This window comes from Manis pentadactyla, chromosome 3, assembly GCF_030020395.1.
Source record: "Manis pentadactyla isolate mManPen7 chromosome 3, mManPen7.hap1, whole genome shotgun sequence".
Lineage (NCBI taxonomy): Eukaryota > Metazoa > Chordata > Mammalia > Pholidota > Manidae > Manis > Manis pentadactyla.
Genome location: NC_080021.1, coordinates 113,627,090 through 113,915,447, shown reverse-complemented (window position 1 = coordinate 113,915,447; position 288,358 = coordinate 113,627,090). Strand labels below are relative to the sequence as shown.

The following is a 288,358-nucleotide window of genomic DNA, read 5'->3' as shown; positions in this document are numbered from 1 at the left end:
TTTAAATTCTGGAGGGATTAGGTAGAGAGAAAGATAAAGTTTCAATTCTGCTTATAAAGGCAGTCATTTACTAAACTGTTGTCACCTTAAGAGAAAAAGCTTAAAACACTTTATCAACATTTGAAACAAAAAGTTACAAAATCATCTTCCTTAGTTTACTTAATCTTATATAACTAATACCTGTTCTGCTGAAATCTAGTTTCTTACTAGTTTAGGAGTAATAAACAGTGAGTATAGATGACAAAAGATTTAAAAATGACAATGGTTAAAGATCTGATGAGAGCTTACTGTAAGACAGTTGTCATAAGGAAATTTGGATATTTCTGTAATACAAAACATTCAGTAACAAAATTTAGCATCATCCTTTTTGACAGTGCTTTTTAGGTAAATATATATCAGATAAATAAGCCAAATTAGCTAAATATTTTCTCCAATGAGAAAATGTTCCTCTGACACATTCCAGGGGCCCTCTGGAAAATATCAGAGTTAACTAGAGGTAAAAGCACCTTTTTGAATTTGATTTTGGGAAGTTGTCAGAAGAAAGTTTCTTTGGCACTTGCTTAAATAGGATTATAGGTTGCTATGAAGCAATACTTATCTATTTAACTAGAATGACAACAAAGTACTTCAAAGGCAAATAAAGAAGGTTACACAGTTGTTAGCAAAGTTTATCTTTTAGTCTTTTTAATATTAAGATCTCATTTTCTTAAATACTCTGACACCTTACTGAGACTTTAAGCATGAGAAACTGCTTTGATTAAACAATTAGAGAACTTTTTGCAATATTTCAACATTAAGAGCAGACTAACAGTTAAGAAAACTTTGTCTTTTTAACTATAAACAAAATTCTAATTTTGCTGTGTACTTGATATTGATACTTATTTGCTTTAATTTTTTTTCTATTTTATACACATACATTTATTTGTGGAGTGAATTATTATAAATTATAGCAATAAGATCTAGAAGAGAATTGCAAATAGAATTATAGGGAGTGGATTAAAGAAGGATCCATAGTTTTTGAATTCATTCTGTGTGTTGGGTGCTTTCAATGTGTTATTTAATCCCAAAAGTAATCACCTATTAAACACTTTATGGCAAAGCTGAATACACCAAAGAAAATTCCCAACTTCATTTTGAGTGCCATAACTAGCCTGGTATATGTGGGAGGGAGAAGGCAGTCCAGTCATCTGGAAACTTTTGGAATATGAGGTCATTTCAGGGCTAGAATGAACCTTTACTTCCTTGATGTATGGAATGAAAGGTATTAATTATTCTAACACCTCAAGATACCTTTGTAACAATAAATCTCTTATCTAGAGAAGTTTATACAGAGAAGAGGTGGTAAACATTTTTTTTTGAGAGGACATCTCTCATATTTATTGATCAAATGGTTGTTAACAACAATAGAATTCTGTACAGGGGAGTCAATGCTCAATGCACAATCATTAATCCACCCCAAGCCTAATTCTCATCAGTCTCCAATCATCTGAAGCATAACGAACAAGTTCTTACATGGTGAACAAATTCTTACATAGTGAATAAGTTCTTACATGGTGAACAGTACAAGGTCAGTCATGACAGAAACTTTCAGTTTTGATCACACATTATGAACTATAAACAATTAGGTGAAATATGAATATTTGTTTGATTGTTATACTTGATTTATATGTGGATCCCACATTTCTCCCTTTATTATTATTATTATTTTTAATAAAATGCTGAAGTGGTAGGTAGATGTAAGATAAAGGTAGAAAACTTAGTTTAGTGTTGTAAGAGAGCAAATGTAGATGATCAGGTGTGTGCCTGTAGACTATGTGTTAATCCAAGCTGGACAAGGGCAATAAAACATCCACGGATGCAGAAGATTTCTCTCAAAACGGGGGGGGGGGGACGTTCTAAGCCTCACCTCTGTTGATCCCCAATTTCTCACCTGATGGACCCCTGCGACTGTGCCTGTCTTAGGTTGTTCCTCCCTTGAGGAATCTTACCCGTCTCTGGCTAACCAGTCATCTTCCAGGCCATACAGGGAAATGTAAAGTTGGTAAGTGAGAGAGAAGCCATATTGTTTGAAAAGGTTAGCTTTTTACTTCTTTGCAGATTTATGCCCTTTGGCTTTTATGCCCAGCATTTGTCTTGAGGTATCTTTAGCACTTGGAGGAATTATGAGACTCAGTAAATTCGATATGAGGCACAAATTCTATTTAAGGGTTGTAATTACGAAGGAAGAAGAAAAGCTATAGAGGTGGCAGACGGAAGAAAACATGGGAAGATTGATTATTTCTTTGGCATATCTTCTTGTGGAGTAACTTAAGCATGTATAGGTTTTAAACTACTAATTAAATTGCACACACATATTAACATAATAGGAATACAGTTACATAACCAAGCAGATCTATAATTACCAGACATCTCCAGTAAAGCCAAGAAAACCAGTTAGGCACCCTAGGCATTTGTGAAAATTTGTCTATGATATGACGGATATTGTCCAACTGAACTTGAACAGTCTGAGAGAAATCAGACAAATTAAAACAGCACATTCCTGGGAACTGTTCACATCCCATATGTTCTTTTAACAGTAGATAGTCTGTAGTTGTAAGATTTTGGAGTGCTACAACTTGCACTTCTCCTAATTCTTGGTTGAATTTCAACAGTGTAGATCCAGTCAAATTTGTTGTTTTACTGTATGCATGGGCCAGCTTAGATATCTCCTTCTTCATTCCAATGGCAAGTCCAGGAACCGGTGGGATGAATGCAGCTACAACTGCAGCATCGCCTGGATCTTTGTTGAGGTTTTTTGATGATCATTTTCTGGTATGAGTCTTCCAGAGAGTGCTGATGTTGGAAGTTTTTCTTCATATTGTATCTTAGTTCATTTTCTCAGTAGCCAAATTAGGCTTTGATCCTCTGTATAAACACAAACAGACCCTTTGCTCACACTTCAATCTGCCCTTTATACCATTGTGTAGAACTCATTGGACGTCACCACACAGGAAGTGCTTTTTTTTTTTAAGAGAAAGGAATATTATCAGAAAAGTGTACCTCCATAGCCGATCATCTGACACCCTTTAAGTGATCAAAATTAAGGATATTTAAAGCATGCATTAATCGTTGATTTATAGTTAGTTTTATCTTATCATGGAGTAATACCCCTTTTCTTTCTTTATTTTCTTTTTTATTATCTTTAATCTACACTTACATGAAGAATATTATGTTTACTAGGCTCTCCCCTATACCAGGTCCCCGCTATAAACCCCTTTAGAGTCATGTCCATCAGCATAGCTAAATGTTGTAGAATCACTACTTGTCTTCTCTGTGTTGTACAACCCTCCCCTTTCTCCCACCCCCCCATGCATGCTGATCTGAATACCCCTCTTCTTCCTCCCCCCTTATCCCTCCCTACCCACCCATCCTCCCCAGTCCCTTTCCCTTTGGTAACTGTTAGTCCATTCTTGGGTTCTGTGATTCCGCTGCTGTTTTGTTCCTTCAGTTTTTCCTTTGTTCTTATACTCCACAGATGAGTGAAATCATTTGGCATTTCTCTTTCTCCGCTTGGCTTATTTCACTGAGCATAATACCCTCCAGCTCCATCCATGCTGCTGCAAATGGTAGGATTTGCCCTCTTCTTATGGCTGAGTAGTATTCCATTGTGTATATGTACCACATCTTCTTTATCCATTCATCTACCAATGGACATTTAGGTTGTTTCCAATTCTTGGCTATTGTAAATAGTGCTGTGATAAACATAGGGGTGCATCTGTCTTTCTCAAACTTGATTGCTGCTTTCTTAGGGTAAATTCCTAGGAGTGCAATTCCTGGGTCAAATGGTAAGTCTGTTTTGAGCATTTTGATGAACCTCCATACTGCTTTCCACAATGGTTGATCTAGTTTACATTTCCACCAGCAGTGTAGGAGGGTTTCCCTTTCTCCACAGCCTCACCAACATTTCTTGTTGTTTGTCTTTTGGATGGCAGCCATCCTTACTGGTGTGAGGTGATACCTCATTGTAGTTTTAATTTGCATTTCTCTGATAATTAGTGATGTGGAACATCTTTTCATGTGTCTGTTGGCCATCTGTATTTCTTTTTTGGAGAACTGTTCAGTTCCTCTGCCCATTTTTTAATTGCATTATTTGATTTTGTTGAGGCGTGTGAGCTCTTTATATATTTTGGACATCAAGCGTTTATCGGATCTGTCATTTACAAATATATTCTCCCATACTGTAGGGTTCCTTTTTGTTCTATTGATGGTGTCTTGTGCTGTACAGAAGCTTTTCAGCTTAATATAATCTCACTTGTTCATTTTTGCTGTTGTTTTCCTTGCCTGGGGACATATGTTCAAGAAGAGGTCACTCATGTTTATGTCTAAGAGGTTTTTGCCTGTGCTTTTTTCCACGAGTTTAATGTTTTCAGGGCTTACATTCAGGTCTTTGATCCATTTTGAATTTACTTTTGTATATGGGGTTATACAATGGTCCAGTTTCATTCTCCCACATGTAGCTGTCCAGTTTTGCCAGCACCATCTGTTGAAGAGAATGTCATTTCGCCATTGTATGTCCATGGCTCCTTTATCAAATATTAATTGACCATATATGTTTGGGTTAATGTCTGGAGTCTCTAGTCAGTTCCACTGGTCTGTGGCTCTGTTCTTGTGCCAGTACCAAATTGTCTTGATTACTATGGCTTTATAGTAGAGCTTGAAATTGGGGTGTGAGATCCCCCCTACTTTATTCTTCTTTCTCAGGATTGCTTTGGCTATTCGGCGTCTTTGGTGTGTCCATATGAATTTTTGAATTGTTTGTTCCAGTTCATTGAAGAATGTTGCTGGTAATTTGATAGGGATTGCATCAAATCTGTATATTGCTTTGGGCAGGATGGCCATTTTGTCAATATTAATTCTTCGTAGCCATGAGCATGGGATGAGTTTCCATTTGTTAGTGTCCCCTTAATTTCTCTTAAGAGTGACTTGTAGTTTTCAGAGTATAGGTCATTCACTTCTTTGGTTAGGTTTATTCCTAGGTATTTTATTCTTTTTTATGCAATTGTGAATGGAATTGTTTTCCTGATTTCTCTTTCTATTGGTTCATTGTTAGTGTATAGGAAAGCTACAGATTTCTGTGTGTTAATTTTGTACCCTGCAACTTTGCTGGATTCTGATATGAGTTCTAGTAGTTTTGGGGTGGTGTCTTTAGGGTTTTTTATGTACAATATCATGTCATCTGCAAATAGTGACAGTTTAACTTCTTCTTTACCAATCTGGATTCCTTGTATTTCTTTGTTTTGTCTGATTGCGGTGGCTAGAACCTCCAGTACTACGTTAAATAGCAGTGGGGAGAGTGGGCATCCCTGTCTAGTTCCCGATCTCAGAGGAAAAGCTTTCAGCTTCTCGCTGTTCAGTATAATGTTGGCTGTGGGTTTATGATATATGGCCTTTATTATGTTGAGGTACTTGCCCTCTATTCCCATTTTGCTGAGAGTTTTTATCATGAATGGAAGTTCAATTTTGTCAAATTCTTTTTCAGCATCTATGGAGATGATCATGTGGTTTTTGTCTTTCTTTTTGTTAATGTGGTGGATGATGTTGATGGATTTTTGAATGTTGTACCATCCTTGCATCCCTGGGATGAATCCCACTTGGTCATGGTGTACGATCCATTTGATATGCTTTTGTATTCAGTTTGCTAATATTTTATTAAGTATTTTTGCATCTACATTCATCAGGGATATTGGTCTGTAATTTTCTTTTTTGGTGGGGTCTTTGCCTGGTTTTGGTATTAGGGTGATGTTGGCTTCATAGAATGAGTTTGGGAGTATTCCCTCCTGTTCTATTTTTTGGAAAACTTTAAGGAGAATGGGTATTATGTCTTCTCTGTGTGTCTGATAATATTCTGAGGTAAATCCATCTGGCCCGGGGGTTTTGTTCTTGGGTAGTTTTTTGATTACCACTTCAATTTCGTTGCTGGTAATTGGTCTGTTTAGATTTTCTGGGTCAGTCTTGGAAGGTTGTATTTTTCTAGGAAGTTGTCAATTTCTTCTAGGTTTTCCAGCTTGTTGCCATATAGGTTTTCGTAGTAGTCTTTAATAATTCTTTGTATTTCTGTGGAGTCTGTCGTGATTTTTCCGTTCTCATTTGTGATTCTGTTGATTTGTGTTGATTCTCTTTTTCTCTTAATAAGTTTTGCTAGAGGCTTATCCATTTTGCTTATTTTCTCAAAGAACCAGCTCTTGGTTTCATTGATTTTTGCTATTGTTTTATTCTTCTCAATTTTGTTTATTTCTTCTCTGTTCTTTATTATGTCCCTCCTTCTGCTGACTTTAGGCCTCATTTGTTTTCTTTTTCCAATTTCGATAATTGTGTTGTTAGACTATTCATTTGGGATTGTTCTTGCTTCTTCAAGTGTTCCTGGATCGCTATATACTTTCCTCTTAAGACTGCTTTCGCTGCGTCCCACAGAAGTTGGGGCTTTGTGTTATTGTTGTCATTTGTTTCTATATATTCTCTGATCTCTATTTTAATTTGTTCATTGATCCATTGATTATTTAGGAGCTTGTTGTTAAGCCTCCATGTGTTTGTGAGCCTTTTTGTTTTCTTTATAGAATTTATTTCTAGTTTTATACCTTTGTGGTCTGAAAAGTTGGTTGGTAGAATTTCAATATTTTGTATTTTGCTGAGTTTCTTTTTGTGGGCTAGTATGTGGTCTATTCTGGAGAATGTTCCATGTGCACTTGAGAGGAATGTATATCCTGTTGCTTTTGGATGTAGAGTTCTATAGATGTCTATTAGGTCCTTCTGCTCTACTGTGTTGTTCAGTGCTTCCATGTCCTTACTTATTTTCAGCCCGGTCGATCTATCCTTTGGGGTGAGTTGTGTGTTGAAGTCTCTTAGAATGAATGCATTGAAGTCTATTTCCTCCTTTAGTTCTGTTAGTATTTGTTTCACATATGCTGGTGCTCCTGTGTTGGGTGCATATATATTTAGAATGGTTATATTCTCTTGTTGGACTGAGCCCTTTATCATTATGCAGTGTCCTTCTTTATCTCTTGTTACTTTCTTTGTTTTGAAGTCTATTTTGTCTGATATTAGTACTGCAACCCATGCTTTGCTTTAATTTTATATAGCATGAGTATATTAAATTCTTCTACAAACTTTCCACAACCTTTTTCATTTAGATTTCTCTCTCTAAATAAACAGCTGTACTTAGAACAATTACTTTCTTTTATCAAAAGACACATTGTTTAGCATGCAGAAATGTTTTCCTTATTATTTTAACTAGTTCTAATTAGAACTCAAAACCATTAGGCACCTTAATTTTTAGTAAACACTGAGAAGTAGGCTATTATAAACTGCTACACTAGCATTCTTTGGATTGACAAATTTATGAACATTTTATAATTTCTGTTAACCATGAGCTTTACAACACAATCTCTCACTAAGCACAAAGTATATCTTTTTAACTTAGCAAAACTTTAAGGTTTTAGGTTACCACAAAGATTTCTAGGCTGTAGATAGTTATACACACTGTAACACACAATTAAAAAGGTGTTCACTTGCCACACTTCTTTAGTTCATTCATTTGTAACAACTATGCTAGATTATTTACAAGACCTTTACTGAATATTAGACAAAGCCAAGCATTTAAGAATTTTATTATTAAAATATTTAGCAGATAACATCGACTTAAATGACCTTACGTAAACTTAGGCAGCTGATAAGCACAAGGATATGCATGCCTCAGCCGAACCCAAATTAGCATTAATGCTTAACATTTTTTATCAGATTTTCTGGAAGTCTTAGAATGCCCAATTTTCACAAGCACTTGTTTTTAAATCAACTATCCGGAGGTAGGAAAATGTTTTTCATCCATACATCTAGACACACAAACATACAAACTGAGACACAACAACTACAGTCAGCAACAGTCCCCATGCAAAAACATATACACAGAGAGACAAACTGATGTAAAGACTTGAGTCACTGATATACAATTGCCTTCCCTTTCCTCAGCTTCCTGTCCATGGCTTCTGGAACCAGAGGGCGGGAGGAGCGTGTTCCGGTGGGGGAAGAGGGCGGGGAAGGCAGGAGGAGAGGGTGAGGGGGTGGTGCAGCCACCGGAAGAGGAGAGCAGGACAATGGCATGGTTGAGAATGTAGGACTTTAAGATGGCGGCGACATGTGTGAAGACAAAGGACTTAAAGATGGTGGTGGAGAGAGGGGGAGGGGATCGCGAGTTGAGGGAGGCGGGCGACTGAGGTCTTCTGGTGGATATGAAAAGGAAGAAGGACTGGGCAGAGTAAGAGGCTGACAATCTTTAACTGGAGATCGGACCAGAAGAACCTGAGTCATTGAACACTTAACGTAAAGGTCTGGGCGGGAGCGCGAAGTCCAAAAAACTTGCACATATGGGATTTCACTCTACTCTCCACTCCAATGGCAATAATTAGTCAAGTCGGTGAGGAGGCCAAAATTGAAAGTTCCCTCAGGGGGCCAGCAAGATTGATTGTCTAAGGGATACTGAGGCCCGGCCTTAGAGCAAAGGAAGACCAGCTTCTGTTTGCGAACTTCCCGGGACAAATATAGAGCAGCCAAATTAGAAATGAGATACCACAGTGGGGTCTGAGCCTCTGCTTTTGAGGGCTGGTTCCCCATGTCTGTGCCACTCCCCAACTAATCCCACTGAAAGGAGCGCCCAGCATCCGAAGTGCACCAAGTCAGGGGAGATGTTCTGGGAGCCTGGGTGAGGGATATCTCCCAAACCGCAGGGCCATGGGCAGGCCAGATGCCTGCAGAGGGTGGTCCGAATGCCCAGGGGCTGGTTGCCCCACCTGGACGTAGCTACCATTTCTAATGGACTAGGTGAAATTGATTTAGGAAGGGAAACAGACTGGGGGAAACTGAGTGACTCACCAGAAAATAGTCCATGCAGTGGAGAGCAGGCTGAGGTCCCAGGTCAGGGAAGGAGGGGGTGGGGCCACCGGTGGCCAGTCAGGGCCCCACGCTCACACTCCTTCCCTGAGTAAGATAAATTCCAATAAATTCCAACTGAAATAAGCAGGTGAAGAGAAGCAACAAAGGGCCAGGTAGTTTATTTGAGTGCAACTCCTGGGTGATGTCCCACGGTCTGGGTATTACAGGCCAGGGAAGTCACACCCGGTCAGGGAGGTGGGGGCTTATAAGGGGTTAGGAGGGGGAGGAGTGGGCAAGCTATCCTAGGGGGCGTGGAGAGGTATGATTGGCTAAAGGTGACATCATAGACAAGTAGAAACTTTTTTCCTTCCAAGAGGGAGGAGGCTGACATCTGGGTCTTAGTTGGCACATCAGAAGGATGGAATTCAGGAAGAGCTGTCCCCTTTCCATATAAGACACAGACCTTGGGGTCTGGTCCATTCTCCTTTTATGGTATCTCTCTGTTCTGTTTGCATGCCCTTGTTTTTCCTTCCTCGACCCTAATAGTAACAAAGGTGGGCCTTGGAGACAACATTTTCCAGTACTCCTTTAGAGCTGTTGTTCTGAAATTCAGGGCAGATAACAAGAAACCAAAACAGAAGAATCAGGAAGGTGACAGTCCCAACAATTTACCTGGGTGGGCTGTTCCACATGTTTCTGCATCTTTTTGCTGTTTCTCTCAGCATCCAGTGGTGAAGAATACCGAAATGCTGCTTGCAAACCTCAAACGCTCAAACAGGTACCAACATGAGTACAGTGACTCATGACCTGTATAGGGTTACTATGTCCAAACATAACAGGCATTTGAGGCTGGATTCAGGTGCTGCTGTTCATAAGAGTCACACAGCACTCCTCTCCACCCCCAGCAAGCTCCATTTGCCTCTGGCTGAGTAGAGGTCCAGATATGGTATCTCCTTGCCTTCATTGATATGCACAGGAGCTTCTGTTAGCAGTTGAGTTCTTCTTCTCATTGTTTAGTTGTTTTGACCAATCCCTGGAGACTTGGGAGAGATGAATGAGAGATAAAGTAGCTAGTGTGCTCTTTGGCACTAGGGTGGGATTTCAGGCTAAGGATGAGAGGGTTCAAGGTCAAAAGCTGGAGTAGCCAGATAAGCTTTGCAGTTTCTTGCAGCAGTGCTGTCTCAGGGCCAGGGGGACAGTGTAGCCCAGACTGGGAAGAGGGCCACTGGGCTGTTATTCTCCATCTGACCCCAGGCCCATTATAACCCACATGATACCACCTCCTTCAACGTCATTCATTGTATAGCACAGGAAGTCTGGCAGTGGGCTCATGCATGCCCATGGACTTCACTGATGTTGTCAGCATACCCACCACCCAGAGCAGCTGCTCTGAAAGACTGGGGAACAGACTACCCCAGGCTTGGTGAAGGTGCCAGCAGGATGACAACATCCTGGGAAGTTGGGGAGCTGTCCTACAGGATACAATAAAAACTTCAAACCTGCAATGATGCTGCTTTCCTTATAGAATTCATAGTTAAGAGGGAGCATCTGACCTCCCAGGTCTATATTATATGTTCCTCCTATGTGACTCCTACAAGAGCCCCAGTGTTTCCTGCCTCTTCCTCTTCATGTCTAGAGTGGAAAAGGCTTCCCACTAAGTTAATCTCTGAGTTCTTCTGTGGGTAAGTTACAATATTTCCAGAATCTCTCACCTGGCTTTAGTCCATCTCCATATCAATATGTTGGGGGAGCATTATGTGTTTTCCTCAGTCCTTGTTATCACCAGGACAAAAAATTGAAGGAAAGAAACACAGTTGTGAAGCAGAGTAAAGTTTTAATTAAAGTTACTTAAAGAGAGGAAAAAGTACAGCAGGCAACCTCAGTGAGGAAAGGTGCCCTGAAAGGTTGGAGAGAGAGAGTTTAAGATTAAAAGTTTATACACTTAGAAAGTGTGGACAACCTTGGAGAGAGGAGTGCTCTGAAAGGTTGGTGGTTCCCCTTTTAAGGATTCTTTAGGAATGTGACTAAAGCCTGTGGGTACAGACCTGTTAAGTGGTCGTTGAATACTTAGAATTAACTTAACACAAGGAACTTCCTGCTCAGATTTCTCCCTGGGATACCCTGCGTTCTTGGTTTGGGATCATATCAAACAAGGCTGTCTGCCCAGCCCCAAGGTCGGCTGAGTTATTGTCTGTTTGCTAAAGAGTAAGTTAAGAATCTTATTTCTTAACTTCCTGGGTATGAAAATACAATCTTTAAGATGGAATCCTTCCTGCCTTTTACTATGTTGTTTACAGCTGGGCCTGCATGCTAAATTAGTTCCCTAGGTTACAAACTACTTGATTAGGGCGGGAAGGAGAAAAAAACAACAGCATATAGGTAAAGGTAAAAAATAAGCTGGACCTGCATGATTAACACAATGAAGACATGGGCTATGCTGAGGTACCCTCCTTTATCTGGAGAATATTCAAACTCCAGGATAAGTTACTCCTGGCTTTTGAGTTTTAATTGATTAACTCTGGGTCTTTTTAGTGGACTTCCCTGGCCTTTTTCTCTCTCCACCCCGCTCATATCTATTTCCCTGCCTAACAAATAAGTGATTACAAGGGTGAGCGAGGGCATATCTGGATCAGAGAGGTTGGGTAGGGGTCTCTTCTTCTACAGCCAGATCCAGAGAGATGAGGAAGGGCTGCTTTTAAGAAATAAACAGTGTAAGGTTGGAGGTACTGAAGGGAGGAAAGCGAGGACAGTGCAAGCGGAACAAAGACAGCACCAAATAGCTCTGTGCCATATAAGGAAGGAATGGACAGCTCTTCCTGTATTCCAGTAGTCCCATGATAGGCTAACAAACTCTGGATGCAGACCCCCTCCATCTGGAAGGAGGAGACCTCTGGCTGTCCATCACCTGACCCTGAGCCAATAAAAATTCCTCACATACCCCTGGTGTGGCCCTCTTCCCCCTCCCTTCCCTGTGCTTATGAAAACTCCCCACCTGTCTGGTTGGGCACGACTTCTCTGGCCTGTGTCTGTGCAGACCGGTGAACCTCGCCTGGGATTGTGCTCAAATAAACTGCCTGGCCTTTTGTTGCCTCTCGTCGCCTGCTCATTTTGGTTAGAATTTATCTTACAAATGGGATTCTCCCACTTTATTTCTCCCTTTGACTGATTTCTGTTTCAAAGGTATTCTGCCCCAGATTTCTCCCCCAATGTTACATCTTTCTTGTTGGTTGTCCCAACCTGACCATGCTACTGGAAATAGTCCCTTGATTACAGTGTCTTGAAATACCTGAGTTAGATTCTGTTCCTTGCTGGGACCTGGACTGACCCAACCATTCTTCTCACCTCTTCATTGAACTGTTATTATTTCCACTTCACAGTTAAAGAAATGCAGTCACACAGAGTTGAAGTGAATTGCCCTTGGTCATAAAGCCAGAGGATGGGAATTGAATCCAGTAATTGAATTATTTTATGTCATCACCATAAACATGCACACTGTAGCTATGATGTAGGGCAAGGACATGGGACAAGCATCGTGGTCAACTTTTCCCGCCTATGTTGAAAAATACTGAGATATAAACAGTAAAATAAGAAGAGGAAAGATTTCATCTTAAGGCTAAGATTCCATTATAAAAACCAGGAAATTAGAAGGTAATGAGACAGGGACCATGGATGTAGTCAGAGTAGGGTGAAGGCCTTTGGAAAAAGACCCCTACCAAAACTCCGTATTAAACAATTAAGCAAAATCAGAGTCATGTTAATTCTCTAAAGTAAAACAACAAACAATAACAAACTAGGAATACAAGCATTCTTCAGTGAGATTAGTTAAAACTAAAAAGCCAGGAGTAACTTGGCCTGGAATATTTGAATATCCTCAGACAAAAAAAGGAGGTCAGCATTGCCCATGTCTTCATTGTGTCAATTAAATGAGGCTATTGTAAAATTTACTTTAGCCTGCTAAAAGGCCCAGCTTATCTTCTTTAACTTTGCCCAGATGCTGCTTTTCCTCCTCCAGCCCCTAATCAAGTAATATATAACTTTGGGCAATTAATATGGCAAGTAAGCCCAGTCACAAACAACATAGTAAAAGGCAGGAAGGATTGCATCTTAAAGATAAGATTTCATTTCAACACCCAGGAAGTTAAGAAGTAAGATTCTTAACTTACTTTTTAGCAAACAGACAATAACTCAGCCCATCTTGGAGGCTAGGCAGGCGGCCTTGTTTGATATGCTCCCAGATCAAGACTCTGGTATCCCAGGGAGAAATTTGAGCAGCAAATTTCTTGTGTTAATTCTAAATATTCAGGGAACACTTAACAGGTCCACACCCCTAAGCCTTATCCAGTTCCCAAAAATCCTCAACTGTCTATAAACCCCCTAGACAACGCACTGCCCCAGACTCTCTTGTCTCCTCCTGGCACAAATCAGGAGCTCTGTCCTCTCACTATATCTCTCAATGAAAGCCTCTTCCTGACTCTCCTACCTTGGGTGTTTACTAAGTTGATTCTTCCACTCTGCAAACAAGAACCCCTGCATCAGTAAGATTCCTAATACATTCTTTGGCAAACAGGCAATAACTAAACCCACTTTGGGGGCAGGGCAGGCAGTCTTTACATGTTGCCAAAAGAAAGCTGCTATCCTGAAAAGGAACAGACCAATTTCTTACGCTAAGCTAAATTTGCAGAATTACATGGAGATCGGATAATAGAGGGGAAGAGGTATAATGACTGCTTTACAAGTCTATACCCCCTGGCCCTTTGTCACATTCCTGAAAAATCCTTAAAAGATAGAAACCCCAGCCTTTGGGTGTGCCTCTTCTCTGAGGACTCCGCACCTTTTCTTTCTCTAAGTGCGCATCTTTAAATAAAGTTTTCTCACTGCTCATCTGAATTGGGTTTTGTCTCTGCACTTTTTCAGGAGTGTCTTTGTTTATTTGCTATTTCATTCTATTTCCAAGTCTTCAGTTAGTCGCTGCTTTACTCCTGATAAGTAGGGAATGGCTGCTGAGACCTCAGATTTGGGCCTGCAATTTCTTGCTGCATGGGTGACCTGACAGAACTGCAGCTGCATTATCTGCTTTTTAGTAGCTAGCCTGCCCCAAAATCTTCTTTCTTTGGAAAATTCTCAGAATATAATCTCTTTCTATCCTGTGCTCTGCAGCTCCCACATATCCTTGGGTGGTAGCGTATAGTCCCCCCACTGTGCAGATCCAAGCGAATGTGGAATGCTAGGTGACCCTGGTTTTAGGAGTTGGCAAGGGAATCCGCCCTAGGCCAAGAAGGAGTTCAGCGAACTTTCCATCTGCACTCACCTGTTCTCAGCCGCCTGCAGGGCAGCTGCCATTCATCTCTACTTTTGCTCTAATTAATTCCTTCCTTACCTATACTCATCCAACCTGTTAGTGAATTCTTTCTGGATCAGAGTCAAGAGTCCCTCCTGGGCTGAGGTCTCACCAGGTGCTCAGGGGGACTCCCCAGGTTGTGTTGATGCCGGGCTTCTTCTTGTTCACGAAGCCGAAGAATGAGCCTCACAAACACCCAAGGTAGGAGAGCAAAGTACAGACTTTTATTTAGAAATAAAGTGAGAGAATAGAGCTCCTGGCTCATGCCAGGAGGAGACAAGGGAGCCCGGAGTGGTGCATTGTCTAGGGGGTTTTATAGACAGTTGAGGATTTTTCGAGAGCATGAAAAAACTTAGGGGTGTAGACTTGCATCACCTGCCCTGTCCTCAAGGTGGGCTGGGTCACAGTCTGATTGCTAGGGCTGACAGTGGAGTCAAGGGTTATGCTGATACCCTTGCAGAACACTCAAACATTCCAGGCCAAGTTGCTCCTGGCCTTTTGACCTTTAAGTGAAGATGTCTGTATCTTTACCCTAGAGAATTAGTGTGACCTTGACTTTGCATAATGCTTAACAGAGTTTCAATGGGGACCTCTTTGCCCATTGTACATTGCTCTCACTGTAAATATTCCACCCTGCTTTTCCAGGAGGCTCTCACCCTACTCTGACTATACCCATCTTCCCTGTCTTAGTGTTCCCTGGCAACAGCTAGACCTGCAAAAGCTTATTTCCTCAGCCACTAGTACCCAATGGAGGGAAGAGAAGTCCTAACTCATCTGGTTATTTTCTAGTTTTGTCTCTAAGACACCGTGAAGGAAGAGAATTTCCTTTGGCGGAAGCTGATTAAATGGATATGAATACAGTGCTATTCAAATATTTGCATTATGCTCATTTTCACTACTAACTGGAACTTCTTAGATATTTCATGTTGATGATGATACTTCCAGTTCAAAATACCATGTGCCATCTGATATTTGAACATGGAGTGGAATGGATGGACCACAACTCAAAGTAAACAGTAGTTTCTTGAAGATGTGTTAAGTGAATGTGAGAAACACACTCACTGGTCCAAACTCAGTAAGTGAACACTGAGACAAAGAGAACTGCAGGGCGAGGCTTTAATGATGGTATTGCAAGGTCGGGTGTCTGGTAAGCAGGCACACCTGGGGCAGTTGGCACAAGTAATTTATTCCCTAGTGCACGGGTCCCTCCCCTGGTTCCTCATTGGCTGAGTACTTCAGGGTTCACATTCTTTCCCGAACTTTGCCTAAGCCAGTTATATTCACATTGGGCCTTCCCTTATATTTGTCTTAATTTTATTGTTTGGCTTAAAACTTCTTTCTCTTCTCAAACAGGTATAGCCAGGTCCTTATCAATTCCCCACCACCACCCCTACTCTCAGCCTGAGCAGCTTCCTGGCATATTTTCTACCATGTGGCCCTTTGTTAATACCTTACTGTTAAAATGTTTAAACCTCCTGGTGGGAATAAATCACACTTAGGTTTTATGCTTTTTCTAAGAGTGAATAGCTGTAATTTTAAGTGATAAGAAGCCCACGGTGTCAATAGCCAACTTGGATTACCAAAGCCAGCAAGAGATAAGCTAATAAAGGACCTAAATAGGAAATACAGTGTTAGAGGTTAAGTATGTTTTTTTGTATTATGAAGTTAGTTGTCAATTATTAATCAATGTGGTATGAAAATCTAAAACAGGTAAACTTGGTATGGATATACCTGGAAGTCAAAAGCATAGAGTGGTGAGGCTATTGTCCTATAAAGATACTTGAGGTCTAATCCTGACTTTATTACATATTGACTACGTAACTGTTGATAAATCTTAGTCTTTCTGATATGATTCCTCATGTACAATAAAAGATTTGGGAATGTAACAAAAGAAATATATGTTTGCTCTCTGTGTCCAGTTCACAACACAGAACTAAAACCCTTTTAATTTCCTGAGTAATAAGAGTGATAGGAACATCTCACACAGAGCTCCTAAATCCTCTGGAATTCCCTGGCAGATGGTACCTTATCTTGTTCCAGGGAGGCAACTCTTGCTGGGCTACTAGATAGATTCAGGGTGGGACTGCTCAACCGAATTAGTATTCATAGTTTCTGATTAAGAGAATCTCAAGATCAAGCCAAGGAGTTAATCAATGTAAGGACAGTCCACATAAATGCCATACCAGAAGGGAAGAGTCAAAGCAAAGCCAAAGAGAGAGAAAGAAGATGAAGGACCAAAGGTGTACACAAATAACACATGCCATGAAGGGAGTAGGACGCTGAAATGGTGAAGTAATGCACAGGTCAGAGAGCTGGCAGAGATGAGAAAAGGATAAGTACTGAAAAGGAATCGATTCAGGATGAGTCTCACCAACACTAAGGGATGGTTGTTATAATTCTTTATTTCCAGAGTCTTAAAATGGTTTATTACCACATGTTCATGTTTTTCAGTCCTCAAGCCTGACCTTAAAAGAACAAATAGCTTGCAGCAAATTGTCTCATGGTCCTTTCCAACTCAGCATTTTCTTGATCTCAGTAATTGAGTTGCAGAGCAAAACATAACAAGCACCTACCCCTGGAATAATTCATTGATCATGTTAGGAATGTATTAAGAGTAGGATCTAAGCTTTTGTAATAAAGAGACCTCAAAATACTGTGGTTTAACTAAAGAAATCTATCTCTTTTCCACTTAGTTCCATTAAGTTTGACATAATTACTGATATATTTGAATTTAGGTCTACAGTTTTATTATTTGGTTCCTTCTGATTCCCTGTTTGTCATTCCTCCATTCCCTCTCTCTTCACTTGTTTTGGGTTACTGAACATTTCTTAATATTCCATTTTAATTCACCTATTTTTTTAAATAAAATCTTTTACAGTTTTTTGAATATTCTAGGGATTATAATATACACACTTAACTTTTCACAGCCTACTTACAGTCAGTACCTCTTCAGTGAGAATGTAAAAATCTTACAAATATGTAGATCCCTGTCACCTTCCCCTCTTAGATTATAGTTTTATATATTATATATGCATACATTGCATCAGACATTATTAAAATTTATGCTTTCAAATATCAAACACATTTTAAGGAACTAAAGAGTTAAATAATAATCTGTGGTGTTCATCTACTTATCATTTCTGTTGCTTTTCCTTAACTCATGGTATTCCAAAATCCTTATGGCATTATTTCCCTTCTGTCTAAAAAGCTTCTTTAGCAATTCCTGAATATGAAGCCTTCTAGCAATAAATACTGTTTGTTTTCCATCTAAGAGTGTATACCTTTTACATTCCTTGCTGAAGAATATTTTTACCACATATACAGTTTTGGGGACAGTTCTTTTCTTTCAGCACTTAAAATTTGTCTTGTTTCTTTCTGGCCTCCATGGTTTCTGATGAGAAATCTGAAGTCATTTGAATCATTCATTGTTCCTTTGTATTCAATGAGTCATTTTTCTCTGGCTGCTTTCAATATTTTTTTTTATCTTTAGCTTATATGTTTTAAATATGTATTAGTCATAATGTGTCTGGAAATGGATTTCCTTTGTTTCCTTTTCAGGGCTTACTGACTTTCTTAAATCTGTGAGTTTATGTCTTTTGCTGAGTTTCTGAATTTTTAGCCAATTTTTCCTTAAATAGTTTTTCAGTACCTCTTCTCCCTTCTCCTCTTGGGACTTTAGTTAATGTTAGCCCTTTTGCTATTCAATAGGTTCCTGAGTCTGCGCTTTTTTTTCCCTCTTTTTTCTCTCTATCATTCAGATTGGATAATTTCTGTTGATCTTCACAAATACTGGGTTGTTCCTCTGACATCTCTATTCTGCTATTAAGCCCATCCAGTGAATTTTTTTTTAAATTTCAGTTATTGTGGTTTTTCAGTTCTAAAATTTATATTTCCTTCTTTTTTATGTATTTTTTCCTGCAATGGTCTATTTTTCCACTTGTTTCAATAGTATTTGTGATTGCTTGCTGAAGCATTTTGAAATAGCTACTTTAAAGTCTTTGTCAAATCATTTCAAAATCTGTGTCCTTTCAGCATTGGAATCTGCTCATTTTCTGAGTTGCAATTCTTCTGATTCTTTGTAAACTGAGCAATTGTGGATTGCAAATCTGGGGATTATATTCAGGACATCTTTAATATTATGTTATGAAATTTTCAGTCTTGTTTAAAATCTACAAAGCATGTTGTCATTTTGTTTTAGCAAGGTGCCTACCTGGTTAGGCTCAGGAAAAAATTCCTAACCCACCTTCTGTTGACTGTGGTTCCAGTATCAGTTGTTATCAGAACCTTTGCAGGGCTATTGGGGCTTATCCAGCATGTGCACCAGCCAGTAGCTAATCTGGTAAATGACCCATGATACATCTGTTCATTTCTCAGTCTTTGGCACACCTAATAGGATCAAACCCAATCACATGAGCTTGGGAGTTAGTTAACCCATGAGTTCATAAACAACTGTTTCCGGTCATCTTTACAAGCTCCTCCCTCTTAGCAATCTGCCTGAAGCTTTCTGATTCTCTGTAGATCCTCTTAGTTCTCCAGCCAGAAAGTTAGGGCTTTAGTTACCCCGGAAAGCCCATGCCATGGTCAAAGGATGGGAGGACAGAGAGAGAAAAAAAAGCAATGGGGATTGGCCCTGATATCTTGAGACCACAGCTCCACTAAGCAGGGGAAGGTTTTCTCCCTCAGAGTTTTGCTTGTTGCTTTTGCTGCCACACAATTGCTCAGAGGCTAGGGCCCAAAAGGCCAAAAAGGGGGATAAAAGGGGTTGCCTAGATTCCACACTCTCTCTGAGCATAGAAGTTACATTTTCTACTCCTTTCTACTGTAAGTCACCATCAGAGGGCCTCTGGAACTCTCTCTTTCTGTGCTCCATTGCTCACATCCAGGGCATTGAGTTAAGGCCAGGAGCTATCAGAGGGGGCAACAGTGGTAAACACCAGTATATCCAATATGGGTCTTCTTTCTGAAGCCATATGCTGCTACTAACTATTCAGTAAATATATAGCTGCCCCAACACATCCTTTCCAGGTTTAATAGCCTCATTCAGTGGGAGAGAAAGGGTGGAGTATACTTATTTCCTCTTACCTGAAAATGGACCCTTTGACCAGTGGCTTTGACTTTTGGAATTTCTAGGCCCTCTAGTCTATGCATAGGACTCAATCTACTGAGTAACAAAGGATAATCTACCATGTCCAATGCTCCAAATTCAACAGAATGTTTTCCATTACTTTATTTAAAAAAAATAATTTATTGTATGATATGCCATTCACAATCCTTGATACACATGGAGGGCACTGTCAGGGGTTGTCCCATATTATTCTAAGTCTAATTATACTGTCAAAGGAATATCCATTTAAGAATAGGCTGCCTGATCTCTTGCAGCAGTGGTAACCCAGTGATGAGCCAGCCCAGTACCACATCAAACTCTCTTGCCTGCTGCCCTCACCTAACTGTGCTTTTGTTAAATATGTCTATAGTTCCAGTATACACAAATACACAGCATGGCAAGTCTGGGCCACTACCTGACTCCCTGCTACCTAAAGGACTTGAGGACTCAGACCTTCCCTATTCTGGGTGCTGGGGTGTCAGTACTCTATGGGTATCAAGCCAGCTGGCCAGAACCTGCTTCTAGCCTCATTCCTGCCAGCCCCATTTCCTGGGGGCTGGGTCTTGTTCTTTTTTCTCTAGTTCTGAGATAATTCTTAGAACAACCTGGCTCTGTATCTAACACTGCTACTATTCCTGTTCCTAAGCAAGCCTGTGTCCCATCTTTCAGATCAGGGTCTCCTTGCTGATAAACAGGACTGAATCTCTCCAATTTTGTTAGCTTGGCCCTTGGTACAGCAATTCTCCCACCTCCTATTTATGATACTTTTATATCTGCTTTATTCCTTATTATATTGATGATTGACTGGTAAATTATTCATTTCATACTGATCAATTATATTTCCTGGCATTTTATTTATGAGCTTACATATATAAAAATAGTCCTAAGTGAGACTGAGATCTATTTTCCTATGAGTCACGTTCACTTAGAGATGGGGCAGCACAGCAGAAATTGGTCTAAGATAGATACAACACACATGCAGTTCTTTGTAGAGGGGCTTATTGTTTCTTATTGCCACAAATCCCTTTCCCTTTCTTCTTGTTAGCACTCTCCTAATTTCTCTTGGAAATTCCTCCCTTAATGGCATTTGGTAAAAGTTGATCTTCTGTCTCACCAGTGCTAGGGGAGGCACATACCAAGGCCTAGCTAATCAGTTCACTCTCCTTGTGAACTGATGGATGGGCTCATGATTCATTGGGATGAAATACTAAGTCTTAGAAACGGTCAGGAGAGAGAAGTCTGTTTTATAAGAGATGCTGAAAGGTTAGGACATAGACCTGAAGCTATTGAGAGCCCTCTAGCCATCATGCATAAGGAACCTGAACCAGAGTAGAATCCAGGGAGGAGAAAGTAGAGCCAAGATATGGAGACAGAGCTCCTCACAGCACCACTTGATCCTTGGGATTGAACCAGATTCAAAGTCAGATACAGATCTTTCTCTTACATGAGCCAGTAGATTCCCTTTTTAAAGACAATTATGAAATACTTTAAACATGCAGATTAGAGAATAATATGAACACCTGGTAATGTCCAACATGTTAAGCATCGTGATTTAGATGTTCTTAATATAAATCATTGAACATTAAAGACAAATTTGAGACAATCTGTGTGCTCCTGCCTGATGCCTGCTGTCACCTCAGAGGTAACTACTGTCATAAATTCAGTGTTTAACATGTCCATACATGACACTTTATATTTATTACCTAGTTATGTATTGTGAAACCTGTTTTACATAATTTTAAACTTTATAATTCTATGAGATCACACAAATAGTTCTGCCACTTGACATTTTCATTCTATGTTGTTTTGGAGATTACTCATAATTCCCCCTCTGATGTTTCCAATGTTTTGCTAACATGCCTTCTTTTCCCTTAAGCCAGGCTGGATTTTGGTTTTCTTTACTTGCCCACCAAAGAGTCCTGGTTCCTGGTTGACCCATTCAGGAAACCTCTCAAAGTGCCCCAGATAGCTCTCTCTTCAAGGTGCCTAGAATCCCTTCCATCAGTGTCAACTTTGGTTAAGGCCTTTGGGAGGTTCTCATCATCATCATCATAAAGGTTATTATCCAGGAAGAACCAAAGATGAACTCATCACATTATGAACAGAGCATGGGACTGTTACTACTTTGGCAACCATCACCTAAAAGAAGACAGGGCCTTACTCAGGTGGAGAAAAATAAGCAACTCCCTTCATGTGAGACTTTGAAAGAGAACAGGCCTGAGCTGGGGTGTAACTGAGGGAGACTGGGAATTCAGGGTTGGAGTAAGTGAGCCAGGCACCTGAGAAAGGTTAGCAGCTTTGCCTTGCAGGGGGAGGCATTGAAGATCAATATTATTTATGAAAGGCAGCAGGGTCTGATTAGACAGACCTAGTTTCAATCCCTCACTCAGTCCATTGACCAGAGGCAAGCCATTCAAGTTTTTTCTGTAGCCTGATTTCTCCATCTGCAAAAGAAGATGAGTTATGCCTACCTTTATGGGTTGATTATATGATATGATGAATGTGTAGTGTATGCTGAAGAGTAGATCCTCAATAATAATGGATATTATTAGCATTATTAATTCAGTCAGTCCCTGATGGGGTCAGGACTGCCATCAATGTTTGTGGCACCCCAGGAATTTCACTGCAGAATGATGACCTGAGAACTGTTTGCCTTGGACCCAGTTTCAAAGCTGGGGCTCAAAGTTTATCAGTTGATACTCTTTTTCTCCCAGCAGACATCCCTTGGAAGTCTGGCATTGGGAATAAATTGTCCAGTGCACCATCCATTTTCTTAGCCTTCAACATGGGAAAGTACTAGGTTAGAAGGAACACGGAGAGCAACTAAAACGGGGTGGTGGGTGGGAAGCAGTACATAGAGAAGGGGGCAGAAAGAAAAGGTAGATTTTCCAATTACTTTCTTTAAAACTTGTGGAGAAGGGTGGAATAGGGGTCATAGATATTTGGGGCTAATTGGATATCTGTGTGTGATGTGACCCCCTGGCCAGGTGACATGTCACCTGGGGGACGCCTTCTCAAGTCACTGCCCAACTTTGAATTCCTGCACCACTCAGGGGGAGGCAGCTAGATGCAGTTTCCAGAGAGATCTGGATACACATTTCCTCATGATAGAGAAAGAGCCAGAAAAAGCGGGCACATGGTGTCATGACTTTTTCTATGCGTTTCTCTGGCCCCTTGCTGAATGGCACTTCTGGGCTGCTCCCTGAACCCCCAGCTGCCGTGAGCAGCCTTCTCAACTCCCTCTGCCCCTGACAGCACCGCCACAGCTCACAAGCTGCCCGACGGAGCTGGTGAGTGACCAATGACTGTTGACAGGAAAACTGCCTTCAGAGACTAGAGAGCTGCTTGCTCAGGTGGCTCTGTTTAGGTTGACCTCAGGTCCTGGATTGACCGCGACTGAACCAGGTATGCTTTAGTATCTCCTTGGCCGTTGGTCCTAGTGATCTGATCTGGCAGGGATCCTAGGTGGTCTGATGGTTCCTGTCCAGAGCTCAATGGAAGGAAATGTGGAGACAATGTAGATAATGGAGGCATTTTTCCCGTTTCTCACAACTTAAGGATAGTCCCTTGCTTGGAAAGAAAAAAAAAAGTTACTCTACCCTATGTTTGAAAAGTAGTTAGGGAATCAAGTTTGGGCTAAATTTTCAGTCACCTTGAGAATGTGATCAGAGTTATTGCTACGCCTAAAACTGAAATGGAAGGGAGGCACCACAGAGGATTGAGAAGTTGCAGTGCTCTTTAGCCCTTCAGAAATACCTGGGACTTTAAAATTACCCATGCTGGACCCTGCCCCTTGAGATTCTGCTGTAATGGTTTAGAGCAGGCTTGAGGTTTGGGGGGGTTTTTTTGTTTTGTTTTTGTAATTCTTCAAATAATCCTAATGTACTGCCAGGGATGAGATCTGTTGGGGAAGAGAATCCTGTGACTTAAGGCTCTCATGTGTTGAGATAGTTACACTGTGGAATGGTGATGCTGGTGATTCTGGGAACCACAGTTTCACATACAGCTTGTGTGGGGCCCATTGGAGAGCTATAATCACTTATCAGAATAGATAATACTCATAGAACTCAAAGAAAATTGGGGCTTCATGGGTGATCACCTAGGAAAGACTGATGGCTCTGATCAATCCCAAGGACAGGACCTGCGAGGTTCCTCTCCTGCAATATTAACACCATCACTACATGTTCAATGACTTGTATACAAAACAGTATAAGCAATCCTGCTTTATGCACTGAACCTGACTAAATGTAACAGAGTAATAAAGCTAAGTTTCTCACGGCAGCGCTCTTGGTTAGAGAGCACACGCTGACACATACAGGCACTCTGTCATTAGAAAATACTTCTGATTGGTAGAGGGAACAAAGAGGCTTCTGGCATGCTTGTAATGTTTTGTATCTTGTTCTGAATGCTAGTTATACAGGTGTGTTCAGTTTATAAAAGTTAATAGAGCTGTACACTTATGAATTATGCACTTTTCAGTATGTATTTTATACTTCAATACAAAGTATTGAAAAAAATCAGAAACTGATTAACTGCTACTTCCTTTCAAGATGTGTACAGAGGTGACTAGATAATTCTTATGGGAGTGGGAAAATAAACATCTATATTGATCTCTTCTACTTACACAGCTTGGAGCAGGATATTGTGGGTAGGTGGGGACTAAGGAAACCCAGAAATTTTATTCTTGGCCAGTTCTTCAGTGGGTAGCTCCTGAGGAGAGGGCTTTTTATTTAACAAAGTGAAGAATGCATCTTCAAACATGTAGAGATGGACCCCAAGGTTAATTGCTATGCCCTGTAAATGGAGGGAATCTAATTTAGGGGTGAGTTAAAGGGATCTAGAGAATCAGTAAGTAAGAGAGCATTCCTGATGGGGTGGAGCCAAGATGGCGGTGTAAGTAGGACAGTGGGAATCTCCTCCCAAAAATACTTGTATTTTTTAAAATACAACAAATATAACTATCCCTAAAAGAGAGACCAGAAGATACAGGACAACAGCCAGACTACATCCACACCTGTGAGAACCCAGCGCCTGGCGAAGGGGGTAAGATACAAGCTGCGGCCCGGCGGGACCTGAGAGCCCCTCACCCCAGCTCCTGGCAGGAGGAGAGGAGTTGGAGCAGAGAGGGAGAGGGAGCCCAGGACTGCTAAATAGCCAGCCCCAGCCATCCACACCAGAGCGCAGACACACAGTGCATGGTGTGCTGGATACTAGGGAAACAGGACACTAAGACCTGTGAGCAGGTCCCCGCAGCTGGCACCCCTGGGACAAAGAAAAGTGAGTGCTTTTTGAAAATCTTTAAGGGACAGGGACCCCACTGCTGGATGGAAGCGTCCTGGGACACATAGCCCAGCATCTGGGAATCCCGGGGAACTCTGGGCACCCTAATCCCCTGGGCAGCAGCTCTGAGACCCTTCACAGTGATAAACAGCCCCCGGTCCATTCCCACTCTGGCGCCCCACCATAGCAGAGCAGCAGTCTGAGGCTGGCCACGCCCACAGAAAGGGAGCTCCCTCCATAGCCGCCAGGCAAGAAACAGAGACCCAGTCTATGTGCAACTGCCCAACACAAGCCGCTAGGGGTCGCTGTTGTCCCAGTAAAGAAAGGCCAGGAGCAAGTGGAAAGGGTCTTGGCTCTCCCAGATGACAGACGAGTCAATAGCATACCACTGCATCTATCAACATGAAAAGGCAGAAAAATTTGATCCAGACCAGACTAACTCAGACATCTTCCACATCATCCCCTGAGAAGGAATCTGGGGAGATAGATTTAACCAATCTTCCTGAAAAAGAATCCAAAACAAAATTCATAACCATGCTGATGTACTTGCAGAGAAATAAGCAAGAACTAAGGAGGGAGAATACAGAAATAAAACAATCTCTGGAAGGACTTCAAAGCAGAATGGACGAGATGCAAGAGACCATTAATGGACTAGAAATCAGAGAACAGGAATGCAAAGAAGCTGATACAGAGAGAGATAAAAGGATCTCCAGGAATGAAAGAATATTAAGAGAACTGTGTGAACAATAGAAACAGAACAATATTTGCATCATAGGAGTACCAGAAGAAGAAGAAGAGAGATAAAGGGATAGAAAGTGTCTTTGAAGAAATAATTGCTGAAAACTTCCCCAAACTAGGGGAGGACATGGCCTCTCAGACCACAGAAGCACACAGAACTCCCATGAAAAGGGACCCAAGGAGGGCAACACCAAGACATATAATAATTAAAACGGCAAAGATCAAAGACAACGACACAGTATTAAAGGCAGCCGGAGAGAGTAAAAAGGTCACCTACAAAGGAAAACCCATCAGGATATCATCAGACTTCTCAACAGAAACCTTACAGGCCAGAAGAGAATGGCATGATATATTTAATGCAATGAAACAGAAGGGCCTTGAACCAAGAATACTGTATCCAGGATTATCATTCAAATATGAAGGAGAGATTAAACAATTCCCAGACGAGCAAAAGTTGAGGGAATTTGCCTCTCACAAACCACCTCTACAGGATATCTTAGTGGGACTTCTCTAGATGGGAGCACTCCTAAAAAGAGCACAGAACAAAACACCCAACATATGAAGAAGGGAGGAGGAGGAATAAGAAGGGAGAGAAATAAAGAATCATCAGACAGTGTTTACAAAAGCTCAATAAGTGAGTTAAGTTAGACAGTAAAGGAGTAAAGAAGCTAACCTTGAACCTTTGGTAACCACAAACTTAAATCCTGCAACAGCAACAAGTACATATTCACCCCAAATGTAAATGGACTGAATGCACCAATCAAAAGACACAGAGTAATAGAATGGATAAAAAAGCAAGACCCATCTATATGCTGCTTACAAGAGACTCACCCCAAACCCAAAGACATGCACAGATTAAAAGTCAAGGGATGGAAAAAGATATTTCATGCAAACAACACAGAGAAAAAAGCAGGTGTTGCAATGCTAGTATCAGACAAAATAGACTTCAAAACAAAGAAAGTAACAAGAGATAAAGAAGTACATTACATAATGATAAAGGGCTCAGTCCAACAATAGGATATAACCATTATAAACATACATGCACCCAATACAGGAGCACCAACATATGTGAAACAAACACTAACAGAATTAAAGGAGGAAATAGAATGCAATGCATTCATTTTGGGAGACTTCAACACACCACTCACTCCAAAGGACAGATCCACCAGACAGACAATAAGTAAGGACACAGAGGCACTGAACAACACACTAGAACAGATGGACCTAATAGACATCTATAGAACTCTACATCCAAAAGCAACAGGATACACATTTTTCTCAAGTGCACATGGAACATTCTCCAGAATAGACCATATATTAGGCCACAAAAAGAGCCTCAGTAAATTCAAAAAGATTGAAATCCTACCAACCAACTTTACAGACCACAAAAGTATAAAGCTAGAAATAAATTGTACAAAGAAAGCAAAAAGGCTCACAAACACATGGAGGCTTAAGAACATGCTCCTAAATAATTAATGGATCAATGACCAAATTAAAATGGAGATCCAGCAATATATGGAAACAAATGACAACAACAACTCAAAGCCCCAACTACTGTGGGACGCAGTGAAAGCAGTCTTAAGAGGAAAGTACATAGCAATCCAGGCATATTTAAAGAAGGAAGAACAATCCCAAATGAATAGTCTAATGTCATAATTATCAAAATTGGAAAAAGAAGAACAAATGAGGCCTAAAGTCAGCAGGAGGGACATAATAAAGATCAGAGTAGAAATAAATAAAATTGAGAAGAATAAAACAATAGAAAAAATCAATGAAACCAAGAGCTGGTTCTTTGAGAGAATAAACAAAATAGATAAGCCTCTAGCCAGACTTATTGAGCAAAAAGAGAATCAACACATATCAACAGAATCACAAACGAGAAAGAAAAAATCACGACTGACCCCATAGAAATACAAAGAATTATTAAAGAGTACTATGAAAACCTATATGCTAGCAAGCTGGGAAACCTAGGAGAAATGGACAACTTCCTAGAAAAATACAACCTTCCAAGACCCAGAAAGAAACAGAAAATCTAAACAGACCAATTACCAGCAATGAAATTGAAGAGGTAATCAAAAACAACCCAAGAACAAAACCCCCGGGCCAGATGGATTTACCTTGGAATTTTATCAGACATACAGAGAAGACATAATACCCATTCTCCTTAAAGTTTTCAAAAAATAGAAGAGGACGGAATACTCCCAAACTCATTCTATGAAGCCAACATCACCCTAATACCCAAACCAAGCAAAGACCCCACCAAAAAAGGAAACTACAGACCAATATCCTTGACGAATGTAGATGCAAAAATACTCAACAAAATATTAGCAAACCGAATTCAAAAATACATCAAAAGGATCATACACCATGACCAAGTGGGATTCATCCCAGGGATGCAAGGATGGCACAACATTCGAAAATCCATCAACATCATCCACCACATCAACAAAAAGAAAGACAAAAACCACACGATCATCTCCATAGATGCTGAAAAAGCATTCAACAAAATTCAACATCCATTCATGATAAAAACTCTCAACAAAATGGGTATAGAGGGCAAGTACCTCAACATAATAAAGGCCATATATGATAAACCCACAGCCAACATCGTACTGAACAGCGAGAAGCTGAAAGCTTTTCCTCTGCAATCGAGAAAAAGACAGTGATGCCCACTCTCCCCACTGTTATTCAACGTAGTACTGGAGGTCCTAGCCACGGCAATTAGACAAAACAAAGAAATACAAGGAATCCAGATTGGTAAAGAAGAAGTTAAACTGTCACTATTTGCAGATGACATGATATTGTACATAAAAGACCCTAAAGACTCCACTCCAAAACTACTAGAACTAACATCAGAATTTAGCAAAGTTGCAGGATAAAAAATTAACACACAGAAATCTGTGGCTTTCCTATACACTAACAATGAACCAATAGAAAGAGAAATCAGGAAAACAATTCCATTCACAATTGCATCAAAAAGAATAAAATACCTAGGAATAAACCTAACCAAGGAAGTGAAAGACCTATACCCTGAAAACTATAAGACACTCTTAAGATAAATTAAAGAGGACACTAAAAAATGGTAACTCATCCCATGCTCCTGACTAGGAAGAATTAATATTGTCAAAATGGCCATCCTGCCCAAAAGAATATACAGATTTGATGCAATCCCTATCAAATTACCAACAGCATTCTTCAATGAATTGGAACAAATAGTTCAAAAATTCATATGGAAACACCAAAGACCCTGAATAGCTAAAGCAATCCTGAGAAGGAAGAATAAAGTGGGGGGGATCTCACTCCCCAACTTCCAGCACTACTACAAAGCCACAGTAATCAAGACAATTTGGTACTGGCAGAAGAACAGAGCTACAGACCAATGGAACAAAATGGAGACTCCAAACATTAACCCAAACATATATGGTCAACTAATATTCGATAAAGGAGCCATGGATATACAATGGGGAAATGACAGTCTCTTCAACAGATGGTGCTGGCAAAACTGGACAGCTACATGTAGGAGAATGAAACTGGATCACTGTCTAACCCCATACACAAAAGTAAATTAGAAATGGATCAAAGACTTGAATGTAAGTCATGAAACCGTAAAACTCTTAGAAAAAAACATAGGCAAAAATCTCTTAGACATAAACCTCTTCGTAAACATATCTCCCCGGGCAAGGGAAACAAATGCAAAAATGAACAAGTGGGACTATATCAAGCTGAAAAGCTTCTGTACAGCAAAGGACACCATCAATAGAACAAAAAGGTATCCTACAGTATGGGAGAATATATTCATAAATGACAGATCCGATAAAGGGTTGACATCCAAAATATATAAAGAGCTCACACACCTCAACAAACAAAAAGCAAATAATCCAATTAAAAAATGGACAGAGGAGCTGAATAGACAGTTCTCTAAAGGAGAAATTCAGATGGCCAACAGACACATGAAAAGATGCTCCACATCGCTAATTATCAGAGAAATGCAAATTAAAACCACAATGAGATATCACCTCATACCAGTAAGGATGGCTGCCATCCAAAAGACAAACAACAACAAATGTTGGCGAGGTTGCGGAGAAAGGGGAACCCTCCTACACTGCTGGTGGGAATGTAAATTAGTTCAACCATTGTGGAAAGCAGTATGGAGGTTCCTCAAAATGCTCAAAATAGAAATACCATTTGACCCAGGAATTCCACTTCTAGGAATTTACCCTAAGAGTGCAGCACTCCAGTTTGAAAAGACAGATGCACCCCTATGTTTATCGCTGCACTATTTACAATAGCCGAGATATGGAAGTAACCTAAATATCCATCAGTAGATGAATGGATAAAGAAGATGTGGTACATATACACAATGGAATATTACTCAGCTATAAGAAAAAAACAGATCCTACCATTTGCAACAACATGGATGGAGCTAGAGGGTATTATGCTCAGTGAAATAAGCCAGGCAGAGAAAGACAAGTACCAAATGATTTCACTCATATGTGGAGTATAAGAACAAAGGAAAACCGAAGGAACAAGACAGCAGCAGAAGCACAGAACCCAAGAATGGACTAACATTACCAAAGGGAAAGGGACTGGAGAGGATGGGTGGGAAGGGAGGGACAAGGGCGAGGAAAAAGAAAGGAGGCAGTACGATTAGCATGTGTAGTGTAGGGGAGGGGCACGAGGTGGGCTTTGCAACACAGAGAAGACAAGTAGTGATTTTACAGCATCTTACCATGCTGATGTACAGTGACTGTGAAGGGGTATGTGGGGGGGGGACTTGGTGAAGGGGCGAGCCTAGTAAACATAATATCCTTCATGTAATTGTAGATTAATGATACCAAAGTAAAAATAATAAAAAAAGAAAGTAAAAAATAATAATAATAATTATAAATGCTTGTTGTTCCGATAAAAAAGAGAGAGAGAGCATTTCTAGGGCCAAAAACTAATGAAGTTGGGCAATGGCATATGGCAGCCTGCAATAAAGAAAGCCACAAGGAATGGGATACACTCTGGAGATGCAGTGACCAGAGGGCCTTTAAGAAATGGGGTATCTAATATTTAATTTCAAATTGTTTACTGGCCACAATGACACCCCGCTCCATTGCTCCAAGTCCCCAGTAACATCTGCTAGCCTAGCTACCCACCTGCCCTCTAAAATTACAAACCAGCCAGATGGAAAGGTAATGTGGCCTCCTGACCCAGCGTGTAGGTTGATGTAGTTATTTTAACTGGCCTCCTGTAGAATTTTCAACTGAATTTTCTTTAAATGATGATACATGTCTGCAACTGGATGATCTGGAGCCAGTCTTTTATCCTGTAAAATTGAAAAGGGTGACACTCCTATAAAGAATGATCTCTGGCCCCTTATGAGATAGCTGTTTCTGACACATAGATTATTATTGCTATTTTCTCCTTCAAGTTCAAGAGATCAGCATCTCAATGGCACTTGGATATGGGGCAAAGATCAGCTACACTCTTGGGAAAGCTACTTAACATACTCACGCTTGTTTTCTGATTTATAAAATGCAGGAAAATAACTCTCATGTAGAGATACTCCAAGATCTAAATGAAGAAATGTATTTGAAGTCCTTTAGCAGATGGCATAAATACTAAATCCTTTTCTTCTTTCACTTCCACAGTATACAGAATTATTCTATATATAGAATTCTTTTGTAAATTGTAAAACCATAGAAATTGTTGGTAAAATTAGTGAGAAGTGAAATTTGTGGATTAGTTGAAAAGCATATTATCTCATAAAAGCAAATTTCCAGAATCAGAAACAGTATCTTTGTGCAGTATATTAAATTAGGGCTTTAGGGCAGTGATTTTCAGTCAGACAGACTTTGCCCCAGGGGTCATTTGGGGATGTCTGGGGATATTTTTGGTTGTCACAAGTGGGGAAGTGCTATTGACACCTAGTGAGGAGAGGCCAGGGATGCTGCAAGATGCACAGGACGACCTCCCACAGCAAAGACTCATCCAGCTCACAGTCAGTAGCACTATTGTTGAGAAATCCTGTTTTGGTGGTAAGGCAAGTGAATCTGGTTAGTCTGGTTTTCAACTTTGTTGGTGCCTGTGCACCTATTAACATTGCTTAACCTGAAAGTATTTCTTAGCCTGTGAACCTTCATAAATTATGAGAAAATTCCCTTCCAAAGTGAGCCCTGTGACTATATGTTCAGGCATCAATGATATCACACACCTATGAGATCAATGCAAAGCTTGTGTTCTGGCCCAGAAAAGTCTAGAAAACATTGTCACTACACATTCTTCTCCACACCTCATTAAAGGACATATTACAGTTTGTAAAGTGTTACCATGTTACTATTTTGAAACCTATAGAGTCCTGCCTGTCTCCAGCAATACCTAGTAAACCAAATTCCACCATACTCAACTCATTTCATGATTCCACAATATGGATGGAGTGTTTTCTGGCACAGTGATTCCCTCAGAAAAAGCCCTCCTGCATACCAAACCTAAATCTTAATTTTAGAGATCAAAATGAGAGAACTCAGAGCTAGAAGAAAAAAATGTTTAGCACCTTTCTGTTACTGAATAATAATTCTCAGAACTGTTCTTCCTGGCTGTGAGTCTAACGAAGGGTGCAACTGGTATCCTGGAGTAATGGAGCTGCTGGTCCTGCTGTGGACAGTTCTCCCACTGTCCATGCTCCTGCTGCTGTCACAAGGGCAAAGGATGCTGGGAAAGTGGGGTGGAACAAGCAGCACAGAGTTGTTCTAGAGTGCAGTAATGATTCTATAGTTAGCTTTGCATGTTCACAACAAGTTATTTCTTTGATCCTTTTAACAACCCAGTGATGTAAGCAAGATGAGTAATTTTCTCCCTAGCTTACAGATTTAAAAAAAAGCCCAGACCTATGAAGTTTGAGTGTCTTGCTCCAAATCATGCAGCTATTAAGCGTCTAGGATCCAGATCGTCCAGCTCTTAATCTAGAGCTCTGCACACTACAGTACACAAAAAACATAAAGCTTAACTTATGGCCTTTTCCTTCCAGTTCTCTTGACTTGATTCACTTGTCTCAGTTGCAGGAATACACAGGAGCACTGGAGATCCCATGCTGGTGTAGCCTGCTGACTGTAAAAAAAAGGGGCAGAAATCCTTCAGCAGAACAAAGGGATCTTAACTCACTGGTACTCTCCAAACCAAAAAGGACTAGCCCTAGAAAAAAATGTTTGGGAAAATTATTTGTTTCATAAAAGTCATTTTCATATAATAATCAATCATCCTGGAAGGATTTTTCCAAACTAGCTTTTAAATAAAATAATAAATAATTTTGGTGTTGCTGAATTTTATTCCAGTACTCGAATTTCAACCATATTTCTGGGATTTAATGTGCTTTTCTTCAGGATGACTATTTTAAATACTTGAAGACACCTTGTCCCAAATTAATAATGTCATGACCTGAATACATATACTTACTCTCTTCATTAAACTGAGCTATTCATTCTCTCTTGAAATGATGTTTCAGCTCCCTGAACTTCCTGTTCCTTGAATACTCAATGTAATTGTTTTCATACAGAACATACAGATCTTTTTTTCTTTCTGAGAATGTGGGGCCACACTTCTTCCAGTTATAGGAAATCATTTTGAGAAGAATTTTGTGTGTGTGTGTGTATGGAGGTGATTTTAGTCTTATTTTTATTTGTTTTCAGAGGAGCTACAAGTCTCAGAACTAACTCTTAGTACTATTTAAAGTTAGGGATTTTTTAAATATATAGCTACATGATTATAGCTTGTCTTTTTAACTCTGAAGGACAAAATCAAGAATGTATTATTCCTGCAGCAGTTTCTAGGTCCTGAATTAAGAACACATACCTTCCAACCTCTATAAACACAACTCAAAGTTACATCTACAGTTGTTCCTTTTTTGCTAGTGTAGTCTGAAAAGTTGTGCTTCAAAGATATGACAAAACTGGGAGTGAGCAGATGTGATTGATTCACTTCCTTCATTACAAGAAAAAGCAGCTGGAAAAAACCACAACTATTCTATTCTGCTCGTATGCTTCAACCCTCCCAAAATAAATAACCTGACTAAAAAATGGTCAGAGGACCTGAACGTTTTTCCAAAGAAGAAATATAGATGGCCAACAGGCACATGAAAAGATGCTCCATATCGCTAATCATTGGGGAAATGCAAATCAAAACCACAATGAGATATCACCTCACACCAGTTAGAATGGCCACTATCCAAAAGACAAGAAATAACAAGTGTTAGCAAGGATGTGGAGAAATATGAACCCTTCTTCACTTTTTATGGGACTGCAAATTGGTGCAACCACTGTGGGAAGCAGTATGGAGTTTCCTCAAAAAACTAAAAATAGAAACACCATTTGACCCAGTAATCCCACTTTTAGGAATTTACCCAAAGAAAACAAAATCCCTGATTCAAAAAGATATATGCACCTCTATGTTTATCACCATATTATTTACAACAGCCAAGATATGGAAGCAACCTAAGTGTCCATCAATAGATGAAATGGATAAAGAATATGTGGGACAGATACACAATGGATTATTATTCAGCCATGAAAAAAATCCTGCCATTTGCGACAACATGAATGAACCTAGAGGGTATTATGCTCAGTGAAATAAGATAGGCAGAGAAAGACAAATACCATATGATTTCACTTATTTTTGGAATATGAACACAAAGCAAAACAGAATAAACAAAATAGCAGTAGACTCATAGACACTGAGAAGTGACTGGTGGTTACCAAGAGGGAGGGGTTGGGGTGGTAGATGGGGAGGGCAAGGGGGATAAAGAAGCACAAAAATTCTCAATCATAAGTTGGTCACAGGGATGGTAGTACAACATGGAGAATGTAGTCAATGATTCTGTAGTGTCTTTCTATGTTGACAGATAGTAGTTGTACTAGTGGAGGTGAGGATTTAATAATATGGGTAATTGTTAAACCACTGTGTTGTTTATTTGAAACCAATATAAGATTGTATATCAATGATACTTCAATAAAAAAACTATTCTTTCTGGCATTACTTACATCTAGGAGAAAACAGAGAGACAGTTATTTTAGAAATCACTGTGAACTTACACAAATTCAGCACAGAGCAAGGGGAGCAAGAATGTCACTGGATGAAACCCATCTGCTTTAGCTCACCAGCCCTTTAGCATTTCAATCTGTATCTATAGTTGAACCATACAGTGACTTCTCTTCTTGTAACTGAATACTTATTTTCTCATCTTCAATCCATTTTTTTAAGACAGCAAACATTTTATTGTTGCTGGCAAACGTCTGCTGCAGTGAACAATAAGTTTATTGGGAACACATAAATCAAACCAAGAATTTCTAACTCTCTCTCTCTCTGCTCCCCACTGCCACTATTTTTACTGTGAAATATTACCCACATATAACATGTACATGTATAGATTAACAAATAGTTTAAAAACTATATGCTATTACAACCATCATGTAGGCCACAAAACAGAAATTTTCTAGCCCAGCAGTAATCCGTCTGTGAAGTTGTTCCTATTCCTAAGACTCTGCTTCCCCATTTAGAGATCATCACTTATCCCAACTTTTATGCTAATCACTTCCTGCTTTCAGTTATATTATTGCTATGTATGCATACACCCATAAATAATACATTAAGTTTTGCTGTTTTTAAATTTCTTAAGTGGAGTAATGTTTTGTCCTGCTTATTTTCTTAATGTATCTATAACACACATCTACATTGTGTGTAGCTGTAATTCATCCAATTTCATTGCTGTGTAAGACAGTATATTGTAAAAATACCACAATCTATTTATCCTTTCTGCTGATGACAACCATTTGGGTTGTTTCCAGTTTTTGAAATTTATCAGCGACGCTGCTGTGAACATTTTTGTATAGGTATCGAGGATATAGCTAGGAGTGAAATTTCTGAGTCATAGAATAGGAATATCTTGAACATTCCCTTACAGCACTAAACCATCTCCCAATGTGGTTGTACTAATTTAAACACTCATTTCACATGTGCATTCTTGTGGCTCCACATCCTTGCCAATTCTTGCTATCGTGAGACCATAAAACGTTTTTCAGTCATGTAGCAGCTTACATGCTGTGACCAAATGGTTCAAGGAAAGACAATTTTTTTGTGTGCCATTCTTGCATCTTTTCTATAAATTCAAAATTATTAATCAAAAAATCCTTTTGCTGAATCCCAGCTAATATTTTAACAAGAAGAGTTCCACATACCACATGCCTAGGTATTTAAAAGCTATGTCAAGCTAATAAACAGTAAGACCTGAAAGCCACCCACCTGACACTGTAGGCGCACTTTGTGATTTTAATTCACATTTCCTGGTCACTGATGAGAGTACCTTTTCATGTCCATTGCCCACATGGATTTCTCCTCTTGTGAAGTGCCTATTGGAGTCTTTGATCCATTTTTTTTTTCTCATTATAGAAGTTCTCTAAATGCTCTGAATACTAGTCCTCTGTTACTGACAGAGTTGGAATAGGTCTTCTCCCACCACTGTGGCTTGTGTTTTCACTCCTTTTACTGTGCTCCTAAATGAAATTCTTAATTTCAGTGTAATTGAACTTACAAATATTTTCCTTTATGTCCTTTTTTCGGTCATGTTTAAGAAATCCTTCCTTCACCCCAAGACAGTGAAGATAGTCTCCTTTACTGTCTTCTAAAACGTCATCCTTTTTGCTCTTCCCATTTTAGCCTTAATCCAACTGGGTTCAGTTTCCATATATGATTTGAGGTTAGAGATTCATTATCATTTCATTCCATATGGATATCCAATTACTTCAGCACTGTTACTGAAAGAACTTTCCTTTCCTGCTACTCTGCATACCACTTCTTTCACATATTTCTCTATGACCATTTATGAGCTCTCTATTGCTTGTCTTATTGCTGTACTAACATCAACCTATCTTAACTCCTAGAGCTTTAGAAATCATCTTGATATCCAGTAGAGGAAATCCTGCCATCTGGTACTTCTTCAAGAATACCTTGGCTACTTTTGGTCTTTTAAAGTTTCATATAAACTTTAAATTTAGGATTTTTAAATTTTTTGTAAAATTTTGGAATCAATTTGTTAATTTACACACACACACACACACACACACACACACACACACACACACACGCCTGTTGGAACTTCTCTTGAGATTTCACTGAAAAACAAATTACTGAGTTTTTTAAACCTATAAATCAATTAGTGAAAAATATAATTTTTGCAGTCTTTTAATCTATGAATGTGCTATTTCTCTTCATTGATTTAAATCAATAAATGTCTCTTAATTAAGTTTTGCAATTTGTATATCCTTAGTCAGATTTATTCCTAGATAATTGACTGTTTGATGCTCCTGTTAATTGTATGTTTTTAAGAATTTGTTGGTTTATGGAAATACAATTGAAGTTTGTGCACAGGTTTTATATAGAGCTACCTTATTAAACCCTCATATGAACTCTAATATTTTATCTGTATTTTGTTTGATCTACCAACAGAACCATGTCATACGTGAATTATGCCAGTTTACTGCTTTCATTCCAGTCCTCAAAATCCTGTCTTTCACTTGCTGTATTGCTCTGCCTAGGAGCATTACTAAAATGATGAAGATGTGATAATGAGCCACTGTCTTTTCTTGAACTTCAAGGGAAACTTTCAATGACTCACCACTACATACGAAGCTTATGGAAAGTTTTGGTTGTCTACAAATTATTTTCCTTTATTCCACTACTGCTGAGAGTTTTTAGCCACACATGCTAATGAATCTTATCAAGTAGTTTTTCTGAATCTGTGGGGATTACTACAGGATTTATTTCCTCAATTAATTACATTTGATATTCCTTTTAAAAAAATTGAGGTTAAACTGACATACTATGTTAGTGTCAGGTGTACAACATGACTCGATATTTGTATACATTGCAAACTGTTCACAATAACACTACCTAACATCCATCACCATCCATAGTACAAAACTACTGATTTTCTAATCTTAAATTTGCATCTTTCATATAAACCCTACTTGGATTATCCTTTTTACATATTACAACCCAGATAAAAGCCTGGCTTTGATAACCAAGTCACGGTCAGTAATACTTTGCCCTAAGGGAAGTGGTGTGGGTAGCCAGAACTTTTCTCCCAGTTGCGATGAGGAGTTGGCCACCATTTCTGGCTCTCCTGGGATGTTTGTGAAATCCTGACCCTTACAGACACTGTTCTTGGGTCTCGGCTACAGTTTCTTTCTTTCCTTTTGACTATAGTTCTTTTGTAGAAATAATTTTATACTGAGACATATTACTACCTGCCAGCAGTGTGGTAGGAGTGTTAGAGTCTGGATATATGTATAAAGAAAAGAATGGAGAGGTGGGTAAGTGGAGAGGGGCTGGAGAGCTGAGCTGCTCACAGCAGCTCATAGAAGCCTCTCTGTTATGTTAGCCCAGGATTGCTGCCAGTTCTGGGCGGCAGCTGAGATTAATCAAAGCCTTTTTCTTGCTTTATTGCTGTAATCCCTGCTGCTTTAGTTTAGAATTCACAGCACATATGGACCCAGAATGTGTCCCTCAGCCCATCCCCAGTGATATATAACAGTGGAATTGCCTTTCAGTTTTGCAGAGTCTTTCTTGCCCCTAACTTTCCAGTGTCGCTTCTGGTTTTTGTCCTTTTGTGTGTCTTCTTGGTTATTTAAATGGGAAAGTTAGACAGTTCATAGCAGGTAAGTGTAGTCTGGTTTTCTTTTTTACAACTTTTTATTATTTAAATTTTCATATATACAGGAAAGCTGAAAGAATTCTATAGGGAATGCTCATATATCCACCACCTAGACTATACCTAGAGTATTGCTTTTGCTTATTAATGATAAATTTTAATTTTTAGACATACATTATAGCAGATTTTTAGCTTAATTCAAGCAGATCAGATATGCTTTAAAATATTAATAAAAATAATCAGAGAAATGAAACTGGAATATTTAATAATTGGGCTAGTAATGATATGACTGTATTACATTAATAAATGGAGAATTAAAGCAATCATTTTAATAACTCATGTTTTAAAATATTTTTGTGAGAGTTACCGGAATAATTTTTTACATAGATAAAGATTGGTCAAATGAGAGGAAAGGAGAAATAAATGATCTGGATGCCAATTTGTGCCTATGCTGTCCCAAGTTAAAGTTTACCTAAAATATAAATTGATTGTAGAATTCAAGAGATTTCCTTAGTGTAGATGATTTTTAGAGGGTATAATATAAGCCATATAGTCTCATGCCAGACAACAAGAACAAGAATAGGAAGGCTCTTCTTGGCTTTGAGACTCATTACCTTCCAATACTTTTATGATTTGGTAGACACCAGCAGCGACAAGTGGGCTGATGTCTTAAGAAGCCAAAGGATGGCCTCAATGTCCCTTAAGAGGAGTACTTCATCTCCTTTAAAATGGTACATCTTGTGGGGAAGTTGGGGTTCCTATGGCCAGGATCCTCACTGAACTTAAACCACCCGATGATGTAACTGGCCTGTTGCTGGGCTGCCGCTTCTACACCTGTAGGCAATAAGCTATTACGGCACTATATAGAGAGCTCGGCCCAGTGCTCTGGGTGGAGGCAGAGACGCTAGTGCTCGACCTACCACAGGAGAAAAAGACGGGTAATAAACCCTTTCACCCCAAAGAATGTTTTGCTGTCAGTTTCCTTGGTCACACTGAATCCTTAGAGAACTTGCCCGGGGCTGAAACCCATTGGCAAGACAATTGGCAAAAGTTGGCAGTGTTCATTGTTGACCAAGGGAAAAGACAGGCTGCCCTTATGGGAGGGGTGCTTCAGTGGGCTGCCTCTGTGAATGGGGAGACAGTGGATCATCCCCCAGTGAGTATGTGGTCTGAGGTGGCTTGCCTCTTAGAGGGCTGGGCCCCACCCCAGGACTGGAGGCAAGTGGAGGTGACACCTGAGGCAGTGGGGGTGGCTCTCGAAATAGTAAGCAGATCCTTTGAGAAGCAGAGTGCCCGTGAGGCAGCAGGGACTGTGGGTTGGCTGCTTCTCACAGTCTTAAAAAGGTTTACAGAGGAGACCCAAGAAATGGCAGCACAAGAACGCGAGCTGCAAACTTCAGTAGATTCCCTGAGGAGGGAAGTGGCACTGTTGCAAGAGGTGGCACGAGAACGCGAGCTGCAGACTTCTGTGGATGCCCTGAGGAGGGAAACAGTATTGATGCAGGAGGAGGCGGCACAAGAACGCGAGCTGCAAACCTCTGTGGATTCCCTGAGGAAGGAGATGGCCTTGATGCGGGAGGAGGCAGCACGAGAGTGCTGGCAGCAAGGTGCCATTGGAGATGAGACGGCAGCACTGTCAGGTGTTCTGAAGGAGGAAGAGGCCATCAAGGAAAAGGACAAACTCCTGAGGGAAGCACAGGTGGAGGTGGCACGAGAACGTCAACTGTGAAGCATTGAGGTGAAGGTAAGAGACCTTCTGAAGACAGAGGCAGCATTGCTGCGAGGCACAGTAGAAAAGGTAAAGATTATAGCAGAGGAGGCACTCGGGGGAGGGGAGAAAAAGGTGCCATCAGCCCCAGAAATGGAGGAACTGGGGAAGGATGAAGGGGTGGTGCCGGAGGCACTGGCGCCTCCTGTACTGAAAGCATGCCCAGTGGTTATAAAGAAAATAAAAACCCAGCAGCTGAAAGTTCCCCAAGAAGAGGAGCAGCCCCCTCCCCAGGTAGTGGAGCACTCTATGCTCTGCCCCTATACTCAGGCTGAGCTGGTGGATTTGGGCTCCCGGTTTAGGCAGAAACCCTCCATGTCAATATCAGCTTGGCTCCTGTGTCTGTGGGACTTAGGGGTGGATGGAATTGTTCTGTCGAGGTCAGAGATGGGAAAGCTGTCTTCCCTGACAGTGCAGCCTGCCTTGAGGCAGTGATTACAAAATGCACATCAGACCCCAGGGAGTCACTCCCTCCTGGATTTGCTGGGAGCCATGCTACTCAAGCTGTGTAGCAAAGCTCAGGCTGGAGGAAGACCCCCACAAATCAAGGGCCTTTGCAGCTGGCTCCCCCTATTACCCACCTTAATTTTGTTATTCTCCATTATACTATTGGCTTTGTTCTTGCTTGCATTGTTGCCAAGGGCTAAGCTATACTTTGATAAGCAGCAGGGAAAGGAGGAGAACATAAACTTCCCGGAAGCTTTTCAGGACAGTGCTCCTGAAGAATAGAACACACAGGGGCCAGATGGTGATCTTGGCATAGACTACCAAAACCTGCAGTTAGTTAGTCAAACATTGACTACCCCCATCTCCACCTAAGTGGGAATGCCCCCCTTTTCCTTATAATGCTAGTGAAATTAGTGATGAAGAGTTTTATAGGAAAATTAGAGAAATAGAATTATGAGAGATTACTGAATAGAATAACCCTGTCTGACACTTAATCAATCTTCTCATGTTTTCTTCTATTTGCTACTTCTACAACTTTTTTCTTCCTTCCTAATTACAGCCCTTTACTAGAATTTGTGGCTCATATTCAGAAATACCAAGTACCATAATTCTTCTGAGTGGTAAAGATACCTCAAGACAAGTGCTGGGCATAGAAGCCATGGGGCATACATCTGCAAAGAAGTGAAAAGCTAACCTTTTCAAAGAACATTACTTTTCTCTCACTTACCAGCTTTACATTTCCCTGTATGGTCCCAGAAGATGGCTGGTTATCCAGAGACGGGTAAGATTCCTCAAGGGAGGAACAACCTAAGACAGGCACAGTCGCAGGGGGGCCATCAGGTGAGAAATTGGGGATCAACAGAGGTGAGGCTTAGAACCTCAAACCCCCCCCCCCGCCCCCAGTTTTGAGATTTTGTGTACACCCGTGGATGTTTTGTTGCCCTTGTCTGGCTTGGATTAGTACCTAGTCTATAGGCAAAAACCTGATCATCTACACTTGCCTTCTTACAGTTCTAAATCATGCTTTCTATCTTTATCTTGCATCTACCTATGATAGAATGAATATTATAAGGGGATAAAATGTACCCATTGCATTAGAAATATAGATGATGATACCTGCCTAGCTAACTATAGCAGTGAGTGACCCTGAGCTGATAGACTCCATAGTCACTATTACATGCTGCATGTTTCTGTGGTCACATGTATTACTTAGAAACCACTTTGCATAGAAACAAGAAACACAATAGAGTACATGTTGATAGGAAAAGTTTTGGTCAAAGAACAGAAAACGATCACCTGTCTAACACTTGGCTAACCATGTATAGATTAGAAGGAAACAGAAAGAAAAAAGCTTGCCTATGCTTGTTAATCAAAAGAACAAATAAAAAATAATCATATCCTTGTGGAAATTGGTATAAATAAAGCTGTCATTGGCACTTTGTCGAGAGACCACCTCCATCTCACTCTGTGTCCTGTCTCTCCATGCACCGACTCCGTCTCATACATTTGGGCTTCACACCCCATCGCCCCCCGCTGGAGATGGACTCTGGCATCAATTGGCATATGGCTGTGACCCAATCCGGGTGATCAGCCATCATCTCCTGTTAGATGGCAGACGTATCTAACTGCCAACAGGTGCTACGAGAGCTAGGCATAAGAAATGCCATCTATAGTCCAGAGAATTATGGCCCAGATGAAGAGATTTTCACTACTGGGATGAGAAATACTGTACTTCAAATGGCTCCTACATCCCTCTTTGGGTCTCTAGTGGCTGTTCTTTCCCCTCACTTAGGGCAGCCCATAAGCAAGGTGACACATACAGTAGCAGACTTAGGAGAGGCTGAAGCAACGAGAATCCAGAAAGAAATAAGACCTGTTACTCACAAGAAGAACTTACAGGGCCCTATGAAGGTTATAAGGACCCAGATGTGGGTTGATTTAATATGGGCAGGATCAGATGGAAGGAAAATAGATGGGGAGTCAAATAGGATCTTACTAGAGCTATGGCAACAGCTGAAACCAGAGCAGCAGTTCCAGCCATTAAGACCAAAGAGGCAGAGGTCAGAGACAGAGCCATGAGTCTGGCCTGTGTGTTTGCAAGACTTCCTGCTGGAGAACAAGCCAACTTCACTTGAGCCTACACAGGAATGTGATTGGGGAACACGGTTTGACTGAGGGGGAGGTCAAGGTATCTGCCCTGAGGGACCAGAGGCCACATGTTGAAATAGCTATTCATTGGTCCCCAGTGAACATATATGTCCTGGCTCTGGTGGACACAGGGGCTGAATGTTCACTGATTCATGGTAACCCTGAGTGGTTCCCTGGGACCCCCACTACCATAGATGGATATGGGGGGAAGGCTATCAGGGTGAAAAAAGCCCAAATCCCTTTGGGAATAGGGCATCTACCCCCAAAGGAGTATACTGTGTATATATCTCCTATACCTGAGTATCGCGTTCGCTCCTTGTGGTGGTGACGACAGCGATATGTACACAGACCTGGTTCACTTCAGTTCTTTATTGTTGCTCGGAAGGTCGGGAGAAGGTGAGTGAGAAGAAGCAACAGCCGGAGAGAGCGAGTGAGAGGAAGAATGAGAGGAGAGAGACTCCTTCTCTTTCCTGCTTATGCCTTATATAAAGGAAGCTGGCCTATGGTGATCAAGATCATGCGTGACCTTTAAGCTGATTGGTAGCATGCCTTCTGCATGAGTTGAGCACGAGCGTGGAAGCATGGGGCAAGCCTATAGGAGCAACTTCCTTATGCTAATGCCACCAAACCAGGAAGGGTGGCGCCCAGGAAGCGGGCACCATCTTAGGGCGTTGGTCAGCTACAGTGGAAGGGCGGTGTTCAGCCAATAGTGGGACTCAGCCTTGGCCGTAGGCCGGCCCCTACATCTCCCCCTTTTTTGTTTTTTAACACAATGAGGCTCAGGGACCATGCCTGTCTTAGGTTGTCAGGGAGGCGCAGCATCCTTACCCGTCATAGGGCAACAGACAGCTAAGGTCTGCGCCCTGTCTTAGGTTGGTATGCATACCTCCTGATCTTACCCATCTTTGACTACTGGTCCAACATATTGAGCCACACCCTAGGGGAGATGTCTTCCTCTATAGCTGCCATGGCCTGCACCAGAGCCATCCGCACTTCCCGATGTTGCCATTGCATGGAACAGACTTTTCTCCCAAGTAGGAGAAGACCTACAAGGAGTAATATACCCATAACACCCATGCCTGACCAGGCTTTGGTGGCATTTAGCACAGCTTCAGCAAACTGAGCTACAGACAGCGCCTCTACCTTTTGGGAACTAACATTCAATATTTCTAGCCATAGCTGAGTGGTGAGCATGTCAAACTCACTGGACCAATTGGTGGATAACATCTTGTCTAATTCCCTGGACAGATTGGCAGCTTTAGAGAGGCTATGAAAAGGAATGCCAGTAACACATAGAGCTGTCAAAGGGCAGATATGGGAGAGAAAAAGGCGGGAAAGGTATGTGCAGTTTCAGTCACCGGGAGTGGTAGAGGCCAAGCCTTCACCAGACCCCATAGTTCTCTGGGTTCTGCTATCGCCTGCTGAAGGATCAGTAGCAGGATCAGCATCAGTGGGGTCGGCATCTCGCACTTCCGGTTCTGGTCTTGCCACTCTCCGTGTCAGGCGTTCAGGCACCCAGATGGGATTGTTTCGGTCCTGTGGGAAAACACAAACAGAGCCTCGGTTCCAGATTAACACTGGATCCGGGCCTTTCCATGATCCTTCCAATACATCCTTCCACATAACTGCGGGCATGTCTTTAGGCCTGGAATGGCGATTATGCCGCTCTGCTGCACTGTGGCCATCTTTGTCCAATGTTAAAAAATTTAAAATGAATAATATGATGTTAAGTTTGTCTCTGGGGTATCTGAAGTCTGCCCCTATTCCCCCTTTTTGTTTATAGAGAGCATTTTTAAGGGTCAGGTTGGTACGCTCTACCGCGCCTTGCCCTTGAGGGTTGTAGGGAATACCTGTGGTATGGGTGATATCCATTACCCTTAAAAATCTAAGAAAGGATTGGGATGTATATGCTGGTCCATTATCAGTTTTTACATGCTTGGGCTTTCCCCAGGCCGAAAACGCCTGAAGGCAGTGAGTTATGACATCTCTAGTTTTTTCCCCTGTATGGCAAGAGGCGAAAATGATGCCTGAGCAGGTGTCAACAGACACATGAATATATTTCATCTTGCCAAACTCTGGAATATGAGTGACATCCATTTGCCAAATGTGATTGGGTAGTAGTCCCTTTGGATTGACTCCCTCTGAAACGGTGGGTAAGAGTGTAACACACCATTTACAACTTACTACTATGGCTCTAGCTTGGTCTCTAGTAATATTATATTTTAAACAAAGGGTGTTTGAATTCACATGAAATTGTTTGTGAAATTGTGTGGCTTGTTCTACATGGTCAAATATCACTGAGATGTTAGACTCACGGGTCAGGGCATCGGCACGTCTGTTTCCCTCAGCAATGGGTCCTGGGAGGGAAGTGTGGGCTCTTACATGTCCAATAAAGAAAGGTGTTGATCGATCCCAGATCAGTTGTGGTAGCTTTCTAAAAGTACTGGCAACGGGGGAAGACTGGCTAATATAACTTACATTCTCTAAGATGGACACAGCATTCACTACATACTGACTATCTGCTAAAAGGTTAAAAGGTTCCTGTGAGAAAAGTGTAAAGGCTTGTGCTACAGCCAACAGCTCTGTTTGTTGGGCTGAAGTGGTTGGAAAACTGAATGTCCAAGATTGGTCACCAGTGGCCACAGTCCTGATGCCATTCTTTGACCCATCAGTGAACACTACCTTAGCCTTGGGTATGGGATTACATGTTGTGTTTTTAGGAAAGATGACGGGATTAGAGAGGCAGAACTGTAGCCAAGGATGTTTTGGGTAGTGGTTGTCAAAGGAAGCATTGGTGATGGTGTAAGCAACAGCCCATTCATCACAGCATGCAGTAAGACATTCAATCTGCTCAGCAGTATAAGGTGTTATTATTATGTTTGGGGGAATCCCAAATGTTTTTATAGCTGTCCTGATTCCCTTGATGATCAAATCAGCTATACTCTGAGGATACCATCTTAATGTTTTTCCTGGAGAGTGGGCCAGATATGCCCAGAGAATTGGCCCTTCCTGCCAAAGTACCCCTGTTGGGCTATTATTACTGGGTATCACTATAAGGAATAGCAATTTGCCATAGTCTATTCTATCTACCTGGGCAAGCTGCAAGCGGGATTGGACTAGGCTCAAGGCTTCCTTGGCTTGCTTACTGAGAGAGCGCGGAGATGATAAATCAGAATCGCCCTTCAGTGTCTCATATAATGGACTGAGCTCTTCATCTGTAAGCTTTAGGAATGGCCTTACCCAATTTATATCTCCAAGGAGTTTTTGAAAATCATTGAGGGTGCTTAGATGATCTGTTCTTATGATCACTTTTAATGATCTAACAATAGTATCTTCCAATTTTATTCCTAAATACTGTTTGGTACAAGTTACCTGTACCTTTTATGGTGCTAGTTCTAAGCCCCATTGTTTAAAATGTTCTTGCAAGAAGCAGAGGCCTTCTTCTACTACACTGTTCCTTTCATGACATAAGAGAATATCATCCATATAATGATAGATAATCACTTCAGGGAACCTTTTTCTAACTTCTGCTAGGGCCTTATGTACAAACAACTGGCACATAGTAGGGCTATTCGCCATGCCTTGTGGCAACACCTTCCATTCATACCGCTCATCTGGGTGACCATGATTGACAGCTGGTACCGTGAAGGCGAACTTTTTACAATCTTCAGGATGAAGAGGGATGGAAAAGAAACAATCTTTGATATCTATTACAATGGTCTTCCAATCTTTTGGCAGGGCCATAGGCAATGGTAAACCTAATTGTACTGATCTCATGAGAATCATCTGTTTATTTACAGCTCTTAGATCATGCAGCAATCTCTATTTTCCTGATTTCTTTTTTATGACAAATATGGGTGTATTCTATGGGGAAGTAGAACTTTGAAGATGCCCTGTGGCAATTTGCTCTTGCACTAATGTGTGGGCTGCTTCCCTTTTCTCTTTAATAAGGGGCGACTGAGGAACCCACACAGGCTCCTCTGATCGCCATTGTATTTTTAGTTCTTGTCTGTCCTCAATGGCCCTGAGGAAAAACCCAGTCCTGGGCCTCCAATCCTACTGGGTACCACTCCTGAGAGCGGGATGGGTGTCTCTCTGCCAGTCAAGTTTTTTCCTATGCCTCCGGTCCTTGTATGGCCCCGCTTCCTCATAATGGACTTTGCCTGATTACTATAGAAGGTTTCTGTTGTTAGTTTAAGATTCATCTGGGTCAGTATGTCTCTTCCCCAGAGAGACACCGGTATTCTCAGCACATAAGGTTGAACTACTCCCTCATGCCCTTCCGGATCTTTCCAGGGGAGTGTGGCAGCACTACATAATGGGGCTTGAGCTATGCCCAGCCCTCTTAGAGTCTGAGCAGCTCGGTTTAGAGGCCAATCTTTAGGCCACTCAGCTTCCCTTATAATGCTGCGATCTGCCCCTGTGTCTAATAGTCCTAAGAAGTTCCTATCTCTAATCTTCAGGACAAGCATAGGCCTGTCTCCCAGCTCCATTGTGAAACAGCCCAGATGATCCAAATCCTGATTGACCTCTTTTCATGTTTTTATGTCCATATTGTCTATGCTTACTAGGAAGCATAAGAATTTGAGCAATGCGGTCTCCAGAATTGATGGCTGTAACGACTCTTGGGGAGGAGACCATAATCTTTACTACTCCCTCATAATCTGGGTCAATAACTCCTGGGTGTACTATCAATCCTGCTTTGGTTGTGGAACTCCGGCCCAATAGGAGTCCCACTGTATCCTTAGGTAATGGACCTTCAAAATCTGACTCTACTAACTGGACCCCCATCTCGGGTGTCAATATGAGTCTGGTGGTGGCACGGATGTCCACTCCTGCACTCCCTGCGATGGCTCTCCTTGGTTCTTCAACTCCAAGCTGGATCCTTGATCTGTCAGATGAAAATGTGTCCTGGAAATTTGTTGGATCACCCCATACATTTGAGGGCCCTGAGGTGGGGGGCCCGGCCTCCCGTTTTTTGCCTGCTGCGGGGGTAGTGGGCGTCCCTCCACATCTACTACTGATCTGCACTCTCTTGCCCAATGGTTTCCTTTTCTACATCTGGGACATAATCTCGGTTGTGGTTTGATGTTGGTCACACTGGCTCCTCCTCCGCCTAATTTCGGGCAATCTCGCTTTAAATGACCCATCTGCTTGCAATAGAAGCATGCCCCGGGAGGGGTACCCCTGCTACACGCCTGTTGCAGTCCCTGAGTTATGGCTGTGGCTATCACTTGTCCTTGCACTACCCTATCATTGATGTCTCGGCAAACTTTGAGGTACACATTTAAATCTTTATTTTTCCAAGGCCTGATAGCTTCTTTACACCATTTATTTGCTTGCTCATAGGCCAACTGTTTTACTAGGGGCATGGCTGTGTCAGCATCTCCAAATATACGGCCTGCGGTTTGCATCAGTCTCGCCAAGAAATCTGCATAAGGCTCATTTGATCCTTGGAGTACTCTGGATAGTTGACCCTGTAAATCACCAGAGCCCTGGAGTGTTTTTCAGGCCTTGACAGCTGCTGTAGCTATTTGCATATACACTGCAGGTGGGTAATTTATCTGATTATGCTGTCCTAAGTAAGGTCCTGTGCCCATCAGCATCTCTAGGTTCCACTGATTGTTCCCTGCGGCAGCGTTGCGCCGGGCAGTGTCTTGTGAAAGCTCTGCCCACGCAGTTTTGAATAGCAGGTACTGACCTCCAGTAAGGCATGCTCTGGCTACATTAGCCCAATCATCTGGTGTTAGATTCTGAGTGGCTAATGACTCCACTATGGCCACAGTGAACGCTGCTTGCACTCCATAGGTGGTGGCAGCTTCCTTTAGGCTTTTTACAAGCTTAAAATCTAGGGCTTGATGGTATCTTTGCTGGGTGTTTGGATCTTCTATTACTGGGAAGGCTGCATTCCCCTCCATGGTAAGCCATTCCCTCCATCTATTCTTGCCCAATTGTTCTTGGCACCCCTGGCCACCACAACATGAGTAACTCTGGTAAAGGGGTGGCTCTGCTCTATAGGTTGGAGAGCAAAATGGATGATTTGGGGTGGTTGGCACAATCTCTTCTACCTTACTGCTCTTATTGGGGAGAGGGGCCGAACTAGTCTCTCCTTCCTCTCTGCTTATTCTCAGTTGGCTCAGTGAGGGGTACAATGTGGGCCGATGTCCTCTCTGAGCAGCCCTAGCCTCTAACTCTTCTCCTGATAATTCTTGGTCCTCTTCCTCATCAGAAGACCCCCCCTGTGTAGATCCTCTTTCAGATGCTCTTGCAGAGGCTCTTTCTTCTTTCACTTCCTCAAGAACCTCCTCTCCTTCCCTTATGGCCTCTCTACAACTAAGTTTATTCTCCTTTAGGCAGTTCCTAACCAGCCCCCATATGGGGAGCGTCCCAGCCGGGAGCGGCTCCCTGCGATCTGCATTGCGCAGATCCTCGCCTAACTTTTCCCACACAAGGGTAGTGATTCTTCCTTCATCTAGGAACCATGGAGCATGCTTCTCTACCGTGTGGAGGAAAGCCCTTGCAGTTTTTGTTTTTAATGGTGTTCCGTTGGCCCTCAGGAGTGCTCTCAAAGGCTCTTCTGCTCTCAGTCTAGACCCTTCTGACCCCATGTTAATAGTGAAGAGATTAAGATATACTCCTGATGTCTATAGGTAGGGGGTACTCTTATCACTAATTTACATTCGTCGCTATACCGCGAACTTTCCTTGCTTCGTTGCTATCCCGTGAACTTTCACTGGCACCCTTACTTCATCTAACATACTTAGCAACAACAAACACAATAATAAGCACAAGGATGAACAAGACGAACAGACAGAATAGAAATCCCCACCTCGGCTGCTTACTTTCATTTTGCTTGTTGATCCACTCACCCTCCTCTTTCGAGGTGCCCTCCCGAACGATCCTTCTGAATGGAGTCCACTGGTACTGCTTCAGGGTAAGAAGCTCTATGGCATCCGCGTCCGCCAGTTTCTCCTCTGGGTGGTTGGAGAAAAATTCCCGGGTTTCGGCACCAGATATCGCGTTCGCTCCTTGTGGCGGTGACGACAGCGATATGTACAAAGACCTGGTTCACTTCAGTTCTTTATTGTTGCTCGGAAGGTCGGGAGAAGGTGAGTGAGAAGAAGCAACAGCCGGAGAGAGCGAGTGAGAGGAAGAATGAGAGGAGAGAGACTCCTTCTCTTTCCTGCTTATGCCTTATATAAAGGAAGCTGGCCTATGGTGATCAAGATCATGCGTGACCTTTAAGCTGATTGGTAGCATGCCTTCTGCATGAGTTGAGCACGAGCGTGGAAGCATGGGGCAAGCCTATAGGAGCAACTTCCTTATGCTAATGCCACCAAACCAGGAAGGGTGGCGCCCAGGAAGCGGGCGCCATCTTAGGGCGTTGGTCAGCTACAGTGGAAGGGCAGTGTTCAGCCATAGTGGGACTCAGCCTCGGCCATAGGCCAGCCCCTACACCTGAGTATATTTTGGGGATTGATATCCTGCAGGGTCTATGTTTGCAGACCACTGCAGGTGAGTTCAGACTGAGAGTGCGTGTGGTGAAGGCAGTTCTGAGGGGACATGCTGGGCACCCGCCCACAGCTTTGCCTGTGCCTCAGCAGGTGACTAATACCAAACAATACAACTGCCCAGAGGGCATAAAGAGATTGGAGAAACTCTCCAGGAGCTGGAAAAGGTGGGTATTATAAAGCCCACCCATAGTCCTTTCAATTCCCCAGTGTGGCCTATAAAAAAGCCAGATGGCTCCTGGCGTACGAGTGTGGATTATAAAGAACTGAATAAAGTCATACCCACTATGCGTGCTGCTGTCCCCTCTATTGCAGACTTCATGGATACCCTCAGCCATGAACTAGGAACATACCATTATGTGGTAGATCTTGCTAATGCCTTCTTTTCCATTGACATTGAGCAGGAAAGTCAGGAACAGTTTGCCTTCATGTAGGAAGGACAGCAATGGACTTTCACCATCCTCCCACAGGGATACCTCTACAGCCCCACCATCTGTCATGGACTTGTAGCCCAGGACTTGGCTACATGGGAGGAACTGCCAATGGTGCGGCTGTACCATTGTATTGATGATGTCATGCTCATGTCTGATTCTCTTTCAGATCTAGAAGGTGCAGCACCTAGACTGCTGCAACATTTACGGGAGAAAGGATGGGCTGTGAACAGCACCAAGTTTCAGGGACTTGGTTTGTCTGTTAAATTCTTGGGGATCGTCTGGTCGGGTAAGACCAAAGTTATACCAGAAGCAGTTATAGACAAAGTTCAGGCCTTTCCTACCCCTACAACTGTAACATTGCTACAGGAATTTCTGGGTCTTCTAGACTACTGGAGGGTGTTTATACTGCACTTGGAGCAAATTCTGAAGCCCTTATACTGGTTGGTGTGAAAGGGCCTCAGGTGGAACTGGGATGAAACGTGTGCATCTGCCTTTACTACAGCAAAACGGGCAGTCAAGGCCATGCAGGCCTTGAGTGTGATAGACCCATCAAGGCCCTGTGAGCTGGATGTTCATGTCACTGAAGATGGTTATGGCTGGGGTCTCTGGCAGTGGCTTGAATGAACTCGCCAACCCAGTGGTTTCTGGTCACAACTCTGGAAGGGGGCAGAGGTACGATACACTTTGATAGAAAAACAACTGGCTGCCATGTATCATGCCTTGCTGGCTACAGAACCCATCACTGGAATGGCCCCAATAAAGGTAATAACTACCTATCCCATCTTGGGGTGGGTATGAGACTGCACCCAAAGCCAAGGAGTGGTGTGGCACAAATGCCCACACTGGCCAAGTGGGATGCTTACCTACAGCAGTGTAGTGCCCTCTCTAGTAGCCCCTTGAGTGAAGAACTCCAATACTTATTGGGGCTGGTGACATATACTAGTGAAAAGCAGGAAAAACTTGCTTTGAACCATTAGTAGCAGAGAGTCCCTATCAGGAGGGAAGAGCCCCTATACCTGAAGATGCATGGTACACAGATGGCTCCAGCCGCAGGCAGCCCCCAAAATGGAGGGCCATAGCTTCCCATCCTAAGACTGAGACAATATGGATGGAAGATAGTGAGGGGAAGAGCAGCCAATGGGTAGAGTTGTGGGCTGTGTGGCTTGTGATCAGCCAGGAGCCCTCCCCTATAGTTGTCTGCACTGACAGCTGGGCTATCGGGGCTTGACCCTGTGGCTACCAACCTGGTACCATGCCAACTGGCTGGTTGGTCACTGACCCCTTTGGGGGCAAGAATTATGGCAAGACTTATGTGCCTGTGGTCAGACCAAAATAATTACAGTATACCATGTGACAGGTCATTTGCCACTGGCATCCCCAGGAAATGATGAGGCAAATAAATTGGCCCAGATACATTGGTTAGAAGGAAAGCCTGCCTCTGATGTAGCCCAATGGCTACATCAGCATTTGTTGCATGCAGGGCAAAAGACAATGTGGGCCGTAGCCCGTCAGTGGGGCTTGCCTTTGACTTTTGAAGAAGTTAGTAGAGCCCGACAGGAATGTGTCATGTGCTCCAAAAGAGACTTACAGCGAGTCCCACAGCAACGTGGAACAATAGCTAAGGGGCCTATACCCCTTGTCAGGTGGCAGATAGACTATATTGGGCCTCTACCTGTGTCAGAAGGATATCAGTACGTGATGACTTGTGTGGACACAGCTACTGGACTTCTGGTTGCTTTTCCTACCTGTTGTGCAGGCCAGCAGGTGACCAAAAGAGGCCTGGAACATTTCTTTGCTACCTGTGGCCAACCACAGGTGATTGAGAGTGATCAGGGCACCCATTTTACTGGACATACACTGCAAGAATGGGTACGACAGCTGTGAATTAAGTGGAAGTTTCATGTGCCATAGAATCCTACCACAGCAGGCATGATAGAGAGGCACAATGGCTTGTTAATATCCAGACTAAAGTCAGATACCAATAGTCTATGGGGATGGTCAGTCCGCTTATGGACTGTACTAGGGCATTTGAATGAGAGACCCCAAAAGGGAGCTTTGAGCCCTGTAGACATGTTAACACATATGGCTGCCTCCCCCATTCAACTGCAAGTACAAACCAAGGAAGAATCACTGAAGCCGAGGTTTGGCCACCAGAATAACATCTTGCTGCCAGCACCAACTGCATTGAACTCCGGAGACTCCATTGAGTGGACGTGGCCTTGGACCTTTTGACACATGGACCAATGAAGGCTGGCTCTCCTGGCACCTTGGGGACAAGGCCTGGAAGCTGGCCTCCTGTGTATTCCTGGAATAACAGCAGAGTAGCCCAAAGGTCACAGTAGTATATCCTGAATGGCCAGAAGGTAGGAGCATCTTACCGGGGAGTTTTGTTTTATCATTATGGCCAGTGCATGCACCTCCAGTAGCACTATATATAGACCCTTCAGTAACCCCCATGGGGAAAGGAGTAAAAGTATGGTATATTAGACCTGGAAGGGACCCCCTTCCTGCTACAGTCCTATCACAGGACTACTCTCTTGCATACATCCTACCTGATGGACAAGATTTGCCTATGTTGGTGGCATTAAAACATGTGTTTTATTGCCCCTAAAATCTTTGTGGATTGGGAACTTCCTCTGGCTTGAAAATTATTATAACTTTTGTTATTAGGAACCTCCTCTGGCTTGAGGATTAGAATAATTTTTGTATCAAAATCTTGCTGTATCTTAATTTTTATTATCTCTAAGTTGTTGTTATCCTCTGTTGCTATTGTGGAATCTGGTTACAGTGCTCCAGCTTTCTCACATAGGGACCATTGTGGAAGATTGAAAGCGTGTAGATTGTAAGGCAAGAATCCTGGAGGGGTGGAGTGTGGGGAAGTTGGGGTTCCTATGGCCAGGATCCTCACTGAACTTAAACCACCTGATGATGTAACTGGCCTGTTGCTGGGCTGCCGCTTCCATACCTGTAGGCAATAAGCTATTACGGCACTATATAGAGAGCTCGGCCCAGTGCTCTGGGTGGTGGCAGAGACGCTAGTGCTTGACCTACCACCAGGAGAAAAGCCAGGTAATAAACCCTTTCACCCCAGAGAACGTTTTGCTGTCAGTTTCTTTGGTCACACTGAATCCATAGAGAACTTGCCCGGGGCTGAAACCCATTGGCAAGACTTACATCTTATACCAAACCTTGACCATAATATTCCTCCACTTTGTATGCCTTTCCTCATGTAATACAGCATTTTTAATATTCCAGCCAAAGACCATAAAGCAACCTTTCTCTTAAATACAGTTTCCTGCACATTATTATTATTATTCATTTTTAGATTGCATTTCCCTGGCACACATTGCAAAGACATTTTCCTACAGATCAAAACCAAAAGCTTGGACTAAGCCAGTGTTCCTTTCAACTTGAATCACCACCCACCTGGGCCTGACTCAAGCTGGCATTCCAAAGGGGAAATAGTTCCCAAGCGCACTGCAACCTCAGGATCCCCTGCTCAGGTGTGCAGAACTGGATTCATCAAGAGAGGTGACAAAGCAGATCTGACTGAAGGTGAATTCTGGGGAACAGCAGGGTTTAGGGTAGCCCGGCCATGTGGCACAGAGTAAGTAGAAATGATTTTTCACTGGGACAGTTTGAGAAAGAAAGAGAGTTGTTCATGATTCCAAACTGTTGCCAGAGCTTGCTGAAGCTTTTAGCTAGAAATGCTTTGAAGATAAGACTTCTTCTGGAGAAGCCTAAGACCTGAAAACCAATCATGTTTTGTTATTATGAAACTTCACAGTATGAAAATTTTTTAAACAAAGACTTCTGTTCGAGTATTCACTTAAAAAGAAACCAGAATTGATTTGGTCTTTGTTTTTGGATCCCTTACAAGTCTAGGTTGTTATCTACAAAAAGTAGAATCCTTTTAGAAATTAACTTTCAGGAAAGGGAAGGATAATTTTATTAGATAATCATTGTTCTTTCTTTTTTCTCATTGACCAGATTTTGCCAGGTGAGTAAACAGTGTCAGTTGGCCGAGTCTTTCTAGCTTTAAATTTCTTTAGCTCTCTTATGCCAGCAGGATACTGCTTATGAAAGACAGGCATTAATTACTCTGCCCAAGATCCTAGCAGTGTGGTGGGTCTCCTGAAAAGTTGGCGAAGATTAGATGTCATATGCCTTATCTGGGCTAAGTCAAGAGCCCAGAAGGCTGGTAGACCATGTTGGCTGCTTGTGGAGATTTTATCGATGTGACTGGAGAATCGTGACAGTGCTTCCAGCCATTCTATTTCATCACTGGATAGATTGGGACAAGTTACTTCATCTCTAAGGTGGATTTCCTCATCTGTAAATGGGGCTAATAGTGGTGTCTACATCATAGTGCTTTTAGGATTAAATGATAGAGACCCCAATGCAAATGTTAAACATAAGTTAGCTATTATTATCAGATACCTGTGTGTGACTCAAGTAACTCCACTCATGCCAATATTTATTTGTGGCAGGAGGTCTTTTGTTGTCAGCTTTTGTTAGATATATCATGTTTTTAAACATTTTTCCATGATGGTGAAAAGACAATAAGAAAGCAGCAGTGAACTGATAGATGTGGCAGAGGGAGAACAAGAATTCCCTGGAATGGTTGCTCCCAGTGGCCTTTCCATTTCTCATTATCATTGAAAACTATATTTTGGAACCAAGAGAAAGCACTCTTGGGAGCCTCTATGTAACAGGCTGTGTGTGTGCGTGTTTTAAAATTGCTCAAGCTCTGCTTGGGGGATACTTGTCATCAAAAGAGAAATCAGTAGGAAAGAACATTATGAACCTAAAAAACATCATAGGGACTTCACTAATAGGCTATTCATGCTGCTTACATTTATGAACCGACCCTCGAAATTACCAGAAGAGGTGACCCAAACAGGTGTGATGTGAACATGCTTTTAATTTCACTAGTGTCCATATGGCTGCAGTTTCATTTCAAATAAATTGGGAATAAATGAAAACACAAAATGCAATTTCTGTCCCCCAAGGGATTGCTTTTGCACGAATTTTGCTAAGTACATTTTCCAAACAGAGGCTTGGATATCTAGTGATAAAATCATCAGATAGAACATACAGAGCTGGAGAGGATTAAAGATGGCAGCATGAGAGGTGACACAGAGGCTTCCTCCTAAAACCACATATAATGTGAAAATATAATTAATACAACTAATTCTGAAAGAGGAACAAGAAAGAGGGCTGTGCCAAAGTGCGTACACCTGGAGAAAAGAATAAGCCTCACAGAACAGGGTAACATACCATGGCCTGGTGGGACCCAAGCCCTTCCCCCACCCCAGCTCACTAGCGGAAGGAAGAGAAATGGAGTGAGAAGAGAGTGGAGGCCTGGGACTACTGAATACCTAACTCTGGAGATGTGCTCTGGGAGCACAAACCTACATTTCATGGTGCTTTCATGATACTCTTATGATTAGGGTGTTGGAAAGCTAAGACAGGTAGAATACCTGGAGAGACTGAGATTACAGCTGCTTGTGGATGCAGGGATCCATATCCAGGTGCTCTGGGACAAAAGAAAGGTGGGCAGTCTGAGACACTTCCAAACAGTGAGAGGGGCTGCTAAAGTGGCAAGGATTGCACAGAGCTTACTGCTCAGGAGAAAGGACAGGTAGAAAAAATTGTGTGGGTCCACTCTGCCCAGCAGGTTGGGAACTTTCATGATCTTCAGGTGCTCCAGCTCCCTGGCTGGCTACACAGCTCCAAGGACCACCTCCATGATACACAGCCTGCTGCAACTTTCTCCCGACCAGCCCCACCTGGTTTGCAAACAGGCAAACCCTACCCTGGCTTTAGGTGAGCCAGATGGAAGCCCCATCTATAGCAGCTACAAACACAAATCATAGAGGCTTATACCTGTGTGCTCGGCCCACTGGTTCAGGCAGTGGAGACAGGCATAGCAGCCGGGAAGCAGGAAACAGCTCTGTCCTCCCCACAGGCATCCATACCACTCCCCTGAGACTCCCAAAATTGCTTCACAGGCTGAGTGGCTCGAGAGAGTAGAGCTTCTGGGCACTAGTGGGCACTATACACAAATATGAAATGCCAAAGGAACCTGGTTCAGAGTAAAATGATGAATACAATACCATAGAAACATTCAAATGATATTGACCTTATGAATCTTCCTGAAAGGGATTTCAAAATTAAAATCATTAACATGCTCATGGAGGTACAGAAAAATATTTAAGAACTCAGAAATGAATTCTGGTTGGAGATCCAATCATTACAGAACACAGTATCAGAAATGAAACATAAATTGGAAAGTTTTAGAAGTAGATTACATATGGTGGAGGAGACGATAAATGAAATAGAAATTAGAGAAGATGAATACAAAGAAGCTGAGGCACAGAAAGAAAAAAGGATCTCTAAAAATGGAAGAATATTGAGAGATCTGTGTGACCAATCCAAACGGAACAATATTCACATTATAGGGGTACCAGAAGAAGATGAAGAGAGAAAAAGGGATAGAAAGTGTCTGTGAAGAGGTAATTGCTGAAAACTTCCCCAATCTGGGGAAGGACATAGCTCTCAGGCCATGGAGGTGCACAGATCTCCCAACACAAAGGACCCAAGGAAGACAACACCAAGACATATAGTAATTAAAATGGCAAAGATCAAGGATGAGGACAGACTATTAAAAGCAGCTAGAGAGAGAAATAAGATCACATACAAAGGAAAGCCCATCACGCTATCATCAGACTTCTCACCAGAAAACTTACAGGCCAGAAGGGAGTGCATGATGTATTTAATGCAATGAAGCAGAAGGACCTGAAGCAAGAATACTTTATCTGGCAAGATTATCATTTACATTTGAAGAAGGGATTAAACAATTTCTAGATAAGCAAAAGCTGAGAGAATTCACCTCCCCAAAACCATCTTTACAGTGTATTTTGGAGGGACTGCTACAGATGGAAGTGTTCCTAAGGCTAAATAGCTGTCACCAGGGGTAATAAAACCACAGTAAAGAAAGTAGAACAGTTAATTACTAAGCAAATGCAAAATTAAATCAACTATCCCCAAAGTCAATCAAGGGATAGACACAGAGTACAGAATATGATACCTAATATATAAAGAATGGAGGAGAAATAAAAAGGAGGAGAAAAAAAGACCTTTAGATTGTACTTGTAATAGCATATTAAGTGTGTTAAGTTAGACTCTTACATAGTAAGGAAGTTATCCTGAACCTTTGGTAACCATGAATCTAAAGCCTGCAATGGCAATAAGTACATACCTATCGATAATCACCCTAAATGTAAATGGACTGAATGCACCAATCAAAAGACATAGAGTCACTGAATAGATAAAACAACAAGCCCCCCCCACCAGAAAGGCCCATCTATATGCTGCCTACAAGAGACTCACTTCAAACTCAAAGACATACACAGACTAAAAGTGAAGGGATGGAAAAAGATATTTCATGCAACTAATAGGGAGAAAAAAGCAGGAGTTGCAGTACTTGTATCAGACAAAATAGACTTCAAAACAAGGAAAGTCACAAGAGACAAAGAAGGACATTACATGATGACAAAGGGTCAATCCAAAAAGAAGATATAACCATTATAAATATCTATGCACCCAACACAGGAGCACCTACATATGTGAAACAAATACTAACTGAATTAAAAGGGGAAATAGAATGCAATGCATTCATTCTAGGAGACTTCAACACTCCACTCACTCCAAAGGACAGATCAACCAGACAGAAAATAAGCAAGGAGACAGAAGCACGGAGCAACACACTAGAACAGATTGACCTAACAGACATCTACAGAACTCTACACCCAAAAGAAGCAGGATACACATTCTTCTCAAGTGCACATGGAACATTTTCAAGAATAGATCATATACTAGGCTACAAAAAAAGCCTCAGTAAATTCAAAAAGATTGAAATTGTACCAACCAGTTTCTCAGACCATAATGGTATGAAACTAGAAATAACACACAGAAAATGAAAAATCCCACAAACACATGGAGGCTCCACAACATGCTCTTAAATAACCAATGGATCAATGACCAAGTGAAAACAGAGATTATGCAATATATGGAGACAAATGACAACAATAATTCAGCACTGAAAAATCTGTGGGACACAGCAAAGGCCTTGCTGAGAGGAAAGTATATTGCAATACAGGCCTACCTCAAGAAAGAAGAACAATCCCATATGAACACTCTAAACTCACAATTAATGAAACTAGAAAAAGAAGAACAAATGAGGCCCAAAGTAGAAGAAGGGACATAAAAAAGATTAGAGCAGAAATAAATAAAATCGAGAAGAATAAAACAATAGAAAGAATCAATGAAAGCAAGAGCTGGTTCTTTGAGAAAATATACAAAATTGATAAACCCCTAGCCAGACTCATAAAGAAAAAAAGAGAGTCTACATACATAAACAGAATCAGAAATGAGAAAGGAAAAATCACTACGGACACCACAGAAATACAAATAATTATTAGAGAGTATTATGAAAAACTATATGCTAACAAACTGGATAACGTAGAAGAAATGGACAACTTTCTAGAAAAATACAACCTACCATGGCTGACCCAGAAAGAAACAGAAAATCTGAGCAGACCAATCACCAGCAACAAAATTGAACTGGTAATCAAAAAACTACATAAGAACAAAACCTGAACCAGATGGCTTCACAGCCGAATTTTATCTAAATATTTATACCTAATACCCATCCTCCTTAAAGTTTTCCAAAGAGTAGAAGAAGAGGGAATACTTCCAAGCTCATTCTATGAGGCCAGCATCACTCTAATACCAAAACCAGGCAAAGACACCACAAAAAAAGAAAATTACAGACCAATATCCCTGATGAACATAGATGCAAAAATACTCAACAAATATTAGCAAAACGAATTAAAAAATACGTCAAAAAGATTATCCATCATGATCAAGTAGGATTTATTTCAGGGATGCAAGGATGGTAGAACATTAAAAAATCCATCAACATCATCTGCCACATCAACAAAAAGAAGGACAAAAATGACAAGATCATCTCCATAGATGCTGAAAAAGCATTTGACAAAATTCCACATCCATTCATGATAAAAGCTCCCAACAAAATGGGTATAGAGGACAAGTACCTCAACATAATAAAGCCTATATATGACGAACCCACAGCCAACATCATACTTAACAGCAAGAAGCTGAAAGCTTTTCCTTTTAGATTGGGAACATGACAAGGTTGCCCACTCTCCCCACTTCTATTCAACATAGTACCGGAGGTCCTAGTAATCAGGCAACACAAAGAAATAAAAGGCATTCAGATTGGCAAGGAAGAAGTTAAGCTGTCCCTGTTTTCAGATCACATGATATTATAAATGAAAAGCCCTAAAGAATCCACTCCAGAACTACTAGATCTAATATCTGAATTCAGCAAAGTTGTGGGATGCAAAATTAATACACAGAAATATGTTGCTTTCCTATACACTACTGATGAACTAGCAGAAAAAGAAATCAGGAAAACAATTCCATTCACAATTGCATCAAAAAGAATAAAATAACTAGGAATAAACTGAACCAAGTAAGTGAAAGACCTGTACTCTTGAAAACTACAAGACATTCATGAACAAAATTAAAGAAGATACCAATAAATGGAAACACATCCCATGCTCATGGATAGGAAGAATTAATATTGTCAAAATGGCCATCCTGCCTAAAGCAATCTACAGATTCAATGCAATTCCTATCAAAATACCAACAGCATTATTCAATGAACTAGAGTAAATCATTCCAAAATTCATATGGAACCACAAAAGACCCCAAAGAGCTAAAGAATTCCTGAGAAGGAAGAATAAAGCAGGGAGGATTATGCTTCCCAACTTCAACCTCTCCTACAAAACCCCAGTAATCAAAACAATTTGGTACTGGCACAAGAACAGAACCATAGACCAATGGAACAGACTAGAGAGCTGTGAAATAAACCCAACAATATATGGTCAATTAATATACGATAAAGGTACCATGGACTTACAATGGGGAAATGACCACCTCTTCAACAGCTGGTCTTGGCAAAACTGGACAGCTACATGCAAGAGAATGAAACTGGATTATTGTTTAACCCCATACACAAAAGTAAACTCAAAATGAGTCAAAGACCTTAATGTAAGTCATGAAATCATAAAACTCTGAAGAAAACATAGGCAAAAATCTCCTGAATATCAACACAAGCAACTTCTTCCTGAATGCATCTCCTTGAACAAGGGAAACAAAAGCAAAATTGAACACATGGGACTACATCAAACTAAAAATTTCTGTATGGCAAAGGACACCATCAACAGAACAAAAAGGCATCCTACAATATGGGAGAATGTATTTGCAAGTGACATATCCGACAAGAGGTTAACATCCAAAATATATAAAGAACTCACACGCCTCAACACCCAAAAAGCAAATAACCCAATTAAAAAATGGGCCGAGGATATGAAGAGACAATTCTCCACAGAAGAAATTCAGAAGGCCAACAGACATATGAAAAGATGTTCCACATCATTAATCATCAAGAAAATGCAAATTAAAACCACAATGAGATATCACCTCACACCAGTAAGGATGGCCAACATCGAAAAGACTAAGAAAAACAAATGCTGGCAAGGATGCGGAGAAAGGGGAACCCTCCTACACTGCTGGTGGGAATGTAAGCTAGTTTTAACCATTCTGGAAAGCAATACAGAGGTTCTTCAAAAAACTAAAAATAGAAATACCATTTGACCCGGGAATCCCACTCCTTGGAACTTACCCAAAGAATACAACTTCTCAGTTTCAAAAAGACACATGCACCCCTGTTTATCACAGCACTGTTTACGATAGCAAAGATATGGAAGTAACCTAAGTGTCCATAGTAGATGAATGGATAAAGAAGAGGTGGTACATATACACAGTGGAATACTATTCAGCCATAAGTAAGAAACAAGTCCTACCAATTGCAACAGCATGGATAGAGCTGGAGGATATTATGCCCAGTGAAATAAGCCAGGCAGAGAAAGACAAGTGCCAAATGATTTCCCTCATTTGTGGTGTATAACAATGAAGCAAAACTGAAGGAGCAAAGTAGCAGCAGACTCACAGACTCCAAGAAGGAACTAGTGGTTACCAAAGGGGAGGGGTGGGGGAGGGTGGGTTGGGCAGGAGGGAGATGGGGATTGAGGGGTATTATGTTTAGTACACATGGTGTAGGGGGTCACAGGGAAAACAGTGTAGCACAGAGAAGGCAAACAGTGAATTTGTGGCATCTTACCTCACTGATGGACAGTGACTGCATTGGGGTATGGGTGGGGACTTGTTAATATGGGTAAATGTAGTAACCACATTGTTTTTATCATGTGAAATCTTCATAAGAGTGAATATCAATAATACCTTAATAACAAAGATTTTTTTTAATCTTCAGATATTAGGAAATGAGCTTCATTGAAAGATTTCAGATAACTGGAATTTCTGTTTTTTTCTTCATATTTTCCTTTTCCTAGAAGAAAATGTAATTAGTTTTTTTCTTCTATTGCCAAAGAAACATGGAAGGACTCTTCATTTCCTTCTCATTTGAAAGATGCTGTAATATTACACTCTGGATTCTGACTCTTGTTCAGATACTCCGAGCAAAAGGGTAATTCTGCTCATTAACACACAAATTTAAAAGGAGGCTGCTGACATCACAGAGAATTATTTAATTACTTCTTTAGCCAAATATTAGGGGGAAAAGTGAGACATCTGATATGACTCTACTAAATATTAATGACATCTCTCCAAATTCATGATACCTTATATTCTGGTATCAACCATGTTGCTAAAAGAAAAAATTTTAATGGAACACTCCTACACTGTTGTCAATGGGAATGTAAATTGATGCAGCCAGTATTGAAAGCAGTATGGAGATTCTAGAAATACCATACAACCCAGGAATCCCACTTCTAGGAATTCACCCAAAGAAAACAAAATCTCTGATTCAAAAAGATATATGCACCCCTATGTTTATCACTGCATTATTTACAATAGTGAAGATATGGAAGTAACTTAAGTGTCCATAGTAGATGAATGGATAAATATGTGGTACATATACACAATGGAATATTATTCATCCATAAAAAAGAAAGAAATCTTGCCATTTGCAACAACATGGATAGACCTAAAGGGTATTATGCTCAGTTAAATAAGCCAGGTGGAGAAAGACAAATTATATATGGTTTCACTTACTTGTGGGATATAAAATCAAAGCAAAACAAAATGAACAAAAAGCACTAGATTCAGACACTGAGAAAGACTGATGGTTATCATGGGGGAGGGGCTGGGGCGAAGGGGTAAAGGGACACAAAAATTCTCAGTCATAAGATATGTTGGTCACTGGGATTGTAGTACAGCATGGCTAATATAGTCAATGATTCTGTAACATTTTTCTATGTTGACAGATAGTAACCACACTAGTGACAGTAAGGATTTAATAATATGGGTAACTGCTGAGTCACTGTGTTGTATACTTGAAACCAATATAAGATTGTAAATCAATGACACTTCAATAAAAATTAATTAAAATATTTTTAACCAATTCTTGATTTTCATCTGAGAAGTTACAATGGATACAGATGTCTCATAATACCGCAGATGTCTTAATTTTACACAGACACAGTACCATAAAATTGAAGGATTTAGTCTAGCCACTGTTGTGAATTTATTTCTATATACTCCCCCAACCAAATATTAGACTAATATTTTAATTCTGTCATAATGTAGATACTTCAGGGAAATGATAAAACCAAGAACATATTACTTCGATAAACTAACTGGTGAAAATCATTTTTTAAAACTGGAACTTCTCACATTTCTTTTAGACATATTTTACCAGGAGATACTTACAAACACTAACATATTTCCTCCTCATTCTCTGCAACAGGAAATCACTGTCTTAAAATATTTATGGAAGAGTAAAACTTTTTAAAGGACTGGTGTTACTGTTAGGCAGAAAGACAGAAATGAGCGGGATGGAAAGGAGAAAGGGCCCCCAAAGATGACTCAGGGAGTTGATCAAATAGAACCAGAAAGCCAGAAATGACTCAGAGAGTTAATCAGACGAAGCCACAGGGTCCAAAAGTGACTCAGGAAATGTCCAGGGTCCCCCCATATAAGAAACATGAGAGGCACAGGCACAGCACAGCCCCTGTCCCCGTTTCACCAATCAGAGCAAGCCTAGAGAGCTGAGCGCTGTCAGTCAAGGACCTCTCTCTCTGCCCTGCGAAAACCACATAAAAGAAGCCTCAGAATGAGCATCCACGCCTGCCTGTCTTATCTTAGGCAGGCCCGCTCTGCTACTCTATGCAGAGTGTATTAAATCTGACTTTGCTTTCTTGACTTTGGTCTCCTGTCTCACTGTATCTGACTTCCCTGCAACACTGAGCCGAGTCCTTTCCTTCCCAACATTACCATTTGTCAATTGAGGATATTAACATCGACAGCAATGCCCCACCATTTATTATCAGGATATCATTTCATCTCAAATGTCACATGTCCAAAAACAAAACTCTTGATCCCTTCCTGCCAACACAAATCTGTTTCTCTGGTGTCATCCAGCTTAGTAAATGGCACCACCATTTACCCAAAAATGTTTGCTCAAGCCAAAGTCTTGGGGCTTATTCCTCTTTTATTTCTCTCACATCCAACATCCAATTGAGCAGCCAACTCATTTGGTTCTACCTTCGCTAATTATCCCAAATCCAACCACTTCTTACCTCCTTATCTGCTAACATCCTGGTCTAAACCACTATTATTTCTAACCTGATTTACAGCAGCAGGTTTCTAACTGGCTCCCTACCTCTATTCTTGCACCTGATATTTAACCTATTCTCCACACAGCTGCCAAGGTACTCATTTTGAAGTAGAGACTAGACTAGTTCACTCCCCTGCTATGGCTTCCTACCACATTAGAATGAACACCCGTTCCTTCCATGGTTTGCAGAGCTTTAAAGGATCTGGTTCTTGCCTACCTCTCCCACTTAATGGTCTTTCACTCTTCCCCTGACTCACTCTGCTCCACCCACACTTAACCTCCTTCCTTGCCTTAGAGCACACACGCCCACTCCTCCAGGCCTTGGCCTGCAGGGTCCCTCTGCCCGGATCGCATCTCACAGAAGCTGCTGTCTCACTGTCTCTCTTCAGTCGGGTCTCTCCTCATGTGGCCTAGGCAAAGAGACCATTTTCTGTCTTCCGCAAGGAGCTAAAAGATGTAGGAGCCCAAGCTGCACTTCAGAAAAACTAAAATAGTCTCTTCGGGTTGGAACAAGCCTTCAGCATTTTTTTAAGGCTTCTGGGTATTTCTAGTGTTTCCCCACTGCTTAAACTGATCCTGCTCCCTTTTTTTCCATAGCCCTTACTGTAAGGTTGGAGGCACCAGAGGGAGGGGTGAGCACGACGGACACTGATGATGTGCCAAAGTCCCTGGCTGCTGCCCCCTCCCAAACTGAAAAATGCGCCTTAGGCTAGCCAATCCTCGCACCGCTGTAAATCTAAGCTCTCCCTCTCCCTACCTTCTTTAAAAACTTGCTGCCTGCCCTGCTGGGCGCAACTTCCCCAGCCTGTGACTAGCCAGACCAGGGAACCTCACACAGGATTGCACTCAAATAAACTGCCTGGCCTTTTGCTGCCTCTTGTCGCCTGCTTATTTTGGTTAGAATTTATCTTACATTTGGTGCCGAAAACCCCAGGAAGGAGCATGAGCGTGGGGCCCTGACTAGCCATCGGTGGCCCTGCCCCCTCCTTCCCTGACCCAGGACCTCAGCGTGCTCTCCGCTGCATAGACTATTTTCTGGTGAGTCCCTCAGTTTCCCCCGGTCTGTTTCCCTTTCTAACTCCATTTCACCTGGTCCATTAGAAATCATAACTACATCCAGGTTCAGGCATCTAGCCCCTGGGCATCCAGCCCATCCACTGTGGGCATCTGGGATACCTGCCCCTGGACCTGCGGTGTGGGAGACATCCCTCACCCAGGCTCCCAGGACGTCTCCCCTGACTTGGTGTGCTTGGGACACTGGGCACTCCTCTCAGCGGATTACTGGGGAGTGGTGCAGATATGGGGAACCAGCCCTCGAAAGCAGAGGCTCAGACCCCACTGTGGTGTCTCATTTCTAATTTGGCTGCTCTATATTTGTCCCGGGAAGTTCGCAAATGGAAGCTGGCCTTCCTTTGCTCTCAGGCCTGGCCTCAATATCCCTTAGACAACCAATCTCACTGGCCCCCTAAGGGAACTTTCAATTTTAGCCTCCTCACCAACTTGATTAATTATTGCCACTGGAGTGGAAAGTAGAGTGAAATCCCATATGCACAGGCTTTTTGGACTTTGTGCTCCCGCCCAGACCTTTATGTTGTGTTCAATGACCCAGGTTCTCCTGGCCCGATCTCCAGTTAAAGATTGTCAGCCTCTTACTCTGCCCAGTCCTTCTTCCTTTCAGATCCACCAGAGGACCTTGGTCTCCCACCTCTCTCAGCTCGCTACCCCCACCCCTCTCCACCACCATCTTTAAGTACTTTGTCCTCCCCCGTGTTGCTGCCATCTTAAAGTCCTATGTTCTCAGCCATGCCGTCGTCCTGCTCCTCTCCTCTTCCAGTGGCTGCACCACCCCCTCCCCTCTCCTTCTGCCTTCACCACCCTCTTCCCCCACCGGAACACGCTCCTCCTGCTCTCCGGTTCCAGAAGCCATGGACAAGACTCCTCCCAGCACAGACCTGCCTCCTTTCTCTCCTGACCCTACACCCTTCACCACACCCACCGTTTTGTGAGTGGTCTGGCGTGGTTGTTGGGAGTGGGTGAGCTGGGCATAGCAAGTGAACATCTTAATGATTGTGTATTGCAGTGTGTGTACCTGCCTGCAGCTTGAAAGTTTTTTGTGGTGACCTAGAATCTTAAAGTTTTGCTAAGTTAGGTAGACATATTTTGTGCTTAGAGATTATGCTGTAAAGCACATGGTGTCAGGAATTATAAAGCGTGTTCATGAATTTGTTAATCTAAAGAATGCTAGTGCAATGGTTTACAATAGCCCACTTCTCAGTGTTCACTGAAAATTAAAGTTCCTAATGGTTTTGAGGCCTAATAAAGCTATTTAAAGAAGAAAACATCTCTACTTACTAAAAAGATGTGTGTTTTAATAAGAGAAAGTATAAAGAATAGGAATTCATTTTGTTGAGGGTAAAAGAAGGTAATTGTTCTAAAGTACAGCTATTTACTTAAAGAGGGAGAACACTGAATGTAAAAAAGAAAGTTGTAGAAAGCCTGTAGAAGAATTTAATATGGTCATGCTACATAAAATTAAAGCAAATGAATCTCAGTATCAAGTACACAGCAAAATTAAATTTTTGTTTTCAGTTAAAAAGACAAAGTTTTCTTAACTGTTAGTATGCTCTGAATGTTGAAAGATTGCAGAGTTCTCTAATTGTTTTATCAAAACAGTTTCTCATGCTTAAAGTCTCAATGAGTTGTTTGAATATTTAAGATAATAAGATCTTAATATGAAAAAACTAAAAGCTAAGCTTTGCTAATAACTGTGTAACCTTCTGTATTTACCTTTAAAATATTTTATTGTCATTCTAGTTAAATAGACAAGTATTTTTTCATAGTAACTTGTGATTCTATTTAGACAAATGCCTTAAAAAAAACTTTAACAGCTTCCCAAAATCAAATTTAAAAAGGTGCTTTTATCTCTAGTTAACTCTGATATTTTCCAGAGGGCCCCTGGAACATGTCAGAGGAATTTTTTCTCATTAGAGAAAATATTTGGGCAATCTGGCTTTTTTTTTCATTGGAGAAAGTATTTGGCCAATTTACCTTATTTATCTGATATAAAATTACCTGCTAAATTACCTAGAAAGCACTGTCAAAGAGAATAATGCTAAACTTTGTTACTGAATGTTTTGTGTTAGAGAAATATCTGAATTTCCTTATGTCAACTATCTTACAGGAAGCTCTCATCAGATCTTTAATCACTGTCATTTGTAAGTCTTTTGTCATTTATAGTCACTGTTTTATTACTCCTAAACTAGTAAAGAACTAGATTTCACCAGAACAAGTATTAGTAACATAAGAAGTAAGTTAAAAGGGCAGAAGAGGGACCCCAAACTCCACTCTGTGACCTGGCAATCATGGTCTTTAAAGTCTTTAATACACGTGATGAAGAACATGAGAGGAAGACAGTGTCCCAAACCCAAGCCTTCACGGCGGCCCTGCAGCTGGCAGGACAGGGGTCTCATCACACCAAAGACCAGTCCAGAGTTCGTGAGCCTCTGGGACCCTGCTTCCGGTGTGGCCAAGAAGGCCACTGGGCAAAGAGATGCCCCAACCCAACCAACAAGCTGACTAAACCCTGCCCAGTTTGCGCTAAGAGATGTCATTAGAAAGTAGAGTGCCCAGTTGGGGAAGGTCATCCCCCCATGACAGAGTCTCGTGAGAGGCAGGCCCCCCTGAGGGACTCCCCTCCGCACCTGCTGGGCCTACTCGAAGACTAAAGATGCTTAGACTCGAACACCCCTATCACCCTTGCCGAGCCCAGGGCCACACTGTGAGTAGTGGGTAAGTCCATCTCCTTTTTGGTAGACACAGAAGCTGCCTACTCTATTTTACCTTCCTTTCACGGGCGTTTACATCCTTCCCTAGTCTCAGTCTTGAGTGTCACGAGAACCCCCTCTAAGCCTCTAGAGACAGGTCTGGTAGCCTACACGTTTGAGAGCCATCTTCTTACCCACTCATTTCTAGTCATCCCGTACTGTCCTTTCCCTTTGTTAGGGAGGGAATCTCCTCTCCAAGCTTAGTGCCTCTATCTCCCTGCCTCTTAGTCATCCCCAACTGAGCTCACTCATCATCTTAGCCAATATAAGTTGTAGCCCTGAGCCCTCCACAGACCCTCCTGTACCGTCGACAGGCATTAACCCAATAGTCTGAGACACCTCTACTCCTGTAGTGTCGAGCCATCATACTCCAGTCCTCATCCACCTCAAAGACCCATCCTCCTCTCCTTCTAAACCCCAATTTCCTATTTCCCAAGCCCATCTCAAGGGCATCTAACCTATCATTAACCATCTTCTTTCCCAAAGGCTTCTGGTACCAACTAATTCTCCCTGTAACACTCCAATCCTTCCAGTCAAGAAGGCATCAGGGGCTTACCAGCTTGTTCAAGACCTGCAGATAATCAACAAAGCTGTAGTCCCTCTTCACCTGGTCATCCCTAACCCTTATACTCTCTTATCTCAAGTTTCCCCAAACACCTCTCCTACCTACCCTACTTCTCACTCCTAAGAAAGATACCCTCTTGTCCTGCCCAATGCTCGTCTTTCCATTCTTTCTTCCAGGCTGCCTGCTACAAATGAGCCTCAGTCTGTCTCTCATCGTCCAGACAACAGTACTAGATGGGGGCAAAGCCTGAGTGATCATGCTAGATATATCTGTCCTGAGAGATGAAGACAACATATGTGCTAGAACTTCCGGCCACTGATAGAGAGGTCGGACAGTAGAAGTGCACAAGACCATGTGGGTACATCAGTACTCGCCCCTTCCCTCCAAGCCTCCTCTGGCCTCCCACCAGCCTCAACCCTACCCACACGCCCCTCCTCAGCCGGAAGTAGCCAGATTGAGTTGGCACCCATTATAATCAAAAGGCTGGAATGTTAGGTTGGAGGCACCGGAGGGAGGGGTGAGCACTTCAGACACTGATGACGTGCCAAAGTCCCCGGCTGCTGCCTCCTCCCAACCTGAAAAATGTGCCTTAGGCTAGCCAATCCTCGCGCTGATGTAAATCTAAGCTCTGCCTCCCCCTACCTTCTTTAAAAACTTGCTGTCTGCCCTGCTGAGCATGACTTCCCTGGCCTGTGACTAGCCAGACCAGGGAACCTCACCCAGGATTGCGCTCAAATAAACTGCCTGGCCCTTTGTTGCCTCTCTTCGCCTGCTTATTTCAGTAGAATTTATCTTACACTTACTACTATGGATACAACATTATATATTTGTTTGTTTCCTATATGTGTTTGAGACTTCCTGTATTTTGTTCACCGCTAACTCCAGAGGGCCTAGAATAGTTCTTCCAAATTATAGGGATTCTTAATTAATTGCCTAAGAGAAAGGTATTCCCTTTCACCAAAAGAGGAAGAAGATAATTTCAAGAAAAAAGTCCATGGTCTTGACCACCTTATACTGATTTATTTTTAAACTTTGAATGCAATATATATATACATATAGTATGATATTACATTGTGTGTCATGGATTATTTTCCCTTACATATGATTCTAACTTTGGAGTCTATATCTAACATTGCAAGATAAACGTAACCCATTTCAGGTTCCAGCTTTAGTTACTTCATTTTTACTGCTGTACCAAAAATGGAAGCAACACTAACTGTTATTTTACTAAACTTGAGACAATCCTCCAGGATACCAAGAGGAGCTCAGAAAACCAGATCCCACCTTTCACCCTATCCAAGAAAGCAAATCCAAAATCCTTATCATTGTACTCCTGTATGGCTTTTAATTTAAAATTGCTGCTGAACTCAAGATCCAATTCAGACTTAATTTCATTCTAAAGTCTAGCTTATTTTTCATTTCACACCAGTGGTTCACTTTATTGTGCCTATCTTCTTTAGTGAGACTTAGCACCATACATGCACATAATTAGAGTAATGATTATAAAACATTTTTGACAGGTATGGAAAATAGCAGTTAATATTTTCCATCTGCTGCATAGAATGCCACCCAAAGAGCCACTAATCCTATAGAACAAGGAAACACCTATGCAAGAACATGACAGAAATACAAATGTCTAATGAATTCATTTTGACCATTTATTTATACATTTTTGTAAATGCTACCATATGTTTTTTAAATTATCCATTATCAAAATTAGTGTCTGAATGTTGTCACTTGCAGAGCTTCACACGGGAAAGGTTTTTTTTTTTAGTTTGTAATTATTTTGTTTGGGTAAAACATTGTATCATCTATTTCTAAATATCTAATTTCTAAAACTAAGGTTCTGAGGTCTCTTGCTTAGAGACTTTAGTCTTTCCAACAACTTAAGTGGTGCTGTTGCAAAGTCTTCTGTTAGTTTTGCATGGCAACTAAGTTCTGCAGAGTCAAAACCAAGAACTACAGCTAATGACCTCAAATTCAGACCACAAAGTGCAGAAAGGGAGTGTGTGATTCTACAGTTTCCATCTGCAGGCTTGGAAAACATTGCCAGCTGTCCGTGTTCTAGGAACTTGCCATGGCATGGCTCCATGTGGGGACCCCTCTGTGCCCACTCCATGCCATCTTCCTTGGGGATTGTGCTGGAGGAAGAGAACTTAGGAGAATGATACAAAAAAGTCTAAGAAACTCTTTCTAGGTGAATCTATTTCACTGACCTGGCACAAAAACACAGATCAGAAGGCTTACCATAAACACCATCATTTTCTAAATATTACAAATATTGGCAGAGTTATTTCATTGTGTATGGAGCATGTATTGAGTTCTTAAAAAGTGCCAGAACTATCCTAAAATCCTTAGAGGCAGGTCCTCTAATTATCCCCATTTAACTTGCCCAAGATGACACCTCACAGCTAGGCTGTGACAGGCACCAGACTACAGAGCCCATGCACCTACCTGGTGCACATGCTACCTCCAAATACCTGATTGTAAAGGGCTAGACTGATCAGCACAAATGACACAAACATAACTTCCTATCTTGTCCTAGGCTACATTATCAGGGATGTAACTAAGCAGCCTTTCTGCCCTGGGATTATGTTAATGTTTACAGACCCTGACTTATCACAATTAGTACTGCGTGTGCAAATTCCACACAGTGAAAATTTAAAGAAAAAACAGGATTTAAGTTGCATAGCTGTCCCATTTGTAATACTGACCGAATAGGAATCAAAGAATCTCCTCTGCTCTCCCACCACCAAACCAGTAAGTCAAGGATGAACTCCAGGAGGCCCATGAACTCCTGAAAACAGGAAAAGCCTGGACCATAGGCACATATAGACATTTTTCCTGAAAAGAGCTTATATGGCTTTTATCAGACATTTGCATCCTAAAACATGAAGAACTACTGAATTAAATTCTTTTAAAATTTGTGACTTCCCACCTAACTTTATTGTATAGGAAGAATGTTAATCCATAAGAGAAAACTTGACCTGCTTGTTGTATTTCTCATGGTTAAGTAGTACATAGGTATTGTCTTTTATTCAAAAGCTAAGTTAGCAAAAAATTAAAAAGGTTTGCACTAAGATTTACAATGCACATATAAAACAACTACATAAGAAAAACGCAGCAGCATTAAATTAATACAAAGTTAATTGTTCTACCTATAACATACCTGCTAGAGTCTCTGAAAAATTTTTCCTCATCCACCAAGAGAAAGTCATCCATGAAGGGAAAAGACAAATAAATGGCTGCTTTCTGTTTGAAATCCCTCCTTACAAGAGTCACAGTACTCAGTTAACATCTTGGAGATTACCCTTCTATAGAGTCCATATTTGAGTTTGAATGCATTGCTGCCAGAGGATTTTAAAACTTTGATTGTATATTGATAATATGCAGTCTCTGGAAATCTTTGAAAGCACTTAATGTGTATGTTATTGCTGAAAAGTTGCAAATTTTAGAGACTTCAGCTACAAATGAATTGATTTCTCAATACTATGCTGCTGCTGAATGGAGCAGGGAGTGTGAGTAAGAAGGGCAAGTTGATGTAGAATGTGATCAGTTCAAGAAAACTGAAGGTTATCCACATAACTACCTTTCCCCATAGTATAAAAACACATTACAACAAAGAAATTCAAAAATTTTACCCAGTTTAGGTTCTCTTCTCTTTTATGTAGCAAATGAGAACATATCACCATTAGTGTAAGGAAATTACTTTTGAACCAGGCAAGTTGTCCTTTTATTGATTTCTGTGTTATAGAAAGTTGGGACATTAAGAGTTAACAAATGTAAGGATTTCACCTTTCAGGATGCAGGAGACCAAATTGAGAATTTATATTCTTGTTATATTATCAATGTACAATTGAAGTGTTTGAATCTATACACTTCAATAAATTGAAGAACATTTATGTGGTATCCATAATTGTTGCTTTTTCAAGTGTGCTTTAATCTTAATAGTGGATGGAAAACAAAAAGAAAGGAACTCTATGGCAGTCTATACAAGGAAAGTTCTTTCCAAACGGGACTATAATATTTGGTCTCAAATACACATTTGATGTTTGTAGAGCATCAGCATAGAAACACAGCAAATTACATCACTTCAGCTGTATCCCTTAAGGCATCATTGATGACATTGTTTTCGATACTTATTCCAGACATTCACAAACACTCTTAGGGGATTAAAATGACACTGATGAACAATCTAAGATTTTTACTTCTCTTTACTACACTGTTATCCATACAATGCCAAGCTCACAGATTTTATGTGTCATGTAGAGCAAAACCAAGTTCCTAGCAAATCAAGTAAGTCACTATCATAGTGATTATGTACAGCAGCACTATCAGTCTTAACCCAAAACCAAAAGCAAAGACAATGAGAGAGAGAGAGAGAAGTGGAATCCACAAACTAAAGTGGTTAATAGGAAAAGCATCCAAACTATCAACAGGAATCCAGAGCCGATTGAGTCTTGGGCCAAGAATTGACTAAGGAAAAGCATTGTAAAGCAGTCAGAGCATTACTTTTAACCTTATTGTAGAAACAGACATTTGAATTAGGGCTCTCCTCACCTAAGGAAACACAATCGCTCACCTCCTTTTAAGAATTTAAGCCCAGTAGATGTACACAGTCTTTGAAATCAGGTTTTATTATCAATGGTAATCACAGCAGAAACATACTCAACGTCCTCATAATCCCCAAACTAAATTTCATTATTGATAAATACTTTAGAATTTTACACTCCATTTTCTCAGATGGTGATTTTGCATTCTTAATCACCTCTCCAGAAACTGCATTTCTTCTAATTAGGTATCCTAATAAAAGTATGTAAACACACACATGTATAAATACACACTTCATTCTTCCTTAGCTTTTCTGTCAGCCTGTGATCCTCCAAATTTTAAATCAGTTATTTAAAGTTTCCTTTTACTACATTGTTTATAATAAAAAGACATCAAATATTCTTTCCTTTATAACATCCACCAAATGTAATAGTAATATGTGTGAATATGGTTGACAAAAAAAGGGAATAGGGTACTATAAAATTTCTAGATTATTAATCAAGGCATTTATTTTAATTCTCAAAGTATTATTATTACTACTATAATTGCTATTTGAAACAAAGGTATGTTTTTTCCAAAGTTATTGGCAAATTAACTTAAACCCTCCCAAATATTTAATGGTACTACAGTGCAGAGTGTGGGGAATTTGGGGTTCCTTTGGTCAGGATCCTCACTGAACTTAAACCACTTGTTAGAACAACAGACTTCAAAGATGGCAGCATGAGAGGTGAGACAAAGGCCTCCTCCTAAAACTTCATATAATATGAAAATATAATTAATACAACTAATCCTGAAAGAAGGCTGCACCAGAGTGCATACACTTGGAGAAAAGAACAGACCTCATGGAACAGGGTAAGTTGCCAAAGCAGTGACCCGGCGGGGCCCAGGCCCTTTAGCCACCCCAGCTCACTGGCAGGAGGAGGATAAATGGAGCAGGGAGGGTGTGGAGGCCTAGGACTGCTGAATATCCCTTGGAGATCTGCTCAGGGAGCACAAACCTACATTGCATGGTGCTCTGGTGAATAGTGGGGTTGGAAAGCTAAGACAGGCAGAATACCTGGAGAGACTGAGATTCCAACCCCTTGTGGAAAACAGGGATACATATCCAGATGCTCTGGGACAAAAGAAAGGCAGGCAGTCTGAAAGACTTCCTAACGGTGAGAAGGCTGCTAAAGTGGCAAGGATTGCACAGAGCTTGCTGCTCAGGAGAAAGGACAGGTAGACAAAATTGTCCAGGCACACTGTCCAGAAGGTTGGGAACTTTCTTGATCTTCTGGCACTCCATCCCTCTGCCTGGAAATGCAGCTCCAGGGCCCCCCACCACAATACACAGTCTGCTGCACATTCCTCCAGGCCAGCCCGCACCTGGCACTCAAACTGGCAAATTCTGCCCTTGTGTCAGGCCAGCCAGAGGGAAGTGCCACCACCTATAACAGCTACAAAAGCAAAGCATAGTTGCTTACACCTGTGTGTTCAGCCCACTGATACTGGCAGTGGAGACAGACATAGCAGCCGGGAAACAGGAAACAGCTCTTTCCTCCCCCAAGGCACAAACACTGCTCCCCTGAAACCCCCAACATTGCTCCAGGGGCTGAGCAGCACCAGAGAGTAGAGCTTCTAGACATGAGAGGGTGCTGCATACACATAAGAAACGTCAAAGGAACCTGGTTCAAAACAAAATCCTACATACACTAGAAAAAGAGTCAGATGAAACCAATCTCATCAATCTTCCTGAAAGAGATTTCAAAATAAAAATCATAAACATGCTCTTGGAGGAATAGAAAATTATTCAAGAACTCATGAATGTATTCCAGTCAGAGATCCAATCATTAAGGAATACAATGGAGGGTTTTAAAAGCAGATTAGATACAGTGGAGAAGACGATAAATGAAATAGAAATTAGAGAACAGGAATACAAAGAAGCTGAAGCATAGAGAGAAAAAAGGATCTCTAGGAATGAAAGAATATTGAGAAAACTGTGTGACCAATCCAAATGGAACGATATTCACATTATAGGGGTACCAGAAGAAGAAGAGAGTGAAAAAGGGATAGAAACTGTCTTTGAGGAAGTAATTGCTGAAAACTTCCCCAATTTGGAGAAGAAGGCAGTCTCTCAGGCCATGGAGGTACACACATCTCCCAACACAAGGGACCCAAGAAAGACAACACCAAGACATATAGTAATTAAAGTGGCAAAGATCAAGGATAAGGACAGACTCTTAAAAGCAGCCAAAGAGAGAAATAAGATCACATAAGAAGGAAAACCCATAGGGCTGTCATCAGACTTCTCAGCAGAAAACTTACAGGCCAGAAGGGAGTGCATGATATATTTAATGCAATGAAGCAGATGGGCCTGAACCAAGAACACTCTATCTGGCAAGATTATCATTTAAGTTTGAAGGAGGGATTAAACAATTTCCAGATAAGCAAAAGCTGAGAGAATTTACCTTCAACAAACCATCTCTACAGTGTATGTTGGAGGTACTGCTATAGAAGGGAGTATTCCTAAGGCTAAATAGCTGTCACCAGGGGTAATAAAACCACAGTGAAGAAAGTAAAACAATTAATTACTAAGCAAATGTAAATTAAGTCAACTACCCCCAAAGTCAGCCAAGGGATAGACAAAGAGTACAGAATGTGATACCAAATATATAAAGAATGGAAGAGGAGAGGAAAAAAAAGGAAAAGAACCTTTAGATTGTGTTTGTAATAGTACAGTAAGTGAGTTAAGTTAGACTCTTACATAGTAAGGAAGTTAACCTTGAACCTTGGCAACCACAAATCTAAAGCCTGCAATGGCAATAAGTACACACCTATCAATAATCACCCTAAATGTAAACAGGCTGAATGCACCAATCAAAAGACATAGAGTCACTGAATGGATGAAAAAACAATACACATCTATATGCTGCCTACAAGAGACTCACTTCAAACTTGAAGACATACACAGACTAAAAGTGAAGGGATGGAAAAGATATTTAATGGAATTAATAGGGAGAAAAAGCAGGTGTTGCAGTACTTGCATCAGACAAAATAAACTTCAAAACAAAGAAAGTCACAAGAGACAAAGAAGGACATTACATGATGACAAAGGGTCAATCCAAAAAGAAGATATAACCATTATAAATATCTATGCACCCAACACTGGATCACCTACATATGTGAAACAAATACTAACAGAATTAAAAGGGGAAATAGAATGCAATGCATTCATTCTAGGAGACTTCAACACTCCACTCACTCCAAAAGACACATCAACCAGTTGGAAAATAAGTAAGAAGACAGAGGCACTGAACAACACATTTAAAGAAGATAGACCTAACAGACCTCTACATAACTCTACACCCAAAAGAAGCAGGATACACATTCTTTGCAAGTGCATATGGAACATTTTCAAGAATAGATCATATACTAGTTCACAAAAAGAGCCTCAGTAAGTTCAAAAAGATTGAATTGTACCAACCAGTTTACCAGACCATACAGGTATGAAACTAGAAATTATGCAAAGAAAATGGAAAAGCCTATGAACACATGGAGGCTTCACAACATGCTCCTAAATAACCAATGGATCAATGACCAAATAAAAACAGAGATCAAGCAATATATGGAGACAAATGACAACAATAATCAACACCACAAAATCTGTGGGATACAGTGAAGACCATGCTAAGAGGGAAGTATATTGCAATACAGGCCTACTGCAGGAAAGAAGAACAATTGCATATGAACACTCTAAACTTACAATTAATGAAACTAGAAACAGAAGAACAAATGAGGCCCAAAGTCCATAGAAGGAGGGACATAATAAAGATTACAGTAGAAATACATAAAATTGAGAAGAATAAAACAGTGGAAAGAATCAATGAAAGCAAGAGCTGGTTCTTTGAGAAAATAAACAAAACAGATAAACCCCTAGCCAAACTCATAAAGAAAAAAAGAAAGTCTATACACATAAACAGAATCAGAAATGAGAAAGGAAAAATCACTATGGACACCACAGAAATACAAAGAATTATTAGAGAATACTACAAAAAATTATATGCTAACAAACTGGATAATGTAGAAGAAATGGACAACTTTCTAGAAAAATCCAACCTTCCAAGGCTGACCCAGAAAGAAACAGAAAATCTGAACAGACCAATCAATCACCAGCAACAGAATTGAATTGGTAATCAAAAAACTGGACCAGATGGCTTCATTGCTGAATTTTATCTAAACATTTATACATAATAGACATCCTCCTTAAAGTTTTCCAAAGCGTAGAAGAAGAGGAAACACTTCCAAACTCATTCTATGAGGCCAGCATCACTCTCTAATACCAAAACCAGGAAAAGACACCACAAAAAAAGAAAACTACAGACCAATATCCCTGATGAACATAAATGCAAAAATACTCAACAAAATATTAGCAAACCAAATTCAAATATATATCAAAATGATCATCCACCATGATCAAGTAGGATTTATTCCAGGGACGCAAGGATGGTACAATATTAGAAAATCCATCAACATCATCCACCACATCAACAAAAAGAAGGACAAAAACCACATGATCATCTCCATAGAAGATGAAAAAGCATTCGATAAATTCAACATCCATTCATGATAAAAACTGTCAACAAAATGTGTATAGAGGGCAAGTACTTCAACATAATAAAGGCCATATACGACAAGCCCACAGCCAACATTATACTTAACAACAAGAAGCTGAAAGCCTTTCCTTTAAGATTGGGAACAAGACACGGATGCCCACTCTCTCTGCTTTTATTGAACATAGTTCTGGAGGTTCTCACCTTGGCAATCAGACAACACAAAGAAATAAAAGGCATCCAGATAGGTAAAGAAGCAGCTGTCACGTTTGCAGATGACATGATATTGTACATTAAAAGCCCTAAAGAATGCACTCCAAAACTACTAGATCTAATATCTGAATTCAGCAAAGTTGCAGGATACAAAATTAATACATAGAAATCTGTTGCATTCCTACACACTAAAGATGAAGTAGCAGAAATAGAAATCAGAAAAACAATTCCATTCACAATTGCATCAAATAGAATAAAATACCTAGGAAAAAACTTAACCAAGTAAGTGAAAGACCTGTACTCTGAAAACTACAAGACATTCATGAGAGAAATTAAGGAAGATACCAATAAACGGAAACACATCTCGTGCTCATGGATAGAAAGAATTAATATTGTCAAAATGGCCATCCTGCCTAATGCAATCTACAGATTCAATGCAATTCCTATCAAAATATCAACAGCATTCTTCAATGAACTGTAGCAAATCATTCTAAAATTCACATGGAACCACTAAAGACCCTGATTAGCCAAAGCAATCATGAGGAGGAAGAATAAAGTTGGGGGGATTATGCTCCCCAACTTCAAGCTCTACTACAAAGCCACAGTAATCAAGACAATTTGATACTGGCACAGGAACAGACCCATAGACCAAGGAACAGACAGACTAGAAAGCCCAGATATGAACCCAACCATATATGGTCAATTAATATACAATAAAGGAGCTATGGACATGCAATGTACAGAAAACTAAAAATAGAAATATCATTTGACCTGGGAATTGACAGAACAAAAGGCCACCCTACAGTATGGGAGAAATATTTGTAAACGACATCCGAAAAGGTGTTAACATAAAAAATATATAAAGATCTCACACACCTCAACACCCAAAAAGAAAACAACCCAATTAAGAAATGGGTGGAGGATATGAACAGACAATTCTCCAAAGAAGAAATTCAAATGGCCTACAGGCATATGAAAAGATGCTTGACATCACTAATTATCAGGGAAATGCAAATATAAACCACAATGAGATATCACCTCACACTAGTTAGGATGGCCAAAATAAAAAAAGACTAAGAACAACAAATGCTGCCAAGGATGCAGAGAAAGGGGAACCCTCCTACACTGCTGGTGGGAATGTAAACTAGTTCAACCATTGTGGAAAGCAATGTGGAGGTTCCTCAAAAAACTAAAAATAGAAATACCATTTGACCCAGGATTTCCACTCCTAGGAATTTACCCAAAGAATACAAATTCTCAGATTAAAAAAGACATATACACCCCTATGTTTATTGCAGCACTGTTTACAATAGCCAAGATATGGAAGCAACCTAGGTGTCCATTAACAGGTAAAGAAGAGGTGGTACATATGCCCATGGAATACTACTCAGCCATAATGAAGAAACAAATCCTACCATTTGCAACAACATGGATGGAGCTGGAGGACATTATGCTCAGTGAAATAAGCCAGGTGGAGAAAGACAAGGGCCAAATGATTTCCCTGATTTGTGGAGAATAACAATGAAGCAAAACTGAAGTAGACTTACAGACTCCAAGAAGGGACTAGTGGTTACCAAAGCAGAGGGGTGTGAGAAGGTGGGTGGGGAGAGAGGGAGAAGGGGATTGAGGGGTGTTATGTTTAGTACACATGGTGTGGGGGGTCAGGGAGAAGACAGTGTCGAACAGAGAAGGCAAATAGTGACTCTGTTGCCTCTTATTACACTGATGGACAGTGACTGCAATGGGGTATATGGGGGTACTTGATAATATGGGTGAATGTAGTAACCAAATTGTTTTTTCATGTGAAACCTTCATAAGAGTATATATCAATAGTACCTTAACAAAAAAAAAGAAACACTTGATAATGTAACTGGCCTGCTGCTAGGCTACTGTTTCCACACCTTTAGGCAATAGACTATTATTGCACTATATAGAGAGCTTGGCCCAGTGCTCTGGGTGGAGGCAGGGATGCTAGTGTTCAACCTACCACTGGGAGAACAAGCCAAGTAATAAACCCTTTCACCCCAAAGAAACGTTCTACTGTTATTTCTTTGTCACACTGAATCCATAGCGACCTTGCTGGGGGCTGAAACCCATTGGCAAGACACAGAGTTATAATCAAGGTTACAAACACTTGTCCACCTTCCCTCTTACCCCAAACCGCTGGAAATGACAGGGAAAACAAAAACTAAACCCTTCAACAGTGCTGGAAAGTCAGAGAGGTTACTATTGGTGAATAAAACCTTTTAGAGGAACCTTATGAGACAGAAAGCAGATAGAATTGGCTGAGGAAAAAGCCACAGCAAGAGCTCATAGGAAAGCACTGCCTGAAACTGGATGCTCTGTAGGCTTCTGAACTCAGAGGAGATGGATTCAGGGTGGACACTAGATGGACTGATCCCCTTCCTCCTGCTCCAAAGACCTTCTCCCCTGTTTTGGTCAAGTAGCGAGCAGCTGAGGCATTTGCTCCAGGTTGGAGAAGTGAGGGTGGGCAGTTAACCTGTAAAGGCAGGGCAGTGCTTCCGTGAATGGTGTTGCTCACGCAGAACCAAGAGCTCCCCTCTATGAGTGTGAACACTCAGCATTTTCTCATCCAGCAACACCTCTCATTCCTCCTTCCCATCACTGGAGACAGACCTCAGACAAACACAAGCCCCAAGCCAAGAACTGCCAACATGTGAGGAAAACCAGTATCATAAAAGAGATATGCCAAACTTCACTAATAGAACTAATGATGCCCAAGGAAAAGAAATGCTCAATAGGCAAACAAAATGAAGCTTTAAAAGCGAAATTAAAACCTTTAGAAGGACATCACAACTATGGGGAAAAGCCAGATATTGTAAAAACGCAATTTTTTTTAGTAAAAAATATTACCATTACTACAAAAGTCAATACATTGGCTGAATGATAGAATAGACACAATTGAAGAGCATGTTGATAAGCTCTAAGTGGAAGGTCAAACTGATTACCTTACACTAAATGGAGTACAATAGGATGAGAGGGTGGTAAGTATGAAATCAAAGTTAAGGCCCAAGAGGAAGTCCCAGAAAGTGTTGCATCTGTCAAATGGAGTTCCAAGGAGAGAGGAGAAAGGAGGATTAAAAAATAATAATAAAAGTAATGATAAGAAAACATTTCAAGAAACAGAAAAAGACATGAATCTTCAGATTTAAATGAATTATTGAAAATTGAGTAGGATGAAAAGCAACCATAGATATGTTCTCATGAAATACCAAAGGAGAGAACAATGTCTAAAAAGCCCTTGGAGAAGAAAAATAATTATCTGCAATGAAAGGAGCAAGAATCTGGTAGTTGATTTTATTATAGCAGTGCTGGATGCAAGAAGTCAATAGAGCAAATTTTCAAAGTAGCAAATGAAAATACACTTGACTCTAATTTATATTTGAATCTTAACAACTTAAGTATCCACCAATAATATGATGAACAGGTGAAATATAGTATATCCATATTATGTGACATTATTCAGTAAACATGATGCCATCTCTAAGACATTTTGTTAGTGAAAAAGCAAGTCACAGATATATATATATATTTCAGTCATGGCTCAACCAGAGAAACATAATCAGTAGGAAATATGTATTAAGAATTTTATTGCCAAAACTTGTCTTACCGAATGGTCAGGGCTGTCTGGGCAAGTGTGAAAATCACAGTCAAGGAAGACTCAATCTCTGCTCTCAGGACCTTTCAATAATTGAATCAGGTCCACCCAGATTATCTAGGATAATCTCCCTTCCTTACCATCAATGGTTAGACTTAATCACATCTACAAAACACCTTCACAGCAACACCTACAGAAGTGTTTGATTGAATAACTGGAGACCATAACCTAAATAAGCTGACACATAAAACAGAACTGACCATCCCAATTACATGTATATGAATGTACGATGCATCTGTATTATGATCCAGATGCATTGTTGCACTGTATGTGTGTGTAGACAGAGTTCAGGAAGGATGCCCATCCTACTGATAACAATGGGATAGGGTGAAAATTCGCAAGTTGAAAATGGGAGTGGTGTAGGACAAAAAGATTAATTTTCTACTCTTAATAGTTGTGGTGGGAATGTTGATAGTGAGGAAGATCATGTATCTGAGGGCAAGGATTATGTGGGAAACCACTGTACATTCAGTTCAATTTTTCTAAACTGAACCTAAAAGTAGTCTGAAAAAAAAGTGTTTGCTTTTTTTTTAATGATAGGCTACCTACAAACTATCAAGTTGGTGGCACAGCTCTTATCAGCAAAAATAAATGCCAAAAGGTAATGGGAAAATATCTCTTATGCACCTAAAGTAAAGAACTCTGAACCTAGAATTCTATACAGAATAAATTATCATGAAAGGGGGAAAATAATTCAATATGTATTCAAACATGAAAGAACAACACTGACCTTTTTGCAGAAGCTACAGGAAAATATACATCAGCTCTAAAACTGATTCTAGGAGGAAGAAGGGAAATGCAATGGTAAGCAAAATGCATTCAGAAAATATGTTGCTAAACAATTTCAAGTGTTGAGTGTGAAAAAAATAAAATAACCACAGTAATTTTCATGGATGTGTTTAAAAAGTGGAATTAAATTTCTAGATACCAATACTATGGAAATTGATGGCAGGGTGTTTCAGCATGAAATAGAAAAATTAAAAATATTTTTTTGCTTCTAGAAGGCAATAGAGTTAATAATTAACATTAGAACTTGTAAGAGAAATGTGAAGCTAACATGTATGTTGAAAGTGTAAGAGAAACTTGAAGCAAACCATGGGAATTCAGAGAATCATACAAATTCAACAAAAGGAGCAAAAAATAATAGAAAAAGAAAGTGGGGATAAAAGCATGCTAAACAGATGACACAAAATAGGATAATTTCCAAGGGAATTATTAAATCTTTGAAAACTTATCTTTAGAACACTATCCATCAAAACCTATAGAATCCAGTATTTAAGCAAAAATTTGTAGTTCTAAATGCATTTTTGATAAAGCAAGAAGCTGTCAACCTAAGAGGTCAGAAAAGGAACAAAGTTGGAGTAAGGAAAAAAAGCAAAGGTAAAAATAAAAATTAAAGAAACAAGATGATCAAAGAATTTTAAAATAGAGTTAAACTGCAAGTTCAAAACTTGTTTGTCTTAAGAGAGTAGTAGGTAGAAAGAGCATTAAATGCCTGCTTAAGGGGAAAAGAGAGTAGACACAAATTAGTATTAGGAATGGAAAAAGGCTCATAAGTACAGATAAAAACTAGACTTTTTTAATCTAAAAAAGGCAAGAAAATCAACTTGACAATTAATTTAAAAACAAATGACATAACACATTTCTAGAAAAATACAAATTACCAAGTTGGCTAAAGAAGAGATTTAAAACCTGATTCACTCATATGGGTAAAATTGCAATATTTCCAGTATCACTCGCCTGGCCTTAGCGTATGTCTGTATCAATAGGTGTTTCCAAGGGGTAAAGAGAAGTAGCTCATCTCCATATAAATAGGTGATTACAAGGGGGATGGGGGGTGAGGGCACATGGGGGCCTAAGAGGATTGGTGGGGTCCTTTTGCAGTTGGGTAGGGAGAGACACGGGAGAGCAGAAGTACGACTGCTTGTAGGCAATAAACAGGTTTCTCCCACTTTATTTCTCCCTTTGACTGATTTCAGCTTCAAAGGTTATTTGCCTCAGGGTGGGAACATACCCCTGGAGTTACAACTCTATGCTATCAATTAAACTGAACTGGTTGTTAAAAATTTCCATCTCATAAAGGTACCAGATATATCACAGAAGAGATTTAACGATCTTGTAAGAAACAGGTTATTCCTACCTTATATAAACTCTTGCAGAAAAGAGAAAAAGAGAGAAAGCTACCCACCTTTATGAGGCTAGTATGATATTATTACCCAAATTGGACAGTAAGAGAAAATCACAGGCCAGTCCTAACTATAAACATGAATGTAGAAATTCTATATAAACTATTAATAAATATAAATACATAAATATTAATAAATACACATTATATTCTGACATTTAGGGTTTCTATCATTTTTCAGGATTATAAAAATAATAACACCATTTGCCACAAACATAGATTCAATATGATCTTCCCAGTGGATTAATACACATGATTTGGTAAAAATTTTACTCATTCATAAGAAGAAAAAAAACTCTTTGGAGCAAACTTTCCTTACTTTGCTAAAGATATAAAACTAAAAAAAAAATCCAAAAAGCAAATAAGCAAGAACCAACCAACCAACAAAGAGTTAAAATATCTCAAAAAATAATATCCTTTACTGAATTTCATATGTTTTAAGTAATTTAACATGTATTAAATAATTTAATCTTCATAAGAACCCCTTGAGCTAGGTATTACCTTCTGGATTTGAAAGATGGTAAGAACGTGGCAGAGGAAGTCTAAGTAACTTGCCCAAAAAATCACACAGGTGGTGGGAGGTAGAGCTGGGATTCAAAACCAGGCTCATTAGCCTCAAAGGTCATACTTTAACCTAGGATGTCATAATGGCTTGAAAAATATCCCAAAGCACTTAATTTCCATTGCCCGTGTAGACTACGTATTCCTGGATTGAGTGTAGGTTTGAGCAGAATTTACATAGAACTTGTAATTCTTGAATTCCCCAATACCCTAACCCCCTTTTAAAACAGAATTTACTCTAGAACTTGTGTCTTAAGGGCATTTCCCATCTGGCCCCACACCCATTTCAGCTGTAAGAACAGCCTCAGCAGACTCCTGAATAGAATCATGACTCACGCTTCGGACTCCTGTACCCTTTGAGGCCTGGTGAGGACCAACACCTCTGCCATGTTCCTTCCCCTGAAACCAACCTTTTGATGTTCCAGCCCCTCAATAACTTACTCCAGTGGAATACAGAAGATCTTCCCTTTGTCCATCTGCTTTCAGTGGTAGAGATCCATGACAAAGACTGCCTACTCTTTCTGAAAAGTTTTCTCGGTTTTACAAATCTTACCCTGACCCTCACTTGATCCCTTTCCTCCTGAAAAACCTGTTAGCCAGTCCTGTTCCCTGGAACTGAGAGCTCTCCATTTCTTTCTTTCCCTGGATTTGGTTGGGGAGAGGCGTTGTGTATTTTCCTTGGTTTTTGTCCCAACCACAACAAAGAATTGAAGGGCAGAGACACAGTAGTGAAGCGGAGCAAAAGTTTTATTTGAATACACTCTAAGGGAGGAATGGGCCAGAGTCAAGTAGACAGAGGCAGGTTTACTTGAACAAAGCAGAGAGGAAGGGGAAGTTCACTAATGGTAACTTCCAAGCTCAATATTAGAGCTCTCAGTAGCCCCTCCTTACTTATCTGAAGCAGGACAGAGTGAAGACTTGTGCTTAAAGTCTGGGAAATAGAATGAAATAGCAAAGTGACAAAAACATCACTGGAAGAACACAGAGACAAAATGTAATAAGTTGAGCAGTAAGAAGTGTTTTAAAAATACACAGAAAGGGGGGTGCAGGCAGCCTTAGGAAGCATACTTAAGGGCTTAGGATTCTGTGTTTTAAGCCTTTTGAGAATGGGATAAAGGTAAAGGGTTAAGGGAACACAGGTTTGTGATGCAGGTCTCGGTCTCATGATGTCTGTCTCCAGTGACACTATGTCATTATTTATCAACAGTCCTCTAGACAATTCTGTAGGAGAAACTTCCTGTTCGTCTCCAAGATAGTGGCTGCTCCCAAGCACCAGGAACATATCAATTAAGACTGCTTGCCTTGCCTTAAGGTAGGTTTTTGGCTGAGTACCAAAGAATTTCTCAGGAATCTAACTTTCCAATTCTCTTTCAAAACTTAGCCTTAAGATAAGTATCTCCTATTCTTATTATGCTATTCATATCTTGGCTTTTTTTTTTTTAGAAAATTAATCATGATGCTTGTCCCATATCTGCATTATCTTACCTGCATTAGCTAGAGCAAGTCTCAAGGTCAGCCCAGATTCAGGGCATGTGGAACGAACTCACATTGCAAAGGGCATTAACTGTGTGAGTCCTTTCTGGCTCTCTGGCTTTATCTGATTAGCTCCCTGAGTTCTTGGTGGGCCCCACCCTCTTTTCATCACCCTCTTTTCTGTCTTTCTGCCTAACAAAAGGGCTTCACAACTCAAAAATAACTGATGAACTTAGAGGCTATTTGGCCTGATTTTTTTTGTTTCTTGGGCATTTTAAGAATGGCAAATTCCTCTCGTAGAATGAAACAGAAAGCTGACAGAGAAGAATTATTGTCAGTCTTTTTTGACTGACATTCTAGATCCATACTAACAATTAGTAATCTAGATAACTAGATTAATAAAAATCTAGAATTGACTGTCTTGAATGAGAAGACTGGATAAAATCAGACCCTGAAGCACATAGATGTATTTGTATAGAATTTAGTACTTTCAAGTGAGCAATTGTAGATGTTTAGTAGTGTTCTGAGGGGGGGAAATATGCTGATGTTTTATTATAGAAACACCATAAAGATGAGAAGAAAGAGGCCCTGTGTTTGGACATGTTCCATGACAGAATACTTGTGAACATCCTCATCCTGACATTCATCTTAAATGCTTAGGAGACCAGCTGAGCTATTGTGGGTAAAATTATAATATTTCTAGAATATCTCACCTGGTTTTAATATATTTGCATATCAACAGGAGCTCAAGCGTGGAGAGAAGTATGGCATTAGTGCATTTGCATCATTCCTTACGGGTGGAGAGAAGTTCATCTACATATCAGTGGGTAATTACCTGGGCAAGGAGGGCTTATCTGTACCCGAGAGGAGAGAGGGGGGCAGGTTTTGCTGCTGCTAGAGCAGGAGAGAGAGATGAGCCAGACTGCAGTTTGTAAGCAATAAACAGATTTTAAACTCTATATCTCCCTTTGACTGATTTCAGTTTTTAGAGGTATTTTGGCCCAGGATTTCCTCTCCCTGGACTTACATCTGGCAGTAGTTCGACAGGATTCCTCTGAACCTGAACTCTGTCATAATGGGTGCGACCTTTGGGAGGACTGCCCCTAGAAATGATGGGAAAAGTGGCGCTTGTGCCGAGGGACATGTGACTACACTCATGTGGTCATGGAGGCACCACCACCACTGCTGGCCGCACTGACCCCAGCCTGTGGCCTGAGCCTAAGGCTAATGCTTCTGCCACTGTTGCTCCTCCTGCTTCCGGCTGGAGCCTGGTCACAATTATGGAAAGGAGCAGAGGTCTGGGCCACCTTGATAGAGAAGCAACTGGCTGCTGTGTACCACACCTTGCTGGCTATGAACCTCATTGCCAGAACAGCTCCGACCAAGGTAATAACCACTTACCCCATCGCAGGGTGGGTGTGAGACTGGACCCAAAAGCCAGGGAGTGATGTGGCACAAACACCTATCATATATCATGTGATTGGCCATTTGCCTTTGGCATCCCCAGGGAATAATGAAGCAGATGCGCTGGCTAGAAGGAAAGCCTGCCTCTGATGTGACCCAATGGCTGTACCAGTGTTTGTTGCATGTGGGGCTTGCTATTGACCTCTGAAGAAGTCAGCCAAGCCTGGAAGGAGTGCCCTGCACATGGTGCAGATCAGCAAACCACCAAGAGGGGCCTAGACCAACTCTCTGCAGCCTATGGCCAGTTGCTGGTGATTGAGAGCAATCAAGGCACCTGTAAGATAAATTCCAATAAATTCCAACTGAAATAAGCAGGTGAAGAGAGGAAACAAAGGGCCAGGTAGTTTATTTGAGTGCAACTCCCAGGTGATGTTCCATGGTCTGGCTATCACAGGCTGGGGAAGTCACACCCGGACAGGGTGGTGGGAGCTTATAAGGGGTTAGGAGGGGGAGGAGTGGGCAAGCTATCCTAGGGGGCGTGGAGAGGTATGATTGGCTAAAGGTGACATAATAGACAACTAGAAACTTTTTTTCTTCCAAGAGGGAGGAGGCTGGCATCCGGGTCTTAGTTCGCACATCAGAAGGATGGAATTCAGGAAGAGCTGTCCCCTTTCCATATAAGGCACGGACCTTGGGGTCTGGTCTGTTCTCCTTTTATGGTATTTCTCTGTTCTGTTTGCATGTCCTTGTTTTTCCTTCCTCCAGCCTAACAGCACCCACTTTATTGGACATGCATTGTAAGGATCAGTGCAGCAATTAGGAATAAAATGGAAGTGGCCCTGGACATTTCGACAGATGGACCAGTGATGGCTGGCTCTTCTGGCATCTTGGGGAAAAGGCCTGGAAGCTGGCCTCCTGTGTATTCCTGGAGTAACACTGAAGTGGTCCCCCCAAATCATGGTTATTTGCTTCTACAGTCCTTGTGTCCTGGATGCACCCCCTGGCTTCAGCTGCCACGTGATCACTGGAATGGACAAGCTTTGGACTTAATCTGCATGGGATTTTGAACCTAGCTGAATCCTCTGGCTTGAGAGTTATCATGATTGTGTTGCTGTTGTCAAGAAAAAAATGCTCAAAGAGAGGCTTGAGTTTATCTAATGTTTGGAAAAAGTTTTGTGAGCAATCTAGCATGGTTGTTAGGAATGAGTAAACAAGTGTAGAAACATATTTTGTGCTTAGTGAGAGACTGTGCTGTAAAGTACATTTACTTAATCTGCATAGGCTGAATCTTCTGGCTTGAGGATTATCAAGATTTTATTGCTGTTGCTATTGTATGTTATTAGATTGGTCAGACGAGGGGCAAAGAGTAAATTGTAAGGTGAGATTTCTGGAGGGGTGGCCTGTGGGTAAAATTGTAATATTTCCAGAATATCTCACCTGGTTTTAGTATATTTGCATATTAACAGGAGGTCAAGGGTGGAGAGAAGTACAGCTTTAGTGCATTTGCATCTTTCCTCAAGGGTGGAGAGAAGTTCATCTCCATATCAATGGGTGATTACCTGGGCAACAGAAGGCTTATCTGTACCTGAGAGGTGAGGGGAGGGCCGGTGTTGCTGCTGCTGGAGCAGGAGAGATGGCCTGGACTGCAGTTTGTAAGCAATAAACAGATTTTAAACTTTATTTCTCCCTTTGACTGATTTTGGTTTTTAGAGGTATTTTGCCCCAGCATTTCCTCTTCCTGGACTTACAGCTATTATGTGGATTTAGTTGAACAGATGGAATTCCCAAATCAGTTATTTCATCCTCAGACTGTAAATGTGATACAGATGCCACTAGGCTTAGAGCACATGAATGACAAACTCAAGAGATAGCTACAGCTAGGACTTGGAACATGCAGATGAAGAGGAAAAGGAATCCTCAGGCCAAGGGATCTTAACTTTAAAATAGAAAACTTGTGCCATCTTGTGGTTGTTTTAATAAGGTCACGCTTAAACAACAACTTCTGAAAAGCCAATATACAAAAGCTCCTCTTTTTCTCCTTTAAAATATTGTTAATATTTTCTCTAAATGCTTGGACTCAGCACTCTTACAATCTGGAGATTCTGTGAAAATGCTTTATCTACCCACACAACACGATTACTATTAACACTAAGCGATTGCCAACCATGGAAAAGGAGCCAAGCAATTGTCATAATTCTAGGAACTGCACACAACCTGCCTTTCAAGAGCTCAATTAAATGCATGTTAAAAGTTAGGTGAGGATTTTCATAAAAACTGTGACGGGGACAGTCCCCAGGAACCCATGGAATAAACCAAAGAAATATAACAGAAAAGGAGACAGGCTTATAAGACACAAGACAGGATATCATTTCTGCCCCACACATTTTGGAGAATTTCTTCCACATAGAGTGCAGAGGAAACCAGATGGAAAAATGACTCCATGGACCATTCATAATTAATTGCTAGGGAAAATGGTACAGGTAAGACTCTAAATATGACTAGATATGTTTATTTGCTTTAGTTACTGATTCCCAATATCATTAAAAGACTATATAATTATGTAAAAAATATTTTTACTCATCTCTCAGTAATAAAAATCAATATTAGTATGATAATGTACACATATAAATACAAAATACATTAAGATGAAAGAAAAAATACTGTTAACTAATATTCCTCTAAAGTGAGAATGAAAACAGTGAAACAGATTCACGTAATACTTGTAGATGTATGCACAGCTTACATTCAGGACTTACGGATGAGGTGGATAGAGAATGATTTGGGTACCAAATTTTTAAAATATGACTCAACTAAATCAAACAACTCAGAGCCACTCTCTTGGAACACAGAAAGTAAAAAGCCTCCAGTGATCTCAAAGTATCACTTAAACTACCCTGAGTCTCCCAGATTATGACAAGTTTTTCTTTTTGTGTATTTATGAAAAATTAGGACATGCTTTAGAGATAGTAATACATGGTATATACCAGTGACCTGTTGCTTATTATAACCTATCCCTTAATCCAGTCACTTACCCTTCTTTCCTCAGATCAACAGTATCCTCTGCTAAAGTAGTTGAAGCACCTTCAGTTCTTGTGCCAGGATCACCTTTAAATCTGAGGACAGCACATGCAGTAAATCTTTATGGATAATTAAAAGTACTCCACTCCAGTGAGTTGATAAGCTAATCGTGAACTATTATTACTTTCTCCTCATATTTCTATCCATCCAACACTCTCAATACTATATTTTGGTAGTTTTAGAAATGCCCATGATTAGAACATCAAATAGGAAAGGCCTATACCAAATCCTGACTTGTCATATTGTTTATTCTAGGGTCTTAGGTCTTATCTTAAAATTAAAAAAGGAAAAACTAGACTGGTTATACAGTAACCTACCCTAGGCGCATATGTGGAATCTAGTCTCTTACCTGAAACAAAAACAGGTTGAAGGAACTAAAATTTTGACCCTCTCTAGGGCATGTCAAATTGCTGCAAGTTAAACGGTAAATATCTACACTGATGGAAAATATATATTTGGAATAATTAAGGACGTTGTCATGCTATGAAAACAAAGAATTTTCTTATCCTTCAAGGTGGCCCTATGCAAGTGGTCACTAAATACATGAATGATTGAATGTTTCCATGCTATCCAAAGAACTTGTTATCAGAAAGGCAGAGGCTGATTAGAGTCGGGGGAACATACTTAGACACATCCTGGAGAAAATGGAATCCAAGGAACTTCCAGAAAGAGGGAGACAGAGAGACAGAGAGAGAGAGAGAAAGAAGGAAGACAAACAAGGAAAGAGATCACCCAAAAAGGAATTAGAATGGGATTCACATCAGACTTCTCATCAGCAATACAGGAAGAAAACAATGCAAGAAGACAATGAATGGAATAACATGTTTAAAGTTCTCAGGGACAAAATATTTTTAGCCCAAAATGTGATACCAGCCAAAGAATCATTCAAGTGAAGGACAAGATGATATGGTGAGCTAAGAGACCATAAATATTTTATTGCTAAAGTTAAAAAAGGTATTGTTCTTTTTTTTTAACAGCAAACTCAAGAACACACATCCCAGATTTCATCAATGTGAGTGGTGGTTGTAGGACAGGAGTACAACAGCGCAAAGCAGAGGAGGAAAGGTATTTTGTAAATGTATTAAATTTCTTGTCCTATAAGGAGAGCATATTGATTACTTCCTGATATTGTTTCAAAATACAACCTGCAGGATGTTTGTAAAATTACAGGTTATAAAGAGAATAAAAGAAATGGTATGTATAATTTACAAACCATTAAAAGAAAACAGAACAAAGACTGGCCATCTAACCTCCTTGTCTTTACTTGGGCCTAGAACCTCTGAGCCCAGAGCATTTCTTGCTCAGCTCTCTCCAGAGGTTGAGATTGTTTTCCACTGAGATGTGGGAGGAGCAGTCATCTGACTACATAGGCCATGGGTGAGTAACTACTGATCTAATCCTTACACAGCCTTTCATGCCATTCTACATCTAGCTCTACCTGGAGTTCTGTCTTTCAGAGGTAACTGGTGCTTTCAATTCCAGTTGAATTCATACCAGTTTGGGGCTGAATGAATTTCTCATTAGCCTTGCCTAGAATTTACCACCACCTTCTTTCACTATCCATTCATATTCCGGGTGCCTTCAGCAAGCAAGGCTGGGTTTTGGAGGGGGTTGATTGGTTGGTTTTCACTTTTTATTCTGTGTCTTTTAACATTTTACAAGGAGAATGTATATGTTTGTGGTCAATAAGAATTGTAACTAAATTAGGTGTTCCAGGTTCACAAAACCTTATTTAAGGCGTGTGCCATTGGATGGTCCCCAGAAAGGTAAACACTGCCACTCAAAACGCATGTGATGTCTGTGCCCTTCCTGTGCACACTTGTGAATGAGCCGGTTTCTGTGAGCCATGTAGGGCAGGCATGCTTTTACTGGCCTTCAACAAGTGTTTCCTGTATTACCTGAGCTCCGGAGAGGACAGGTACAGCCCAGTCCAGTTTGGGGCCAGTCAGGCAGTGGGTCACACCACCTGACCCCCAAGAGGCATCCAGGATCCCAGCACAAGCCGTTGGGGTACAGACCCCCTCAGAACGCCTCCAGGAAAAAGTTGGATGGGGCAGAGCAGGTGCTATGCCAGCAGCTCCTTTCTAATTGGTTGTCCTGTTGAAAACTTGGCCGCTCCTTCCCAGAAATGAGCCTTAGTCCCTCTAAGAGGCGCCAGAGGCCGAGCCTGAGACAGAGGCGAAGCCACAGCCTGAGTTGGCAGGGAGCAGCAGGAGCCGGAGGGGAGTCGGGGGGCTGAATCCGAGCTGGGGTCGGAGCCTGCTGCAGGACCCGGGTCACAGCCGCCCCAGGCCCCAGGGCCGGATTCGGAGCGGCTTTTGGGGTCAAGTCAGGGACAGGAACCGAAGCCCAGTTGGGCTTCCAGGCAGCGTGCAGATCCCCCTGGGCCATCAGTGCAGGAGTCACTTCCCGCCCTGGTGGTCAGTCAGGTGGGATTCACCGCTGCCCGTGTCACCAACGGAAAAACCAGTTGTGGGCGTAGCCCCGCTGTCACACTGACTGCCTGGAGGCGCCTGGAGCGTGCACCCCTGGATCTTCCTGCTGGCATCCATGGTGCTAACGGCCGCCCTCGGCACTGGCTTTGGTTTACCTGCCCAAGGATGAAGACGACGACCTCAAGGAGCACTACACCCCGAAAGGGAGCCCGGCCAGGCTGAGGGGCGCTTTGTGTAGGCACATTTCACCATCAACGACTCTTCTCTCTTCTCCATCTCCAGGAAGAGCACTGAGGTCAATCTCACTGCGATTCTAGTGGTCTCCCACACTGAGTCGCTGCTGGAACCAGAAATCTTGGCAGAAGTTAGCAAGCTGGACTCGGGTGCAGGGTCTGCATGTGACACAGGAAAACCCACCCCAGATCCTCTACAATCAGGTGTGCGCCAAGAACCAGGGCCTCTGCGTGCCCTCCAACCCACTCCTGTCTGCTTGGCAAGAGAACAATAACCTCAGCCTGAGAAACATTACCTTCCCCATGTATAACCTCACCCATCAGTCCATCACCCTAGCCGGCGTCATTGTATTAGGCCAGAGTATGGGAAGGAGCCAGCTACTCCTGGAGGCCAAAGCCCTGCGCCTGCAGTACTGTCTGAATACCAAGGACGAAGGGAACGACGAGCACAACAAGATGTGGCTGATCCATTTCCTGAACCAATCTCGCAACACGGAGAAGAGTCTGGCCTTGAAGAAGATCCAGGTACCTGGCTGCTGGGCTTTCCAGGGAAGCCAGAAGGTGGGAGGGATATAACTTGTTCCCAAGACCGCAGCAGTAGCGCTCCCTGGCTACTTGCTGGAGTCCTCTACTTGATGCTGGGTGTGCTCTACTGTATCTAGTACTTAATGAAGCTTTTTAAAACTAACACATGAAAGGAAGCTACATATCTGAAATCCGTGGTAACATTGTGGTGAAAAACACAAATCCTGTGTCTTCAGGGTGGGTCTGTTCAGTTCAGACGCTGATCTTCAGCTTTAGTTTCAGGGTTTAGTTTCCTAGTCAAATTACTATGAAGTTCCTATTTTTAGTTAAAGTCATTGCTGGTTCTGGGAGACCCCTAAAACTTGTTTGGAGTTTATTTGAATCAAAAACCAAACCCTTTATAAACAAAAGTTCTATGATGGTGTTGAAAAAGAAACCAGCTCAGCATTTTTCTAGTCATAGTTGTAAGTTACAGCGTAATGCCAGGCACATGTTAGCTGTTCAGTAATTGTTGGGCCAATAAACCTACTAGTACTTCTGAATAAGCCTGGGGAAAGTAAGACATCTAATGAACAAAGCCTTTGAATACCAAGGCCTTTCTGATATAATATTTATGCCATTAAAATAGTAAAAGACAACAACCTAATAAAAATTTAGGAAAAAAATCACAATTTCTACAGTTATTAATGATTTCACAGGTTTATATAAAATTCAGATTTTGCACAGTCAAGAGTTTTAAACTTTGGTTTTTCAAAACTTTGGAAAACATACCAGAAATTTTTGGGAAGAAGCAAATCCATCTTATTGTCTTAATTCTAAAATTATAATCCACATATTTTGATCTTTTACTGAATTTTAACATGTTTCAATCAATAAGCTATCGTGTTTCAGTAGTGTTTGTAACTCACACACAAATATTGGAATTAAAAGTTATTTACCTGAATATATTTTCATGTCAAGTGGTCTACTTCCCAGACAACTGGAATTTGAGGCAACTTCTATGACAGTGATCCCTTTGTTTCACTTGGCATACCTTCTAATCATATTATTTGCAATCATATTGTGCTACAGGTAAAACACTTTTATTTTTAAAATATATTTAATCTTCTATTTCTTAAAGACTTTGTCAATGAATTGATATGTTAATGATACTTTAGTTACTTACCTACATTCCGGTGTCTTGAGTATTTTATAACTAAACACTCACTGGATTTTTGTTGTGCTCTGTGAAATTGTTTTAGTATCTACATTTTGTTACTTTTCCACTCCCCATGCAAAAAGTCACTTTTCTTTTGGATGTCTTTCCTTTAATTTGTTGTCATATATTAATTGTATAGTAAATCCACAATTGACTTTAGATTGATATAATAGGGAATGATGAGAAAAATAATTTACTTTTATGGGGAGAAGCAAGTAAGTAAAAATTTTTTTCTAAGCTAATAGTTTGACAAGTTTAAATAAAAAATACTGAGAATAAAGGAGAATGCCATCATCAGAAAGAATAGCTTTTTTTTTTTCAAAATAAATACCATTATTAATTGGGGCTCCTTGACGTGATTCCCTTAGACCATTATAAAACCTGAATGATCACTTTGGTGTAATATTGTCCTCATGTTAAAAAAAAAAGAAGGCTGACTGATCTCTTTTTAGTAAGACTTTAGTCTATTTATTTAGAAATTTCTTCAGGGAATACAAACTTTATCATAGCAACAGTTTCAGATTTCGAACATGTTTCCTTTGGCAAAATAATGAAATCTGTTAGCCACAAAGGTAAATTATTTTTATATTAATTTTTTTCTTGCCTGCCATGGTAAGATTGATGCATGGCATATTCCTGCTAGAAGGAGTCCTAACATTGGAACTGACAGATACCACAATGTTTATTTAGGACAACCTCAGCCTTGTTCCAGTTAGTTCAAAATGTCTGTCTCATACATGGTACACCACTGCATTTCCTTGAGAGCCTCATGTTATGCCAACATTACTATCTGAGCTGCCTCAACTACAAATCGGATGAACAGCCCATGGCACTTTTTCAATATTATTACGTTAAACCAAGTGGATTTTGATTGATAACCTAATATTCAACTAATGCAAAACATCATAGCAAGTATACTAATTATTTAATATTGCAGTCTAATTCAGAAATCGATGTACTGCATGAGGGGAAGGGAAACTCATGGTTGCCAGAAGATTTAAGATAGGGAATGATTTTAAAAAGACCTGCTGTACTCCTGTGTGTTAGTTTGATACAAATCTTTATTCATTTGCCAATAATTTCTTCCCACTTTCCACTTCAAGACCTATCAGTTTTGAGACCTATAACTGAATTAAGCCTGCTTTCAGCACAGGGCAAAAGGAGTTGCACAGATATTGATGAAGTCATGAGAGGGACAGCCCTCCAAAGAGGACAGGCTTCATACCATTTGTTGCAAGATCCCTCTCTCAATGTCTTGGATCTTGCCTCTCTATTCTTAAAAATTCCTTAAGACTTTTGGAACCACTTTAAGATTTTTGTATGTAAATATCTATCATAACAGATTTCTGTAGCACATTACAATTTATTGTGTATCTTCATATACATTATCTTGCTTATTTTTTCTCAGCAACTTTGTGTATTACCTAAGGAGGTGTTACAGTATCTTCACATCATGGGTGAACAGTCTGGGCTTCAGATTAGTTGGGTTATTACCCAAGCTCATGCAGCCATTTTTGTAGTAGAGCTCAAATTTGACTTTAGGTATTCTGATTCTAGAACCAGGATTATATCATGTATCTTGTATAGTATTTATGCACTCACGATGCTTTAGCTGTGTTGTTTTGGTATGAGGACCCTTCCTTTTCTTTCTACCCAAAGTAAAACTAAAGAAAACTGATTTTCATGGAGAACTTGTCCTAATCTATGAAACATTGATGTCCTAATCTATGATGCATATTAAACTTTATGAATATGTGAACCTTCTGAATATAAGCAAAATCTTCTTGACCTGTTATATTTTTTACTAGAATAGAATGCCCTTCTTTTTCTCCTGTGTCTTGTGTGCATGTGTGTGTGCGCATGCATGCACATATGTGAGAAGTACATATTTTGGGGGGGATGAGTAGCTTAAATGTATTTTGTTATTAAACTTACCACCCTGCTTTCTTTTGGTTCATGTTTGTCTGGTTATCTCTTTTACTATCTCTTTTTGAAATCTCTCTGAATCTTTTTGTTTTATGTGTCTCTTGTAGATGACACATTGCTGGATTTTGTTTCTTACCCAATCTGCAAATATTCTCTGGCATTTTAATTCCAGATCGTTATGGGTGAACTTTCTTTAGTTTTCTTTTTAGTCATTGATTACTTAGATTACAATGATTAACCACTTTCTGAGCCAATCTTTACTTGCTTTATCATGTTCCTTCTTGAATTTATTTCTCCTCTTACTGCATTACATTCCTCCAAACTTCTTTCAAATAATGTCTCTCTGTGTGGTGAATTTCTTGAAATTCCAGCTGAAAATTTCTTTTTTTTTTGTTTAGTTTAAATACTACTTAACTAGTTGTATGTAAGTTCTAGGTTCATAGTCCTTTTCCTCTAACACTTTATCTTGAAAGTTAATACTCCCATTGTCCAGTATTAATGTTGAGAACTCTGATGGCTGTGTTACTCTTTCTTTATGGAGGGGCATGCTTTTTTTTCCCCCTGGAAACTTTTACTTTTCCTTGATCTATAACAGTCTTAATTATCCTCCTATTATGCTTTGCAGTGGATTTTTCCTTAACTGTCCTGTTCACTGCTCTATGTAACCTTTCTATCTAAGATTTGAATATTTCTGTATCTGGGAGATTTTTGTCATTACTTCTTCAAATATTTCTTTTCTTCTATTTTGTCTTTGCTTTCCTTCTAGGTTTCTGGTTGTATAGATGTGCACATATTCTACTCCTATTCTTAATTTTATCTCATCTGTTCTATCTTTTCATGTTTCCTAGGAATGCCTTCTGGGAGAATTATACCCAGTGTTCCAGCTTACTAATTTAAATAAAAATTTGCATTTATATTAAGTACAATAAATATATAAATTGAAATGTGCATAAATGTATTCTTGGTCTATAGCTATTGTACTTTCAATCCATCCTCTGAGTACTTTATTTCAAACTATTGTATTTTTCCTACTATCTCACACTGATTTTTTTCATAACTGCTTTTTTGCATTTAACTTCTGAAACTCTTCCCTGTCTTTGAAGACATTACACTTATGTTATATTCCTGCTTTGGTCATTTCTGTTTTCTCTGGATGAGGCCACTCTGTTGTTTTTCTCCTACTTGTTGACATATCTCAAAGGTCTTAAAATTTTCCTCGTGGGCTTCTCTTTTATTTCCTAACATTCAGCTGCTTTGGCTAGTCATTTTAATCTAAGGAGAGGGATTAAAATGTAGGATCTGGCTTGCGCTTTTCTAGATTAGTTTAAAAACTAGAGTACAAAGCTACTAGGCTTGTATTCCTGTCTCAACCACTTTTTTCATTGTCTTTCTACTTCTTCAAGAACAATACAAGGCAAAAAAAAGGAAAACACTCTACCACCACACACATACATACAACTCCTTATTACTTCTGTCCCAAACAAGCATTCGCTGTTACAGTTGCTTTGCTCTTTGTGTGGTATGGAGATGGTATGGGGTTGGGTAGGACCATTCAGATACCTGAGCTGGTTGCTACTGACTCTCCACCCAAGCTTATCTTCATGACAGTTAGATGTCAGTCACTTACTGGTTGATAACAAAGGGAATGAGTAGGATATTGTGGATTTAAATAAGGGAATTGACATGATCAAGCTTACATTTTAGACAGATCTTGCTGTATTATGGAGGATGAATCTACTTTGGCCAAAGCAGGAGCCATTGATACCCAGTAAGAAGAGGCTTTGCAGTAATCTGGCATAGAAAAGATGATAGCATAAAATAAGGTAGTAACTCTGAAGACAGAAGTGGTGAAGTCTAAATGATAATGAAGGATGTTGGAGAGCCAAGACCCTGTGGTGAATCACACTTGTTTACATTTGGTAGTGGAGGAAAGGGCATGTGTCAGGGATGATGCCTGGTTTTCTTTTCAGAGTACCTTCAAAATGCATATTTCATAACATCATTTAATTTAAAGAATCACTTAGAAAGCATAACAAAGCAATAGCCTAACCAACCTTTTTTATTTTTAAAGAACAGTTTCTTATCCTTGATTCCAAAAAGAAAATAGCTCAGAAAATTGGGAGATTTTCCCTAAGTTTGTGACAAACTCTGTTGACAGCAAAACTAACCCTGAAATGAAGCTGCTTGTAGTCTTGTTTATCCCACTTTGTGTGGACATTCATGCTTCTTTCAGACCTTTTGTGTATGATGATGAGATGCTGCTTCAGAAACCCTTAGATTTTCAAGTATTGAAATATAATATTATTAAGATTACCAGAAATAGAGTAGAGAAGAGAACAGTTAAAGATGATGCTAATCAGGAGAAGTTAGAGTTTATTCTTAGTAAGCTAGCCTGGGCAGTAAGAGCAAAGATTGGAGGCCAAGAGTATAGTTCTCAAGCAGCAGATTTGAAGGGAAAAGAGATAGGGACATTTGGAAAATTGTACGGCAAAGCAAAGGAACAGAGATAAGTGTATTTTTGGCAAAGAAAATTAGAGATAGAACTAGAGAGAGAAGAAAGTTGGGGCAGCTTCAGAGAAAGAAAGGTGTGGGGCAAAGATGAAACATGAATGTAGTACTGTTGTTGGATGTTTTGTAATTACTTTCTGCAATGTGGTAGAAGTGTAGTTTCATGTTTAAAAAGGTTAGGTTTGGTATTTATGATGGAATTAAAGTACTACTTGGTCAGAGTGAGAAAAACCAAAGCTCATTGCCACTAATGTATTAGTATAGAGTGAAATCAAGGAAAAGAATCCAACTATTTGCCATACTTCACCACATGTATACCTAAATTATCTTTGCTACTTAAGCATTTTATTTGTATTTTTAGTTATATCAGCAGTTTTTTACACAATGAAAAGCAAGAAATTAAATACTTAAAATATATCATGATAACTCAGTGTTTGTGTTTTCTTTGTTGATATTTTATTTTTTAATATTACAACAGTCTTAGATCCTGATTTGTGGTGTGCACTAAGTTAATATAATTGCCAGGGAAAAAATTTGTTAAGAATTAGTTACAGCCCAGAGTTATTTTCTGCAGCTACCCAACCGAGCCGCAGCGGGAAGAGCCGAGACCCCCGGGGAGAGGGCTGGGAAAGGAGGCGGGGTCCCGGCAGCCGCGCCTTCTCCGCGCGGGGATCCGGGTCTTGTCACGGCGCTTCCTGGGGTTGGAGGTTGGGGTGGGAGGGCGGTGAGGGGGGAAAGCCTTCTTCCCATCCACGGCGGCTCGGAGTCCGGCCCCTTCCTTCGCGCGAGCTCCCGCCCGCCGCTCAGCCCTGTGATGCGGGTGTCCGTGCCGGGTCCCGCGGCCGGCCGCGAGCCCTCGACGCCCGGCGGCGGACGCGGAGGCGCCGTCGCTGCTGCCTCAGGCGCCGCGGTGCCGGGCTCGGTGCAGCTGGCGCTGAGCATCCCGCCCGCCCTGCTCTTCGCCTTTGCCTGCCTGCAGCCGCGGCGGCTGCTCCTGCACCGCGAGCGCCGGCTGAGTTACCAGAGCCTCTGCCTCTTCCCCTGCCTCCTGTGGGCCGCGCTCAGGACCGCCCTCTGCGCCCCCGCCTTCTCGCTCGGCGGCTCTCTGCCCCTGCTCCTGCCGCCCGCTCACCTACACTACTTCCCCCACTGGCTGCTCTGCTGCTTCCCCTCCGGTCTCCAGTTCTCCACGCTGTCTCCTCCACCTCTACCTGGCGGAGATAAGGCGGGAGGACCGGCTTTCGCGGACGGGCGGGCCCTCCGGCGGAGGAGCGGGGTGGGGGGTGCGAGCAGTGCGGGGCGGACCGGAGAGCAGCCAGGGGAAACGGAGGCCCTCCTGGAGTGCGCTCAGGTGTTCGCAACCCAAACTTAAGGCGCCGACTGACTCGGTTACTGATGGGCTTGGGGGGTGAGATGTGTGTTCTGACAACTTCAAACAGCAGGACGACCCTTTGCTCGGTTTCTGGCCACCCACGGGAAGGGTTGGCACTGACAGAGTGGTGTCTCAGGAAGGAGCGGCCCTGGTAGCTCTGCTGAAGCTGGGCTGTGTTGAGAGGTTTGAAGCCTGAATTTCACACCACTTCTGTGACTTTAGAGGGAAAAAAAAGAAGAAAGAAACTAATTCTGAAAATGTAGCTTGGTAGTAATCTCAAACACCTAGGAGCAAATGCAGGTCATCTGTCGAGGGGTATACTTTAAACCCAGCATCCTCACAGATAAAATTCCAATAAACATGAGCTTAAAATGAGAAATCACAAAAAAGATTGAAGATGTCAGAATCGTCATAGTTATACAATATTCATTTACATGAATTAAGAAATTAAAGACTGGTGGAGCCAAGAAGGCGGTGTGAGTAGGACAGTGGGAATCTCCTCCCAAAAACATATATTTTTGAAAATACAACAAATACAACTAATCCTAGAAGAGAGACCAGAAGACACAGGACAATAGCCAGACTACATCCACACCTGCGAGAACCCAGCGCCTAGTGAAGCGGGTAAGATACAAGCCCTGGCCCAGCAGGACCCGAGCGCCCCTCACCCCAGCTCCTGGCGGGAGGAGAGGAGTCGGAGCGGGGAGGGAGAGGGAGCCCAGGACTGCTGATCACCCAGCCCTAGACAGCCACACCAGAGCACAGACACAGTGCATGCGTCGGGTGCTGGAAACTAGGGAAACAGGGCAGCAAGATCTTTGAGCGGGTCCCGAAGCCGGCGCCCCTGTGACAAAGAAAAGCGAGTGCTTTTTGAAAGCCTTAAAGGGACAGGGATGCCAAAGCTGGACGGAAGCATTCTGGATCACAGTCCAGCAGCTGGAAATTCCAGGGAACTCCAGGCGCACTAACCCCCTGGGCAACAGCTCTGAGACCCCTCACGGAGGTAAACAGCCAAACAGCCCCCCCCACCACCCCGTCCATTACCCCTCCGGGGCCCCGCCATAGCAGAGTAGCAGCCTGAGGCTGGACACGCCCACAGCAAGGGAGCTTCCTCCATACCCCCCAGGCAAGATACAGAGACCCAATCTACACGCAATTGCCCAACACAAGCCACTAGGGGTCGCAGTTGTCCCAGTAAAGAGGCCAGGAGCAAGTGGAAAGCCTTAGCTCTCCCAGCTGACATATAGCAAAATAGCTCACCACTGCACCTATCAGCATGAAAAGGCAAAAAAATTTGATCCAGACAAGACTAACTCAGACAGCTTCGACATCTGCTACATCTTCCCCTGAAAAGTTACCTGGGGAGATAGATTTAACCAGTCTTCCTGAAAAAGAATTCAAAACAAAAGTATTAACCATGCTGACGGACTTGCAGAGAAATATGCAAGAACTAAGGAGGGAGAATACAGAAATAAAACAAGCTCTGGAAGGACTTCAAAACAGAATGGAGGAGATGCAAGAGACCATTAATGGACAAGAAAACCGAGAACAGGAATGCAGAGAAGCTGATGCAGAGAGAGATAAAAGGATCTCCAGGAATGAAATAATTTTAAGAGAGCTGAGTGACCAATCGAAATGGAACAATGTCCACATTATATATAGAAGAGAGAAAAAGGGATAAAAAGTGTCATTGAAGAAATAATTGATGAAAACTTCCCCAAACTAGGGGAGGACATGGCCTCTCAGACCACAGAGGTACACAGAACTCCCATGACAAGGGATCCAAGGAGGGCAACACCAAGACACATAATAATTAAAATGGCAAAGATGAAAGACAAGGACAAAGTATTAAAGGCAGCCAGAGAGAAAAAAAAGGTCACCTACAAAGGAAAACCCATCAGGCTATCATCAGTCTTCTCAACAGAAACCCTACAGGCCAGAAGAGAATGGCATGATATACTTAATGCAATGAAATAGAAGGGCCTTGAACCAAGATTACTATATCCAGCAGGATTATCATTTAAATATGAAGGAGGGATTAAACAATTCCCAGACAAGCAAAAGTTGAGGGAATTTGCCTCCCACAAACCACCTCTACAGGGCATCTTACAGGGACTGCTCTAGATGGGAGCACTCCTAAAAAGAGCACAGAACAAAACACCCAACATATGAAGAAGGGAGGAGGAGGAATAAGAAGGGAGAGAAATAAAGAATCACCAGATCGTGTTTATAATAGCTCAACAAGCGAGTCAAGTTAGACAGTAAGGGAGTAAAGAAACTAACCTTGAACCTTTGGTAACCACAAACTTAAAGCCTGCAACAGCAATAAGTACATATCTTTCAATAATCACCCTAAATGTAAATGGACTAAATGCACCAATCAAAAGACACAGAGTAATAGAATGGATAAAAAAGCAAGACCCATCTATATGCTGCTTACAAGAGACTCACCCCAAACCCAAAGACATGCACAGATTAAAAGTCAAGGGATGGAAAAAGATATTTCATGCAAACAACACAGAGAAAAAAGCAGGTGTTGCAATGCTAGTATCAAACAAAATAGACTTCAAAATAAAGAAAGTAACAAAAGATAAAGAAGGACATTACATAATGATAAAGGGCTCAGTCCAACAAGAGGGTATAACCATTATAAAAATATATGCACCCAATACAGGAGCACCAACATATGTGAAACAAATACTAACAGAATTAAAGGAGGATATAGAATACAATGCATTCATTCTGGGAGACTTCAACACACCACTCACTCCAAAGGACAATCCACCAGACAGAAAATAAGTAAGGACACAGAGGCACTGAACAACACACCAGAACAGATGGACCTAATAGACATCTACAGAACTCCACATCCAAAAGCAACAGGATACACATTTTTCTCAAGTGCACATGGAACATTCTCCAGAATAGATGACATATTAGGCCACAAAAAGAGCCTCAGTAAATTCCAAAAGATTGAAACCCTACCAACCAACTTTTCAGACCACAAAGGTATAAAACTAAAACTAAATTGTACAAAGAAAGCAAAAAGGCTCACAAACATATGGAGGCTTAACAACATGCTCCTAAATAACCAATGGATCAATGACCAAATTAAAATAGAGATCAAGCAATATATGGAAACAAATGACAACAACAGAAAGCCCCAACATCTGTGGGACGCAGTGAAAGCAGTCTTAAGAGGAAAGTATATAGCAATCCACGCATACTTAAACAAGGAAGAACAATCCCAAATGAATAGTCTAATGTCACAATTACAAAATTGGAGAAAGAAGAACAAATGAGGCCTAAAGTCAGCAGAAGGAGGGACATAATAAAGATCTGAGAAGAAATAAATAAAATTGAGAAGAATAAAGCAATAGAAAAAAATCAATGAAACCAAGAGCTGGTTCTTTGAGAAAATAAACAAAATAGATAATCTTCTTGCCAAACTTGTTTAGAGAAAAAGAGAACCATCACACATCAACAGAATCAGAAACGAGAAAGGAAACATCACGACGGACCCCACAGAAATACAAAGAATTATTAGAGAATACTATGAAAACCTATACGCTAACAAGCAAGAAAACCGAGAAGAAATGGACAACTTCCTAGAAAAATACAACCCTCCTAGGCTGACCAAGGAAGAAACACAAAAATTGAACAAATGAATTATGAGCAAAGAAATCGAAGCGGTAATCGAAAAACTACCCAAGAACAAAACTCCTGGACCAGATGGATTTACCTTGGAATTTTATCAGACATACAAAGAATACATAATACCCATTCTCCTTAAAGTTTTCCAAAAAATAGAAGAAGAGGGAATACTCCCAAACTCATTCTATGAAGCCAACATCACCCTAATACCAAAACCAGGCAAAGACCCCACCAAAAATGAAAACTACAGACCAGTATCCATGATGAACATAGGTGCAAAAATACTCAACAAAATATTAGCTAACCGAATTCAAAAATACATCAAAAGGATCATACACCATGACCAAGTGGGATTCATCCTAGGGATGCAAGGATGGTACAACATTCCAAAATCCATCAACATCATCCACCACATCAACAAAAAGAAAGACAAAAACCACATGATCATCTCCATAGATGCTGAAAAAGCATTTGATAAAATTCAACATCCATTCATGATAAAAACTCTCAACAAAATGGGTATAGAGGGAAAGTACCTCAACATAATAAAGGCCATATATGATAAACCCACAGCCAACATCATACTGAACAGTGAGAAGCTAAAAGCTTTTTCTCTGTGATTGGGAACAAGACAGGGATGCCCACTATCCCCACTGTTATTCAACACAGCACTGGAGGTCCTAGCCATGGCAATTAGACAAAACGAAGAAATACAAAGAATCCAGATTGGTAAAGAAGAAGTTAAACTGTCACTATTTGCAGATGACATGATATTGTACAAAAAAAAACCCCTAAAGACTCCACTCCGAAACTACTAGAGCTAATATCGGAATTCAGCAAAGTTGCAGGATACAAAATCAACACACAGAAATCTGTGGCTTTCGTATACACTAACAATAAACTAACAGAAAGAGAAATCAGGAAGACAATTCCATTCACAATAGCATCAAAAAGAATAAAATATCTAGGAATAAACCTAACCAAGGAAGTGAAAGACCTATACCCTGAAAACTATAAGACACTCTTAAGAGAAATTAAAGAGGTCACTAACAAATGGAAACTCATCCCATGCTCTTGGATAGGAAGAATTAATATCGTCAAAATGGCCATCCTGCCCAAAGCAATATACAGATTTGATGCAATCCCTATCAAATTACCAACAGCTTTCTCAATGAACTGGAACAAATAGTTCAAAAATTCATATGGAAACACCAAAGACCCCGAATAGCTAAAGCAATCCTGAGAAGGAAGAATAAAGTGGGGAGGATCTCACTCCCCAACTTCAAGCTCTACTACAAAGCCACAGTAATCAAGACAATTTGGTACTAGCATAAGAACAGAGCCACAGACCAATGGAACAGAATAGAGACTCCAAACATTAACCCAAACATATATGGTCAACTAATATTCAATAAAGGGGCAATGGACATACAATGGGGAAATGACAGTCTCTTCAACAGATGGTGCTGGCAAAACTGGACAGCTACATGTAAGAGAATGAAACTGGATCACTGTCTAACCCCATACACAAAAGTAAATTAGAAATGGATCAAAGACTTGAATGTAAGTCATGAAACCATAAAACTCTTAGAAAAAAACATAGGCAAAAATCTCTTAGACATAAACATGAGTAACCTCTTCTTGAACATATCTCCCCGGGCAAGGGAAACAAACACAAAAATGAAAAATGGGACTACATCAGGCTGAAAAGCTTCTATACAGCAAAGGACATTATCAATAGAACAAAAAGGTATCCTACAGTATGGGAGAATATATTTGAAAATGACAGAGCCAATAAAGGGTTGACATCCAAAATATATAAAGAGCTCACACACCTCAACAAACAAAAAGCAAATAATCCAATTAAAAAATGGGCAGAGGAGCTGAATAGACAGTTCTCTAAGGAAGAAATTCAGATGGCCAACAGACACATGAAAAGATGCTCCACATCGCTTGTCATCAGAGAAATGCAAATTAAAACCACAATGAGATATCATCTCACACCAGTTAGGATGGCTGCCATCCAAAAGACAAACAACAACAAATGTGGGCGAGGTTGTGGAGAAAGGGGAACCCATCTACACTGCTGGTGGGAATGTAAATTAGTTCAACCATTATGGAAAGCAGTATGGAGGTTTCTCAAAATGCTCAAAATAGAAATACCATTTGACCCAGGAATTCCACTGCTAGGAATTTACCCTAAGAATGCAGCAGCCCAGTTTGAAAAAGACAGATGCACCCCTATGTTTATCACTGAAGTATTTACAATAGCCAAGATATGGAAGCAACCTAAATGTCCACCAGTAGATGAATGGATAAAGAAGATGTGGTACATATACACAATGGAATATTACACAGCCATAAGAAAAAACCAAATCCTACCAATTGCAACAACATGGATGGAGCTAGAGGTTATTATGCTCAGTGAAATAAACCAGGTGGAGAAAGACAAGTACCAAATGATTTCACTCATATGTGGAGTATAAGAACAAAAGAAAACTGAAGGAACAAAACAGCAGCATCAGCACAGAACCCAAGAATGGACTAATAGTTACCAAAGAAAGGGACTGGGGAGGACGGGTGGGGAGGGAGGGATAAGGGTGGGAAGAAAAGAAAGGGGGCATTACGATTAGCATGTATAGTGTTGGGGGGCACGGGGAGGGCTGTGCAACACAGAGAAGACAAGTAGTGTTTTTACAGCATCTTACTATGTTGAAGAACAGTGACTGTGAACTTGGTGACAAGTAGTCATTTTACAGCATCTTACCATGTTGATGGACAGTGACTGTGAACGGGGATGTGGCAGGGACTTGGTGAATGGGGGAGCCTAGTAAACATAATGTCCTTCATGTAATTGTAGATTAATGATACCAAAATAAAAAAAAATAATAATAAGTTTGTTCTATGTTTCCTAAATTTCTGGAAACTATGTAGTTCAGTTCTTCTAATAACCCTGTTAATGAAGGTGTAAAAAAAAAAAAGAAATTAAAGACTACTGATATGTGAGAATCAAAATTAGGCACATTTGGAAATTTTTTAAATGAAAAATAAAATTAAAAACTGAAATGAATGTTTAAATAATGGATTAAACAGTTAAAAAGAAATCAGTAACTCAAGATCTGAGGAGAAAAATCACCCAAATATAGCTCAGAGAAAAATGATGGAATATATAAACAAGGGATTATGAGAGAATGAAGATATAATGAGGAAGTCTGATATATATCTAATTGGATTTTCAAAGAAATTATTCACAAAAAATAATGACTTGGAGTTTGTCCAAATTTATGAGACACCAAGTTTCAGATTCAGCAAGCCCAAAAAACACAAGACATGCTAAATGAAAATGGACACACAAAAAAATCTTAAAGTACTAAAGACAAAATACTTCAACAGCTATAAAGAGAAGCTATTAGAATGGAATGAAAACTAGTTTGAGTGTTGGCATTTCATTAACAACTAAGGGATCCAGAAGACAAACATCTTCAAAATGCTGAGAGAAAATAACCAACCTAAAATTCTACCTACAATGAAATTATCAGCAAGGGTGAAATAAAAGCTAAGTTGAGGGTGATAACAGCAAGATGGTGGAGTAAGAAGCCATTGGACCCCCTACAAACACACCAATTCAGCAGAAATTCTCAGACAAATTCTTTTTTGCAAAATCTAGAAACTATTAGAAAGTCTCTTGCACCCCAGGTGAACACAAAACCAGCATCACTGAAACCAGTAGGGAGATTCGGGACCTCTTGCTGGAGTCCCTGACCTCAGCATAGTACCATACAATTGGGAAGAGACCTTCTAGCTCTCAACTTCTCCCATAGGAGGGAAGGGGTTGGTTCACTTGTCCAGCACCCCAAGTTTTCCTAAGGGGCTCCCCAGAGTTCCAAGATAGTTTAGACACCTGAGGGAGAACAAAGATAGCAACATAGCTCCCTTCCTCCCCAGTTCAACACAGAACGAGCAACTGGAACTACAACTTCTCACTCTTCTCTCTAAGGAGAGAAAGAACTGGTAATGATTTACCTCACAGAAAATTCAAAACAACTATCACAAAGATGCTAACTGAGGTCAAGAGGACAAAGCATGAACAATTTCAACAGAGAAAGAAAATATTAAAATGTACAAAACAAATCATGCAGCTGAAGAACACAAAAAGTGATGTGAAAAATTCAGTTGAGGGGTGTCAACAGATTAGTTCAAACAAGATAAATGAGCTCAATGACAATTGGAAATAATTCAGTCAGAAGATCAAAAAGAAAAAAGAATGAACAAAGCTAATGTGACATGGTACACCATCAAGCAGATGAAATAGGCATTGAGTACCAGATGGAGAAGAGAAGGAGAGGCCCAGAGAGCTTACTCAAAAAAATAATGGCTGACTACATCCCAGATTTGGGGTAGGAAATGGGCAACCAGATCCAAGAAGCCAAAGGTATACAAAAAAGAGGGATCCAAAAAAATTCATGCTGAGACATATTATAATCAAATTGTCAAACACAAAGAGAATTTTGAAAGCAGAAGAGAAAAATCACGTCACATACAAGGGAACCTCTTTAAGACTATGAGCAGATTATTCAGCAGATATCTTGAGGACCAGAGGAGAGGATAATCTGATTAAAGTGTTGAAAGAAAAACTGCCAACTAAGAATAATATATAAAAAAGAAAAAGAAAAAGAAAAAGAATTACTTAGCTATGTAAAAAAAGCAAAGCAAAATGTCAGTTGTAGAATCTGGTGAATAGAACCTATATGTTGAACATTTTCATAATAAGTATTGGAAAAACAAACTACAATGGAAAACCTAATGTGCAACAAAGACACTGTGTGAATAGCAAAATAATAATAATACACTTTGACTTATTTTTGTTCTCCACTGACTTAAAAATTTGAAACATTCTTTCTGTTGGTTCAATACCAATTTTAGTGGACATACTATTAGATCTAAATAAATTGTCTGTTCCCTTTTGATGGAAATTGTTTTGTCCTTAAAAACAGTGTTGTTGTGAACACTACTAAAGATATATGAAAAATCTATAAGGGTTTATAAACATTTTTGAGGTAAATGTAAATCATAGCAGACAAGGGTTTCGCAAGTATTTAAAACTTTCATTCTTCTATTTTAGGGAATCTGGAAACATCAAAGCTGGATTAGAACATCTGGTAAATTCTAATATTCTCTTGGACATTTGCATGATCTTTGATACCTGCATTCTAAATGAACACTTTTGAATGAGCTTTGAATACCATGTGTTGAGAAAGTCAACCATTTCCCAAAGGGTCAGCTTACTGTTATTATGTGAAGGCACTTACATTTTCATTTATCTTATCATTTCAAGGGAGTTTAAAACATTTTTTAATTACTTTTTTTAAATGTTGAGATGAAATAAAATGAATGACAGTCCTTGAATTGATGATTGCTTTAATTATAAACAAAAATGTTTAGTGTAGAGTTTTTCGCATATCTTGACCTGACAAAAATAAGCTTGTGTTTTAAGAAAAACACAATCAAATATTGCATGCACAAATATGGTATGTTTTAGCAATTTAACAGCTTTGAAAGAAGAGCACAGCTTTGTTTTTCCAGATGTCTTTGCTTTCTGAATAATGCATCGGTTTAAACTATGTTCAGTTTTAGAATATAAAATAATTGGGATGTAAAATCTTTGGCTTAAGTAAACATTCTTAAAGCACAAGTGAAATTCATACTGACTCAGCATTAAAATCCATCCACTGATCAAAAAATGGGAAAAACTGTGTTTGTATTATACGAGGTCCAAAATTTGTTGAGCTCACCCCATTAAATGTTTATTACAACATTAAGTAGTTAATTTAAACAGAGTATTATAAAGTCATGTTCTTGTTTCTGGTCAAATACAAATGTTGAATAATTAATGATAGAGATTCTTTTGTAAATACAATCTAATTACTTTTTTAAATGCAAGACATCTTTTGTATATCATACTATAAATATGTTAATATTAATGTCCTTGTGTTGTGCTCTCACCAAAGCAAACAGTAGCAAGAGGCAACATATTTTTGACTTACAGTAGTTTTAGAGTTGGAAGGGATTATTGGATAGCCTCCTTTCAATAGCTAAAGGAAATTGAGGAAACCTAGACTTTAAAAAAATATGATCCTAAAAAATTATATTAACTATTAAAAAGCAGTATGTAATAACCTAGTTAGCAAATTTGAACTATATTATATTTGCCTGAGTTGGAAGTAAATAAACAGCATTGCTATTCTCATTATTAAAACATTATTTCCTGAATCCCTGCTTATAACTTCACAGTGCCATATGTATTTAGGACATATGGACATCAGAATAAAAATGTTAATCTAAGACATCAAATATCAGTAACAACCGGGAGCTTAATAACAAAGAACAGCTTACAATAGTGCCAAAATGAGCTGTATTTTATACTTCTCTTGTAAATTGTTATTTATTAAAAATAATTTATATTAGGGGTGGAGCCAAGATGGCGGCGTGAGTAGAGCAGCAGAAATCTCCTCCCAAAACTATATGTATTTTTGAAAATACAACAAATACAACTATTCCTAAAAGAGAGACCAGAAGACACAGGCCAACAGCCAGACTACATCCACACCTGTGAGAACCCAGTGCCTCGTGAAGGGGGTAAGATACAAGCCATGGCCCAGCGGGACCCGAGCTCTCCTAACCCCAGCTCCTGGCAGGAGGAGAGGAGTCGGACCGGGGAGGGAGAGGGAGCCCAGGACAGCTAAACAACCAGCCCTAGTCATCCGCACCAGAGCACAGACACACAGTGCATGTGTGGGGTGCTGAAAACTAGGGAAATGGGACAGTAAGACCTGCGAGCAGGTCCCTGCAGCTGGCGCCCCTGGGACAAAAGACAAGTGAGTGACCTTTGAAAATCTTAAAGGGACAGGGGCCTCACAGCTGGATGGAAGTGTCCTGGCTCAATCAGCCCAGTAACTGGGAATCCCAGGGAACTCCGGGCACCCCAACCCCCAGGGTGGCAGTGCAGCTCAGAGGCCCCTCACAGTGATAAACAGCATCCCGCCCGTTCCGCCTCCAGCACAACTCCACCATAGCGGCATTGGCCACACCCACAGCAACCGGGCAGAGCTTCTTCCACAGTGGCCAGGCAAGAAACAGACACCCCATCTGCGTGCACCTGCCCAGCACAAGCCGCTAGGGGTCGTTGTTCTCCTAGGAGAGGAAGGCCACAACTAGCAAGAAGGGATGTTCTTCCAGCCGACACACGATTCAGCTCCCCACAACTACCTCTACCGCCATGTAAAGGCAGAAGAATTTGATCCAGACCAAAATAACAGAGACAACTCCTGATAAGGACATAGACCTAACTAATCTTTCTGCAAAATAATTAAAAATAAAGGTCATAACCATGCTTGGATCTTCAGAGAAATATGCAAGAGCTAAGGGAAGAAGTCTGGAAGGAGATTACAGAAATGAAACAATCTCTGGAAGGACTTAAGAGCAGACTGGAAGAGGTGCAAGAGGCCGTTAATGGAATAGAAATCAGACAACAGGAACACAGAGAAGCTGACACAGACAGAGATAAAAGGACCTCCAGGAATGAAACAATATTAAGAGAATTGTGTGACCAATCCAAAAGGAACAATATCCACATTATAGGGGTACCAGAAGAAGACAGAGAAAAAGAGATAGAAAGTGTACTTGAAGAAATAATTGCTGAAAACTTCCCCAAACTGGGGGAGGAAATAATTGCTCAGACCACAGAAGTACAAAGACCTCCCAACAGAAGGGACCCAAGGAGGACAACACTAAGATACGAAATAATTAAAATGGCAATGATCAAGGACAAGGACAGAGTTTTAAAGGCAACTAGAGAGAGGAAAAAGGTCACCTACAAAGGAAAACCCATCAGGCTATCATCAGACTTCTCAACAGAAACCTTACAGGCCAGAAGAGAATGGCATGATATATTTAATGTAATGAAACAGAAGGGCCTTGAACCAAGAATACTGTATCCAGGACAATTATCATTTAACTATGAAGGAGGGATTAAATAATTCCCAGACAAGCAAAAGTTGAGGGAATTTGCCTCCCACAAATCAACTCACCAGATAGTGTTTATAATAGCTCAATAAGTGAGTTGTTAGACAGTAAGATAGTAAAGAAGCTAACCTTGAACCTTTGGTAACCACAAATCTAAAGCCTGCAATGGCAATAAGTACATATCTTTCAATAGTCACCCTAAATGTAAATGGACTGAATTCACCAATCAAAAGACACAGAGTAACAGAATGGATAAAAAATCAAGACCCATCTATATGCTTACAAGAGACTCACTTCAAACCCAAAGACATGCACAGACTAAAAGTCAAGGGATGGAAAAAGATATTTCATGCAAACAACAGGGAAAAAAATGCAGGTTCTGCAGTACTTATATCAGACAAAATAGACTTCAAAACAAAGAAAGTAACAAGAGATAAAGAAGGACATTACATAATGATAAAGTGCTCAGCCCAACAAGAGGATATAACCATTCTCAATATATATTCACCCAACACAGGAGCACCAGCATATGTGAAACAAATACTAACAGAACTAAAGGAGGAAATAGAATGCAATGCATTCATTTTAGGAGACTTCAACATACCACTCACTCCAAAGGACAGATCCACTGGACAGAAAATAAGTAAGGACACAGAGGCACTGAACAACTAGAACAAATGAACCTAATAGACATCTATGCAAAAATACTCAACAAAATATTAGCAAACCGAATTCAAAAATATATCAAAAGGATCATACACCATGACCAACTGGGATTTCATCCCAGGGATGCAAGGATGGTACAAATTCGAAAATCCATCAATATCTTCCACCACATCAACAAAAAGGACAAAAGCCACATGATCATCTCCATACATGCTGAAAAAGCATTCAACAAAATTCAACATCCACTCATAGTAAAAACTCTCAACAAAATGGGTATAGAGGGCATATACCTCAACATAATAAAGGCCATCTATGATAAACCCACAGCCAACACAATACTGAACAGCGAGAAGCTGAAAGCTTTTCCTCTGAGATCGGGAGCAAGACAGGGATGCCCACTCTCCCCACTGTTACTTAACATAGTACTGGAGGACCTAGCCACAGCAATTAGACAAAACAAAGAAATACAAGAAATCCAGATTGGTAAAGAAGTTAAACTGCCACTATTTGCAGATGACATGATATTGTACATAAAAAACCCTGAAGACTCCATTCCAAAACTACTAGAACTGATATCAGAATACAGCAAAGTTGCAGGATACAAAATTAACACACAGAAATCTGTGGCTTTCCTATACACTAACAATGAACCAACAGAAAGATAAATCAGGAAAACAATTTTATTCACAATTGCATCAAAAAGAATAAAATACCTAGGAATAAATCTAACCAAGGAAGTGAAAGACCTATACTGTGAGAACTATAAGACACTCTTAAGAGAAATTAAAGACACTAACAAATGGAAACCTATCCCATGCTCTTGGCTAGGAAGAATTAATATTGTCAAAATGGCCATCCTGCCCAAAGCAATATACAGATTTGTTGCAATCCCTGTCAAATTACCAACAGCATTCTTCAACGAAGTGTAACAAATAGTTCAAAAATTCATATGGAAACACCAAAGACTCTAAATAGCCAAAGCAATCCTGAGAAGGAAGAACAAAGTGGGGGGGATTTCACTCCCCACCTTCAAGCTCTACTACAAAGCTACAGCAATCAAGACAATTTGGTACTGGCACAAGAACAGAGATACAGACCAGTGGAACAGAATAGAGACCCCAGAAATTAATCCAAACAATTATGGTCAATTAATATATGATAAAGGAGCCATAGACATACAATGGGGAAATGACAGTCTCTTCAACAGATGGTGCTGGCAAAACTGGACAGCTACATGTAGGAGAATGAAACTGGATCACTGTCTAACCCCATACACAAAAGTAAATTCAAAATGGATCAAAGACCTGAAGGTAAGTCATGAAACCATAAAACTCTTAGAAAAAAACATAGGCAAAAATCTCTTGGACATAAACATTAGCGACTTCTTTATGAACATATCTCCCCAGGCAAGGGAAACAAAAGTATAAATGAACAAGTGGGACTACATCAAGCTGAAAAGCTTCTGTACAGCAAATGACACCATCAGTAGAACAAAAAGATACCCTACAGTATGGGAGAATATATTCATAAAAGACAGATCCGATAAAGGCTTGACATCCAAAATATATAAAGAGCTCACGCACCTCAACAAACAAAAAGCAAATAATCCAATTAAAAAATGGGCAGAGGAGCTGAACAGACAGTTCTCCAAAGAAGAAATTCAGATGGCCATCAGTCACATGAAAAGATGCTCCACATCGCTATTTATCAGAGAAATGCAAATTAAAACCACAATGAAATATCACCTCACACCAGTAAGGATGGCTACCATCCAAAAGACAAACAACAACAAATGTTGGTGAGGCTGCGGAGAAAGGGGAACCCTCCTACACTGCTGGTGGGAATACAAATTAGTTCAACCATTGTGGAAAGCAGTATGGAGGTTCCTCAGAAAGCTCAACATAGAAATACCATTTGACCAGGAATTCCACTTTTAGGAATTTACCCTAAGAATGCAGCAGCCCAGTTTGAAAAAGACATATGCACCCCTATATTTATCGCAGCACTATGTACAATAGCCGAGACATGGAAGCAACCTAAGTGTCCATCAGTAGATGAATGGATAAAGAAGATGTCGTACATATACACAATGGAATATTATTCAGCCATAAGAAGAAAACAAATCCTACCATTTGCAACAACATGGATGGAGCTAGAGGGTATTATGCTCACCGAAATAAGCCAGGCGGAGAAATACAAATACCAAATGATTTCACTCATATGTGGAGTATAAGAACAAAGAAAAACTGAAGGTACAAAACAGAAGCAGAATCACAGAACCCAAGAATGGACTAACAGTTACCAAAGGGAAAGGGACTGGGGAGGATGAGAGGGAAGAGAGGGATAAGGGCAGGGGAAAAGAAAGGGGGTATTATGATTAGCATGTATAATGTGGGGGGAGCATGGGGAGGGCTGTGCAACACAGAGAAGACAAGTAGTGATTCTACAACATCTTACTACACTGATCGACAGTGACTGTAATGGGGTTTGTGGGGGGGACTTGAAGGGGGGGTAAACATAATGTTCTTCATGTAATTGTAAATTAATGATAACAAAATTTTAAAAAATGTAAGGAGGTTATGTGGGACCATATGACAGAAGAACTAGTAGCTAATTTTACAGTTTGTTCACTGTACTTCCTCATCCACTTTGTTTCAGAAGAAAAACTGTGCAGTGACTTGGGTTAAAGACTGTGATGTTCCTACAAACATAAATTGTTGGAGAGTTCCTTCTGACTTCATATTTCAACTACTTCGGGGTTATTTCTAGGACCTAGATAGGTATTCTTCAGAATCCTGGTTAAGGAGATGTAATAGCAAATGAGTTTGAGAGTTGTTGATATATGGAAACCATAGACCCAAATTAAAGAATGATGTGAGTTTAGTACTTAAAATTTGAATGCAGCAAATCTTTTTTGAGATGTTTTATCAGTTGCCCCTACCAATTTCTCTTAAACTAGATTGGTTTGAGAGTAATGATAATTCTTGTGGCAAGAAGTAAGCACATAAATGGATCTTATGTATATCCATTTTCTCTTCTTTTTTCATGTGGCTAAGGCATTATGGTGTTCTTAGCTAGTATATCTTGATAAGTCAGGAATAGACCACTTGTTGAAGAAAATAATAAAATTGTAACTAAAATAGAAAAAAAATCCCATTAGAAAAAAATAAACATTCTTTTCATTGTCTTTTTTTTTTTGGTGTCCTTAATGTACACTTACATGAACAACATTGTGGTTGCTATACTGCCTTCCCCATGCTCCCCCTACATTATGTGTGCTAATCATAATGCCCCTTTTCCCCTTATCCCTCCCTTCCCACCCATCCTCCCCACTCCCTTCCCTTTGGTAACCACTAGTCCCTTCTTGAAGTCTGTGAGTCTGCTGCTGTTTTATTATTTTTTTATTAAGATATCATTGATATATAATCTTCTGAAGATTTCACATGAGCAACACTGTAGTTAGTACATTCACCCTATTATCAAGTACCCCCAACACACCCCATTGCAGTCACTGTTCATCAGCAGAGTAAGATGCAATAGTCACTAGTCTTCTCTGTGCTATACTGCCTTCCCCATGCCTCCCCTCCATTATGTGTGCTGACCATAATATCACTTAATCCCCTTCTCCCTCCCTCCCCAACCTCCCTATCCCAGGTGATATCTGATTGTGGTTTTAATTTGCATTTCTCTGATGATTAGTGATGTGAAGCATCTTTTCATGTGCCTGTTGGCCATCTGAATTTCTTCTTTGGAGAAGTGTCTGTTCAGATCCTCTGCCCATTTTTTAATTGGGTTATTTGGTTTTCGGGTGTTGAGGCTTGTGAGTTCTTCATACATTTTTGATGTCAACCCCTTGTCAGATAAGTCATTTACGAATATATTCTCTGATAATGTAGGATGCCTTTTTATTCTACTGATGGGTGTCCTTTGCTGTACAAAAGTTTTTTAGTTTAATGTAGTCCCATTTGTTCATTTTTGCTTTTGTTTCCCTTGCCCAAGGAGATGCATTCAGGAAAAAAGTTGCTCATGTTTACATTCAAGAGATTTTGGCCTGTGTTTTCTTCTAATAGTTTTATGGTTTCATGACTCACATTCAGGTCTTTGATCCACTACAAGTTGACTTTTGTGTACAGAGTTTGACAATAATCCAGTTTCATTCTCTTAAATGTAGCTGTCCAGTTTTGCCAACACCAGTTGTTAAAGAGGCTGTCATTTCCCCATTGCATATCCATGGCTCCTTTATCATATATTAATTGACCATATATCCTTGGGTTTATAACTAGGCTCTCTATTCTCTTCCATTGATGTATGGTTCTGCTCTTCTGCCAGTACCAAATTGTTTTGATTACTGTGGCTTTGTAGTAGAGCTTAATATACAAAGTTGGGGAGCATAATCCTGCCAGCTTTATTTTATCTTCTCATGATTGCTTTGCCCATTTGGGGTCTTTCGTGGCTCCATGTGAGTTTTAGAAGTTTGTTGAAGAATGCTGTTGGTATTTTGACAGGGATTGCATTGAATCTGTAATTGCTTTAGACAGGATGACAATTTTGACAATATTCTTCCTATTCATGAGCACAGGATGTATTTCCACTTATTGGTGTCTTCCTTCATTTCTCTGAAGTGTCTTGTAGTTTTCAGGGTATAGCTCTTTCACCTCCTTGGTTAGGTTTATTCCTAGGTATTTTATTCTTTTTGATGTAATTGTAAGTGGAATTGTTTTCCTGATTTCTCTTTCTGCTAGTTCATCTTCAGTATGTAGGAGTGCCACAGATTTCTTTGCATTAATTTTGTGCCTGCAACTTTGCTGAATTCAATTATTAGTTCTAGTGTTGTAGTGGGTGGATTCTTTAGGGTTTTTTTTATGTACAATATCATGTCATCTGTGAACAGTGACAGTTTAACTTCTTCCTTAGCAATCTGGATGCCTTTTATTTGTTTGTGTTGTCTGATTGCCATATGGGGCAAGGACCTCCAGTACTATGTTGAGTAAAAGTGGGGAGGGTGGGCATCCTTGTCTTGTTTCCTATCTTGGAGGAAAAGCTTTCAGCTTTTTGCTGTTAGGTATGATGTTGGCTGTGGGTTTATCATATATGGCCTTTATTATATTGAGGTTCTTGCCTTCTATACCCATTTTTATTAGTTTTTATCATGAATTGATGTTGAATTTTGTCAAATGCTTTTTCAGCATCTATTGAGATGACCACATGATTTTTGTCCTACTTTTGTTGATGTGGTGTATGATGTTGATGGATTTTTGATATTGTACCATCCTTGCATCCCTGGAATAAATCCCACTTGATCATGATGGATGATCTTTTTCATGTATTTTTTAATTTAGTTTGCTAATATTTTGTTCAGGATTTTTGCATCTATGTTCATCAGGGAGATTGGTCTGTAATTTTTTTTTTTGAGTTGTCTTTGCCTGGTTTGGTGTTGTAGTGATGCTGGCTTCATAGAGTGAGTTTGGATGTATTCCCTCCTCTTCCTCCTTTTGGAAATCTTTAAGGAGGGTCAGTATTAGGTTTCTCTAAATGTTTGATAAAATTCAGCAGAGAAAGCCATCTGCTCCAAGTGTTTTGTTTTTAGGTAGTTTTTTTTATTACTAATTCAATTTCATTGCTGGTAATTATCTGTTCCAATTTTCTGTTTCTTCCTGGGTCAGTCTTGGAAGCTTATAATTTTCTAGAAAGTTGTCCATTTCTTCTAGATTATCCAATTTGTTAGCATATAATTTTTCTTAGTATTCTCTAATAATTCTTTGTATTTCTGTGGTATCTGTAGTGGTTTTTCCATTCTCATTGCTGATTCTGTTTATGTGTGTACACTCTCTTTTTCCTTGAAAAGTCTGGACAGGTGTTAACTATTTAATTTTCTCAAAGAATCAGCTCCTGCTTTCATTGATTCTTATACTTTTTTTCTTCTTGATTTCATTTATTTATTCTCTAATCTTAATTCAGTCCTTTCCACTGACTCTGGGCCTCATTTGTTGTTCTTTTTCTAGTTTCATTAATTGTGAGTTAGACTGTTCATCTGGAGTTGCTCTTCTTTCTTGAGGGAAGCCATTACTGCAGTATACTTTTAGAACTGCCTTCACTGCATCCCATAGATTTTGGGGTATTGAGTTGTTGTTTTCATTTGACTCCATATATTGCTTGATCTGTTTCAATTTGGTTATTGATCCATTATTTATGAGCATGTTGTTAAGCCTCCATGTGTTTGTGGGGTTTTTTGTTGTTTTCTTTGAATAATTTACTTCTAGTTTCATACCTTTGTGGTCTGAGAAGCTGACTGGCATGTTCTCAATCTTCCAAATTTACTGAGGCTCTTTTTGTAGTCTAGTATGTGATCTGTTCTGGAAAATGTCCATGGGCACTTGAGAAGCATGTGTATCCTGCTGCTTTTGGGTAGAGTGTCCTTAGATGTCTGTTAGGTTCATCTGTCCTAATTAATCTGTTGTTCAATGCCTCTGTCTCTTACTAATTTTGTGTCAGGTTGATCTGTCCTTTGGAATGAATGGTGTGCTTAAGTCTCCTAAAATGAATGCATTCTGTCCTATTTCCCCCTTTAGTTCTGTTACTATTTGTTTCACGTATTTGGGTGTTCCTATGTTGGGTGCATAGATATCTATAGTCTTTATATCTTATTGTTGGACCAAACCCTGTATCATTACATAATGTCCTTCTTTGTCTCTTGTTACCTTCTTGGTTTTGAAGTCTATTTTTCTGATACAAGTACTGTATCTCCTGCTTTTTTCTCCCTATTATTTTCATGAATATCTTTTTCCATCCCTTCACTTTTAGTCTGTGTCTTTGGGTTTGAAGTGAGTCTTTTGTAGGCAGCATATAGATCAGGCTTGCTCTTTTATCCATTCTGTAATTTAGGGTGATTATTGATTGATATGTACTTATTGCTATTGCAGGCTTTATATTCATGGTTACCAAAGGTTCAAGGGCAGTTTCTTTACTATCTAAGTTAACTCACTCATTACAGTAGTTCAAACATAATCTAAAGGCTCTTTTTTCTTTCTCCCTTCTTTTTCTTCTCCCTCCACTCTGTTTATGTTAGGTGTCATATCCTGTATTCTTTGTGTATCCCTTGACTGACTTTTAGGGTAGCTGATTTAATTTTGCATTTTCTTAGTAATTAATTAGTCTACTTCCTTTCCTGTGGTTTTATTTTCTCTGGTGACAGCTATTTAGCCTTAGAAGTACTTCCATCTATAGCAGTCCCTTAAAAATACTCTGCAGAGATTGTTTGTGGGAGGTAAATTTCCTCAACTTTTCCTTATCTGGATATTGTTTAATCTCTGCTTCAAATTTAAGTGATAATCTTTACGAGTAGAGTATTCTCAGTTGGAGGCCCTTCTCTTTCATTAAGTATGTCATGCCACTCCCTTCTGGCCTGTAAGCTTGCTGCTGAAAAGTCTCCTGATAGGCTTTCCTTTGTATGTGATCTTTTTTCTCTCTCTGGCTCCTTTTAATATTCTGTCCTTATCCCTGATCTTTGCCATTTTAATTATTATATGTCTTAGTGTTGTCTACCTAGGGTCCTTTGAGTTGGGTGATTTGTGCACTTTCATGGCTTGAGCGACTATTTCCTTCCCCAGATTGGACAAGTTTTCAGCAATTACTTCCTCAAATATGCTTGCTATTCCTTTTCTCTCTTTTTCTTCTTCTGGTACCCCTATAATGTGAATATTGTTCCATTGGGATTGGTCACAGGGTTGTCTTATTATTCTTTCATTCATAGAACCTTTTTTCTCTCTGCCTCAGTTTCTCTGTATTCTCATTCTCTAATTCCTATTCTATTGACTATCTCCTGTACATCTTCTAATCTGCTTTTAAATCCCTCTGGTGTGTGTTGCATTTCAGATACTGTATTTTTCAGATTTCTCTCTCAAAAGTCATTCCTGAGATCTTGAATATTTTTCTGTAGCTCCATGAGCATGTTTATGCTTTTTATTTTGAAATCTTTATCAAGAATATCGGTGATTTCACTTTCACTAAGGCCTCTTTCTGGTGTTTGAGGGATCCTGCTTTGTACAAAATTCTTCTGCTGTTTCATAATTCTAATGATCACTATGAATAATAACTTTGTGTAGGTGGCACCTTCTAGTGCCCAGAAGCTCTACTCTCTGGAGCTACCCAGTATCTGGAGTGATGGTAGGGTCACAGGTGTGCAGCAGTCGCTCCTGTCAGGGGCAAAAAGCTCTTTCTTGCTTCCTGGCTGCAGTGCCTGCATCCACATTCCATCTAAAAACAGCAGAATATACTTCTGAAATGCAAATGGAATGTTCTGCAGGGTGTATCACTTGCTAGGCAATAAAACAAGTCTCAATAAATTTAAGAAGACTGAAATCTTAGCAAGCATCTTTTACAATGGCATTAAATTAAAAATCAAGTACATGGAAAAACACTGTAAAAAACAAACATGTTTAGCTAAACATGTTACTAAACAATCAATAGGTCAACAAAGAAAGAGGAAATTAAAAAATACCTTGAAACAAATGAAAATGGAAACAACATTCCAAAATCTTTTGGACACAGAAAAAACAGTTCTAAGAAAAAAAGTTATTAGCAATACAGGCCTACATCAAGAAAGAATAAAAGCCTTAAGTAAACAATCTTACCTTACTCCCGAACTGAAGAACTAGAAAATAACAGAGCAAACAAAGCCGAAAATTAGTAGAAGGAAGGAAATCATAGCGATTACAGTGGAATTAACTGAAACACAGACTTGAAGAAAACAGTAGAAAAGATCAATGAAATTAATATCTGATTCTTCAAAAAGATAAAATTAGTAAACTTTTAGCCATATTTATCAAAAAAATAAATAAATAAAATCAGAAATAAAAGAGAAATTACAACTGACATCACAAAAATATGAAGGACTATAAGAGATTAGTACAAAAGATTACATGCCAATAAATGGGACAACCTTGAAGAAACGGATAAATCCTTAGAAAGACAATCTTCCAAGACTGAATTAGGAGCAAATAGAATATTTGATTAGACTGCTTACCAGTAATGAAATTGAATAGTAATAATTATAAAAAAAACCTCCCAGCAAAAAAAAGTCCAAGAATAGAAGTCTTCACAGGTGCATTCTACCAAACATTCAAATAAGAGTGTGGATAAAGTGAAGGTTCCTATGGCCAGGATTCCCACCTGTTACTGGTCTACTGTCTCACTACACATGTGTGTACAATACATCATCATTGAATCTATATAAAGAGCTTGGCCCAGTGCTCTGGGCGATAAAGTAGCATGGCTGCAAGGCTGCAGGAGAGCAGAGAGCAGAGGCTGGAGTGGTGGCAGTGCCGAGGACAGAGGCTGCACCCCCTCAGGCAGACAAAAGTGTTATTTTTAACCACTTTGTGAATTATACTGTTCTGCATCCCTGTCAGTCTTTCTTTATTTCACATGCATACCTTTATGTAGAGCAGAAAAAGTATAAAGGATAATTTCTTCCAAGGAGTCCTCTAGTGGTAACACCAAAGATTACAATCAGGAAAAGAAAACTTCCAAGCACCGGGTGAGCTAATGTGAGGAAAATGGAAGTTCCTATTGCCGGGATACTCACCAGAACTTAACTGCTCTGATTTAATTGGCCTGCTGCTAGGCTACTGCTTCCACACCCTAGGCAACAAGCTATTACTGACTGAGTTGTTACATAAAGAAACCTTCCCAGAGGCAGAGATGAGGATTACGGACCTGCATACTGTTGGATGCATGTGATTCTAGTGTCCAACTCTTGCTGGGAGAATAAAGCCAGGTAGAAACCCTTTAACCCCAGGAACATTCCATTGTCATTTCTTGGTCTCACTGAACACATAGTGAACTTTCCTGGGGCTGAAACCCTCAGGCAAGACAGCTGAGTAGTAGTACTCGGCCCTTTGAGTTTAAGATGTAATCTTCCAAAAAGGGGTAAACTCATTAATATTTCTATTTAGTGGAATTCTTTAGGAAGCAATTTTATAATAATATCACTATCTAAGTTACAAAGCTTCAAAAACACTGAGCTTCAAGACTGGTAGATCAGGTTAACTACAAAAATATTAAAAGGGAAAAATAAAGTCATTTAAAACCAAGGGAGAAGAGATACAAACTGTGTTGGACAAACATTTTAAAGGTAAGTTCATTTACAGACATCATTTTCCAGAATATGCTATCCATTTAGCTTTCACTTCCTACTAATCTTATAAACTTGGCTCAACAGAAATAATGCTTTAGATGCAAATTAATGAGCTTAATTTATTTTCTCTGATTCTGTTTTGACGTACTTGTTTAGTTGATTCGCCAATGACACGATAATCTTTCATTCTTCTAGGTAGAATTGTTTATATTTCTCCAATTCAGTTTTAATAGAGTCCTCTTGAGAATTTTTTTTGGAGAGTTGAGATTCCAGATCTTTAATTCTGAGTTCCATTTGCCTTCCACATGAAGCATCATCATGCTCTCTCAAATGCTCTAACTTCTCTTGTGGTGCTGGTTCTACCTAAAGCAAGTTAAAATAATATTTTTAAATAACCATAATGTGAATAATTATAGCATATTTTTTCTTTAGTTTTGAGCCAATGATTCAAGAGCAATTTTAAATGTGAAAATACCTGAAGTTTAATATATTTATTAGAACCTCAATTGAATTAAATCTGCATTATAAAAATAAATTTGAATCATTTTTATTTTAGTACTCATATAATATGACAATTCAAAGAATAACAATCTGTTTAAGATATTCTAAAGTAAACAATATTATCTAAGAGTATGGTACAGTTTTTAAATGACAAGTTTTCTTTTCCTCTTATTAGTTTTATATGAACCAGTCTTAAAAATAAAATGATTATCTAGTGAGAATCATTTTGAAAGATCAATTTTGTAATAATAATGATAGAAACTGAAATATTTAAAGGGAGAAACACATGCTACCATCCTTCCAGAAATCTATAAAACCAACTGCTTTAAGTAGAGGAAACAGAGACAATGTATATGTCCAAAATGTATCCAGAGGGAGATGAATTGTTCTGCACAGAGTAGATGATAAATGCCGATGAGGGTAAAGGCCAATGAGAACAGTTAGAGCTTCAGGAGAATGGAGGTGTGGGCAGGTTTGAGTAATTCAGGATTAGGCAAGAGGGTCAGAAACTGAGAAACAGAAAGGACACATGAGAAAAGGTTAAGAGACAGTGAGATCAGCCGAGTTAACTCAGGATAAAATCGAGTGGCAGGGAAAGAAAACCTATGTCCACCCAGTAACTTGCAAATGAATGCTCATAGCATCATTATTAACAGTCAATAAGCGGACACAACTCAAAGGTCCATCAACTTATGAGTAAGTGGTTACACCAAACCATGGAGTATTGTTGACAAAAGAAATGAAGTACTGATATGTGCTGTAACATGATGAACCCTGAACACTTTAAGTGAAAGAGCTAGTCACAAAGGACCACAAATTGTGGTTCCACTTGTATGACATATCCAGAGTAGGCAAACCTTGGAGATAGAATGTAGACTGGTGGCTGCCTGGAACTGGGGAAGATGGGAGGTGGGGGTGGTGGCTAAGGGATGAGGGTTTCCCTTTGGGGTGAAGAAAATGTTCTACTTGATTTCAGGGACCGTTACATAAATCTGTGAATTTACTCAGAGATACTGAGTTGGACATTTTAAATGGGTGAATTTTATGGTGTATGAATTATATCTCAATAAGACTTAAAAAAGCCCAGTGGCTGGATGTAGATAATTTTCTTAATTCTCTATTTTGGGATACATACTGTACATAATCTGAATCTACATTTTTATAGGGTATCTAAAGGGGAAAGGAAATGATGGAAATATTTAATTTCAACTGGTTTATATAATGACCTTTTGTACAGATTATCCTGAAATCTGTGAAATAAATGTACACAGATTCTATATCCATTCACAATGGTGAAGATGAGAAAAATGACAATTTTCTGAAACATTCCATTAAACATTATTCTCAGATTTTATCTGGCTCCCCTCATCATGGCAAAAGAGAGATCTATAAAAAAACAATGGTTACTAAAAAGACAAAGTCTCAAGTGATGTGAGGAATGATGCATAATCCTCAGTTATTCTGAGGGCAAATATAAGAAAAAATGTGTAATATAAATAGCAGGACTAAAGTCAGAGTTTAAGAAGTAAGTACATTGTAAAGAGAGTAAAATTATAATAAATTTATTATAATGAAAATATAAAAGAAATCTATCCACAGAAATTAGTATTCTAAAACATTGCATATTATTTAATCAGCTCTAGATTAAATGTTAATTTGTTAAATTTCATACATACTTGACTTATGAATTTATTTAATTTCTTCCTTAAGTACCAAGTCTTATCTTGTACATTAGTACAGCAATATGAGGTAACCTCTAGCAAAGCCTCTAAATTAGGTTGTTGTATTACGGTGTCATCCCGTTGTTGCTGGAGTTGTCTCACAATTACCTAATAAGATATTGAAGATATTTCTTTTACTGCTTTTGCAAGTCACATTATTAAGCTATGTTAATAATACATCACTCTAACATACATGTTTTGAAAAGTATAACCGCATTCATCAATTCACCTTTTCCTCATGCATACACATTCCTGTTTATTGAATTTGGTGTGATCCTCCTGTCATTCTGAAGAAATACATCAGAAAGCAGTACTCAGAAGAGAGATTATCCCAACTACAATGTGAAAATGAGTTGCTAATCAATATTCTGTACTTAAGACAATGAATTCGGCCCCACTACCCACTCCCCACTAAGAATTTGCAGAGCTTTCCCACCTAGTGAAGTCTCAAAACAAAACAAAACAAAAAAATAGGCATGTGAATGGGACTTGGGGTGGTAAATTCTACATTGTGAAAAGGTTTCTTTTTTTCCTAGTAACTTAAATTGACTTCAGAGTTCCTCACATATTGAATCCTCTGCTCAAGTCCTTCCAACAGATCCCCATCTGAGAATAAATGTGAAGTCACGCCAATGGGACTCAGGCCCCAAGTAACTGGGCCTCTACCTGCCTCCCTGACCTTGGCTCCTATAATGCACTCCATTCCTGCTATACACAAATCCTGCCACTGTCGATTAGTCTGAAAAAGAGCTCCAATCACAGACAGAGTTCTCTTTGTACTGGACACACTTACATCTAGTAAGTTTGTTATGTACAGACCTAGGTCTTATAATCTCTCCTTAACTACATTTCTCCTTGAAATGATATTGTGAGTAAACTATTCGTAAAAATGTTTGAAGAAAACTATAAATAGCACTGGGAAGATTAAATCAAGTGTTGTTTTGCTATACCTCAGCACATTTGTCCCAAATTATGATGTATTGGAAAGTAGATGGCTTTAAACAGTTAGAGATCATAAGAATACATGATTTGACACTAAAATGTTTCCAAATTTAATTCAAATTGACATGAATCAAAATAAAATTATACCAATTAAAAATATATAAAAGCTGCTGAAGGAAAAGGACTGTGACATATACAGCATTTGCCCTTCATCTCATCTGGGAAATCTGGAATAACTTTCAAGGTGATCCACTTAATTGAATCTAGAGGTTCATTTTAGATATGAGCATTTCCACTTATCTGCTTCATCATGGTATTAAAATGTGATGACACAAAAATTAAAAGTATTATTTTAGCAGTGTAAGACTAAATTATTACTATCAGTAAAAATTTATAACTTAACCTCTTAAAATTTCATAGTCAACACAAATGTCTTTCTTCAAAATAAGCACCTGCCAGGTCTAAGTTTTTCTTTGCTGGATACAAAGTATGCTTTTAAGATGATTTATAGTCTATATTCTTTTTATATCCACTAGACTCAACATTTTTCCATAATCAAATATTACTTTGAATTTTCTTTCAGGAAGTTTGAAAAATATTTATTTTCCTAGATACTTATTCTTGTTCTCTTTCCTTATTTTCACCTTGATTCATTCTTTATTTGAGATGACTACAATCATTGAGTAATTCTTTATTTTTTCTTATTAGCAAAAAAACACTTTTTGTATTCAGTTTGAAGTTCTACAGATTTCTCAAACAGGTTTAGGATGTTACACAGTGTCTTTTTATTATCTTCAGCATTGTTCTAAGAATCATCCAGTTGCTGTCGAAGCAACTCATTTTCACATTGTAGTTGGGATAATCACTCTTCTGAGTACTCCTGCTTTCCGATGTATTTCTTCAGTTTATCTTGTTTGTTTAGATACTTGTGTTCAATTTTCTTCTTTTGACAGTGTATGAAAAAAAAATTTGGATCCAAACATCAAACTTTATACAGGCATAAATTACCAACAGTTCAAAAATTTAACTGCAGACAGTAAGTCCAAGAAAGTAAAAAAAAACTGAGAATTTTCAAGAATCTCAGAATTAGAAAGGCCTTTCTCCAAATTACAACTCAGAAGGCATAAATTAAAAGAATAATAAAGCAAACTACACTTAAAAATTGACTTTACGGTCTGAAATCTAACCTATTCAGTTACCCTGGAGTAAGCCTTTGATCAGCATATATTTGGGCATATTAAAATGCCTACAGTTCTTTTTCCTAAGAATTACTAAACTTCTGCTTTAGCTCATTTGTGATGAGTTTTAAATTATTTTTGGACTCTAATTTGCCTACTTTGATCCACATTTCCTCACAGTTTAGCGTATGAGGAAGATCTGAATATAGAGATATATTCTATTACATTCCTCACTCATTTCTGCAAGTAGTAAAATTTTACAGACTTCTTACTGAGTGATGATCTATTGACTCTGAAAGGCAAGTTCAAAAGGTAATTTCATTTGAACTATGTTACAATATTAAAGCATAGCAAAAAAAACCAAGAAATTAAATTAAAAAATTTTACATACCTGCAGGTGGTTATATTCACTTCCATCAGGACTTTCTTCTTCCACTGATGTAATTTCTAAGTCCTGTTCTGCTGACAAACAGATATATTTAGTAAAAATGAACTATATAGAATGGGTCAATAAAAGCCATAATCTTAAATAAAAACAGAAAATAATATTTTATCAATTCAGAGTTTAAATTAAGCTTAATCTTTTTTTTTTTTTTGAGAGGGCATCTCTCATATTTATTGATCAAATGGTTGTTAACAACAATAAAATTCTGTATAGGGGACTCAATGCACAATCATTAATCAACCCCAAGCCTAATTCTCAACAGTCTCCAATCTTCTGAAACATAACGAACAAGTTAAATTAAGCTTAATCTTTAGCTGAATATTTAGTTATTTGGGAAATACTTCTAAACTGTCTACAACTTCACCAAATATTTGGGAAATACTAGAAATTGTCAGGTTAAAAGCATATAAACTCAAAGACTCATTAAAAAATCCATTCATACAACATCAATAAACAAAATGAGAAACAAAACAAACTTTAAAAATACAGTAGAAACATATAAAGCCAGAACATACTCTATTTTCTACCTCAGAATTGTACCATTTTAACACCATGCTAAGCTTCAGCTACATTAGTAAGGAACCAAAATGATTATGTTTTATGCCCTTATTAGAGCATACCCTCCCTTTTATGCAAAATGTTTGACTCTACTATTTGAAAAACTCCTTTTCATCTCTTAGGATTCAGACTACTATGTAGATGACATGATATTCTTCATAAAAAACCCTAAAGAATTCACTCCAAAACTACTAGAACTAGTAACTGAATTCAGCAAAGTTGCAGTATACAAAATTAATACACAGAAATCTGTTGCATTCCTAAATACTAATGATGAACTATCAGAAAGAGAAATCAAGAAAACGATTCCATTCACAACTGCATCAAAAAGAATAAAATTCTTAGGAATAAAGCTAACCAAGGAAGTGAAAGACCTATACCCTGAAAACTACAAGATACTCATGAGAGAAATTAAATTTCAATAAATGGAAATACACCCCTTGTTTATGGAGAGGAAGAACTAATATTGTCAAAATGGCCATCATGACTAAAAAAATCTACAATTAATCTAAATAAATCTACAATCTACAATCAATGCAATCCCTATCAAAATGCCAATGGCATTCTTCAATGAACTAGAGCAAATAGTTCTAATATGGAGCCACAAAAGAACCCCAATAGCTAAAATCCTGAGAAGGAAGAATAAAGCTGGGGGGATTACACTCCCCGACTTCAAGCTCTACTACAAAGCCACAGTAATCAAGACAATTTGGTACTGGCAACAAAACAGACCAACAGGTCAATGAAACAGAATTGAGAGCCCAGACATAAACTCAAGTATATATGGTCAATTAATATACAATAAAGGAGCCATGGATATAAAATGGGGAAATGACAGCCTCTTCAACAACTGATGTTGGAAAAAATGGACATCTACATAAGAGAATGGAACTGGATTATTGTCTAACCCCATATACAAAAGTAAATTTGAAATGGACCAAAGACCTGAATGTAAGTCATGAAACCATAAAACTCTTTGAAAAAATAGGCAAAACTCTCTGGAATATAAACATGAGCAACTTTTTCCTGAACACATCTCCTTGGGCAAGGGAAACAAAAGCAAAAATGAACAAATGGGACTACATCAAACTAAAAACCTTCTGTACAACAAAGGACACCATCAGTAGAACAAAAAGGCATCCTAAGGTATGGGAGAATCTATTTGAAAATGATATATCCAACAAGGAGTTAACATCCAAACATATAAAGAACCCACACACCTCAACAAGCAAAAAGCAAATAACCCTGTTAACAAATGTACAGAGGATCAGAACAGACACTTCTCCAAAGAAGAAATTCAGATGGCCAACAGGCACATGAAAAGATGCAAATTAAAACCACAATGAGATATCACCTCACACCAGTTAGGATGGCCAACATTGAAAAGACTAGGAACAACAAATGCTGGCAAGGATGGGGAGAAAGGGGAACCCTCCTACACTGCTGGTGGGAATGTAAATTAGTTCAACCATTGTGGAAAGCAATATGGAGGTTCCTCAAAAAACTAAAAATCAAAATACCATTTGACCCAGGAATCCCACTCCTAGAAATTTACCCAAAGAAAAGTTTTCAGATTCAAAAAGACATATGCACCCCTATATTTATTGCAGCACTATTTACAATAGTCAAGATATAGAAGCAACCTAAGTGTCCATCAGTAGATGAATAAAGAAGATGTTGTACATATACACAATGGAATACTATTCAGCCATAAGAAGACAAATCCAACCATCTGCAACAACATGGATAGAGCTAGAGGGAATGATGCTCAGTGAAATAAGCCAGGTGGAGAAAGACAAGTACCAAATGATTTCCCTCATTTGTGGAGTATAACAACGAAGTAAAACTGAAGAAACAAAACAGCAGCAGACTCAGTCTCCAAGAAAGGACTAGTGGTTACCAAACAGGAGGGGTGGGAGAGGGTGGATGGGGAGAGAGGGAGAAGGGGATTGAGGGCTATTATGATTAGTAGGCATGATGTGTGGAGGGTCACGGGGAAGATAGTGTAGCACAGAGAAGACTAGTGACTCTATGGCATCTCACTACACTGGTGGACAGTGACTTCAATGGGCTATGAGGGGAACTTGATAATATAGGTGAATGTAGTAACCACAATATTTTTCATGTGAAACCTTCAGAAGAGTGTATATCACTAATACTTAATAAAAAACAGTGGGGGGAGGACTCAGACGGCTATGTAAAGTCCTCCCTTACTATGGCTATCGTTCACAACATAAATATGTATCTCTTTCTTTGGAACTGCCTTAGTGCTTTATAGATTTTTCTTGTATATCTTTACCATACGAGCTGTAAATTACTTACCTACATGTCTATCCCCTTTGCTCCGAAACTATAGGGGACAATCTCGTAATCATCTTTGTATAGTCTTTATTTACTTAATAGTTATTTATTGAGTTCCACTAAGTACTTTAAAGAAGGTTTAAAGAAGACCATGGATAAAAGGAATCAGGAACAGGGTTTTAGAGACAATGCCTGTGCTGACTTACAAGTGTACAGTGTAATGTTCCAGAGATATGGTATGTGATAACATCAGAGCTCTAATGACTAATGCGATGCATGATCATGTACATTTGTATTTGAAAATTTTCAGCTTTAACTTCTAATGTGACTACCAATAGATACAACCCATTTAACCAAAATTTCTTTGGAATTCTCAGTAATTTTTAATGATACAGAGGAATTCTAAGACCAAAACATTTCAAAATCACTGTTTTAAAAGTCTACGAAATATTCATTAGGGTATAATTAGTCACTTTGCCCATTTTTAGTAATCAAAGACTTCACACACACAGTCTGCTAATCGGAACATCTGGTTGGCTTAAGATCATCAGTGTTAAGATGAGATAAAGTTAAAACACAATTGACATGTAAGCAAGTGAAGTTTTACTCTAGGTACATGAAGGTTAGAATTCAAATAAGCATTTTAAAACACTGGAAAAATCTCAGAACCTAAGAATTAAACTCTGGGAATTCCCTAAGAAATACAGGGTTTCAAACTGGGAACATCAGGGTATCAAAACATAAAATTAGAAACTTCTGAGTTAAAGCTTTTATTTTTAAAATGTCCTTTTTAAATGTTTATAAGCCTTTTTTTAAAACATGGACACCAACAATAACATCTGCTTTATTTATGTAAAGCCCTTCAATTAAACTTAAAAAAAAACAAGAAGGAATAAGAATACTGTATTTCAAATATTTTTAGTGTACTGCTTTTCAGAGTTAGACGTGTATTGCAAAATGTACCTGCTCTGGATGTTTGTACTGCTTTTTCCTGTATTGTTCTATGACCAAGAGACTCTCCTTCCGTGGCAGGCTGAATGGGTTTTGAAACAAGGTGAATAATAAATAACTTAGATTTCATACAATCTGTGGTTAATAAACCAAGATAAAAATATGTAAGTTTTACCTCCAGGTGATATTTTCCAAGAGAATCCAAAAAGCAAAAGGGATATGTAATCAGTGATACGTTAACAATAAAGCCAACTATATACCCATGCAGATATAGTGCTAAGCTGAATTAACATGCTTGGCTTTGAAAATTATTACATTAAGTTTTGCTGCTTTGTTATCTTGAGTGGTTAGGACAGCAACAAGACAGAAATATGAATACACTATAAATGCTGAAGAACATAGGGCTATATAGGTTTAACAAAACATGCAGTTTAAGATTTCAATAATTTGTGTTTCAGATGACTACAACAAACACAGAAAAATACACATATGTAAATGTGAACATGGGAAGAAAAATGATCGTCAGAGGAACAAATCATGACCCTGAGGGCATACATGTGAAAGTTGAATGGTAGAATGAACTGACGTGTCTTTAATGCGATACAGCAGAATCATTCATACCCTTACACTACAAGCATTTGTCAAATTCTTCTATTTGTCCTGTAATTCAGGAAGTACACAGTTCTGATGGCAGTTCAGGGGAATGCCTTTCTCATCAGAAACAGTGTTATGAATTGATCAGGTGGGATATACAGGTCGTAGAATAATAGTTTAAAAAATACTCTTTTTCTTCATACCCGTGTGGTCTACTGATATGCCTACATTTCTTGCATTCTCTAGTTTAGCCATCTTTCAATTTCTTGATCCACTCATGCAAGAAGGTATATAAAAACACTTCCAAGAGGTAATGTAAAATGTATAATGAGCTTTAAATACTGAAATATGGCTACTGAATAGGAAATTTAATTGCCACTGCATTCATTATTAGATATCAAAAATCTCTTATATTTCAAAATCAGTGTGACATTTGCTGAAAACCACAATTTTAGCATTTAGGGAATGAACTCTCATTTCTCATGTCAAAAATTAGTTTCGCTTGGTGTCCCATGCTAGCTCTTAAAGAATTTTTGTGAAGCAACTATCTTACCAAAAAAAATTGTCTTAAAAAAATAACAGCCAGTGCTTCCCTATTCAAATTAACTGCATTTAAATAATGAAACCAATGCAATATCCATCTTTGATGCCTGGTAGTTATGAAAAGGAGAAATGAGTGGCTGTAGTTTACCCTGATTCGAGCGCTCCCTCCTGCTCCCAGTAATCTCTGGAGCAGCAATCATCTAATCTTTGGTTCCAGCACAAACATATTGAGGCCATCTGAAGTGGTTTCTGTCAAGTTCCCTCAACTCCAAAATTTCCTAGCCAACACCTTTCTTTCCTGACTCTTCCTTTCACCATCCCCCTTCCTCTTCAGAAGCCACCTCTAGATCTACGGTCTTGATTCTTCCTCTTTGACATTCTTTTGCTCCTTCTTTCCTCTTCATTTAGCCATAGTGTGTGAATCTACGACTCGTATGTCTTTCTCTCTTTGATGCCCCTGGCTATAAACATGCTCAGAAATCAAAGCAAAATAATGCTTTTCCTTGATCCTGTTATATCTTGAACTAATCAATGGCTCCCAGATCTCTCTACAGGGAATTCTACACCCTAGTTGGTACTGGGCACATGGATCTGAGGACCAGCAACACTGGCATCACCTGACAGCTTGTTAGAAAAGAAGAATCCCAGACCTGCTGCTCAGAAAGTGCATTTTTAACAAGGTCCCAGGTGACTCATAAAATTTGAGAAACTGATCTCTTTTGAGTCTGCTTCCCCATTCCTTCCTTTACCTTAACTTATTAACCTTCTGGAATCTAGCGAGCATCAAGTCCCTCACTGTCACATCTCCAAAACTGAAAATGCATTAAAAGTCATAAGCTTTCTAGTGGACTTTTCATCATAAAAGCATATTTATAGGTTCCTTGCTCTCATCTTTCTTCCAATTCTCTCACTTTGACTAACATGATGCTCTCCTTTGAGGCTGCAACATTTTATATGACATTCAAGTACATACACTTATACCTGACCACAAAGGTCTTTTATCATCAAAACTCCCTTATTCTTACTTTATCTATGGTAGGACCACCAAGAGTAACTATCTCAGCTCTTACCTGGAGAAGAGTTTTGATAATTTTGAGAAGAATTAATTCCATTGTCCACGTTGTATGTATCAATTAGCTGTCAAATGCTATGTGTAAAAATGGTTATAAATAATATTACTACTTTAATACTGATATGAAAATCATTTACCAAATTATTAATTTCTTAAGAATATTTGGGGTAACAGAGCTAATATCAGATCCTTAATTAGCCCATATACTCCAAATGTGTAAGTTTTACAAACTTTTTATTAAGAAAATAATTAAAGATAAACAATGAGATAGTAAGGTGGACCAGTCATGAACTGAGGGCATTGTAGCTCAATAAATGAATCAGAGTAAGCTTCCCATAAGGGATGTGTCTTGACCTCAGAAGGCCTAGCTCTATAACCAGTAGCTATTTGTTATTGTATAAGCTGCTTCTCTTCAAGTAAAAGTCTTGCTCTAGAAAGTAGGGATCTTGCCACCTCCCTTTACAAGGTTGGTGGGAAGGTTTAATGAGCTACTATATACCCAAAATGCTCAGAGAAACACTCGAGCAATGGAATGATTTGTTCTTCAACTTGACACTATTTTGGAATACCAAATAAAACCCAGGTGTGTTTTCACACCTTCTAACAAATTAGCTGCTGTGTTCAGAAAATACTATTTTTGGTTATTAGCTGTTCTTTCTTTGTGGGAATTTAGGGTATCTCAGTTATTATGAAGTTACTTATAAAGATATTACCTCATTAAATTGGATGACAGCATTCTTCCCTATCATTGTAGCTAATCACACCAAGGGTAGAAAACTACTAGTAGTCAAAACCTGGCTTCGACTGCTACTCTTCCTTCTCCATCTACTCAAACTCTGAACCAGCAGACCTTTATTTGAATGATGCTTCATCTCCATGTCATCTCCAGTTGTCTTGGAAGACTGACCCCTACTCTTCTATATGTAGATTCTGATGAGACATGGATGGGGCTTAGCTCTCCTAATGCCACGTAACCTACTTGAGATTCAGTAATTCCTGTTGAATGGCTGGCTTTCTTGTGAGGCTGAATCTGAAAGTATTTTGAAACCTGAAATCCACTCAAGTTACTTGGGAGATTTTCATTATCATGGAAAACAGACCACTTACGGGGCCAACCTTAATTATGGAATCTCAAGCAAACTGATGCCCACTATTCAGGGCAGGGTGATAAGGGGTGTTCCATGACCTAAGAAAGCTGCTCCACAGGATCTTAGGCACCCTGTGGGTACAGAACATCCTAGAAGAAAGGCAAGTCTAATCTCTTCCTGCAGCATTATTTGAACCTCCCTGCTCATATCTGCAGCTAATGGTCCCAACCAGTATCTGCAAACAAGGCAGACAGACAATATCCTTCACAGACTCATTGTGAAGGTCTCAGCTAGGATGCAGGCCTTCCATAAGGCTTTTGAGGGAGGGTGTGCAGAAAAACGTGTGGCTGAAGCTAGCAGGCCCAGCTGCCAGAACAGGGCGCTCGTGCTCTGGAAGAGTGGCTGAGCATACAGGCATACATATGTGAACTGAGAAAAGGGATAGCTTTTCTACTCTAAGTGTGGATCACCGTGAAGACAGTAATCTAGAATGGCAAGGGCATCCTGGGAGCAAAGGTCAATCCGGACTGTCTGGAGGGCCACTTCAGCACCAATGCTGCAACAGTACAAGCAGTGGAAACAATAGAATGTAGAATGTCCCTTTTTTCCCCCTCCAAGTGACTTATGAAAGAGCACTGTCTCTTTGGTCTTAGAGAAACCCTTAGGTTCTTGAAAATTCAAGGGGGAGAGTATAGGTGATAGTCCCCAGGGAAAAAGCCCAGGACTTTCTGCTATCCTGAACATGTCCAGGTAACATTAGAAAAATCAGAAATGTGACATTATTCATGCCCATGCCTAATGGTTACACCTGGAATTAAATAGATAATGTTATGTCTTAAAAGATCTGTGATATCATTAAGCATCAGAGAAATGCAAATTAAAACCACAATGAGATATCACCTCACACAAGTTAGGATGGCCAACATCCAAAAGACAAACAACAACAAATGCTGGCAAGGATGTGGAGAAAGAGGAACCCTCCTACACTGCTGGTGGGAATGCAAATTAGTCCAAACATTGTGGAAAGCAGTATGGAGGTTCCTCAAAAAACTAAAAATAGAAATACCATTTGACCCAGGAATTCCACTTCTAGGAATTTACCCTAAGAATGTAGCAGCCCAAATTCAAAAAGACATATGCACCCCCCCTATGTTTATCACAGCATTATTGACAATAGCCAAGATATGGAAGCAACCTAAGTGTTCATCAGTACATGAATGGATAAAGAAGATGTGGTACATATACACAATGGAATATTATTCAGCCATAAGAAGAAAACATCCTACCATTTGCAACAACATGGATGGAGCTAGAGAGTATTATGCTCAGTGAAATAAGCCAGGTAGGGAAAGACAAGTAGCAAATGATTTCACTTGTCTGTGGAGTATAAGAACAAAGGAAAAACTGAAGGAACAAAACAACAGCAGACTCACAGAACCCAAGAGGACTAACAGTTACCAAAGGGAAAGGTACTGGGGGGGGGGGAAGGGAGGGATAAAGGGCAGGGGCATTATGATTAGTGCACATAATGTGGTGGGGAGGGGCACAGGGAAGGCAGTATAGCACAGAGAAGACAAATAGTAATTCTATAGCATCTTACTATGCTGATGTACAGTGACTGTAATGGGGGTATGTGGTGGGTACTTGATATTGGGGGGAATCTAGTAACCACAATATTGCCTATGTCTATTAATTATACCATAATAAAAATCATTGTATATTAATGATACCATGAAAAGAAAAAGTCCTGTGATAAAGAACTGGGCACCACTCCTACTGCTAGTCTAGCTTTTTGCTGGGTTTCTGGCTAATGACATGGACTAACTCACTGCCATTCCAAAACTGCCTGAACCAAACTATGAAATCTCACCTGTTACATAGTGAGTAACAGTTAAATTATTTTAAACCTCAGCTGAGTGGTAGCTAGCATTTTAATACAAATACTTACATATCACAATCTCTAAGATGAGCATGTGTTTCTACAGTCCATCCAAAGATATCTTGAGCAAAGACATCAATATCTTGCTGAAGAAGCAGTCTGGCTACTCTACAAGAAGATATGTCAAAGAAATAATCTTCCCATGTTTTCTTCCGCCTGCTACTTCTACAGCTTTTCTTCTTCCTTCCTAATTACAACCCTTAAATAGAATTCGTGCCTCATATCAAATTTAGCGAGTATCATAATTCTTCCAAGTGGTAAAGATACCTCAAGACAAATGCTGGGCATAGAAGCCACAGGGCATAAATATGCAAAAAAGTAAAAAGCTAACCTTTTCAAACAATAAGGCTTCTCTCTCACTTACCAACTTTACATTTCCCTGTATGGCCCCGGAAGATGACTGGTTAGCCAGAGACAGGTAAGATTCCTCAAGGGAGGAACAACCTAAGACAGGCACAGTCGCAGGGGGGCCATCAGGTGAGAAACTGGGGATCAACAGAGGTGAGGTTTAGAACCTCACCCTCCCTGTTCTGAGAGAAATCTTCTGCATACGTGGATGTTTTTTATTGCCCTTGTCTAGCTTGGATTAACACATAGTCTACAGGTACACACATGATCATCTACATTTGCTCTCTTACAACACTAAACTATGTTTTCTACCTTTATCTTGTATCTACCTACCACTTCAGCATTTTATTAAAAATAATAATAATAAAGAGAGAAATGTGGTATCCACATATAAAGCAAGTATAAAAATCAAATGAGTATTCATATTTTAACTGACTGTTTATAGTTCATAATGCATGAGCAAAACCGAAAGTTTCTGTGATGACTGCCCTTGTACTGTTCACCATGTAGCTTATTCAGTATGTAAGAATTTGTTCTCCATGTAAGAACTTGTTCATTATGCTTCAGAAGATAGGAGACTGACAAAAATTAGGCTTGGGGTGGATTAATGATTGTGCATTGAGCATTGACTCGCTTATACAGAATTTTATTGTTGTTAACAACCATTTGATCAATAAATATGAGAGATGCCCTCACAACAACAACAACAACAACAAAATACACACTTTCAATTGTAAAATAAATAAGTAACCGGGATGTAATGTATAGCATAAGGAATATAGTCAAAATATTGTAACAACTTGGTATGGTGATAGCTGGTACCTAGAATTATCATGTATATAAATGTTGAATCACTGTGTTGTACACCTGAAATTAATGTAATGTAATACTGTGTGTCAACTACGCTTCAATAAAAAATAATTATCTACAAAAAAAAAAAAAAAAAAAAGCAGCAGCCTGGCTATATCTGATGCTCCCCTTTCTGCAGCAAGCATGAGTGCTGTTCTAAAATAGCAGAGAAATAACTTCACCCTTAGGAACCTTAATTAAGTTACTTAAATAGCTAACTTGATACACTTTTCTAGTTAAATCTTGCCTGTGCGGAACTGACCATTCACATGTTCAAGGGTTCATCTTTGTAAATTAACTCCAAGACTAAAAGGAAGGAACAAAAAGGAAGTCTTTTGTCCCACTTGGCTGTTAGGTAGTAGAAGTTGCTACTTTAAAGTACTCTGGTGGACAAGAAACTTTGGTGAATCACTTATCTGAGGTAGGTGAATATTTAAATTAAGATTTCCTCATTTCTTCCTTAGTCTGATATATTATACTTCAAAAAGACAGAGACGGGATAAGTTAAAGCTATTTGTAGGCTTGTAACAATAATATTAGTAATGGTAATATTCATAATTGCAGTTAAGATGCTAAGTATGTGCTAGGCACTAAATTAAATGCTATATCTATAATCTTACTTATACACAACCACCCTTGAAGAATATATTGTCATCCTCTTTTTCATATCAAGAAACACACTGGTGCTGATAAGTAATGTTCCCAAGGTCACACACCTAGCAAGCAGGAAAGCTAGGCATTACACCCAGTCTTGTGAGAATCTAAACCCCACCTCTTTTCTTCAGTAACTTGTGACTTCTCTTCAGTAAATGGAAAGTTTGTTGAATTAAAGCTATCTTTCTTCCTTCTACCAAATCAATGAAAAATAAAAACATCAAAACATACTAGAAATTAAAAAGGATAAAAACTGATGAGCCCACAGTGTCTGGTTCTGGTCATTAACAGCCACAGGTATAACCTAATAACATCAGTATCCTTTAAAGAAAGAAACTTAAAGCAAAGACACATCCAAAAGACAAAAATCACTTCTTCTTTATGCTTGACAAGCATCTTTTAGGGAAAAATATATGTAAAGTAGAGGTCAAAAAATACTATAAAGGGGTTAAGAAGTTCAAAATTGTGTCTTTAAAGAGTCTGTACTTTATAAAACCAATATGAAACCCACCCTTTAGCTAATCTAAAAATCATATGAGCAAAAAAATCAGATTGCAAATGTCATCAGCCAATATTCTAAAAGAACCCTGCTGTATAGACTGCTGCCTAATCAGAATCATGGCTTTTCTATGAACTAATGGTGTGTTGATATTTTTCACTACGTAATTATCAATTAATCCTCCTCTTAATTTAATCTTCTGATGTGTTTCTCACGATGCTAGAACAATATAAGGTTTAGAAAAACAATACCGTACCTTTTACAACAATCAACAGCATGTACGTTTGCTCCTTCCATTAGAAAATACTTCACCATCTGATAATTTGTTTCACTTACAGCAAGCAAAAGTGGTGTGAGACCTTGCTGTAAAAGAGCAAAAACGATTTATAATTTATAAAATTACATATTTCTAAACTGAATTAAAAACTTATGAAAGATCCTCTGCCATTAAACACATAATATAGAAGGAAAATAAAAAGTGGCCCCTTCCTTTTCAGCCCTTAGAGTTTTCACGTGCTGCTCTTTTTCTGGAAATTCCCATCCTCTACACCTCTTCAACATAATTACCTGCAAATTTATTCTCCAAAACTCACTTCAAACACTGAAGTCTTCCAAGAAGTCTTTGCTTCCATTACAGTACTGACCAATGGTGCGCTGTACTTACCTTACTGCTTCCCATCTAAACCAAGAGTTTCTTGAGAGCAGGGGCTATTTCTTAATCTCTCTATACCTCCAAGCTTTAAAATGTAGTAGGAAGTGCTTTAACTATTTATACTGAGTTAATAACCTAAGTGATTCTCTCTAGGGTAGTGTTTCTTACAGTAATTATTCCAAAGAATATGTACTTTACCAAAAGTTAATGACTCTGCCCTAGTGAAAATATTCCATGATCTATATTTGAGAAATATTTTAAAACTGTGCTTTATATGTCTAGTACTAAAGAAACCTGTTTAACTTTGTTTACTCCCTATCTGCCCAATACTTCTTTGTTGCAAACATTAACATTTGAGGAATTAGTGTTTAAAGGATACAGTTTTGACAGCTTTCCAGTAAAAACAAAAGTTTTCCCCATGTGTACAAAATTGCTTGATTCTCTTCTATCAATGGTGTCAGGTTCCCAGATGTCAACGTCAGGCACTACTGCTTCAAATGGGTCACTAGGAAATCAGCTCTGAATTAAAAGAGACAGGCTTCAAATGACACTTGATTGCTTATTACTAAATGGTCCGTGGGTTCTGTCCTATTGTAAGAAGATAGTTTTGTTTTATCTTCGCTGTTGGTAAGCTCAATATGAAATTTTAACCTCAATTGTAATGATAACCCAGGGACCCTAAAAAAAAAAAACAGTTTTTATTCTGGTTTCCATTTTAATTGCTACTTAAAATTATATTCCAGGCAAAATATGAATCAGAAATAAAAATGGCTTATCAATAAAACTTCTAATACTGATCGATATGGATTATTGGTAGCATAAGAGCAGTTACAAAATCACTGGTGTTTTTAAGGAACAATGCTGAGGAGAAAGATATAATATTGTCTGCACTATACATAACCTGACTGTTAGCACGATCAACCTCATCAGGCTTATAGACATTCCAGTTGGAATAGGATTACCTATAGGTACATGTAAAAAGTTACTTTAAAAACCACTTATACGGGAATAATCCCGAACTCATTCTATGAAGCCAACATCACCCTAATACTAAAACCAGGCAAAAACCCCATCAAAAAAGTAAATTACAGACCAATATCCCTGATGAATGTAGATGCAAAAATACAACAAAATATTAGCAAACCAAATTCAAAAACACATCAAAAGGATCATACACCATGACCAAGTGGGATTCATCCCAGGGATGCAAGGATGGTACAACATCCGAAAATCCATCAACATCATCCACCAGATAAACAAAAAGAAGGACAAAAACCAACCACATGACCATTTCCATAGATGCTGAAAAAGCATTCGACAAAATTCAACATCCATTCATGATAAAAAGTCTCAACCAAATGGGTACAGAGGGCAAGTACCTCAACATAATAAAGGCCATATATTATAAACATACAGCCAACATCATACTGAACAGTGAAAAGCTGAAGGCCTTTCCTCTGAGATCGGGAACAAGACAGGGATGCCCACTCTCCCCACTGTTATTCAACATAGTACTGGAGGTCCTAGCCATGGCAATTAGACAAAACAAAGAAATACACAGAATCCAAATTGGTAAAGAAGAAGTTAAACTGTCACTATTTGCAGATGACATGATATTGTACATAAAAAACCCTAAAGACTTAACTCCAAAACTACTAGAACTGATATTGGAATACAGCAAAGTTGCAGGATACAAAATTAACACACAGAAATCTGTGGCTTTCCTATACACTAACAATGAATTAATAGAAAGAGAAATCAGAAAAACAATTCCATTCACAATTGCATCAAAAAGAATAAAATACTTAGGAATAAACCTTACAAAGGAAGTGAAAGACCTATACCCTGAAAACTGTAAGACATTCTTAAGAGAAATTAAAGAGGACACTAACAAATGGAAACTCATCCCATGCTCCTGGCTAGGAAGAATTAATATCATCAAAATGGCCATCCTGCCCAAAGCAATATACAGATTTGATGCAATCCCTATCAAATTACCAACAGCATTCTTCAACGAAGTGGAACAAATAGTTCAAAAATTCACATGGAAATACCAAAGACCCCGAATAGCCAAAGCAATCCTTAGAAGGAAGAATAAAGTGGGGGGACTATCGCTCCCCAACTTCAAGCTCTACTACAAAGCCACAGTAATCAAGACAGTTTGGTACTGGCACAACAACAGAGCCACAGACCAGTGGAACAGAATAGAGACCCCAGATATTAACCCAAACATATATGGTCAATTAATATATGATAAAGGAGCCATGGATATACAATGGGGAAATGATATTCTCTTCAACAGATGGTGCTGGCAAAACTGGACAGCTACATGTAAGAGAATGAAACTGGATCACTGTCTAACCCCATACACAAAAGTAAATTAGAAATGGATCAAAGACCTGAATGTAAGTCATGAAACCATAAAACTCTTAGAAAAAAACATAGGCAAAAATCTCTTGGACATAAACATGAGTGACTTCTTCATGAACATATCTCCCCAGGCAAGGGAAACAAAAGTAAAAATGAACAATTGGGACTATATCAAGCTGAAAAGCTTCTGTACAGCAAAGGACACCATCAACAGAAAAAAAAGGCATCCTACAGTATGGGAGAATATATTCATAAATGGCAGATCTAATAAAGGGTTGACATCCAAAATATATAAAGAGCTCATGCACCTCAGCAAACAAAAAGTGAACAATCCAATTAAAAAATGGGCAGAGGAGCTGAACAGACAGTTCTCCAAAGAAGAAATTCAGATGGCCATCAGACACATGAAAAGATGCTCCACATCACTAGTTATCAGATAAATGCAAATTAAAACCACAATGAGTTATCACCTCACACCAGTAAGGATGGCTACCATCCAAAAGACAAACAACAACAAATGTTGGTGAGGTTGCAGAGAAAGGGGAACCCTCCTACACTGCCGGTGGGAATACAAATTAGTTCAACCATTATGGAAAGCAGTATGGAGGTTCCTCAAAAAGCTCAAAATAGAAATACCATTTGACCCAGGAATTCCACTTCTAGGAATTTACCCTAAGAATGCAGCAGCCCAGTTTGAAAAAGACATATGCACCCCTATATTTATCGCAGCACTATGTACAATAGCCGAGACATGGAAGCAACCTAAGTGTCCATCAGTAGATGAATGGATAAAGAAGATGTCGTACATATACACAATGGAATATTATTCAGCCATAAGAAGAAAACAAATCCTACCATTTGCAACAACATGGATGGAGGTAGAGGGTATTATGCTCAGTGAAATAAGCCAGGCAGAGAAAGACAAGTACCAAATGATTTCACTCATATGTGGAGTATAAGAACAATGAAAAACTGAAGGAACAAAACAGCAGCAGAATCCCAGAATCCAAGAATGGACTAACGGTTACCAAATGGAAAGGGCCTGGACAGGAGGGGTGGGAAGGGAGGGATAAGGGCAGGGAAAAAGAAAGTGGGCCTTACGATTAGGATGTATAATGCAGGGGGTGGGGGCATAGGGAGGGATGTGCAACACAGAGAAGACAAGTAGTGAGTCTACAGCATCTTAGTACACTGATGGACAGTGACTGTAATGGGGTTTGTGGGGAGGGACTTGGTGAAGGGGGGAGTCTAGTAACCATAATGTTCTTCATGTAATTGTAGATTAATGATAATAAAATGAATAAAAAATAAATAAAATAAAATAAAATAACCACTTATAAATTCTAACTTAAAAATTCAATCCTGTTCCTGAGATTAATATAAAATGTGAACTCGATGTTGTAAATACAGACCATCTTGAAAATCTTGAAATTTTTATCAAAATATACTGTAAAATAGTGTAACCTCAAATTGTAACCTCCAGTGCTTACAAAGGCAAAGTAGGTGACTCAAGGAAGTAAAGAGCCCAGGTGGGGACAGGAGAACAGGAAAAGGGGGAGCTGTGTGCACAGCACACCTCACAGTAGGAAGGGATCCACATTCCAGATATGACTCTTTAGGGGAAGCCTGAAGCCCAGATTTGTGCATGAGTCTCCTACATTTTAAATATTGACTCAATTTATGCAGGCAAACTAAATGTACTCAGGGGCCACAGTTAGTCTATACCCAATTGTGTTTTTATATTTGTTACATTTGCCAGTGGTTATATATAAGCAAATATGTGCATGCAAAAATCTTCCCTTTCTTTAGTATCATATGGTTTACCAAAAAATTAGGCCCCAACATGTAGTAAAAGTTTCTATTAAGATTCATAATACCCAGAAATAGGAACCCTCTTATACTGTTGGCGGGGCTCCAAATTGGTACAACCACTGTGGAAAGCAGTGTGGACGTTCCGCAAAAAACTAAAAATTGAAATACCATTTGACCCAGTAATTCCACTCCTAGGAATTTACCTGAAGAAAACAAAATCCCTGATTCAAAAACATATATGCAGCCCTATGTTTATTGCCACACCATTTGCAATAGCCAAGATATGGAAGCAACCTAAGCATCCATCAGCAGATGACTGGATAAAGATGTGGTACATATATACACAATGGAATATTATTTTGCCCTAAAAAGAAAATCCTGCCATTTGCAATAACATGGATGCATCTTGACGGTATTATGCTCAGTGAAATAAGCCAGGTGGAAAAAGACAAATACCATATGATTTCACTTATTTGTGGAATACAAAAACAAAGCAAAACAAAAAGAACAAAACAGCAGCAGACTCACAGAACTCAAATATGGACTAACAGTTACTAAAGGGGAAGGGACTGGGGAGGGTGGGTGGGAAGGGAGGGATAAGGGGAATAAGGGGCATTATGATTAGCACACATAATGTAGGGGGCACATGGAAGGCAGTATAGCACAGAGAAGTAGTGACTCTGCAGCATCTTACTATGCTGACGGACAGTGACTGTAATGGGGTATGTGGTGGGGACTTGATAATGGGGGGAATCTAGTAACCACAGTGTTGATCATGTAATTTATATTAATGAGACCAAAATTTTAAAAAATTAAACAAAAAAACAGCATTAGACTCAGACTCTGAGAAGTGACTAGCCGTTACCTAGGGGGAGGGGACTGGGAACGGGCAGTGGAGGGAGGAGGAGGGGGACTGTTGAACCACTGTAATGTACATTTTATAAAATACAAAAAAGATTCACAATACCACATCAAAGAATTTTTCCAATGCTTATGAAAGCTACAATCTATTCACATTTAATTCTCCTAGATTGTTAATCAAATGGATAACTAGTTCACAGGACTGCTGAAACTAAACTATTAAAACAATTCCAATCTCTATTGTCACTAACTACATGGATTTCAATGTTTAAAATTGCAATTCTAATTATGCCAAAGCGCTATGAATTTAACAGACATACTGAGACAGTCTATCTCAAGGCTTCAGCTAAACAGAAGGTCCATGATTTACTACTACTGCAATCAGAAAACCCTGCTTGTGATGACCAATTTGTTGGCCTAATGACTTGAATGATACTAAAAGATGCAAAATCCTTCAAGGGTCAGTCTCTACTTATTAAAACACTATCCAGAAGCAAATTACTAAAGACTCTCTGAGTGCCAGGGTATGACTGATGGCTGGAAGGAAAGACGTTTTTCTTTAAGCCAACAGATATTGCCAGTAATATTCTTTGTTTTAAGTTCTCAGTCACAGAGGTAGGGCCAGATGGAAGTCAAGCTAACATTGTCGGAAAGGACAGAGCTGAAGGAAGTAGCAACCTGTCAAACTCCAACTCTTCTAGAGATTTCTTAAGTTTGTGAGATCTGCAAACTTATATATTACACTTATCCATTCAGTAGCTCTTAAGCAAGAGTCGTATCAGTACCTCAAGGAAATATTTCTAAATATACATATCCAGGCCTTACTGGACTTGGTCAAAATCTTCAGGGGACAGCCTAGGTTTTTAAGATTTTTAGTTTTCCAGGCAATTTGATTCACCAGCACAATGCCAGCTGAGCGCTGGCACACTGGACAATCACGTCGGTCTCATGTCTCACATATGTGACCAATTCCTGCTATCACTCGAGGATTTTGCCAAAGAAAGGAAAGCCCAAGAGATGAGTCACTTAGCAAAAGTGCATTTAATTTTCCTGGGTGGGATCAGAACAGGGACTTGTAAGGAAACCCAAAATGTAACTTGATTTCATTATTCATAAACTCCTCCCTTCCCATCAAGATGTTCTAGATTGGAAAGCAGAGTTCAGACTCTCATCTACGTGGCTGTTTCTGTGAGAACAGAATATATCAGTTCATTACATCTTCTTCCCTTGTTTCCCACTTCACCACCACCTGTTCCCTGCCAATCTGGCTCCTCAGTGTCCTCGTAATGTCGATCTCTAAGCAAGTTTACAACTCATTCATCCTCTTTCCCAAACTAACAATTATTTTCCCCCAAGGCTGAAGACATCTTGCCTAAACAGAGAAAAACAAGGAAGGAAAACAACAAACACAAAATACCTCTTCTTGTTATTTCCCCTCATGTGCCAAAATTCCAAATTGGCCTGCATATTTCTGATTGCTCTCTCCTTTTCCCTTTCCTTTTTCCCTCTTAAGCTTTTAGCCAATGAAAGACGAATCACTTTTATATGTCACTTTCTTAATAAAATAGGAGCTTGTCAACAGCAGCCACAATTTCATATTATAAAATATATTTGTTTTGTTTCTGTTTCAGATAAAGCCTGTTTCCAAGGCAAACTTGGTTTCCAGTGTTGCTTTACACTAATTAGAAAAAAGCTTGGGTGGGGAAAAAATATTTGAAAGAAAAGGTTTACTTTAACAAATTCAGTGTTTTCACACACATTTGCCATAAATGCATGCAAGAAAGCTGTTCTCTAATGCTTCCTTAGAAGAGCCATTGTTTTTTTTTTGTTGTTTGTTTTTAGGTGAATTTTTTTTTTGAGAGGGCATCTCTCATATTTATTGATCAAATGATTGTTAACAACAATAAAATAAAATTCTGTATAGGGGACTCAATGCACAATCATTAATCAACCCCAAGCCTAATTCTCAACAGTCTCCAATCTTCTGAAGCATAACGAACAAGTTCTTACATAGTAAATAAGTTCTTACATGGTGAACAGTGCAAGGGCAGTCATATCACAGAAACTTTCAGTTTTGATCACGCATCATGAACTATAAACAATCAAGTCAGATATGATTATTCATTTGATTTTTATGTGAATCCCACATTTCTCCCTTATTATTATTATTATTTTTAATAAAATGCTGAAGTGGTAGGTAGATGCAAGATAAAGGTAGAAAACATAATTTAGTGCTGTAAGAGGGCAAATGTAGATGATCAGGTCTGTGCCTATAGACTAAGTATTAATCCAAGCTAGACAAGGGCAACAAAACATCCATGGATGCAGAAGATTTCTCTCAAAACAGAGGGGTGAGGTTCTAAGCCTCCCCTCTGTTGATCCCCAATTTCTCACCTGATGGCCCCCCCCTGCGACTATGCCTGTCTTAGGTTGTTCCTCCCTTGAGGAATCTTACCCGTCTCTGGCTAACCAGTCATCTTCCGGGGCCATACAGGGAAATGTAAAGTTGGTAAGTGAGAGAGAAGCAATATTGTTTGAAAAGGTTAGCTTTTTACTTCTTTGCAGATTTATGCCCTGTGGCTTCTATGCCCAGCATTTGTCTTGAGGTATCTTTACCACTTAGAAGAATTATGATACTCGGTAATTTTCGATATGAGGCATGAATTCTACTAAAGGGTTGTAATTAGGAAGGAAGAAGAAAAACTGTTAGTCCATTCTTAGGTTCTGTGATTCTGCTGCTGTTTTGTTCCTTCAGTTTTTCCTTTGTTCTTATACTCCACAGATGAGTGAAATCATTTGGTATTTGTCTTTCTCTGCTTGGCTTATTTCACTGAGCATAATACCCTCTAGCTCCATTCATGTTGTTGCAAATGGTAGGATTTGTTTTCTTCTTATGGCTGAATAATATTCCATTGTGTATATGTACCACATCTTCTTTATCCATTCATCTACTGATGGACACTTAGGTTAGAAGAGCCATTGTTTTAAGTGGAATCTTAGATAGTTATTTCAAAGTATTTTCGGTCAGGAAATGCTTGATTTTCTAAATACATGAAATTGACCCTAATTACATTAACCTGTCAGAAGCTTCAGCATGGAAGGTAATGTACGTCCAGAAGAAAAAGCAGGCAGACCACCTTCACCCTCACCTGCTCCCCACGTACAGCTATAAGCTGGTGGGAGCTGCACAAGGCTGAGCAGGAGCTACTCTCTGATGTGAGTAACCGTAAGGTGGTACATGGCTGGCAGAGCAGCTGCCAGCACAAGGGAATGGCCCTGCTGATGTCAAGACATGACCCAAAGCCCTCACCCAGATCTTCAGAGCCCTGGGGTCCTAGAGTGCCCAGGGCCTGTGGTCTGCCACTTCCACATCCCACATGCACTCACCCAGCTCCTCTGGCCCAATACCAGTTCTCCACCTCTCCTCCCACCTATCCTCAGCAGCACCCATTTCCTAAGCCCTGCAGAGCAGCCGGCCTCCACCATCACCTCACGCCGCCTCAGCCTTCAGTCCCTTGTGGGCTCTGAGCCAACCAACCCCTCCCAGGCACTCAAGGGAAGGTCCTCCTCCTGAGGGAAGGGAGCCAGGAGACTGTTCTGCCCTCTGTGTGGGCAACCTCTCTCTAGCCCTCCCTGACTTGGCTTTGGAGGTGTTTCCACAGTGACAGGGCCCGATGTAGAGTATTCAGTATGTCTACGCATACACACATGTATAGATGTGTATATAAAAGAATTTTATACATCTATGGCTACTAAAGAAATTAAAAACATGTTATTCAAATATTTGTAGGTAAAGTTGGTGGATGCAGACCTTGTTTCTCGCCTTGATGCCTCCGTTGTATGACAGGAGCTGTGCCACTGTTGTTACACACTCACCACAAGCTGCATAGTGTAAAGCCATGTTGTCATAGATGTCACTCACTTTGGGATCGGCACCATGGTCTAAAAGAATACGTGTGCAGTCCTCCTGCTGGCATTGCACGGCCTGTAGGTATCACACCAAGAAACACATTATAATTTCTAGGATTTCAAAATAGACAGTCTATAGGTTTCACCAGTGTCATATTTAAATGAGATAAATTGATTTCTGTTCTCAGCTATTACATCAAACCCATCTCAGGCTGGCATCCACAGCTCCTACATACCTTAATCAGGGGTGTCCTCTTTAGGTTGTCACAGAGGTTAAGCTCACATTTCCTCTCGACCAGGACACTTACCACTTCTGCATGGCCGTTGGCGCAGGCCAAATGCAGAGCAGTCCTAGGAAAGTGAGAGGACTCGTTAGGAAATTACAATGCACTCTTCTCAAAACATACAATTATTCATGTAAACATTAAAGAGCACATTATTCATATGTCTTCAAAACAAAAATTTACTTTTTCTGGAGAAGGTAAAATATTTATCAGCCTTATTACTCACCACATTAATGAAAGTGCAGTCTATTTGCTAGAAAGAGCATGACCTTGGGATTCAGCTCAACTTAGGTTTGAATTCTACACTTTAGTGATCACTTGGCCTTTTGGTGCCTCAATTTCCTGATCAACATAATGGGGATAAAATAAGTTATCTCATGGGATACTACTGTTATGCTTAAATAAGAATCTATGCTAAGTGTTTTAGAACAGTTCCTAGCACAAACAGCAGGTCACCAATTGTTACACTATTGTTATAATTATTACTGTTACTACTCCTTTACAAAGAGAATTCAATTTAGTAAAATGATGTAATTATGCCTATTTTGCAAATATGTTTTAAGAATTAGAGAGAACACTGTATTTTAACAATTTTAAGATTCTCATTTTCTCACATTTTAACATCTCACACTGGACTGCAACTGTAAATCATAATGTCCGACAATTATAATTGGCAGATTTTAAAAATTTCTTATTGGTGCATAAAATAGTACAGCATGAATTCACTGTGAATTGTCCTATGAAATTATAGTATACACAATAGATCTACTGCAGTTCACATGCTTGTATTTAAATAAATTTTAGTCCTTAAAAGCATTATGGGATAATGGTTCTGCTCTGAAATATCAAAACAGAAGTAGAAATTAAAAAAAAATAATTATTTTGATTTTCATGAAACTTTAAGCCAAAGGAAACTCAGGATTCAAGTGATAAGTATAGCTGGTTTTATTCAATATTTAGATTTACAGGTTGTATGAATTAGGTATTTCCAATTATCAATTTAGGACTGAATACTATTATAAACATTCTAGAAGGCCGCTAAAGGTTATCTTTTACAATTTTGCACGATCAGAAGTGCTTTTGTTTGAAAGAGAGGAGGAAAAGCTTCCGTTGAGATTAGATCCTAACACTTCAATTAAAAATTTTTCATCTTGGTGATACTGGGCAACATGAAGTTTTTAAGAATGAAAGAATCTAGAGTAGAATTTGTCTGCTATTGGAGAGGTCAGTATTTTTAGTTTTATTATTTTTATTTTATTTTATTTTTTGATGCAACAAGCAAGAGGTTTATTGTTATTCCAGCTAGCTGGGGTCCAAGTGTCTGCCCGACACAGCGGGTTTCAACACGGACCCCCAGCACTCAGAGCCAAGGGTTTATATAGCATTTTCAAAGCACTTAACTCATAGTAATTTTCCACAGCTATACATTATTCTTGCAAGACATACATCCTGGGGTTAGGCAAGAGCAAGATAAGACTATTCTTCAATTGTCAGGGAGGTTCTGCACGATAAGCTTGGTATGTAGGATTAACTGACCAAGGTTAGCTGACCAAGGGTCACCACTGCCTTATTCCGGTGTTCATGATTGATTATCTTGTTTTTCTCAGCCTTACCCAGTTCCAGTTCACACACACTCAGGAAATGGCTTTTATGCCCTTAAGATGGCTACTCTTATGCTAACTTATTTCTATTCTTACATTTAACCTATTTCTATTCCTACATTCCCCTCTTCTTCTTGTATCTATTTCAATCATGAAACTAGGGGTCATCTGTCTGGTCAACACTCTGATAGTTCTGTCTCAACACCATGATTTGCATGGTGCTAATGCGTTCTTTGATAAAGGTAACTAGGCGGTTTAGGATGCAGGGGCCAAAGGTTAGAATTAATATTAAGATTAGAGGCCTTACTAGAGTAGAGATGAGGGTAGTGAACCATGGCGAGGAGTTGAACCAGGACTCAAACCACCCTTGGTTTTGTTCTCTTTTTCTTTTTCTTTTAGCTAACTTTTCTCTAACTTTGGCCATGGAGTCTTTTACTACTCCTGAATGATCTACATAGAAGCAACGTTCTTCTTTAAGGGCAGCGCACAGTCTGTCTTGTTGGAGGAATAACATGTCTAAACTTCTTCTATTTTGCAGGACTACTTAACTTCCGGGAATGAACACATGGAGTGACTCTGGTTTGGCAGGCCCACCACCCGTTAGATGGGGGAATATAATAAGTTGGGGTGTGTTTATTACTTCTGTCCTGTTGCAGAGGGAGATGTAAGTTTTAGCAACTTTCCCAATGCAGGTTCCTTGCCCACTTACAGAGGATAAATTGAGTCTTGGTCTTTTCTGCTGCCACTTACACTGGGAGGGGTCAGAAGACTGGTTGAGAGCATTAACAAATGCTATACCTTCGTAGTAAGGGGGAGCAACATCATAGCATAACCAGCAGGAGCAAGTTAGCTCGGGACGGATGGCAAGGGGTCCTTGATTAAAGATAATCTCCTGCCTTGATTTCTCTCTGGGACACTGGCGCTTTGGTCCAGGTGCACATTAAAAGACTGCGTGCCCAGCCTCTAAGGTGGGCTGAGATATTATATATTTGCTAAAGAATCCTGCCTTTTACTATGCCATCTACAGCTGGGTCTGCATGCTAAGTCAGTTTCTCAGCTTGCAAAATTATTTAGATCAGGAGGAAAGACAGCACATAGGCCTGGGCTTTTAGTATGCTAAAGTAAATCTTATACACGATTACAAATGATTAGCATAATAAAGCATGTGCTACTCTTCTTTATCTAGGGAACATTAACTGATCTCACTGAAGAATGATTCTAGAGCTTAATGTTCAACATAGTTTTAGTAGGAGGGGGGTTTCTAGCATGTAGTTACATTGCTCTGATTGCAAATATCCTGCCTTGCTTTCTTCAGAGGCTCTCACTTTATTCTGTCTAAGCCTATGGTCTCTGTTTCATTCTCCCCTCTACAGATAGAGACCCTAGCTGCTGCTAGGGAAAAGGGGCGATGACCGCTCTGGCTGCTTCGTGCTGAGAAGGGGGCGCAGTAAAGGGTGCAGCTAGGTCTCCCATCACTGGTCAGTTGAGAGGGCCTCAGAAGGCTGGCGCTTCTATTCTGGGTTTCGTTTCTATTACTATTTGCAGTTTTGTGGCTTCTAGGCAAGATAAAACAAATTGTGTTAGGTTATGTAGCAACATCTGGAGTTGGATTTTCCATTCTGGAAGGAGGCTGCGTTATTGAAACAATACTTTTCTCTAAAATCACCCTCATTTTTATTAGAAGTAACCAGGTTAAGAAAATAATTAACAGCTGGCTTGATTATTTGCACAAGTGCAGCAAGAAGAGCAATTGATTACACAGGCTCTTTTAAATATGCTTTGCTGGAACTTTTTGTAAGGAATTTCAGATTGAACTTTTAAAGGCCTCTTGAGGCCAGACAGCCAAGCCAGACTTGCCATCAGGCTTTGCCTGCAGTACCTGTAGATTTGGATGAATTTCTCTCTTCTCGAGGTCTCTGCACCTGCCAGGAAGTGACCTTCCTTACTCACCTGGTAAGGCTGCTGGGAACTCTGTAAGCAAGGTACCAGGCCAGATCTTCCAAGGGGCTTTGTTGGCTTTATAAAGTCAGTCTTAGTTCCTTAAAGTTGTTCACATCTGAGTCCATGCACATGTCTCTCAGGTATGACATTCCAGTCAAAGCCCTGGCAGTATAACCAGTGTTCTTTAATTAGTCTTCTCACAAGGAAAGCAGATTCTTATTGAACTCGTGCAAATAAACATACTGCCATGGAATACAAAAATAGTCACTGAAAGTTTTTAAACTCTGTAGGGATCAGGTAGAGAGAAGGATGTTTCAATTCTGCTTATAAAGATAGTCATTTACTAAACTGTTGTCAGCTTAAGAGGAAAAGCTTAAAACACTTTATCAGCAACATTTGAAACAAAAAGTCACAAAACTATCTTCTTTAGTTCACTTAATCTTATGTAACCAATACCTGTTCTGCTAAAATCTAGTTCTTTACTAGTTTAGGAATAATAAAACAGTAACTATAAATGGCAAAAGACTTACAAATGACAATGGTTAAAGATCTGATGAGAGCTTACTGTAAGACAGTTGACATAAGGAAATTCTGATATTTCTGTAATACAAAACATTAACAAAATTTAGCATCATTCTCTTTGACAGTGCTTTCCAGGTAATTAAGCAGGTAAGTATATATAAGCCAAATTAGTCAAATACTTTCTCTAATGAGAAAAAATTCTTCTGACATGTTTCAGGGGCCCTCTGGAAAATATCAGAGTTAACTAGAGGTAAAAGCACCTTTTTGCATTTAATTCTTTTAGAACTATCATTACACATTTATTGTCTATATCCCAGCACAGTAAACGAGATAACTTAAAAAGGTGGGGCAGCAGGGGAGACTGCTGCTGTCAGTTTTTAAAGACAATATATAGAAAGTCAAAATAATTCTAGGTTACCAAGCATTCTTGAGAGAATGGTAGCCAATGGTAGATTCCTCTGCTTTCATCTTCAGGAAGGGAAAGAAAGCTACAATAAGAATTCACATTTAGCTGAAAGAACTGTCCAAACTCAAGGCAGAGTATAATATCACCAGGCATACAAAAGACCTGGCCAGGGCAAGCCTCCGATCCTTGGCTTGTCGTTCCTCCGCGGGGGGGTCACGCGATCCCGGACGAGCCCCCAAATGTAAGACCCAATGGCCTTATTCTGGTCTGCGCTTCCCCCCAAGTGAGGAGACGAAGGCCACAGCAGATCGATGCAACAAGCAAGAGGTTTATTGTTATTCCAGCTAGCTGGGGTCCAAGTGTCTGCCCGACACAGCGGGTTTCAACAAGGACCCCGAGCACTCAGAGCCAAGGGTTTATATAGCATTTTCAAAGCACTTAACTCATAGTAATTTTCCACAGCTATACATTATTCTTGCAAGACATACATCCTGGGGTTAGGCAAGAGCAAGATCGAGGTCAGTATTTTTAAAGAAAACTTTTATAAAGGCAATACTTCTGCAATAGTAATATTTGCTATTTTTGATTTTTGTTTTCATAAGGACAGAACTAAAATTTTCTAGACTTTTGCAATAGCAACAGTCATCCTTTGTATTTACTATCTTTTATTTTCACAAGGATGCAACTAAAATAATTGGTCTATAGTTGTTTACATAAATGTAATAAAGCTACATATAATAAAAAACATGTATATAATTAAACATATACATCCTAAAATCTACAGGCACAGATAGAAAGATTCTTTATTTCTGAACAGGCTTAAAGTCATCAGAAGATACCAATCCTCAAAAACATTTTTTAAAAGTAGTTTTTATCTGTGTGAGAGTCATACTTCTGTACTCTCCCAGAATTACTTCATTAATAATAAACTTCCACTAAAATTTTTATATATGTCCATTGTAGAACTCAGATTTTTTAAAAAGAAAAAAAAATACACTGGTACTACAGATTCCATCTGGAACTTCTTTTTGTGGGATAAAAATCTAGCTAGTATTCTCCACATAATTAGCAGGTATTTCTCCACCATTTATAAATGATTCACCTCTTCCTACTGATATGAAATGTTATCAGAATCGAGTTCTGACTCATATATATATGTGGGGATTTGGTCACTTTCCATTCTGTTCCATTCATTTATCTGTCTTTTCAGCTGTTAGTAACAATACTCTGTGAAAATGTATAGCACATTTTTATATCTAGAAGGGCAAATCTTTGTTTAATATGCAAGACTTTTCTAAATTTCATCACAGCAATAAAAGAGGGGCAGCATATGGAACCCCCAATTTTTAAAACCATGATTATTTTTTATTTGGCTTATATGAAATTAAAATATAAGAAGAGCACACATTTTGAGAAAATGAATCTTCCTATTTAATAGATTTTTTCCATTTCAAAATTCCTTTCTCAGGTCCATCATTAAATAACACATCTATACATAGGTGTACACCAATATAAAGTGGATATTGGATTTTACCCAAAGAATTTTTACAAGTTGATCAATTAAAAATTTTTTCATTTTTCTCATTATGTATTATGCACTTTTATACAGTATTTTTTGTTAGGCACTTTTATACCATTATGCACTTTTCTGTAATATCTAATATTATGGTATGAAAATGTTTACATTAAAAATAAAATGCTGTCTATACTCCGTTTTTCTATTAGTGCTTTTCAGTTTAATCACTGCAAAACTGTCAGTCATTATGAGTGGGTCTGAAACCGTTACACTTTTTGGCTCTGCTGCTCATAACGTGGGCACGGGCGCCGGACCCCTCGTCAGTCTTCCGGGACCCAGGTCCTGAGGGGGCCTTGGCGCTAGGGGGCTCGGCTCCCCAGGTGAGCCCGGAAAGTGAGCGCTTTCCCGGGTCTGCCCACCTCCTCCCAGGCGCGCCTGGCCTCCCGGCCCCTCTTACCTATTCTTCTTGTCCGTTTCATTCAAGCCATTTTCCCCCATAAACAGAATGTGCTGCACTCTGGCTACTTTGCCCTTACTGGCAGCCCTGTGGCTCTTTCTGACATCTTTGCTTTGGATGTGGTACTGGGACTGGAAGTTGACTCTCCAGCAGTCATCCTCCACATCAGTGGGATGGACCCCACACTGGTTTCTGAAGGGGCTCAAAGGGGACCAACACTTCAGACCCCGGGGTCTAAAAATCCTGCTCATCATAAGCAAGACTTGGGCTTCAGGAAACCTGAGCTCCCCTGCTGCCGTCCGCTCGCCACACAGCACTAGGGCTGAATAAGCCTACCCAGAGGCCACAGCAGCATAAAACCCCGTCAGCAGTTAGCGCTCAGTAACTGCAGGCAACAGCTGCCCTGCCCGGATGATACCGTGCCGGGCACTCAGAGGCCAAGGGTGTGGACAGCGCAGGTGCAGGGCCCAGACAACGCAAATTTCAGCCAGTGCTTGAGCAGCCTTGGGTTCCCTTCACCTTCAGTTGGGGGTGGCTGAGTTGGGAACTTGGCAGAAGGTAGACTAGTCCACATGGAAAAGCTGTGTCTGAGGGCTGAAGCGGTGTGAAACTTCAGGATGCTGAAGGTCTCCTCCCCACAAAACACCCCTAAAAAACTAAATAAATCTCCTTATCCCTCAGTTTATTCCTCTTCTACATTCTGCTGGGCCTCAGGTGGTCTCCAAGGCTGCAGTAACAGAAGGCAGTTTTCTTGGTCTCACAGACTGCGGCTGTGTGTGTCATCAAGTGGAGACTGAGAAAAGAATGCACACTCTAGTAAAATCTTCAATAAGCCCTCCCCTTTGGGCCAGCCTTAGACTTAGATTTCTTTAGTTTTATTTTCTCCTAATTAAATCTTTATTCAACCCAAGATTTATTACTAAAGAACTTAAAAAAAAGTTATTCACTTGTCCTAAATTGTTTTCTCACCTAGTTTAAAATCACTTTATCGTACATTAAATTCTCTCGTATGATTTCCAGTAACATGGATGGAGCCAGAGGGTATTATGCTATGAATAAGCCAGGTAGAGAAAGACAAGTACCAAATAATTTCACTCATTTGTGGAATATGAACAAAGCGAAACTGAAGGAACAGAACAGCAGCAGGCTCAGATTTCAAGAACGGAGTAGCACTTACCCAAGGGGAGGACAGATAGGGAGGGAGAAGGGGATTGAGGGGTATGATTGGTAAACAAGGTGAGTGTGGGTGGGGGTCACGGTGAAGACAGTGCAGCACAGAGAAGACAAGTAGTGACTAGCATCTCACTAAGCTGATGGGACAGTGACTGCAATGGGGTGTGTCGGGGGGACTAGATAACATGGGTGAATATAGCAACCACAATGTTGCTAATGTGAAACCTTTGTAAGACTGTGTATCAGTGATACCTTAAGAAAAAAAAAAGGACATAAAAAAAAAGTCTCTGATATGTATTTTGTTTCTGGGTTTTCTATGGGGTTTGCTTCTTGTATCAGTACTCAAACTTCTTTACAAAATGCATTTCAATAATCATTATAGCTCCAAAGTTCCCCTCCTTATTCTTCCTTTGCAGTATTCTCTTGGCAATGTTTACCTCTACATTTTTTGTTTTATTACTTTAAGTAGTTATATTTAGAACTTAAAACCATTAGGAACCTTAGTTTTCAGTGAACACTGAGAAGGCTATTGTAAACCATTACACTAGCACCCTTTAGACTGACAAATTTATGAATACGTTTTATAATTTCTGTAACTATGAGCTTTACAGCACAATCTCTCACTAAGCACAAAGTAAGTCTACTTAACTTAGGAAAATTTTAAAGTTTTAGGTTACCACAAAGATTCTCAGGCCGTTTGTAGGTATACACACTGTAACACACTATTATTAAGATGTTCACTTGCTACACTTAGTTTACTCATTCCCAACAACCATGCTAGATTACTCACAGAACTTTCACCAAACATTAGACAAAGTCAAGACTCTTTGTCAAGCATTTTTTCTTGAAATATTTAACAGATAACATCAACTTAAATGACTAGGTAAACTTAGGCAGCTGATAACCATAAGGACATGTCCATTTCAGTTCAACTTAAATTAGCATTAATGCTTAATATCTTCTATTAGAATTTTGGAAGTTTTGAAATGCCCAATTTTCACAAGTGCTTGTTTCTAAATCTATTTTTATTAATACCATCCAGAGGTAGAAAAAATATTTTTCATTTACGCAGACACACAAACATACAGATTGAGAAGTAATGACTACAGTTGGCAAGTTTTCTTAAGAGAACATATACCCACAGATAAACTGATACAAAGATTTGAGTTACTGATGTCCAATAGTCTTCTTTCCTTTTAGCTTACTTGATTAAAAGTATCTCAATTTTCAAGTATACACTCTAAAGGCAAGCAGTTTACGTAACTGGGTTAAGGTTTAGATGACCCTAGACTAACAGGGCAGATGAAGGCTCTGTACTGATATGGACTACGTGTGTCCAGGTGGCTGGAAATGAAATACAAGTATAGTTGCAGCACTAGTCATTTAAAGTCAGGCAGTATTTGTAAAAGACAAATTTCTTCCACTTCAGGGAGTCTAGTTTAAAAACCTCCAAATTTTTGAAGATAATGAACCCAGTCAGTAGAATAGATTTTCGCCAAAAAAAAAAAAAATAGAAAACCAGTTCCATATTGTAGTTCACGAGACTTTTGACTATTTTCCTTCCTTGTTGCAAAATATATTTAGGTGCATAACCTTATTATATTTATTGCATTCTTCTCTCTGGGGCCAAGCCTCTCTAATCAGAGAGTTTGTATAGAGGCCAGGCTTGTGTGCAGAAGACAAGACACTTCTTTTTCAGGGTCTGGGGACCAAATTTCTCCCAGTTCTTCAGATGCATGCCAGAGGCGAGTCTGGCCTGAACCTTGAAGAGGAAGCTCCCATCCGGAAGAGAAAGGCAGGTGTGCGACACCTGATTGGCCTTTCCTCTGTGAGGGCGTCCCTTCGCCTTGGAGCCTGATCTGTGAGACAAGAGGTCGGGGGTCATCTGTGACTCTCACATAGGCAACAGCCTAGCTGGAGGTTCACTCAGCACCATCGGATCAATCGGCCGGAGCTGAGATCCAGGACCACTGTCTGTCTACTAGTCCGGTCTCGGAAGTTATCCTGGACGAGCCCCCAAAGATGATGCTGGGGTTCTTGTTCACGAAGCCGAAGAATGAGCTTCACAAACACTTAAGGTAGGAGAGCAAGGTACAGGCTTTTATTTAGAAATAAAGTGAGACGAAAGAGCTCCTGGCTCACGCCAGGAGGGGACAAACAGAGTCCCTATCTCTACATTTTTTAAGGTTTATTTGTAATCACTATGCCAAGTTAAAAAAGAATTCTTGCCTCCCACGTTCAAGGGTGGTAGGCTGGAAATCAAGTTGTCAAATGGCCCATGATTTCATCCATTAGGCTTGTGTAATGAAATCCCATTAACAAAAACTCTGAAATGAGGCTCAGAGAGCTTCCAAGTTGGTGAACACATCTATGAACTGAGAGGGTGACATGCTTAGGGAAAGCATGTAGACCTTGCCCAGACCTTGCTGCAAAGGTATATCTTCATCTGGTTGTCCCTTTATATCCTTTAGAAGTACATCAGCAATCCTAAATACAGCATTTTCCGGCGTCATTCTAGTGAATTCTCAAACCTGAAGGACCGTGATGGGAATCCCCAAATTTATAGCCAAGTCAGACAGAAGAGCAAGTAGCCTGGGGACTTGGGATTTTGAAGTGGGGGTGGTGCTGTGGATCTGAGACCCTTAACCTGCGGGGTCTAACTTGCAATAGTTAAGGGTATCAAACTGAACTGCATGACAGTGGGTGCATTTCCACTTTACTCAGCATTGAACATGGCCATCTTCTGAGTTCTAATATAGAACCTAACAGAAAATTTCCTCCATCCCCTGGGGTTCTTGCTTGAGTGATAAATCCTGTCTCCCTCTAAAAAGCGTCCACATCAATGAATTCTTGCTTATCCAGTCTTACACTTCATCCCACTTATCAAGCCCCTTAAAATCCAATCCCAGGACCATGCACCCTGGCTTGTGCCTGCTAAGTAGTACACACTAACTAAAGAAAATTGCTGTAAATGAAATTTCTCTACTAGATAAAAACTATAAAATATATAACTCATAAATGTAAAAGTGATTATTAAATCAATGTTTTGGGAAATAGCAATTTGTGATCTTGACTATGCATGTCAGAACACATACACCAAAATGAAGTCCAGATCAGTAGTGTTTAGTCTTTTCATAAAAGCATTCAACCATTTCATATTTTTGAGAAACAAGCTAACTGGTATTATTTAATGAGGAAATATTTTTTAAAAAAAACAGAAGTTATAAAAGATAATTATCAACACATCTGGCCACATAAAGTTTGTGACCAAATAAACTTAGTATAAATGTAAATGGTTGACATGTATGCACACACATTCCATACATAATTGTGATAGAAATTACACAAGTATTTCACATTTTGAAAAATCATACAGATGCAATTTCATCACCAAAAGTGTGTTTCAGCAAAAATCTGTTAATACACATAACTGCTATTTTTCACTCATGGGATGTAATCTGTACGCAACATCATCTCCTATTACACTTTTAAATATCCAGCTCTTTTCTTCCACCCACAGAGAAAAAGAAAAACCTTTCTATCAAGTAATAAAAAGTCCATAGAGCTGTTTCAACTCACAAAGCACTGAAACAGAATGTCCAGCCCCATGTAAGTACAAAAATGCCAAAGTCAGAGTTCATCAGCTAGGCCAGGCTCAGGAATGGTAGTTTCTCTTTCCAAATTCCATCCCTCCTCCCTCTGCAAGGGTGGTCACCTGAAACTCCACAAGATTACAAAGCAAATAAATAAGAAAGTGTGAACCAAACATCCCAGGCAAACAACAGAGGCTGTCAGAATGGATGTAAAAAGGGCCACCTGATGACAGACTTACACTAAGAATATCTGATCTCCTACCACACATGACAGACTGCCCAAAAGGGTGTATGTCCCTGTAAAATATTTGAACAGACATTTCTCCAAACACATACAAATGGCCAACAGCATAGAAGAGGATAGTCATATCACTAAGTGCTAGAGAAATGTAATAACTCCACAATGAGCTAATACTGCATACCCACTAGCATGGCCATGACCTCATCAAAGACTCTAAGTATAGTGGAAGACGTGGAAAAACTGGCACCCTCAATCATTGGTGGATGGAACAAAATACTGTGTTAAGTTACTTCGAAAAGAGTTCATCAGATTCGTAAAAAGGTTAACAGCAACTTACCACATGACCCAGCGATTTCAACCCCAGAAGGCTACCCAAGAGACACGAACGCACACATCCACAGACATGTATATGCACGAGCACGTGCATACACACACACAAACGCACACGAGGGAAGCAATAAAAAAATGGGGCAAATGAAAATACCTGGTGAATGTGGATCAATAATAATGGGAGTTTTTTGTAGTATTCTGATAACACTTTCCTAAGCTTGAAATTACATCAAAATTTAAGATTACAAAAAATGGGGGTGGGGGAAGGGGGCAAGAATATCACATGGCAAGCTCCCTCGTAAAGACAATATACAGCTTAAAAGACATTACAGAACTGGAGGTGATTTTAATAGAGTAACTTCAATAATATAACTGGGCTGTAAACACAACGTGCTCTAAAATAATTTTTCTATTGAATTAAATAAATTTTATCTATAAATCCTGTGACAACATGTTCATATTCACAACATCTGAACAAAAAGCACACCTGACTGTCCACTTTAAATACAAGGTAGTTTCAAAAGTTCACTTTGAAGGGGACTGAGTTTTTGGTTTAATTTTGCTTCCAATACCAAACATAATGATGCAGCTATTCAGAAGTTGAAGGGTGTTACTTGTCTACTTAACAAAGTACTGCTGTGGTGTTCTGAAATGAAGTTCTTTAGTCAAGTGACAGTAAGGTTTAAAAAAAATAAATAAAAATGCATGTTGCATTTTCAGAAGGTCAGAATCATTCAAATTCCAATTGTACCTGTACGTTTACAATTCTCCACACTTAGATTTCAAGCCATTTTATATCTGGACAATCCGGAGCACAATCAAGTGCATCTTAATGAAGTTTCCACTGATGTACTTAGAAATATGATTTACCAACAGCTAAACAGCATCAATTCTTTATCAAAGATAAATGGTACACTCTGGAAATAAAGACAATCCTTCAACAACTTTACTCCACTTAGTCAAAATATTTCCTAACAGCTAAAGGAAATTTTATTCACATCTAGTAAAGTAACTAAACATAAAATCATTACTTATTTTCAACTTTAGTAACTGATCGGCATTTCTCAAACTGTTTTCAATCCTCATTGTTGTTTAAAATATTTGTATAGGTTACTAATTTGTAATAGGTGTCATCATGAGAATAACCAGAATTGGTTAACTGTGACAGAAGACTGACAAAGTGTTTCACACCCCTGAGTGATGCCAAGAATGGGAGGAAAGCGTTGCAAAAGGAGAGGACCGCAGAGCTACTTAAATTCTCATTAAAACCAGCAACACATCCATTACAGGAGAGTTATCATCTCACTTCCAATTTCTTCCCCTCAAGAACAATTTGGATCTCTTTGGCATCCAAAGTCTCATAGGTCAGTAAAGCTTCCGCTAGGTTCTTATGCTCTTTTGCATGAGTCTTCAAGATATGTTTTGCTCGTTCATATGAGTCCTAAAATCGAAAAGCAGATATGAAAGAGGTGAAAACTGACACGCAAAAACTGTGAGAAACAACTTTATATACCCTTAAAAATGTAAAACCTATTCATTTCTATTTATAAAAGATAAATATTTAGTAACTGATCAGCATTTCTCAAACTGTTTTCAAGCCTCATAGTTGTTTAAAATATTTGTATAGGTTACTAATTTGTAATAGGTGTCATCATGAGAATAACCAGAATAACCAGAAAGATAACTCTTTTGTACTTTCAAATGTTCCATTTTTAACCTCAGAATCCATCACAAAGATCACTGAGGACTACCCAGACAAAAGCTCCTTAAAGAAATAAAAGTATACATTTTATTTATCTGCTTTAAAAGGTCCGTGAATATAGAAATGTACTTTTCTATTCAATACATATGTAAAAAAAGTAAAAAAGGGAGATTACGTCTTTTGCATCTTAAGATTTCATCAATTTACACCATCCAAAAGGGGCCATAAAATGTGACAATGGCACTGTGATTCCATTGTATCAGCATGCCTTCAGCCCACCCACGTCTATTTCTACTCTCAGCACCCTAATCCCAGCAGTATTTATAGCATGTCTAGATTTACATGGTACCTAAAAAGTGCTCTCACTGCATCTACCCCCTTGCAACTTTCTTTATCCTAATCTGCATTGGACTGGACGCTGCAGTCCAAAGACCTTTGTTTTGCTTGTTCTCACACGCACACTGCTAGGCACAAAAGACATATTTGTTGAATAAATGTTATGTGTGGGTGGGAAAACAATAAAGACTCAATAATCAATATCCCCCACTCTAACACCTCTTACAGTTTTGCACCTGAAGTAGAACTGAGTATTTATAATCAGACATAAGCCGTTAGCCTCCTGCCAGAATACAATAAACATCCAGTCTATGACCAGAAGCTTCAACCATGTATTTAAATCATGGTTGCTCTGGTGTGCCTATTACCTTTACCACATACAGTGACCTTTCTAAAAGACAGTGGGTAACCATTATCATTTGGTAAGTGTCCAACAGTTTAGGCACATTATGACTAAACAGATAAATGAACATAGAAAAATATAATCTTACCCTTAGGAGGATTCTGATTTCTTGTTCAATAGCAGATTGAGTTTCTGGACTCAGTTTCCCTGTATCACTGTAGGTCATAACTCCAAGCTAAAACAGGTGGGAACAAAGAAGCTGAACTGAAAAATCCAAAATCACTAATAAACGTAACAAAGGAAGCACTATCTTATAAATAAGGAAACAAATATCATGGGGCGCAAGGAGGAAATTCAATATAAGAATGCGTTGGAGGGCAAAGAAATTTCATCATTCTTCTGAAAGGAAAAGACCAAAACAAAAGTGTGACCAAGATAGAAAACGTGAAATCGTAAGTATGGTTCTGAGTACCGTCTGAGAGAGCTCTGGCAGCTACTCCAAGTCCAGAAATGCACCATTCAGGGCTACAGCTGCTTCAAGGAGCCACAGGAATAATGTGGGGAAGAGAAGCAGGTGGAAAGGGCAAAGTGGGCAAGCTCAGCAAGCAGGTCTTTCACATTGTCTGACTAGAAAAGGCTAAAGAACTGGTCTTTTCATTCGGTTACCTCACGAGGTAATAACCTGTTACTGTCTGAGCAGCTAGAACAGAAATAGAATGCTACCATTTTAGTGCTCAGAAAATAATGTTTAGTTTAGAATAAGCTGAGTCAAGTCCATTTGGAACAAGAGGGGGAAAGTAAATGTTAGCAATTTCTAATGGGAACCTTTCTCACAGAGAGACACTTGGCACCACATCATTTGGTACGTGAAGGAGGATTAAAATCAGCTTTTACCTTTTCACTCATTCCAAATTTGGTAACCATCCACTTTGCTATTTTAGTTGCATTATCAAAATCACTGGAAGCTCCTAAAATTTAAAAGTAAATGTAGAACTCAACGTTTAAAAATACCTTTAAGCCAGCAAACACAGTTTGAACTAAAGCCACTCTTCATAGCCAACCTGTTGTAATATGGTCAGTTCCAAATATAAGCTCCTCTGCCACTCGTCCTCCCATACTGACATCCATTTGTGCAAGGAGCTGAGCCCTAGTTTCATTCCATCTGTCATTCTCAGGCAACAGGGACACCTAGCAGTTGAAAGAAAAAATTCAGACAGTTTGAAACACTTGTATTAATAACAAGAATGACGATTTGGCTCTCATTACGCTACATCATTAACAGCATGACGCTAAAAGCTCATTTAGTAGAGTTGGTCATCAGGTGACTGATGACAGAACCAGCAATATGTAAAATACACAAACTTCCTTATAAAGCAGAAGTGAATTTATAAATAACAGACAGGTAATGCTGCAATAGGACTGTTTAATCACTAGTTGTACAGAAATGTTTAAAGTGTCTATAGTTAGAAACATGAGAATGAAACCTGTATTCAAGGAAAAAAACTTTTGAAAAACTATTGAGTCAGTACTATGATATGTAACTTCTTGTAGGGAGGAAAAGAGCAATTACATATTTAAGAATTACACTTTACTATCATTCTGGAATTAAATTTCACAATGTAGTTGCATAGTACCTGAAATATTAACAAAACATTTTATTAGATTAAATTTCACGAGTATTTCTGACTTCATGCTGGTTCAGAAAGTTAAAGAAGAAACTATCAACAAACTTAGGAAGTAGGTGAATTTTCTTTTTTTAAATGTTTTCATTAGCAATTTTCTACATAAGCTTCTGGGGAGCGCTCTTTGAAAGAAAAGAAAAAATTACAAGACATTACATGTCCCAGTGTTGGCCCCCGCGGAGTGATTGTAGCTTTGTTGATAGGCATGGCATCTTTAGTGTAATATGCAATGATAGCATGACCAGATTCATGATACGCTGTGATGGTTTTATTTTTGTTATCGATTTCCACGCTTCTACGTTCAGGCCCTAAGGATAAAATTTAATTAAGTAAAATTTCTCCGTTAGGAGCGTATATTTAAATGAATAAAAGCCATTTGCTGTGGAGTCATTTTAGAGTAACATGACTTAATATCACTAATAAATATTTTAAACCACAACAATCTGTCAACTGAAAGCCAAAATTTTAAGATCATCTTAATCCTTTTTATTAAGAGGGAGAGTGGAATTCTATTTTCAGAAGATAGATTTACTATTAACAGGAATGTCATAACCTATTAAAGTCAATTTAAGATTTAGAATTAAAATTAAATAGTGAGAATTAATAAAATTACTCTTTTATCAGCAGTATCCAACAAGGAGAAACACATAGGCAACTGTCCCCAAAGAGTATAATCATGTAAGCTACACTTTTTCTGTAAGAGGCCAAGTGGTACTACTATTTTCAGATATATTTTTGCTTGTCCCTGTACCTTTTTCATAATCGTTTCATTAAAAAAAAGAATTTGTTCTTCAACACCATGAACTGTGTTAAGACAGAAAGAAGAGAGAAAACCTACCCATTAGGATTTTATCTTTGGAAAACTCTAGCTCCTTCATGGTGACCATTTCTTTTCCATCAACAGCTGCCTTTAATGCAGCTTGGTTCACAAGATTCTCCAACTCTGCTCCGGAAAAGCCAACAGTACCTCGAGCTATGATTTCTGGATCAACAGCTATGAAGACAGAATATAATATTAAAATTCTCAAGCAGCTAACAGAAAGCTTTTCACAATGAATTCACATACCAAAAGAAAAAGAAAATACCTATCAGACCCATAACTTAAAATACTTACCTTAGTGAAACTAGAGTAACTCACTTTATTAAGGGAAAAAAGCCAAAATTGCTATTAAAATTGCCATTGGGACAAACCAAAAAAGTTCTTACATTTAAATAACAGTGAAAAACAAAGAAATGTACAGTTGCCAACATGATTTATAAACCTTCAATTTGACCTATATTGTTACTAGCCTAACAATAATGGAAAAAGTTATACCCATATACAGAATTTTTCTGAGTTTCATCTTGAAATACTTTGTACATAAAAGCTGCTCTTATCAGAGGAAACATTTACTTTTATGAACTGACTCAACTATCTTTGAAAATATTACAGCTTGAAAACTGTTTTTATTCAAGTGGATCCACAATATTTCCATGTGTTTATTTTAAACTTTGCTTTCCCCTTTTCTGGCTCTAAAGTGACTATAATTTTACCACGAGGTACCTTGCTCATAAACATGTAGGTACTTTTTCTATTACTTTACATTTTATATTCATCTTAAAAACCACTTACACACTCATCTTCAAGTATTATCTATCTGAATGCTCGGAGTAAAACTTTGTTGACTCAGGATTTGAAATTACACAATCTCCTGGATATACAATAATTAAGAAATGGACTTTTTTAAAGGGACATATAAATGGAGAGAAAAAAGACATATAAAACTGGTCTTTTAAGACAGTTATCAAACAGGGACCACAAACACGGTGGATTGATAGGTTACCATTTTACAGAGACAATGTTTGTGTTATGAAATCAGACTTACACTTATCAAACTTTATTTTATTGAGATACCATTTCAAAATTTCTGTTCGACCTTTTACATCTGGTCTTGGAACTGTAACTTGCATGTCAAAACGGCCAGGACGTATTAAGGCGCTAAAAAGAGAATAAAAAGAGGAAACATAAATGAATGGGCTGACTGTGCTGAAGGTCAAGTTAAACAGGACTGACTCTCAAGAGATGATGGATGGAAGACAATGGCAACCAGAGATTAGGCAGACTATTGAACATAATGTTCAGCTTGCTCCTTATAAAACTTGGCTGAAATTAACAGTTTCAATAACCGTAAGGCAGAACAGAGGTTCATGGAGATATATGTGTGCATCTAGATTGCACACAACCCTCAGAAACAAAGACACCAAGTCAGTCAGTCAGGAACAAAAAATCCTATAGCAGCCTTATGAGAACTATACACCCATCTTAACTGCTTTAAGCTTAGAAGGGTAAACTAGAGTTTTAGGCAATAACAAACTATCAGATCAAATTAAAAGTATGAATAAATAAACCAACAAAAATGTAAAAGTGCAGTAAATTTAAAAAATTGTTCCCCACCTAAAAAACTTTTGTTTCAGAAAATTCTTTTACCAGCTTTACTGGAATATTATTAAAATATCACAGAGTTTAAGGTGGACAATCCAGTGGTTTTTAATATATTCAGAGCTGTGTAATCATCACCACAATCTAAGTATTTTTTCTCAAACATACACACACAAACCCACCCACCCAAAATCCAACCTCATCTACTAGCAGCTCCTCTCCCTTCTCCACAGCTTTCAGCAACCACTAATCTACCTTCTGTTACTATGGATTTGCTTACTCTGGATGTTTCATATAAATAGAATCATGTAAAACGTGCTATTTTGTGATGGGCTTCTGTCTCTGAGCACAATGTTTTCACAGTTAATCCATGTTCTAGCATGTATCAGTACTTGCCCACAAAAATCATCTGATACTTACTTATCTAATGCCTCTGGGAAGTTTGTGGCTCCTATGATGATAACTCCTTCATTGGGTTTAAAACTATTAAAAAGAAAAAAAGGACACTTACACTGCAAATTAAAAAAGCACATATAGAAATGCTCTACACATTTATCATTAACCTTATTATTAAACCTTAACAGCGAACAGGGACTGATCTTTTTTTATGCCCCAAAAAGAATTTCTCTTGCTTTTTTAAAAGGAACAAATGGTAGGCCAGTGCACTTTAAGAAAACTGCTAATAATAAATCACCACATCATCTGTGATAATGCACCTTCACAATTTGTTCTCCTTAGGAAGAGCAGACCTGTCACAAAAAGCTTGGGCACTAAGTTTTGAAATATTATGTTCAAGTTTGCCCATTTGAATTATTTGCTCCTAGACTTACCTATTTGGTTCTAGAATGTTTTACCTGACTTCAAGAGTTTTTTTGCTTCTTTCACAGTAACCCCTCTCTTGGATTTTTTATTATGAAAATCAGCACAAGCTTTTAATCTACTGTAACCTTCAAAGCTGGTCACAAATTGTGCAAGAGCCAGTGTACTCTCCCTTACAATCCCCCAGGCTACTATTCCCAGCTGGAATTATTGCTTTCCTGTCATAATACAATAAACAAAAAAAAGGTGTACATATCACCACTTAAGAGTAGTTGGCTGATACAACAGCTGCTCTCTTAGTAATGTAAACAGTACTATACTGGAAATAGCTTATCTTGACTTAACTGCACAAGGGACTACTCTGTTGCTTATAAACATAACATTTTTCCTATCTCTTGAATGTTACCATATATGTCCCCATATTCCAAGCACAGAGGAAGATTCAATTACCCATCCATCTCAGCAAGAAGTTGATTTATAGTCTGCCTTGAATATGGATGCATTGGAGATTCAATTCGCTTCCCACCAACAGAATCTAATTCATCAATAAATATAACACAAGGAGCATTTGCTTTTGCTTCCCCTAGGAAAACAGAAACGACTCAAATAACCTTAAAGAAATCAACACTTTTTGAACAAAATCGTATGAATATTAAATATTAAAAATCTGTAAGATTGTCAAAAAGTCAACGAAAGATATAAAAGGAGATCTTTTTTAACTGACTGAAGGACAATAGCCTCAGAAGGAAAAACCCTAGAGAATACAGAATGATACCTAAGAAAGACAACTGAGCATTTGTCTTCCTAGCTGTAAAAGCCATATGCAGTCAATTAGATTGGAGGCTGATTACTCTTTCATTACGTATTATAGAATTGATGAAAAAAATGAAACAAAACCCCAGCTTTTCAGCAGCCCCTGACTTCATCCACCATTTCCACTAACTCTTCTATTTGGGAATACAAGTACACTTCTGTATTAGCTCACAAGTAAATTACCTGGAACCTGAGCCGTGTAATGGCTATTTCAGCTCAGCTGACTACCGATGACAATCAAGTAGCAAAGACAAGGGAAGAGCCCTCTTTCCCTCCACTTAAGAAACTCAGTATCACTATGAAAGATACATTCAAACGTACTAAAAAGATTTCTTATACGGCTGGCTCCCACACCCACGAACATCTCATCAAATTCTGATCCAGAAGCATAATAAAAGGGGACATCAGCTTCTCCTGCCACGGCTCGGGCAAGAAGTGTCTTTCCTGTCCCTGGTGGTCCAACTAAAAGAATTCCTAAAAGAAAAAACAAAACAAGAATGACTCAAATTATTAAAAAAAAAACAAAACACAAACCTTGATATGAACCTATGAACAAGGAATTCTCAATTAATTTACAGTTTTGGGGTTGAAGGCACATCAGCAACCAGTATTTTGAGACACAGCAAAACACCTATATATCTACTAATGAACTCATTTCAGGATCTTCTCCATAAATAGTTTCTCTGTATTATTTAAATACTGTTTATGTATCAGCCACAGGCAAGACAGATTCTTGACGGAAAGGAATATAAACTTGTTTATCACTAAACAAATAGGACAAAAGTCATATAAAAATAGATTAAAAGATGCATGCTTTACATATCCTTAATTTTGATCTTTTAAAGGGTGTTGGATGATCAGCTATGAAAGTACATTTTTCTGATCATATTCCTTTCTCTTAAAAAAAAAAAAATTAAAAGACTAAACAACCAAATGAAATGCATGAATCTTGACTTGATAATCTTCCATTAAAAATGTATTTCAAAAAATTCTAGGGACATTTGATATCAATTTTAAAAAACACTGGAAAGCACATGATATTAAATGTCCAGCTTTATTGGCAGGATAAATTACTCTATTTAGGACAACGCCCGTAGTCTTAGGTAATTCATAACTAAGTATTTCAATGTCATACAGTTAAGGTCTACAGCTTTCTAACTTTTCCATGTTTAAAAATTTTCACACCAAATAAGTTGGGATAACAGAATTCTTTGGTTTACAAAGTCTTTTTCATTTTGCAGACTACATTTAAAAAAACAACAAAACTGTATTAGTGCTATATTTTAACATAAACTCTTTTTCAGGAAAGCTCCAAAATACCCTTAAGACTATTGCCATGTGGTCCCTACATGGTTTAAATAATCTTTATATCAATTTCTCTGGTTTTTACCTGAGGATTTTCCCACAAATTTATAAAATATTCCTTGTGTTGGAAAGAATGCAACCATTCTAGAGTTCTAATCGTACTTTCTATAATGTTATTGTATCGATTTAATAAGTGAGCCCTAAATTAGAAAAGATTCATGCCAGTATTTTTATACACTGCTGATATCCTCAGTAGAGATACTGAGCAAAATAAAAGTAAGACTTACATAAGAGTGCTCCCTTTAACTCACCAATTCCAAGTGTAGAACTGGAATCTAGAATAATGTATGTGTAATAAATGAATAACCTAGAATTTATTCTAAGCGAATAAGCATGTGGGCAATGTCTTGAGATACTAACATGACCATCACAGTGCTAATTTTAATAACAAAAGCTTGGAAACATTTAAAGCTCAATATAAATGGTTAGATAAAAAGCGTAATAACCACACAGCAGGACACCACAGAGCCATTATAATCCTGCACCCAATTCCAATATGTGGAGTTTTCCCTCATACCAACAAGCAATTCTTTGATACCAGCTGGGTGTCTACAATTCAATTCTGACACTACCTACCCTGGAGATAGCATCAGATCCCACAAATTACAGGCTCAGATTTACCGGAACGACAGGCTGTAGGTTGGAGGTCCCAGTGACCTTTTTGGGTTTGATTAATTTGCTAGAGCAGCTCACAGAACTCAGAGAAAAGTTTTGCTTAGTAGATAACTGGTTTAAAATGATTATAAAATGATGTAACTCAGGAACAACAAGATGGAAGCCATGCAAAGGGCAAAGTACAGGGTAAGGGCGAGGGAGTTCCATGCCCTCTTCTGAGTGCACCACTCTCACTGAATTCCACATATTCACCAACTTGGGAGCTCTCCAAACCCCATCTTTTTGGGGTTTTAATGGAGGCCTCATTTCATAGGTGTGTGTGATTAAATCACTGGACACTGGTGACTGATTCAACTTCCAGCCCCTCTTCCCTCCAGAGGTCGGGGTGGGGTGGGTGGGTGAAAGTAAAAGTTCTGACCCCCTAATCACATGGCTGCTTCTTTGGGCAACCAGCCTTCATCTTTCCATATGTTCATAAAGTCAGCTCATTAACAAAACAAAACAAAACAAAACTACTGCTTTCATAACTATGAAATTCCAAGAAATGGGAACTACCATATATTTATTATAAATCACAGTATCACACTCATTAAAACCCATATTGAGTAACATCAGAGAAAGCCAAACTGAGGAATGTTCTACAAATTAGCATGTACTCTACACAATTTTTCAAATAAAAGATCAGCTCCCCCACTACCTTGGAAAAAAAAAAAGGCTGAGGAATTTTTTCAGATTAAAGAAAGTCTAAATGTTATGTGTGAACCTTGATTCCTCTGAACCTGGGGGTGGGGGTGGGGCAATTCGCTACAAAAGATATTATTGAAAAAATGCTGAAATTTGAATGACAATGAATTTTACAATAGTTTTGGATTCATGTTAAATTTCCTGATTTTAATATGTTATGTTAAAGAGAACATGTATGTAAATTAGGTAGAGATTTTTCCTTATTCTTGGGAAATACACAATGAGATATTTAGGGATAAAGAAGCATGGCATCTGAAATTTACTCAAAAGTAGTTTTTAAAAAAAAGTGTATATGTACAGGCAATGAGCAAATGGGACAAAATGGAGTATGGAGAGTGACTATTCTCTACTATCCTTACAACTATAAAGTCTGAAATTGTAACAAGTTAAATCACCCCCCGCCCCCCGCAAAGGTGGTTATAGAACAGTATGTTCAGAATGAGCACTTTATTTGTAAGACAGCAATTAAGAACTAAACTTTAGTCAGTCAAATCTGATAAAAATTAAGTTACTAATATATTACAGTATTTTTTGTTAACTCACGGTCAAGGGAAGATATCTTACCTTTTGGAAGTTTACCTCCAAGCACGGTAAATTTTTGAGGATTTTTCAAGAATTCAACAACTTCCTGTAATTCTTGTTTAGCTTCCTCCACCTAAAGTTACACAATTTATTTTTCAAATATTTTCAAATAATGATTCGATTATCAAGATAGCCTCTTTGAAAATCATCAATTTAACTGGATATTAATTTGGCTCTTCATTCAGTGAAAGGATACAAAAAGGGTCCTTTATAAATAAATACACACACACACACACACACACAGGTTTCTCCTGACACTTTGCCAATTATACAAAGTCTCCTTACATATCCAAAGAAAAAATTTTTTTTAAATTTCTTACATTATCAATACTTCCTCCAGTTAACTAGGACTGGAATGTTGAAAATTCTAGTTAAATGTGTCAGTGGTATTTAACATAAGCAAAAAGAGTCACCTAAAAAGTTTCAAATCCAGGACTTGTTTTGACGGGTAATAAGCTTCAAGGGCAAATTATGTGGACTTACCATATATTTAAATATTTAAGGATAAGGAGGTCTGTGTTTAAGTTGTAACATGAATTTGTGATTATATTATATTCATTATAAGAATTATTACAAAATTATACATGATTTAGTTCCTAACAAATGACAAAGGGCAGTGACTAAAATCAAGTCATACTTTACGGAGTATCATTTTGTAAATAGCTGTGTCAAAGAAGTTTAGAAGATTTAATCCCAACACTATAAAATCTTGCAAAATTGAGGCATTCTTACTTTCTCCCTGCAATGTACATAATTACTGATCATACTTTATTATAGGATGAGCTCATCTCTGAGTAAAAGCTGAAGGCATGCTGATAATAAACAGTAGAAGACAGAACAAGGTGGATCATCACCAAATATTCTGTGCTAATATGACTAAGTGTTGTAATTGCTATAAAACCTAAATTTACATAGACCAAAGTAATTCGGTAGCATTTACCATGGTAGGTATGCCACAAGGTAGTGTCTGTGATCAACGGACCAAGTCTTAAAAGAGTCTGTATACCAATTTCTTCCTTGCCCAGAATTTCTAGTTATTTATATATAGCTTCCATAAAAATATTAATAAGCGTTTTTACAACTTCATTCACTGCCTTGATCCCTTAGCCCTATTTTCCTCCATAGATTTTATATAAACTCCTCTACTGGGAATTCTCTTGCCACAGGTTTGGGAGAGAAAATAATTTGAGTAGATGATGTGCAATCTGTTTTCCTTTTCTCCTGCAATTTAAGGTTATCCACTACTTTGACCAAATATTTTGGTATGTTTTTAGTATATGGATACTTCTGAATATTTAAACAAATTATTGCAATAATCCAGTCAAATCTTTTTTTAAACAAATTTTACTGAAGCTTAATACTCACACAAAAATGCACAAATCATAAATGTATATACCTCAATATACTTTCACATAGTGAACTCCAAATATGTTATCAGCCTCCAGCTCTAGAAACAGAATGTTACCAGAACATTCTTGACACCTGTTTCTTTCTCATGCCCTACATTCTCTTCTGTCAGGAAACCTTGTTGGGTTTACCTTCAAAAGACGTATTAACAATCTAACCACTTCTCATGAACTCTACTGTTATCCTGTCAGCCTAAGCCACCACTATCTCTTGCCTGGACTACAGTAACGGCCTATTTTCTACCTTTGTCCCTTTGGATTATCAACACAGCAGCCACAGTTCCCATTAAATTTTATGTCAAACCGCATCTTTCCTCTGCTCAGAATCCTTCAATGGCTACCACTTGACCAGAGTAAAAGCCAAAGTCTAAAAACGGCTTATAAGACACTATGAACCAGGTCCTCTATACCTCCCTGACCTCATCTCCCATGACTTCTGCTCACTTGCTTTGTTCACTCCATCCATTCAGAAGTGGCCTTTTCACTGCTCAGTGAGCAGGCTGAGCACATTAGTTTTGCAGGGCCTTTGCTGTCTCTCCTCCTCTGGTTAGGCATGCTCTTTTCACAGACACATGCACGGTTCACCCCATCTTCTTCAATTCTTCACTCAAATATCACCTTCTCAATCATACACTGAACACCCCATTTCAAGTTGTGACCTTTCTCCCAGAACTCCCAATCCTCTTCACCCTGCTCTATATTTTTCCCATAACATTTTACCATTTTTGAACATTCTCTGTATTCCCGTATGTACCATGTTGTCCAGTTTACACTACAATTAAAACATGAGGGCAGAGATTTATTTTATTTTATCCAGTATGTAAAAAAGAGCCTGGCACTTAGTAGACACTATTAATATTTATTAAACAAATGGTTTAGCTAACTGGGTATAAACTGGTATTCATCCACTCTGTTCTTTCAATACAGGTGGGTTAGGTACCAGAGTACAAACATCAATTAAGAGAATGGGTGAAGAAAAGTACCATTTACTATGCATCAACTATGTGCCAAGCATATACATTATCTGTAAGAATCTAAAGTAACTTGTTCAAGCCAATGACTCAAAATTAAATTTGAAATCTTAAGTCTTTGACTATGAAGTCCACATTCATTCCATGACCCTTACTGTTTCACAAACTGACATGAAGCCCTGTCATGAAATAAGACTTATCATCTACTACTGTCATTTACTCAGAATATTAAAGTTTCAAATATTTTTGGATGCCATTTTACCTACTGCATAATATTCCTTAATGTAAAGGAAATACACACTCTCATTTTCCTTGACTCACTCTCAACTACTCTACACTACTTCCTGTCACCAAATGTGTTGTACTTTTTCCCCTAACCAAGCACTTCACACTCCAGCAGGATGTCCTGCAATTCAATTCAGTTCTGACATGATCACCCTGGAGAGAGTATCAGATCCTATCAGCAAAGGATTAAGGGCTCAGTCCTACAAGACTTATCCCCCCACCACCTGCCACACATCCACTTCAGATGCCAATCATGACTCTATGTTTTTCTCTGTTTTTGACCAACTGGCTATGAGCTGGAGGTTCCCAAGATACGTCCTTATGCTCCATTAATTTTCTAGAGTGGCTCACAGAACTCAGAAAACAGGTTAGGTACTGGACTACTGGTTTATTATGAAATGGTATTACTGAGGAATAGCCAGGTGGAAGAGATTTGCAAGGCCAGGTATGTGGGAAGAGGAAGGACTTCCAATACAACTCTGGGCATGCTACTCTCTTCGCACGACCATGTGTTCGGGAACCTGCAACACCCCAAATTACTGGGATTTTTATGGGAGATTCTTTGTGCAGGAATGATTAATTATTAACCCCATTTCCGGCCCCTCCCTGCTCTCCAGAGAACAGGAGGTAGGCTGAAAGTCCCAAACTTCTAACCATGGTTTGGTCTTTCTGGTAGTGACTAGCCCTCACCCAGGAGCCCACCAAGAATCACACCCATTAGAACAAGAGACACTGCCATTACCCAAGAAATTCTAAAGGACTCAGAAAACCTGTGTCAGGAGTCGGGGTCAAAGACCAAATACTAAAACAGAAGATGCTCCCAGTGCTCTTATCACTTGGGAAATTTCAAGGGTTTTAGGAGCTCTGTGCCAGGAACCAGGGGCAGAGACCAATACATATTTGGTTTTCTATTATTTCACACCTTTGGAATCAAATATTGACTGTACACAATTATAATGTTTGACGAGAACAGGGGGAACTTTTTAACTTACTCCTTTAACGTGTTCAAAGGTGACATTTTTCATCTGGACAGGATCTACTGCAGAATCAAGCCCCGTCGTTGTCCGGAAACGGACTAATTGGAAGAAAAGAAATGCTTACAAATTTGACAGATTCATAAAATTTCAACCAACTTATTTTTCAGATGCAAGAAAGCCCCCCAAAAAGGAAATACCTAAGTTCACATACATTAAATCAGAGTGAGGAATAGAAACTAGGGCTTCTGCACTTCTAGACCATGTTCAAGGAATAAATGATTCACACTGAAAAGACATCTTTGTACTTTCCAATTAAAACTAAGAATTATTTGCTGCTTCTCCTTATAATATCTAGTAATAGAAATTCAAGCCAATGGTTCTCAAATTTCATTGTGCATAAAAATCACTCTAGCCATATGTCTATGCAGGTTCCCAGGCCATGGTCCTGGAAATCACCCTGAATTATCCTGACACAATTGGTTAGAGATCTACACTATGAAATATGTTATCTTAAACCTAGCATAAAAACTGGCATTTAAAAAAAAAGGGGGGGGGGGAACCTTAACAGATTGTTTCACTTATCATGTAGCCTTCTTCCTCTAACAACTGTTTTTAGTTGCCCTCAGATGACATCAGTAATAACATCATTAAGAATAAGAAAGATAGTAAGAATTTGGTAGGGTAGTACAATATTTGAGATAAAGCATGGGGAACTGTTACAAAGCTTTCTTACACCTCTCCCCAACATGTAAATTTCCATACTAGACAGATGTAAATGAGTAAACTGAGCAATGGCTAATTACCTCAGAAACAACCAAGAACAGTATCTTAGGATGGATTGAAATTTTAGAAGCAAGAAAATTAGCAGGCAAAAATACAGGGTTAGGGGAGGGGCAGAAGATGGCGGCGTGAGTAGAGCAGTGGAAATCTCCTCCCAAAACAACATATATCTATGAAAATATAACAAAGACAACCCTTCCTAGAATAAAGACCAGAGGACACAGGACAATATCCAGACCACATCCGCACCTGAGAGAACCCAGCGCCTCGCGAAGGGGGTAAGATACAAACCCCGGCCCCGCGGGAGCCGAGCGCCCCTCCCCCCAGCTCCCGGCGGGAGAAGAGCAGGCAGAGCGGGAGGGAGACGGAGCCCAGAACTGCCGAACACCCAGCCCCAGCCATCAGGGCCAGAGTGCAGGGCCCTGGATACTAGGAAAACAGGGCAGCAAGAACAGTGAGCGGGCACTGGAGGCCGGGCGCCAGAGGACATAAGAAAAGCGCGCGACCATTTTTTTTTTTTTTTGCTTTTTTGCTGTTTTGTTTTGGCGAGCGCTTTTTGGAAGTCTTAAAGGGATAGAGACCGCAATACTAGGGAAACAGGGCAGAAAGACCGGTGAGCAGAGGCCTGAGGCTGGCACCGCAGAATAAAGAAAAACGAACGACCACCTTTTTTTTTTTTTAATTAAAAACTTTTTTTTTTTTTTTTAATTAAAAAATTTTTTTTTCTTTTTTTTTTGGTGGGCGTTGTTTTGTTTTGACGGGTGCTTTTTGGAAGTCATAAAGGGGCAGGGCGGGTCACTTAATCCAGAGGTAGGGAATCCGGGAATCTCTGGGCACCCTAACCCCTGGGCTGCAGGGAGCAGGGAGGCCCCTTACGGAGATAAATAGCCTCCCAGCCGCTCCTGCTCCAACGCGACTCCACCATTTTGGAGTAGCTGCCCGAGCCAGGCCACGCCCACAGCAACAGCGGAGATTAACTCCATAGCAGCCGGGCAGGAAGCAGAAGCCCTGTCTGGGCGCAGCTGCACAGCAAAAGCCACTAGAGGTCGCTGTTCTCCCAGGAGAGGAGGGCCACAAACCAACAAGAAAGGAAGTCCTTCCAGCCGTCACTCGTCCCAGTTCTGCAGACTATTCCTATCACCATGAAAAGGCAAAGCTACAGGCAGACAAAGATCACAGAGACAACACCAGAGAAGGAGACAGACCTAACCAGTCTCCCTGAAAAAGAATTCAAAATAAGAATCATAAACATGCTGACAGAGATGCAGAGAAATACGCAAGAGAAATGGGATGAAGTCCGAAAGGAGATCACAGATGCCAGAAAGGAGATCGCAGAAATGACACAAACTCTGGAAGGGTTTATAAGCAGAATGGATAGAATGCAAGAGGCCATTGATGGAATTGAAAATCAGAGAACAGGAACGCATAGAAGCTGACATAGAGAGAGACAAAAGGATCTCCAGGAATGAAACAATATTAAGAGAACTGTGTGACCAATCCAAAAGGAACAATATCCGTATTATAGGGGTCCCAGAAGAAGAAGAGAGAGGAAAAGAGATGGAAAGTATCTTACAAGAAATAATTGCTGAAAACTTCCCCACACTGGGGGAGGAAGTAATCGAACAGACCACGGAAATACACAGAACCCCCAACAGAAAGGATCCAAGAAGGGCAACACCAAGACACATAATAATTAAAATGGCAAAGATCAAGGACAAGGAAAGAGTGTTAAAGGCAGCTAGAGAGAAAAAGGTCACCTATAAAGGGAAACCCATCAGGCTAACGTCAGATATCTCAACAGAAACACTACAGGCCAGAAGAGAATGGCAAGATATATTTAATACAATGAAACAGAAGGGCCTTGAACCAAGGATACTGTATCCAGCACGACTATCATTCAAATATGACGGTGGGATTAAACAATTCCCAGACAAACAAAAGCTGAGGGAATTTGCTTTCCACAAACCACCTCTACAGAACATCTTACAGGGACTGCTCTAGATGGGAGCAATCCTAGAAAGAGCACAGCACAAAACACCCAACATATGAAGAAACGAGGAGGAGGAACAAGAAGGGAGAGAAGAAAAGAATCTCCAGACAGTGTATATAACAGCTCAATAAGCAAGCTAAGTTAGGCAGTAAGATACTAAAGAGGCTAACCTTGAACCTTTGGTAACCACGAATTTAAAGCCTGCAATGGCAATAAGTACATATCTTTCAATAGTCACCCTAAATGTTAATGGGTTGAATGCACTAATCAAAAGACACAGAGTAACAGAATGGATAAAAAAGCAAGACCCATCTATATGCTGCTTACAAGAAACTCACCTCAAACCCAAAGACATGTACAGACTAAAAGTCAAGGGATGGAAAAACATATTTCAAGCAAACAACAGTGAGAAGAAAGCAGGGGTTGCAGTACTAATATCAGACAAAATAGACTTCAAAACAAAGAAAGTAACAAGAGATAAAGAAGGACACTACATAATGATAAAGGGCTCAGTCAAACAAGAGGATATAACCATTGTAAATATATATGCACCCAACACAGGAGCACCAGCATATGTGAAACAAATACTAACAGAACTAAAGGGGGATATAGACTGCAATGCATTCATTCTAGGAGACTTCAACACACCACTCACCCCAAAGGATAGATCCACTGGGCAGAAAATAAGTAAGGACACGGAAGCACTGAACAACACAGTAGAGCAGATGGACCTAATAGACATCTATAGAACTCTACATCCAAAAGCAGCGGGATATACATTCTTCTCAAGTGCACATGGAACATTCTCCAGAATAGACCACATACTAGGCCACAAAAAGAGCCTCAGAAAATTCCAAAAGATTGAAATCCTACCAACCAACTTTTCAGACCACAAAGGCATAAAACTAGAAATAAACTGTACAAAGAAAGCAAAGAGGCTCACAAACACATGGAGGCTTAACAACACGCTCCTAAATAATCAATGGATCAATGACCAAATCAAAATGGAGATCCAGCAATATATGGAAACAAATGACAACAACAACACTAAGCCCCAACTTCTGTGGGACACAGCAAAAGCAGTCTTAAGAGGAAAGTATATAGCAATCCAAGCATATTTAAAAAAGGAAGAGCAATCCCAAATGAATGGTCTAATGTCACAATTATTGAAATTGGAAAAAGAAGAACAGATGAGGCCTAAGGTCAGCAGAAGGAGGGACATAATAAAGATCAGAGAAGAAATAAATAAAATTGAGAAGAATAAAACAATAGCAAAAATCAATGAAACCAAGAGCTGGTTCTTCGAGAAAATAAACAAAATAGATAAGCCTCTAGCCAGACTTATTAAGAAGAAAAGAGAGTCAACACAAATCAACAGTATCAGAAACGAGAAAGGAAAAATCACGACGGACCCCACGGAAATGCAAAGAATTATTGGAGAATACTATGAAAACCTATATGCTAACAAGCTGGGAAACCTAGGAGAAATGGACAACTTCCTAGAAAAATATAATCTTCCAAGATTGACCCAGGAAGAAAACAGAAAATCTAAACAGACCAATTAACAGGAACGAAATTGAAGCGGTAATCAAAAAACTACCAAAGAACAAAACCCCCGGGCCAGATGGATTTACCTCGGAATTTTATCAGACATACAGGGAAGACATAATACCCATTCTCCTTAAAGTTTTCCAAAAAATAGAGGAGGAGGGGATACTCCCAAACTCATTCTATGAAGCTAACATCACCCTAATACCAAAACCAGGCAAAGACCCCACCAAAAAAGAAAACTACAGACCAATATCCCTGATGAACGTAGATGCAAAAATACTCAACAAAATATTAGCAAACCGAATTCAAAAATACATCAAAAGGATCATACACCATGATCAAGTGGGATTCATCCCAGGGATGCAAGGATGGTACAACATTCGAAAGTCCATCAACATCATCCACCACATCAACAAAAAGAAAGACAAAAACCACATGATCACCTCCATAGATGCTGAAAAAGCATTTGACAAAGTTCAACATCCATTCATGTTAAAAACTCTCAGCAAAATGGGAATAGAGGGCAAGTACCTCAACATAATAAAGGCCATCTATGATAAACCCACAGCCAACATTATATTGAACAGCGAGAAGCTGAAAGCATTTCCTCTGAGATCGGGAACTAGACAGGGATGCCCACTCTCTCCACTGTTATTTAACATAGTACTGGAGGTCCTAGCCACGGCAATCAGACAAAATAAAGAAATACAAGGAATCCAGATTGGTAAAGAAGAAGTTAAACTGTCACTATTTGCAGATGACATGATACTGTACATAAAAAACCCTAAAGACTCCACCCCAAAACTACTAGAACTGATATCGGAATACAGCAAAGTTGCAGGATACAAAATCAACACACAGAAATCTGTGGTTTTCCTATATACTAACATTGAACCAACAGAAAGAGAAATCAGGAAAACAACTCCATTCACAATTGCATCAAAAAAAATAAAATACCTAGGAATAAACCTAACCAAAGAAGTGAAAGACTTATACTCTGAAAACTACAAGTCACTCTTAAGAGAAATTAAAGGGGACACTAACAGATGGAAACTCATCCCATGCTCGTGGCTAGGAAGAATTAATATCGTCAAAATGGCCATCCTGCCCAAAGCAATATACAGATTTGATGCAATCCCTATGAAACTACCAGCAACATTCTTCAATGAACTGGAACAAATAATTCAAAAATTCATATGGAAACACAAAAGACCCCGAATAGCCAAAGCAATCCTGAGAAAGAAGAATAAAGTAGGGGGGATCTCACTCCCCAACTTCAAGCTCTACTATAAAGCCATAGTAATCAAGACAATTTGGTACTGGCACAAGAGCAGACCCACAGACCAATGGAACAGACTAGAGAATCCAGACATTAACCCAGACATATATGGTCAATTAATATTTGATAAAGGAGCCATGGACATACAATGGCGAAATGACAGTCTCTTCAACAGGTGGTGCTGGCAAAACTGGACAGCTACATGTAGGAGAATGAAACTGGACCATTGTCTAACCCCATATACAAAAGTAAACTCAAAATGGATCAAAGACCTGAATGTAAGCCATGAAACCATTAAACTCTTGGAAGAAAACATTGGCGAAAACCTCTTAGACATAAACATGAGTGACCTCTTCTTGAACATATCTCCCCGGGCAAGGAAAACAACAGCAAAAATGAGTAAGTGGGACTATATTAAGCTGAAAAGCTTCTGTACAGCAAAAGACACCATCAATAGAACAAGAAGGATCCCTACAGTATGGGAGAATATATTTGAAAATGACACATCCGATAAAGGCTTGACGTCCAGAATATATAAGGAGCTCACACGCCTCAACAAACAAAAAACAAATAACCCAATTAAAAAATGGGCAGAGGAACTGAACAGACAGTTCTCCAAAAAAGAAATACAGATGGCCAACAGACACATGAAAAGATGCTCCACATCACTAATTATCAGAGAAATGCAAATTAAAACTACAATGAGGTATTACCTCACACCAGTAAGGATGGCTGCCATCCAAAAGACAAACAACAACAAATGTTGGCGAGGCTGTGGAGAAAGGGGAACCCTCCTACACTGCTGGTGGGAATGTAAACTAGTTCAACCATTGTGGAAAGCAGTATGGAGGTATATCAAAATGCTCAAAACAGACTTACCATTTGACCCAGGAATTGCACTCCTAGGAATTTACCCTAAGAACGCAGCAATCAAGTTTGAGAAAGACAGATGCACCCCTATGTTTATTGCAGCATTATTTACAATAGCCAAGAATTGGAAGCAACCTAAATGTCCATCGATAGATGAATGGATAAAGAAGATGTGGTACATATACACAATGGAATACTACTCAGCCATAGGAAAAGGGCAAATCCAATCATTTGCAGCAACATGGATGGAGCTGGAGGGTATTATGCTCAGTGAAACAAGCCAAGCGGAGAAAGAGAAATACCAAATGATTTCACTTATCTGTGGAATATAAGAACAAAGGAAAAACTGAAGGAACAAAACAGCAGCAGAATCACAGAACTCAAGAATGGACTAACAGGTACCAAAGGGAAAGGGTCTGGGGAGGATGGGTGGGTAGGGAGGGATAAGGGGGGGAGAAGTAGGGGGGTATTAAGATTAACATACATGGGGGGGTAGGAGAAAAGGGAGGGCTGTACAACACAGAGAAGGCAAGTAGTGATTCTACAACATTTTGCTATGCTGATGGACAGTGACTGTAAAGGGGTTTATAGGGGAGACCTGGTATAGGGGAGAGCCTAGTAAACATAATATTCGTCATGTAAGTGTAGATTAGTGATACCAAAAACAAAGCAAAAAAAAAAAAAAAAGGGCAGTTCCTGTGTGGTAACCTCCAACGAGTTCTACACAAGGGTATAAAGGGCATATAAAAGTGTAGGCAAAGGGTCTGTTTGTGTTTATACAGAGGATCAAAGCCTAATTGGGCTACCCCGAAAATGAACTAAGATACGATATGAAAAAGAACTTCCAACATCTGCACTCTCTGGAAGACTCATGCCAGAAGATGATCATCAAAAAACCCCAACAAAGATCCACGCACTGCTACAGCTGTAGATGCACTCATCCCACCAGTTCCTGGACTTGCCATGGGAATGAAGAAGGAGATATCTAAGCTGGCATGTGCATAGAGTAAAACAACAAATTTGACTGGATCTATACTGTTGGAACTCAACCAAGAATTTGGAGAAGTGCAAATTGTAGCGCTCCAAACTCTTACAACTACAGACTATTTACTGTTAAAAGAACATATGGCATGTGAACAGTCCCCAGGAATGGGTTGTTTTAATTTGTCTGATTTCTCTTAGACTGTTCAAGTTCAGTTGGACAATATCCACCATATCATAGATAAGTTTTCACAAATGCCTAAGGTGCCTTAATGGTTTTCTTGGTTTCACTGGAGATGGCTGGTAATTACAGATATGCTTTGGTTATGTAACTATACTCCTATTATGTTAATGTGTGTGCGCAATTTAAGTAGTAGCTTAAAACCTATATATGCTGAAGTTACTCTACAAGAAGATATGTCAAAGAAATAATCAATCTTCCCATGTTTTCTTCCGTCTGCTACTTCTATAGCTTTTCTTCTTCCTTCCTAATTACAACCCTTAAATAGAATTCGTGCCTCATATCAAATTTACCGAGTATCATAACTCCTCCAAGTGGTAAAGATACCTCAAGACAAATGCTGGGCATAGAAGCCACAGGGCATAAATATGCAAAGAAGTAAAAAGCTAACCTTTTCAAACAATAAGGCTTCCCTCTCACTTACCAACTTCACATTTCCCTGTATGGCCCCGGAAGATGACTGGTTAGCCAGAGACGGGTAAGATTCCTCAAGGGAGGAACAACCTAAGACAGGCACAGTCGCAGGGGGGCCATCAGGTGAGAAATTGGGGATCAACAGAGGTGAGGCTTAGAACCTCACCCCCCCTGTTCTGAGAGAAATCTTCTGCATACGTGGATGTTTTATTGCCCTTGTCTAGCTTGGATTAACACATAGTCTACAGGCACACACCTGATCATCTACATTTGCTCTCTTACAACACTAAACTATGTTTTCTACCTTTATCTTGTATCTACCTACCACTTCAGCATTTTATTAAAAATAATAATAATAAAGAGAGAAATGTGGTATCCACATATAAATCAAGTATAAAAACCAAATGAGTATTCATATTTGAACTGACTGTTTAGAGTTCATAATGCATGAGCAAAACCGAAAGTTTCTGTGATGACTGCCCTTGTACTGTTCACTATGTAACTTATTCATTATGTAAGAATTTGTTCTACATGTAAGAACTTGTTTGTTATGCCTCAGAAGATTGGAGACTGATGAAAATTAGGCTTGGGGTGGATTAATGATTGTGCATTGAGCATTGACTCCCCTATACAGAATTTTATTGTCGTTAACAACCATTTGATCAATAAATATGAGAGATGCCCTCACAAAAAAAAAAAAAAAAAAAAAAAAAGGACAGACATCCAATGGTAAAATAAATAAGTAACCGGGATGTAATGTATAGCATAAGGAATATAGTCAAGATATTGTAACAGCTTGGTAGGGTGATAGCTGGAACCTAGAATTATGTATATAAATGTTCTACCACTGTGTTGTACACTTGAAACTAATGTAATGTAATACTGTGCGTCAACTACCCTTCAATAAAAAATAATTATTTAAAAAAACAAAAAACAAACAAACAAAAAAAAAAACACCAGGGGAACATTGCAACAATTATGCGTAGTTTTTCAAATTTGGAACAGATCATTACTCCAAGGCAAAACCATTAATGAATCATCTTGATTATTCTTATAATAGTTTGTCATACTTTTAAAATAAAAGCTGTAAATACTGAAAAAAAAAAAAAAATACAGGGTTAGTAAGAAACCTTCAACATATCAAGAACATACGAGTCAGGACAGAAAATTTCATTCAGCAATTCTAGAACAGACATTAATAGTTTTAGCCCACTAAATTACTTTTAAAGTACCTACATAGATGGGCTTAATAAATAATCCAAGTTAGTTTACAGGAGACTCACCCAGACCTTATAAAAAATTAAGAATAATTACACAGAGGCAATGCATTTCCTATTTTGATTGTTTTACTTAATGCAAGACAGCAATTAAAAGAACAAAGAATCATCAGACCTCATCCCACGCCTCCAGCACCCTGCCAATACCAGCTATCTTCCCTGTGCTTGTTCTTTTTTGGGTACACAAAAAGAGGGAGATAAGAAAAAGTCAATCTAAATATAAGAAGGTTATTTGTAGATGTTAAAAACTCATCTCCAGTTTGATGCCACATTAAAATATATGGGACAACAGGCATATTCTCAGACGAAATCCTGAGCCAAGTCAACCGTTGCTCTTAACTGTACATCAGCTTTTTCTCTCAAGGTAATCAGTCATAAAGAGAGTAGAGAACAAGGTGTCACAACTGAGTAGAAAATGTAATCAGAACCACTTAAACTTGACAACATTACTTCTTAGACTGGAAAACTGAGATAACATGAGATTCATTTAGTAAGTTAATTTTTAGTAACTTCAATTTATTAGTGTCTTTGAAATGGATAACTATTTCCCTTGGTATTGCTGTTTGAAACTTTTCTACATGTTTTTAATTTAATAATTAGGTATCACTTCCTAAAACTGGGAAACTAACCACTACTAGAAATTAATCTAACATTTTCACTCTAACATTATCCTTGCAATTTTTTTTTTGGTATCATTAATCTACAATTACATGGGGAACATTATGTTTACCAGACTCCCCCCATCACCAAGCCCCACCCACAAACCCCATTACAGTCTCTGTCCATCAGCGTAGTAAGATGCTGTAGAATCACTACTTGTCTTCTATCCTTGCAATTTTAAGGAATACTATTTTTGAGACAAAGTAGTAAAACTTGAAGTTGTACAGTATTTGAAGGAACTTTTCTTGTAAGCCATAAAGCAATGTACAATGTATAATAAGCCTTTTGAAAATGCAGATCGTACACAATCATAACAGATTAAAACGTTTCTTCTTCAATGCAAAAAACAATTGCAACGTGACCCAATCGGAGAATTCTTTATTCAGAAATGAAAAGCCTAGACCCTGGAGCCAGAAACATCAGTGCTTCCTTTCTCTAAGTCTTAGGTAGAGTACCTATAAAAAAGAAACAGGTTTTTAAAAGATTTAAAAAATTAGGTAAATAAAAACACTTACCAGATAAAAATGGGTTTTTAAAGAATCCATAAATGCCAAAGAGCAGCAGGACAAAGAGGATCAGACGAGTTCTTCTGAGAGAATCTGGAAAAGAAAAAGCCTAAGTCGAAAGATGTCCATGAGAAACGACAGCTCAGTGAAATGCAAATATTAGCGTCCTCATAAGAGGTACTCATATATTTCATCACATCCTATGCTGTAACCTGGAGTTCTTCTGCCTTACAGCCACGATTTCCTTTCAGCACCGTTACCAAAAGTCTCATGAAGCCACACGTGCTTCTGTCCTTAGCTGTGATTTCTCAGTTGAGAAAGCCAAAAGTGGTAAGCAGGTATTTCCACTTCCACACCACTGAAGTTACAAATGGGATACATGATTGATAACTTTTGGATAAGGAATGAAATGAAAAGCTGGATAACTCTTCTCCAAGTCAGTTAAAGGTGGACTCTGACTTCCTTTCAGATGTTCATTCCAAATATGGGGGGTGTCAAATCAACTTACCATTGGTTTTTTGCGTTAGTGCCTGAGCTTTCAGGAAACCCTCTGCAAAACCAGTTTTAAATGCATCTTGGTGAGCTTCAGGTATGTTCTTGGTTTTCATGAGTTTGTCCAAACTCTCAACATCTGTTCCTCTGTCCCGCAAAAGAAACCCCTAAGAACACAAACAACATCAGTATTGGCAGCTTATATAGCTAATGCTCCACCAAAGTATAATGACCACTCACAAAAAAGTTCAAATTCTATAATTTTTAATTTTTATGGTCAGTGTGAAGAATTAGACTAAGACTCACAATAAATTACTTAATCAATAACTAGGAATTTAACACCTTGTATCTAACATACTTGCACAAATCAATTGATATAAATTCTCTGTAAGAACTCTATCTATACTAAATACTACATTAAAACTGTTAATAGGCCACACATTGACTTTGGATTCTAATGACATGATATTTGCACTCCTTTATTTTTACTGCAAGGAACAACTCATTAATTTGTAACTGTTTACTGACAAGACACCCTTCATGTACTTTGCCTGTATTAAGTTCTGAAGCTGTAAAGGTAACAAAAGATCTGAATGATTTACGTTTAATGGGGAGAGATACATAAATACCTAAGTTTTAAAAATCATTCTGATACTGTAAGCAGTAGGTAAGGTAGTAAAAGAAGTGAAATACTACCTACATCAGTCAGGAAAGGCCTTACAGAGGATAGGGTATCTATTATCTATATCCCAGGGAATTACAAAGCAGGAACAACTTGACAGAGCCATGAAACAACAGCCTTTGGTGCCCAAGAACCACAAGCCATCTTGTACGACAGGCCTTTAAAATGCCAAGAGAGGAGGAAGGCAGGGGTACAGAGTGGGTGGCACATTGAAAGATAAGAACAGAAAAATGGCAGGCAGAGGCCAATGAAATGCCCTGTACCACAGCAGGCGTCTGACAGGAAAGCAGAGAAATACAAACATTACGTGACTATGTTTTGGACAGACTGGTGGGTGGCTATCTGGAAGGTGAGTGAAGGTAGCAAAGCTAATGGCAAGGAGACTAAATGAGCCTTTTCTTTAGAGCACTCAAGGCAAGAAATGGTATAGTCTGTCTATGCAATGGAGCTGGGGATGAAGAGGGAGAATCGACAAATTTAAGAGGCTGGATCAATAGGACTTTAGTGATTCATGGATGTGGGATGTGAGAGAAAATGGACAAACCAAAATTGATCATCAGATTTCTAGCCTGGGTGGATGCTATTTATTAACACAGAGAACACAAAGCAGATGTACATTAGGGAAAAAGCCAGAGGGAGATGTCTAGTCGAGCAGTAGAGGGACAAGTTTGGCACCTAAGGAGAGGTGTAGGTATAATAATTACACAGGTTATTAATCCTTAATCGTAAGTGCAAAGATGGGAGAAAATTAACTGGTTGACAAATCAGGTACTGAAGGTTCTCATTTTAATACCTGAGAATTATTACTTTTTGAACCAAAAAAGGTCTAATTACCTTCACAAATGATGGTGCTATATGCTGTGTTTCTGCTAATCTTTCAGAAGTGGACTGCAGACGTCTTGTCCTTGATTTCAATGTTTTAAAACCCCGAGACTGTATGAAAACTAAATAAAATGGCACCACATTTACTTCTCATTGTAAATTTTTCTAAGAAAAGAAAAATGCCTATGATTTGAAACTCTGACACCATACTTGGACATTTCGGCTCATAATCTGATTTGTTAACACAAGTCTTTGCCAGACACTTCAACACACTTGTAATTACAGTCATTCAAATAATAGACTGAATCTGTAAGTTAACTTTACATTTTCTTGGCAATTTTAAAATAGTAAAAAAAAGAGAAAGCACTATTCATAAGTATCAAGTACAAGTCACAGTCTCATTCCCCAAGCCCCAGTTTAACATCATTTTATGTTGACAGATAGTAACTGCACTAGCGGGGGTGAGGATTTAACAATATGGGTAACTGTTGAACCACTGTGTTGTACATCTGAAACCAATATGATTGTGTATCAGTGATACTTCACTAAAAAATAAAATAAAATAAAATAAATACACTTGTTGCTTCATACCTGACCAGTACTGAAGATCTGAACAAATACTTTTCAGAGTCCTTGAAGGTTGTCTGTACAAGCAAGAGGAACGTAAGGTACTAAATTTATCTAAGTAACCTGGAGGGAAATTGAAAAGAATAAAATTTCTAATGTCCAAGCCACAAAAACCCCAAGGAATTAATTTCACCAAATATAAAAAAAACAAAAATACGAGTTGTTTGCCTTTTGTCCATAAATGACTATGCATTTACTAAATACCCTAAAGCACTGCTAATCTAACTATAGTCCTTTATCATTTTGCTGTCTCTCACTTGTTCATTGCATTTTTTATCTAATATACAAATACAGCTACCAGTGAGTTTAAATTCAAATCAAGAGGTAAAAGATATCTGTTTAGCTGAAGTTACTTTTAGTACACAGCATAAAGAGATAAAGAATAGCTATTTCCTAGAGACAATTTCACAGCCTCTAGTGAACAATGTGATGAAACACAGCAACCTGAGGTACTACTATATCTCTTGAAGCTTCCATAGGCATGAATACTTGGGTGATCCTGCCTAACTCCTATTCTTACGTCAACGGGCCCCATCCTACTCTATATCCATGATCCTAGAGACAAAATTGGGCAGTGACAATAGAACCTGGCTCTCATCTATCCCCATATCCTAGTGAGAATTCAGGGATTTTTCCAAGAACTTTACAGACCAGTCCATAAATGCTTCCACTTTGCCCGCCTAAGCCAAGAAGACGGTTGGCAGTAAAAGGAATGACTTTAAGAGGAAATGTAGAACAAAACAGAATTAGACTCACAGACACTGAAAAGTGACTAGTGGTTACCAAGGGGGATGGGAGTAGGCAGGGGAAGAGGAGGAGGTCCACTGAACCACTGTGATATACATTTGATGAAATAAAAAAAAATTTTTTAATGGAAATATAAACATGAAGTCTAGCAAAGTCACAGTAATACTACTATAAAATAATAATACTAACAAAAACTTTACTCTCCCCAACACTATGGGCCACACACAGTACTTACATTATTTCATTTGATCTTCCAAAATGAAATAAGGAGCTATTTCTCATACTTCATGAGAAAAACAGCAACTTAGAGAAGTAAATATCAAAGTCAGTGGTAAGACTGAGTTCGGGTCTGTCTCCTTACACTTAACAACTAAGCTTCAGGGCTTCTCTCAGGAATGAGGTAGTACAGTATAAAAAGTAACAAAACAGAAGCAGATTTTTAATCCAAGCCCCTAACCTCAAAAACTTCATTTTTCCTCACTCCTGAATCCCTCATCTTTCAGACCTTACATGAAATAAAGGCAAAAGAATGAAAAATTAGTAAATGAATTAATTGAGAAACAACTGTTCAAACCTGCTCTTTTGTTCCTGGGCTTCTGTAACTTGAATGGATTTTTTAAATGTCTTCTTCCATCAATATACAACAAGTATTTTGATAAGCCTCTAACATTCACTGTTCAAGTATCATCCAAAAAGAAATTCATGAAGTTGACACGCCTTTCAACAAAGTGCCCACTTACTATATACTACTAGATTGTTCCAAGACTCAATTAAGATACGGATAGTCCATTAAAAAAGGACCATGATTAGTATGTATTCAATGTATTCTCAGAGAACTGGAATCTAATACATGTTTGTCACCTAAACTTAGAACAACATTCCATTATTCTAAATGTCAGACCCAGTATATTTCATAGATCCTCAAGTAGAAAAAGGACCCCAATAGAAACAGTGACTAGTGTTTGTGAAATTAAATTTCATTTGGTAAAATCTAAATAAAGCCTACAGTTTAGTTAAAAGTATTGTATCAATGTTAACTTCTTAGTTTTCACAAATGTCAAAACATGATTATGTAGGTGCTCAAAGTTAGAGGAAGTCACACATTAGTGTATATGGGAGCTCTGTGCTATCCTTGCAAATCTAAAATGATTCCAGTGAGAAAAATTGACCCCTAAAAAAAAAGAAAACAACTTATCAAGGAGCCTGGCACAAAACAATTGTAAATGATAAATGGTATCTCTTAAGTCATGAATAGTACTAAAATGGCTTATTTTAATTGGAACATAAAATATATTAACTTACCATATTTATTTTCAAAGAAGGATTGTGCGGAGACATGAGATGTATGCCAATGGGAAGAAATGCTTTTGCCTTTACAAAATCCAGGAAGTAGACCACCTACCAGTTGATCAATATGTCCAATTTTTAATTCAGATAATCCAAGGTCCCTTAAATTAAGTACAGGCTGTAAAAGATTTAAGTCAACCAAGTAAACATTATCATCAAGACAGTTAATTGAAAGGTTCCTATCCACTGAAACAATTGAAACAATATGTATTTCTAAAGCCTAACAAATGTTATTGATTCCGCTTTTCTTCCTAATATTTAAAAAATAAGTTGGTGCAAATAATTTCAGTTTTAGTTTCACTGAGATTTGAGGTTAAAAAAAATCATATTCCCAATGGCAGAAGCAGTCCATGGAGCTTTAAAGTGTCCTGCAGGCTCTGATGCCCATAAACACACACCCATCTGACAAAGAAAGGGTATTCTCTGTTACAATGGGACATTTCACTCCTCTGGCCTCACTACTGAAACTTCTTTGGACCAAGAGGCTCTACAGTTACCCATAATTTAACTTCTAATTAGGATGAAATTGAACAAGGCAAAAAATGTGAGAAACCAGGCAATAAAATACACTCACCTCAAAACAAGTTCTAAAGTCACTACAAATAAGGGTGAGTTATTTTCTTCTCTTACAAGAGCTGACAAAGAGACATTAAAGACAAGTATTAACTAAAAGCCCCCAAAAGCTAAAACTTCAAGTAAGGAGAACAAAATTAAACAGAACAAATAAAGTACCAACTTCTTATGATTGATGTGAAGTCAGAAACATGGATTATATAGCTCTGGATTGATGTCCAGGGATTTGTCACTTACAAGCTATGTGACAAGTCATTCACACTCTTAGAATCCATTTCCTCATTAGTCAAATGACTATGAAATATGCCCTGCCTATTTCACAATGAGATCATGTGGCTCAACAGAAGAGATCATGCCTAACTCACATACATACCCTTAAGTACAGTGAGCTACTTAAAGGCATAAGGAAATAAAATATTTAAGAGTGCTTTTTAAACTACCAACAACTGTACAAATAAAGCTCATTATTAAAGAAATGAAAATAGAAGGACTATAATATTGAAGTGCTACCTCTCAAGTAACCTTTTACAAAAGGAAACCAAAAAGCCTATTTACAATTCAGACCTCAAAAAGGAAACAGATTCTGAAGTAAGACCAAAAATTAGTCCCCTTCTTACTTATTGGGTGTCAGGTCCTAGCATAAAGAGAAATAAGGTACATATAAACATGGTAATTATACAGAATGGTCAAGTGCCATTACAGAGATATTTTTTTAAGTGGTGAGAGAACACAGAACACACAGCAACTAATTTCCTAAGTCAACTAAGGCCTCCCTGAGGCAACACCTAGTTTGCAGAATTATGAAGAAGGAAGCCTTGGGGAAGGGGGCAAATAGAAAGTCATCAAAGGGCCCGGAATGGTTGAGATGTAGTAAAAAGTTTAGTGACTGAAGAAGGGACTAGAAAGATGGGCTATGGCCAGAGTGTGAAAAGCCATGTTTGAATTTAATTCTAGAGTGAACATAATTTGTTTTTGTTTCTTTTAAAGAAGAAAAGAGTAGATGGTGAACTGGATGAGAGAAGGATGACAGGACAAGGGGAAAAGGTGTGAGCCTGAACTAAGCCCTAAGGATGAAGGAACTAATCTTAGACAACAGATGTTTGAAGAAACCAGCAGAGCATAGGGATTGAGAGGGAGAAGGATTCTGGGTGGATGTGCCAGTTATCCATTTGTTGATAGCAATTTTTCCTCTTCATCCTTTTTGTTGGATTCATCACATGGACCTGGGCCCTTTAAATCTCTTTCCTCTGCTCACTGGTCAGTGTGAAACTCTGAGTAGGGGGCACTGGAGAGATACTGGAGAAGCAAAGGGTTGTGGCTCCTGGTCCTGGGGAGCTCACCCAGCAGGCCCTATCTCAACACACACGGTCTCTCCAGGACCTGGTTCCTGCCTGCTTCTCCACAGCATGGCTCCTACAGTGCCCAGTGGCCAGTGCAGGCACCCAGCAGCTTTTCCATTAAGACGCCATCTCCATGAACAGCTTTCCCTGGGACCCTAGAGGGTAGATTTCCATCAAGTTCAGCTGGTCCAGAGACTTCTCTGCCACTCAGTGAACCAAGGTCATGCTTTCCCTACAAGGTCAGGACCTCAGCCTGGGGGTGGAGAACTCTTCCTGCAAAGCTCTCTCTCCGTCCTAGGAGGATGAGCTGCTTCTTAAACCTCTAGTCCTATATATTTTGGAGTTTTCTTTCCTTATTACTAGCCAATCCCTACTTATTCCAATCCCATATAAGAAAAAGAATTTTTAAAATACTAGACTGAAAATTATACTAACTTTTTGTAGGAAACTTCCACTATTCACATGAGTATGTGGTACCTCTCTCCTGGATGGACTCAGTCTGATGAAGAGGTGCTGAAACCACTGTAGGATCTCAAACACTGGAACATGGGGGAGTAGCTCAGTTTTGGACATCCTAATTTTGAGGTCTTTGGTATCTCTCCAGAGGGGTATTTTTATAAGTCACTAAATAAGTTATGTTAAAATTTTAGAGACTTTAGGGTTGGAGATGTAGATGAAATTTCATCAACATGTACTACAGATGTTAAGTGAAGACATGAAAATGGGTAACATGCCCTGGGAGAAGGTGCACAATGACAATTAGATAAACATACAGTGCACCCAATACTTAAGGGGTCGGCGATGAAAAAAAATCCAGCAAAACAGAAAGAAAATTTTAAGAAGCATCAGTGTAACATCACTCACTTCAGGGAAGTAGATATTTTGAAAATAATAGCTGTTCAGTAAGGTCAAATGCTGAGGAAAAGTTGAAAAGCAACTATCGTATAAGTGAGCCTTATAAACAAAAGGTTCCTAGGTTGGGAATTCCCTATGTCCTAGGCAACACTGATTTTATAATCCCCTCAAGAGTGATAGTATACTTGCATAGCTCATACATTTCATTTTCAGGTACTTATATTCTAATTGTTCAATTATACTAATGAATCAGCTCCTTTAAAGCAACAGAAGATAACTTCTTACTATTTTTCTATCTCCCCTGAAACTTGCAATAAAAGTATGATCAGTTAACTGCTACTGTTGGAGCAACACAAAAGAATATGTAAATGACATCACACATGTTGTGACCTAGAAAGTAAATACCAAATAAATGTGCCATATGAAATTTTTTTACAAATTAAATATTAAAGAATAAAACAAAGTAACTTCAATTATGTAAAAAAAGCCAAAATGAGACATCTTTCATCATAAAAGACATCAAACACTTTGTTACAAATAACCTAACCAAAGAAACTGCAAACATATTTGCCATGTGCTAACAAATCAAAAAGGCTTGCTCCCACACCCCTGATAAATACCATTACCTCACTGCTGGGAGCCTCATGGTCAGGAGCTACATCTCCATGCTGCTTTTGAGAAACTGATGCACCCACAGAAACAGAGGTGTTTTTTGGTGAATGGAAGGCACTGATGAGATGACTCAAGGGAACTGTAACCTAAAAGATAAAAGTTGAAATTAGGTGTTGTTTTTTTTTTTAAATAAAATGAAAAAATATATATATTTCTATTTGTCAGGATTTGGGATTTAATTTAAAGATACACTGTATATCAAAACCAAGTATTAAAGTTTGTAAATAGGTATTCTGATTCATTGACAGTAGGAAGAAAACTGTTAATCTTTCAGGTTTGTGTTCTGGCCATGTGCATCAAAAGTATTAGAAATACATGCATTTTACTGTCCCAGGAGTCTATAATTTCTAGGAATTTAAAAAAATGATCTCATAAATGCTTGAGTATACATAGATCACAATCTTCATCAAAATACTTAAAATTAGTGGAAAGCTAGAAATTAGAGGAGTGGCTAAATAAATAACAAAATGAAGTATTTCAGACTTGTTTTTTAAAGTATGACAATAAAGAGAATTTTATGCTCACCGACTTTCCTACCGCACCATGCTGGTCACCATTATTTATACGTGGATTTTTGCAATAGCCTCGTAACTACTCTCCCTGAATCTGCTGTATTAAAACCAAAGCCAGATGTCATCCTCCTTTGCTCAAAACCCTCCAATGGCTTTTCTTCTCATTTACAATAAAAGCCAAAGATCTGTGACATAGAAAGCCTTCATAGCTCTTTTATTACCTGTTCAAATTTACCCACTACCACGTTTCCCTCATTCTCTCTGCTCTAGCCACACTGGCTTCCTTGCTGTTCCTGGAACACGCCCGGCAGACCTTCACCTCAAGGACTCTGCTTGGCTATTTATTCCCTCTTGTCCAGTTAATGACACAGCTTGCTCTCACACTGCCTCAATTCTTAACTCAGAAGTCATCTTTTTGCAAGCCTTTTCACTAGTCAACCTACTGCAAGTTTCAACAGCCCTCCCCTGCAAATATTCCTTATCCTCTCTGCTCTATTTTTTCTTCTTGACACTTTTACTATCTAACACATTTATATATTTACTTATTTATCCATACAATATTTATTATCTGTCTCAACCTATTCTCTGACACCAACCAACAATTGCTGGACTCCTGAATTCAATGCAATTCTGACACTAATCACCCAGTGTTAGTGCAGACCCCACAGGTAAGGGCTCCGTCCCACATGACTGCTCCCATTTCAGATGCCAGTCACAAGTCCCAGGCCACCCATACTTCTACCAGCTATAAATCAGGGATTCCCACAGCCCCTTCTGCAGGTTCCATAATTTGCTAGAACAGCTCACAGAACTAAGGAAAATACCTACATTTATCTGTATATTATGAAAGACAGAAATTAAGAGCCAGGTGAGGAGGTACACTGGGTGAGGTCAGGAAGGGTCATGTGTACCGCCCCTCTTGCACAGAGAATCTTTGCCTCGAATCAACTTGTTCAAGAGTTTTTACAGAGCTCAGCCTCCAGGCCAGCCCTCCTCTCCCAGACGCTAGGAGTTTGGGGCTCAGAGTTTCCAACTTCTAAACACACTAGACCTTTTGGTGACCACCTGAAGCCCTGAGGCTATGCTTTCTAAGCACCCCACCCTGTATCACCTCATCTGGCATAAATCCAGGTGTGACCCAAAGAGTCTCTTTAACGATAACAAGACAGTCCCATCACACAGGAAATTCCAAGGGTTTTAAGAGCTCAGACAAGAACTGGGAACAAAGACTAAATATTTATTTTTTATTATACCGCACTCTTCCTCTAGGATGTAAGTTCCATGTGTCAAGTGAGTTTGTTTCTCCATTTCACTTTATATAATTATTTAATATAAAATGTTTTATATCATATTCACATAATTTACATACATTCTGTTTTTCTCTACTTTATTCAACGCTATATCCCAGTGCAACAATGCACACCGTAGAGGCTACATACATTGGAATAGATGAATATATTAAATGGGTTCTTACTAGAAGCCACAGTTTTAATTACGTGTTTTGACTTACACTATTGCCATAAACATTAGCTACTATGATACTTCCTAATTAACTGATGAAGACAGCAAGAATTTAGATAGGTTCAGTGGCATGTTTAAAGTCACTCAGCAGGTAAATAAACACAGGAGCAATAATTCCAGCCAGATAATCTGACTTCAGGCTCCAGTTAAAAACTTTCATCCTATTGTTACTGATAAATAAGTAAATTCACAGTATGGTGTTAATGAAAAAAAGTAGACTGTAAAACCATAATATCTTTTTGCAAAGTATGCACACACATATTTCTGCACAGATAAAAAGCATTTAAGAATTTTAACATGGGATCTCTGAGTAATGAGATTATGAGTTACCTTTATTTTCTTAATTATATTTTTCTTTTCATCATTTTTGGTAATGAGCACGTATTATTTTTAGAGTCAGAAATAATTAGCTCTTATACAGTAATCAAGTTATTTTAAGACATTTTCTATTTCTTTGAAAAGTTTTATTTTAAAATTTTATTTTAATTAGACATATGTAAGAGATGGTTTGATCACTTCTCAGTGAACAACTTCACCTTCTGTGCCTTTCCTAATTTTACAATTTAAAGTCAAGTGTACTCTACCAATTAAACAACCAAGCAAGACTTCTAAATGTGTTTACCATCTTACACACCTTAAAATGCATAAGGGTCGTGGAGTATAACCACAAAGCAAAACTAAAGGGAACAAAACACCAGCAGACTCACAAACTCAAAGAAGGGACTAGCAGTTACCAAAGGGGAGGGAGAAGGGGATTGAGAGGTATTATGATTAGTACACATGGTGTTGGGGGGGGTCATGGGGAAGACACCTGTAGCACAGAGAAGACAAGTAGTGATTCTGTGGCATCTTACTACACTAATGAACAGTGAATGCAATGGGGTATAGGGGAGGGACTTGATAATATGGGTGAATGTAGTAGTAACCACATTGTTTTTCGTGTGATACCTTCATAAGCGTGTATATCAGTAATTCCTTAAAAAAAAAATTTTATCACTCCATGATTAAAAGCATTCAATGGTTCCTAACACACTTAAAGTGTAATTGAAAGTCCCTTATTACAACTCTCTGTGTGATCTGCGTCAAGGCCTTTCTCCAACCTTATTTCTGTCATTGAGCCATTTAATCACCCCCGCTGTAGCTGCACTGGCCTTATTTCTTTGTTCCCTCAATCTGTTAAGCTCTTCCCTATCTCAAATATCCTTCCATCTACCTGGGATACCTGTTCACTTCCATTCACAGTTCATCTGGCTACTACACATCTTTTACTTTATATCATCACTAAGAGTCTATTCACATTTGTTCTGTCCACCCGGCACATTGCTCATGTCCAATAAATAACTAATCACTTCATTTTTTTAATTATCCAGCCAGTATAAACAAAAAACAAAAAACAGAACAAAAACCAAGGGAGTGAGAGTTACACAAAGGAACATTACATGAAAACCAAGAGACAAAAATGTCATAAAATTTATTTTAAACCCTGAATGTTTAAAAAAAAAAAAATTCATTGGTGAAACCGAGCTCTCAAAAAAAAAAAAAGCTATCAAAATGTTACCATCAAGTAAGATTTTTAAGTGAACCAAGAACAAAACACTGTCACAAGTGATTACTCCTGAAAAACGCTAATTACAAATTTTTGGATTCATTTTTCTCTGCTCTGTCTTTTGCTTTACAAAAAGATGGAAAGCAGGCCGATTCAAACTCTGAACTGCAAGCAGTCAATAAATTGCAAATATGTGTCATTTCTAGTATGTTTTAAAGCTCTCGTGAAAGATTGCTCAAGTAATTATAGCATGCTTGGGTTAAATCCCACTTAAAGGAAAAGAAAGGTTGTGAATACCAAAGTCTCTGCAGAGGCCTTCAAGACAGAAAGGGAACATTACTTGCTTCCTTTACATATAGGGCAAAGAGGTTTCCTCCACCCCAGGTCTGGTACTGAACAGTGCCTGATGGATTCCCCAGCAGAAACTCCACAACCAACTCGATAGGCCAAGGTCTCCATCACACGCAGATCATGCCTCTGCTTCACCATCAGCCCTTTACTCTCTCGTTGTCCCTGATCCCCTCTCAACCCCAAGACTCGCTTTGGGTTAACCACTTCCCTCCAACCATCCCTTAACGAGAAACTGCGTCCAAGACACAAACGGCAGGCAGCTGCGGGCTGCGGAGGAGAAAAAAAAGGATCAGATGACGGACTCACCTGGGGCTGCACCGTGCTCGAAAAGGAAAACATCTCCTCAGGGGTCTCAGCGTCCTCACCGCGGGCCAGCGGGGAGGCGCTGAGCCGTTTTTTCTCTCCTTTTTCTCCCTCCCCTACCCTCACTCTTCCTGGGAAGGGAAAATGGCCTCCCTTCCTAGGGCTGCTACGATTTACAATCCGCCCAGGAAGGCAAGGCTGTAACGCAACAGTACTTCCGGGGCAGGGGAGCGCCCCCGCCGCCGTTTCCGCTGCCCCCGTGCCGCACTCCGCCCCGCCGCCGCTCGGGGCTTGCCCCAAGGTTCCACCTCAGGGAGCTGGCCTTTCGCCCTGGGCTGCTTGCGTTCGCTGCACCCCACCCCCGAAGTAGTGGACCTGCACGTTGAATAATACAAGTGCTGGGTCCCCAAACCTCTCTGGCTGCAGTTTTCTTTTTCTTAAGAACTGTATCGGACCTGTGCAATCTTTCTACAATTTCCTTCGCAAATCTTCCAGGGTATTCTGTTCCGACTGGGTCTTGAACCTGTGATACCCCTTTTGCTACAATTTAGTGCACTTTACCTTCCCCACAATAAATCCAAAGCTCTTCCCGTTTGTCCTGTTTTTAGTTAGGCAATTTACATCCTGTTAAAATGCCAGATTACAAGGCCAGCCACCCGCTTCCTGTTCATCCAGTTTCTCCACATTCTCTGATTTCTACTCGTCATCGCTGTACTCTGACCCAACTCCTTTACATTTCGGGAGGGGGCGGGTAGGAGGCCGCGAAGGAGTTTTAAAAAAGGTTGAGGGGCAACGAGGGCAGGGTCCACCCAGCCTCGTTGGGAGCTCTGGTGAAATCCTTTAAGTCCCACGATTCAGATTCAGGTCCCTATTGGACCCTTTTGTTGTGCCTCTCTCGTCTTTATCACTGTAGCCAGCGGGCCTTGGTGACTGACCTGGAAGAGGCTGCGGCCTTTCCGGGAGTCTCCCCGGCCTTGGGCACACTGGGTACTCCGGCGTCTACGAAGGGGAGGTGACGGGCGGGGCTGCGCTGCGCGTGACGCGACGAGCGCGGGAACGTACCGGCGGCGGGCGGTGTGGGCGGGGCCTCCCTTTGAACCCTGTTGGCTGGAATTTCGGTTCGGCTAGGGGTCCTGGGCGGTGGCTGTGGGGTCCGCCTTGGGCTTCACTGCGATGGAGCCCACCGCGTGGAGAGAGACGGAGAGCGGGGGAGGCGCGGCGACAGGGGATTGCGTGCAGAGGGTTCCGGTGCCGAGACCTCCCTCCATTGAGGAATTCAACATAGTGAAGCCCATTAGCCGGGGCGCCTTCGGGAAGGTGTATCTCGGGCAAAAAGGGGGCAAGTTGTATGCGGTGAAGGTAAGAAGTCAAGGTGTGAAGAAGAAAGGGAGTGTCCGGCCCAGCGGCCCTCCTTCCCGCCCCCTGAATTGGGCGGGCCCCAGGTCCGCTGGAGCGGTGAGACTGAGGCCCCTTGGCTTGCCAAAGCCTCCAGAGCCCTGGAGCTGACCTCTCGCTTGGGGTAACCTCAGGACGGGCAATACGGGTGTCTGCCCTCTGCGCCGCCCTTCTCTTCTCGCCGAAGCGCATAGGAGACACCAGCACTTAGGAACCCCCTTTACTGATTTGACCTTTTCCCGGATTAAATTTGGAACAGTTATTTCCAAATTGCATTTTAATTCTATCTGTTCGACATAGGTTAATTTCTTTTGTTATTGAGATATAATTAACGTAGAACATACTGAGTTTCAGGGGTACACTATAATGATTCAGTATTTGTACATATGGCGAAATGATCACAGTCTGTCTAGTTAACGTCCTTCGACACAAATTGTTTTTTCTTGCTGAGAACTTCTAAGACCTTAACAACTTTCAAATAATACCATATTATTAACTATGCTATGACATAGATTACTTTCCATATTAATAGAACCCCATTTTTTTCTCTTCAAACCTTTCATTATAAGTCTAGACTGAACTTTTAAAGACCTAAGCTGAAAGATGTCCTAAATCACTCCTTTATCCTTGCAGCAGTGTATATATCATTCGAATGCATTCAAAAGCTTTCAATGTTTTGAAGCTGTTCTGGCCACCTTGGTGCCCATGCACTCCCATAGTTTCAGATTACTCACGTTTCAGCACTGATTTGATTGGATGATGGGAAGAAAGCAGCAGTCTGAGTGCAGATGCAGTTTCAGCCTCCTGTGGACACTGCTCTGGGACTAGCTACCAGGCACCTGGAAATTGTACTGGAACAGTTTCCAAACTGAACAATCCTCTCCACCAAACCACTCTGACTCCTGTATTCCCTCTTTCCATTTAATACCACCACCATCATCTCTGCCATTCAGCCTACAAAATTGAGTCATTTTAACTTTACTTTATCTGTATAGCCTGTCTCTCAATAATCCTGTCCATTATGCCTTTTATTCATATTACCCCTTCCATCCCAAGTCTGCCCAGGTCCCCATCTCCTAGGGCGAGGCAAGCTTCGAGTAAGTCGCTGTTTGCAGAAATCTCAAACCGTAAGCAAAATTGCTTTTGATGATGAGCAAGCCTACCTGCAGGGCTGCAGGGCTGCTCAGAAGCCTGTTCCTTTTCCTTCATTTTCTTTTAGCCCAGAGGTTAAAAGCAGGAGGCAAATACAGTATGAAGGCAGAGAACCCAAGCTGCTTCTATCTGTTACACCTAACACCTTGGTCTTTTGCATCTGGCTTTTCTTAGCATGCTGTTTTTGGGGCTCATCAGGCCCTTAGTTCCATACCTAGTCTATAATAGGCCCCTAACTGGAATCACTTTTATTTTTTCATATATTCCTTAGGCTGTTACGTACAAGCTAAAGTTCAAATGCCTTAGAAAAGCAGTTACGCTCCAAGTTCTGGCTTTGAATTTCCACTGTATCTTTCCCATATCCAGGCCAATTGGCTAGTCTCTGCATGATGTGTATTATTTTGTTTCTGAGCTTATGTTTCTGCTGGTAATACTCTAATGAATCTTTAGAACGAATATGCCCTTTTTTTGGTAATTGTCCTGAGAATTGATCTCATTGGTACTGATGAATCACTTTAGTGCTCCAATTTTAATGTAGATTGTACTTTTCCTTCTGTATCAATTACCTTGAAACCTAAAAAGCGTAATTAGTTATTTTCTGTAGGACAGCATTTGAGACTTAAATTTCAGGAGTTCGAGTCATTCTCAAGATTTTTTTTCCCTAGGCAAGAGAAACTTTCTACACTCTTCCTCTTTCTGAGTCTATTCCCATCCATCAAGGAATCAGAAGGGGAAAAAAAAATCTTACTAGCTACTGTTTCTCTGTGCCTAGATTCCTGATTATCTGGGGACTTATTAGGAATATTACTATCTTTTGGCTTTGTTAGAAGAACAGCAGGACAGGATCTTCTCCTAATATGTAGGGCAGTCGGGAATTTGTTTACTTCTTTTTCCTTCTCAAAAGGGAAGCGATACTTTTGCTACTTGATACCAAGATAAGCACTTCTATGTTGAGGAAAGTTTTTTTTTTCGGGCAGAGTTTCCTGATGACAATGTGAGATCCAAATGATATCTGCTTTCTCTCTCTGGTTGTTTTCGTGAAGGCATCTTTGAAACCTGGGAACACCTTATAATAAAAAATAAAGTGAATGTGTCTGTTGTCGTGTTATCTACTATAGGTTGTCAAAAAAGCAGACATGATCAACAAAAATATGACTCATCAGGTACAAGCTGAGAGGGATGCACTGGCACTAAGCAAAAGTCCTTTCATTGTCCATTTGTACTACTCACTGCAGTCAGCAAACAACGTCTACTTGGTGAGTAAGTAATTTTACATTTCTTTCTTCATCCTTTAATCACTGAACTCATTGATTTAAGATAGTGTCTGGGTTCAGAGTACCTAGGTTTGGATCCCAACTCCTAACTTACTAGCTTTAGGACCTTGGCCAAGTTACCAGGTTACTGCACCTGTTCTATTTGCCAGGGTTTTCCAGGGTAAAAGAACTAATAGGGTGTCTTTGTATGTGTGGAGAGGGGGATTTATTTTAAGGAATTGCCCTGTGTGCTTGTGGGGGCTATCGAGTCGAAAAACTAAAGAGTAGGCAGACTGGCTATAGACCTAGGGAAGAGCTGATGTTGCAGCTCAAGTCCAAAAGCAGTATAGAGACAGAAAATTCCCTCTTGCGTGTGTGTTGGGGTGGGGGGCAGCAGGGGAAGGGAGGGAAAGACTAGGACACCACCTTGATCTTGTAAGGCCTTCAACTGAATGGATGAGGACCACCCACATTATGGAAAGAAAAATCAGCTTTTACTCAGTCTACTGATTTAAATACCTTCGTAACAACATTTAGATTGGTGTTTCACCAAATGTCTAGGTACCGTGGATTAGCCGAACTGATGCATAAAATTAACTGCCATACCTCAGTTTCCACGCCTGCAAAATGGAGATAATGACAGTCCCTACCTTACCTTGAAGGTTATTTTGAAGCATGTGGAACAGTGTCTGAACATAGTGCCAGAACATTTTGTAGGCACAGGACATATACTCGACATACACTGTATAAACGTTTGGTATATAATAAGGAAATCTACTAGGAAGTGGTAAGTTTTGGGTGTGTGGACTTTGAGAGTTCTTGCTTTTCATTGAAAGCAACAGCTCAGTATTCTAGTGAGGAATTTGAGGGGGACAGCAAGAGGCAAAGTCATTTTGACTACAGATTCTCAAGGTTCTGACTTCAGAGAAGGTCTATGGATTAAATGTTTGGTAACTCCAGTAGCTTCTGTCTAGTATGTACAAATGGTTTTCTATGAATGAATAGGCCTTTAAAATGTAGAATTCAGACATGGGATATATGTGTTTATTAGCAGAAGGCTTATTCCTTTCATAATTTGATTGCCTTTAAGAGTGGAAATCCTTATCCTTGATATGCTGAAGCTGTCTGTGACCCTGGAACATAATCGTGCCACACTGCAACTTTATGCTATACTGACTTGAGACTGAGCAGAGCTCTGATGTGGAAGAACATGATATCCAGCTTTAAGCTAAAGACCTGAAAATTCAGGATAGGCCATAAAGAGTCTGATCTAAAACTCCCTTGGTACTTGATGATTAAATCCATTCCTAATCTTTCAGTAAATCTGTGAATATATTTAGACCGATGTTAAATGTGGTTGCAAAGATTTAATGGGAAAGACAGAAAACTTTGGAGAGTAAAAAGTTTGTTTAGGACAGTGGTGAGCCCCTTTTTTGCATTAGGACTAATTCAAGATAAAATTAAGTTTTTTACAAACCCCAGTTGTTTAAATGAATGCATGTGAAATGTGATCATATTGTAAATGCTATTCTTCCACTTATTTTTTCCTTTTAGTGATGACCTCATATTTTTTAATGACTACATGGAATTCCATGGATTTATTTATGAATTCCATAATTTTTTTAGTGAATGCCCTACTGTTGAGTTGGGTTTTTTGTTTGTTTGCTATTTGAAGTAACTCCAGTGAATACATTACCATGAATTGCAGTCTGTGGTTGTAATGACCTTCTCTGTGGGGAATAAGACCTGGTGATGCTGGGGGGAAGGATTTGGAATAAAGATACAAATTTGTAATAGAAATCACCCTCAGAGCAAGGCTAAATACAGCCCTTCAGGAAACCCCAAGGTTCTGAGAAAGTATGAGATGGGGGTTTACTTTTTAACATGATAAACTGTCTTGAACAAGTCCAAAAAGCATATATATATAGTAGCAGTAAGAAGACGAAAACCAAATACTGTAAGAATAATTGACTTTCTGTCTTTTAAGCCACTGGTTGGCAAACTGGCCCAGTTTCTGTACAGTGCTTCTTCAGTGGAGACATCTGATATCACCACCTTAAGTCAGTGGTCAAAATTAACATCACCAATAATTGAACATGCTAACTTTAGGTGTCTCATCTGGTGTGAATCAGTAAGGACTCAACATTGCATATGCTGAAGATGTGTAGCATGACTAATGAGGAAATTATCAGAGGTCATGAAAGACTTCCCTCCACCACGCCCTAAAAAAACGCAAAAACCTGTTCTGGATTAAAGGAGACTAAAGAGACAGGAAAACTAAATATGATGTATGATCCTGGTTTGAGCATAGGAAATGAGGAAAGATGCTATCAGAGGCAAAATCAAGATAATCAGAGAAATTTGAATATGGACTTTACATTAAACAACATATTTGCATTAACTTCCTTGAATTTTATTACACTGTAGTTATACAAGAATATCATTATTAGGAGATATGTGATGAAGAATTTAGTGGTTGACAGGGCATGACTTCTTCAACAATATTCTTGAATAACTCAGCAAGAATTTTTTTTTATTAAAGTATCATTGATAATACAATCACATGAGCAACATCGTGGTTACTACATTCACCCATATTATCAAGTTGCAACCACAAACCCCATTCCAGTCACTGACCATCAGCATAGTAATATGCTATAGAGTCACTACTTGTTCTCTCTGTGCTACACTGTCTCTCCGTGCCCCCTTACATTATGTGTGCTAATCATAGTTCCCCTTAATCCCCTTATCCATCCCTCCCCACCCACCGACCCCAGTCCCTTTCCCTTTGGTAACTGTTAGTCCATTCTTGGGTTTGTGAGTCTGCTGCTGTTTTGTTCCTTAGTTTTTGCTTTGTTCTACTCCACAGAAGAGTGAAATCATCTGGTACTTGACTTTCTCCATCTGACTTGTTTCACTGAGCACAATATCCTCTAGATCCATCCATGTGGTTGCAAAGGGTAGGATTTCTTTACCTCTTATGGCCAAATAATACGCTATTGTGTATATATCTTCTTTATCCATTCATCTACTGTGAACATTTTGGTTGCTTCCATATCTTGGCTATTGTAAATAGTGCTGCAATAAACATAGGGGTGCATATGTCTTTTTGAATCTGTGATCCTGTTTTCTTAGGGTAAATTCCTGGGAGTGGAATTCCTCGGTCAAATGGTATTTCTATTTTGAGTTTTTTGAGGAGCCTCCATACTGCTTTCCACAATGGTTGAACTAATATACATTCCCACCAGCAGTGTAGGAGGGTTTCCCTTCCTCGACATCCTCCCCAGCATTTGTTGTTTTTCTTTTGGATGTTGGCCATCCTAACTAGTGTGAGGTGATATCTCATTGTGGTTTTAATTTGCATTTCTCTGATGAATAGCATCTTTTCATGTGCCTTTTGGCCATCTGAACTTATTCTTTGGAGAACTGTCTCTTCAGAACCTCTGCCCATTTTTTAATTGTGTTATTTGCTTTTTGGGTGTTGAGGTGCATGAGCTCTTTATATATTTTGGATGTTAACCCCTTGTCAGATATGTGATTTGCAAATATATTCTCCCATACTGTAGGATGCCCTTTTGTTCTACGGATGGTGCCCTTTGCGGTACAGCAGCTTTCTGGTTTGATATATTCCCACTTGTTCATTTTTGCTTTTGTTTCCCTTTTCCAGGAAGATATGTTCATGAAAATGTTGCCCATGTTTACATTCAAGAGAGGTTTCCCTATGTTTTCTTCTAAGAGTTTTATGGTTTCATGAATTACATTCAGGTCTTTAATCTATTTCAAGTTTACTTTTGTGTATGGATTTAGACAGTAATCCAGTTTCATTCTATTACATGTAACTGTCCAGTTTTGCCAGCACCAGTTGTTGAAGAGGCTGTCATTTCCAAAGTGTATATTCATGACTCCTCTATAGTGTATTAATTGACCATATATGTCTGGATTTGTATCTGGGTTCTCTGTCCTGTCCCACTGGTCTATGGGTCTGTTCTTGTGCCAGTACCAAATTGTCTTGATTACTGTGGCTTTATAATAGAGCTTAATGTAAGGGAGCATAATTCCCCCTGCTTTATTCTTCCTTCTCAGGATTCTTTGGTATTTGGGGTCTTTTGTCATTCCATATGAATGTTAGAACTATTTGCTCTAGTTCATTGAAGAATGCTGTCAGTATTTTGATAGGGATTTATTGAATCTGTAGATTGCTTTAGGCAGGATGGCCATTTTGACAATATTAATTCTTCCTACCCAAGAGCATGGGATGAACTTCCATTGATTGCAATCCTCTTTAATTTCTCTTCAGAGTGTCTTGCAGTTTTCAGGGTATATATAGGCCTTTCACTTCCTTGGTTAGGTTTATTCATAAGTATTTCATTCTTTTGATGCAATTGTGGATGGAATTGTTTTCCTGATTTCTCTTTCTGCCAGTTCATCATTAGTGTATAGTAATGCAACAGATGTCTGTGTATTAATTTTGTAACCCACAACTTTGCTGAATTCAGATGTTAGTTGTAGGAGTTTTCAAGTGAGTGCTTTTGGGTTTTTTTTCTTAACTTCACTCAAACTCTATTTTCTTTTTTATTTTAGTATCATTAATCTACAATTACATGAGGAAGATTATGTTTACTAGACTCCCCCTTCACCAAGTCCCCGCCACAAACCCCATTACAGTCACTGTCCATCCATCAGCGTTGTAAGATGATGTAGAGTCACTACCTGTCTTCTCTGTGTTGTACAGCCCTCCCTGTGCCTCCCCCCACATTATACATGCTAATCGTAAGGCCCACTTTCTTTTCCACCCCCCTTATCCATACCTTCCCACCCATTCTCCCCAGTCCCTTTCCCTTTGGAAACTGTTTGTCCGTTCTTGGGTTCTGTGTTTCTGCTGCTGTTTTGTTCCTTCAGTTTTTTCTTTGTTCTTATACTCCACATATGAGTGAAATCATTTGGTACTTATCTTTCTCCGCCTGGCTTATTTCACTGAGCATAATACCCTCTAGCTCCATCTGTGTTCTTGCAAATGGTAGGATGTGTTTTCTTCTTATGGCTGAATAATATTCCATTGTGGATATTATCTTCTTTATCCATTTATCTACTCATGGACACTTAGGTTGCTTCCATTTCTTAGCTATTGTAAATAGTGCTGCGATAAACGTAGGGGTGCATCTGTCGTTTTCAAACTGGGCTGCTGCATTCCTAGGGTAAATTCCTTGAAGTGAAATTCCTGGGTCAAATGGTATTTCTATTTTGAGCTTTTTGAGGAACTTCCATACTGCGTTCCACAATGGTTGAACCAATTTACATTCCCACCAGCAGTGTAGGAGGGTTCCCCTTTCTCCACAACCTCACCAACATTTGTTGTTGTTTCTCTTTTAGATGGTGGCAGTCCTTACTGGTGTGAGCTGATATCTCATTGTGGTTTTAATTTGCATTTCTCTGATGACTAGCGATGTGGAGCATCTTTTCATGTGCCTGTTGGCCATCTGAATTTCATCTTTGGAGAACTGTCTGTTCAGCTTCTTTGCCCATTTTTTAATTGGATTATTTACTTTTTGTTTGTTGACGTGCATGAGCTCTTTATATATTTTGGATGTCAACCCTTTAACGGATCTGTCATTTATTAATGTATTCTCCCATACTGTAGGAAGCCTTTTTGTTCTGTTGATGGTGTCCTTTGCTGTACAGAAGCTTTTCAGCTTGATATTGTCCCACTTCTTCATTTTTCTTTTGTTTCCCTTGCCTGGTGGAGATATGTTCATGAAGAAGTCCCTCATGTTTATGTCCAAGAGATTTTTGCCTATGTTATTTCCTAAGAGTTTTATGGTTTCATGACTTACATTCAGGTCTTTGATCCATTTCGAATTTACTTTTCTGTATGTGGTTAGACAATGATCCAGTTTCATTCTCTTACATGTAGCTGTCCAGTTTTGCCAACACCAGCTGTTGAAGAGGCTGTCATTTCCCCATTGTATGTCCATGGCTCCTTTATCGTATATTAATTGACCATATATGTTTGGGTTAATATCTGGACTTTCTATCCTGTTGCACTAGTCTTTGGGTCTGTTCTTGTGCCCGTACCAAATTGTCTTGATTACTGTAGCTTTGTAGTAGAGTTTGAAGTTAGGAAGCAAGATTACCCCCACTTTATTCTTCCTTCTCAGGATTTCTTTGGCTATTCAGGGTCTTTGCTAGTTCCATATGAATTTTAAAACTGTTTGTTTCAGTTCTTTGAAGAAAGCTGTTGGTATTTTGATTGGGATTGCATTGAAACTGTAGATTGCTTTGGGCAGGATGGCCATTTTGACAATATTAATGTTTTCTAGCCAAGAGCATGGGGTGAATTTCCATTTTTTAGTGTCTTCTTTAATTTCTGTTAAGAGTTTCTTGTAGTTTTCGGGGTATGGGTCTTTCACTTCCTTGGTTAGGTTTATTCCTAGGTATTTTATTCCTTTGATGCAATTGTAAATGGAATTGTTTTCTTGATTTCTCTTTCTGCTAGTTCATCATTACTGTATAGTAATGCAACAGATGTCTGCGTATTAATTCTGTAACCCACTACTTTCCTGAATTCCAGTGTTAGTTCTAGGAGTTTTGGAGTGGATTCTTTTTTGTTTTTTTATGTACAATATCAAATCATCTGCAAACAGGGACAGTTTAACTTCTTCCTTACCAATCTGGATGCCTTTTATTTCTTTGTGTTGTCTGATTGCTGGGCTAGGATGTCCACTACTATGTTGAATAAAAGTGGGGAGAGCGGGCATCCTTGTCTTGTTCCCAGTCTTAGAGGAAAAGCTGATAGCGTTTCACTGTTAAGTATGATGTTTGCTGTGGGTTTGTCATATATGGCCTTTCTTATGTTGAGGTACTTGCCCTCTATACCCATGTTGTTGGGAGTTTTTATCACGAATGTGTGTTGAATTTTGTCAAATGCTTTTTGATGTCTATGGAGATGATCATGTGATTTTTGTCTGTCTTTTTATTGATATATTGGATGATGTTGATAGATTCTTGAATACTGTACCATCCTTGCATCCGTGGGATGAATCCCACTGATCATGATGTCTGATCCTTTTGATGTATTTTTTAATTCGGCTTGCCAATATTTTGTTTTGTATTTTTGCATCTATGTTCATTAGGGATATTGGTCTGTAGTCTTTTGTGTGTGCGGTGCCTTCTGCCTCGTTTTGGTATTAGAGTGTTGCTGGCTTCATAAAATGAGTTTGGAAGTATTCCCTCCTCTAGTATTTTTTGGAAAACTGTAAGGAGAGTGTGTGTTATGTCTTGCCTAAATGTCTGATAAAATTCAGTGGAGAAGCCATCTGGTCCAGTAGTTTTTGATTACTGTTTCAATTTCATTGCTGTTAATTGGTCTGTTCAGATTTTCTGTTTCTTCCTGGGTCAGTCTTGGAAGGTTGTATTTTTCTAGAAAGTTGCCTATTTCTTCTAGGTTATCCAGTTTGTTAGCATATAGTTTTTCATAGTATTCTCTAATAATTCTTTGTATTTCTGTGATGTCTGTCATGATTTTTCCTTTGTCATTTCTGATTCTGTTTATGTGTGTAGATTCTCTTTTTTTCTTGATAAGTCTGGCTATGGGCTTATCTAGTTTGTTTATTTTTCAAAGGACCAGCTCTTGATTTCATAAATTTTTTCTGTTGTTTTATTCTTCTCAATTTTATTTGCTTCTTCTCTGATCATTATTATCTCCCTCTTTCTAATGAATTTGGGCCTCATTTTTCTTCTTTTTCCAGTTTCAATAATTGTGAATTGAGACTGTTCATTTGGGATTGTTCTTCCTATTTTAAATAGGCCTGGATTGCTGTATACTTTCCTCTTAGAACTGCCTTCGCTGCATCCCACAGGAGTTGTGGCATTGCGCTGCTGTTGTCATTTGTTTCCATATGTTGCTTGATCTCTGTTTTAATTTGGTCATTGATGAATTGATTATTTAGGATCATGTTGTTAAGCCTCCATGTGTTTGTGAGCCTTTTTGTTTTCTTTGTACAGTTCACTTCTAGTTTCATACCTTTTTGATCTGAGAAGTTGGTTGGTACAGTTTTGGTCTTTTTTAATTTGCTGAGGCTCTTTTTATGGCCTGGTGTATGATCTATGTGCACTTGAGAAGAATGTGTATCCTGCTGCTTTTTGGATGGAGTGTTCTAGGTCCATGTGTTCTAATGTGTTGTTCAGTGCCTCTGTTTCCTCACTTATTTTCTGTCTGGGTTATCTGTACTTTTGAGGGAGTGATGTGTTGAAGTCTCCTAAAATGAATGCATTTCATTCTATTTCCCCCTTTAATTCTGTTAGTATTTGTTTCACATATGTAGGCACTCCTGTGTTGGGTCCATAGATATTTATAATGGTTATATCCTCTTGTTGGACTGACCCCTTTATCATTATGTAATGTCCTTCATTGTCTCTTGTTACTTGCTTTCTTTTGAAGTCTATTTTGTCTGATACAAGTACTGCAACTCCTGCTTTTTTCTCCCTATTGTTTACTTGACATAACTTTTTCCATCCCTTCACTTTTAGTCTGTGTATGTCTTTGGGGTTAAAGTGAGTCTCTTGTAGGCCACAGTTAGATGGGTCTTGCTTTTTCATCCATTCTGTAACTCTGTGTCTTTTGATTGGTGCATTCAGTCCATTTACATTTAAGATTATTATTGATAGATATGTACTTACTGCCTTTGCAGGCTTTGAATTTGTGTTACCAAAGGTTCAAGGGCAGCTTCTCTACTATCTAGAGGTCTACCTTAACTCATTTATTACACTATTATAAACACAGTCTGATTATTCTTTTTTCTCTCCCTTCTTTTTCTTCCCCCTCCACTCTGTATATGTTAGGTGTCATATTTTGTACTCTTTGTGTATCCCTTGACTGACTTTGTGAGTAGCTGATTTAATTTTACATTTGGTTAGTATTTAGTTGGTCTACTTCCTTTTCTGTGGTTTTATTTTCTCTGGTAACAGCTATTTAGTTTTAGGCACACTTCATCCAGAGCAGTCTCTTTACAAAACACTGTAGAGTTGGTTTGTGGGAGGTAGATTTCCTCGTTTTTCTTACCTGGGAATTGTTTAACCCCTCTTTCAAATTTAAATTTAAATTTTGCTGGTAGAGTATTATTGCTTCAAGGCCTTTCTGTTTCATTGCATTGAATATATCATGCCACTGCCTTCTGGCCTGTACAGTTTCTGCTGAGAAATCTACTGATAATCTGATGGGTTTTCCTTTGTATGTGATCTTTTTTCTCTCTCTGACTGCTTTTAATACTCTGTCCTTGATCTTTACCATTTTAATTATTGTTATGTCTTGGTGTTGTCCTCCTTGGGTCCCTTGTGTTGGGAGATCTGTGGATTTCCATGGCCTGATAGACTATTTACTTGCCCATATTGTGGAAGTTTTCAGCAATCATTTCTTCAAAGACACTTTTTATCCCTTTTTCTCTCTTCTTTTTCTTCTGGTACCCCTGTAATGAATTTTTGTCCACCTGTTCTGTTTGGATTGGTCACACCGTTCTCTTAATATTCTTTCATTCCTGGAGGCCCTTTTTTATCTCTCTGCCTCAGCTTCTCTGTATTCCTGTTCTCTGATTTCTGCTTCATTTACTGTCTCCTCAACCTCACCTAATCTGCTTTTAAATCCCTCCATTTTTTGTTTCATTTCCGTTATCTCCCTCCGGAATTTGTCTGTAAGCTCTTGAATATTTTTCTGTAGCTCCATTAGCATGCTTGTAACTTTTATTTTGAATTCTTTTTCAGGAAGATTTGTGATTTCAGTCTCACCAAACCCTCTTTCTGGTGTTTGAGGGATTTTGGATTGAACAAGGTTCTTCCTTTTCATAGTCCTGGAGCAATGGGAGTGGTGGCAGGTGAATGGCGCAGGTGTCAGCTGGGAGGAAAAAGTCCCTCCCTGCTTGCTGGTCACCATGCCTCTCTCCGCTGTTTGTGCCAGTTAACCACGCACACGGAGCAGCCTGTGGGTTAATCCCCTAAACTGCTGTGGGTGGGGTTGCCCTTGGGATGGCCTAGGGTGATGGCGGGGGTCACAGTCAAGAGGCACAGCACCCGCGAGAACAAAGCTGTTTCGTGCTTACTGGTCTCAGCGCCTGTCTCTGCAGTCTTTGCTGGTCAACCATGTGCAGGGAGCAGCCTCTGGGTCTGGGCCCATTAGCCGTGCACACAGAGAAGCCTCTGCGTTAAAGTGAGTAGTTGCTGTAGACCAGGCTGCCCTCCGGCTGGTCTACCGCAATGGCCGGGACAGCCGGTTTGCTCACAGGTGCCAGCACGGTGGAAGGAACAGCAGGCTGCTTGTCGTGGTGAGGGGCCTTGGGGCTGCGTTGCCAACCAGGGGGATAGGGCACCTGAAGATCCTGAAAGTTCCCGGCCTTCTGGGCTGAGTGTTCCAGGACGATTTTGTCCACCTTTCCTTCTCCTAAATCCTTGCCCCTTTAAAAGAGAAGTCTTTAAAAGAGCCTGTTTTTCTTTTGTCCTAGGGCAGCCGGTTGTGGGAACCTATTCACAATCTTACTCTCAGACTTTGCTTTTCTTCCCCTCTTATCTCCAGAACACTAAGCGGTGTGGGTCTGTGCTCCTGGGGTAGATTTCTAGGACTGGGTATTGAGCAGTCCTGTGCTTCCTCTCCCTCCCTGCTCTGATTCTTTTCCTCCTGCCGGTCTGCTGCAGTGGTGGGAGTGCTCGGTTCCTGCTGGGTCGCAGCTTTGTACTTTACCATTTTCTGTGAGATGTTGGGTTCTCGCAGATGTAGACTGGCTGGTGTACTGTTACTTCTGGTCACTCTCTTAGGAATGGTTGTATTTGCTGTATTTTCAAAATATATGTGGTTTTGGGAGGAGATTTCCACCACACTACTCACGTGGTCATCTTTTCTCCACCTCTTCAGCAAGAATTTATAAGTTATATATTAATACCAGTTTCTAATGTTGCCATATTTTTTAAACTGCTTATTCTGAACAAAAATACATGCATGTAAGAAATTTAGATTAATATTATTGTGTTGTTATGTTTATTTTCTAACACAATTAGTGATTAGTGTAAATATTTACTTCATCTTCATATATGTGGAGAGGAAGAGTGAGCAGATGTGGCAAAATGCTATGAACTAGTGAATCTAGATGGAAGAGTTTATGGGATATCGTTCTACTATTATTACACCTTTTCTGTAAGTCTGAATTTTTAAACAGCTTAATTTAAATGAAAAACCTGTGACAACATGAGCAAACCTGGAATTAATGTGTACTGAGTAATACCAAGAAAATATATCTATTGTAGAACTATGCTAAAAATATGCTCACATTACATTTAATAGTAGTGGTTTTGTTTGCCACATTTATATTCCCTTTTGATAGGTAATGGAATATCTTATTGGTGGGGATGTCAAGTCCCTCCTTCATATATATGGTTATTTTGATGAAGAAATGGCTGTGAAATACATTTCTGAGGTAGCATTGACTCTAGACTATCTTCACAGACATGGAATCATCCACAGGTAAAGACTGACTTTTCTCCAAACTATTACTAAAAAGCATAGGTTATCAAATTATGTATCGGATATTTGAGTCTTAAATATTTGCATTACCACTTGCCTATTTACCTGGGTTATCTAAAGTTTAGTAGTAACTTCTGTGAATTTAGAAGTATAGTCAACTGTTTTTTTCATCTGTGTGTTTTTTTCAATTCGTTGTTTTGACTGTGGGTGTGCCATTTTATTTTGAAGAATATTGCATCTTTTCTCCACTCCTTTACCATCATACCAAGTGCTACATTTTATAATCCCAGCTGATTTACAGTGTTTTGCTTAGTGCAAAGAAAATCAGGTTATGTGGCTTTTCTCTTAAGGCTTAATCTTACCCTCCTTGAAAGAGGTAAATGTGATTTTGACCAGGATTATGGTTTATTTTATCTGATGAAGCTTATTTATTTTAATGGAGTATGTAATGAGTAATGCCAAAGATAATCTAGCATTAAATTCATTAACTTGCTTGTAGATTCAAATATACAAAAGATGGTTTGCTTTTGAGAGTTGTTTTCTGCACTTTTTTTTTTTTATTGAAGGGTAGTTGACACACAGTATTACATTACATTAGTTTCAGGTGTACAACACAGTGATTCAACATTTATATACATGATAATTCTAGGTACCAGCTATCACCATACCAAGTTGTTACAATATTTTGACTATATTCCTTATGCTATACATTACATCCCGGTTACTTATTAATTTTACAATTGGAAGTGTGTTTATATACATATATATATATATATATATATATTTTTTTTTTGTGAGGGCATCTCTCATATTTATTGATCAAATAGTTGTTAACAACAATAAATTTCTGTATAGGGGGGTCAATACTCAATGCACAATCATTAATCCACCCCAAGCCTAATTTTCGTCAGTCTCCAATCTTCTGATGCATAACGAACAAATTCTTACATGGAGTACAAATTCTTACATAGTGAATAAGTTACATGGTGAACAGTGCAAGGGCAGTCATCACAGAAGCTTTCGGTTTTGTTCATGCATTATGAACTATAAACAGTCAGTTCAAATATGAATATTCATTTGATTTTTAAACTTGATTTATATGTGGATACCACATTTCTCTCTTTATTATTATTATTTTTAATAAAATGCTGAAGTGGTAGGTAGATAGGAGATAAAGGTAGAAAACAGAGTTTAGTGTTGTAAGAGAGCAAATGTAGATGATCAGGTGTGTGCCTGTAGACTATGTGTTAATCCGAGCTAGACGAGGGCAATAAACATCCATGTATGCAGAAGATTTCTCTCAGAACAGGGGGGGTGAGGTTCTAAGCCTCACCTCTGTTGATCCCCAATTTCTCACCTGATGGCCCCCCTGCGACTGTGCCTGTCTTAGGTTGTTCCTCCCTTGAGGAATCTTACCCGTCTCTGGCTAACCAGTCATCTTCCGGGGCTTGTTTTCTGCACTTTGAAAGCCACCAATGAGTACCTTATTTTAGGGAAAATAAATAGGATTTGATTCTTCTGTGACCTTTTATTTTTTTCCCTGGTAATTCTGTTAGCAACACTAGCTGTTTTTTAGTTATCTGCTACTTGTCTTTTGTATGCACAGGGATTTGAAACCAGATAACATGCTAATTTCTAACGAAGGTCATATTAAACTAACAGATTTTGGCCTTTCCAAAGTTACTTTGAATAGAGGTAAGAAAAACAGCAGGTAAGTTACCTTTTTAAAAATCCAACAAATTTTAGATGCTATGCTTCATTAACTTCCACTGTTTTCATTTTTAGTTTATAATGAATAAAATTTGATGATTATTTGTTCCAAGATAGTCTAGAAAGGTGTAATGGTAGTTTTTTCAGTTAAAGATGAAAAATGAGAATCAATATTCTTGAATGCTCAAAGGTCCTCAAAGATCTTTGGATCTTCAAAAAGAACTCAGTTTCTGTTCTTCTGACTTTTTATTCCTACTAAAATTTGTTCTGACCAGTTAAACATCAATAAAATGAGTAAAATAATTATAACATGATAAAAAGTTAACCCTTAAAGAACTTATTCAAATATACATGATAAACAACAGGCAAAGAAAATGAACACAGAAATCACACACACACACACACACACACACACACACGAGAATGTATTAATTTCACTACTAATGATGAGAGAAATGCTTATTAAAAAAAAATAATGTATACCTTAATATACTACTAAGCTGGCCCCCAAAAAAGGAGAACTGGAGATCCAGTGTTAATAAGACTAAAAAGCACAGTAAGTTTTACTAGAGACATTGTAAATTAGCATAGCGCTTTGCAAATATATTTACCAGTGTGTTTTAAGAAACAAAAGGCTTTCATTCTTTTTGACCTAGCGACCTTGTATTTTGGCACTTATTCTAAGGAAAGCAATCAAAGGAACAATATATGTGAACAAAATTATTTGTAGCGGCATTGTTTCTAATTGGGAGAAACTAGAAATTACATACATTTATCAAACAAACACGGATAAATGATAACTCATTGACTTGGTGTCATAGTGCATTATGTATTGAATGGTAGTGGATAGAAATAACTGAATAGTGGAATTCAAAATTGAACTTGCAAACTACAAACCATGGGATTATAATTATTTGGAAAAAAGTACAGATCTACAATTCTTTGTCTATAAGGACAAATTTCAAAAACTGTTGAATACTTTAAGGTTTTTTATCTGTTAGGTAAAACCTAACCTGAGCTGATACAGGCATTCATAGTTTTTATTAATCCCACTTCACTTGATGATGCATACTTTCTGTGAATGTATGAGTACATGGATATTTGAATACAGGTAACTAGACAAGATGCCACTAGGGATGTTCCATACTATGCTGTATGTTTATCACATTGCCTTTCTAAAACCTGCCAGTTTTTAAATTGTGCAGCAAATATAACTCCGCAGGTTGCAGATAAAATATCGGAAAAGGGAGGAGCCACGATGGCGGCGTGAGTAGGGCAGTGGCAATCTCCACCCAAAACCATATATATTTTTGAAAATACAACAAATACAACTATTCCTGAAAGAGAGACCAGAAGGTACAGTACAACAGCCAGGCTACATCTACATCTGTGAGAACTCAGCGACTCATGAAGGGGTAAGATACAAGCTGTTCCCCGGTGGGACCCAAGCGCCCCCCGCACCCTAGCTCCCCGGCAGGAGGAGAGGAGTCGGAGCGGGGAGGGAGTGGAAACCCAGGACTGCTAAATACCCAGCCCTAGTCATCCACACCAGGAGCGCAGACACACATTGCGTGGTTTGCTGGATACTAGGGAAATGGAACAGTAAAATCTCTGAGCAGAACGCCACAGCCGGCGACCCTGGGACAAAAAAAAAGCGAGTACTTTTTGAAAGTCTTAAAGAGACAGGGGCTTCACAGCACGGTGAAAGCGTCCCATCACACTCAGCCCAGCATCTGGGAATCCCAAGGAAATTCAGGCACTCCAGCCCCCTGGGAAGCAGCGCAGCTCTGAAGCCCCTCACGGCAATACACAGCCTCCCGTCCATTCCCCCTCCAGCGCCGCCCCGCCACAGCAGGGAAGCAGCCTGAGAGCTGCCACGCCCACAACAACTGCCCAGTGCCTCTTCCGCAGCTGCCCTGGCCAGCCTCAGAGGCCCCGCCGGCGCACACAGACAAAGGAAGCCGGGACAAGGTGCTAAGGGTCGCTGTTCTCGCAGGAGAGCCCACCCAGCATACCTGCCCCGCCCCATGGGACTCTGGGCTGTCCCTATGGTTGCCCCGTCCGCGTCGGTTCAAGAAATAAAACCAGAAGCTGCTCCCCATGTGTGAGTAACCAGCAGAGGCAGCCCAGCTAACACACGTGCCAACTGCCCATGGGCTTTGTTCTAGGAGGGCAAGGCGACCAGCAAGCAAGACCTCTATAGCCATGAAAAGGCAGAAGAATCTGATCTAGTCCAGAATCACCCAGACAATCCCTGAGAAGTAGCCTGGGAAGATAGATTTAACCAATCTTCCTGACAAAGAATTCAACATAAAGGTCCTAACCATGCTGATGAACCTGCAGAGAAATATGCAAGAGCTAAAGGATCAAGTTAGGAGGAAGAATACAGAACTAAAACAATCTCCAGAAGGACTTAAGCGTAGACTGGACGAGGTGCAAGAAGCCACTAATGGAATAGAAATCAGAGAATAGGAACACAGAGAAGCTGAGGCAGAGAGAGATAAAAGGATCTCCAGGAATGAAAGAATACTAAGGGAACTGTGTGACCAATCCAAATGGAACAATATTCGCATTATAGGGGTACCAGAAGAAAAAGAAAGAGAGAAAAAGATAGGAAGTGTATTTGAAGAAATAATTGCTGAAAACTTCCCCAAACTGGGGGAGGAAATAGTCTCTCAGACCATGGAGGCCCACAGAACTGCCAGCACAAGGGACCCAGGAGGAAAACACCAAGACACATAATAATGAAAACGGCAAAGATCAAGGACAAGGACAGAGTTTTAAAGGCAGCCAGAGAGAGAAAAAAGGTCACCTATAAAGGAAAACCCATCAGGCTATCATCAGACTTCTCAACAGAAACCTTACAGGCCAGAAGAGAATGGCATGATATATTTAATGCAATGAAACAGAAGGGCCTTGAACCAAGAGTACTGTATCCAGCACGATTATCATTTAAATATGAAGAAGGGATTAAACAATTCCCAGACAAGCAAAAGTTAAGAGAATTTGCCTCCCACAAACCACCTCTACAGGGTATTTTAGAGGAACTGCTCTAGATGGAAGTACTCCTAAGGTTAAATAGATGTCACCATAGAAAATAAAATGACAGCAAAGAAAGCAGCCCAAACAAATACTAACTAAAGGCAAAAAATAAAATCAACTACTCACAAAAGCAGTCAAAGGAAACACAAAGAGTACAGAATAAAACACCTAACATATAAAGAATGCAGGAGGAAGAATAACAAGGGAGAGAAAGAAAGAATCATCAGAGTGTGTTTATAGTACCTTAATAAGTGAGTTAAGTTAGACGGTTAGATAGTAAAGGAGCCAACCTTGAAACTTTGGTAACCATGAATCTAAAGCCTGCAATGGCAATAAGTACATATCTTTCAAAAATCACCCTAAACATAAGTGGACTGAATGCACCAATCAGAAGACACAGAGTTACAGAATGAATTAAAAAGCAAGACCCATCTATATGCTGCTTACAAGAGACTCACCTCAAACGCAAAGACATACACAGACTAAAAGTCAAGGGATGGAAAAAGATATTTCATGCGAACAATAGGGAGAAAACAGCAGGTGTTGCACTACTAGTATCAGAAAAAACGGACTTCAAAACAAAGAAAGTATACAGAGGATCAAAGCCTAATTTGGCTACCTAGAAAATGAACTAAGATACAATATGAAGAAGAACTTCCAACATCAGCACTCTCTGGAAGAGTCACACCAGAAGATGATCATCAAAAAACCTCAACAAAGATCCAGGCAATGCTGCAGTTGTAGCTGCATTCATCCCACCAGTTCCTGGACTTGCCATTGGAATGAAGAAGGAGATATCTAAGCTGACCTGTGCATACAGTAAAACAACAAATTTGACTGGATCTATACTGTTGGAACTCAACCAAGAAATAGGAGAAGTGCAAGTTGTAGTGCTCCAAAATCTTGCAACTATAGACTATCTACTGTTAAAAGAACATATGGGATGTGAACAGTTCCCAGGAATGGGTTGTTTTAATTTGTCTGATTTCTCTCAGACTGTTCAAGTACAGTTGGACAATATCCATTATATCATAGACAAATTTTCACAAATGCCTAGGGTGCCTAACTGGTTTTCTTGGCTTCACTGGAGATGGCTGGTAATTATTCATATGCTTTGGTTATGTAACTGTATTCCTATTATGTAATGTGTGTGCGCAATTTAATTAGTAGCTTAAAACCTATACATGCTGAAGTTACTCTACAAGAAGATATGTCAAAGAAATAATCAATCTTCCCATGTTTTCTTCCGTCTGCTACTCCTATAGCTTTTCTTCTTCCTTCCTAATTACAACCCTTAAATAGAATTTGTGCCTCATATTGAATTTACCGAGTATCATAATTCTTCCAAGTGGTAAAGATACCTCAAGACAAATGCTGGGCATAGAAGCCACAGGGCATAAATATGCAAAGAAGTAAAAAGCTAACCTTTTCAAACAATAAGGCTTCTCTCTCACTTACCAACTTTACATTTCCCTGTATGGCCCCGGAAGATGACTGGTTAGCCAGAGACGGGTAAGATTCCTCAAGGGAGGAACAACGTAAGACAGGCACAGTCGCAGGGGGGCCATCAGGTGAGAAACTGGGGATCAACAGAGGTGAGGCTTAGAACCTCACTCCCCTGTTCTGAGAGAAATCTTCTGCATCCGTGGATGTTTTATTGCCCTTGTCTAGCTTGGATTAACACATAGTCTACAGGCACACACCTGATCATCTATATTTGCTCTCTTACAACACTAAACTATATTTTCTACCTTTATCTGGTATCTACCTACCACTTCAGCATTTTATTAAAAATAATAATAATAAAGAGAGAAATGTGGTATCCACATATAAATCAAGTATAAAAATCAAACGAATATTCATATCTGAACTGATTGTTTACAGTTCATAATGCATGAGCAAAACCGAAAGTTTCTGTGATGACTGCCCTTGTACTGTTCACCATGTAAGAACTTATTCACTATGTAAGAATTTGTCCACCATGTAAGAACTTGTTCATTATGCTTCAGAAGATTGGAGACTGATGAGAATTAGGCTTGGGGTGGATTAATGATTGTGCATTGAGCATTGACTCCCCTATACAGAATTGTATTGTTGTTCACAACCATTTGATCAATAAATATGAGAGATGCCCTCTCAAAAAAAAAAAACCAAAAAAGAACATCTGTAGGTAAAAGGATAAAGTATGGTACATTATTCTAAAAAAAAAGAAAGTAACAAGAGATAAAGAAGGACATTACATAATGATAAAGGGCTCAGTCCAACAAGAGGATATAACCATTATAAACATATGCTGGCAATATAGGAGCACCAACTTACGTGAAACTAATACTAAGAGAATTAAAGGAGGAAATAGAATGCAGTGCATTCATTTTAGGAGACTTCAACACACCACTCACTCCAAAGGACAGATCCACCAGACAGAAAATAAGTAAGGACACAGAGACACTGAACAACACACTAGAACACATGGACCTACTAGACATCTACAGAACTCTACACCCAAAAGCAGCAGGATACACATTCTTCTCTGATACACATGGAACATTTTCCAGAGTAGACCACATACCACGCCACAAAAAGAGCCTCAGTAAATTCAAAAAGATTGAAATTCTACCAAACAACTTCTCAAACCACAAAGGTATGAAACTGGAAATAAATTGTATAAAGAAAGCAAAAAGTCTCACAAACACATGGAGGCTTAACAACATGCTTATAAATAATCAATGGATCAATGACCAAATTAAAATAGAGATCAAGCAATATATGGAGACAAATGACATCAACAGTACAAAGACCCAACTTCTCTGGGATGCAGTGAAAGCAGCACTAAGAAGAAAATATATAGCAATCCAGGCATATTTAAAATAGGAAGAACAATCCCAAATTAATAGTCTAAAGTCACAATTATGGAAATTGGAAAAAGAGGAACAAATGAGGCCCAAAGTCAGCAGAAGGAAGGACATAATAAAGAACAGAAAAAATAAATAAAATTGAGAAGAATAAAAGAATAGAAAAAAATCAATGAAACCAAGAACTGTTCTTTGAGAAAATTAAAAAAATAGGTAAGCCCCTAGCCAGACTTATTCAGAGGAAAAGAATCTACACACATCAACAGAATAAGAAACAAGAAAGGAAAAATCACAAACCCCACCGAAATACAAAGAATTATTAGAGAATACTATGAAAATCTGTATGCTAACAAGCAGTAAAATGTAGAAGAAATGAACAACTTCCTAGAAAAATACAGCATTCCAAGACTGACCAAGGAAGAAACAAAATCTAAACAGACCAATTACCAGCAACGAAATTGAAGCGGTAATCAAAAACTACACAAGAGCAAAATCTCTGGCCACATGGATTTACCGCGGAATTTTATCAGACATAGACAGAAGACATAATACCCATTCTCCTTAAAAATAGAAGAGGAGGGAATACTCCCAAACTCATTCTATGAAGCCAACATAACCCTAATACAAAACCAGGCAAAGACCCCACCAAAAAAGAAAACTACAGACAAATATCCCTGATGCACAGAGATGCAAAAATACTCTACAAAATATTAACAAACCGAATTCAAAAATACATCAAGAGGATCATACACCATGATCAAGTGGGATTCATCTCAGGGATGCAAGGATGGCACAAAATTCGAAAATCCATCAACATCATCCACCACATCAACAAAAAGAAAGACAAAAACCACATGATCATCTCCATAGATGCTGAAAAAGCATTTGACAAAATTCAACATCCATTCATGATAAAAACTCAACAAAATGGGTGTAGAGGGCCAGGACCTCAACATAGTAAAGGCCATATATGATGAACCCACAGCCAACATCATACTAAACAGCAAGAAGCTGAAACCTTTTCCTCTAAGATGAGGGTCAAGACAGGGATGCCCACTCTCCATTATTCAACATAGTACTGGAGGTCCTAGCCATGGCAGTCAGGCAAAATGAAGAAATACAAGGAATCCAGATTGGTAAAGAAGACATCAAACTGTCACTATTTGCAGATGACATGATATTCTACATAAAAAACCCTAAAGACTCCACTACAAAACTACTAGAACTAATATTGGAATTCAGCAAAGTAACAGGATATAAAACTAATACACAGAAATCTGTTGCTTTCCTATACACTAACAATGAGATAGCAGAAAGAGAAATCAGGAGAACAATTCCATTCACAATTGCATCAAAAAGAATAAAATACCTAGGAATAAACCTAACCAAGGAAGTTAAAGACCTATACCCTGAAAACTACAAGACACTCTTAAGAGAAATTAAAGAGGACACTAACAAATGGAAGTTCATCCCATGCTCTTGGCTAGGAAGAATTAATATTGTCAAAATGGCCATCCTGTCTAACAATCTACAGATTTAATGAAATCCCTATCAAAATACCAACAGCATTCTTCAACGAACTGGAATAAATAATTCTAAAATTCATATGGAACCACCAAAGACCCCGAATAGCCAAAGCAATCCTTAGAAGGAAGAATAAAGTGAGGGAAATCTCACTTCCCAACTTCAAGCTCTACTACAAAGCCACAGTAATCAAGACAATTTGGTACTAGCACAAGAACAGACCCACAGACCAGTGGAACAGAATAGACTCCAGACATTAACCCAAACATATTTGGTCAATTAATATATGATAAAGGAGCCATGGACATGCAATGGGGAAATGACAGCCTCTTCAACAGCTGGTGTTGGCAAAACTGCACAGCTACATGTAAGAGGATGAAATTGGATCATTGTCTAACCCCATACAGAAAAGTAAATTCAAAATGGATCAAAGACCTGAATGTAAGTCATGAAATCATAGCACTCTTAGAAAAAAAAATAGGCAAAAATCTCTTGAACATAAACATGAGGGACTTCTTCATGAACATATCTCCCCGAGCAAGGCAAACAAAAGCAAAAATGAACAAGTGGGACTATATCAAGCTGAAAAGCTTCTGTACAGCAAAGAACACCACCAATAGAACAAAAAGGCATCCTACAGTATGGGAGAATATATTCATAAATGACAGATCCGATAAAGGGTTGACATCCAAAATATATAAAGAACTCACACACCTCAACAAACAAAAAGCAAATAATCCAATTACAAAATGGGCAGAGGAGCTGAACAAACAGTTCTCCAAAGATGAAATTCAAATGACCAACAGACATATGAAAAGATGTTCCACATGGCTAGTCATCAGAGAAATGCAAATTGAAACCACAATGAGATATCACCTCACACCAGTAAGGATTGCCACCATCTAAAAGAGAAACAACAACAGATGTTGGCGAGGTTGTGGAGAAAGGGGAACCCTCCTACACTGCTGATGGCAATGTAAATTAGTTCAACCATTGTTGAAAGCAGTATGGAGGTTCCTCAAAAAGCTCAAAATAGAAATACCGTTTTACCCAGGAATTCCACTGCTAGGAATTTATCGTAAGAATGCAGCAGTCCAGTTTGAAAAAGACAGATGCACCCCTATGTTTATCGCAGCACTATTTACAATAGCCAAGAAATGGAAGCAACCTAAGTGTCCATCAGTAGATGAATGGCTAAAGAAGATGTGGTACATATACACAATGGAATATTATTCAGCCATAAGATGAAAACAAATCCTACCATTTACAACAACATGGATGGAGCTAGAGGGTATTATGCTCAGTGAAATAAGCCAGGCGGAGAAAGACAATTACCAGATGATTTCACTCATATGTGGAGTATAAGAACCAAGAAAAAACTGAAGGAGCAAAACAGCAGGAGAAACACAGAACCCAAGAATGGACTAACAGTTACCAAAGGGATAGGGACTGGGGAGGACGGGTGGGACGGGAGGGATGAGGGGGGTGGAGAAAAGGGGCATTACGATTAGCATGTATAATGTGGGGGGAAGCACGGGGAGGGCTGTGCAACACAGAGAAGACAAGTAGTGATTCTACAGCATCTTACTATGCTGATGGACAGTGACTGTAATGGGGTTTGTGGGGGGGACTGGGTGAAGAGGGGAGTCGAGTAAACATAATGTTCCTCATGTTATTGTAGATTAATACCAAAATTTAAAAACTAAAAAAAAAATATATATATATATGTGTGTGTGTGTGTGTGTGAAAAATCTCAAATGAGGAAAATTGTGTATTAGGGAGATTTATTGATGATTTTAAATTGTTTTTACATTGCAAGTTTCTTATTTTTCTTTCACATCTCATGATTTAAAGATCACTCCCAAACGTTCTACATTAAAGTTAATATAAGCACTATGACAATCATTTTGAACAAAATACAGACTTTTCTGAATTTGGTTTCTTTTGTTCCTTTTTTGATTGTGTTAAAAAAAGCTCATAACAAAATTTGCCATATTTACCATTGTAGGTATACTGTAAAGTAATGTTAACTATATTCACATTTCTGTGCAACTGATCTCTACAACTTTCTTGTCTTGTAAACTAAAGTCTCTACCCCATTTTCTGCTGCCCCAGTCCTGGCAACCACAATCTATTTTCTGAATCTGTGACTTTGATTACCTTATGAAAGTAAAATCATGCAGTACAGATCTTCTTGTGAGTGACTTTGTATTACTTAGCATGATGTCCTCAAGGTTCATCCATCTTGTGCCATGAGCCAGGATTTCCTTCTTTTTTAAGCCCAAACATTTTCTTTTTCCATTCACCTGTCAGTCTACCTCTTGGCTCTTGCAAATAGTGCTGCAGTGAACATGAATGTGTAAACGTCTCTCAGAGACCTTGCGTTCATTCTTCAGAGACCTTGTGTTCATTCTTTCAGGGATATACCCAGTGTGGAATCGCTGAACTGTATAGTAATTCTATTTTAAAGCTTTTGAAGAACTTCCTTTGTCTTTTTAATGGGGCTGCTCTACTTCACATACCTGCCAGCAATGCACCAGGGTTCCAGTTTCTCCACAACCTGCCAACATTTATATTCTTTCTTGATAATGGCTATTCTAATGGGTGTGAAGTATATTTCACTGAAGTTTTGATTTGAATTTTTTTTATTGATCACTAATGTTGAGCATTTTTTCATAAGCATGTTGGACATTTCTATATCTTCTTTGCAGAAATGTCTATCCAAGTCCTTTGTCCACTTTTTAATTAGATTATTGTTTTGTTGTTACTGAGTTATACTTCTTTATGTATTCTCTATATTAACCTCTTATCAGATAAATGACTTGCAAATATTTTTTCAGTCTGTAAGTTGTCTTTTCATTCTATTGATTGTTTCTTTTGATGTGCAAATGTTTTTAACCTTGATGTCCATTTTTCTATTTTTGCTTTTTGCCTGTACTTTTGGAATCATATCCCATATATCATTGTCATAATACTTTTTAACACTTAATTGAAAAACATTCTTTAAGATGTTTATTGTTACCTGTTCGTCATTATTTCATCAATGTGAAGTAGAAATGAAATTTGTTAAGTTCAAATTTTCAGTGTACCTTTTAAAGTCTTAGGCCACTTACAGAATATTACACTTCTCTTACCTTGGTTAAAATCTAAAGAATATAGTACGATACTATGTGTGAATGTTGAATTACTTTACAGTGTTATGCACTGAAACCTGATGAAAATCTGCATCAATTTTATCTTGACCTACACTTATGTTAGTTAAAATGAGCGGCCCACAATTTGTATTAATTCCTTAAATAGATTCTGATGTTGAAATTTAACTTATATTCCTAATATCTTGATTCCTTTCTTAGCTTTTGTTTTTACCACCTTCTTTTCTAATATTTGATTTACCAGGAATTACTTTGTTTCCAGTTAGATAACACTCTTTAGTAACTAAGTACACGGTAAAAAGCTAACACTTTGGGTCAATACACTGCAATCTCTTCATTCCAGAGCAAGACTGTTCTATCGGAGTAATGAAGTTTTTTAATACAGAAATGTTGCTCTTTAAAAATTTTTTTAATTTAAAAGATTGTTTTACTCTTCGATCCCCTTCACCCATTTTTCCCACCACCACCCCATCTTTGGTAACCATCATTTCATTTTCTGTGAGATTGGTTTTGTTTTCTTTTGTTTTTTAAAACTCCTTACATAAGAGAGATAATACAGTATTTAATTTTCTCTGTCTGTTCAATTGCATATGTTTACTCTATGGCATGGTGGCTTCCCTGGTACATTTATTTTGCACAAGCCAATTCTGTAGATGAGTTAATACTGTAGAAAGAGGGGCAAAGTTCAGAACAGACGATTACTGACTTAAATCAAAATGGCAGTTGACACTTTTGAAGAATTTCATATACTTTGCTTCCCATATATAGATATCAATATGATGGACATCCTTACAACACCATCAATGGCTAAACCTAGACAAGATTATTCAAGAACCCCAGGACAGATACTGTCTCTCATCAGCTCTTTGGGATTTGTAAGTGCTTGATAAGAAAAACCACATAACATGCCCTTTCATGATTGCCATTCATAATTAAAAATCCTTTTTCTTTTTTTAAATAAAAAGCATGTTAAGTTACTTTAACAGATTACCTACTTATGTGGTGTTATATAAAATAGATCTTAGCATTTGTTTTTGTCTTTCTCTTTATAACAGTTCACACCAGCTGCAGGAAAAAATCAAGACTCTGCAAATACTCTTTCAACTCACGGCTCTGAAACATCACAGCTTTCTCAAGAACTAATTTGTGCTGTGTCTATACATCCAAAGGACACTACTCCTTATTCTAACCAACTACTAAAATCATGTGAGTATAATGGAGTGTAAAAACAAAGTGTAACAGAAGGAACAAAAAAAGGAATAGACTTATAAACACTGACAAGGGACTAGTGGTTACTACCAAAGGGGAACGGTTGGGAAGGGTGGGAGGGGAGGGAGAAGGTAATTAAGGGGCCCTATTATTCACAATCACAACATAGGTAGGTCACTAGGACACTAGTACAGCATGGGGAAGACAACTAATGACTCTATAACTTCTCTATACTGATAGACAGTGACCACAATGGAGGGCGTGAGGACTTGCTAATATGGGTGAATGTTGAACCACTGTTTTGTGTATGTGAAACCATCATAATATTGTATATCAGTGATACTTAGGACACTTAGATAGATAGATAGATAGATAGATAGATAGATAGATAGATAGATAGATAGATAGATAGATAGAAAGAAAATGGTAATTCATTCCATTAAGTGTGTCTTTTGAGGAACAAAATGGTTTTGAATTTTTAAATTTCTCATATCAATTGAGTAACATCAAAATGCAAATATTTAACCAGGCTGTGGCATTCTATATTTCGTCATGTAAATGCCATTTCTGACAGGGACCGTTGCAGATTTTTGTATCAACAGAATAAAATGTCTAGTTAATGAGATATTCTTCAATTTGCTATAATATTTGAATGACCACTGGATAAATTTTACCATACTGGGTAATGGAAAGTTTACAAAAGAGGATGTAGAACTAACACTGTGTCATTATTAAAATTATTTCCAAAACATTTTGAAATAGTTGAAGTAAAGATATAATTTTTTAAATCAGCACACAATAAAAGTCAAAAGTCAAATAGTAGAGGAGGATATTGGGGCATTTTGCATAGCACTTATCTTCACCCTTTATAACTTAACAACAGGGGACATTTTAATTCTCTGCACTCATGTTCTTCATCTTGGGGATGTGAATAATGATGCTCTGAAGAGTAATTAGTCTTAAAATCTGTACATATCTAAGATATATATTATATAGTATTGTCTCCTCTTACAAGTGAGAAGCTAATATTTGAAAATATTTAGTTACATGCTAGTAAGTGGGTAAGACAAGTCCTGATTGCAAATACAATTTTCCATCTACTGACCCTTTCCTCCAAACTCAGTCAATCTTGTTTCTTCTGTGAAAATAAAAATGGCTGAAAACAATATGTATCTTTGATGCACAGAAAACTGCTAAAATATAAAACATGGAGATGTTATTTAAGCCTTATTCTTAAGGAGAAGGAATTGTATCTTCCTTAGTTATTTTTAAATCTAGTCAGAGCAGGAAGGTGTGAAGAATTATGCTGCCCCCTTGAGTGGCTATGAAGGTGAATGAGAGGTCCTCGCCTCAGAAGAACGTGTAATTTTGTGGTGATTACACGTATAAAGGGACAACAGTCACAGTCTTGTAAAATAAATGCCGCAAGAGGCATACTGTGATACAGCACAGAAAGTAATAAATGCTAACTGGAAAAATCAGGAATGGCTCTAAATTAAGACAGAGCAATAGCCACACTGGACCTAGGAAGAGAAATACAGAGCTTAATAGCTCTAAGCATATTGCAAAAGGGCATTTCAGATAGAGGCATGAGAAAGGCATGGACACATGGAGTTATATTCCATCTTCAGACAACAGAGACTCGATGTGTTATGTGAGAAGTGGTAGCAGGTGCAGTGGAAAAGGGAGCTTAGCGGGTAGCTGGGGAAAGATCAGGTGTTGTCATGGGGAGCATAGAATGTAAGCTGTCGAAAAGGAGAGCCATCAAAATTCCAAAGTAGGGGGATGGTCCAGTCAGACCAGTGATCCCGAAAAAACTTACTAGCAAATGCACAGTATGCACATGGCATTAACTTAGAAACAAGTTCCCGTATTACTGGGAAAAACCACCTGAGCTGTTTTGTTAAATATCAGGGTCAGTGTCCTGTTAGTTTCAGGAATTCCACTGAGAGGATTTATGTGTGAAAAACACAGTTGTTTTAGATGGATTTTGACATTCTTCTTTCAATGTTGAAGTTCCAAGATTTATTAAATTAAAACATTTTTTAAACTTTTTAAATTATATAAATTAAATGATAAATAAGACAGAGAACTTACTTGGGATTAAAATTATGTTCACACTTTGTGGGAAAGAAAAATGATATACATATCTTTTTATGTACGTATGAAATCTTTACATGCACATAGTATGATCTTCAGTGAAAGCATGATTCGTATTATGTCTAATTATAAAGTTCCGGAGCAACGGTTTTTAGCACTGTTATTTCTATGATAAAGTGTCATGTAGATGGCGCTGCCTTCTTGCACTGGCTTGCACTTAGCCAATTACTATTACTTGCTTCTTTACTATTACTTGTTTTAAAATTCCCTTATGAATGTGTGTAATTCACACCTGTAAGCACATAACCCTCACCATTAAAATAAAGCTGTAGTTTTAAATACAAATTGAACTAAGTAAATTTGGTCACATTCCAACCTTGTATCTCAGCTCTATGTAGCATGTCAATAATGCTCCTTTATGCAGAAGTTTTTAAATTTTTTCTTAAGGTATCATTGATATACAGTCTTACGAAAGTTTCACATGAGCAACATTGTGGTTACTACATTCACCCATATTACCAAGTCCCCCCACACCCCATTGCTGTCACTGTCCATCAGCATAGTGAGATGCTATAGAGTCACTACTTGTCTTCTCTGTGCTGTACTGCCTTCCCCATGACCCCCCTACATTATGTGTGCTAATCATAATACCCCTTAATCCCCTTCTCCCTCTCTCCCCCCACCCCTTTCCCTTTGGTGATCGCTAGTCCCTTCTTGGGGTCTGTGAGTCGGCTGCTGTTTTGTTCCTTCAGTTTTCCTTTGTTCCTCACAAATGAATGAGATGATTTCCTTTATCAAGAAGTTTTAAGTCGGATAATGAATATTTAAAATGGATTTCCTCCTAATTATTAATTTGTTCCCTTGTCCTGATTTCTACTTTATGAATATGGAGAGTTCTTTTTTTTGTAACATTAGGACACAACTTATATGCCCAAAACACCTAAAGCCATCCTTGTGGGTTGGATAATGTTCACATAGAAATAGTTCTGATATGCATACTTAATACTTTCCTAGTTATCTGTAGACTCAGGTTCAGTGAAGAATTAAGAAGCTTAATTATGAAGAATTAACATAAGCTTCAGTATTTTCTCTTCCCTACAGGTCTTGAAGCAGTTGCGTGCAACCCCAGGATGCCTGTGAAGTGTCTAACTTCGAATCTCCTCCAGTCTAGGAAAAGGCTGGCCACATCAAGTGCCAGTAGTCAGTCCCACACCTTCGCATCCAGTGTGGAATCTGAATGCCACAGCAGTCCCAGATGGGAAAAGGACCACCAGGTTAGAGTGAGGTGTATCACCCCAAAACCAGTTATGCATGTCAAAGGAATGATAGAAACACTTCATATGTTTTTGTATAAATTCTGTAAGGAAATGTAAGTGTTACATAATGGCAGTCAAGGTAATCTTCATTTTCCTGTATATTCTGTCAAATTCTTTCGAAATATTTCTCATTGGGATATGAAATTATTCTTGCGTGATATATAATGAGATCCAAATTTTTTAATTTTTGCAGTAAATCAATAGCAATGTTTGGCTTCTAGGCATCTAGATAGATATCTTTTTAATTCCCTACCATGACACAGACATTAGCTTATGAGCTTTTTTTTAACCTGTATCTTATTTCAGAACTTATACTTGCTCCTACACTGTTTTCCACCAGTTTCTCATTTAATGGAATGGTAACTCTCCTGGGTCAGAAATAACTTGTAGACCACAGATGTAATGTAGGTGTGTCTTTAAAAGTATCTGTCCTAAGGAGATTGCTTGCTGAACGGATTTACTTCATTTTACTTCATTTATAGACTCTGTTTTTTACTTTTTTACGCTATTAAGGTTAATAAATACTAAAGCTGAGAGGAACTACAATTTAAAATTTTTATAGATTCCTTCATAGAATCCTGGTAATGTTAGACTACAATAATGGTAACACAAAGAATAAACATTCCCTTTGATCAAGTCATTTGTGTTCTATTTTCTCCTTATTCTTAATAATATGAGTTTATTCATTATTGTTGGGTATTTGAATTTTAGGAGAAGGTCAAATTATTTTTTATTTAAGTCAGGGTTTCTTGGTCTTTTTTCTTTCTCTCCTTAAAGACTGGTCTGTAGGTAAGATATGTCACAGGGTAAACCAACCAGATTTCCATTCCTACTACTATTATTTCACTTCTTCTCTATTCAAGGAAGCATATTGTATAATATTTCAAACTATCCACAGCTTCACCTTCTTCCTCCCACCTCTGAACCTGAGGAAAGCAGTGATTGGATTATAGTACTGCTTTCAGTTCAGTGAGTTGTAATTCAGGAATTTTCATTTGCTTCATGACTAAGTACTCATTATTATTATTACTAAGTCAGTAAAGTGTAATTTTCACATACCAAAAATAGGGACTATTAGAGTTTACTGAAGACGCTCTAATTGAGTAATCTTGTAAAAATCCTCATGACCATGCACCAGTTTGCAATATTAGGTACAAAACTCTGGTCACACAAGCCCCTGCAGATGTTTGGAATTCAAGTTTTTTAGGAAAAGTATTTTCTTATCAGTGCATCATCAATTCATCTTATTGACCATGGATTTTAACTCCTGGTTTGTTTTTCTTTTGGGTTTTTTTTTTTTTTTTTGGTTCTTCATTTTAAATTACCATTTGTTTAGCTTCATCCCATCAGCTTGGTTTTTCTTATACTTGTAAGAAGTGATGCGTTTACATTAAAATATTTTTGGTCTATAATTTTCCATTAACTATATTTTAAGCCCGGTGCATTTTGCATTTCAGAATAATCATCCATACCTGCCTTGCAGAGCAGATACATACATAATACTGCCTTATCCCCAATTTTGCTTGAATATGTTGCCTGTTATTTTGGTCTATTTAAATGACATGTAATACACTATGAAGTATATATTATAAAAGTTGATTTGAATTTTAAACCAGTGTTTCACTCAAAATAATGTACATAAACGTACACTAGTTTGTATTGCTTTTTAATTCTGTTACCGTTGTTTTGTTCCACTGAAAAGTAGGTATGAGTTGCATAATATTTTATGAAGTCATTTATCCCACCTAAGTCAACAGAGGTTTTAAAGGTTAAGGAATCTCAACTTTAGGGTGACATAGGTGAAGGGGATAGAGAGGCACAAAACCTCAATCATAATATAAATTATTCACGGGAATGAAAATACAGCATATATATCTTTCTGTTGACAGACAGTAACTATACTAGCTGGGGTGAGCATTTTTCTTTTTAAATAATGTAGATAACTGTCAAGTCACTATGCTGTATACTTGAAACCAATAGACTGTTGTTTATCAACTACACTTCAATTTTTTAAAAAGGCAAAAAACAAAAAGAATCTCAGCTTCACATAACTAAAAAGTTTTTTCTCACCTTAGGAAAGTGACAATACACTGGGCTCCACAATGTTGAGCTGGAATACAACTGAAAAGCCTTCATGTCCACATTCTACAAATGCCACCCAGAGCCAAAGTTTCAACAGGAAGGATCTTGGGTTAGGGCTTTCTGCCATCCACAACAGCAGCGCTGTTCCCTCCTCTGGGAGCGCTTTTGTGAACTTGGCCAAAAAATGCTTCTCTGGGGAGGTTTCTTGGGAAGCAAGAGAACTGCATCTAAATATTAAGATGGACGCTGACACAAGGCAGTCTGGTTTGCACCAGTCACATCAGTGGGCTGTGGATTCTGGTGACGTGACTGAGGAACACCTTGTGAAAAGAAGCTTGAAAAGAAATTTTGAGTTAGTTGACTCCAGTCCTTGTCAGGAAATTATACAGAATAAAAAAAATTGTACAGAGCATAAGCATAGTAATGAAATGAGAGGTTGTTGTGCAAATCAAAGTACAGGCTTAACAACTGACGTCCAGGACCTTAAGCTATCGGTATATACAGGTCAGCGAAACGATGGTGTTAATAAGAAAATGGTTCATTCTTTTACTGATAAACAACAGACACCAGAAAAATCACCTATCCCAATGATAGCCAAAAACCTCATGTGTGAGCTGGATGAAGACTGCAACGAGCATAAGAAGAAGGACTACTCAAATTCTAGTTTTCTATGTTCTGATGATGATAGAGCTCCTAAAAATATTTCTATGGACTCGGATTCATCTTTTCCTGGAATTTCTATAATGGGAATTCCATTAGAAAGGCAGTCCTTAGATCCAGATAAAAGCATCAAAGAATCCTCATTTGAAGAAGCAAATATTGAAGACCTACTCACCGTATCACCCAGATGCCAGGAAAGTCCCTTGCAAGAAGGTGATGAGAATCCTGCTGCCCAAGACAGTAACCAAAATACGTTAGCTCCTTCTTCGGAGGGGTTGGAAATACGAGCCTTCTCTAAAAGAAATGCTGTAGCTTTCCGAAGTTTTAACAGTCACACTCATGCATCCAGTAACTCAGAACCATCCAAAATGAGTATTTCTTCTTCACAGGCAATGACTCTTTCGTGTGCTTATAGTGGCTCCTATCCCATGGCTGTAAGCCCTATCCAAAAAGGAAGATCCTATATGCCACATCAGGTATGTTACCACTTTCTAACACTCTGTGTTTTAGGGTTCAGAAAAATAAACTGTTAAGGCCAGGCACTTGCCTCTCAGCTAGATTATATGATATTAATCGTGTATTTCTGCTTGCTGGGCATTTATGGATAGTTGGAAATCTTAATGCAGGAAAGCAAAGCTGGCAGTAATGTTTGTTCCTAACCACAATGCTTCCTTCATTTGTGTTGCTCTGTATACTTTGACATATTTTCAGTCACATGTTTTCATAATTACAGTTGTATATTTTCACTTGATCCCAGTGACTGTGAGATACAAAGTTAAAGTCCACTCCACTTCACTGCCCTCTAAGGACATACTTAAATGTCTCTTGTCTTTGTAGAAAAGAGTTGAAGTAGGTGTATTTCAAATCTTATTTTGTTTTTATTTTCTAAGCCTTTGTTTTAATAAATCCAAAGTTTTCCTTTTTTCTTCCTTTGGAGAGACATTATAATATAGAAAGTATAATAAATAGGGTTACAAGACTTGGGTTTTCTATGCAGAGCCTCATGAGCGACTTAGAAACCCCTCTCCTTCATAGCCAGTTTCCCATCTGTCTGTAGAGAGAACGGTGTCGGCCCTACTGGTCTTGCAGAGCCCTGTGAGGCAAAATATGTTTAAACTTTAAATGCCGGTTAGCATAAGAAGTTATTTATGTGTAGTTCTGTTTTATGTGTTGTAATAAGAATGTAATTATTTGTCATCCACAGCCTCCCTTGGTGACTGCCCTTAAGCTTGTATTAATCCATGCTATCAAGAAATTTTTCTTGTGGGTTTTTTTCGTTGTTTCTTGCATATCCAGATCTTACTGAAATAATTGGTATTATCTAAGCTATTGATTTCATTAGATATCAGGACTTTCCTTCATTATAATTAGTTATGAGTCTATTTTCAAAACTGATCATGGATTTGAGTATATCTTTAAGGCCCAGGAACCTAGCTTTTCTTTGGTTTTATCATTTCTGTTCACTATAAAAGGCCTTAAGATGTTTATTTCCTCTTAAACTCCTTTTAAATTAGAAGACCCCAAATCAAATCAAGTTAGGAACTCCATTCCGAACCCCGAAGAGCGTGAGAAGAGGGGCAGCCCCAGTAGAGGATGGGCGAATCCTAGGGACCCCAGACTACCTGGCACCTGAGCTGTTACTCGGCAGGGCCCACGGTAAGGCATGTGTGTCCTGAGTTTTTAAGTATTTGCTATCACTATACTTGCTTTTTTTTGAGGTAAAATTGTTTTATATTTCTTTGGTACTCAGACTACCTAAAGTAAAAGAAAATGAACTTGTGGACTACTGTTCTCTCACATATATGGCAGTTATTATGGGAAAAGAAAACAGGCAGCCGTTTGTTTTTTCCCTTCTGGTTCAGCCTCAGTGATGCAGAGAGGCCCCACCTTCTACCTGCTCTGTTATCTTTGTCCTAAATGTGTTCTCAGGTCTGCTCTACTTTGGGCTCCTGCAGACAAAGTTGGACCAAATTGGGGTTTGGTCCCCAGAACCTCTTCCTGTTTAGAGTTTACTCTCACTTTCACCCTCACCAGCAGGGCTGAGCCCGAAATGAGCCATCATTCCAAATGCAGTATAGGAATAAAAGGATGGCCTTTTCACCTGCCTTCTTTTCCCCCTCACTCTGAAGAATTGTCCCTGCCCACATTCTGAGCCGAGCTGTATTGGTTTCCTAGGGCCTACTGTAACAAACTAGGACACGCTGGGTGGGTCAGCACAACAGAAATGTATTGCCTGACCATCCTGGAACCTGGAGGTCTGAAGTCAAGGTGTCCACAGGACCGTGCTCCCTTTGAAGGCTGCAGGGGAATCCTTCCTTGCCTCTCCCTGGCTTCCGGTGGTTTGCCAGCCATCTCAGCATCCTTGGCTAGCAGACACACCGCCCAGTGCCCCTCTGCACACAGCGCTCCCCGTGTGTCTCTCTGGTTGTGTGGCTGTGTTCTTACCCGGCCACCAGGCGTATTGGCCCAGGGCCCCGGCCCCCCTCCAATAGGACCTCATCCTAACCTAATGAGGTACATCTGCAAGGCTCCTGTTTCCAACTGCCACGTTCGGTTAGAATCCACCTGCTTTTTTCAGGAGGACATAATTCACCCCATCAGGAACTCTTCTTCCCCGCCTTGATGTCCATTATTCCCCTTGTCTTTGGGCTCCTTTGGTGGCCATCTCTCTCATCTTTCCCTCCCCATTCGCCACACGTTCTGTTTTCCTTTGCTGCCTCTCCTCTTAAGCCGAAAATAAGTTTCTACTTGTCGTCCCTTCACCACCTAACCTCTCCAAGGTTGCCTGTTCTCTTTGCCTGATGATTTTGGCTCTGGCAGTCCTGTTGTTGCCATTTCGTGAAAACGTTTTTATCAGTAACAGTCACCATTGGTGTCCTTAGGGTCATGTCAGGCAACTGCTTCCCAGCCTCATTCCTCTTAGCCCTGCAGCTCTCCTCAGCTCCTCCCTGCTCTCTGCGAAACATCCACATTCAAGATCCTGCCTTCTGCCTTTTTTCCCTACACGTGCTCCCTGTTAATCTCATCACTCCCATGGTGCCACTTGTCACATCTCTGGATGGTGCCCAGATATCTACCTCTAATGCTGACTTGCTGACTTCCTCCAGGCAGCAGTGTTCTGGGCACTGGGATGCTGAGCCTCGGGACTGCGCTGGTTTTGTCTAGTTTGCGCCTCTCACAATTTCACCATCTTTGTAGTGACACAGTCATTGTCCCTTCATTTGGGCATTTAAGTCACGTCAGTTACAGCTCTGAAGTGTCTGTCCTCACCGTGTTACCTCTGCCACATGCTCCATAGGAACCTCGCCTTTCCTTTTCATTAATGTAACAGCTTGCTTTCTGGCCCCTCAATGTCATTTTACTGTCTGTAAGCACTGCCACCAATTTGTCCTCTTAATATGTAACACGGTTCATGCTGCTTCCCTCCTTGAAACACCACGGAGGCTCCTTCCTACCTGCGAAATGAAGTCCAGATTACTGGCCTTGGCGTCTGAGGCTTAGCTCTTACACCAGCCTCATCTCTCAAAGAAGCTCTTTACAGGCTTCCCATTCCACTTTTTAGACACATCTAGTTTCAGATTTTCCTTACTGTGCACACATGTACTTTGTTTAGAAAAGCCAGTCCCCAGTCGTCTTCCTGTCAGGTTTCTCCTCATCTCATCATCAGTTCAAATGCCACCTGTTCCATAAAGCATGCCTTGATCAATTATGGAGAATTAGTTATTCACTTCCATACTTTATTAAAACTCAAATAATTTACATCATTCTACCTATAATTAGTTGTTATATTTGTTCCCTCTACAAAAGCTTAAGAAAATTTCTTAAGACTATAGTGAGTTTTCCTTCTGCTTAGCACGCAGGAGAATTCCTTGGCAGCACTCACTAAGCCTTGGGAATAATCTGCACAGTGTTGAAAGTTGACACCTTTAGTACAAGTAAGGTCCTCTGGGCACGTGACTGGTTTTTGTGCAGTGTCCCTTTTGCCAAGTCCCAGACTTGCCAACTCATTTCCTTTGTATTATAATTTCCATTTCTCTTAACATAGATACAGTGTGAAAGTAAGATTCAAATTTAAAGATTTACTTTACAGCACCTTGATACTGTTCTAGGGGGACATCTAGTTACCTCAGCTGTCCAGTGGTGTATTTTTAAATTTTTATTTTCTATAAAAGTAATTTGATACATAGCTTCTAAAACAAAAAGAATGCAAAGAAACTTAGAGGAACAATTTAGAAAGCAAAAACAAAAACAGTTCCCTCCTTGCTACATCTTACCCCAAACGCCAGGCCCCAGGGGCAGTCTCTTCAGCTATTCTCTTTCTTCGGTTGACCTACTTGTAAAGATCGTGCCGAGACTTCTGATGCCTTTGCTGGTGCTCTGCCTCAGCCGAGCGGACTGAGGAACTCTGGCCTGAGTTTCCCATAGCTTCTTGTGTATGTACATGTCTGTTTCGTCTCTCTTAACTCTGTATTGAAGTTATCTGTATTGTCTCAGAGTAGGCCGTTTGCTCCTTGGGGAAAGCTCTTTGTGTCCTCATCTTTGTAATCCCTTACATCTGGCATAACACCTAGTGTCCAGTTCAATGGGTGGTGTGACAATGAACTCATCATGTTAGTGCAGTGTACCTAACTGCTGTTTTCTTCAATGCAGGATTTCTGGCTTCTGGTGAGTGAGCATCTCCCTAAAGTAATATTGCAAAGCACATTAAACTGAGCAAAGTGTAACCAGATCACATTGCATAAAAAGCTTTTTCCCTTTCAACTCACTCATGAAATACAAAAATGAGTATCTTATGTCTTCTGAGCAGAAAGACATCCAGAGAAGTTGTTCTTCTCCATGAAAACAAAAACAGGCAATGTAGCAATTCTTTATAGCATTTAAAGGTAGCAGAGAATGAAGATACAGCAATTTTTATTGCAGCCTAGGAAATAGGCTTGATAAAAATGTTAAAATCAGCAGCTACAAAAGGGCTTGATATTTCCAAACCATTTTGTTCCATTATTATTAGAAAATAGAGGTAAAACAGTATCAATATACAAATTACAGAAGTGGGTTTTGAACTAGAAAACCAGTAGTATAAGACAAGTTTGTTCTATTTCTCTGGCTAATGATATTTATTTGTTATGATTTACCACAGTATGTGATCTTATTAGACTTCGACTCAAGTGTATGTGTGTGTGTGACAGATCCTTGGAGAAATCATGTATGTTATTGACATACATACACTTTGGCTGAGCTTGGAAAAGGGTCCTAATTTCTAACATAAGTAAAATAAATAAAAATGTTTTTGTCCTGATTTCTTCCTACTTTTTTGTTATGCGGTTATATTATCTAATCCAGTGGGATAACTCCTTTCTCAGTGCTGCTTTAAAGGACTACTAACTGAAGTGGTTCATATGTTCTTATACTGATTACTCTAGTAATAGAAGCCTATAGACTATTTGCATCTTGTGTTTCTTAGGGAGGATGGGAAAAGGCACTCTAAATGCATGCAATTCTTTTTCCTAATGGCAGATTTCACAATGCAGATTCCACACTTTAAAACTACCTATTTTAAAAATGGAATGGTGGCAGCTGGTTAACCACAGTCGTGAATTTTGTGAAACTGATTTTAAAGACTAATTTTCAGGAAATTGTAGTACTAGACTGGAATTCCTATTCTAATTTATATTGAAGATAATCAGTTTTAGACTGAAATTAACCTTTGCTTAGGAAACACTTCACTCATAGAACTAAATGAAAGCATAAACCAGATTATAAGGTCATATTTAAAAAAATTGTTTAAACATCTTTGTATATAAAGGATACTTCCGATAAAGATTTTATTTAGAAATCAGTTCTACTATTAAGACCTATCTCCTAGTTACCTCCTCAAACCATAGTTTAAGTGAATATGTTTTGTTAAATGAAGTTGTCCATATTCTTAAAAGGAGCAAAGCTACACTAAAACAGTGTAAGGCTTTCCCTAAGTTACCACGTATCCTCGAATTCGGATAGATGTTCCTACCTCATCTCATACCTTTGTGAACAAGCAGTGTACAGAATCATCTAAACATTACTGTTTCCTGACTTGAAATTGAGAAGTACTGTATTTTAGAGAAGAGTCTGTAGATTAAGTACATTCCTTGATTATGTTTTAGGATTTAGAATAAGTAAGCATAATATCACAGGTTATTATAATAAGTGACAAAAGATAGCTTTAACTTTTCTTTAACCAGCTGTGTAAATGCTGAACGTGTTGGAAAACAGAGAAGGGAAGTAATTGCCACATTACTTAAAGGAAGGGCATTTGGCTTTTTGAACGTTATGAAGCTAGAAGAAGGTCTGAGGAAACGAATGCCTTGATCAAACGTTTGTAGAAAATGCTTGCAAGCTCAGCTACTTCTTCCTCTTAAATTCCAGGTCCTGCAGTGGACTGGTGGGCACTTGGAGTTTGCTTGTTTGAGTTTCTAACAGGAATTCCCCCTTTCAATGATGAAACACCACAACAAGTGTTCCAGAATATTCTGAAAAGAGGTGATTCCTTTTCTGTTAAGATAGGTTCTTTTACCTCTGTGTATTATTGTCCTGAACACTGGTTAACAAGCTTATTTGTATTTGTAGATATCCCTTGGCCTGCAGGTGAAGAAAAGTTATCTGAAAATGCTCAGAGTGCAGTAGAAATACTTTTAACCATTGATGATACAATGAGAGCTGGAATGAAAGGTAATGTTTTGTGTTGAAATGAACCCTTTATTTACCCTTGATTTGTTTCAAGGGGTGAATATTAATAATGGTATCACGTACTAGTACAGTACTGCAGATGGCTCACTGCCTTTGGCTAAAAAATTTTTCAGTTTATTTTTGCCCTCTAGGTATACACTGATATACTTGCCCTTATTCTGCATTAAAATGGGATTTACTGCAGTCAGGTTGTGATATTCACTCATTGAATTTTATTAATCTCAAGCAGGGACCTGAAACAATCTTGTCAGTGTCTTAGGTTTTTCAAAGCCAGATAAAATTAACCATTGACAAATACAGCAGATGTTTTTATCACAACTCTTTTTTCTAATTTCTTACTGCTTCATTTCTGATGCCATTATTGGTTGACACATACATCAAGTGCCAGGTTGCCTCAAATAAGACAAATTTGGTACATTGTGACCCATTCAATGATTTTTTCCAATGCAGGGGGTACATAAAACTCCAGTTTTGCAACGAGTGAATCTCATTAGCAGCTACCTTAAAATCCTTTTTCTAACAAGGCATATAGAGAGAGAGAGACAAATAAGCATTATGTCGTAAATATATTCCACATGAAGTAGAAATGATTTTGTACATACAGAAAAATGAGCTTTCGCTATGTGTCACTTGCATCAGCTTCAAGGTGTTCCCTCTAGTAAGATCCAGTTTAGTGATTTACTTAACAGATCCCACAGAATGACTGCTAGGTGTCAGGCAATGTTGCTATGGGCGGTATCCTAGAGATGAGCCGACTCAAACCCCTGTCCTCCTAGAACTGTCTTTCTAGTAGGAAGACTTTAGTAAACAAATACTACCGTGACCTCCTGCCACCTAGTGGTGAGTACTATGAAAAAAGAAACCAGGTCAGAGGATGTGAAGCGGTGGCAGGAGAGTTTTGACAGGGAATGGCCAGGAAGACCTCTGGGCAGAGTAGGATTTGAGAAAACAAGCCTGTGTAAAGTCAGAGTGCAGACTTTTGAAAACTCAGCTCTAAAAATTACATTAGAAGAGTGGTCCTCAAGTGGCGTGGTTTTGCTCCCCAAAGGACAGTTGGCATTGTCTACAGACATTTTTGGTTGTCACAGCTGTTGGTGGTGCCTAGTAGGTAGCGGCCAGGGATTCTGCTCAGCATTCTGCTATGCACAGGACGGGCCCAAAGCAAGCGGTCGTCCAGGCCCAAATGTCCGTTGTGCCCACGCTGAGACTCTGTTGCTTAGAGAATGGCTCTAATGTACTATCGTTTGCTCAAAGTAAGTAGAGACAGAAGAAATGCATTCTTACCAGTGACCTGGGATGTTTGTTTAATGAACAGTTTACAGAGTGAACCAGATGCTAGGGGTATTCTTCAGTTAATAAACAGTTGCTCCAGCAACTATTTAGTTCATCTTAAACTAGAATTAAAATTCCTTTGTGAGTTCAGTTTAAGTAAACGGCTATGATGAGGGTCATAGAACATCACATCACATCGAGATATCACAGTTTTTAGAGTCACTGGTCACTGGTATGAGTAACTCTAAAGTAATCCATGCTCAGTTACTTATTTTGAACAATTAGGAGACAGATTCTCTGGATGTGAATTATTTTTGCTATTTGATCATTTATCACGACCAGTCTTTTAGTTGAGGGAAGAACCAAGTTGTGAACATTGGTTGCCAACCTGTCGCCCCAATACATAATTCTTCCCTGCCTGTGTAGTCTTCTCTCAATATGATCTGTAAATTTGATTGTGTGTTTTGTGAGGTTTTTTTTTCGAACAAATTAATGCTTTAATCGTCACTTAATATGTTGCCAATGTCTTTATCATTGTCTTGTGAAGTGAAGGGTTGAGGAGAGAAGAGCTTATGTCTAGCAACTAAATATCACATATGATCAAAAGAGTGTATTTTCATTTAGCAGGTGGAAGGAAATAGGAAAGATGCCAGGTACTGAACATGTAGTTAAACAGGTGAGCAGAGGTGAGGTCTTTTAAGTGTAGCCAGACTGCTCAATAGTCAGTGTGTCATAGAACCGCAAGTGCATGAAGCCGCAGAAGCCAGAGACCCAAGAAGAGGCTGTGTCAGAGGAGTCCTCAGTGCACGTGCGGAGCTCACCATGAGGAAGGAGGGAGCAAAGGGAAGGCGGCGGGGTGGGTGGGGGATAGGGGACGAATTTCCTGCTAACGTTCTCTAGGGCAATGGATAGCGCTAAGGATTGCAGAGATGCACACATGCGTCAAGGCCTTGGAATGAGAAATGGGACATTTATCCTGGAAGATCAGTGGTGTGGAGGCTCTATGGGGGAGCAGGAAGTGAGCCAAGCTCTCTTCTACCTCAAGTCAGGGACTGTGTGAGAAAATCGAGGCACTGAGAAAGCTAGGCTTCTGTTAAGGCAGATCGTTCACTCGTTTGACAAATACAGACCAGGCACCTGTCATGTGCCAAGTGATACACAGAATGACTGACAAGTGTGTGTGCTGTTGTGAAATATGTGGTTGAATACAGAGACATTAAATAAATGTCTGTGATGCTGGCGTATTAATAAAGTAGGGTGAGATACGTGAGTTGCTCTCTTCCTAATTCCTGTAGAACATTAATTGCTTAGGTGATATTGTCATAATGTGGTTTTGTTTTGTATTTTTCCAAAGAACTAAAACATCATCCTCTCTTCAGTGACGTAGACTGGGAAAATCTGCAGCATCAAACTATGCCTTTCATACCCCAGCCAGATGATGAAACAGATACATCCTATTTCGAAGCCAGGAATAATGCTCAGCACCTGACCGTATCTGGATTCAGTCTATAACACATACATTTTTCCCTTTAATCTAACCTGTCTTATTGAATAAGCTAGCAAGCTTACATACTCCTTAATACTAGATTGATCAAAGAGAAGAAGATCATTAATTTATCTGGATCACTAAAATTTTAATGTAACAACTTCTACAGAGTTAAAAGGCCATCAAGAATATAACCAGTATGTTATCTTGTTCTCAGAGCTGTATATAGGCTTCCAAAGCTATTTTCTTCTTATTTTGTTACTGCACTTTATGGAAATTAATGTATCAATAAAAGTAAAATGATACCACCTGTTAGAGAAAGCGTGACCTTGAGCTTGATTTTCTTTCACTTCTCTTGATTTCAGTTAACCCTTCAGTTTAGTGTTAAAAGAACAAAATCACATGGTTTTATTTTAATGTAATGTGTACGATAGCCGTGAGGGCAGTTATTGAAGGCTGCAATTGTGATTTCCAGCTCAAAATTGTGACTGGAAAATGGCATCACTTGGAAGTGTAACTCTTTTGGGGAATGAGGAATAAACAGAGGACTAAGGTTTAGGTTCCTTTACTACAAATATAGTTTTGTGGCCTTGACTGCTCTGGTGCTTTCTCTGCAAAACCTGTTTGTTTAACATAGTACAGGGAAGCTTCTGTGTGATTCACTGTAGCAATTTTAACAGCTTGTTCAATTTTAATGAAAAATGTAATGGCTTACATCTTTAAAATAATTCGTCTAGAACATGCAGCATTACTAGAGACAGCCTGATCCTTAGCAAAAAAAATAATTTGCTTAAATGAATAAATTGTACCATATGTCAAGTATGTGGTCTGTCAACATCATTCCTTTATATATACACGGTAAGATTCGGCTCCATGGCTCCCATCTGGAATTCACTGAGGCTTTCAGCATTTTTACCCTCCAAAGGAACAACATTCAAATGTAAATTTCCTGCAAATCTATTAAATACTATTCTCCCTTTGGCAGATTCCTTAATGGGACTGTCCAGGACACTAAACTTATCAGGGACTTGCAACATTACTAAATAATTGGGTGAAACACAGTGAGCGAGCCTATTCCCAGTACAAGAACCTTAAGTGGAAAAGTGAAAAAGTTTGCAGTTAAATAGACCTAGGTCTGCCTCAGTAGTCACCTGGAATACTGCGTGCTGTAAGGGTGTTTACAGGGAGTAGGTGACTTAACTAAACTTAAACCCTTAATACACCAGCCAATGTGTGGGTTCAGACACTTGCTAGGGAAAACCTGCGACAGAATAATAGCGGAAAATGGACTGGTCCTGAGAGTTGTGTCTGCGTGTGGATAAGCATAAGCCTTTAAAGAGCACTCACTGCTTCTGCCAGTAGGAATCTATGCATCTGTTGTGTTACACAATTTTTATTAACAGAAAATAATTTTCTCCCACCTCCACTAAATGTTAAATAACTACAGAAAATATGTTTGAAGAGGCAGCTATTTATACTGGTGTACCTCTGTCAGAATTAAACAGGATGAAGTACATAGCTCACATAAAAGGGGTTTCATAAGTGATCATTATTTGAACCCTAAGTACTCTGCTACTTCTTAGCATATTTATCTTAATTTGGGGTTTGGGAAATGGGTCACTACATAAAACCTTGCCATTATTCTCCAAAAGCATCCCGAAGGACATTCTGGTCTGGTCACTCAGTTTGCCAGAAAGACCTGATTGTTAGCCAATTACAAACATGCTGAGTCCAAAAGGTTGTGCAAACATGTACTGTCTCCACCAGGTCTCCTTTCAATTCATACCAAACCAGTCATGTATGGGTCATTCTTGTAACTGTGGAAAATGTACTGGCCAGGGCAGTATTTGAAAGAGGGAAACTAGAAAGCTATTGAACCAGCCCACCTGGATTCTCGATATATTTTAGGGGTAGAATCAATGGTACTTCCTGATGGATGGTAGGAGGAGGATGACAGGACTGGAGGAACCAACTCTGACACCTAATTTCTGACTTGAGCAACTGGGTCAATAGTGGTGCTATACCCTGAAAATGAGGGGCAGGATTGGTGGGCACATTAAGTTTGACATGTCTGTGAGACATCCAAATAAAGAATTCAAGAACCCAGTTAGACTTCTAGACAGCAATGGTGAATTTGAATACATACAGCTTTATTTAGACTCAGAAACCCTTCTAAAAAGGGTGGCATTTTTTAAGACAAACCAACATGGTAGCTTTACAATGTGTCTGCAAATTTTGTGGCATTATTTCCACAACAAGTGGAATCTAATTCCCATTCTCTTGCATGTGGACCAGCCTTACTGACTTGCTTCTAATGAAGAAAATGGTAGAAGTGACTGCACAGGTTAGAAAGGGCAACACAGCTTCTGCCTGGCTCTCTCCTGGGACGTGCACTTCGGGAACCTGAGCTGACATGTCAGAAGCCCTGCTAGTCTGAAGCCACCATACTGGAAAGACTACGGAGAAGACACATAATACACAGAGATGCCCTTGGAACCCCAGCTATGTCAGCCTCCAGTTGGCCTCCACGAAGCAACTGCCAGGCATGCGTTTGGCGTGCATTCAGATGGCTCCAGTCCCCATCCTGCATCGACATATACCGTGGAGCCCTGCTGTGCCCTGTCCAAACTCTGGACCCGCACAATCCATGAGCACAATAAATGGCTAGTTTATGCCACCAAGTTTTGGGGTAACTTGTTATCCAGCCAGAGTAACTGGAATAACCCACACGTACTGAGAATGAAGAGGACACACAGCAGAGTTGTGGGAGGTGGTGAATAATGGGGGAGTAGTGAAAAACCTAGGAAAGGAAATCATCAGTGAGTCTTGGAGAGTGCCAAAAGTCAATCCGATTCACGGAGTGAATGGCGTCCCAAAGGCTCAGTCTCAGGCGTGGATGCCAGAACATCTCAGAGAGTGAAAAGGGCTAAAATACTTGAATTCCAGTCACAAAGCAGATTTCCAGGTCCCTCCCCAACTGCACACACCCTCTGACTGCCCCTCCCCGACTCCTGCCAATATTGTACTATTTTTTCTCTGTATAGGGAAGGCAGAAGGGATTCCAGCCACAGTTGAAGGCAGGGTGCTGTGCTGCAGACCTTCGATTTGCCCCTCCAGAGCCTGCAGCCAGTCCCGAGAACCAAGAGCTCTCTATACAGGTCAGGACTCTGGCTGCAAGTGTCAGAAACCTAACTTACACTACCTTAACTAAGAAGGGAAATCTGTTAACCCATGTAAACAAACTGTATAAAGAGATGGGTAGCGTTTTCAGAGTTAACTGGATTAAGGGACCTGAACCCAGTGTTCCTGACTCTTGGCTAAATAATTAGGTCTAGATGTTGTCCTTATTATCTAAGATTCCTCCAAGTGGCAGGATGTGTGGCCCCAGAATCTCTAACGTGGTAACCTTACGGGCTATAATTCAGGGAGAAAGAAAATGCAACAATAACGAGATACCACTGCATACCCATCCACATGGCTGAACTCCAAAATACTGACAAACCAATTACTGACAAGACTGGACAAGAACTCTCATTACTGGTGGGAATGCAGAGCAACACAGCCACTCTGGAAGACCTCGGCAAGTTGCTCATAAAACACATTCCAGCAATTACGCTCTTTGGTGTTTACCCAAATGAGTTGAAAACTTGATCACACAAAAACCTTCACCCAAGTGTTTATAGCAGCTTAACTGCTATAATTTGGAAGCAACCAAGATATCCTTCAACTGATAAATGGATAAACTGTGGTACATCCATGCAATAAAATATCCAGTGCTAAAAAGAGATAAGCCTAAACCAGGAGTCAGCAAACTATAGCCCTTGGGCCAAATCTGGCTCCCTACTTATTTTTTCAGTGATGCTTTTTGAAACACAGCCATAAAAAATATAAAAAGAAGTGAGCTTCAAAACTGAAGGAACAAAACAGCAACAGACTTACAGACTCCAAGAAGGGACTAGCGGTTACCAAAGGGGAGGGGACGGGAGGGAGAAGGGGACTGAGGAGTATTATGATTAGTACACATGGTGTGTGATCATGGAGAAAACAGTGTAGCAGAGAGAATGCAAATAGTGACTCTGTGATATCTGACTACACTGATGGGCGGTTACTGCAATGGGGTATGGGGGGAGCACGATAATATGGGTGAATGTAATAACCACATTCTTTCATGTGAAACCTTCATAAGAGTGTGTATCAATAATACCTTAATAAAAAGAAGTGAGCTTCATAGCTTTCATCTCTATGAAATTACATGGAGAACCTCAGTTGCTTGTCAAGTGAAAGAAGCCGATCTTCAAACGCTACTTACTGTAGGATCCTAAATATGTAACATTCTAGAAAAGGCAAACTGCTCTCTCGCCTAGCTTCATGAAATAAATCCAGAAGATAACTATGATTGCCTTGCTTAGGGTCCTACACCCATCCCTGGAACTGGCACATGCCCACTACCATGCCTTTGGGCGGGGCAGGAATGGGCATAGCTCATCTTCCTTTGGCAGCATGACTGGACTCCCCTGATTAGTGGAGGAAGGTGAGACCTCCAAAGGGGGGGTGTGAGGGGACAGAGGGGAGGGTGGTGGTATCTGGAGGAAAGGATGCTAGGCTGAGTAAGAGAATAACAGTGGCTACATCCTCATCTGCATTATGTATGTATTTAAAAGTTGTTTCTAAAAAGGAAAAGGACATTTGTCACTTTCCAGTTTATAAAATGGGGTATCTTTGGGAAGAAGGATTCACCAAGAGCCACAAAGTCAGTGGGAAACAAGGGTTGAGAAACAGAAAAGAAAAACAAACCAAGAAAGAACTTATGAAGGGGGCATTAATGGCCAAAATATATGGCCTTCCCTATCATGCATGGGCAACATTAAATTTATACAATGGTATCTATGTAAGCTGGATAACTTTATTCTTTAATATGTTTATACACAAAGCCATAACTATGAGACCCAGCTCTAAGATGGGAGGGAGTGTCCTGTGTGCACTCCAAGAAAGGTACTGCTTTCTGATCAGATAAGGTTCTCGGCCTGCCTGGGGTGTAGACACCAGACCTAGATGTACACCAGCCATCTGGCATGCATGAAGACAAACCCACACACTGAAGATCATAGAACAGAAAGAAGGTTCCTCCATGTAGTTTCTTGGCTTTGTAGCTCATTTCTTTTATATTTTTGGGACTGTGTCCCTAATGCCATTCTGGAAGCACCTTATCAGCCCTAGACTTTCTACCTCCAGACTTCTTGTATATGAGAAAAAAAACAAAACTTACTGTGGTCAAGCCACTGAGGTTAAGTTTCAATTACATGCAGCAGAACACCAATATCTTAAATGATAGAAATAGCTAACATTGCTTTTACCATTATCTATAGAAGTTACAAGTAATACATTTGCATTAAAGACACAAAACCTCACCACCAGTTGCCACCTAAACCCAACTGTGGGCATTTATGATGGCTGATCAGAGGTGCGCTGTGTCTCTGTGGGAAGCTAGATATCTGGCAAAAGAACTGAAACCAACATCTTAACTGGATTAATAACATTCTCAACCAAATGCCTAAATGAGTTAAACTTCATTCCAGTTTCTGATTTTACAAAATTCTATGGAAAAACATGGCTTTATTTTGAAAACAGGCACACTTTATATGAACTCCTACTCTTTATTCTCATTTAATCCTTAGTATATAATCAGTGCACTTCTAACAGGAACAAGTAATAAAAACCATATCATTTCTCATTAACCTTTTATTGTTAACTTAGTTTTACAGTAAAGAAACAGAAAAGAAGTAGATCATTTAAAAAAATACCATAGCTGTCAATTTAAAACTGTAAATGAGCTTCCTGGTAAAACAAAGTAGTAATGCTATAGCCTATAATTACATTTTTACTTGTATATATAAGAACTGAGTGCAAAGTGCTTTTCAGAGTGTAAATAAGACTTTGGAATAGGATATAAATAGTTATCCCTAAGAGTTAGTTACCCCCAACTGCTTGTAATCAATCACAACTGCCTACATTCTTCATTTGCATTTTATTTATTGAAATACTAAGAGAAAAAACACAATTTTCTGATACCAGATACCTGATTTTTAAAAATAACCTCTGATCCACCAGGTCTGAACCTTATTTTTACATATAATTCACTCACTTGCTTCATTTTTTTTCCATAAATAGAGGAAAGTTTTGAAAAGGCAAGGATTAGTAGTTCTCTTCAGACACATTTTAATCAAGAAGGGATTAAAAAAATTTTTAAATCAAGTTACACGACAGAAAAGAAATAAGGAAAAAGGAGTCTTGGGAGAAGCCAGTTGTATTCTTACACTTTTTTTCATCAGACAAACAAAGTACCATCCTCTATGCTGGGGATGGATTACTTTCTCTTACTGAAAACTTAGCATGAACACATAATGCTAAACCCAACATCATACATACCAAGTATGCTTAAAAATTATTTGCTACTAAGCCATTGAATCAGAGAAATATTTAAAGTACAAGGGACTTTTGGAAGGTATACAGGAAGAATAACTCCAAACAAAGCCTTCAAGGAGTGAAGTCACCATCTTCTTCATCTAAACATCGGGGGTGGGGGAGAGACACTTCGATCGGCATTACTTGGGCACGCCTTACCCACATGGATGCATATGGCCTGCTAGCTTGCAAACCTCCCATATGCGGTGAAATAGATCATCTCAAATATCATACCAGAAGGAGAAACAGAGGCACTAGGAGGTTTAGAGTCCAGGCTGTGCAGTTTGCCAGTTGCAGAAAAGTGACTTACACGTGTTTCCATTTTGACCTTTGTAAAAACAGTATAAGTAAGTTTTCATTTTATATTTCAAAGCACCCTATGAAGCAGAAACAAGATATCCTCAGTTAAAAGAAAAACGATTACAAAGGAATCAGTGTAAATGACTGAATAGAAACCTTTAATGAGCTGCAGGCTCAGAATACACTTTCAACCCATCCTTCATTTTCATCGATAGGTTACGCGTCTTTTCTATGAATCATTAGTTAAAAGAAAGCCTAGTACACAGGGCCCTACTTTGTAATGATGCTTGAGTACGCAAGTCAGAGCTGTGAATGGCCAAGAAAGAGTACAGGCAGCCCACAAAGTGGATGTGGAGACAGTTCTCTCTAGCAGCTTTCTACTCCTTCGCATGGCAATCCAGTGACTAAAATATAAAGTCCACTTAACCCTCATTTGAAATTCACTCCTGGAATTTGCATTCTTTCTCATATTTAATTTAGAAAATTAAAAATACCCACTTACAAATCTGATCTCATGATCACAACTGTTCCCTGGAAAAGCAGCTTACATTTCTCTATGGTGGATAATCGGGTAAACATGTTACCAAACAATAATTAATAATTTAATGTCCTTCAAGTTAAAGGGTAGGGTCAATCTATGTACGCTACTTATAACCTAGTTGGGATTGATTATTCAAGTATCAGCAATATTAGTCCTTAAAATGTTATCATTTGTGTACTTCAAAATACATATATGTATACATGTACACAAATCAAACTACTGGACAACAGAAAAAAATATAATCATCACAAGCTAACATTATCTTGTGGGCTCCACAGTCTATTTCATCCTGAGGTCATCCAGGCCCAGCAGTCCTCTTGAGTTAAATACCATTTTCTTCAATTCAGTTTTCTTTAAAAAGAAAGTAAAAACCAATTTCCTGTAAATATAAGTGCAATCTGTATATGAAACACATGCATATCAAAACTTCTCTAGGTGATTAACATAATATTCAAATTCAAAACAAAACCAGGAAATTATGAATGGTCCTTATGAAATTACTTCATGTGACTTACAGCCCAATAAGAAAGATCCAACTGCAAGCACTGACATTACCAAATAGTATTTAATAAATAGTTTAAATTACATTCCTCTTCCCATAGCTCTGAGAGATTCCCATCCTTTTCTAGTTGGCTTGATAGAACTCAGATTTTGGGAATTATCATAATTTTATCTAAATGGGCAAGTTGCGAAAAAAACAGCTTAATAAAACTACAAAAGACTGACAGAGGTATAACCTAGACTATCCATACCATCAACAATATACTGTGTATCTGTTCCTCTCCAGCACTAAGCCAAGCACGTGGGACTGAAACATGCATAAGGCTGGTTCTCAGCCCCTGGAAGAGCTCTGAGTCTAGCTGAGGGTACCTGGAGGGGTAAGGACCATATAATCTAACAACTCGGATGTGTAGAGTATGACAGTTTTAATGATGGCAGAGTGAATGATCTTTCAGATATCAGAGAGGGTGGGCTTCTTGGCACAAGATACAATAATCACATGTGATCTGAGTCCTGGGAAAGGTCCCACAGCCATAGACATCCCTATACCCGCCCCAGCACTTGGCAGGGCCAAATGCCTGAAACTCACTATGGATTCAGTCCTCTCCTCTGCAGAAATGCTCTTAAGCAACCCCCTTGGCAGAAGTGACATCTTAAATAATCAGGTCACTCCTTATCTTCTGTAGAAATCCTCTTCTGTACACATCCCTGGCAGGAGTGAACACATCCCTGGCAGGACTGACATTTTAAGTCACCAATTTTCATATAACAGGAGATCCCTTGAGGCATGAAGAAAAAAGGCCCCTGGAGGAACAGAATCGTGGGCAGTGTTAAAGAGAACTGCCTGAGTGAGGTCTGGGCGGAAATGGTGGCTGGGTGGGGCCTGCACAGTTACACTTCCAAGAGCCCATATGATGTGGATTACGTACAAGGTCCTTTGCAGATTTACAAAGCACAGAACCCCTCTCTCAACCCCCAATCTCCTATGTACTAGGGAAACCAATAGACATAAATCACTATCACTATCTTCAGAACTTCATTTTTCAGGCTAATGAGATCTTCCTCCCCCCCACCTTTTTTTTTTTTAAGTAACTTTTAAAATATAGGGTACGGTGTGGTAAGAGAAGGCAAGCTACCGAAAACAGATAAGGGAAGACTGAAATCCTGCCTTTATCCCTGACAGCTGACCTCCACTCTGACGGCGCTGCTGAGATGCTTCCTCCTCCTCAGAAGCCTGGGCATGACTTTTGGGGTCGGTATCATCTACCCTGGCTCCATGGAAGACTGTTCCTCCAGCGAGCCTCCCACACCTACCCAGTCTTCATCCTGACCTCCCTACTGAGAGCACAGTGTCCCTGCGGCTACTACAGGGCAGCCGACAGATTTATCTGAGCAGACTGATACAGGAAAATGGTTAGAATCCTCCTTTTCTTCCAAGTAATGGTTTAAGAGTGGTCTTGGACTCAACGGTCTACTTTCAGTATTTACTTGTGGAAAATGTGAATAATAGGATTACCCGGTTAGGAAACTGGGGAGAGGAGGCATGACAGCAAGCTGCTCAGGGCCCTTTCCAAGTGTTGCTCTGCATATGCACATACAGAAAGAATGTGTTTCTGGCCCACTGCAGAGTGATAATCTGAGAAATCTTTTAAATTTATATTCATCCACGATGGAAAAAAAATCAAGGAGTGGATCTTAATGTTAGGGAGAGTTCCGTTCTGAGATGCAGGGAAGTCAGAGTACAAGGTGAGGAAGGACCTCAAGAGTGTTAGGGAACGACAGAATAGAATAATAAAGGAAGTTCAGCTTCTCAGCATGGGGCACAACCCCTGCTAACTCCTCAAGCCAGTGTCACCACCTGGTGTCCAGCGTCCGCTTGGATCTGCACGGCATGGGAACTGAGTCCCTACCACCCCAGGCTTTGGGGGAGCCACAGAGCACTGGATGGAGTGAGATTATGTCCTATGTACTTACTACAGGTAAAGGGAGACTTTCGGGCAGGTTACTAAAGACCGTGACTGTAAGCTGCAGTTCCCAGTCACCCAGGCGATGGTAATTTGCAAGCCCAGGTCTGAGCTCTCAGCAGCCCCTCCCTACTGGTCTGAGATAGGAAGGAGAGAGTGAAGGTTAAAGCCAAAATCCGGAGGATTAGAATGACAAAGCAAAATAATAAACCACTTAACCACTGGAAAGGCACAGAGACAAGGCGTTTAAGTGAGAAGTTTATGTAAGGCAAAAAGGAGCACACTTGGAGAAAGGGGAGTGTGGGCTGCCCTAGAGAAGATTGGGAAAGGCCGCCCCTGAAAGGTTGGGAAAAGGTTAAGATTGACAGGTCACACACCTAGAAAGAGCGGGCGACCCCAGAGAGAGGAACGCCCCCTGAAAGGTTGAAAAGAGTTTAAAGTTAAAAAGGTTACGCACTTAAAAAGTGAGGACGACCTCAGAGACAGGAGCGCCCCGAAAGGTTTGGGGTTCTCCCTCTTAAGGATTCTTTAAGGAATGTGACTAAGGGCTGGGGCTGCAGACTTGTTAAGTGGTCTTTGAATATTTAAATTAAATTAACACGGGAACTTTACTGCTCTCATCTCTCTCTGGGTTGCCGCGTCTTGGTCTGCGAGCTTATCAAACAGATTGCTTGCCCAGCCCCCAAGGTGGGCTGAGTTATTTTCTGTTTGCTAAAGAGGAAGTTAAGAATCTTACTTCTTAACTTCCTGGGTATTAAAATGCAATCTTATTTTTAAGATGGAATTTTTCCTGCCTTTTACTACGCTGTTTATGGCTTGGCCTGCATGATCAACACAGTAAAGACATAGGCTATGCTGAGGTACCTTCCTTTATCTGGGGAATATTCAAACGTTCCAGACTAAGTTAATCCTGGTTTTTGAGTTTTAATTGATTAACTCTGGGTCTTTTGAGTGGACTTTCCTGACCTTCTTCTCTTTCCACTCCGCTCATATTTATTTTCCTGCCTAAAATTAAGAATTACATTTAATATTAAAAACGAAGAAAAAATATTTTTAAAAGCTTATCACGAATAGACAGCCACTTATTTTACATACATATAGGACTACTGCAGCATGTCTGTGTCAGATGCATATCAGTTAGACGAAATGAAAGCTTTTCCCATGTCCTTCAGTTTGCCATCCTACAAACATGGGCATTCAGCCCTACAGTCACCACACATTTACTGAAAGCCTGCTACACACCAGACACCCCGCATTAGCCTTGAGATGCATGGTGGCCCCTGTTTTGTGGAGGGCACACACTCTCCTGCCCACATTTTGCCTATCCTCATTGGGTTTCAAGATGTTTCTCTTCCTCTTTATCAGAGAGCCTGACTCCTCCAAACCGTGCACACTGCTCTCGGTTTCATTACTGCATCTGTCACGTTAAAAATTGGAAGATGCCTAAATCCCCCTCAAGGCTAAAACTTATTCTCGTATCAAATATGGCTCTATCTCCAAGCCCAGTAAATCTGTTACATATACAAGCAAATAATACTTTAAAAATGATGTCTCATCAAAACGCAGTTGCACCGTGCTATATAATTTCCAGTTTGGAAGGACAAAACACTTAACACAGGTGAAAAACCTTATAAAGATTCAGTAATAATAAAGTAGAAAGTTAAAAATAGGAGAGTGTTTCTCCATTCAGAGACATCGCTAACAACTCAAAGGGATACTTAGGAGAAATGGTGTAGATATCCACTAGTAAAGAACATTTTTAAAAATTAGTTCTACAGGAGGGAGCCAAGATGGCGGCGTGAGTAGAGCAGCGGAAATCTCCTCCCAAAACCACATATATCTATGAAAATATAACAAAGACAACCCTTCCTAGAATAAAGACCAGAGAACACAGGACACCATTCAGACCACATCGACACCTGCGAGAACCCAGTGCCTCATAAAGGGGGTAAGATACAAGCCCCTGCCCGGTGGGACCCGAGCACCCATCCCCCCAGCACCCAGCGGGAGAAGAGTAGGCAGAGCAGGAGGGAGACGGAGCCCAGGACTGCCGAAGACCCAGCCCCAGCCATCCGGGCCAGAGCGCAGACACAGTGCGTGCGCTGGGGGCCCTGGATACTAGGGAAACAGGGCAGCAAGAACAGTGAGTGGGTACTGGAGGCCTGGCGAAGGAGGACATAGGAAAAGCAAGCGGCAATTTTTTTTTTTTTTTGCTGTTTTGTTTTGCCGAGCGCTTTTTGGAAGTCTGAAAGGGATAGGGACCCCAATACTAGGGAAACAGTGCAGCAAGACCGGAGAGCAGATGACTGAGGCTGGCGCTGGAGAATAAAGAAAAACGAGTGGCCATTTTTTATTTTTATTTTTTTAATTAAAAAAATTTTTTTGTTTTGTTTTTGTTTTTTGTGGTCGTTGTTTTGTTTTGGAGGGTGTTTTTTGGAAGTCTTAAGGGGCAGGGTGGGACACTTAATCCAGAGGTAGGGAATCCGGGTATCTCTGGGCACCCTAACCCCTGGGCTGCAGGGAGCAGGGAGGCCCCTTACAGAGATAAATAGCCTCCAGGCCACTCCCCCTCCAAGGTGACTCCACCATTTTGGAGCAGCAGCCCGAACCAGGCCACGCCCACAGCAACAGCGGAGATTAACTCCATAGCAGCCGGGCAGGAAGCAGAAGCCCTGTCTGCGCGCAGCTGCGCAGCACAAGCCACTAGAGGTCGCTGTTCTCCCAGGAGAGGAGGGCCACAAACCAACAAGAAGGGAAGTTCTTCCAGCCATCACTCGTCCGAGCTCTGCAAACTATTCCTATCACCATGAAAAGACAAAATTACAGGCAAACCAAGATAACAGAGACTCCAGAGAAGGAGGCAGAGCTAACCAGTCTTCCTGACAAAGAATTCAAAATAAAATCATAAACATGCTGACAGAGATGCAGAGAAATACGCAAGAGATATGGGATGAAGTCTGGAGGGAGATCACAGATGCCAGAAAGGAGATTACAGAAATGAAACAAACTCTGGAAGGGTTTATAAGCAGAATGGATAGGATGCAAGAGACAATTGATGGAATTGAAACCAGAGAACAGGAACGCATAGAAGCTGACATAGAGAGAGATAAAAGGATCTACAGGAATGAAACAATGTTAAGAGAACCGTGTGACCAATTCAACAGGAACAATATCTGTATTATAGGGGTACCAGAAGAAGAAGAGAGAGGAAAAGGGATGGAAAGTACCTTGGAAGAAATAATTGCTGAAAACTTCCCCAAACAGGGGGAGGAATTAATCGAACAGACCACGGGAATACACAGAACCCCCAACAGAAAGGATCCAGGGAGGACAACACCAAGACACATAATAATTAAAATGGCAAAGATCAAGGACAAGGAAAGAGTTTTAAAGGCAGCTAGAGAGAAAAAGATCACCTATAAAGGAAAACCCATCAGGCTAACATAAGACTTCTCGACAGAAACCCTACAGGCCAGAAGAGAATGGCATGATATATTAAATGCAATGAAACAGAAGGGCCTTGAAACAAGAATACTGTATCTAGCACGACTATCATTCAAATATGATGGTGGGATTAAACAATTCCCAGACAAACAAAAGCTGAGGGAATTTGCTTCCCACAAACCACCTCTACAGGACATCTTACAGGGACTACTCTAGATGGGAGCACTCCTAGAAAGAGAACAGCAAAAAACACCTAACATATGAAGAATCGAGGAGGAGGAAAAATAAGGGAGAGAAGAAAAGAACCTCCAGACTGTATATAACAGCTCAATAAGCGAGCTAAGTTAGGCAGTAAGATACTAAAGAGGCTAACCTTGAACCTTTGGTAACCACGAATTTAAAGCCTGCAATGGCAATAAGTACATATCTTTCAATAGTCACCCTAAATGTTAATGGACTGAATGCACCAATCAAAAGACATAGAGTAATAGAATGGATAAAAAAGCAAGACCCATCTATATGCTGCTTACAAGAAACTCACCTCAAACCCAAAGACATGTACAGACTAAAAGTCAAGGGATGGAAAAACATATTTCAGGCAAACAACAGCGAGAAGAAAGCAGGGGTTGCAGTACTAATATCAGACAAAATAGACTTCAAAACAAAGAAATTAACAAGAGATAAAGAAGGACACTACATAATGATAAAGGGCTCAGTCCAACAAGAGGATATAACCATTCTAAATATATATGAACCCAACACAGGAGCACCAACATATGTGAAACAAATACTAACAGAACTAAAGGGGGAAATAGACTGCAATGCATTCATTCTAGGAGACTTCAACACACCACTCACCCCAAAGGATAGATCCACCGGGCAGAAAATAAGTAAGGACATGGAAGCACTGAACAACACAGTAGAGCAGATGGACCTAATAGACATCTATAGAACTCTACATCCAAAAGCAACAGCATATACATTCTTCTCAAGTGCACATGGAACATTCTCCAGAATAGACCACATACTAGGCCACAAAAAGAGCCTCAGTAAACTCCAAAAGATTGAAATCCTACCAACCAACACTTCAGACCACAAAGGCATAAAACTAGAAATAAACTGTACAAAGAAAGCAAAAAGGCTCACAAACACATGGAGGCTTAACAACACGCTCCTATATAAACAAAGGATCAATGACCAAATCAAAATGGAGATTCAGCAATATATGGAAACAAATGACAACAACAACACTAAGCCCCAACTTCTGTGGGACACAGCAAAAGCAGTCTTAAGAGGAAAGTATATAGCAATCCAAGCATATTTAAAAAAGGAAGAACAATCCCAAATGAATGGTCTAATGTCACAATTATCGAAACTGGAAAAAGAAGAACAAATGAGGCCTAAGGTCAGCAGAAGGAGGGACATAATAAAGATCAGAGAAGAAATAAATAAAATTGAGAAGAATAAAACAATAGCAAAAATCAATGAAACCAAGAGCTGGTTCTTCGAGAAAATAAACAAAATAGATAAGCCTCTAGCCAGACTTATTAAGAGGAAAAGAGAGTCAACACAAATCAACAATATCAGAAACGAGAAAGGAAAAATCACGACGGACCCCACAGAAATACAAAGAATTATTAGAAACTACTATGAAAATCTATATGCTAACAAGCTGGGAAACCTAGGAGAAATGGACAACTTCCGAGAAAAATACAACCTTCCAAGACTGACCCAGAAAGAAACAGAAAATCTAAACAGACCAATTACCAGCAACAAAATTGAAGCGGTAATCAAAAAACTACCAAAGAACAAAACCCCCGAGCCAGATGGATTTACCTCGGAATTTTATCAGACATACAGGGAAGACATAATACCCATTCTCCTTAAAGTTTTCCAAAAAATAGAGGAGGAGGGGATACTCCCAAACTCATTCTATGAAGCTAACATCACCCTAATGGCAAAACCAGGCAAAGACCCCACCAAAAAAGAAAACTACAGACCAATATCCCTGATGAATGTAGATGCAAAAATACTCAACAAAATATTAGCAAACCGAATTCAAAAATACATCAAAAGGATCGTACACCATGACCAAGTGGGATTCATCCCAGGGATGCAAGGATGGCACAACATTCGAAAGTCCATCAACATCATCCACCACATCAACAAAAAGAAACACAAAAATCACATGATCATCTCCATAGATGCTGAAAAAGCATTTGACAAAGTTCAACATCCATTCATGATAAAAACTCTCAGCAAAATGGGAATAGAGGGCAAGTACCTCAACATAATAAAGGCCATCTATGATAAACCCACAGCCAACATTATATTGAACAGCGAGAAGCTGAAAGCATTTCCTCTGAGATCGGGAACTAGACAGGGATGCCCACTCTCCCCACTGTTATTTAACATAGTACTGGAGGTCCTAGCCACAGCAATCAGACAAAACAAAAAAATTCAAGGAATCCAGATTGGTAAAGAAGAAGTTAAACTGTCAGTATTTGCAGATGACATGATACTGTACATAAAAAGCCCTAAAGACTCCACCCCAAAACTACTAGAACTGATATCGGAATACAGCAAAGTTGCAGGATACAAAATTAACACACAGAAATCTGTGGCTTTCCTATACACTAACAATGAACCAACAGAAAGAGAAATCAGGAAAACAACTTCATTCACAATTGCACAAAAAAAATAAAATACCTAGGAATAAACCTAACCAAAGAAGTGAAAGACTTATACTCTGAAAACTACAAGTCACTCTTAAGAGAAATTAAAGGGGACACTAACAGATGGAAACTCATCCCATGCTCGTGGCTAGGAAGAATTAATATAGTCAAAATGGCCATCCTACCCAAAGCAATATACAGATCTGATGCAATCCCTATGAAACTACCAGCAACATTCTTCAATGAACTGGAACAAATAATTCAAAAATTCGTATGGAAACACCAAAGACCCCAAATAGCCAAAGCAATCCTGAGAAAGAAGAATAAAGTAGGGGGGATCTCACTCCCCAACTTCAAGCTCTACTATAAAGCCATAGTAATCAAGACAATTTGGTACTGGCACAAGAGCAGAGCCACAGACCAATGGAACAGACTAGAGAATCCAGACATTAACCCAGACATATATGGTCAATTAATATTTGGTAAAGGAGCCATGGACATACAATGGCGAAATGACAGTCTCTTCAACAGATGGTGCTGGCAAAACTGGACAGCTACATGTAGGAGAATGAAACTGGACCATTGTCTAACCCCATATACAAAAGTAAACTCAAAATGGATCAAAGACCTGAATGTAAGTCAAGAAACCATTAAACTCTTGGAAGAAAACATAGGCAAAAACCTCCTAGACATAAACATGAGTGACCTCTTCTTGAACATATCTCCCCAGGCAAGGAAAACAACAGCAAAAATGAACAAGTGGGACTATATTAAGCTGAAAAGCTTCTGTACAGCAAAAGACACCATCAATAGAACAAAAAGGAACCCTACAGTATGGGAGAATATATTTGAAAATGACAGATCTGATAAAGGCTTGATGTCCAGAATATATAAAGAGCTCACACGCCTCAACAAACAAAAAACAAACAACCCAATTAAAAAATGGGCAGAGGAACTGAACAGACAGTTCTCCAAAACAGAAATACAGATGACCAACAGACACATGAAAAGATGCTCCACATCGCTAACTGTCAGAGAAATGCAAATTAAAACTACAATGAGGTATCACCTCACACCAGTAAGGATGGCTGCCATCCAAAAGACAAACAACAACAAATGTTGGCGAGGCTGTGGAGAAAGGGGAACCCTCCTACACTGCTGGTGGGAATGTAAATTAGTTCAACCATTGTGGAAAGCAGTATGGAGGTACATCAAAATGCTCAAAATAGACTTACCATTTGACCCAGGAATTGCACTCCTAGGAATTTACCCTAAGAATGCAGCAATCAAGTTTGAGAAAGGCCAATGTACCCCTATGTTTATCGCAGCACTATTTACAATAGCCAAGAATTGGAAGCAACCTAAATGTCCATCAATAGATGAATGGATAAAGAAGATGTGGTACATATACACAATGGAATACTACTCAGCCATAAGAAAAGGGCAAATCCTACCATTTGCAGCAACATGGATGGAGCTGGAGGGTATTATGCTCAGTGAAACAAGCCAAGTGGAGAAAGAGAAATACCAAATGATTTCACTCATCTGTGGAATATAAGAACAAAGAAAAAACTGAAGGAACAAAACAGCAGCAGAATTACAGAACTCAAGAATGGACTAACAGGTACCAAAGGGAAAGGGACTGGGGAGGATGGGTGGGTAGGGAGGGATAAGCGGGGGGAGGAAGAAGAGGGGTATTAAGATCAGCATGCATGGGGGGTGGGAGAAAGGGGAGGGTTGTACAACACAGAGAAGACAAGTAGTGATTCTACAACATTTGCTATGCTGATGGACAGTGACTGTAAAGGGGTTTATAGGGGGGACCTGGTATAGGGGAGAGCCTAGTAAACATAATATTCGTCATGTAAGTGTAGATTAATGATAACAAAAAAAAATAGCAGTTCCTGTGTAAGACCTCCAATGAGTTCTACACAAGGGTACAAAGAGCATATAAAAGTGTAGGCAAAGGGTCTGTTTGTGTTTATACAGAGGATCAAAGCCTAATTTGGCTACCCCGAAAATGAACTAAGATACGATATGAAGAAGAACTTCCAACATCAGCACTCTCTGGAAGACTCATACCAGAAGATGATCATCAAAAAACCCCAACAAAGATCCATGTGCTGCTACAGCTGTAGATGCACTCATCCCACCAGTTCCTGGACTTGCCATGGGAATGAAGAAGGAGATATCTAAGCTGGCCTGTGCATACAGTAAAACAACAAATATGACTGGATCTATACTGTTGGAACTCAACCAAGAATTAGGAGAAGTGCAAATTGTAGCGCTCCAAATTCTTACAACTAAAGACTATCTACTGTTAAAAGAACATATGGGATGTGAACAGTCCCCAGCAATGGGTTGTTTTAATTTGTCTGATTTCTCTCGGACTGTTCAGGTTCAGTTGGACAATATCCACCACATCATAGACAGGTTTTCACAAATGCCTAAGGTGCCTAACTGGTTTTCTTGGTTTCACTGGAGATGGCTGGTAATTACAGGTATGCTTTGGTTAAGTAACTATACTCCTATTATGTTAATGTGTTTGTGCAATTTAATTAGTAGTTTAAAACTATACATGCTGAAGTTACTCTACAAGAAGATATGTCAAAGAAATAATCAATCTTCCCATGTTTTCTTCCGCCTGCTTCTATAGCTTTTCTTCTTCCTTCCTAATTACAACCCTTAAATAGAATTCGTGCCTCATATCAAATTTACCGAGTATCATAATTCTTCCAAGTGGTAAAGATACCTCAAGACAAATGCTGGGCATAGAAGCCACAGGGCATAAATCTGCAAAGAAGTAAAAAGCTAACCTTTTGAAATAAGTCTTCTCTCTCACTTACCAACTTTACATTTCCCTGTATGGCCCCAGAAGATGACTGGTTAGCCAGAGACGGGTAAGATTCCTCAAGGGAGGAACAACCTAAGACAGGCACAGTCGCAGGGGGGCCATCAGGTGAGAAACTGGGGATCAACAGAGGTGAGGCTTAGAACCTCACCCCCCCTGTTCTGAGAGAAATCTTCTGCATACATGGATGTTTTATTGCCCTTGTCTAGCTTGGATTAACACATAGTCTACAGGCACACACCTGATCATCTACATTTGCTCTCTTACAACACTAAACTATGTTTTCTACCTTCATCTTGTATCTACCTACCACTTCAGCATTTTATTAAAAATTATAATAGTAAAGAGAGAAATGTGGTATCCACACATAAATCAAGTATAAAAATCAAATGAGTATTCATATTTGAACTGTTTATAGTTCATAATGCATGAGCAAAACCAAAAGTTTCTGTGATGACTGCCCTTGTACTGTTCACCATGTAACTTATTCACTATGTAATTGTTCTCCATGTAAGAACTTGTTCGTTATGCTTCAGAAGATTGGAGACTGATGAGAATTAGGCTTGGGGTGGATTAATGATTGTGCATTGAGCATTGACTCCCCTATACAGAATTGTATTGTTGTTCACAACCATTTGATCAATAAATATGAGAGATGCCCTCGCAACAACAACAACAACAACAACAAAAAGTACACATTTCCAATTGTAAAATAAATAAGTAACCGGGATGTAATGTATAGCATAAGGAATATAGTCAAAATATTGTAACAACTTGGTATGGTGATAGCTGGTACCTAGAATTATCATGTATATGAATGTTGAATCACTGTGTTGTACACCTGAAACTAATGTAATGTAATACTGTGTGTCAACTACCCTTCAATAAAAAATAATTATCTAAAAAAAAATTAGTTCTACAAAAACAGTAATTTTCAGTGACCACTGAAGCAAAGTATAGTGTGATTTTTCAGTCTTTAATAAATTATGTGGCAAGCTGTTTCATACTTAAGCATAGAATAAATTATTGACCCAAGTTTTAGGGTTTTTTGACCTATGCTAAGTTTCTCTACTTCTCAATCCTGAACTTCCTACACAGAAAACACGAAAAGGATCTTTGAAATGGATTGCAAAATATGTAAACACCTACCTTTAGTGCCGCTGTTCCCCCTGCTGCTTAAATCTAGCATTACCACATACTGAACAAAGGTTTGGGTTCTTTCTCCTGTTATTAGGGAAACTGGAATTTAAAACACTATACAACACTAAACCCAATCATCACATCAGAAATGACACATACTCAAGTGGGTTAGACTGATGCTTCAGAAATCTTACTAAAGTTGTTTCAAGCAGGCAGGTTATTCCAACAGCACTAATGAGCCAGAAAACTTACTGAGCTCATTTATGATTGTAAACCAAACTGTCTTCTAGGCAGAGAGCCAGAAGGACTGAAATGATTAACTTGATGTCCCCTGCATATCAGTCTCTCTGCGCTAACATCCCAGAGCTGAAGCACTTACCCTGTGTGCTGCTTACCTCTTTTATGCAAAACAAGAGTAAAGGTTCAATATTTGCTTTTGTTATCAAGTCCAAGCACTTAGAAACATGGGTTCTTTGGTAGAAAAACAACATACCCGCTGAAAGAATCCAGACCTGAGAACCGCCTTCTGAATAAGCCCACCCACCATTCAGAGAGACCTAGGTGTCATCTTACCTAGGCTACAAGCATCGTCCAGGGGACACGTCAGCAAGCCACAAGCCCACTTTTCCCCTGACCCCTCCCCTCAAAGAGCCCGCCAAAGCCCTGGCCATAAAAAGCCTCTTGACCTGTTAGAGACTCTCTTTCCTTTGTTCTGCTGGCCAGGACAAAGGGGTCCCTCTTGGGTTCAGCAGTAAACCTGCTTGGACTGTTTAGGTCGCATCCCCTCTCTTCTTTCAAGTGGTGCCGAACCCTGGGAGCAGGAAGCCGAGGGCAGGGGCTGTTTTGCAGCCTAGGAAGCAGCTCGTCCTGGGCTAACACCTAGATCCTGAGAGCCTCCTGGGTCTGGCCCCGTTTCCCTTCCCTCCCTCACCCAACACCCCCTTGCGACCTCCAGTCCAGGGACCATCTTGCCAGACCTCAATGTACACATCCATCACCGGCTATTAATCCATCGCAGTTCCCAGGAGAGTAAGATTTTGGCCTCTCATCGGCTTTCTCTTGGCACCAAGAGAAAGTTGGACCGGGTCCCCTTTCCTTTATCTTTTCCCTTCCTCTCTGTTCTCAGGTTGAGAACACCACAAGGGGACCACCTGCACTCTGACTGGTGGGACGCTTCCTTTCGGGGTGCAGGACAACCCGGCTCCATCAGCCTCTGGGCTGGGGAACTGATCGCAGGGAGACGTCCTGGCGGCGTGCTTCCCAAACCCCGGCCACCCTTTCTCACCCTCCCACAACGGGCGATTCTCCCTCAAAGACATCGGGAGACACTCCCTCAGCTCTCCGTAATCTTTCCCAATTGGGATTAAAGGGAGACACTAAAAAAATTTGGTCTTTTACTCTATTTCCCTGTGGCCTCAATATAAAGTTAACAATGGGTCACACTGGCCAGCTGAGGGCAATTTCTATTTCCAAATTCCCCGAAATCTTGAGAACTTTCTCCAGGGGACTGCAAATGGTCAGAGGTTCCCTAAATCGAAGCCTTCCCCCTCCCTAAGCAACCTTCCTTTTGTTTCTTCTCACCGGTGCCTGCCTCAGCCCAGGCACCTTCCCTAACTAGTTAGTCTCCCCAGGTGCCTTAACTTCCTATTGTCCCCGGATCTCCAGGAGGCTTGCCTGGCCAAACCACTCCCTGTGCCTTTTGCTGACTCTAAGAACTCAGCTGAGAGCCAAACTAAACCCTCTAAAGTTCTCCTCAGCGAACAAAAATCCCCTACCCCGACCCTGACAACACTGCGCCCTTACCTCCCCTCTTCCCTCCTCTGTTACCCTCCACCTTATCGTCTTCCTCCCCAACGGGCTCAGCAAAATCCAAATCCCTCCCCCACCGTCGGCCTCCCCTGAACACCCTTCCCCCGTCCTTTCCGCCTGCGCTTCTGCCCTCTTTTCCTCTGAACACCCCTCCCCCCCGTCTCCGATGTCCGCCAGCACGTGTGCCTCTTCTAACCCAACCCCTCTCCGAACCCCCCGCCCCAGCCGCACACACGCTCTTTGCCCTCTCGCTTCCCACCCAATACCTCCCCAGACCACTCTCGCCCTATCCTACCCCTGCGTGAGGTGGCAGGCACTGAAAGGCCCGTTTGTGTTCATGTCTCCTTTTCAATTAATGATCTGGAGCGTATTGAACAAAAGATGGGGTCCTTCTCAGAAACCCTGATGAATTCAACTATGATCGCCTCAGGGAAACTACCCAGGGGGCAGATGAAAACCCAGCCCTCTTTATAAACCGCCTTTCAGAAGTACGCGCACACCAGCCCTAACTCCCCTGAGGGCCGTATTCTCCTACACCTCCACTACATTTCCCAGTCTTACCCAGATATTCATAAAAAGCTCAAAAATTAGAAAATGGACCCCAGAAACAGCTTGTAGACCTTGCCTTTAAAGTTTTCAACAACCGGGATAAGGAATGAAAAACCCAGAAAGAAAAACAGGCTAAAGCCAAATATCAGATTCTGGCCTCCCTAATTTGACCTCCCACTGACAAGCCTGCAAAAGGCTGCACCCCACACCCGCCTAGCAGCTGTTTCGCTGTGGCACTCAGGGCCGCTGGGCAAGAGCTTTTCCTAATCCCAGGCCTACCAGACACATCTAGAGAGGACCTGGCGGCACTCCTGCCCTTGTCTTCAGAGACCGATTGGCACGGCCCAGATCCCAAGGCCCCCCAACACCAGCGGATCCATGGGTAACAATGGTGGTGGCAGGAAGTCAGGTTTCTTTCCTGGTCAACACAGGAGCCACCTCCCTGTGCTTACTGAATATTCGGGACCTTTGATCCCTTCCTTTATCTTGGTTCCTGGAAAGAAAGGTTTAATAGAAACACCAGCCCAAACCCCTCCTTCATACTGTTTCTTAGGCCATAGTACTTTCCCTCACCCCTTTCCGGCAATCTCCCACTGCCCCACCCTCCTTCTGGGAAGAGATATCCTCCACCGCATGGGGGCAGGGCAGGCGGCATTGACTGATAAGCTCCCAGAGGGAAGCTGCTATCCTGGGACGGGACCAGAGCAGTAAATTTCTTACGTTAATTTTGCAGAATTAACCAGAGGACTGATAAGATACTTTTCTACCCCTAGATGGTACTGCTAAAAAATTAATTGATTTAAAGACAATGCTTGTAACAGTTGGGCATTGCAAAACTTTCAGAAATTCACTTCCAGAAATTCTGATAGAAGTTACTCAGCGTGTATGCTAACTTCTAAGTCTTTTGTCATTTATAGTTACTGCTTTACTCCTGAACTACTAAAGAACTAGATTCAAGCAGAGCAAAATTTACTTACATAAAATTTAATAAACTGAGGAAGATAATTTTAATTTTTATGCAAATGTTGCTAATCTCTTAAACAGAAAAACAAGTGTCTGTTTCAAACTTTTTCTCTTAAGCTACTTTACAACAGTTTAGTAAATTATACCTTTAAAGCAGAATTGAAACATTTATCTTTCTACCTGATCCCTCCAGAATTTTAAAACTTTCAGTGACTATTTTAATATTTTATGGCAGTATTTTTATTTGCATAAGTTCAGTAAGAATCTGCCCTCCTTGTGACAGGACCAATCGAAAATGCTGGTTATATTACCAAGTCTTTGACTGGAATGTCGTGTTTGAGACACGTGCATAGACTCAGATATGAACAGACAGCTTTAAGGAACAAAGATTGAACTTATGGAGTCAACAAAGCCCCTTGGAAGACCTTGCCTGGTACCTTGCTTACAGGGTTTCCAGCAGCCTTACCAGGTGTGTAAGGAAGGTCACTTCCTGGCACTTGCAGGAACCTCAGGATATGTTGGAGACTTCGAGAAGAGAGGAATTCACCCAACTCTACAGGTGCTACAGGCAAAACCTGATTGCAAGTCTGGCTTGGCTTTCTGTGCTTTGGAGGCCTTTAAAATCTCAGTCTGAAATTCTTTTATAAAAGTTCTAGCAAAGCACATTTAAAAGAGCCTATGCCAATCCTGTGGCTGTTCTTGCTGCACTTATGAAAATAATCAGGCCAACTGTTTTAAAGCTCAACTTATTTTATATTAATAAAAATGAAGGTAATTTTAGAGAGAAAGAAGAGCTGTGTTTCAATAGTGTAGCCTTATCACTACTGGATTCTAATACTGTTCATTGTAAAATAGACTAGATCCTGAATTCTAGTTTCCTCAGAGTATCTGGCTATGACTCCAAATGTTTCAGTTTTCTCCCACCATTTCAATTAAGAGTTTTACTATTTCTAGTCCTCATACTCAACCATTCATTCTTAATCTCCTTGTCAAGTTTGTTTCCTCCAGAACAAAAATCCAACTCCAGATGTTGCTCAGACGAGGATTTCAATCCACACCAAGGCTGATGAAGGAGCTCAACAGCTCCGCGACCCCTCCTCTCCCTGACAGACAGCGAGGAACTGCTGGACCCGCAGGCAGGGACAGTGCCCCTACTCAGAAGGAAGCTGTTACAGAAGAGTGACCGACACCCACTTTTCCTGGAAATATTTCAAGGGTCCACATTCCTTGGGGCGGTGAATGAGGTGGGGCAGAGACAAGGGACAAGCATCATGATTAACATTTCCCACCTATGATGAAAAACGCTGAGATATAAACAGTATAGTAAGAACAGGAGGAACTCCATCTTAAGGCTAAGATTCCATTTTAAAAAGCAGAGAATTGAGAAGACTCCCAGCATATTCTCTGGTAGTCAGACAATAGCCCAACAGCCTATCTTAAGGCAGAGCAGGCAGTCTTAACTGATATGTCCCCACTTCTTTGGCCAAGCAGAATACAAAAAATGACCTCCAATCTCTCAACCTTGCCCCTTGCTCCAGTATGTTGATGACATCTTGCTTTGCAGACCCTCAAAAAACGATTCTCTATCCTGCACTATCTCCCTCCTTAGACTCCTGGGGAAAAAGCGGTGCCGTGTCTCAGAACACAAAGTTCAACTAATAGAGCAAAAGGTTGCTTATCTTGGTCTTGACCTCATCCCAACCACTCACTGCATACCCACCTTTCAAAAACAAGGTATTAATACTCTCCCTTTCCCCACCACAAAGCAAGAGCTTCTTTCCTTCCTAGGGTTTCTTAGCTATTTTAGATTCTGGATCCAAAATTTCTCACTCATTGCAAAACCCCCTTATGAGGCCTCCCACAGGGATCCCCAAGAAAGGGTGCCAGAGAAAGACTTAATTCCTGCTTCTTTCTGGACCCTTAAGTGAGCACTCCTCAAAGCACCTGTTTTGACTCTACCCAACCCTGAGAAACCTTTCTTTTCTTAACCAGCCAAAAGGGACAAGCGTTAGGACTACTCACACAATCAGCTGGGGACTCCCTCCAGCCTGTTGCCTATTTTGTCCAAACAACTCGACCTTGTGAAAAAGGCTGGCCTCTCTGCTTACAGGTCCTAGCGTCAGCTGCACTCCTTATCCCCGAAGCCCAAAAATTGCCCTCCACCAGCCCCTATAAGTACACTCCTCACACAACCTCTCTTGCCTTCTCAGCCACTGGGCTCTAACCCTTCTCTCCCCGGACTGAGTCCAAGTCTTACACTCTCAGCTTCTGCAACCTCACCTTCTACCTCTCCTGGCCCCATTCACCTTTATCCCCCTCTTCCTTCTTTTCCTTCCCTGCTTAAGTAAGCTATTCCAAAGATTTTTACAGGATCGAGTGGCAGCCATCTCCTGGGCAACTACTTGAGAACACCTCCAAATGGCTTTTCTGCTTCAAAATATCAGAAAACCCCCTTCATCACCCCCTCTCAGCAGGAAGTAGCCAAGAAAAGAACAGTGACCCGTCTCCCTACACCCTTTTAGAGCCAGGAATGATAGAATCCGGACCTGAGGACTGCCTTTTGAATAAACCCACCCACCATCTCACAGACACATAGCTGTCATCTTCCCTAGGCTACAAGCATCCTCCAGGGAACACAGCAGCAAGCCACAAGCCCACCTTTCCCCGGCCCCTCCCCTCAAAGAGCCCGCCAAAATCCCTGCCATAAAAAGCCTCTTGACCTGTTAGAGACCATCTTTTTCTTTTGTTCTGCTGGCCAGGACAGACGGGGCCCTCTCAGGTTCAACAATAAGCCGGCCTGGACTGTTGAGTTCCCATCCCCTCTCTTCTTTCACCCGTAATTATTTGAACTTGTAGATTTTTAAAAAATGTGTTTCTACTGCCCACATTTAAGAGCACTTAAAATCTTATCAAACACCCTATTTCCTTTCCCCATGTGTTGTTACTTCTGGGAAATGGTGACAAACACCAAGAACACAATGAGGCCATCAATGAGGTAAATAATTGTCTATCTGGCCATCTGTGGACAATAATTCAGTTTACATTGTGTCTACTGTCAGAATTCTCTTGAACCCATGAGTTAGGGTCTCAGGTTACTCCCAGTGTAGAAAATCTCAGAGCACTTTCAAGGATCCCAATCTATTATCCTCAGGCCTATCTAAATTAACTCCTGGCATCCCAAATTGGAATTTTTGCCCTCAAATTATAATAATCCCTACTTCTAGAGACAATCAACCATGAAACTCAAGCCTATAATCCTCATCTTGTTGTTGCCTAAATCAAAGATGTACAAATTAATCAGATGCTTTCAAGTGAAATTTTGATTAAGTGTAACAAGTACCTAGAAATTAACTGGGTATCATTTCCAAGGTAGTTTCAGTCTCAGGCTCAGTACAGAACGTTTAGTATGACAATATGGTTACAATATGTACCTATCCACTGCTGCTGAGAGCTCTGTCTACCATAGATGATAAGAGTTTACATACCATTTTGAATTATGAAAGTATAGTATTTATTACCTTCTTCTTCTTTGATAATATAAATGCACCAACCACTGGGCAATAAAAGGCCAGAGGATAGCAAAAGTTAATGCACCAGGAGACATCTCAAAGGGCCACCAAGACGGTCTCTGAGAAAACAAAATAAACTGGTCACCAAGCTATTACATACTGCATGTATAAATTTCAAAACATACCTAATTCATAATTTTGAAAATATGTAACTAATAACAAATCTCACTCCTACTAGAGAAAGGGCACTCTGTATTTCAGAGAGTAGATTTTCAGGAGTACTTCAGACTTAAACACAAAAACAAATATATTTTTAACTTCACAGTTGTAAATGGTAGGTTTCATTCAGAATACCTTAAGGACTCCAAATAATCTAAATTTATTGTCTCTTATTTGAAACCCTGGGACTCAGATTTAAGAAAAGAATTGCTTACCTGTGAGGGAGGCTGATTACTAATCTGTAATATTGATGATTTTGCCTATAAATACAAACAAAAGTGATTTAGCTTTGACAAAATGATAAAAAAAGTGATTTTTCTCTTTCCTGTTCTGTTAAAAGATTATTTTTAATTATGAAATATTAGTTTTTTGTTTTCCAGTTATGCTCACCACAAAACCTGTACTGACCAAATGACAAGATCCCCCAAATTGTCAGCCAAATAAACATTTTTGACATATTATAGTTTTATAGTCCAAATTGTATAAATAAAATTAAACCTCAAATTAACCTAAACCATTACTTCTTTTATATTACTATTAAATTATCTAATTAACTTTATTAGTTTTAAAATTTCCAAACAAGCTACCACTTTACACATTTGAGAACTGCAGCCTTGATTATTAATTAAAATTATGAACATGTAAATAATATCCAAGACCTGTTTTGGAAATTCATTCAATTAAAGCAGAAGAAGTGGATGATAGATATGAGAAATGAATTGTTAGTGTTATCAGTTTTGTTTTTTAATTTTTTTCCAGCTTTATTGAGTTATAACTGACAAATAAAATTGTTTATATTTGAAGTGTACCATATGATGATTTGATATATGGTTGCACTGTGAAATGTGTACCATTATCAAGTTAATTAACACACCCCTCATGGCACATAATTGAGGTTGGGGGTGAGTGGGGAAGTACGTAGGTTATTTAACGATAAGTATTTACTAAGCAGAAAGATTTTACGCTAATTTAGGACACTAATTCCAATTTGGCTCATCCCAAACACAAGTTTCCTTCGACTAGATGTTAGAAACTTATTACTCCACGTTGTCCATATAACTTAGAGAAATGGTATGAAGATTAATGAGGTCATTCATTCATTCATTCAACAAATACTTTCTTGTGTGTTTATTATGTACCAGTTATTAGTCTAGGCATTAGAGATACAGCAAGGGGCAAAATGATAAACATTGATGCTCTGAAGTATCTTATACTCTAAAGGAGGGACACACATAATAACACCACCAAAAAAATACAGTAAAATATACAATATCTCAGGGAGTGATAAAGGCCATAAAGATAAATAAAATTGGGAAAAGAGATGAAACATGTTAGAGGATGGGAGTCTTGCAAACAATTTAAACTGTCAGGAGAGGCAAATGAAAATTCCCAAGACCCTCGCTTCTTTTAGAGCTAAGAAGTAACCAGCATTACCTGCACAATTAACACTATGATTTTTTGGCTTTAATGATATTCTTCCACATATACTGCTGAAGAAAGAACACTCAATGACACTTGTTAAAGCACTGTAGGGAAGACTAATCAAGAGAGATGGGGCTATGGCTATATGTATAGGGCCACTACAGTCAGGGAGAGCGTGCACTCAACCCCAGTACAGCATGGGCAAGTGGGGATTTACAGTAAGGGTGCAGGGTGGGGGTCAGTGGATGGAAAATGACTAAGAGGAAACATCAGGCATAAGGGAGCTTCTGGTTAAGCTGACCTAAAGAATTCTTGCTGAAGTCAGGCCAGAGTGATCAGAAATCACGTGGGGGAGAGGGAAGATGAGGAGCCCAGTCAGACAGCAAGGATAGGAATCTGGTTAAACTGACGTGAAGGCAGGGTTCTTGTTACAACTGGATTTTACAAGGAAGAAGTGTACAGCTTTGCCTAAGAGGAAGGTTCAGGAACGTGACCAAAGTTTGCTGAAGCACTAACTCTTTGTCAGTGTCAAGTAGCTTTTATGTAGCTTTTACATATTTAGAAATTCGACTTATCATTCTATTGCTAGACTGAAATAAAGTTTACTGTATCTTTTTGAAAATCATTTTCAAAGGAAAAATCTCATATAATACTAATCACTGCAAAAAAATGGTAAGACATAGTACTATTTAAGTCAGATGCTCCCTAAGGTTATGAACTTCCTGAGGGAAGAAACAGAGATGTTTTACTACCATCGTTGCTGTCATCATTGTCCCCTCATGTGACAAAGCTTAAGTCCTTAATATGTTCCAGGCACTATGCTAAGCATTCTATTTTATCCTCTGAACAAGCTTATAAGGCAGGCAGGCATTATTAATATTCCCATTTGGTAGGTAGGGAAACTGAGGCACAGGGAAGTTAATAATCCAACTGAAGATCACACAGTAAGCGGCAAAGCCAGGACTTGAACCCAGATAGTTTGCTCCACGGTCTGCTACACTGTACTACTTCCTTTTTCATTTTTGTGTCTGTTGCCTAGAAAAGTATCTTGTACATAGCCATTCAACAAATATTTACTGAGTGAATGAATCTAAGGAACTATTTTACGAAAGATTATGTATCTCACACAACTTACTGTGATTGAAAATGAATTATAAGAGAAACGAGGAAATGAGCTATAGACCTGCCACTAAAGACTGTGTCCTCCAGTATCTCACCTTTTATGTCTGCTGAACTGAGTTTCCTTCAGTTCTACAATCTTCTACTATTCTACCATCCAATTTTTATCTATTTATTTGTCTTATTTCTTTATGCATTCATTTATTTTATCCATTCAAATCCATTATGCAAATTTTAAGGAATAAGCAAGTCAGAATCTGTCTTTAGAGTTTATTTTATGTAAGACAAGAGTGAACGCTTCTAAAATAAATGAGAAGAATTTTCAACATAATTTGAACACCACTGAAGACATTAAATATATATAAAATAAAATAATAATCACAGAGCAAGAAAATACAGATTACCAGAACAATACTAGTCAATATTACTAAATTAACAAATGAGGTTTCCTGCATGGGCTAGCTCTTTTTTGCTTCCTTTAAGATAATTCTGCATGAACCTAGGGATAGTTGGATGGGATCACAGGCCTTGAACATTTTATTTTTCAAGATAATATAGAAAGCAAAATTTTCTTATTAATGAAACAACTAAAATATTCTGTTATCAATAACCTACTCTTACCTGTACGAAGTAGTATCATTTTTAAGGCATTCTTCTTTTAATTTTGGCATCATTAATATACAATTACATGAGCAACATTGTGGTTACTAGATTTCCCCCATTATCAAGACCCCACCACGAACCCCATTACTATCACTGTCCATCAGCATAGTAAGACGCTATGAAGTCACTACTTGTCTTCTCTGTTTAAGGCACTATTCTTAACCTTTTTCATCACAGACCCCATTGAGAATCTGATGAAAGCAACAAATCTCTCCCCTCAAAAATGCAAAATCAAACAAAAATTTGCATACTATTCTGGAGTGTTCATAGTCTCACCAAAGTCTACAGATTCACAATCTTAGTGACAAAAAATTGTGATTCAGAATCATTGATACATAAAACTGAGAAACTTTTGATAATCTGAGAAGTCACTGATTAGGTAAAGGGCAAGATATTCACAGTGGTTGTTTAGACAGCCTACAGTATTTAGTTACTTTATGCATATCTCCGTTTAATGTGTTCATCTGGTAATGGGAGCACATCTTTGATTAATCTCTATAAATTCTCCTTAACATCTGTTACAGCATGATACTGCCACATAGTATAATGTTTGAAGCCTGGTCAGACAGCCAGATGTTGCCTCTTTCTTTTCTGCAACCAGTGCTACTCAAGAAGGAACAAGTCAGGGGACAAATGGGGCAGATCCCTAGTAGCCATTTGAAAGCTCTGCAGTGGAGCCCAATCACAACTGTGAACCAAGTTGACTGTCCCTTCCTATGAACCCTTTCCCCTTCATTCAATGCCTCCTCTATATTCAGCCATCTAGCTTTATTCAGTACAGGGCAGCAATCTGCCACAGTGAAAGAGCACTGCCCTCGGATACAGGATGTCTGGGTTCTGCCTGACTTTCTGCAACTTACTAGCTATGCTGCCTTTTCAAAGCTAATACCCTTGGGTCATCCAGGGTCAGACGATGGCAGAGGTCAAACTATAACTCTACATTCCTCTCTGGCTTTAAAGTTTTGATCCTAAAGTTAATTTACACCAAAGAATTTGTAACTTGATATATTATCTCTGCAGCATTTTTTTTTTCAGGCGACGGGAAATTTAACTTTATTAGGAAATATGCCAGGACCCTGCCATGAAGCAGTTGACAACCCAACTGAGTATATAATCATTAGACAAACACAAATATTCATAACACTCCATGAACGAAGTTGCGTGAATAACTAATGACAGGGCACAGACCCAGCACCCTCTCTGGGGAAGGGTGGGAGCATGGGAGGATGGACGACAGCCCCCCAAAGATGACAATGTCCCAGTCCCCTGGACCCTGTGAGTTTGTTACCTTACACGTGTAGGGGAGGAAAAAATTCTCCTCTACTGTCTTGCAGTCTCTAACTGGGAATAAGAATTAGAATGATAGAAGACAGATTAATAGGAGAGAAGCATACAAATCTAGTTAAACTCTAAAATGTAGCCTTCACAAGAGAATGAAGATCCTAGGAAGTGACCAGAGCACAAAGCTTTTACACCTTTTGGACAAAGAAATTATAAATCTGTGAAGAAATTACAAGATGAAGGGGCTTGGGCTATGGCCAGTAAATTGACCAGGAGATATATAGGAAGGAAAACTAGGGAAGAGAGTGGGTTATTTTACTAAGTGTATTTGTACAGATCCATTTCCAACCTCTGGCACTAAGGGTATTCTCATCCTGGTACACGGAGGCCCCTTTCTCAGGGGAAACTGTACAGCCTGCTTTTAGATAGGAAAAGGGTAGGTCAGAAAGCCGTGCCTGCATCTGCTTTTCTAAATAATCAATGTGTCAAAGTGGCATATTTGGGGAGTGGCATGTCCTGAATTCCCTCCCATGGTCAAAGGGACTTTACAGATACATATTAAACCAAGGATCTTGCGATGGGGAGAATATCCTGGATTGTACAAGGGAGCCCAATATAATCACAAGGGTCCTTCTGGGAAGGTGACAGGAGACCAGAAAGGAGAGAGGCTGCCGTGTTGCAGGCTTTAAAGATGGAGGAAGGGGCCATGAGTCAAGGAATGTGGCAGCCTCCAAAAGCTGGAAAAAGCAAGGAAATGCTAGGCTCCCCTAGAGCCTCCCAAAGGAATTTCTGATTTTTTTTGTTTTTTTTTTTTGAGAGGGCATCTCTCATATTTATTGATCAAATGGCTGTTAACAATAAAATTCTGTATAGGGGACTCAATATACAATCATTAATCAACCCCAAGCCTAATTCTCAACAGTCTCCAATCTTCTGAAGCAATCTATCAGCATTTTAAGAAGATAGACGACAACGCTTACTACAAAAGAAGGGCTCCATAATGACGAACTCCAAGGCATTCATTACGATCTCTTTATTAGTTCTCCAAACTGCACTGTTTAACAGCTCCTATTCCTCTAATACCAAGACCCTCCTCCTACCTCCAACATGGCACTGCTAATTTTCTATAAAGTGGTATTTAACTGTTGAAGCAGTCTTTTTTTAATGACCATTTGCAAAAGGAGATCCCTTAAAAAAAAATCATTAAACTACATTGATTTGTGCAAATCTGATCAACACAGATTACAATCATGCTGTTTTACAGGCTCAAAAATGGAAGAAGACAAATTCAGAGGCTCACCTCTGAAGCTGTCAGTGTTTCCAGTTTGTGAAGTCTCTGAAGGACATTCTGCATGTCCTCCTGCAGTCGCATGAGCACAAGGGCAATCTGCTCACTGAGGCTGCCTCTCGACCCTCTGTCTGAACCCCAGCGTTCCCCATCACCTCCGCTTCCCACTTGCCAACCCTTGGTTCCTTCACTCAGATGTTGCATCCTATGACCTATTTTGAGAGAGCAAAAAAAAAGTCCTTTAAAATAATTATTATAAAAGAAATAACATGTCTTATTCATTTTCCTCTATTATTTCTTTGAGGTCTAAATCGCCAAAGTGGAGAGGACACAATCAGGAAGTACACAAAAGATGAGATCAAAGAAGTAAATATGTAAACATTTACTTACATTGATGCATTCTTCAATTTTTCTTGCTAAGGTTTTATAATGTATTTGAGATAACAGTACATGACTAAATGCATGTAACTCACAAATAATATACATATTTGGGGTGCACTCTCACAAATTCTTTACTAATAAGCAGGTAAGATTGAAAAAATTTGAAGACTGCTTCTTTAGAGTAAACTGAAAACTATACTAAATAGCTATGCTTTTCTTTTTGGTCATTTTTGGTTTCACCGTATTTTAAGCCTCCCAAAGGGTTTTAGAATGTGTTTTTCTTTCCATTATACTTAGGTAGATATTGAAATCTCACTACTATTAAGATTTTGTTATATATTCATCTTTTTCAATGTATATATTTACAGAATTGGCATTACCCCTTATACATGACTTTGTGCCCTGATTTTAAAAAATAATGTAAACACTTACCTACATCATTAAATTTTATTCCAAATACACTGAAATGACTCATAAATTCCCTAGTAATTCACTCATTCCCCACTTTTAGATGGTTAGGATGATTCCAAACTTTTGTGATTACAAATAACACTGCAATGAATGTCTTTGTAGATAAATTCTTGTCCAAATTTCTGCTGATTTCTTTAGAACTCATAGATAGATTCCAAGAATTTGAAGACTCCTATACTCTAGTATCGGAAGGAAGTACATTTTGAAGTAGTCCTTCATGAATACTGGTATGGACTTTACATGGGAAGAGAAGTGTGAAGTCCTGTTGGAGACTTGGTTTTTTCCTGCAACCTTAAGAACTTCACCTATCTGTGATGACCTGTCAGTGGGCACTGATGACACTAGAGAGTTGCTCCTGCCTCTGCTCATTTACTATATGCTATATACTATTCAGCTTTCAACCCAGTCTTCAAAAAGACAGGATTAAGCAGACCATTACCATGTTCTTGGTAATCCCCACCTCCAGCCGTGCTATCTAATTACCCTGGGTTTTTTTTTGCCTTCCAGGGTCCTTTTCACCACTTGCACCCTATCTGAATTACCTGCTTATTTACTGTCAGCTCCCCATCACTAAGTGTAAGCTCCATGAAGGAGACACGTGGTCTTGTTCTCTACAGCATTCCAGGGGCCAGAACAGACCCTGACAGAACAGGCACTCAGTATTTCTTTGATGCTGAGGTAGACTTGCTACAAAGCAAAGCTTAACTTCAGGGTCTGACATTTTTCTGGGCCCGGTGGGTTGTGGGGAGCTGTAGCACGTAGGAGGTGGGTTAAAGTCAGCTTGTAAACAGGAGCCTTCAGATACACAATCTTGATAAATTGCCTATAGAAATGGACCTAAACCAAGGCTCTAGCAATACGATCTTTCTTTACTTGACTAAGTATTCACAATTTTGCATGTGTTCAAATGGCTATTTTTTAAACTATAATTTTCTTAATACCATTAATTCTTTTTCTTCCTGCTACGTCTCCATGCTTTATTTATTATTTTTTTTATTAAGGTATGATTGAGATACACTTATGAAGGTTTCACATGAAAAAACAATGTGGTTACTACATTTATCCATATTATCAAGTCCCCACCCATATCCCAATACAGTCACTGTCCATCAGTGCATCAATGCTTTATTTTATGTAGACTTTTTTTAACCAGATATAGAAATAATACTTTAATTTTTATGACTTCATGAAATTATACAGGGAATTTTCCCTTTTTTTATGATTTGATATTTGTATATATTGCAACATAATTACAGTAACTCTAGTTAACATCTGTCACAATATATAGTTAGATCATTTTTTCTTGTAATGAGAACTTTTAAGGCTTAATCTTGTGCAATACAGCATTGTTAACTATAGTTACCATGTCGTACATTACATCCCCAGGACTTATTTATTTTATAACTGGAAGTTTTATCTTTGACCCCTGCACCATTTTCCCCACCCTCTGACTCCTTACCACACCCCCCACCTCTGGCAACCACCAAACTGTTCTCTGCATCTATGAGCTTGGTTGCTTTTGTGTGTGTCTGATTTCACACATAAGATCTTATGGTGTTTTCTTCCTGTTCATTCTTTTTCACAATACGTATATAAATAAATTAATATATTTACTTTTCTTCTCCATTCAACTTTCTATTTTTACATGATCATGGCTATTCTTATTGTTTAATCTTAGTATGGTTAAAGGTTCTTCTATCTCTATGACTTGATTTGTCAGCTTTGAATGATATCTTTTCACTTAAGTAAAGGAATGTGGAAAAGACACTAAATTCATATTTTTTCCTATAGTAGGAAAAAAATGTGGCCGCACAGTTGGCGCAACCAGTAAGTAGATTGCTCAGGGGGTGACAGAACACAAATCTGGCTACCTCGAAACTGCACGGAAGATGTAGAAATAGAAACGTTTTCCCCTGTGTCTGTGGAGAAGACACAACTATGCTTTGTGGCATCAAAGGAGAGAACAAATCAAAGAAAAATGGTCAGATTTTATGTAAGGAAAACTTTTAACATTCCCTTTGCAGACTGACAGCTCTGACGCCTTTCCTATCAGGAACCTCCCCATTTCACTAATTAGTTTATAAAGATAATGAAGACAAAAAAGAAGTAATAGGTACCTCTCCCTCTTCTGACATTAGAGAATTCCTCATTCTCTCTACCCCGTCTCTCATGGGGTGGGGCTCCACTGCTATTTCCACCATCTTCTCCTCCGTGCTTTACTTCACCCTTTCCTTCAACTGCTACCACCTGCATATCCCCAGTGTTTCCATTTCTGGAAGATACTTGGAAATCTTCAGGAAAATCAGAATTTTCCAAGGGCTGATTGGGATCACCACCCAAGTAATATTGACGTAGTCCATTGTTCGATGTAAAGCTGTCTGAAGACTACAAATTTAAAACAACACTGAGTTAACAGATGTAAACATATATTATGCACCATGAAGTTTGCATGATAATAGAACTTTTTATAAAAACTTTTCTATGTTAGTATGGAAAATAATATTTTGTTTCCAATATGTAAGGAAGAAATGGTATGGAAATGTTTCATCCATGAGCAAAGAATGGAGGAGTTTTGGCAGTGACATTTCTCATGAGCCAGTCATTCATCCAAGAAACACTTAACTATCTATTCTTATCCTAATTACTATACTAAACTCTAAGGATAATATGAAGGATCTCTATCTGCAAGAAACTTATCTTGCTAAGGGAGTGAAAGAAGTAATATTATTACAACATAGTTTGATAAGTGTTACGAAAAGATGTACAAAGCATGCTATGGGAGCTCATGCAGGAATGCGCAGCTCACACTGGGGTTGGGTGGAGGCTTGGTGAGGACAGACTTCCTAGGGGAGATGACAGGAACTAAGACCTGAAGAATAAATCAGTATAAGCCAAGTCAAAGATGTGGCAATGATGACAGCACGTGCAACAAAGCAGCAGTGGGGCAGGGGCTGATGTAAGAGCTTCTGAGATTACACAATCGACAGGACTTCAAGACTGAACATGATAAGGAAAGGAATGGCAAAGACTAGATGGTTTTATGATACTACTCAGGATGAGAAATACAAAGGACAAGGTTTCAGGGGGACTGAAAGAGACTATGGTATAGCTACAGGTAGGTAAAAATTGAGGTGCCTAGGCAAGATGTCTAATAGAGCAGCTACAGTTCAGAAGAAACATACAGGTTGGAGGTATCACTTTGAGAATCATTAGTATGTGGGGAATGGTTGAAATCAAAGGAGTAGTAACTAGGGATACATTCCTGGTGAACACCAAATATAAGGGGTCAACAGAGGAAGAAACACTCATAGAGGAAGTCTACATGGGGCCCGAGAGGTAAAAAGAAACCCTTAGAAGAATGGTGTAATGGAAGCCAAGGGAATATTTTCAAGGAGCGTATAGCTAATATTGCTTAGTGATATTCAAGTGAGATAGGAAATATAAAGCATCCATTCAAATTAGCAACAAAGGCATGTTGGCATGTATCTGAAGTGTATGAATACAGTGAATGAACGTGACCAACAGAAAGCCTGGCCATGAAGGGAAGGAGGGAGATAAGACAAGTTAGAAGGTATCACAGGACTTTCTTTTAAAGATGCAAGGGAAATAAATATGTATATGGCTTGAGAAGAAAGCAGAAGAGGGGCACTGGTTGGGAATAGCTGAGAGAGGGTATAAAAGATGAAGATCTCCAAAGAGGTGAGAGGATACATGACACAAAGTAGAGAAGCTACCTTAGGTGGGAAGAAGGACACATGTTCCCCTGAGGTGGGAAGAAAGGTGGCAGAGACCTCATGGGTATAATGATGTACAGTCGGTAAGTTAAAGCAGCGCCAAGGCACGCAGTTCAAGTAGTAACGACCTAACAGCTCCTGTCTTCCCAGTGAAACAGAAAACAAAATTATCTGATGAAAGCAAAGAACAGGTGGGATGGGAGTATCCATCCCCTACCCGCACCACCAGTCATGGTAGAATTCCAGTTTCCTGTGCACTGGGCACTCCTCACAGTGTGGTCTGCAGACCTGCAGCGTCCGCATCCCCAGGGAGCTTGTCAGAAATGCACATTCATGGTCCAACCCCAGACTAACCAAGTCAGAAACTCTGGGATTTAGGCCCAAGATTCTGGACAGTCAACAAGCTCCCCGCTGAAGTTCAAAAAGAGCTGCTTAAGAAGTAAGAAGAATGTGTAAAACAAAGGGGAAAACAAAACCTAAATCGTTTCCCTCTTATTCCTTCATCATAGAAATCTAACCCACCTGACAAAACTCCAAGTGGACTAGTCTGCACCAGTATACCGGCTGGAAATCATATCATTAGCACAGGTATCTATACATATACAAACACTTCATGTCTCCAAATCTCAGTTTCAGTTTCACAAGAGTACTGAACTTCCAAACCGTCATTTATTCCACTAAATGGCTATTCTAGGACATGATTTGCTTTTAGCTTCTACAAAGCAGTAACTGTGTAATAACAATTCAATCTTTCAAAATTTCAACCTTTCAGAAAGGAATCTATAAACTACTGAACTTATTTAAATTGGACTGAGAACAAAAGCTGTGAAATAAAAAACTGGCTTTCTTTGCAATGGTAATTTGGTGAGAGATGAAGCCCTTGAAAGTATGAGGGTTTCTATCACGTCAGAGATTTTAGTAAAACCAATGGGATACAGTGCTTTCAGACCATGAACCTATGCAAAGGACAGAAATGAAGATAAAAACATTTACGGTAGTCAAAAAGCACAGGAATCCTGAAAATAAAATTCTAATACTTACATTTAAAAAATGATTTTAATATAGACCATCTACCATGGATAAAGACGTTGAAAGTAGGAGTATATAAGATTGAGTTTAGACAAACAAAAGGTCGGGTAATAATAATAAAATAAGTAAATAATAAAATAATAAAAAATAAAATAATGAGGTTTTAATTGTACTGGCCAATCCCTCAGTATATGAGATACAGAGATGAAGCTTGGGCACAAAATAAATAATGACTCTTAAATAAAAACAGGTAATATGAGAAGTCACAAGGAAGTATAGCAAAAAAAAGTTGCGAAGTGGTAACTATAGAGCAATACTTACGAAGGTACAATTGTATGAAGAATGTAATTAAATTCTTTTGATAGAAGAAAAGCAAAAAGAATCTGTCACACAGGCAAAATTAGTTATTACATAAAATACAAGGAAATGGAAATACACTACAGACAACTATAATGCTCATTTTAAAACTTCTTGTAATGGAAAATTTCAAATATACCAGAGTACCCAGTTTCAACAATTATCACTTCAGGGCCATTTTTGTTTTACCTGTTAGCCCCACACCCATCACCAGTGAATTACTCCGAAGCAAATTCTAAACATCATATTACCAGGCTAAATATTTTATTGCAATGGGATAAATACGTCAAACATGAAAAAAAGTCGCATACTCTGGGTGCATATTGTCGGTCCCCTCCCTGCCTCTAAGGTGCAGACAAGGGAGGAGACACCATGAGTTGTCGAAGACCTGAAAGGACCAGCCATGGGGCTCAAGGCGTAACAGCTCAAGAGCAATGCTGAGAAGGCATTTCTCGTATTTATTGAATAACTGAACTTACAATGAACTCAAACATCATTATCCGGCCTTGAGTCTAGCCCAAGGACACAACGCTTCTCAAGGATACCAAAACTGTGTGAAGGTGGCTCTGAGCCATGAGAACTACTTTGGTTCTCATCACTCAGTCCTTGATTACACACCAACAGAGTGTGTGGAAACAAACAATACATTTGATTTCTACCTTACTTGAGTTATGTATTAACCCCATCAATCCCACAGCATATGGTGTGTTTTGAGGATAGTATGCTTCACTGACATATTTAAGACACCATCACAGACTTTTAAAAAAACTTTTGTAAGTGGAAATTAGTGAGAAAAGGAAACTGTTGAAATCATAACAAACAATAAATGTGACATCAGTCATCATCAAAAAGAATTTTAAAAGCACTGTGATTCTCAACGACTACAAAAAATATAGTTTTAAAAGAACCCACCTAGGTAATCTGTGGATGACAACCCATAATTAGCCTAGATTGGTGAGGGTGGTGATGAGGTGGGGCTGTATCTTGTCTAAGATGGTTTCTTTCAAGAAGGGACATCTGAATTAGGGTTTAAAGGTCAGCAGGAGATAACTCGGTAAAGGGGCAAGGAGGTACATTCCAGCAAAATGAATGCAAAGGTGCTGGTGCTGCAAGACAGAAGGCGAAAGGACTCAACATGTTAGAGGATCGGAGAGAAAGCCAGGGTGGGTGAGGCGCAAAGCCTAAACACAAGAGTGATGCTAACAGAGGCCAAAAAGTAAGTCGAAGCTCCAAGAAGATTTTAGTCCATCAACTGCCTTACAGAGAAAATAGAAGCAAACCTAGAACTCAGTAGCCGGGTATTTACTGATAATCACCAACCTTCCCCAAACAAATGTTTCTGAAAAGAGAAAATAAACGGGAATTTGGATTTTTATCACTTTTCATTTTCCATTGATTTCAGCTCATTCTTAACTTGGACTTCTTATTCGTCCCACCTATGCTACTCATTTGTTGAAAAGCATTTTGTCCATGTTTTTAAAATCTGAGAAAACTAAAGGTAGATTTAATTGCTTGATGAAATGAAAAAAAAGGGGAAAACACCACAAGGAAATACTAAAATCATTACTTCAGGGAGGCAAAAGATAAATGATTTGCTGTAATACATACTTGAACTGTGTTAGAAGGGCCAGGAGAGAGCGGGTAAGAATATAAAAACACCAAACATTACCACCTGGTCATTATCAGAAAAAGTTGTCACAGAGAAACAGGAATTCAAGTAGCTTTATTAAATTTTTTCAAATGTTAATTTCTAATACTTAAATGCCAATTAACTGAAATTTGAAAAAATATTTCCATTCAAAATTTCAATCCAACATACTAAAGTCAATGTGAAGAACAAATTTATTTGTCTGAAAATTATTCAGTTTTCTTGAACATTAATCAGTTTCCAACAGTGTCTAGAATAAAGTATATTCTGCCTCCCCATCCCACCTCTTTCAGAATATTTGTAAGTACAACAGTTAAATGTTATTTTATTTTTGAATATTCAGGAATTTTATTTATTTTCTAATTCAAAAAGTTGTTTGAAATACAAATGTTTAAACATTTCATAGGTATGTTTTCAAAATAATGAACACATATACATCTGCTATTAACCAATGTTATACACCACTTTGAAAATTGACCAATTAAAAATCATTTTTACCTCTTCTTGTCCAAATTGTTCCATGGAATCACAGTAAATTTCACTGAATCACTTGTCAGATGATGAATTCCAGAAACATCTTCAACATGATCATCATTTATATCTAAATATGAATAAGTGTCCAGGTAGAATAATTATTCTCTAATTAAAGAAAAATGCATTTACTCCATTTTTTAAATTTATTACCTCTATATTATTTTCATTTTGGAGATAAATTTGATTGACCATGCCACACGGTTTTCTCTGAACTTACCAAATTTTAAATAAATGTAGTTGATAATTTTTATTTGAAATGACTACAAAGTATTTTATAAATACAATTACACAAAAGACACTGTCCAGATTAAACCTTACAAAACTTAATGACCTTAATAAGAGAAAACTGATTACCCGCTAGGAGGCCTAAATTTGGCATGCAACTATGCAAGTCTGGTTGTTTCACTAAGAAATTATATTTTGTTTCTTGACTGAATTGTAGCAATGTTAACAATTCACTGAACACATAGCAACGACAGGCTCACCCCTAGAGCTTTAAAATATGAGAAGACTACAACTTGTCTCGCTGATTGGAGAACAAAAGGTATCACATAATCAGAAGTTTAAGGGAAAATAAATACCAAGAAATAAAGGTCAGCATGTCTAAATTGTATTTTAAAATGCTATTCTAAAACACAATAAAATGTCTCAATAAAAACATAAAAGCGTGGCTTTAATTCACTACCTTTCAAAGCTATAAACCCTTTAAATATTATTAACAACCAAGATATTACTGAATAAGAGGTTTTGAAAATTCTACAGGGCTCCCAAATACCCTAAATTATTAAAAGAATATTCCAGTCTAGGAACGAAGCTGGATGGATCCCTACAATCGGATAATACCTCGGTGAAGGCAGACAGCAGTTTTTCCAGTTTGCTCCAAGCTTTCAACTACAGGCTTTACTTCTTCAGCACTTCTGCCATTCAGGGAAGAACTGGCATGAATGTCATTCTGTGTACCTTGAACAAAGCTGTCGATGTCACAGCCATTAGTGACAATGATTTCTAAATTCTTGTCGTCTGTGGATTTCATCATTTTCTTACCTGTATAAGAAAATAGATTCCTAAAAGTTCTCAGGAGGTCAACTTCTATATCCAATGTTTTAATATCAATTCCCCAACCTACCATACATAATCCCTTTGAAGAGTTCCCTATTTAGATCAGAAGGATGGGGTGTTTCTTGAAAAATCCTGTATTATATGCTAAGAGCTCACGTAAATTGTGTTGGTTTCAAAAGCACTTCAGTTTCCTGTGAATCTTCCAGAACCCCTTTTATGAGATAATCTCTCAAGGTCTTTACACCCTTCTCAGACCTAAGCAAATTGCTCTATGACAGCCACCAGTATAAAGGGGTCCACACACTCAATAAAAAGATTTTTCAATGAAGGTATTATTTGTCATACCTTACTATAAAGTAAAGGCAAAACTATGCTGTGTAGTTTGTTTCTCTCTGTCTTCCCAAGAATCACCAGTTGTCTTCCTAACAAGGGCCCCCAATGCAAGTACCTTGTGATTCCAATGTTCCCTCTTCATCAGAACTGCTGCCTGTAACTTATTCTTGGATTCCAGGATATTGAGGGTTTCATTTGTCTTCTCTCCTTGGTGACATGCAAATTCATATTGGAAATAATATGTTGTATGAATTCATTTCTGAGGCAGCATTCAGGCACTAAATTTAGAGGAGTGGTGTGTTCCTGTCAGCCTTCAATTAATATCTATTCTATCTGTGCATGAGGCTGGTTGTCCCTACACTTCACAGTAGAGCCCTTAGATCCACAGCAAACCCTTTATAGGGTCAATAAGCCACATCCCACCATACGCACTAATCTCATACAATGCCACATCAGCCTAAACTTCTCCATATTCTTCTATCCTATTCCATATGCAGTTTCAGCCCATGATCAAAGATTACCATTGTCACTTTGTTCTGTTCCTTTTCCTTCTTCTTGGATCTCTTCTTCCTCAGACTCAGTGCCACTATCACTGCTTTCAGCTTTACCATTAACAGTTTTGAAATTTGGAGTAGAAGTTAGAACATTACCAAGATCTAAAATACAAAATGACCACTTAACCTCTAATGCTGTAACATACAATAATGCCATGATTTACTAATAATACTGTAACTTACAAATAAGCAATGATTCTGATGTAAAAGATGGACTCTTGATTTAGAAAAGTATTCTTCCACCATAAATATACATACATTACATAAATTATTTGCTTATCAGTTTACAAAAAAATGATAAAGCTATCTTAAATCCTTTCTGAATAAGGCATAAGGAAAATTGTTTTTAAGTTAAGATCGATCAAAAGAGTAAGCTGAGATGGATGATCTTTACACATGGTAAATGAAGAGACAGCTGTAGGTTAGTATGCTGAAAGCATATATGTATTTTTGGCCATAACAACGTCATCAATTGTAGTTCAACGATATTTAAATTTTTATCCTTTTATTATATTCAGTACTTCATGTGCACAACTTACATTATTGTCTTTAGTTTAAGTTTAAAAAAATACATATCAGTTAATGCAATCAATCACTTAAACTCTCCTACTGCCCAGTCCTACTTTGAGAATAAATGCATCAGAACTTCTCAAATGTTAATTTGCATAGATCACTTGAGATCAAGTGAACATGATCCGGAATCAGTCTGGGGTGATCTAAGATTCCGCATTTCCAGAAAGCTCCCATGTGATGCCAATGCTGCAGGACCACATTTAGAGACAGGGAATTACATTCCCATCATTCTTCAGATACGAATAGCCTTTTAAGTTGCTATTGGCCAAAAACAGTGCTCTTCCTCCATTAATTTCTGGACTTTATTTTCACTTCTACAAATGCATTTTGCATGCTTCCTGCATCCCAAATAACATTATATTTCAAAATCTCCATACATCTTTGTTTTCATTCATTTTGTTATCATTAATCTACAATTACATGAAGAGCTTTATGTTTACTAGACTCCCCCCTTCACCAAGTCCCCCCACAAACCCCATTACAGTCACTGTACATCAGCATAGTAAGATGCTGTAGAATCACTACTTGTCTTCTCTGTGTTGCACATCCCTCCCTATGCCCCCCTACATTATACATGCTAATAGTAAGGGCCCCTTTCTTTTTCCCCACCCTTATCCCTCCCTTCCCACCCATCATGCCCAGTCCCTTTCCCTTTGGTAACTGTTAGTCCATTCTTGGGTTCTGTGATTCTGTTGCTGTTTTGTTCCTTCAGTTTTTTCTTTGTTCTTATACTCCATATATGAGTGAAATCATCTGGTACTTGTCTTTCTCTGCCTAGTTTATTTAACTAAGCAAAATACTCCAGCTCCATTCATGTTGTTGCAAGTGGTAGGATTTGTTTTCTTCTTACAGCTAAATAATATTCCATTGTGTATATGTACCACATCTTCTTTATCCATTCATCTACTGATGGACACTTAGGTTGCTTCCATTTCTTGGGTATTGTAAATAGTGCTGTGATAAACATAGGGGTGCATATGTCTTTTTCAAACTTGAGTGCTGCATTCTTAGGGTAAATTCCTAGAAGTGGAATTCCTGGGTCAAATGGTATTTCTACTTTGAGATTTTTTAGGAACCTCCATACTGCTTTCCACAGTGGTTGAACTAATTTACATTCCTACCAGCAGTGTAGGAGGGTTCCCCTTTCTCCACAACCTCACCAACATTTGTTGTTGTTTGTCTTTTGGATGGTGGCAATCCTTACTGGTGTGAGGTGATATCTTATTGTGGTTTTAATTTGCATTTCTCTGATGACTAGCGAAGTGGAGCACCTTTTCATGTAACTGTTGGCCATCTGAATTTCTTCTTTGGAGAACTGTCTTTTCAGCTCCTCTGCCTATTTTTTAATTGGATTATTTGCTTTTTGTTTGTTGAGGTGTGTGAGCTCTTTATATATTTTGGATGTCAATCCTTTATCGGATCTGTCATTTATGAATATATTCTCCCATACTGTAGGGTACCTTTCCAATAAAAGGACAATATTCTGTTCTTTGCTGTACAGAAGCTTTTCACCTTGATATAGTTCCACTTGTTCATTTTTGCTTTTGTTTCCCTTGCCCAGGAAGATATGTTCATGAAGAAGTTGCTCATGTTTATGTCCAAGAGATTTTTGCCTATGTTTTTATCTAAGAGTTTTATGGTTTCATGACTTACATTCAGGTCTTTGATCCATTTAGAATTTACTTTTGTGTATGGGGTTAGACAGTGATCCAGTTTCATTCTCCTACATGTAGCTGTCCAGTTTTGCCAGCACGATCTGTTGAAGAGACTAT

The 288,358-nt window shown here is 39.3% G+C and overlaps 4 protein-coding genes, 3 long non-coding RNA genes and 1 pseudogene across 19 annotated transcripts in view; 2 read left to right on the top strand and 6 right to left on the bottom strand.

Moving 5' to 3' along the window:
• LOC118921558 (uncharacterized) overlaps nt 1-13,203 on the bottom strand; it is a 15,985-nt gene extending 2,782 nt beyond the window's left edge. Inside the window, exons 1-2 of the long non-coding RNA XR_005028393.2 lie at nt 13,065-13,203; nt 9,574-9,941 (exon numbers count right to left, since the gene is read on the bottom strand). This is a non-coding gene — a long non-coding RNA (uncharacterized LOC118921558). The remainder of the gene's footprint in view (nt 1-9,573; nt 9,942-13,064) is intronic.
• Nucleotides 13,204-42,760: 29,557 nt separating this feature from the next.
• Nucleotides 42,761-49,830, bottom strand: LOC130683168 (uncharacterized). Its single transcript, XR_008996781.1, has 2 exons — nt 49,249-49,830; nt 42,761-43,942 (listed from the first exon to the last, which is right to left on the bottom strand). It is a non-coding gene; the product is annotated as an uncharacterized LOC130683168 (long non-coding RNA).
• A 41,805-nt stretch (nt 49,831-91,635) lies between these two features.
• On the top strand, nt 91,636-94,530 carry LOC118921559 (patched domain-containing protein 3). The gene is given in 7 exon segments (XM_057499356.1): nt 91,636-91,639; nt 92,772-92,845; nt 92,847-92,910; nt 92,913-93,078; nt 93,080-93,455; nt 93,692-93,696; nt 94,431-94,530. Coding segments are annotated over 7 exon segments (789 nt in total).
• A 28,430-nt stretch (nt 94,531-122,960) lies between these two features.
• Nucleotides 122,961-148,792, bottom strand: ANKRD26 (ankyrin repeat domain containing 26). The gene is made up of 5 exons (XM_057498328.1): nt 148,626-148,792; nt 139,376-139,482; nt 127,670-127,737; nt 125,114-125,266; nt 122,961-123,299 (listed from the first exon to the last, which is right to left on the bottom strand). The coding sequence occupies exons 2-5, from the start codon at nt 139,395-139,397 to the stop codon at nt 123,120-123,122; spliced, it is 423 nt and encodes a 140-aa protein (XP_057354311.1). The 5' UTR covers nt 139,398-139,482; nt 148,626-148,792; the 3' UTR covers nt 122,961-123,119.
• A 3,466-nt stretch (nt 148,793-152,258) lies between these two features.
• On the bottom strand, nt 152,259-199,851 carry LOC130682931 (ATP-dependent zinc metalloprotease YME1L1). Of its 6 annotated transcripts, none has more exons than XM_057498327.1 (19): nt 199,721-199,851; nt 194,507-194,638; nt 191,068-191,230; nt 188,983-189,081; nt 188,404-188,513; nt 186,904-187,054; nt 186,405-186,488; nt 175,862-175,944; nt 172,190-172,280; nt 169,223-169,375; nt 168,539-168,671; nt 167,690-167,752; nt 166,716-166,828; nt 165,689-165,844; nt 165,007-165,158; nt 164,230-164,356; nt 164,063-164,136; nt 163,317-163,403; nt 152,259-162,228 (listed from the first exon to the last, which is right to left on the bottom strand). In XM_057498327.1, the coding sequence occupies exons 6-19, from the start codon at nt 187,001-187,003 to the stop codon at nt 162,085-162,087; spliced, it is 1,560 nt and encodes a 519-aa protein (XP_057354310.1). In that variant the 5' UTR covers nt 187,004-187,054; nt 188,404-188,513; nt 188,983-189,081; nt 191,068-191,230; nt 194,507-194,638; nt 199,721-199,851; the 3' UTR covers nt 152,259-162,084. The 6 variants fall into 6 exon arrangements, 5 of the variants coding, with proteins under 5 accessions (XP_057354310.1, XP_057354306.1, XP_057354307.1 ...); XM_057498323.1 differs by lacking the exon at nt 199,721-199,851 and adding an exon at nt 198,789-199,343; XR_008996389.1 differs by lacking the exons at nt 164,063-164,136; nt 199,721-199,851 and adding an exon at nt 198,789-199,357.
• LOC118924086 (serine/threonine-protein kinase greatwall-like) lies at nt 199,831-244,032 on the top strand. 8 transcript variants are annotated; one of them, XM_057498315.1, is made up of 12 exons: nt 199,838-200,144; nt 202,451-202,588; nt 213,946-214,085; nt 215,692-215,780; nt 227,134-227,240; nt 227,421-227,571; nt 230,776-230,948; nt 233,066-234,208; nt 235,250-235,388; nt 240,135-240,248; nt 240,336-240,437; nt 243,082-244,032. In XM_057498315.1, the coding sequence occupies exons 1-12, from the start codon at nt 199,959-199,961 to the stop codon at nt 243,237-243,239; spliced, it is 2,640 nt and encodes an 879-aa protein (XP_057354298.1). In that variant the 5' UTR covers nt 199,838-199,958; the 3' UTR covers nt 243,240-244,032. The 8 variants fall into 8 exon arrangements, with proteins under 8 accessions (XP_057354304.1, XP_057354305.1, XP_057354300.1 ...); XM_057498314.1 differs by having other exon boundaries at nt 199,841-200,144; nt 235,247-235,388; XM_057498317.1 differs by lacking the exon at nt 240,135-240,248 and having other exon boundaries at nt 199,832-200,144.
• A 5,269-nt stretch (nt 244,033-249,301) lies between these two features.
• LOC130682930 (uncharacterized) lies at nt 249,302-270,142 on the bottom strand. The gene is made up of 2 exons (XR_008996388.1): nt 269,931-270,142; nt 249,302-250,867 (listed from the first exon to the last, which is right to left on the bottom strand). It is a non-coding gene; the product is annotated as an uncharacterized LOC130682930 (long non-coding RNA).
• A 4,980-nt stretch (nt 270,143-275,122) lies between these two features.
• Nucleotides 275,123-286,170, bottom strand: LOC118929812 (acyl-CoA-binding domain-containing protein 5-like; annotated as a pseudogene).
• Nucleotides 286,171-288,358: the final 2,188 nt, after the last annotated feature.

Excerpts from the sequence above, each read along its gene's own strand:
- LOC118924086 (XM_057498314.1), top strand. The coding sequence starts at position 199,959 with ATGGAGCCCACCGCGTGGAGAGAGACGGAGAGCGGGGGAGGCGCGGCG. Across the intron at positions 215,781-227,133 it reads CAAAGTTACTTTGAATAGAG|ATATCAATATGATGGACATC; the intron begins GTAAGAAAAACA and ends TCCCATATATAG. Across the intron at positions 240,438-243,081 it reads AATGAGAGCTGGAATGAAAG|AACTAAAACATCATCCTCTC; the intron begins GTAATGTTTTGT and ends ATTTTTCCAAAG.
- LOC130682931 (XM_057498323.1), bottom strand. The coding sequence starts at position 198,821 with ATGTTTTCCTTTTCGAGCACGGTGCAGCCCCAG. Across the intron at positions 163,404-164,062 it reads AATTTGGAATGAGTGAAAAG|CTTGGAGTTATGACCTACAG; the intron begins GTAAAAGCTGAT and ends CACCTGTTTTAG. Across the intron at positions 162,229-163,316 it reads AAATCAGAATCCTCCTAAGG|GACTCATATGAACGAGCAAA; the intron begins GTAAGATTATAT and ends TTTCGATTTTAG.
- ANKRD26 (XM_057498328.1), bottom strand. The coding sequence starts at position 139,397 with ATGCTGTTGATTGTTGTAAAAG. Across the intron at positions 125,267-127,669 it reads GTGAATATAACCACCTGCAG|GTAATTGTGAGACAACTCCA; the intron begins GTATGTAAAATT and ends ATATCTTATTAG. Across the intron at positions 123,300-125,113 it reads TAAATAAATTCATAAGTCAA|GTAGAACCAGCACCACAAGA; the intron begins GTATGTATGAAA and ends AACTTGCTTTAG.